Genomic DNA, 259,823 nt, shown 5'->3' on the forward strand with positions numbered 1-259,823 from the left:
TCATCTCTCCAGAAAAGCACAGTTTCCTGAATGTTGTCAACTTGGACAGCTCAATTTTTGGCTGAAGGTTAGATTTCATTTGGAAAGTATGGAACTGGCCCCACATTTTTTTCTTTGCAGGGAACTGGTATGTGCAAATCATTCGTGAAGTCAACGTTTCCCCCTCCGCTGAGACAATAGGAAAATCCTGCACCACCGTAACGCTTCCAGCCATCAGGCTTCTTAGTCCTGAGAGGCAGAGAGGGTTTATTTTCACAATGTGTTTCAATATTTATGCCTTGTGTTTATGCATTGGGGGTGTTAGTGTCTTTGATCAAAATAGGTACAAGAGCTCTGAAGACTCGGCTCTGAGAGCTGGTTGGGGGAGCAGCCCAGCTCAGCCCAGCCCAGCCCAGCCCAGCCCGCATTCAGCTTCCACTGGGATCAAATGAAGTAAGTTTGTATTTCAGAAATCTTTGGAGATGCTCGGTGGTGGAGTGATGTACAAGCTGATAAATAGAGGGATGTGGCAGAATCAATATCCTGGTATAACAGGCAGCCGCTGAAATGCTCTGGGCAACACTCCGTGGAGTTTTAGCAGGGAGGAAAATGTATGTTTTACATAATGAGCTCCTTCACATATAGTGCCACAAAAGTTACTAGGGAGACAGTCGGTCTTAAGCGCAAGGAAAAACAAAGAGAAGTTCACGTGGCAAGATTGCTCCTTGCTGGCTCCATCTCGCAGCCGATGCGGAGGGTGGGGAGGCACTTCCAAGGGTGAGAGTTTGAAAAGCAGAGCTGAGCCAGGGAACCCGGGTTGGGGGGAGTGAGAGGCTTTGGGAAGGGGTCAGGCAGAGGGCAGGGTGGATCGAGTTCAGGGGCGGCTGTGGAAGAAAGGACGCCCGGCCCCGACAGATGCTAGTCGCGTTGTTCGGCGCGCTGTCGGCGGGCACGTGAGTGCCATGGTGATGGGTGTGCTCTGACATCCCGAATAAAAGACCCTCAAGATGGGGAGGGCTCCAGTGAGGGGGAAAGGGGCCATATCCCAGCCGACGTGAGTACTTCAAATGGGACTGCACCTAGCACTTGTGAAATTAAAAATAACTGCAAGCAATTGCACAGAAGTAAGCAACCTGGGACTCCCTGAATTTATCCCAGGGTAGGAGGGCAAACAGTTTTCATCTTGGGATTTTTCTTTTCTCTCATCCATTAGGCAGACACAGGTCTGCCTTCTCAACAGCTCCACAGGGCACGGCTGAGAACAGGATCTGCCCCCCAACTCCGTGTTTTGAATGCTTTTGTCCCCAAGCGGCTACCTGGGCTTGTCCAGCTTTTGTGTCTCCCTGGGTGAAAGCATCATTTTTCCTGTTTCCTGTTTTGCCCGGGAAGAGCTCACAACTCCCCTGCATTTCAGTTTTATTTATTATTCAAAGCTTTACAGCTATATTTCGAAGATTTAGGAAATTCAACTCATGCAAATACTCTCTGTTAGTAAAGACTGTATTATCTGGTTTAGATAAAGACAGTTATTCGATTCAGATTAGGACTTTTAACACATCTCCAAAACCCTCACAGACCTCTGCTACCCTGAACACCATGAATGTACTTAAAAGTAGCAACTCCTTTTGCCAGATTCCAGTAGGAGTATCAGATCTAAAACACGTTATTAGACCAAACCCCTGCTTTTTTCAGTTCAACCCAATGTAGGAGTCAGGATCCTCTGGTTACAATTTGAAGCCATCAGCAGTATGTAGGGGCCAGATTCATACAGGAATCACCAGAGAGAGCTCATGCCACAGATTTACTTTGGCTTTGCAGCTCCCAAACGTGATACAGCTCTCTGCCAATCTCTAGAAGCAGCCAGTAACATAAGCTAAATATTCATAAATTGTTGGGGTTTAAAAGCCTAACAAAAGAAAGAAAGAAAGAAAGGGGGAAAAAAGTCTCCTGGTAGAACAGTTCTCAAATTGAAAAAAAAACCCTCCTTACTTATTCAATAATGGCTTTTGCTTTAGGACCTCATGCCGTCATCACAAGGAGAGTTTTGCCAGTGGGCAATATTTTGCTGCTGCCTTCAGACCAGCAATTAGAACAACCAACAGATAGCCCAGGCAACAGCCAGCTTATCTGCTGGAAGAGATTTTGCATTTCTCTGTATACACCTCATGTTAAAGATCTACAGTATCATGCCATAATTATCACTCTATAAACACATTATAATACTGAGGTCTTCCAAGCAGTGACCTTGTATTTTCCTAGTGCACTTGCACAAAACCTTTTAGGCTGTTTAAAGTGTTTTGAACCTCTTGTTCATCGCTTTTGACTACTCCTGTGATATAATTGTCAAATGGCTATGTGTAACAGCCAATGTATAATTAATATATACTACTAGTAAAATATATTTCCCATAAATTAAATCATGTATTATTGTATATTATGTTTTACACGTTATATATATATTTAATTGTAGGTTACATGTTGCCTGCCTTATAATGTTTAAAAAATAAATGTAAAGATTATTTATGTATTTATAATGTATTTTATATATATTTTATATAGTTATATATAGATTTTATTCATTTGTTTATTATATAGTATATCTAATATATCTATTATATAATATATATTATATAATAGATATTATATATATAATATATATATAATATAATATAATATATAATATATATATACAATATATATATTATATATAATATAATATATGATAGTATATATACACACTACTTATATACTGCTATACTATTTATATATATATACTACTAACAAAAGATATTTCTTATAAATGAAATCATATATTATTGTATATTATGTTTTACACATTAAATATATCTTTAATTGTAGGTTACATGTTGTAGGTTACATATATATATATATCTATATATCTATATATATATAGATATAGATATATAGCCAGCCATTTCAGAGGTCTCCACACATTATCAGACCTGTAGATATAAGCATCTCTGCGTGTGGTACCCACACATATGTCAGCACCACGCTGTTAATGCATCATAATATTTGGGACTGATGGATTTTTAAGCATATGGTTTAAAGGAATTTCCTTAAGACATATTACAGTAATTACATAAAAATATATTATTAACATTTCCCTGGGCATCAGGTGCTTTCTGTTAAGAAAAGTATGATGGGGGGGGAAGTATTAGTAGCTGAACCCAATTATTGGTGATGAAAAGTAATTTCATTTCAAACATCCTATTAACTAAAATCCATACATAGAAATTATTGGCTGCTTGCACCAATCCCTATTATAAAAACCAGTGAAATCCCTCTGCAAAAAAAAAAATAAGGAGAGAAGAGTACAGCTTAAACCTTAAGTACTTCGATAAAAATATAAGATCAGTTTCATCCCAAAGTACAAATCCCAATCTCCATCTAAAACTGCCTGACCCTAAAATATATTCAGAGCTTGTTCTAATCACAGGAGATGTATTCTGTATAGGACAGCCCTCTATCATCTGCTAAGTCTCTTTAAGTCATCGTTTTCACTGTATCTGAAAAATTAATTCCTTTTCAGAAATATTCTCATCTTCTACTAAAAGAAAAAAAAAAAACCCACACCACTAAAAAAAGCTTTTTTGATGTAGAGTGACAGGATTATGAAGTGACCCTTCAGGTCAGAAGGAGACTTTTCCTTTTCTCATCAAGGAAATCAATTTCTAAGTCCAAGTCTCTTAAAATAATATATTCTTGTGGCACGCATACAGCTTTTTTTGATCTGCTATGAAAAGAATAAGAGGTAAAGAGGATCAGGGGTGGCGATGGAATATTATAATCTGCCACACTCACACATCAGCCTTTCACTAAGTAATTCCAGATAAATTGAGGATTTACATATTTAAGATTAAATGGGGAAAGAGTAGCGATGCATAAATAGAAGAATACAAAGATACAATTTAGGGAAGTTAACTCTTAAAAAAACTTGATGTTGCTCGACGTTTGACGCCCTCTCCCTGTCCCACCCCGTCTTTTTTAAAGCACATAGTGTTTATTAGGAAATAACCGGCATAATCTCTTTTAGATCAACTGAGCACAAACACAGATGCCTTAGGGTTTCTCTCCTCCACCCCTCCCACCTTCACTACTGAAAAAATACCAATTACCATGACAAGAAACAGTTAAATGCCTCCAAAGACACATACACACAGCAGATGGAAAACAGGAGGAAACCAGCTGGAAGTGTGTTTCCCTTAGAACTGTTTTTAACAGCCTGTGCACAAATAATGTCTCACTAATACGCAGATAAAAATAAAACATAAATATTTAAAAGGTGACTGGTCAAAGCAACAAGATGGCATTCGATAGCAGAACTTTTCCTTTTCGATTCCCTTCCATGCCCATACTCCAGGTAATGGTTCAGAGACATCCTGATGCAGGTCTCTAATTCAGGGAAGGTAAATTTAACATGAAAGCTCTGGTAATGGCTGTAACCTTTTGGTACTGCTATTTGCAAAGCACATGGGCTTGCCTTGTTTTTTATTACTCACCTGTTCAGCCTTTGCTTTTATGTTGAGCTTCCTGTGTGGAGGGCTTTCCAATGCTGCCTTTTGGCACTGCCCACCCCAACCGAGCTCCAGGAGCAGTTGTTCGCACCAGCACAAGACAAGGAGGCCAACCCTTTACAAAAAGCTTTTCTTCTGCTCTTGGGTGCTCAACCAGAAGCGTTTTAAAGGAACTGCATTTTCAGAAAATACTAAGCACTTCCTGGTAATCTGGATATTTTTAAGATGTCAAACATAGTAATCTGAGATCCCTGTAATCCATGTTTACTACCAAATACCTTGGTCCTACCTTCCCCCAGAGTCCAGACGTCGTCTGTGCTCCCCTGTATCCCTGTGGCTTTGCCATTAGGGAGACCAAAATTAGTGGAGATGAGGAGAGATGGAAATTCTTATGCCCCTCTCTAGCTGAGGCAATGCAAGAGAGAGCCGAAGAAAGAACAGGCAATGCTTGTAAGAAATGAGGGACTTCCAGCACCAGGGCAAAGGCAGCTGTAGGGGACAGTGGAGATGGGAAGTTTATGACTCTTCCCTAGGATTCTCCAAGCCAGAAGCATTTGTCCTGTCTTTGATCCTAACAACTGTATTACCAGCTAGAACAATTTTAAGCGGAGTAGATGGGTTGGCCATCACTTATTTAGATCCCTTCTTTTACAGTCCCTTCTCCACTGAGTCTCATTAGGCAGCCTTCTTGGACTCACCAGGAATTCAGCAAAGCAGATCCTTAGCTGGTGTTAATTAGTCTAAGTCCATTTACTTCAAAGAAGCTGTTCTAACTTACAGTGCCCAGAAATGTGACCCAGTTTCACTTCTCTGCATAATGTGATCTCTTGATGGAGGAACAGATGTATTCCTTCTGCTTTGGATCTGAAGCTTTAAGTGATTGCACACGTTTTTTCAGAATCCAAGAAACCTGGGAGTTTTGAGCAAATAAGTGCTTAACATCATGATTTACTCCAAGGAAAGAACTTGGGACCTCCAGAACATAATGCAGAAAAGTAACAGTATATAATGCTGGTTAACTCAAAGCCAGAAAGAACTAGGAAATCCTCTCAAGACACATCTAGATTGCAGGGGAAAGCAGGCGACCACATAAGCACCTGTATGAATCTTGGCCTGATGACATGAGGCCATCAAACATGCTGTCTAGACAGCTGGTTAAAAAAGTAACCAAGAGTGATGAGGCCCAAATAAGGCTTTATGATTTGCATCAGTAAAAGATGACTGCACATAGTCTGAGGATTCAAAGTAAAACAAAGTAAAACGCATGCCTTCAGAACCAAGAAATTTGAGTGAACCCTGGCCAACCCCACTCCCTGTTTAGGTTGCCCAGTTGCAGAGGGCAGTAGCAGTGAAGGGAGCAGAAGGTAATGAAGAAGGACAAGCAACTGCTGGTCTGTGAGGCAAATATGTGGAGAGAATGGTCTTACTCAGGTGGCATCATGAGGGTCAGCAGCTAAGGATGAGCACTTCTCAGATGCTTTTCCAGTTGAAAATCTGGCAGCACATCACTTGGCCTTAACAGTTCATTAAACTCATTTTTAAAGTTGTTGTTTTTCAGTGCTCAATTTCCTTGTTAAAAGTCTACAGCAGAAGGATCTGTTTCCTCTGATGTTTCTTTTCCCCTATGAATGAACTATATAATTGTCTGTTTTTATTTCTGTACTGCCATATTTATACCTAACACCTTCAAATGTATATTATTTTAGAGATCTGATACCATCTAGTGTTATTGCTGGCTTTTCACATCTTACACTTATCAAGTAACCACAGTCAGCAGCATGTCAGAGTTCATCGCTGCATCACGTCAGTAGTAAAATAAAACCTACTTCCCACCCAGTATCTATATTTACACACCCCACAGGTGGGTGGTGAAATTTACTCTCCTTTAATCTCTGGAAATTGGTTTATCTGTATGTATGCCTACTATTATCACCACTGATTTATTTCAGCCTCTGTGGCAAATAAGCTGGGATTCTTAATAACAAACACAGGTATTTCTAAACAGCTTCTATGCAAGCAGGGACACTTCAAAGTCAGTGGTACATTTACTTTGAATCAACCAATATTTCACTCTGTTTTTCAGTGAATTAGGGGGAGGTTTTCATTTGCAAATAGTAGTGACTGTGCAAAGTCTTCCTAAATAGTCATGAGAAGCTGGTGCTGTCCAGGAGGGAGATGCTTGTACGATTTCATACTAAAAGAAGACATGATCAACAAGGAGAGCGAATCTCCACTGGACAACATAGTGTGTTCCTCTGTTTGGCCACAATGAGCTTTAAAACACAGAGTGTTGCTGAACTGAAAATATGCAGAAATACACTATATTCATAAAGGTAAAAAAAAAAAAAGCAAGGAACAGTGTGGTTAGTATTATAAAAGATGGTGGATTAGTATCCATGGAGACTCCTTTCTTTTCTTTATTCACTCAATACATACAGGATGATTGGTAATTTCACTACAACATCCCAACACTGCCTTAATCTGGACAGACAGCAAACACCACTGTAGCTAAAAGGGTAATTTGGACTCCGTGTCCCTTAGCTTAAGGCCTCTCTGTGTGCAGTTGGGATGGATGTCAGTTAAGACAGTAATTTCTGCAGCATGGCCTCTTTCCTACTTTGGAAGTAGACTGGTGGCCATCAATACTTGTAAGTCCCTCAGCAGCGTGGAGGTTCATATTTATTGCTGCCCCTTGCAAACAATTTACCACCTCCAAAGGATATTATTAAGGACTTTGTAAGAATAAGGGGGAGGGAGGCTTATTATTTTGTATCTTTGTGGAAGATAAAATATTTTTCAACCCCATGTTTCACTTGCTTACATATGATTGCTGGCAGTGGGTACTAAATGCTTTAACATGCTAAAGGTGTAGTTTCATGTGATGTTTACACATGCTATATGCCTGGGGCTATAAAACAGATACTCGTCTTCTAGGAACAGTCTTCCAGGCAGCCCTTTTTATTATATAGGCCATGTGAATGAGATTAGCTTAGAGGCAAATGCCCTTTTGTTCCTCCAGTAAGAAGGCAAAGAACAAGAAAAATAGGGAGAAAGCCTATCTAGACAGGACTGCTTCCAAAAAAATGAGGTGTTGGCATATGAATGTTAATAAATTTTGATATTGGAGAAACAATTCAGCAAGTACAAAGAGTTGCCTCATGCCTGGCTAATTTATAAAACAACCACTAAAAGTTAGCACATTTCATATGTGACTGTCAACACACAGAACAACACTGAGTGAGCTGAAGCATGTCAGCTACACTACGTCTCCCCAAAGCAGACCTAGCCATATCCTCCAGATACGCATAGCCAACAGCTTAACCAAAACACTAAAGTTGTTTGGGCATACTGCAACCTACTTAGATGTGGTCACACCAGTTGTGAGAGCAGGCATGATGGAGAACTTCAAGTAAAATAGCATGCTACTAGCTTTAGGGAGTTCAGCTCCCAGGAGCTCCAAAGAGGTTGCATCCAGCACACAGGCTATCCCAAGGTAGGGGAAAGATGGGTTTGGATACAGCTATATCACAAAGCCTGAAGTCCACCTTGGACAGCCCATCCAGAGGCAAATAAATATGCAGTGTGCTACTTACTTCAGGGATCTTTAAGGTTTACTCAAGCCAATTACACTACAGTAACACAGAGGTTACAAAGACAAGAAAATGTCAATAACAGAGAGGGACAGTCACAGCCTTAGGGCCATCTGCTAATGAGAATTAGCAATGCATGTCCCTATGTCTATTATCTAGGAACCAAATGACACTGGTATGTATGATACGACCCCTAATGCATTTAGGCTACTCCTCAGCTTCATTTACCCTTTAGTTTCCCCTCTGTTATTCCTGTTACACCTTTATAGTCTTTAAATTGCACGTATCTCTACAGTGTTCTCATCTTCTTTCTGCCAGTGCATGTGCAACAGCTCTGTTGGAAAGTTTTCAAGAGGTAGGCTGTGAAAATACCCTTTTTTTCCCTCTCTCTCTCTAGTAACATTTTTAAAGGGCTAATAACTGGCTTGGATACCATCTTTTTTTCATTTCTCATAACTTCTATTTTGAAACACTGTCTTATCAAAAAGAACAGCAGCTGCTTCACAGTCTTTGAAGCAAAACTGATTAAAATGTCTCCTATTTTATTTCTACTTAAATGTTCTATTTTCATTTATATGACAAGAGGACTTGGAGCAACCTCTCTCCTTTGACCTGACATTAGATTTTTTTTTTTCCATTTACATCTGTTCTGGCTGAAGTCTTGAGGAATTCCAAACCACAAAGTTCTCTCGTGTGAACCCAGGGCTTTGATGTCACCAACACAACTACCTGAAGGAAAGTTGTAGCCAGGTGGGGGTTGGCCTCTTCTCCCAGGCAACCAGCACCACAACAAGAGGACACAGTCTCCAGCTGTGCCAGGGGAGGTTTAGGATGGATGTTAGGAAGAAATTCTTCACAGAGAGAGTGATTGCCCATTGGAATGGGCTGCCCGGTGAGGTGGTGGAGTTGCCATCATTGGAGGTGTTTAGGAAGAGACTTGATAGGGTGCTTGGTGCCATGATTTAGTTGATTAGATGGTGTTGGGTGATAGGTTGGACTCAATGATCTCAAAGGTCTTTTCCAACCTGGTTTAGTCTATTCTATTCTATTCTATTCTATTCTATTCTATTCTATTCTATTCTATTCTATTCTATTCTATTCTATTCTATTCTATTCTGTATTAACATAGAGAGACCAATGATGTGAACTACATAGAATCATCTTTTCACTTACTGAAAAGACATGTTTGTTAGATTTCAGATCTTGAAGGTCTCTTCGAACCTCGTCTATTCTATTCTATTCTATTCTATTTTATTCTATTCTATTCTATTCTATTCTATTCTATTCTAACCAAGAAAATACATAAAAGAAAATTCTATCTCTTGCTAAGGAGAGGCATAAGGAGAAACTGCTAAATGCACATTACTCACCAATAGGTGCTGCAACAAAAAGCATCCTGTTTGTAAGTGCCTCAAAGATCACAAAATATAACAGTTACGTACAGCAACAGACGTGTATAATAGTTTTTTGCCAACACCAGTTCAGTCTGCCTCAGCTGATATCCCAGGGTCAACAACATACATTCATTTTTTTCCACTTTGGTAGCACATGTGGGCTCTTCAGCCACAATTACCTGCTATGTTTTAATTAAACATACTGCATAGCTATATACCAAACTGCTTTCCTCGTGAAACTTTTCTTGCTGGACTGCCACAATTATTTGCTTTTACATGGGTTTAGAACATGTGTAAAAGCGTCTTTCAATGTGACCCTGGTGAAACTTGGGTGCCTATTACAAGAGAACAAGAGGACAGTCTCAAGCTGAAGCAGGGGAAGTTTAGGCTCAAGGTGAGGAGAAAATTCTTCCCAGAGAGAGTCGTTAGCCATTGGAATGTGCTGCCCAGGGAGGTGGTGGAGTCCCCATCCCTGGAGGTGTTCAAGAAGGGACTGGATGTGGCACTCGGTGCCATGGTTTAGTCATGAGGTCTGCGGTGACAGGTTGGACTTGATGATCTTTGAGGTCTCTTCCAACCTTTGTGATTCGATTCTGTGATTATTATTAAAAAAGAAAGCTCTTAAAGCATCCTTATTTTTCCTGCATTCAAAATGTGATTGTCTCTTTGAGAGCCATCATGTCACCTACAGTTATCTGAAATGTTGTTCTCAGTTCATTTTACACCGAAATAAAGATACAAATCGAGTCCTCCAGTCTCATTCTATATGACAGCTCTCAGTCATGTGGGAGATCTGTACCACCAAACTGTATTTATTGTAAATCTATGTTAAAAGCCTGTCCTATATGAGTATGTGGATTAGAAAATGTGTTTCCTGAACACGCCTAGAAACACACAGTCCAATCCACATCCTTTGCTCTAACTCGCTTCTAATAAACATGTTCACAAAATTCTTAATGGCTTGCTGCCTTTCAATTTGGCCTGCATCAGGAACAGTGTGGCCATCAGGAGCAGGGAAGTCATTGTGCCCCTGTACTCAGCACTGGTTAGGCCACACCTTGAGTACTGTGTCCAGTTCTGGGCCCCTCAATTTAAGAAGGACATTGAGACTCTTGAATAAGCCCTATGAGGAGAGGCTGAGGGAGCTGGGGTTGCTTAGCCTGCAGAAGAGGAGGCTGAGGGGAGACCTTATTGCTCTCTACAACTACCTGAAGGGAGGCTGTAGCCAGGTGGGGGTTGGTCTCTTCTCCCAGGCAAGCACCAACAGAACAAGAGGACATAGTCTTAAGCTGTGCCAGGAATAGTTTAGGCTGGAGGTGAGGAGAAAGTTCTTCCCAGAAAGAGTAATTGGCCATTGGAATGTGCTGCCCAGGGAGGTGGCGGAGTCCCCATCCCTGGAGGTGTTCAAGAGGGGATTGGATGTGGCACTTGGTGCCATGGTTTAGTAGTCATGAGGTCTGTGGTGACAGGTTGGACTTGATGATCTCTGAGGTCCTTTCCAACATTATTGATTCTATGATTCTATGATTTCTCCCCCTCAGGTTCTTCCTTCCCAGGGGATTGGTTGTTTTAAAAACAAATCTAACTATGAGACTTGTTTTTCCCTAGAAAATCTCCTGATAAGCACAAGTTGAAATTGCCTTTTTTAATTTTCTTTTTTTTTAATCAGAGCTGTTTCTTTGTATCTTTGACATTGTTTCTGTTCTCTTAAACTAAAGGGGGAATCTGTAAATCGATGAAACTGCCAAGGCCTGATTGCAGGAAAAGCCACGATTTAAGGCCAAGCTTATAGCTCTGCAGCTGAACACATGGGCTCCCAGTTCACACCACATGTAAAGGGCTTTCCAACCCCACTGCATTTAGCAGCTCATTTCTCTGGGCATAGGTGTGGCCACTCTAAATCTGGAACAGTCCAGTAACATTAAGTGACATGGTCAAGGGAGGGATGGGGAAAATGTGTCATTTTCCATCACTCTCCACCACTTCCAAATTTAGAAATGAGCCAAGGTCTGTTCAATACAAAAAAAAAGGCATTACCTCCCACAGCGCACCTTGACTCTCTTCTATCATTAGATCATCACAGCTACAGGAATATGACTGTTACAGCTGTAGAAGTAAAAAGGGTTTAATTACCCAGCTATTCAGCGAGCGAATCTTCTGGGCTATTGCAGTGCGTTCAGAAGGACTTGCTTTAGATTAATTTGAGCGATACGCAGCATTCCCTGGGAAAGGCACACTGCTTTGTTGAATTAATGCAGACCCCCTCTCTCTAAGGTAAGAAGCACATCTGCACATGCTGACAGAACCCACGTGAAAGCCCAGAGTTGCTCAGGGCTTTCTTAACGTGTTTGCATAATTGTGGTTTTTCAGACCAAAAGCAGAAGGTAAACTTCATTCATGCCTGACCTGCTGGCCTTCACAGCTGGAACATGTTGGGAATCACTTCTGGCACCGAAAAGGTTAATTGTCTCCTGCTGTGAGGTAGTAGTCTAGAAAAGGATACCACATTTGGTGGGAATTATAGTAAATGAGGTTTTCTTTATAGCACTGCTCATTCTCAACATGTTGAAAGGGCATTAGTTCACAGTCACTTTCTCTGGAATTATCAAATCTGCTCAGGAAGCCTTCATTAGGATATTAAACAAGACTTAATAAGTGAAAGTGATTTGCATCGCTGATAATCGTGCGCATTAATCAAGCAAGCTTCTGTCTCTCCCTCTGCAATATGTTTCATGTTCCATTGTAAAGCCTCTTTAATTCTGCAGGGCTTCTTAAAAGGGAAATGTTACATTTAGAAAGCCATTTTTAAAATTATTTACTTAGCAAAGATCACTATAAATAATGTTCAACTCACTCCTCAGCTTTAACCATCAATATAATTAATACTGAGGGGTTTGTATCAGGGATATGGACCAGATGTGTTCCCATTTATCAGATATAGATTGCACTTACTCTAATAAATGTGTTTTCATTTTGAGTAACTTCCGAAACCAAATAACTGCATGTGGCACTTTAATCTGAAGTCACAATTTTAGGCTGAGGCATTTATTTCTCATGCCATGGGGGACCATGCAGGCTTTCACTACATCATCCCACATGCCAGAGTCACACCACAGTTCTTAATGAAATTGTGTGGCAAATATTTCTTGCTCTTCGGTAATTCCAAAGTAACTTTGCGTGGTCTGCTTTTAAGGGGTGACACTGCTTAAGTCCTGTGTCCAGTTCTGGGCCCCTCAGTTTAAGAAGGACATTGAGACTCTTGAACGTGTCCAGAGAAGGGCAAGGAGTCTGGGGAGAGGCCTCGAGCACAAACCCTACGAGGAGAGGCTGAGGGAGCTGGGGTTGCTTAGCCTGGAGGAGTTTCAGGGGAGACCTTATTGCTGTCTACAACTACCTGAAGGGAGGTTATAGCCAGGAGGCAGTTGGTCTCTTCTCCCGGGCACCCAGCATCAGAACAAGAGGACACAGTCTCAAGCTGTGCCAGGGGAGGTTTAGGCTGGAGGTTAGGAAGACGTTCTTCATAGAGAGAGAGATTGCCCATTGGAATGTGCTGCCCAGGGACGTGGTGGAGTCCCTATCCCTGGAGGTGTTCAAGGGGGGATTGGACGTGGCACTTGGTGCCATGGTTTAGTAGGCATGAGTTCTTGGGTGATAGGTTGGATTTGATGATCTTTGAGGTCTCTTCCAAACTTATCGATTCTATGATTCTAGACAGAGAAACAATAGACCTGGCAGGGTAGGCACAAAGGGTTACTACTGTTGAGCAAGTACACAAAGCACTTGGGAAGTTTGGGAAAAAAAGGAAGTTATCTGTGAGTGTGTCAGTGTCTGTCAAACAGCATAGGATACTATGTTTCCAAACCCAACAATTTATCAGGACAGCAGAGTGCTTTTGGATAATAGCAGTTGTTAGGAAAAACTTGGGTTTGAAATTCTAAACAAATAAAAATAGCGTCTGCTAGCAGAAGCTGAGGGTCAAGCTTTGAAGAAGGCAGAGTTTTCATGCTTCTCTAGAGCACAGCCAACCAGCATAGTGTCCTTAATCTTACACTTCTCAGCATCCTCCCTCCCAGGATCCCACAATATGCAAAACATGTTTAATTTTCAGAACACCCCACAAGACAAGTATTTTGCACACAGGCAAATGGACACTGAAGATAAGTGTTTTTCCCTACACTGCTTAATCCTCTATTGCTCTTGCTCATAGCCTGCCAGTGTTGTCTGGCCCCCTCCAATATGACCCTACAAATACCAGGCTAGCTCTGAATGCTCACAAGAGCCACCTGGAGACTCAACAGCCATGGGAATAACTTTATCAAGAAAAATGATATCGCTATTACTGTTCCTCACCAAACATCTCACCAAGGATAGCCTTAAGGGACATCTTGTCACAAAAATTAACAGCTGTTTTGAAAATTGTGGCAAAATGAAAGCCTAATTTTTGTTTGTCCTGCATCAGAAAGGACTGTGGCTATGCTCTGTAAATGTACAAAACTGACCAACACTGTAGTCACCATCACTGGAGGTGTTTCAGAAGAGACTGGATGAGGCACTTGGTGCCATGGTTTAGTTGATTAGATGGTGCTGGGTGATAGGTTGGACTCTATGATCTTGAAGGTCTTTTCTTTATTCTATTCTATTCTAGTCTAGTCTAGTCTAGTCTATTCTATTCTATGTACAAAATAATATTGGTGCCAGGATGAAGAAAAGAAGTATGGCATCTGGACAAGCTCACCCATGGGAATGACCTCATATCCACCAAAATGAGCTAGAACAAGTTGGTGCTTAAATCTTATTTAGGTGTCCAGATCAAAGCCTGGGCAACTACAACTGTGCCAGGACACTTGTGATACTTCTATGTCTCTGTGTCTGAAGTAGAGAGGTAGAAATTACCGGTGGGAGTGCAAGGTCCACTTTTTCTGCAGTTCTGATGATTTAGTCCACTCCCTGGGAAGAGCAGCCATTGTTTCTCCTTACCTGCTGCACAGACTTTTTGCAGTTGTCCTTTTTGCAGCATTTCATGCTGTTTAGAATAGAATACACTAGACTAGACTAGACTAGACTAGAATAGAATAGAATTAACCAGGTTGTAAGGGACCTTTGAGATCATTGAGTCTGACCTATCACCCAACACCATCTAATCAACTAAACCATGGCACCAAGTGCCCCATCCAGTCTCTTCCTAAACACCTCCAGGGATGGTGACTCCACCACCTCCCTGGGCAGCACATTCCAATGGCCAACAACTCTTTCTGTGAAGAACTTTCTCCTCACCTCAAGCCTAAACTTCCCCTGGTGCAGCTTGAGACTGTGTCCTCTTGTTCTGGTCCTGGTTGCCTGGGAGAAGAGACCAACTCCCACCTGGCTACAACCTCCCTTCAGGTAGTTGTAGAGAACAAGAAGGTCTCCCCTGAGCCTCCTCTTCTCCAGGCTAAACAACCCCAGCTCCCTCAGCCTCTCCTCACAGGGCTTGTGTTCCATCCCCTCCCCAGCTTTGTTGCCCTTCTCTGGACATGTTCCAGCAACTCAACATCTTTCCTAAACTGAGGGGCCCAGAACTGGACACAGTACGCAAGGTTTATATTCTCCTGCGTCCTGAATGCATCATTTAAGAAGCCATCACTAAAATTAAGCCTGTGAGAATATTTATGGCTTTTAAGTAAATGCTGTTTGCTGGAGATCTTGTTTGCATTCGCTCAGGCTGAGCACATAGCTTCAATGGAGCTAAAAAGAGGATGTTTCTATAAAGTTGTAGGGACTCAATTCATTCTAGTGGCTCGAAACATGAATTATGTGCCCTGCTTCACTAACTTCATGGTTCAGTAAGCTGCTATAGCTCAAATGTAACTATTTATCTGAAGAGAGAAAGGTGTTATTCCCTACTTCCTGCTTATTTCCTTTGATTTGCCTCTGCTTGTGTCTGTGTGTGGTGTTTTCCCAGATAGCAGGTGCTAAGCTTCAGTGGTCTATCTGCAGAGTTTTCTTCATTTTCTAGAGTGTGTTTAAGAAGATCAACACCCAGTAACTCTTTTCTGTTTCCAATAACAAGTTTTATGGTTGGACCATTCACGTGAGTAAGAAGCCAGGCCTCTTAAGCTTTGAAATCCGTTATGTGGATTCACTCTGACGACAACCAAATGGGAAAAATATTTCAGTGTCCACTAACAAGAGCACAAATGCAACCATATTTTTTCCTAACTGCTGTACAAAAGTTTTACATTTTCAAAACAGGAGCATAAAGTTTAAGCTCTTAGATCAGTGCTTTGATGTTTAAAGGGATGTGGCCATTTATTTTTCAAGTATGTTGGGAGTTGTACTGGAGGGCAGTGCAGCAGGCTTGCCTGAACGTGGTCTGCAGCAGCAGCAAGCATGGAACAAAGGCACCCCTTCATTATTACACACAAGGAAAACTCTGGCAGAGGCCAAGAGAAGGTAATGAGTCTATCTACACTGAGCAAATATAGTACTGTATGAAGATACCCTAACTAGCTCTAATTGACAAAATGTAGTCTCTCTACATGGCATTGCACTGTGCCATGTAAACATAGCCTAAACTGCTGCTTACAGCAGCACATTTCTGGGAGTTCTGGGTAAAGTTAGCTTTAGGGCCAAGACTCACTCTGTCTACCTCAGACAACTGGAAGATTTGAGATAATGCTAATGATATCACTCTATTCTGAGTTATTGTTGCCAACTGTAACAGTCATAAAAGCCCCTGCTCCTGGGATCGTACGATTTGCTGAGAATGTCTACTCTCATTTAATAATAAAAAGGTAATTTCCATCAATGATGCAGAGGAAAGCTTGGAAGCATGACCAGAATATGTCCTAAAACCTCTCCTCTCCTGCCAAAAAGTCCCTCAGAGGTAATAAAAGGAGCCTAAAAGGTATTATTTTTAATCTTCCAATATTTAAGCCAATGACATAATTCTCTGCGCTGCAGCGTCTTATGATTTTTGAGCACTCAGAAGTATTAATAATGCAGCCTAAAACAGGTATCTGTGAAAAGGCATCACTAAATAGCATGGAGGACAGCCACATGAGGCCTTCAAAATAGCATAGTTGGGCTGAGAAGGGAGGGAAAGGCAATGAACACACACACACACACACACACACACACAGAGTATCAGTATGGCAAAATAAAACAGGCCATAGATGTTTCTCTGGTCAGGGGCCAAGAGGAAAGAAATGGCTGATGCTCATACACACCAATTTTCCACAAAATAGGGTGGCTGTGTTCAAACAGTCTACTGGGACTAGTCCCTGGCTAATGCTGGGGAACTATTGCACTGTTTGGGAGAGTGCTAGTGGCTGTCAGCTAAAATCATGCCAAGAAGTTTGCTGAGAGTTGAACAATATAGATCCATACAAGTGCTCAACCCTGTGCTCAGACCCGGTTCATTTACTATCTTAAGTTCCTAGTGTAGTCAGAAGGGAGCATCACAGAGCTGCAGATTTGCAGCACTGGGGAATGGGGCACATGCAGAAGCGTTGACTCAGTGGCAGACATGAGGGGTCTGCAAGGCAGTGGAGGGGGTAAGAGAAGCACAAGAGTGAGGGAGTGTCTGGCAGGTGAGAAAAAGAAACCATGAGGAGCCAGAAGGCACGACAAACTATGTGACTGTCAATGCTACACAGGAATGAATTCCTGAACAGAAAAGCAAACTTGCCTTTTCAGAATCAGAGAATCACAGAATCACCAAGGTTGGAAGAGGCCTCAAAAATCACCAAGTCCAACCTGTGACCACGGACCTCATGACTAAACCATGGCACCAAATGCCACGTCCATCCTCTCTTGAACACCTCCAGGGATGGTGACTCCACCACCTCCCTGGGCAGCATATTCCAATGCCTAACAACTCTCTCAGTGAAGAACTTTCTCCTCATCTCAGGCCTAAACTTCCCCTGCTTCAGCTTGAGACTGTGTCCTCTTGTTCTGGTGCTGGTAGCCTGGGAGAAGAGACCAACCCCCTTCTGGATACAGCCACCCTTCAGGTAGTTGTAAAGAGCAATAAGGTCTCCCCTGAGCTTCCTCTTCTCCAGGCTAAACAATCCCAGCTCCCTCAGCTTCAGTTTCCCAGGGCCACCTCTTGATCTTAGCACTTGTAGAATTTTCCTGATAAACATAAGCCTTACTAAGTCAGACTGACATGTGAGCCTGCCAAGTTTTAATTTAATCTTTATATGCCATGTTGAAAAATCAGGAAGAAGGTATCAGCAAACTGGATTGAGGTGGGGAAAAAAAAACAACCCACAAACACACAAGAAATTATGTAGAATAAGATTGCTGATTTAGGCTTAAATGGAGCAAATGCTGATATAAAAGGCATGTGTATAAATAATTTCTCAGGCTGTTAAAATTTATGAGTAATATTGGTGCCAAATACAGTTCTGATTTTTAAATGGAGGAATATGGAATGGAATGGAATGGAATGGAATGGAATGGAATGGAATGGAATGGAATGGAATGGAATAGAATAGAATAGAATAGAATAGAATAGAATAGAATAGAATAGAATAGAATAGATGAGGTTGGAAAAGATAATAGAATAATAGAATTGTTAGGGTTGGAAGAGACCTCAAGGATCATCTAGTTCCAACCCCCCCTGCCATGGGCAGGGACACCTCACACTACAGCAGGTTGCTCACAGCCACATCCAGCCTGGCCTTAAAAACCTCCAGGGATGAGGCTTCCACCACCTCCCTGGGCAACCTGTGCCAGTGTCTCACCACCCTCACAGTGAAGAATTTCTTCCTACCATCCAATCTGAATCTACCCATTCCTATTTTTCTTCCATTCTCCCTAGTCCTATCACTACCTGACACCCTAAAAGGTTCCTCCCCAGCTTTCTTGTAGGCCCCCTTCAGCTACTGGAAGGCCACAATTAGGTATCCTCAGAGCCTTCCCTTCTCCAGTCTGAATAGCCCCAACTGTCTCATCCTGTCCTTACAGGAGAGGAGCTCCAGCCCTCTGCTCATCCTCGTGGCCCTGATCTTTGGGATCATCGAGTCTAATCCCACACCATCTAATCAACTAAACCATAACACCAATCACCCCACCCAGTCTCTTCCTAAACACCTCCAGTGATGGTGACTCCACCACCTCCCTGGGCAGCACATTCCAAACATAGGGCCAGACTCTATATGCATTGCCTCCAGTTTAGGTTTTCACTCCCTGAGACAGAGCTAGCACAGTAGAGACCAATACTTCTCCCAGTTTGGTGGAAAATTTGGATGCAAAGTTTTTGAGAAGGCTCATCTCACGACCTGAGGCCAAGCATGGGAAAACTTGTTTATAACCATAAAACCATATAACCATACTTGTAGGAGAACAAGTAAAGCAGAAAGTTTGGGCCTTTGAGGCACAGGAGAAAGTAAGGAAGCTGATTGAGCTAACATAATAAAACACCCAGACTCTGCAAAAAGCCTTGGACATCACCTGGTTTTAATTGCTAGGGCCAAAAGGTCAGATGTAAACTGCAATAAAGTGCAATAATTGCTTTCAGAAACTGTAACAAGCAGTCAGCAGTACTTCTCACAGAACATGAGCCTGATTCTGGTGATCATGATGCAGAAATAATAAGAGGAAATACTTTCAAGGTTTTGTGCAAGCATTGCCATGGATTCTCCCAGCCACCAGCTTTCTCACTGCAACACTTGATTGCTAATCCCTGTTTGGTGGCCCAGTTGCAATGATATCTGCTCCCACATACTGGCTTCCCTCAGAAACCCCACTCCTCTTCCCAGAGGCACCTTCCAGAACCTACAGTAGACAATAGCTCACTGGTAATTTCTATAATGATGTACCAGTGGTACTAAGATACTTGCCTTCTTGCTGGAAGCACTTGAAAAACCTGTCAGTGTCTGTTATGTTACCATGTCATATCATATTTATGTGACACTGCCTACAGGGCAGCATATATGGAGTCTCATGAGCACCTTCCCAGTGGTCATTGGGGGTGTTTGGAACAACAGTAAATTTTACAACTTCTGGAGTAACACAGAACGTTTTTTGATTGAAAATAATAAAACTGACCTCAAACGGAGGCTTTGCTGTTGGACTGATGTATGGTGCATCATGAAAAGGACAAGAAATGTGCCTGCTGTCCTTCATGGTAAACTATCACCAGGATCCAGCAGCCACATAAAATTGGATTCTGGCAGAGTGATCAGTTCATTTGTGCTCATATTTCCTGTCATTTGCCTTGTGATCTGCTTATCAAGGTCTTCTTGGTGAACCAGACATCCTAAACCTACATGTCTTTGTGGTTTTTTTTCAGCAGTATTACTACTGTCACGTGCTGCTAACTCAGTGTTGGTGGTGAAAAGTACTCAAGTAAGAGAAAAACACGGATTAACCAATCAATATAATTTGGCACACAACCAAAGTAACTTAATTAATAGGGATGAGACTTTGTCATAGAGAGAGTAAATTGAAGGAGAATCATTGCAATCAGTTCTTCAAAGTAGGCTTAACAGTGCCCTAGGACAATAGCAACTGCATCCTTCTTCCTGCTGGAGACAGACTATATACAGAGCGGAAGAGACAGGATGAGAGAGGAAGGAAGCAAGAAAGAAAAACTAATGTTGTTTGTTTTCTATTTTGATATATCTGCATGGTACATCTTGTTCAAGGAAAACTGAAACACCTGTAAAGGCTACACAGGAATTACCAAGATTGTGGGCGGCTAGAGTTTAAACTGATTTCACATCTAACAAAACCAACCAACCAACCAACCAAAAAACCCCTTAAAACCTTTTATAGATTAGTACTCTTTTATCCACCTTTATGGGAAAGCTAATCACTGTTATATCCTGACTGCAAAATGCCTGTGAGGGTGACAGAGCCAAGGATGGAACCAAGGGGCTATGAAGTCCTTACTCTGACATACTTCACACTTCCTCTCAACGTGAAGTATTATTTTTCTGGGCCCTATCGGCCTACATAACCTCTCATAGGCCAAGAAATTGTTCAAGCTCCAAGTGAATTAACAGGTTCCAAGATGGCAGACTGCAGTGAAAAGTGGAAATTCCATATTCATTTGTCTGTGAGAGTCTCCACCTTTGAAGAAAAACAGTCATTTCAAATATGATTTTATTACAAAAGCAACAAAAAAAGACTCTTTTCTTAAATGAAGTTATAAAATGATTTTTACCACATCCTTCCGCATCTCCTTTTTCTACTGATCAGAACGACAGGAACCAGATGCTAAGCCAGAAAGGACATTGTTCCACCTGCAACATCTGGCTCTTTGGCAAGCCATACAGGAAGCTTCAAAGTTGCATCTCTGCCTCTCACATGGTAAAGGCTGCTGGTCGATTGCTTTATCTTCCTGGATGTAATTTTCCTTTGATTCACCTATAATTCTGAGGAACTGATGCATTTGTATCCATTTTGAATAAGGTTCTGTACAAATGCCACATTTGATCCCTAGGCAGATCCTTTTATTTCCTTTTATATGTTCTTTACTTTAATTCATGCACTAGCTTTACTGCTGCTCGGCTACATCGTGGCAGATACTTGCACACATGACACAGCCTTTTTTCCCTGCATGAAGTTAAATATCCAGGCTCTCAGCCATGCAAAACCAAGTTGAAATTAAAATACTTTTCTTAGCATTTCTCCTTGCTGCAGTGAGATGTTTTTAGAGGAGAAGCAGCCTCCTGTTACTTGCTAATGTTCCTGAATCATTCCTTTCCTCAATTCCTCAGTCCTGCCAGATTCGTTCCTCTGTTACTTGTGAGCATTAAAGCAAATAAGTTAAACATTAAAGCAACTTTCAGATGCACCCGAAAAAGCAAGACAACTGTAAGTTAAGACCAGGCATGACTCTCCTCAGAACCAGCTGGTCAAGTGTGGGAACAACTAATTTCAGCTGTTTCCAAGGACTTTGATGTGTAAGTATCAAAAAGCCTTTATCCCTACAAAAATAGCGACACAATCGAGATAGCAGAGAACTATGTACACCACGTATAGCACACCAGTATTCTGGCTGGGCTCTCTAGGGGGTGCTGTGAAACACTCTGTTAATTAATAGGAAAGGAGTAATAATTCATTAGCATTCATTCATTTAGGATTTAAATCCTGATTAGGAATGTATCCTGCCCTACAGCTATCAGTATGTTTTTTCCCTTTGTGCTGAAATCTGTGAAAGGGAAGACTGTTCCTACCTTCACTATTTCCTTCTTCCACCTGCATCAAAAAACAGACTGAAATCTATTTTCTTTGTTATCTTATCCCTGCTCTGGGCTAGGTAACATGCAGCCCATCTTAATATGAGATAAGATCAAGCCTAAAGAAATAACTTTTTCCTAAAGAGCTTTTTCTTTTCTTTTTTTTGTTCAGGTTCTCTACCTGGGCCACCCAAAACCCAGCAGGTACTTCAAAACAGTACAACCTGTGACATATGATGATCTGGATGAGGGGATTGAGACAGTCATCAGCAAAGTTGCAGATGACACCAAGTTAGGAGCAGATGTTGGTCAGTTAGAGGGTAGAAAGGCTCTGTAGAGGGACCTCAACCAACTGGACAGATGGGCAGAGTCCAATGGGATGGCATTCAACAAGTCCAAGTGCTGGGTGCTGCACTTTGGCCACAGCAACCCCATGCAGAGCTACAGGCTGGGGTCAGAGTGGCTGGAGAGCTGCCAAACAGAGAGGGACCTTTTGGGTGCTGATCGACAGCTGCCTAAACATGAGCCAGCAGTGTGCCCAGGTGGCCAAGAAGGCCAATGGCATCCTGGCCTGCATTAGGAATAGTGTGGCCAGCAGGAGCAGGGAAGTCATTGTGCCCCTGTACTCTGCATTGGTTAGGCCACACCTTGAGTCCTGTGTCCAGTTCTGGGCCCCTCAGTTTAGGAAGGACATTGAGACACTTGAATGTGTCCAGAGGAGGGCAACAAGGCTGGGGAGAGGCCTTGAGCACAGCCCTGTGAGGAGAGGCTGAGGGAGCTGGGGTTGCTTAGCCTGGAGAAGAGGAGGCTCAGGGGTGACCTCATTGCCCTCTACACTTCCCTGAAAGGTGGTTGTAACCAGGAAGGGGTTGGTCTCTTCTCTCAGGCAACCGGCACCAGAACAAGAGGACACAGTCTCAAGCTGTGCCAGGGGAAGTTTAGGCTTGAGGCGAGGAGAAAGTTCTTCACCAAGTGAGTTGTTCGTCATTGCAATGTGCTGCTCAGGGAGGTGGTGGAGTCCCCATCCCTGGAGGTGTTCAAGAGGGGATTGGACATGGCACTTGGTGCCATGGTCTAGTCATGAGGTCTGTGGAGACAGGTTGGGCTTGATGATCCTTGAGGTCTCTTCCAACCTTTGTGATACTGTGATACTGTGATAAGGGCAAGTCATTAGTCCACAGAAAGCAATGAGTACTTCCCAGGATGTGGCCCAAGAGTGCGTCATCTATTTGCTTTAAACACACTGGGTCAGGCTCTGTTTCATGGTGGCTGGACTTCTTAGCAAGTAAATCCCCAGGGAAAAGTAATTGCAGCTCTGCCTGTGTCTAAGTATTGAGTTAAGAAATAAATGCAAAGTAATAAAAAGTAAAAATAGTGGAAGTGAAACAAATGAGGATTGAACCAGTGTAATTGGTAGAAAGATGACCTATTGTGTTCCAACTTCACCAAAGTCTGCAGGAGTAAAGGAAGCCTAGTCTCAAGCTGCTCCAGGGGAGGTTTAGGCTGGATGTTAGGAAGAAATTCTTCATAGAGAGAGAGAGATTGGCCATTGGAATGTGCTGCCCGGGGAGGTGGTGGAGTCACCATCACTGGAGGTGTTTAGGAGGAGACTTGATGGGGTGCTTGGTTGCATGGTTTAGTTGATTAGGTGGTGTTGGATGATAGGTTGGACACAATGATCTCAAAGGTCTCTTCCAACCTGGTTAATTCTGTTCTATTCTAAATTATGAAGTCATTCTTCTGAATATATTTGAAAATACATTCTGAGTCAGAAAAGTTGTATTTTCTCCAACCTTTGGATATTTGTTGACATGAAAGTTTCTCAGCATGGCTCCACTTGCAAGTGGTGTTAAGACCCAGTTCTCCTAGGGTCTGTACAAACTCAGGGTAAGAGATGGTCTCTCATGCAACGTACTTGCAATAAAATAAAAGAGATATGCAAGGAGTGGCAATGGAAAGAGAAGCATAGATGTGAACTGACTTAATAAGGTTACATAGCAGAGCTGAGAGTAGAATACAACTACTGATGCCTTCATAAGCACCCACTAGAAGAGGCTACAGACATCCTTCCATGTTTCCAGACAGACCCTGCAGTATGTTACCTTCAATTGGATGTCTTCACTTCATCTTTGGACTGCACCTTTAAAATGCTCCCCTGTACTTCTGAGAAGCAGAGGGGAAGCACTCATAGCTTCAGTGGATGTCAGCAATCAGAGTCACTGGGGAAGTGTTGACCAGTGTAAGGTAATGCACAGTCCTGTCTGGTACACTTGCAGCAACTGCCTGTCTCCCAGCCTTCCCACTTTTCTTTCTCTTCAAGGAAACCAAACAACTCTGTACTCTCTCCAGAGGTAGAGGTCACTCTTTTCCTCTCAACTCAGTGAGACTGATCCCAGCCTTTACTTAGCTTACTGACATTTCTGCTTCAGGCCAGAAGGAAGTTTTTGTCCCAAAATCCACACATGATTTTTTGTCTGATCTAGAAGCAGACACTCTTTCAAACCTTGCCTCTCTCTCACTGGGCTCTACACCATTTCTGGCTCTTGCAGAAACTTTGCCTTGCAGAGAGGTATCACCAGGGAAATGAAGTGGCCACAGAGAAGGATATCCCCTTTGCTTCTACAAACATTATCTGAGAGATTCATCGAGGAAAAGTCACAAAGAACAAAGAGCTGGGAACCTAACAGAAGTCACAGTCAAAAGACATGAGAGAGATGTGAAAATCAAACATGCAAAAGAGGTGAGTGAAGACCTCCTCTAAAGTCAAAAGTCTGAAGTGCCACTGAAGCTTCTGAATTCTTCCCTACTAGTGTTGGACTACATAGAAAGATGGATTTTTGCTTAGACCTACACTGCCTTGCCAGCTTTACAGGTGCATCTTTCCTCTTCTGTATTTCTAAGATGTGCTGCTACCAAGATAATTCTACAATGTTGAGCTTTATCTTCTAAATCAAAAATCCCATCTAGCATCCAGAAAGACTGTTTCTCTCCATAGTATGACTTTATGATTTGTCCTTCTTCATTTAAAGTAACATCATAGTTTCTTGATGGTCAGAAACCTAGGGCCTGATTTCCAAGTGTCAAGGACCATCAGAAAAATAGTTCTCTGCAAAGTGAACAAGATCTTTGCGTGTACACTCAGCACCTTTGAAAATCAAACTCTCTGGTGCTTAGCTATCAACATGATTGGCAGTGGTCATATCGCTAGACAGTGTGATCTGTATAAAAGTATTCCTCCTTCAAAGTCTTGTCTCTAATTCCAAATCACATTCCTTCAAAATCCTGTCAAAAGTATATTAGATTTCCACATAAACCAGTAGAGCTTCTCTGCAGAAGAACAGAGTGATTCACCTTGTTCAACCTGGTTAGGCTATTCATAGCCTCCATTCAACTGGGCCAGCTCTATTTTCCATCACATCAGCACTTAGAACAAACAAAATTTCCCAGATATGGTCTCAGGACATTCATATTTTAATGTCTCCACTCAAACTCTGCTGTTTTTTCCCTTCTGTTCCCCACTCCTCTTCCTACATTTAGTATCATTTTCAAAGGATTTCTTTCTATGGTGCCCTGTGAGAATTCCCTCCACCCTCTCGTGGAGACCCTCAAAAGTGCATGGCCATTTGCCTTCTCTTTGGTTGTGATCCTCTTTGCAAAATCAACAGCATTCTCCTTATGAAGGCAGTGACACTGTTCTTTCATAAACCACTATTAATTATTTCTTTTGTGCCTGTGGTGTTTCCCAGGGAAAATTAGATGACAGTGGGTGTCTCAAGGATGGTTAGGGAAATCTCCCTGGTTTTGAGTGCTTACATCAGGCAGGCTTGCATGTGCACACCCTCACACAAGCACGTGTATTCTTACAGCAAATTCAGTCCATCTAGTAGATGGAAATGAAAAGGGCTATACAGCCCTGTGACACATCTACCAAATGCCCAGGAGAAAAACTTGGCATTAACCTCCAATAAATGAAAGGATTATATTGCAAATAATAAGATGGCTAAATATAGGCACGGTCTATGAATTAAACATTGCCTAACTTTGCATGATGCTAATTTATTTCGGCATATCTTGATGATTGTGCTGTGGCTGTGTCCTTCTGAATGCTTTTTTATTGTCCAGTGGTTGTCCTTTATAATCCAGCAACTGCCTACAGTAAAATATACAGTAATCCATGTAAACACTGGATACACAACAACCATGCACACATTGTGTACTGGACACGGATGATGCTTTATGTGGCACAGGTAGACAGGCACACATGTACACAAGGCTTCCTTCATTTCAACAAAGTAAGATTCAGTTTATTGAACTGACTAGAAATATCAGCAGTAGAGAAACTGTGTATAATATGACAGTAGACCAAAGTTTTCTGTGTGTTTTCAAACAACAAAACATCAGTACTCTGTACAGAGAAATGTTTTCTTATTCTTAGGAGAGAATCTCTGTATTTGGCCTTCTGTAAAAACTAGAGGCCTCCACCAAGGTAAAAGCAACCTTTACTAGCTGCTTCACAAGCACAAAGGAAGAGTGAGCCACTGTGTAACAAAAAGAGAAATTACAATAGGTAGAAAGCAAACACACAGAGAGGGGACTTGCCCAAAGTCCAAGGTGCATGGTGGGTATTCATTCCCTGTAAGCTTCTGCTTGAAGACAGGAAGAGACTAGCACCAGACAGGAGATGAGACACCAACTGTTGGTGGGAAGGCAGCTGCAGGAATAATAACTGATGGGAAAGGCTGACTGAAGAGAGAGAATTTGAAGAGGAACAATAAAGCTAAAATATCCTATTGCAGGTTGCAGAAGGCCCCATGCTGATATAGGAGGACGTGCTGAACCTGTCCCTGGCTGAAGTAGCATGAAACAGCACTCACACCATGGCAGAGACATGCCTATGTTTGTGCATCAGGCAGGTACCCACCTAAACGATGCTTAGCACTATGAGCAACTTGGTATGTAGATGGCAGTTATTTATAGCACAGACAGCACTATATGGCTTATGACTTTATCCTCACGTGTTCATTTCAAATACGTGTGCTCTGTAAGCACCATGCTCCTTTTAGCCAGAAAGGCTGTCTGATCCATAAACAGGCTTTTTACTCCTTTTATCCCCTTAGAAGCCTACCTGTGCCTCAGAACTAATTCTTGAGTGGAACTTTCAAATGTTCCAAGGGTGCTTGCTCCCCTTTCCACTTCCAGAGCTTTACCATACCTGTTCTCTTCCAAGTCAGAAAATGCACCTAAGGAAAACGTGCCAATACTTTCACAAAGGACATCTTGCATATTACTGATGTGAGGCTGACTGTTCAAAGACACATGCATTAAGCCTCTACCACCCTCCTTGTGTTCTCAATGCATGAACACCTAGAAGGAAGTTGCAAAAATCAAACAAAAAAAAAATTAACATTGGTCACTCTTAGAGGACACAGAGCATCTAAGCCATTATAACCTGTAAAACCTTCTGGACCAAACCAGGCACAACATACCCCTGTTTATTACTGTCTACAAATACCTGAAGGGAGGTTGTAGCCAGGTGGGAGTTGGTCTCTTCTCCCAGGCAGCCAGCACCAGAACAAGAAGACACAGTCTCAAGCTGCACCAGGGAAGATTTAGGCTGGATGTTAGGAAGAAGTTCTTCATAGAAAGACTGATTGGTCTTTGGAATGTGCTGCCCAGGGAGGTGGTGGAGTCATCATCACTGGAGGTGTTTAGGAAGAGACTGGATGGGGCACTTGGTGCCATGGTTTAGTTGATTAGATGGTGTTGGATGATAGGTTGGACTTGATGATCTCAAAGGTATTTTCCAACCTGGTTGATTCTATTCTATTCTATTCTATTCTATTCTATTCTATTCTATTCTATTCTATTCTATTCTATTCTATTCTACTCTACTCTACTCTATTCTACTCTATTCTAATATTCTATTGTCCTTCCTTAATTAATTTCTGCAAATCCTGATTAAGTTTCTGGATAACAATATAAGTGACTTGATTAATGTAAATGATGGCTGGAGAGGCCTTTGGTCATTTAAAACTTGTCTTTTGGCACTATCATTTTTACCACGTTTCTCCTGTCATTTCTATTTTCAACTCAAAATATGGAATATTTTTCCACTTCTAAAGTGTAAGTAGGAAGGTTAGCCAGCTCTGGAACACGGATATGTGCTTCTAAGCAAGTGGCAAGCACCACCTCAAACACACAGCCCTGAAAGATGTGCTCAGTAAACTAGTATGGGTTTTTTTTAGCTTTTTTTTTTTTTTTAATAAAGAGATGAGCTTCCCATTGCTTTCTCTCATGTAAAGCTCATTATGGAAGCTAGTTTCACCAGTTCACCCTTATGTTTACCAAAACTGTACACTGAGAGCTCAGAGAAAGAAAAGAAAATGCAGCACTATCTAAAATAATAAATATTGGAAATAACATGTTTAATTCATACAGCAAATTACCAGAGATTACTTGTACAAGTAGCCTGCAATGTCCTTAAAAATATTCTTTAACTGAGGAAAAGTTTTCTGACCTTTGGAGGAAATGCTTGCTTCTAGCTATGACTAAAAAGAGATTTCCTTCTTTCTCTGTTGTGTTAAGAATCTTTTCTTCTTATAAAGAAGGCACCACAGTGGTTTATAACTGTCATAAAAGCCTGCAATCCTTTTGAGGTTAAGCTACTCAGCTATTCAACTTTTACTACAGAAACTTTGAAATTCAAAAAGAAAAAATAATGTAAGTTTTTGAAGGACATGTGTTGCTGTAGGTGATCCTGTTAATTAAAAGTGATTGCCTGCTAGGAAATCACACTTTAAAAAGTTTCATGAATTTATTAGAACCCTGAAGGTATCTTTGTATGCACAGGGCTTTACATGCCATTTATGCAATTTTGTTTCAGATCTGTTTAAAGCTTCACTGACGCTCCCTGAGCAGGGAACAGCACTGCCAGCATTTGTATGTATTTTGGCTAATTGAATTATGTGAAAATACATACTAATGAAGCTTTACCGGTGACGTTTGCCGAGGACACTTGAAGTCTCATTTTCTTCCACATTAGCAGCATCTTTCTGTTGCAGATTTATCTTTTTTGAAAAGCACAGATTCCTATAGGTTTTTGTGCAGAAACTGAGTCCTTTTTTTTTTTTTTTTTTCCCTTCTTCTTCTTTTTTTTTTGCAGTGTGATTCAGAAAGTAGCTATGTGAATGTATATGGCAGTGGACACAGTTTTTAACAGCGGTGAAAAGCAGACAAACTGTGATTTGAGGTGAAAATGCACAACTGTATCAGCAGGAGTGAACAATTTAAAATGCAAAGCTAACAAAAACTTCTACTGCAACAATTTATTTTGCCCTGTTTCTAGACTAGCAGATTGTATTTTATCTGGTCATCACTGAATTAGCCCTATCTGCACAAATCCATCTGGCAATATTCTTACATAAGACTTTCCCTCAGCAATGCTTTACTACCTCTTGACAATGGTGTTTGAGGAATAAACAGTTGAGACAGAAGAGTTGTTTATTGTGTGGGGTTTTTTTAACCTATACCATGGGAAATATCAAAGCTAAGGCATATGAATCTATTGCACTTGAAATGGGTGGGGATCCAAGTCCCCATGCTCACCAAGTGACTGCAGGTATCACAAGTTTGTCACTACTTCACAAAAGCAATCAGCTAATTGCCTGATAAAAACTGCAATCGGGTATTTGCTGCTCACATTTTCCTTTTCAGGTCACAGGCATTAGAAAAGCCTTTTCTTCTTTTCTGTCATGTCATTTTTGTACTTTATAATGTCTTGCATAAACTAACCCAATAGGTAGGCAGCACCCTGCCTTGGTGTAATATCAAATACTGAAATGTTAAAAGGGGGTGGAAAAAAAAAAATCCTCTGTGACTCTTACCAAGGAAGAAAAAAAAAAAGAGATGAGGAAAAGTAACAGGAGATTTATGAAAGTTCACCCTACACTTTGATGAATGGTGGTTTTGCATGTTACAGAGAAATTCATGTATCCTAGGACTGACCTGGAATGACCAGCATCAGGGAGCTGTTGAGACTTGACTGGGCACTCAATAACGTTAGCGTTCATCTGGAGCTGTGGCACTCCTTTTGCTGAGCTTTTCCAGATTGACACCACTTAAAACAGTGTTCCAGTGGAGCTATAGACAATGTGTGTAATTTCAGCAAGAAAAGCATATTAATAGCAAGCAGAGGAAAGTGTCATTTGGTATCATTCAATCTTCTTTAACTCCAGAGTTCTTTTAAGTTATTGTTCTTTGTTTCATAAAGACTGGAATTTATTCTTTTTTAAGCTGGTCTTCCCAGGCTATTTATTACCTTTACTAACTTAACATTTAGGGTTTGCATGGGGATGTGCATATGCATGCACTTCAGAGTCAAGCTACAGGCTTGAGAGTTCTGACTTTTTCAAGTCAGAATCTGCATTTATCTGTCTGCCAGCTGCAGCACGGACAGTTTGTTATGTAATGCATGAATAAGAGATGGATGCATTTGTGAATAACAAAGCCAAGAGTTAATGCTTTAGAGGAGAATATAAAGTACAGTAAGAAAAGCAAATATGCAATTTTTATCAGTCTCCCACTAATATTGGTACTGTCGATCCAGACTATAATGTCTTTGAGAATTAAATAAATGTGTCAGTTCACCTGAATGACTGAGTGAATAATGTATTAATGTGCATTTGATGTGCACATCTACGAATATGTATCTGCCAAACCCAGTAAAAAAAAAATCTCTTCTACAGAGACTCTCTTTCTTTTCAGAAATGATACCTCTTGAGGCATTAGAAACAAACAGGGCTTTTCCCTCAAGCTGTTATAGTCCCTCTTTGCCCTCCAAAGTAATCAGATAAGCATTATTGACATGTCAGTGAATTCATCATTAAATAATCTCTAACTTCCATCACTATAATGGCAAGGTGTTTCAGAAAACTTGAAATGGAAGAAGCCTGCAGGTTAAGGGAGAGACATTGTTCAGTCATGCAAGATATGCACCTAACATGGAAGAAAGAATCTGAAAAGCTCCCCAGCCTCTTGGAAAAATCTGTTAACTTCTGACCAACAGAAAAGCAGCATGTTTTGCATTTTGTCTGATTTATCTGTCAAGCTTTTCTGCTAAGTGCTGGTTTCTTGTAACTGCTTCTGCAGCAGGAGTCGCAGCCAGTTCTACAAGTTCTCTGCCACCAGTACACACTCAAATAATCACCAGCTGTTTTGCTCTGAAAAGAAGAGAGAGAGAGAAAAAAAAAGACAACCTGGTGTTGTTACCAAATGCCAAGACCCTAGTTGAGATGCAGACAATGTCTCCAGGCTCCCATTATGTTGCTTCAGCCCTGAGCTCTGAAGAGTATCGATAAGGGGCACAAAATAAAACAGGGAAATCAAGAGACGCTGAGTAATAGACCTTTGAATCTTTGTTATTGTTAGATTTACAAATAGCACAAACTGGTTTGGGTAGGGAAGGGAAATCAGTTTGCAGTTCAGCATTGGCCATGATACAATATAATTTCTCATATGTGGAATAAAACAAAAAAAAGCATATTTGAACACCGAGAGTCATCCTGGTACAATGAAAGTGAATAAATCATGGCTGCTGTATTAACGGGTCAGCCTCCCCATACCCGTGTAGCAGTGCTCGTGCTAACATGAATGCACCCAAATGCATAGTGCATTGAAAGAGAATAGTTTTGTGTCCTGTGCATTTGCTATCTTGCAAGATCCTCTTTCCTTTGTATTTTGAACCCCAAAGAAGATTTACATAGAAATTCTGGATTTTGAGCGAAAAGTAACTCCAAAGCTGAAAGCCTAGTTTATGTGGATCACGGCTTGTAGGCATTTGCATGCTATTGTTCAGCCTTCTAGAAAGAAAGTACAGTTACTTGTTCTGAAAAATGTCTCAAAACCCCCCAAAAGACTTTAAGCAAAGCATAATGCGCTTTATGAAAAGCCAAAAAGATCTCACCCTAAATACTCATAAGTAAAACTCTTTCTGGAAGAGATGTCGGGCACTCATCCAGCTGCAGGGCTTGACAATCCTTGTCCCTGGGTATTGTCTGTTCCTGAGGGATGTCTGGGACTGCTGCACCTTTTCCTAAGTTCTTGCTACCTCACTGCCCTTTGTCCATTCCAATAAAACAAAATATGTGATGGCATGGTAATCCCACTTCCCTGTCCCATTGGTGATAGCTGCAGTCCACAGAGCAACAGGCTTCGAAATGAAAAATAACTGGAATAATCACAATTGGTTGAGATCATTTGCTTAGTTCAAATGGAATTTTCAGCATCTCTGTACAAAAATGAAAGGTAAAAGTGATGTTCTTAAGGAAAACCTGTGCTTTTAGCATCTTTGCACGTCTCTGTAAATGTGGGCTTATTGTGCCACTACTAAACCTGGAACTCAGTCTTCCAAACACATCCTTGGCTTCAGGTAGGGTTGTTATCTGTCTGCTTTCCAATCACACTGCCCAGTTTGGCCCACACATAGACTGATCCGTGCCTGCACAGCAGCCCTTTGTGTGAAGTGACTTGGGTTTTGTATTTCCAAGGCAGCAACCCTAGATGGAGTAATACATACTCTTTTCTGGCAGTGTTTTTCTCCTTAAGATGGGAGCCTGTATCCCATTATTTTTAAGGTAGTCCACTGAAGCAGTTTGTTGCTTTGAGGCAAAACCACAAGGAAGTTAGCTTTATATGTGGTTCTTGGGTAAAACATGCCATCATTTCCCACCAGACTGGTATTATGGTGGAGATATAATCCTCTCCCCAAAGATCCATCTTTCTTGAGCCTCAGTTCCAACCAATGAAGTAAAGGATGGGTCATCCAGAATTCAAAAAAACCCCAAAACAACAGAAAACAGCCATGGCTCTATGCAGCTTGCAGTCCTGATATAACAGCCTCCCCAGCCTCTGGGGGATCAGGTAACAATGGGGTTTGATAATACTGCCGAAGTTTATTTGAGGGATGTTGACAAGCCTAATTGCTTGGCAGCTTGGAGCAGCTGTAGGGCCCCTGGCTGGTCTGAGGAGGCGGCGGGGGTGGGGGGGTGGGGGGGCATTAACTCTTGCCTTGCCTGTGGGGTTCCTCATCACAGCTGAAACACTGTCTGAGAGAGGGTTACTGTGACACCAAATTGTGAGAAACACTCCTGGAAAGCATTCAAGTCCAAATATGGGAAGTGACTAAGAAAGATACTGAGAGGATGTAACGGTACTAGGAGAATGAATAATGGATTGTAAATAGAGAGCAGGTCTAGAAGTGGGCTTTCTGTATGAATTCTCTCCACATTTAAAGTAATGTGCAGCAGTGTCAGTTCTTGCCATGGAAGCTTTTCCCTGTGTTATTGAGATAGCTAGTTGCCTGAAATGAAAGACCATCCAAAGCAAAAACCCCCACTATGACAAATCATTTCTCTAACAGAGACAATGAGTCAACCTCCCTCAGCAGTCTCCCCATCATTTGTTTTCACTTTTCACTGAACTTAGATTTTAAAGTAAATGGGGGAAATGTATTTAATATTCTACTGAGAAGCAGAAGTGAATGAGGAAACACAACCCAACACCAGCATTGCTGACTGTGATATAAACCATTGCAGATGTTAGAAATCTGCATCATTTCCACTTTGTGTTCCACCCTAGTGGAAATGGGTCATTTGAATGTCTAGCAGCAGGTATATAGCTGTAACATGGCAGGGGAAAGTTGCTGTGGGAGTTTCAACTGTGCATTGCCAGATTATTTTAGTGAAAGTGAAGTCTCCATTCTGCATTACAGTGGCAGTTTTGCAAACAATGTAGTTATCTGATGTGGAAAATAAAACACACAATTGTACAATTGTTTTGGAACACAATAAAACTGCAATTCTCATTATGCAGTGACCATTTAATACAGAAATCCCCAAATTATGTCTTAAAATTTGGGATTAGTGCTTGGCATTTCATCATTTCATGGTTTGTGCTAGCAGAAGTATGAATGGCCAGAATTTCAGCAGAAACCAGGAAACCTGCAACTTTTCACGGTCACTGCCAAAAGGTCTGCATGGTGCTAGCCACAGACTTGCTTTTCTCAATTCTGTGTCAGTTAGGAAACAATCCTTAAAATTTGGCATGCAAGGGCAGCTCTAAGTCAGCCCACTTGGCACAACTATCCCAGGCCCAAAGGATTTCCAGGATTACTATCTTTCAGAGAGACCCCAGCTGTGGCATACAGTTATGACTTCTCCCTGCCATATACATATGCTGTCTGCTCTTCTACCTGGCCCAAAGCACATGTGTCACATCCCAGTAAGTGTCAAAAGGAAACATGGTCCTTCCCTTAATTATGAATTTCTTCCTCTCACAGATTCACAGATTGCATTGAGTTGGAAAGGACCTTCAAAGGTCATCTTGTCCAAACCCCCTCCAGTGAGCAGTGACACCTCCAACAAGATCAGGCTGCCCAGGGCCATATTGAGTCTGATCTCCCTCATTTTATCTTTATTTAAACGTTTTGAACTCATTCCAGCAACATTCCTTCATGAAATCAGGAGATTTGAGTCTGCATCATCTGCATATTCTGTACATAAGAAACATTTTAATTGGTTTTACTGATAGCAGGCTTTCAGTGCAAGGGCTTCTAACATATGAGCTGTAAATCCAAGGGGATCTGTGAACTGTTTCTAAGGAATGCCTAAGAATAGCAACTGTTTTGCAAACAATTCTGTTTTCTTTGTAAGCATCTGAAAACTCACTAGAAATTCTCTAGATTGAGGGCTATTTAGGGTATTCTTTCTCAGAACATAATTCAGGCATAATTGCCAAAGATGACCCCTTGAGATCTGAGAACAAAATTCTCCTTCACACAGCTCGTGATGTTTTTTTGTGTTTGTCATTTGGCTTGGATCAGTGAATCCCACACAGTACATCATTCCTGATAGGAATGGCTGGACACAATTATCTATCCATCCACAGTGACTGCTATTCAGGCTGTATTTTGACCATACCTCTTTGGTGCAGACCTTTGGATTTTTCCTTTTGTGATTTGCAATACTGATTTCTGTTTTCTTAGCAACTGATAAACCCTGAATATGACAGAGCTGTTTCTTAGCTATACATCAACACATTAAAAGCAATTAATTTCTAATACCAATATACAAGCTAATGTATAGGAGGAGACAAGATTTTAGATAACTAGTGCACTCAAGTTCCTTTTACAGGCTCCCATGGCTGGCAAGCTAACTGCTTGCTTCGCACTGACTACAGCAAAAAAAATATCTATCTGTTTTAAATAGCCTCTCCTTTCATCACTTCTATCAGAGAAGAACACTTTGTTTACTAGGCATCTTGTCCTCTTAAAGTGCTGAGAGGATTGATAAAAGCTAATCAGTTCCAGCATTTAAGATACAGTAAATGACACAGTTACCATCTGGGTGTCAATGTACATCAAGGTGATTTTCTTTTCTTCTAGCTCAGTGAAAAAGACATAGTAAGGTAAAATGGACAATGGATTCTGAATGAGTATTTTCTCCTGTATCAGTATTTTACTTTCACCTGGGACAGCTTTACTTTCTGATCGCCCCCCCCCGGCTCTTAATTTCAGGCAACCCCACAATAAGCCATCCAAAATAGCATTTATGCCAAGACAGTGAAAGTCCAAAAACTTAAGTCTGCCAGAGATGCCCATGTGATTTCTAGTGCACAGTAAAAGCATACAGGGCTATGTAGTGCTCTGTGGATTCGGACACACAGAGCACATTAAAAGTCATGTCTGCTTGCCTCTGTTCCCTTGACCATCAAGGGTTTTGTCCCTAAGTGGCACATTAAGGATAAACAACTACTTGAAACATTTCCAGGTGAATACTTCGAGGCAGCACTAATTTGCAACTCTAGAGATCTGCTCAAAAATAACCTGAACACCTGTGTAGAAATCCTACACCTGGCCCTTTCTCCTTATGTGGGCCAGAGTCAGTTATTTGCAGTTCTTCGTGTCAGTTGACCCATCCAGAAGACAGGGACAGCAACTGCTACAACAGCCAGGGATTACTTTAGCCATCATTTCCTGGTGCTTAGGAAATGCCTTAAAAGCATGTGGCTGAAGAAGAACTGGAATTTTGTTCTGTCATTAACTCACCCTTTGGCCTTGAGCGTGTTGTTCCTTGTACCTCCAGTGAAATTGCGGGAATCTAGGAGTTTCTGAGGGCTGTACTGGCCACAGTCACCACATGAAAGTACAGACTGTTTCCAAGGCAGGGCAGTGCACTACAGCTTCCTTCTGCAAAGATGGGAAAGGGGAATGGGAAGGCATAAATGGACACAACGGGGCCAGGTGAGCCCCATGACCTCCCTATAACCCTCCACTTCCCGGCTGCTCATATGCTTTGGAAGGAAGAGCTTGCTCCAGACGATACACCACGATCCCTTGCCTGGCCAACATTCCCTCCACACCCCCGTGAGCACAGACGCCTGCTCTAACTAAATGCACTGGGACCTCCAGCGAACAAAAAACACCAAACCAAACCCCAAACCAAAACGGGGGATACCACATACGAAGGGCGCTGAGCTCCGCTGACACACACGGCCACGGCGACCCTGAGAAGCTGGCGGCATTACGGGCACTACCGGACAGGATGCCTCAGGGAGGCTCCCAAGGCACCTACCGGAGCACAACCTCCACAAACCGACCCAACCCCTCGTCCCCACCCAGCGGCCCTCCGCAATTATTCGTGGCGTAGCCAGCAGATGTCAGCAAGCGATAATGAAACGCTGGCCGAGCTTCGCAGGAGCGCCGGAATTTGGGGTTGCCCGCGCCTGGCATGGGCAGAGGCCTCGGGGTGTACCCAAGCACAATTTTGCGCCAAGCCAAGTGCCCCGCACCCCAAAATCCTCCCGGCGTCGCTCAGAGAGCACAGGGGGTTGGGTGGGACACAGATGCTCTGAGAGGAGCAAGCTGCTGGTTATGCTCCCACCGGTAGCATCACAATCCAAAGAAGGAGCTGTATCCACCTGCAGTCACCTTCCAGCTTCTTTGTGTTTGCTTGATTCCCTCTTAAAAACTGCTTCTGTCCCTGACATGAGGGGAGCTGGGGGCTGCCTGGAGAAGGGAGGGTGTGATACTGCTCAACAGGACAGGTATTAAGTGAGCTTGGCCTGGTGGGGATAACATGGCTGCTACACAGAATCATTTGGGTTGGAAAAGACCTTTAAGACCATAAAGTCCAACCATTAGCTAACTCTACCACGTCTGGTGCTAAATCATGCCCCTTAGCACCACATTTCTGCATCCTTTAAATGCCTCCCTGGGGAGCTTCTTCCACTGCTTGGTAGCTATTTCTGTGTAGAAGCTTTTTGTAATAACCAACGTAAGCCTCCCTTGGCACAACTTGAAGCCATTTCCTCTTGCCCAGTGTCTTGTTACTTGGGAGAAGAGACTGACACCCACCTCATTACAACCTCCTTTTAGGTCATTGTAGAGAGTGATAGGGACTCTCCTTGGCCTTTTCGCCAGCCTACACAACCTCAGTTGTCAGCCACTCCTCATAAGACTTGTTCTCCAGATCCCTCACCATCTTCATTGTCGTTCTCTGGACCCACTCTAGGGCCTCAATGTCTTTCATGTAGAGGGTGTCCCAAAACTGAAAGCTGTACTCAAGGTGTGGCCTCACCATTGCTAGTAAATGAAACGTGCTCAAAGCACCAGTTCTTGGGAGCATTCACTGGCACCATTCATTTTGCAGTATATGAGTAGCCAATCTGTATCTGGACCTGCTGACAGACTACTGTTAAAGAACAAACAAGACCACCTCAAACCTTAGGGTTCTATCTCAAAACTCTTACTCTCTGAATCACCTCAAGTAGCAAACTAGCAGCACAGTAATCTCCATATAGCAGTGCTTATATCAGTGTAGTGCACTTTTTTTTTTGTGGGTTTAGGTTTCAACACAGCCAGAAGTAGAAATGGGAATGCATTCCACTGAATACATCCTGATCCTTTGTAAAACATCAAACATATCTGCTGACATTTTCAGAAACACACCATAACATAAACAGTAAGTTTCATATCGTGTCTTTAGATCAGCTGCTGGGAATAAGATTAGTTTAGTTCTTGTTGTGGTTATAGTGCTTCAGGTAGTAAATGTGAGGAGAATCCCACACCAGTATCCTGCAAGCTGTTTGTTGACTGCTAACTCTTGCTCTGGCCTCACTAGGAGAAAGAAGGGTCAGGTAGCAAATTTCAATTCTTTTTGCACTTCTGGATGAACAACTCATCCCCTCATCAAGGAAACTGAAGCTGTGTGAGTGTTGACAAGCCATGTGGAAAATTGCTGTACATTTGCAAGGATTTTGCAGTGAAGCCTCCCAACTGAGCTTGGAGTAATCTGTGTTTCCACTGAGCTCTGCAGATTCTCAGGAAAAGAGAATAAAATCCAATGTCCTGAGGCCTGCAGCTGAAGTTTTGAGGGAACTACTGAACCCTAGAGGCAGACACATCAGTACACACCAAAAGACAGTGGTGGGTTTAAGTCTTCTACTTTTCTCACTTTCTAATGTTGTTACTTAGATAGATTTTCAAGGACTGGAAAGCATCTAATTGAAACAATCACATTACAGAAGGGTTTGAAAAGCAACAAAGGACATTTGAAAACATAAATAAAAGGCATTAAAGTGCCAATGAGGGTCTGGACTTGCTTGTTTTCTTCACATTGGGCTTTCTTTTCAAGTCTTAACTATCCATAAAGAAATCTTTCTCACACTGCTCAGTTCTCTGTGAGCCTGTGTTTGTGAGCTGGATAATTTATATTTTTTTGGCCCCAGTTTCAAACTCCTCATTTCAGGCAGTTTTGAATTTTTTTTTTGAGCCTGAAAATTGATTGGAACTTATGCAGAATAATGGCATTTTTCATACAAGTATGGCACAGGCTTTGCCAGTTCCGCCCTAGCTGTCCGAATTGTCACCAAGCACAGAAATTACCAGCCCCAGAGGAATTGCTCCCTGACATTTATGGGCTGCTAAAGTGAAGTAAGACCAAACCCTTCTGCCCTGATCCTCTCAGGAAGCTGTCTAGGAAGGGAGCATTTCATCTGTGCTTAAACCAATGAAGAAAGTGAAACTGGATGAGGATGAGAATAAGAATGCTGAAACTCTTCAGTGCAAATTCTAGATGATGTCAGGAAGTTATAGGAAATTCCCTACCCTAAACCTATGTATGTAAGGAATACAAGGAAAATGGGTAATGTGGTAATGAAGAGGCTGGATCAGCTAGCAATGCCTGTTGCACTAGATGTAATTTCATTCTGATGGATAAGAAAGTGTAAAACACAGGCTGGGTTAAATAAGCTCCAGAAAGGCCTATAATTTCAGGGGTACAAGACACAAAACCCCCACTGCTGAATAAAATTTATATAATCAAAGTGGGATATCAGTAAAATTAGGTTGAAAGACCAACTGATGACATTTTACATCTTGTTATTAATTGGAGTAGCTAATTCTTCAGGCTCATGGTACACTAACACTTCACTATCACTAACATTAATATTTACCTCAATAAAACAAGGCAGAACAGGTTCCCAGGGAGGCTGTATTTTCTTTTACATTAAATTGCTATTGCTACAGTAACCCCAAGAAAACACAAAGCCAAGGATGTTTGCACAGGTGCAGATGTGTTTGTTATTGCAGGGTTTCTCCCCAGGGCTGCAGTACACAGGAGTGGATACAGGTGTTAGGGGCCAGCAGGGTCCAACAGCCACAGCACAGCTCCCTGTTATCCAGCCTACTCACCCCCTGCTCCTTACCTTCCTCTGAAAATACCTCTCATGTTGGACTGTTTATCATGAAACTTAGCAAGGCAGGGGGGGGGCTCTAATTTGAGGAGCTTGTTGGTGCCAGTGTGAGTTTTCCCATGGGGTTTCCATAGGGTTCTAAGGTCCTTTCTCACCTGTCCAGGTTATTGGCTGTAAGCTTAAATGTGTACTTACATGATTAAAGTTTTGATTGAGTGGCTGGACAGAGAAGCATTTAAATGGGTGCTTAAATGATTTGTGGAAAGGGGCCTGGAAAACCCCCTAATTCTCCTCAATGTGAAGGAAGAATCAATAAATGACAGGAGAAGTTCGTCACGGAGTTCAGAGAATTACCTTTGTCTCCATGGAAAGAAATTCAGAGAAAAGGAAAGTAAAAAAGAGAAGAAACATAAAAACAAATTCCTCTGTCTCTGGTTTCCAGAGGAGATGAATCTCTTTTCCAGTATCCACCAGAATAACAGCCTTTCTCAAAACACCAGCACAGATAGAACGTCAGATGCCATGTTCTGACAAAGCAGAACACAACTTTCATAGGCCAGTAGGAAGAAAGTCAGTTCATCTTGCCCCTCTATCTGCTCAGAAATCCCAATGCTGCTATAGGACTCTGCTCAGATGTGAACATTTTCTTTGTCCCATGGCTGCTCTTCTCTCAGCATGGACCTACCTCAGCCAGCAAAACCCTGAGACAAATGAATGCCTAGACATGATACTGAAGAATGTCCATTATATTCTTTCTATGCATTTCAATATTAGCAGTCTCCCTGTCTTTTGCCTTAATTGTCATGTTTCTGCATTATTTAATTGCATATATAACTTCAAGCCACGAATTATTTCTCTAATCAAGAATATATCAGATATTTTAATTTTTCCTAGTGGTATGTTTGACACCAGGAGGAAGAGCAGCACAGTTCTTCAGAGGCACTGTTCAACATTTTACAGTTCTACCTTTTACATTTCTACCAGTTTAAGGGAAACAAGGCTGGTGAGAGGCCTTGAGCACAAGCCCTGTGAGGAGAGGCTGAGGGAGCTGGGATTGTTTAGCCTGGAGAAGAGGAGGCTCAGGGGTGACCTCATTGCTCTCTACGACTAACTGAAAGGTCGTTGTAGCCAGGAAGGGGTTGGTCTCTTCTCCCAGGCAACCAGCACCAGAACAAGGGGACGCAGTCTCAAGCTGCGCCAGGGGAAGTTTAGGCTTGAGGTGAGGAGAAAGTTCTTCACTGAGCAAGTTGTTCGTCATTGGAATGTGCTGTCCAGGGAGGTGGTGGAGTCACCATCCCTGGAGGTGTTTAAGAGGGGATTGGACGTGGCACTTGGTGCCATGGTCTAGTCATGAGGTCTGTGGTGACAGGTTGGACTCGATGATCTTTGAGGTCTTTTCCAACCTTAGTGATACTGTGATACCTTACTGCTCTCTATGCACACTATTTAGGTCTCTCACTGTTCCCTTCTTTGTGTTGTCAGGTTTCACTTTTGATGACTACATTAACTCTAATGGAAAGTTCTTTCAGCTGTTTTCATCATTCCTGCTTTACTTTTTTTTTGTTTTCCAGACAAACAAAGGTACATCTCAGCTGCTGATGCACAGTTCCCAACAGCATGTTATGTACAGGAAAGCAAGCATTTTGACAGTGACCCTTCACCCACGGAAAGAGAATAGACTAGACTAGACTAGACTAGACTAGACTAGAATAGAAATTGAATTGAATTGAATTGAATTGAATTGGAATTGAATTAACCAGGTTGGAAAAGACCTTTGAGATCATCAAGTCCAACCTATGACCCAACACCACCTAATCAACTAAAGCATGGCACCAAGTGTCTCATCCAGTCTCTTCTTAAACACCTCCAGTGATGGTGATTCCACCACCTCCCTGGGCAGCACATTCCAATGGCCAGTCTATCTTTCTGAGTTTCATCAAATTTTTCTAAGGATTCCCACTAGCACTTTTATCCTTTCCTTATGACCACACTGCAGCAATCCAAACCCCGGTTCAGTAACAGTGAGTACAGGTCCTTCAAGAACCCCAATGCATAATTTGACCACTGATGGCAAATAATGTACCATAAGGCATGAAATATTTTGGGACTAAAAGCAAATTTCAGTGGGAATCCTCCAGAAATGTGAATAGCAGGGTGAACATGAACCTTGCATGCATTCCTATCTTCCATCAGTCAGTATATACTGCTACCAATTGCAGGGAGCTGTTGGAATTGCTATTTCAATCTTGATAATGTGCACTCCTTTTAGATTTTGCTTGTGCTGTGCAGCAATCTCAGCAAGATTCAGTACCAGAACAAGAGGACACAGTCTCAGGCTGCGCCAGGGGAGGTTTAGGCTGGAGGTTAGGAGGAAGTTTTACACAGAGAGAGTGATTGCCCATGGGAATGGGCTGCCTGAGGAGGTGGTGGAGTCGCCGTCGCTGGGGGTGTTCAAGAGACTTGATAGGGTGTTTGGTTGCATGGTTTAGTTGATTAGGTGGTGTTGGATGATAGGTTGGACACGATGATCTTGAAGGCCTCTTCCAACCTGATCTGGTCTATTCTATTCTATTCTTATTCTATTCTATTCTATTCTATTCTATTCTATTCTATTCTATTCTATTCTATTCTATTCTATTCTATTCTATTCTATTCTATTCTATTCTCTTTTTTTCCATATGTTAGGAGGTAGTACAAGTTCAACATACACTTTTGTGTCTCAAACAGTAAGAAAAGTTATTATTTGCACTACCTGGGATCCCACTGCAAGGGAATGCTTGAGGAATCCTGATATTTAACAGGAGGGTGAGATTGCTAAAGATCTATCAGTGAGGTTAGAATGAAGTAGGATCAATGAGGAAAGACATCAGTGCTCTTTGAGACATTGAGGTTTATATCACAAGCCTGAGATAAACTGAAATTTACCTAAAGGTCTGAATAAAAACCAAGTAACTCCTTGGAGCAAAGCTGTCTGTACTCTCTGTTCATCTCTTGTCAAGCCTAGTGAGTTTTGGGATTCCTGATTGGCTATTTTACCTGAATTTTTATATATATACATATAAATAAATTCAGGAAAAAATATATAAACTCATATGTATTTATAAATAAATAAATAAGTAAATATAAACACACACATATATATATAAATTTAAAATATATATATGAAATATATATATAAAGATATATATAGAGATATATAAATTCAGGTTATATATATATGTGTGTGTGTGTATATATATTTTGATTGATTCCTTATAATGTCTATATAACAAATTAACATTTATATTTTTAAAATAAATACAGCTTTTCTCTGATTGCATTTTTTTATACAATCTCAGACAACTTTAAAATGATCAAAGCTGTAGTGGAACATAAGTAGCTACATCAGTCCATTAGCATGCAGCTGTCCAAAGGCTGCAAATGGAAGCAGAACATATCCATAAAACCAGTAAAAATAGGCACTAGGGATGCCTTCTTGTAGAGGACACTCTCAGCTTCTACAAATTTCATTAAGGGCTAGATTGTGATACTCTTACCTGTGTCAAGTGGTGTCTTAATATGTCATTGCAATGGGATAACTCAAAGAACTGGGTATTTTTCAACTTGAGAAAGGTATCACAACCTAACCTTAAAAGCTGAGTGCTCTTATGCACAATAGCAGCACCACACTCACTTTGGAGAAAATTAATGTTAGGCTTCTGAGGTCAATAATAGTAGTTGTTTGCCATAAATGTTGTTTTTTTACCAAAAATAATTTGAGAAACTGCTTAACTTATATGCTAAATCCTCGGGGGGGCAGGGGAAGGGGGGAGGAATAGCTTCAGTTTCACTGCCTAAGTGTCTGTTCCATTTAAAGGATATTAGCTAGCCAAATGAAAAATGCATGAATCAATCAGCAACAAGGACCTTGATCTCTGAATGAGACAATGCTGAGCTTTGAGATTTATAGTCTTGCTTCCAGAATTCCATTATTTGGAGGAACAACAACAATAACAATGGGAGATGACATCAGAATAGTGAGAGAGTGTTCTTCTTTTCCTTTCTTTTCCTGTTGATCACAAGATGCTGACTTCTGTGTCATTCACCCCTGCAAAATGAGTAAATGTTCAGCACTTTAGAACATTACCACATGCATGCTCAGTTCAAAATAAAATGTCTTGAATGTAAGGGCATTATTGCCACTTGCATTTTGCACTGCTAATTAGTTTATCCACAGAGTAATTACCTATTGCTTACTTTTCTGCTGTATTTCTTTTGCAAGCAGTACTCCATATGATTTTTACCCATAGAAAACATCTTGCTGGGAATCATCATGCAATGATGTAAAGATGACAAGTATTTCATTCTAATCACTCATAATTCTTGTTTTCCATTTCCCTGGACAACTGTAGAAAACATAACAGTGTTGCTCCTTTGCTTTATGATGTTAACTTCATGATACCTACAGTGGGTGAAGTTCCTTCATACACTGTCTGCCTGATAATGGAATGGAATGGAATGGAATGGAATGGAATGGAATGGAATAGAATAGAATAGAATAGAATAGAATAGAATAGAATAGAATAGAATAGAAGAATAGAATAGAATAGAATAGAAATTAACCAGGCTGGAAAAGACCTTTGAGATCATCACATCCACCCCATCACCCAACACCACTGAATCAACTAAATCATGGCACCAAGTGTCTCATCCATTCTGTTCTTAAACACTTCCAGTGATGGTAAGACCTGCCTAACAGGCTTACACTCCTCTGCTATAGTGAAAGAAGTGAGAAGGTAAGGAGGGGAGAGATTTACTGGAGGAGGCAAGACAGGGACACTTTCAAATATTGTGATATGCTTGTGACCACACAGTTTTGGGTGTCCTTCCCCACAAGATAAAGGCTGGATGGAAATACTAAGAGAATGATATGGTCAACGTATAGATTAGTAGTAGCAGTTCATAACATTAGATCTGATACTTCTTTTACCATGTAGTTATATAGACACAGTTCTGGTAGGAGAAATGGGCAAAAGTAGTTTATTGTGAAAATACGCATACATCTGAAAATGGCAGCAAAGATCACGTGTAAATCCAACCCTAAACTCTCTCCAGACTAAGGGATATTTGGATTTAGGCTTTATTCAGTGCCTTATCTTGTATGAATGGCTCCTCTCTGGGGCTGTATCCCTTCTGCAAACATCCCAGCACAGTTCAGCCAGTGAGGCAGGAAGGAAGGTAAAGGATATATCAGAGACAGGGATGCCCTTTGCTCCCTTACTTCAGAAAGCAGAGGTCATCCATACTCTTGATATAATCTGAAGACACGTTAAGATAACCAGCTAACCCTCTTTCTCTGATGATATGGTCCTCAATTGGGATGACAGTGAGTTTAATACACAATATATCAAGTTAGGGAGGTAATGCAAGGATTACATTACTTGAAACTTCCTATATTTCAGGAGTGACTCAGTAACTGGTTATCTGCAATGAGAATGGCATCCAGAATCAAGCCATGTGTTCATATACAAATGTGTGTATATAAAACATAAATTCCATCAAATCAGCAACGTTGCAAATCAGCAACATTGTTGGTGAAGAATTTCTTCTCAGCAACTTTGTACCACCTCTTCACAAATAATTCTGCACATAGAATCATAGAATCACCAAGGTTGGAAAAGACCTCAAAGATCATCAAGTCCAACCTGTCACCCAACACCTCATGACTACTAAACCATGGCACCAAGTGCCACATCCAATCCCCTTTTGAACACCTCCAGGGATGGTGACTCCACCACCTCTCTGGGCAGCACATTCTAATGGCTAACAACTCTCTCTGGGAAGAAATTTCTCCTCACCTCAAGCCTAAACTATGCAGTTTGAGCATAACTTAGTTATTCTAATAGCATAGAGAAAACATCTAATGAAAATTTATATATGTGCTTGCTAACAAATAGCAACACATTTCACAGTATCACAGTATCACAGTATAACTAAGGTTGGAAGAGACCTCGAGGATCATTGAGTCCAACCTGTCTCCACAGACCTCATGACTAGACCATGGCACCAAGTGCCACGTCCAATCTCCTCTTGAACACCTCCAGGGATGGTGACTCCACCACCTCCCTGGGCAGCCCATTCCAATGACGAACGACTCGCTCAGTGAAGAACTTTCTCCTCACCTCAAGCCTAAACCTCCCCTGGTGCAGATTGAGACTGTGTCCCCTTGTTCTTGTGCTGGTTGCCTGGGAGAAGAGACCAACCCCTTCCTGGCCACAACCACCTTTCAGGTAGTTGTAGAGGGCAATGAGGTCACCCCTGAGCCTCCTCTTTTCCAAGCTAAACAATGCCAGCTCCCTCAGCCTCTCCTCGTAGGGCTGTGCTCAAGGCCTCTCCCCAGCCTTGTTGCCCTTCTCTGGACACGTTCAAGTGTCTCAATGTCCTTCTTAAACTGAGGGGCCCAGAACTGGACACAGGACTCAAGGTGTGGCCTAACCAATGCAGAGTACAGGGGCACAATGACTTCCCTGCTGCTGCTGGCCACACTATTCCTAATGCAGGCCAACTTGGGTGCCATATCCAGTAACAGGAGGGAAAAAGTAGACATAGATGTTAGACCTGAGTTAAATGTAGTCATAGACTTGCTGATAAATCCATTAGTTCTAAGCTACTAGATGACAGTGAAATTCAAAGCCCTGACTACTAAACTGTGTGTTTTTAGCCATGAATGTATCGTGCTATCTGCTCAGTGTTCAGAGAGCGAGCCAGCATGCTGCAGAAAAAAATGTCCTTTAATCCTCAGTATGAAATCCACATCTCCTAGAAGGAATATAATTTAAAGCAAGACTCATCTCTCCCACAGATTACCTAAACATATAATTTAACCCCCTTTCAGCCTGAATATTTATAACATATTACATTTGCAGTTGCTTTCCTGCAAAAACTTTTGCTCACTGTGTCAGGGTACATTTTACAGAATTTATGATGAAGATTATGGGGAGAAAGCAATGGTCTTCAAGACTCCTGCCTGGATGCAACACACAGAAATTCCTCATGGGTTTTGGTTGATCTTGGGATTAAAACACAGATATTGTGTTTTAAATGATCTAAAGAAAAATTGGCATAGAATGGACAGATGGGCAGAGTCCAAGGGCATGAGATTTGACACATGTAAGTGCTGGGTTCTACACACTGGCCACAACAACCCCATGCAGTGCTACAGGTTGGGGTCAGAGTGGCTGGAGAGCAGCCAGGCAGAAAGGGACCTGGGGGTACTGGTTGAGAGTAGGCTGAACACGAGCCAGTAGTGTGCCCAGGTGGCCAAGAAGGCAAATGGCATCCTGGCCTGGATCAGGAATAGTGTGGCCAGCAGGAACAGGGAAATCATTGTGCTCTGTGCTCAGCACTGGTTAGGCCACACCTTGAGTCCTGTGTCCAGTTCTGGGCCCCTCAGCTTAAGAAGGACATTGAGACACTTGACCCTGTCCAGAGAATGGCAACGAGGCTGGGGAGGGGTTTGGAGCACAGCCCTATGAGGAGAGGCTGAGGGAGCTGGGGTTGCTTAGCCTGGAGAAGAGGAGGCTCAGGGGAGACCTTCTTGCTCTCTACAACTACCTGAAGGGAGGCTGTAGCCAGGTGGGGGTTGGCCTCTTCTCCCAGGCAACCAGCACCAGAACAAGAGGACACAGTCTCAAGCTGTGCCAGGGGAGGTTTAGGCTGGAGGTGAGGAAGAAGTTCTTCCCAGAAAGAGAGATTGGCCATTGGAATGTGCTGGCCAGGGAGGTGGTGGAGTCACCATCACTGGAGGGGTGCTTGGTGCTGTGGTCTAGTTGATTAGATGGTGCTGGGCAATAGGTTGGACTCAATGATCTCAAAGGTCTTTTCCAATATGGTTAATTCTATTCTATTCTATTCTAGAAAAATGCCAAAAATCTGACAGCTAAGAAACTGCCTTGCTTGGAAAAAATATTAGATTCAATAAGAATAATAAGAAAACATCAGATGTCCACTGTGTACACTTTGAGTAAGTTATTATTGTTATTTATTAGCATTGCTGGGGATGCTGGCTTAACAATAAATTCTTATGTTTTCAGAGTTCACTTCCTCCTGCTGTTTATAGGAGCAGTTTGCTGAGGCCAGCAGTCCTCCAGCTTTTCAGGTCATTTATTTCAGACAAACCAACCTTTCCCTGTCTGGCTAGCTCTGCTGTCCTAAGTGATATGGCCATATAGAAGGCACTTCAATGTAGGACATCATGGCATTGGCAGTGGCTAGTTGGTGGCATTTCTAGGAAAAGCAAGTTACAAAGTCAGCTGTGTATCTCATGCATACCCAGGTGAATCATGTTTTGGAGAGAGAATTAGAGATAAGAGAATGGACTGCACATGAACTCAGCAAGAATCTGAAACCTTAAAGGAAAAGATCCTCACACTTTATGGTCTTGAGGAATTAGAACATTTGCACAGGATCAGGAAAGAAAACACAACTCAGTGTGAGGGGAAATAGTAAAGGTAAGCAGGAACCACAGTTTCCATTTTGTGAGGGATGTTACCATTTTGAAACTGGTTTTCCAGTTCTGAAACACCACAAATTCTTTTTCTTAAGTTTTTTTCCAGAAGTAAAATGCTAACTGAAAAATGCATTTAGGATTTGTTCAAATGCTTTGTTTTGATTTTGAAAATGTGCGAATGTTTGAATTAGAAGACATTTTGAGATTAAAATCACAGTTATCACAGTGTCACCAAGGTTGGAAGAGACCTCAAAGATCATCAAGTCCAACCTGTCACCACAGACCTCATGACTAAACCATGGCACCAAGTGCCACATCCAATCCCCTCTTGAACACCTCCAGGGATGGGGACTCCACCACCTCCCTGGGCAGCACATTCCAATGACAAACAACTCGCTCAGTGAAGAACTTTCTCCTCACCTCCAGCCTAAACTTCCCCTGGCACAGCTTGAGACTGTGTCCTCTTGTTCTGGTTGCTGGTTGCCTTGGAGAAGAGACCAACTCCCATCTTGCTACAACCTCCCTTCAGGTAGTTGTAGATAGCAAGAAGGTCTCCCCTGAGCCTCCCCTTCTCCAGGCTAAGCAACCCCAGCTCCCTCAGCCTCTCCTCATAGGGCTTGTGCTCAAGACTTCTCCCCAGCTTCGTTACCCTTCTCTGGATGCATTCAAGTGTCTCAATATCCTTCTTAAATAGAGGGGCCCAGAACTGGACACAGGACTCAAGGTGTGGCCTAACCAGTGCTGAGTACAGGGGCACAATGACTTCCCTGCTCTTGCATATTGTACTAACTTACATGATAGCTTTTCTTTTAGTTGAGAGCATCACCCAGTTTCCAGCATGGATACTGCTGCAGGAAAAGACTGGCAGCTAACATAGTAATGATTCAGTATCTATTGAGATTCACTCATTACTATTAATTTCCTCATTGCTTCCAACTGATTCAGGAACTACTTATGGAAATTCTTTTTCTGTCTTACTGAAATCCAGCACTGTTGCTGTCAAACCTGCCAACAGGCACAGCAATGCTACTGTGATAAAATAAGTCCAATTCTATCCCAATCTTGCTTTCCTAGGGAAGAGCAGAACTCATTAAATAATTATCAACTGTGACAAGAAAGTAGCTGGCCAAACACTTGCTGCTAATCTAGGCATGACAGCAGGACTATACCTTTCAAAGCAGTAATTAGCTAGATGAACAACAACATAAGTACCAGACAATGACATGGAAAGGACTGTCCCTAAAGGACAGATGCATTATACGTAGGGTTTAGTGTTTGTGTGACTTATGAATGTTATTTTCCTGTATACAATTACACTTCTCTTCTGCTGCCTTTCTCTTTGTTTTCTGCACAGTTTATGGAAGGGGACAGAGAGAAAATCTGGAGCTGAAGCCACAAGAGACCAGGTGATGAAAGCTCTGCAAGACCTTCCTTACATTCATGAAACAAGGGTGGCTAAATATCATGGTAGAACAAAACCATCAGCCTGCATCCCTATCTGGTGGGAATAAGAAATCCCATACTTGCATCCTGCCTTCATTTTATGCTTGGACTGATGTTCACCTAGTCTTTGTAGATTACATCTTCTAATGCCTATGACTTCTTTCTCAGCAGAGCAGATTCTCAGTTGCTATAAATTGGTGTAACACTATTGAAGCCAGTGGAGTAGTATGGATTTATCCACAGTGTACACCAAACAAGCAGTCAGCACCAGTGTGTTGTCCTAGGAGCTAGAAAAAATCACAAATGCAAACTGCTTCCATTGTATGGAAGAGGCAGGACTAGATCATACCTAAAGCTGGTGCAAGAATTACGTGCAGCCAGACTTGTTTTCAACTGGACTGTTCAAGTGCTTAAAGTTAAACACACACATAAGTGTTTGCAGGATTAAAGCCTCCATTTGGGATGACAGAGTAAATCCAAATGGAGATGGATTAGCTGGCAGAGGGCAGGTGAGGTGGTCAAAGGGACATGCAGTTTATCATATGGCTCTGTAATTTACTACATGATTATCACAACTACATATTTGGTGTGGGGATATAGATATACATGCACACGTGTATACTCAGAGCCAAACTTTCTTGGCATGGGGGCCACACAGTCATTTCAAATTGAGACTCTGAGCTGCAGTTGTTCCAGGACTGCTTGTCTGTTGCCAACACACTGAAGCGCCTCAGGCTGCAGTCTGATTCTTTGTTTGCTTGCCCATTAAAGTTCTTATCCCACACTCCCTTTTGGCAGAAAATTTTGTTATTTCTGCTTTATGCTGGCCTAGGCCCTTCTCTTGCCTCTGTTCCTATTAACCTATAGCAGTGACAGCCAGGAGCAAACTGAAGCAGCTGGTTGGAGATGCTACTATCAGACTGCGAAACAGCTGTTGTGCAGAGGGGCCACCCTGAAAAACTTCTATTACAGCACTGCTGGGCTGTATTTTGGCCACTGCAGACAGGGAATTGGGAAAAGAAAGCACTTCCATTTGCAGATATTTAATTGCTGAAAAATGTAGGGGTGTGTGTGGCATCTATATTGGATGTCACACAGAAGCAATGCTTTCCAGGTATTTTTTTGGCACTTCTTGTCATTATCCTCTTACTGCCAGCCTGCAGCGGCCCCATGTTGAAACTCAGTGTGAAACTGATTTCCAAATTTTTTCTGTTTAAATTAATATTTACCAGTTGGTTATTTTTGGCAGACTTGTACTGATTGTATTGATTCAAGATGAATAGCCAAAGTCAGTTCATGGTTACAGCAGTATGACATCTGGCATTAACTCTACCCTTACCCATGTCACCGAGAGCAGGCATGGTTCTTTTTCTGTCCTATTATAGCAGCACATTTGTTCTGTCCTTAGCTATGGTAAGAGTTGGGCTGCAGTTTTAACTTTGGAAAAGTTGGGATACAGCATTGAATAGAATAGAATAGAATAGAATAGAATAGAATAGAATAGAATAGAATAGAATAGAATAGAATAGAATAGAATAGAATAGAATAGAACCAGACCAGGTTGGAAGAGACCTTCAAGATCATCGCATCCAACACCACCTAATCAACTAAACCATGCAACCAAGCACCCCATCAAGTCTCCTCCTGAACACCTCCAGTGATGGTGACTCCACCACCTCCTTGGGCAGCCCATTCCAATGGGCAATCACTCTCTCTGTGTAGAACTTCCTCCTAACCTCCAGCCTAAACCTCCCCTGGCACAGCTTGAGACTGTCCTCTTGTTCTGGTGCTGCTTGCCTGGGAGAAGAGACCAACCTCTGCCTGTCTACAACCTCCCTTAAGGTAGTTGTAGAGAGCAATAAGGTCACCCCTGGGTATCCCCTACTCCAGGCTAAGCAAACCCAGCTCCCTCAGTCTCTCCTCATAGGGCATCGAGTATAGCTCTGGAATTTATTGTTTGGGCACTTAAGATACCTAATATATGGTTGTAGCCAGGAGGGGGTTGGTCTCTTCTCCCAGGCAACCAGCAACCAGAACAAGAGGACACAGTCTCAAGCTGCACCAGGGGAAGTTTAGGCTCAAGGTGAGGATAAAGTTCTTCACAGAGAGAGTTGTCAGCCTTTGGAATGTGCTGCCCAGGGAGGTGGTAGAGTCACCATCCCTGGAGGTGTTCAGGAGGGGATTGGACGTGGCACTTGGTGCCATGGTTTAGTCATGAGGTCTGTGGTGACAGGTTGGACTTGATGACCTCAAAGATCATCTTTCAACCTTGGTGATTCTGTGATTCTGTGATAGGACCTGCATCTGAACCTTCAAGTACCATTATGTCTGTGCAGAAATAGCTCTTACAAAAGCAGTATAAAGTAGACTTTTCTATGAGAAAACAAACAACCAAACAATAATGAAAAACCCCACAAAACCAAACCAAACCAAAAGAACACAAACCAAAAAAGACTATTTTTGTATCCAGCATCAGTCAGGTGGGTTAATCATTTCAGAGTTATTTGAGCAATTTCTAAACTAAAGAGGTAGCAGAATCATTGACCAGGGCACAGGACCCCCACTGGATATTCATACAAGTCAACACCTCTGCTATTTGGATCATAAAGCTATATAAAATTGCATAACAATGCCAGTGTAATTCACATGTGAGCCCAAGCACTGTTGTGTTCAACTTGCATTAAGGGCTGTACTTTGAACTACATTCCTGTTTGTCATCTTCAGGGTGGGAAAGCACTGAGAGAACAAAGTCAGCCGCCAAGGCTGCCAACCTAAGTTTGCTGTGACATTGATAAATATTCAAGCCAATGTCTTTCAAATGTTATTGTGAATCACCTTTCCCTCCTTCCTTCCCCTGCTTCAGTCATCTTGCTGGCTCAGAATATTCACCTTTGTCTCGGACCTCAGCTGCCTTCACTTTATAGCATATGATTGCTATTGTCTTTGTCTCTTTTATCCGCTTCGCTGTGTCTCATTTTCCTAAAGTACCTGGCACCCACTTTTCCATAACACTGTTCCTTTGTTTCAGGAAAACATAATTTCAGGAGGCAGCAGAAATACAGTTCCAAAGGCCACAGGGTGACATCCTCTCTCACCTGATCTTTATTCATATCAGGATTTAATGGCTTTTTTTTTTTTTTTCCCATTTCTCAAGCACCCTGCAACTCCCTTCCTCCCTGACAGGAAGGCACATTTTATTTCTCATTAAAACGCTTTCCTATCAATCTTCTGTTCTTCAGAAGTTTCAGAGGCCCTTCTGCTAAAGGTTGGTTTTCTCCTGTGGATGGACCTGTTGACCTGGTTGTGGTTTATTACTGTTTTGACGTTTTTTTCTCCTTCCTACATTTGGAGGAACTTAGACCCTTTTGTCATTCCTCATCTCTGTTGTATTGGCTTCAGCAGCAATCTTCCCAAACTCTGGTTTTCATTTTATGGTAGGAACAGCTGAGGAGTTTCAACATCTGGACAGGCTGGCTTTCTAAAAGTAGTACTTTTACCACACAGCTAAATTTTGTGTTTGTGGTTCATACATAATCTACCTGCCTCAACAAAAAAAAATTGTAGTTTCATTTCTACCAAGTCAGGAAAGGATACATGTTATGCAGTCCTTTATGTACACTTTCTTACCTCCCTGATGCACTAAAAAAGGGCCCTCAGTCCATTGAAATAATACAAAACCTCAGTTGCTGATGGAAGTGGTATGTGATTTTCTGTGTACATTTTACACCAGAAGGTACAGTGCCTATTGTACATCCCTATTTAGAACTCAAACACAATGGCTCATGCAGCTGGATGGTGACCTGCAGATGAAGTTTAAGACAGCATAGACTTCCACATGAATCTGCAGATTAATGAGACAGAGAACTATCTTCTTTTTTTACCCACAAAAGGCTACTCATGGATTCAGAATGTGCTGCAGACTAAAACCAAAGTTCAGCTCGCCGCAGGAGCAGGGAAGAAACACACAGAGGATACACCTCAGAAACAGCCCAGCCCTTATGGAAAACTCCTGTGGAATTTAACACAGAATTATAAGCTTTCTGCAGCCTTAAAAAAAAAAATAATAAAATAAAACCCCTATAGTTCAGATACCTCTGCTATTAAATTCTATACAATGGCTCAAAAAAGTTCATATAAAAGACGTAATGCTCCACAGGTTTTAGAGTAATTTCTGCAGCGTTCTGTTACATTTCTATAGGACCCCCTTGTTTCTATTCCAATTATGTTATCTAGAACTTTGCACAAAAGACCTGCCTTATAACAGGCCCTGTCCCTCTCTTTCTGTTTTCCTTGTAAGTACTACAAAATGTGTAGAGAGACATATAGCACAGTCTACTTTTTCACAACTCCATGATTTCGCGTGGCAAAAGCGTTATTTGTCTTTTGGCTAGTTAGCTGAGTAAACTGTCAAAACTAGGCAAATATAATTAGCCACTGCCTTCTCATCTTGATTAGGACAACACGAGTGTGGAAGAGGAGCCAACATGAAGTTTCCATTTTTTATTATCATTTTGAAGTAAAGCCCAAATGATAAACCCTGACAGAAACCTTTATTTGTGAATGTCCTCTCGGGACATTGTGTCGCAAGATTAAGTATCTTGTGCGAGAGTGAATTCAGCTCCCCAGATAACTAAAAAAAGTCTTTAGGAAGAGTTTGGCACATGATATTCCTACAGTTCTGATGTAATTATTATGGATCACTCCTAGTGGAATACAGTGGCATTTTCCTTTGGTACTGATTCAAACATTTTTGTGGAAATGGACTGCTGAATGTTTGTCATGGACACAATGACAGCAAGTATCACAGTATCACAGGAAGAGACCTCGAGGATCATCGAGTCCAACCTGTCACCACAGACCTCCTGACTAGACCATGGCACCAAGTGCCACGTCCAATCCCCTCTTGAACACCTCCAGGGATGGTGACTCCACCACCTCCCCGGGCAACCTATTCCAATGATTAATGACTCTCTCGGTGAAGAACTTTCTCCTCACCTCAAGCCTAAACTTCCCTTGGCACAGCTTGAGACTGTGTTCCCTTGTTCTGGTGCTGGTTGCCTGGGAGAAGAGACCAACCCCTTCGTGGCTACAACCACCTTTCAGGTAGTTGTAGAGGGCAATGAGGTCACCCCTGAGCCTCCTCTTTTCCAGGCTAAACAACCCCAGCTCCCTCAGCCTCTCCTCACAGGGCTGTGCTCAAGGCCTCTCCCCAGCCTTGCTGCCCTTCTCTGGACACGTTCAAGTGTCTTGATGTCCTTCTTAAACTGAGGGGCCCAGTACTTCCAGGCTGAAGCTTTTAAGAGAATAGAATAGAATAGAATAGAATAGAATAGAATAGAATAGAATAGAATAGAATAGGATAGAATAGGATAGAATAGGATAGGAATAGAATAGAATAGACCAGGTTGGAAGAGACCTTCAAGACCATTGCATCCAGCCTATCATCCAGCACCACCTAATCAACTAAACCAGGCAACCAAGCACCCCATCAAGTCTCCTCCTGAACACCTCCAATGATGGTGACTCCACTACCTCCCTGGGCAGCCCATTCCAATGGGCAATTACTCTCTCTGCATAGAACTTCTTCCTAACCTCCAGGCAAAACCTCCCCTGGTGCAGCTTGAGAATGTATCCTCTTGTCCTGGTGCTGGTTGCCTGGGAGAAGAGACCAACCTCTGCCTGTCTACAACCTCTTTTCAGGTAGTTGTAGAGAGATATCTCTGTTGTCTTAATTTCCTCTCTTATCAGTCAAAATTTTCACAATTTATACTTAGCCATCTTTTAGCCTCTAAGGACTGCACCCAGTGAGCTCTATTAGAGTCACTGTTTCTGCATTCCTACCCTGTTATCTTTCAAGCAGACTCTGGATCCACCTAGAGAGGGGCAGATCGTGGTATGAATTTGGACATGAGACATAGACAAGCTGCTTAAAGTCTGCCAAGACCCAGTGGCAGTGCTTCTGGGCTGGTAATGCTGTCAAGCAGGTGGCTGTGACAGCCAGATCACAAGTGACCCAAACTCAGAGCAAGTTAGGCTAAAAAAGAATGTCTAATTTATCTCAACAGAGGCTCAGAGGGCGGAACTCTGCACAATACTTCATCTGCCTCCTCCTCATCCTATGGCTTCACTGGGAGAGCTGAAACAGAAGATTAATATGATCTGATACTTTTGTAACCAGAAGGTGGTAATCTACCACAGACACATAGTTCAGATCTAGAGGCCAAGTTTATTTAAAATGGACTGGATGTTAGGGAGAAGCTCTTCATAAAAAGAGAGATTGGCCATTGGAATGTGCTGCCCAGGGAGGTGGTGGAGTCACCACAACTTCCATTACTCAGTTTTTTGCATTTACAGAGATAGTGATGAAAATAAATAATGCAGTATCTAAGGAAGCAAATGTTAGGTCTAAAAACAAATGTATAGAAGACTAAAAGAAATTGAGCCAGAAAAGATCCCATGGTCTATTATTTTTTTTTTGGTCTCCTATAATTTTATAGAGTGACCATGCTTTCATCTTAAAGAGGCAGGAGGTAGAAACATAAAGCAAAGTGGCAGACTTTATCAATTTGAGAATAGAGAATAAGGAATAGAATAGAGAATAGAGAATTAACCAGGTTGGAAAAGACCTTTGAGATCAAGTCCAACCTATCACCCAACACCATCTAATCAACTAAACCATGGCACCAAGTGTCTCATTCAGGCTCTTCCTAAACACCTCCAGGGATGATGACTCCACCACCTCCCTGGGCAGCACATTTGAAGCAAATACTTTTAGTTGCTAATTCTTGACTCAAGGATTGCCCATGCCAGGTTTTGTGGTTTGAAGAGAAGGGGCCTGAGAAAGGTTTGTGGAAGTCAAAATGCCTTTTAAAATGATTCACAGAATAAAGAAACACAAGTTACAGCAATCCTCCTTAAGATGCCTAACTTGATTTGGTAACCACATCTTTTGTCTCGGTTTTGACTCATCAGTAGCTTATTTAGCTCATGAGAATGCCTTTGAGGATGTAAAAAGATTTGTGAATACAGGAAATCATAATTCAATACCATCCAGAGCATCATCAGATGTCATAAAAAGGGATAAATTCAAATTCCCAAAGTGTTTACATGGATAATGTTATCCACTTAGTTTTACCATCAAATCATTACTTCATTCCTGAGACTACAATGTCTTGCCTTACTGCTTTCATGATTGATTCATCTAGTTTCTGTGTATCTTTGAGTATCTGCTTTTCATTTTTTATGTAACTCCCCTGAGAAGCAGCTTTACACTGACTCATTTTCTTTCTCTCTTTTCTTTAAGAAAATTTTGTCTCTGTGGATTTTCCTTGAAGGTGTTTGGAACAGATGAGCTGTGATATCAAAACTCTTTTCTCACACTGACTTGAGCGGCAGAGTCTCATGTCACTGGTGTGTTGATACTGTGGGTCCAGCTGAACAGTTTTCAATTGTTAATGCTGTAATCCTCATCCATCTTCTCTCCTCTGTCTGTCCTTTGACAAGTTCAAATATTTCTTGAAGTACAGACAAGCACTGCTCAACCACTGCAGGAGAAGTACCATATTCATCTTTGGGGATGCTGATTTCTGTTCATAGCTTTCTAGCATTTGGAGAAGTCTTGACATTCTGTTAATACAGAGACTCTGCCTAGGACAGAGGTTATGGGCAATGTATTTGGCCATGCACTCCTGGTTTAAATGTTGTTATTTCTAATGTGAATTTCATTTCACATTTGCAGCAAATCCTTGGGTGCATATACATAACCTCATCTATCCAAATGTGTGCACAACAGCCACATTTTCATTTCCTATATACTGGGATTTTTCATATTGTTGTCTCAAAGAACATCAATCACATCTTCAGTAATGGTCCCTCTACATGTCTGGGACATACACTCCATTTACTCTTTGCAGCTCAGGCACATGTATGGAGTCTGACAGGTCACAATCCCATGTAGCTTTTCTTTCTCCCTACATTCACAGATTTGCCAGTCACATAAACCTGCAGGACAGTCACACTTGAAGGTAAAAGTTCCCTTTCACAATGTAAATCTTCACAGTGCTAAATATCTGAAATCCCTGATCAGTTCACACTGACTGCTTATTCTCTGGCACTATTCTGGAGTGCCTCGAGTACACCCCCAAAACAGTACCCTGGCAGTTCAGCAAGATGGTTCCCTCCAGAAAGCATTCCCAAAGGCAGTATGGACAAAATCATTTTATCTCCCTCCCCTATCCCCATGACATTCAAACCCTTCAAGTATTCCCTCTGTGTCATATCCCTGGGCTCTCAGCATTCTGTTCCATGGAACTAGCACCAAAGGGGCTGATGCCCAGGGGCCACATTATCTCATACACACTGGAAACTACCATGTCCTCTCCTTGGGCCACAGGCTCAACACTCCAGGCCCAAAGGTGAACCTGTGTGAAGACATGGCCCAGGGGACACAGGCAGCTTGCTGCAAAGAGCATCAGGTGTGGGCTGTGTGAACAGGACCTGGACCGAGCCCCTTAGCTCCAGGGCCAGAGCTGTGCCCCAGGTCCTCTACTAGTAGCAGCATAGACTCAGCTAGCAGCTAACAATATAGCTCCCAAGCACATTTTAGCTCCCAAGCACATGGTTGAAGTGCAACTTCTTTTTAAGTAACTATTTTTGCCAAGTGTAAATGTAACATAGTAGTACTTGGCCTGATAGCTATCTTCCTATAAATCTAAAAAGAAGCACAAGTTTCTTTTCATGCCAAGTACAATTCTTGCAAGGAGTGAGAATTCCCCAGGTTATTGATGGTAATAAAAGCACACTACATTTGGTTTCATTTTCAAAAGCTCTCTGTACCTACAGCTCTTGCTGGTGTCAAAGGCAAAGCTGGGAGAGCACTGCATCTCTCTATAAGCACATCTGGAGGCCTTTTAGCTGCTGCTGGTGTGATGCCTCCCAAGTGTGGAGCTGCTTACAAATAGTGCTCTGCTGGACCAGATTTCATTTTTCAAGAAGTGAAAGTGCCTTGTCATCTGATGACAGATGGTGGCTCTTCTCTCAGTAAAAGTCTGTGTATTCTCAGCTTCTGTCCATGCTGAAGAGCAGTCAGACAAGGAAAAGCAGAAGAGGTGGTTTGACAGAGAAAGCACCAACTACATACATGTGAATTAACCTGATCAAGGAGGCTCTTCAGTCAGTATGGAACTTCAGAAAAAAAGAGTAAGAGGAAGCTGGTTACACTCCTGCTCCTTCCACCTGGAGCACACTTAAAGGCGGCTCTTTGGTTTCCAGAATCCATCCACTCAATGACTTTAATAGCACTGGGTGCAGACAAATCATTCATGAAGTTTAACAGGGACAATAAGGTAAGAAGATAAGAATGATATTAGCTATCATTAAACAGCAGAAGAACATAGCAGAATAACAAACTCTTTCCTCCCCACTCTCTCTCCTTTGAGCTACTACTACATTTTGTAGGTGGCAGAGAGTAGGTGAAAGGATGGTGGCCCGAAGCAAAAGGGGAAAAAAAGGGGAGTTATGAGACACATAAAATGGAACCTTAGGACATCTGCATACCCAGAGAGGAGAAAAAAAGAAGGGGGTGGGTGGGGGGAGGAAGGAGAAGAAAGAAAAGGGAAAAAAGGACAAAATATGGATATTTTAAAGAAAGTATTTGCCATACATAACACATAGAAGAAATCCCAGAAATGCAGAAATTGAATTAGCCTGTTACTAGATGAAGGTGGTAAAATCATTAATAATGAAGAAAGCTGTATTCAATAAACATGTCTCTCCTCAATTTGGAGAAAGTAGGGTGACAGCAGTATCATATCAGACAGCCAAAAGCCTTTTTCAGTCCATTAGTAACCAAAGAGGATGTTAAACATCTGCTTGTGATGAAACCCTGTACTTCAGCAGACCCAGATAATTTGCACCTGAGGAGTCTCAAATAGTTGGGGGAGGGCATTCTTCCTTCCACATGTTAATTTTTAATGGGTCTTGAAATAATACAGAAATTCCAGAAGACGGGAAGAAGACATGTTTTGCCAGTATTCAGCAAGAATGAACAAGATGACCTTGGTAAATATCAGCCAGCTAACCTACCATCAAACTGGAGAGGAGGTGAGGGGGGAGCAAAATAATACAGTATGGGATTCAACTGATAAAGAATGAAAGGACAGGAAGCAATTAATGCCAGTCAGCATGGCTTTATGGAAAATAGGTCTTGTCAGACAAACCTGATTCGATTACAAACTTGGCTGAAAAGGTAACTGCTTCAGTGTGATATACTGAGACATTTGTAAGGCATTTGATTTGATTTTGCTAAACACTCTGAGTGAAAATAACATTGTGCAGTCTCAGTGAAATACCTACTTGCAGTGGTCTCACTAAGCAGCAAATCTCAAAAATGAGGTAGCACTGGGAAGTTATCACTGAAGAAAGACATGTTTAGCATGGCTGGAAAGGGTGGTCAGTCTTAGCCTTGGCACTAAAACGTTTTTGTTGCTGAGTTCAATATAAATTACCATTGATTGTATTGCTAATACAATCTTCACACATACAAACAGAAAAATAACTAATATGCACATAGATATAACATAATAATATGCACATAGATATGACGTTACATTTTTATACAGCATTTTTGTGGCTACAGAAACACCACACACTTTCAGTGACCATATGTCTAATGAAACTAAAAAAAAAACCAAATCAAAACTTTAGCAAATAGCTGCAAAAATCATTGCTAGAACTGAAGAAAATATCATGAGAACTTCAGAGAATGTGGAGAGCTTGCTTGATTGCAGCAGAAAAAGCAGCTCACCCACTTTCCTTTTCTAGCATTCCCAGTGAGCTGGGACAAAGAAATACACAGTCTTAGGGCCCATGTCACCCCTGAAGGGTTTCAGTTTCCACATCAGTGGCAGGATAGGTTAAGCACAGCCTGGTGGCAATGGGGTGTCCCTCATGTCAGGAGGGGTGCCTGACCTACTACACACAGCAGCACTCATGTAGGTCATCTGCATCTGTGAAGGCTCCAAGACTTTTTCTCTTGCCTGTAATCCCTCTCCAAGTAAAAGGGCAAATAAAATGACCCTGGATAACTCAGGAAATGTCCTGGCCAATTATCTTAGAGAGCCTCAAGGAGTTATCAGAGGATCAAAGATCCTTCTCTAGTCTTCAGGAAGAAAAGTTGCAGCTAGACAACAAAAGGAGAGGCAGAGTAAGAACGTGACAACTTAATGATGCTATAGTAGAACCGGGTAAGATCCTCAGCTTGAGCAAGCAGGTGCTGTTCCTTCAAAGTCTGTGGAGAGATGCTGATTTACACCAGTGGAGAATCTGACATATTGTATTTTTTTATTTGCTTGAGTCCTGCCGTGGCTCCATAAGCAAAGGTTAACGCAGGTCTGCCAGGGGCAGGCTGGAGTTAACACAGAATGGCAGTTGTGAGGTTGCTGATTCTGATAAAAGCAAATTGTGAACTGCAAGCATCTGAGTGTTGAGTGTCACTTTCACACCTAACAGCTGCCCTTGCCTGTTCCCCACAGTCATCCAGTTCTGTCATCATGATATGTTCCTGAAATCACATCTGTGCTGCTGTCACTTTTTGTCTTTGGAAATTTGTGTACAGGCTTTCTGTAATGACATACTAGAATGCTTGTATACCTTGAGGAGGTGGATTAAAATATCTTTAACCCAGGCAAATCACTTCCACATATTATGCAGAAATTTGTTTCTTCTTTGAGGTCTCCCCTGTAAAGACCTGCAGTAGAGATGTTAATGTTCATGAAGTTGTAGGAGGTATCTAATGGCCGAGGGCTGTGAAGAGTTTGTTAACTTTCATTAGGAATATAAAGAACTTCTTTCTAGATCCCTGGGTCTTTCAGAAATCATAGAATCATAGAATCAATAAGGTTGGAAGAGACCTCAAAGATCATCAAGTCCAACCTGTCACCACAGACCTCATGACTGCTAAACCATGGCACCAAGTGCCACATCCAATCCCCTCTTGAACACCTCCAGGGATGGGGACTCCACCACCTCCCTGGGCAGCACATTCCAGTGGCTAACAACTCTCTCTGGGAAGAACTTTCTCCTCACCTCCAGCCTAAACTTCCCCTGGCACGGCTTGAGACTGTGTCCTCTTGTTCTGGTGCTGGTTGCCTGGGAGAAGAGACCAACCCCTACCTGGCTACAACTACCCTTCAGGTAGTTGTAGAGAGCAAGAGCCTCCTCTTCTCCAGGCTAAACAACCCCACCTCCCTCAATGTCTCTAAAGAGAAGAGACAGGCATCTCTATAGGGTTGCTTAGCTTCTGCATTTCCACCATTTCTCTTTGGTTGGGAACAGCCTGACTATCAACAGAGCCAGGGCACGTCTAGAACATTTTTGTCTGTGTATCAGTACCGGGCAACATCAATATTGTCAACATGTCAACAATTCATGGCATAGATGTGGAAGATAACACAAGGACAGACTTTGAATGTCAAACCCAGGCCCCTCAAGCACTGGGAGCTGGGAGCACCCCAGCCTGAGAGATGCACCAGTCACTCACTGTGCTTGCAGCCCCTGCTGAATTCTCAACTCACTGTCATCCCTGAACTCCCACCTTGCAGGTTATTTCCTAAAAGTGATTCACTGCACTTTTCCTCTTTGAAAGGCAGCATTTCCTAGTTCCTGCTGAGTTTTTACCTTCACATTTAATCTCCGGTTTGAAAATAATATAGGCTTGCACTCACCTGCTGAAAAGGTGCAAATCTCTGAACCCAGATTACCCATAAATTGCCAAGATACCAGAAGCAGCTGCTACAGCAGGACAGAATTAGGGGTGAGCAGTGAAATCTGCCCACCAAGTCTGTTAAATCAGCTTATGCTGAGATTTTGTTAGTTGTACCGGAGCGCAGGACATGCTTCCAGTGCCCTAGCTGTCCCGTTGTCAGTACCTGCACTGGCCAGCTGAAAGCAGCTGATGGTACCAATAATTTTGAGGAAAAGTAAGGAAAAAAAAAGTAAAATTAAAAAAAAAAAAAAGAAGAAAAAAAATTACAAGGTTAACAAACCAGATCTCTCTGGGAATAATTGCATTAAATATAGAAAAGGTTATATACAGTTTCCTTTGTCCCTTCTCTCCCCAGAGGCTGTTGGCCTATGATCATTCCTTGTACCTACCCTGTAGCTGATTTCATTGTTTATTCCTAGCTCACCCTCCAGTATGCTTGGGGCCCTGTGTCTTAGCGAGTGACTCCCTGCTCCCTTTCCAAGTTCAGAACCTTTCTGGCTAACATCTGTGGTGACACATAACACAAAAAGACAGCTTTGGGCACGGGGCGTGCAGCCGTTCCTGGAGAGTACAGTCTGCGGTTCGGCAGTACCATTTCTGGAAGATTAAGTGATTAAGCCTAACTAAAAGTGACTAACAGGGATGGATCTTTTTCTGTCAGACGTGTGCAGCTTTCCATCAAGCAGCTCCAAGGTTGTGAGTGAAGGTGAACAGCTCTGCTTCTAAAGACTCCTTAATTTTAAGAAATTCAAAGAGCAGGCATGACACTTTGTTCTGTGACTTTCTTAAACCCATACCCTACTTCACATCCTTTCATGAGCCACCATCTTTCATATTTAAAACAGACGTAATGGAAGTTGAAAGAAGACAGAGGAGATGAGAAGTACAAGTCTTTGCAGATGTAAGGTATAATTTAGCAAAGTATCATTTTATCACCCAATCCTGCCAGGTCCTCAACACATCCTGCAGGGTACAGACTCCTCTGTTGTGAGCAGCAGGGAGTGAGAGCACTCCAGTCTTCCTCTGGTTGCTTGAAACTCCCTAGTGTTGGCTATTTATTCAGCAGATGCATGCATATTTATATGGCTAAAGCCTTGAGAATCTTCACAAAGTGATTAACAAGCCTCTGTTTTGCAATAAACAGTATCAATCTAGGCATTCAAACTGATTCATAAAAAACCACATTCAGATTATGTGATGAACGTGGATAAAATAGGGAGATCCAAAAGAGTGTGCTTTATTTACAGGTCTTTATATAGAGATACAGGAAAAAAAGGGGGAGGACAGGATAAATATACTAACAAAGTAGTCACAAAACTGTTTTCATTAATAGCTTATTAAACCAGTTTTGTTTTCTGAAAACATCCAAAGTAAGGTAAAAGCTATGCAGGCAGCTGGCTGAATTTCTCCTGGAGGGTTTCAATGGAGATTCAGGCTGGTGCTCAATATCACTCTTGTGAATAAATTCATGTCTTATCTCTTGGAAAGCAATATTTTCCAGGGTGGAATAAAGCCTGGTTAGTAAATTATTATTTTGGGGTTTTAAACTAAATGACTGTTTATTAAAAAAGAGAGATACTGAAATTCAAATTTTTCCTCATTACCTGAGGCATGATCAAATCGTCAGCAAGGATAATGTGGAACAGGAGTGTGAGAACTTTTGCTGTCATCCCAGCTGGTTCCCCCCAAAAGAAATCTTATGAGCTTCTTAGATGTGGCCTATGACCCAGTACATGGTTAGAAGTGATCTGATAAGATGTATGAGTTGTTAGATCTCTTTTATTTCAACAAAGCATTATATCCTGAGCATGGAAGGTCAGGAATTTGTCACTGACTTCTGTGTGACCAGGATTTCACTACTGTAGTATACAATCATAGAATCAGTCAGGGTTGGAAGGGACCACAATGATCATCTAGTCCCAACCCCCCTGCCATGGGCAGGGACACCCCACACTACATCAGGCTGGCCAGAGCCTCATCCAGCCTGGGCTTAAACACCTCCAGGGATGGGGCCTCAACCACCTCCCTGGACAACCCACTCCAGGGCTTCACCACTCTCATGGGGAAGAACTTCCTCCTCACCTCCAGCCTCAATCTCCCCACCTCCAGCTTCATTCCATTCCCCCTAGTCCTATCACTACCTGAGATCCTGAGAAGTCCCTCCCCAGCCTTCTTGTAGGCCCCCTTCAGATACTGGAAGGCCACAATTAGGTCACCTTGGAGCCTTCTCTTCTTCAGACTGAACAGCCCCAACTCCTTCAGTCTGTCCTCACAGGAGAGGTGCTCCAGCCCTCTGATCATCCTCGTGGCCCTTCTCTGGACACTTTCCAGCACCTCCAGATCCCTCTTGTCAGAGGGGCTCCAGACCTGGAGGCAGTACTCCAGGTGGGGTCTCAGCAGAGCTGAGGAGAGGGGGAGAATCACCTCCCTTGCCCTGCTGGCCACACTTCTCTTGCTGCAGCCCAGGATCTGATTGGCTTTCTGGGCTGCAAGTGCACATTGACAGCTCATGTTGAGCTTCTCATCCACCAGCACCCCCAAGTCTCTCTCCTAAGGGCTGCTTTCCAGCCAGTCCCTGCCCAGCCTGGATTTGTGCCTGGGATTGCCTTGAGCCAGCTGCAGGACCCTGCCCTTGGTCTTGTTGAACCTCATGAGGTTGGCTTGTGCCCACCTCTCCAGGTCCCTCTGGATGGCATCCCTTCCCTCCAGCTGCACCACAGAGCTTGGTGTCATCAGCAAACTTGCTGAGGGTGCACTCAATGCCACTGTCCATGGCAACCACAAAGATGTTGAACAAGACTGGTCCCAGGACTGATTCCTGAAGGACTCTGCTTGTCCCTAGCCTCCACTGGGACATGGACCCATTGACAGCCACTCTTTGGGTGCGGCCATCAAGCCAGTTCTTTATCCATCTCTTGGTCCACCCATCAAACCCATGTGTCACCAGCCTGGAGACCAGGATGTTTTCAGATTTCAGAAGCAAATGCTGAATCATTTAATTCTACCAATGTCAAGTACAAACATAGAAAGAAAAAAGCTGAGAACTTTGCAAAGTAGTTTATAAAATACTATAACAAGGATTTGTAGCTGAAAAGACAACTGGGCCTCTTAAGGATAGAAATAAAGCATATATCTTTAGTAGGTTTTTTGGTAAAACTACTTATTAGGGATGTTTTAGAATCAAGACTGGCTGCTTCCTACAAGTTTTGCTTTACTTTGAGCAGGAATTATTTCAAGGAATTCAATAGGTTGTGCAGTAGAAGAAGTCAGAGTAGATGGTTTTAGGAGCTGCAGTTCTGTCTATCTATATTTCATCCATCAATTAATCAAACTGGACCAAACATAAGGGAAGTTTCCTAGATAATGCTAATTCATTCATAAAGTAGATACACTATTGATTACTATTTTAAAATACACTCAGTTGTAGAAATGCCTTAATCAAGGAGCCCAGACCTTTGAGCTAGACATCCACTATCTACACTGAGCTGGGATAGGGAGTAAATGGCAGCCTGCACATGTATGATGCAGCACTCAGGTAGTTGATTAAATACTGCTTTTAATAAAGCTAACTGGATGTTCTAATTCCATCCCTGCTGTCCACAGATCTACACTGGGTCATGATTAACACTTAGCTCAGTGGTAGAGGGTGATAGCCTATATTTCAACAACTGAACCTATTTTAATTGCTCAATCTCTCCTTGTAAAAAAAGTGATGTGTCAACTAACTCAAATAATGTTGGTTCAGAAAGATATATTATTTTCGCAGTGGCTCCAATAGTTTCATCATAAGAATGTTAAAGATATGCAACTGAGTACAAAATAAGTTAGTTATATGGATTAGCTTATTTTTGGGGCCCTGAGAGCATGAATAGGTCTTCATTCCTCTGGCCAACCTCCCTGGCGACTCTAACTCACAACCTCTGCCCCTTGCCTCCTGCTCATCCAGGCACGGTCCTTGGACCTGATTCAACTCCTGGCTGCACCTGGGGTTGGTTGTCAGTGGACCTGTTTCTAGCACATATCTTTCTTTGTCCAGTTTAGCCCTTGTGGGTCTGTGATGCAGTGGGTGAGTGATCCAGCTTAAGAACAGGGTGAGATAGGTTTCTTGGCGGGGTTACATGATTTTACACACTAGAGTACTTCCAAATTCTGATTTTTGTGCTGCTTCACAACCGAAAATGTGATAGCATTAAAGCAGATGGGGACACATCTTTGCTGTAGCTCAGGTGGTGTGCTGAGCAGCTGTGACATAGCTCATTCAGGTGCCAAGAGCAGAGGAGTAACCCAAGTACCCAGCTGGAGGGAGGTGATGCTGGGAAAATGCCTCACACCTCAGCATTGCTTTTCACCCACCTTGTGGCTGCCAGCCAGTGTCTGTGATGAGGCAGCAAGTGATGCGTTGTATTTTTTGCAAGTTAAATGTTGACATATTTATTTTCTGTACTGTTATTTCATAGAATCGTAGAATCATATAGAATCAACAAGGTTGGAAAAGACCTCCAGGATCATCAAGTGCAACCTGTCACCCAAGACCTCATGCCTACTAGACCATGGCACCAAGTGCTACATCTAATCCTCTTTTGAACACCTCCAGGGACGGCAACCCCACCACCTCCCTGGGCAGCACATTCCAATGGCTAACAACTCTCTGTAAAGAACTTTCTCCTCACCTCCAGCCTAAACTTCCCCTGGCACAGCTTGAGACTGTGTCCCCTTGTTCTGGTGCTGGTTGCCTGGGAGAAGCGACCATCCCCCTCTGGGCCACAACCACCCTTCAGGTAGTTATAGAGAGCAAGAAGGTCTCCCCTGAGCCTCCTCTTCACCAGACTAAACAATCCCAGCTCCCTCAGCCTCTCCTCACAGGGCTGTGCTCAAGGCCTCTCCCCAGCCTTGTTGCCCTTCTCTGGACACATCAAGTATCTCAATGTCCTTCTCAAATTGGACATTTTAGTGTTTCTACTTCTACTTAACTGAAGTGATCCAGAGAAACAGCCTGAGCTGGAATATTAAAATTGAATAGCTACAGGCTACTGCCATTGTTTTAATTTAGAACCAGCTTCTCAGATCGGTGACACAGGAATAGCTTTAGCAATATGAATAGCTCTGTCACATGCTGCACTCTTAACAACATTAAAACCTAGTAATTTCATCACAATCCCCCTGGATGAATTTTTGGTTCATTTTACTTAGTGACAGACTCAAAGCATTTTCCCAAGCAAATTTCTTGTTTCAAGTTTCCTTCTTGAACAGACTTTTTTTTTTCCACTTTAACTGATTTACTTTTGATCTTTAAGTTCAAACTGATGTGTTCAGACAAAACACAGCTTACAAATTATTCACTGTACAAATATTTTAAGACAAAACTAAAGACACAGGAACTAATAGTAGAGATTACAAACTTTAGATGTTTACACCACTCTACACCGCTCAAGAACTACAAGTGACACCAAAAATTATTATCCTAAAATATGAGGAGAGGGTGGTCAGCTTTCTAGCCTCTGAGTTGTAATTTAATTCTGGAATTTCAGGAACAGTGTGGCCAGCAGGAGCAGGGAAGTCATTGTGCCCCTGTACTCAGCACTGGTTAGGCCACACGTTGCGTACCGTCTCCAGTTCTGGGCCCCTCAGTTTAAGAAGGACATTGAGACACTTGAACGTGTCCAGAGAAGGGCAACGAGGCTGGGGAGAGGCCTCAAGCACAGCCCTATGAGGAGAGGCTGAGGGAGCTGGGGTTGTTTAGCCTGGAGGAGGCTGAGACCTTATTGCTCTCTACAACTACCTGAAGGGTAGTTGACGATCTTTGAGGTCTTTTCCAACGTTATTGATTCTATGATTCTGCCATTTATAAGCCATGTACAGCAGTGCTGAAGGCCCTCTGCTAACTCTCAAGCTGTCCCAGCTGCTGAACTGGCCACTTCTGAAGGACCCTTCCCCTCATGGTCTGTGACCTCCCACCTGCCTTACCATTTTCAGCGACCTCATTTTCTCACACAACTAGAGAAATGGGTCATACATGGATCCCTTTGCCATCACAGCCCTACAGCAGATGGTGTAAACCAGGATGGGTGGTGGGGAAACCTGAATGGCATTGGGCCTGCATGAGCTGAGCCCTGCCTCACTTACCAAGCAGGCCAGGACACCCCTGATGTGATTCGAACTGCTCATGATTGAAGCACGTTGTCTTGGGAGGACTTCCTGATGCTCTAAATAGGGTGAGGCGGTGTGGCAAGCCCCCTTCCCTGCGATCTGGGCCTCAGGTAGGCTGCTGCCAGGTCTGTAAATGGGAGACACAGGTGGGCAAGCCCTCTCCAACGGCAAGTGGTCGGCGGGGGCCGTGGGCTGGCCGGCTCTCCCAGCACGCCTACTAGGTAGCATTTCAAGGCCCTGCGAGCCCTAAAGCTACCCTAGCCCCTTCGATCCAGGCCCTACGCTCGCAGCGCGAAGACGACTTCCCGGGCGCGCAGCCGCTGGCTGCCCTCCCCGGTCACGGCCGGCTAATCCTCCGCCGCCCGGAGGAGGCGCTCCCCGCGCCGCGCGGCGAGCAGGGGCAGGCAGCCGGGGCAGGCGGCGGCGGCTCTCCAGCGCCCCACAGCGCGCCAGAACTCGGCTGGCCGCGGCCTCCCCGGGCATACGCGGGCCGCGAGAGGAGGCTTGCCCCGTCGCCCGTTTCCTTTCACCGCGGCAGGATGCGCTCTGAGGCAGCGCCGCAGCCGGGCGACCTGGAGAGATTCGTCAGTGCCGGCAAGGGTCGGGGGCTGCGGGCGCGACGGCGCTACGCCGTGGGGGAGCTGCTCTTTAGCTGCCCGGCCTACACCGCCGTGCTGACCGTCAGCGAGCGCGGCAGCCACTGCGACAGCTGCTTCGCCAGGTAGGGCCTGGGGCGGGCCCGGGGTGCGGCGGCGGCTCGGCGGGCGGCTGCGCTGCGGCCAGCCCCGGCGCGGCTTCTCGCGGTTCGGCCGGCGGCGGCCCGCCCCAGGGCGGCGGGTCGGCCCACCCGCGTCGTGGCCGTGGCCGTGGCATGCAGGCCGCGGCTCCACGAGGGGGCCCTCGCCTCGGCCCCGCCAGTACTGATCACGGCAGCAGTGCCCCTCAGAGGGCTTGCCAGGGGGGCTTCGGCGGCCTTTCTGTGCTAAACTCTCCCCTTCCTCTCTCTGCTCGTGGTTCTCTGGCGGCAGCGCCGTGACGAAGCTGGTATCTTTGAGGTGTTTTTTTCTTGCTTGACAGTTCGGGAATAAAGAAAAAAAGTTTAGCGCTTCATGTGGTGTGGATGTTACACGTGTGTAACCTCGCTCTATGGGAAGCTTCATTGATCCATCTAGTTTTGCTGTAATGTCACATAACATTCACTGATCTTAATGAAGTTTTGGCAAAGGCTTCACAACTGCCTGATCCGTGCTTTGCATTTCCGTGGTGTGAACGGAATATATATATATATATATATATATTTGTAATGAAATACACCGAAATACCTGCCTATTTCTGTTTCTCTGTTGAAACCTTAAGGGCAAGGCACAGGCAGAGGTGCATTGCCCCGTGGCAGTGAGCATTTAAACTCGAGCGCTGGTTTTGATGACAGCAGACCTGCTGTGGCACGGTTCATGGCTCCCAGCTCTGGCAGGATGCGAGGTGCTCGAGTTCTCGGAGTGCTCACCAGCTGCCCAGCTCCCCTGCGTGGAGAAGCGGTCTGAGCTGCTGTGTGTATTCCAGTGGTTGCCACAAACCTCTCCACGTCAGCTGCTGGCTTCTGGCAATTTATTGAAGAATCACAGTGGTCACCTGGTTATAAATTGCAGCAAATGTTAGTGTTTGCCTCAGTAAAGGAAGTTGTGCTTTTGCTACTTTTGTCAATATGTAAGTATTGCTTGCATATGTAGACTGAGGGTAGACTGAGGAATATAATTGCTGCACTCTAGTAGATCTTTTCATCTCCTGAGCAGTCATCTTAACTCATGTCTTCCTTTGTACCTTGTGCTGTGTCTTTCCTCGTTGCATTATCTTAAGTGACTTATTCACCCCTCTTGTTGCATATAAGATTTAGTTTGGATATTAGTAAAAAACCCTTTACTGAAAGAGTGGTCAGGCATTGGAATAGGTTGCTGAGGAGAATGATGGACTCACTGTCCTTGGGGGTGTTAAAGAAACGTGGATGTGACACTTCAGTACATGCTTTAATGGCCATGGTGGTTGATGGTTGGATTTGATAATCTCGATGGTCTTTTTCAACTGAAACAATTCTATTGCTCTATGATTCTATAATATAGTTCCTAGTGAAGTCAGTGAAGTGAGTCCCATTAATTTGATGAACTGTAGAACAGAGGTGTCACACTGGTGGCTTTTTCCTAGGCCCTAAGTTTTATGTTGTTTGGTTTTGTTTTGTTTTATTTCCTGTGCCTAATTACAAATTCTCATGTGCCAAAGAAACTGGCTAATTTTGCTTATCCCATCCAGAAGATTTCTGTCTGTAAAAAAGGACAGGAACACTTTCCATGCTCCACTGATATGAGGTAATGTTGTAAAGATAATAGTTACCTCATGGAACAGTGTTTAAAGGTCATCTCCAGGAGCAGGGTGTTTAAATGCTGCATGTTCTCCATGCAAGCTTCTTCCATGGAGCTCTGGAGTGAACAAGAAATACACTAAATGCAGTACCATAGCAGTTGCAGTGAGGTAGTCTGAAACCTGTTTCACACCAGGGTGATGAGGTTCCACTAGGAGGAAAAATATCTCTTTGGTGTAATGTGATCTGCCAAGTGCTCAGAAATGTATTTTGTGTCAGTGCCCTCTCGCATTAGCGCTGAACTAGCACATACTGGATTCCAAACTGAGCTTGTTGAACTTGCGGAGAGCGTTAGGAGGAAGGTTGTGGGCTCAGCACTAGTCTCTGGAAGAGAACTTTGCTAAGTGGCCATAGAACTGTTGTAGTAAAATGAGAACGTGACTAGAATGTAGTGTTTGCATCTGATAGTATGTGTTATTTCAAATACCCAGCTGTGCCTGAGATGCGTGCCGACAGCAAGCAGACTCATAACGTGAGCCTAATCTGCTCACATTGTACCTTCCTCTTTGCAACAGCAATCAGAGGATGTGAAGGCTCCAAACGCCAGTGACCTTGAGGTCTTGTGTGCTGTCATATTGTACAAGGACAGTCACCCTTGTTTTACTTGAATACCTTACCTCAGTTGAAGGCTATTTTTTTGCTGCTTATACTGGAGGGGGTGTGTAGACACGTTGAAATATTTGATACTGCTGAGATCCCTGTTGCTGTCACACCAAAATGTCACTTGTTGGGTAACACCTACCCTGTTTTTGATGGGATCTGCCACAACACATGTACCTTGAAGTAGGAAAGGACCTTCCTTTTGGCAGCTGCCCGTGTTGGGATATATACAAAAAAGGGAGAGTGCAAGCCTTAGGCCACCTTAGAATAGACAGATCTCAGAGCAGTTGTTAGCAGGACATTAACAGGCTTCGTGGTGACAGGAGTTCCATCAGCGTATTTCATAACATAACATGGACTTTTTGGTGTTGGGATGTGGTTACTTGTGAAACAGTGATCATGCTTTCTGGAGTTGCAGGGAAGTCATTGTGCCTCTGTACTCGGCACTGGTTAGGCCACACCTTGAGTCCTGTGTCCAGTTCTGGGCTCCTCAATTTAAGAAAGATATTGAGACACTTGAAGATGTCCAGAGAAGGGCAACGAGGCTGGGGAGAGGCCTCGAGCATAAGCCCTACAAGGGACAGGCTGAGGGAGCTGGGGTTGTTTAGCCTGGAGAAGAGGAGGCTCAGGGGAGACCTCATTACTCTACAACTACCTGAAGGGAGGTTGTAGCCAGGAGGGGGTTGGTCTCTTCTCCCAGGCAAGCAGCACCAGAACAAGAGGACACAGTCTCAAGCTGCACCAGGGGAAGTTTAGGCTGGAGATGAGGACAAAGTTCTTTCCTGAGAGAGTTGTTAGCCATTGGAATGTGCTGCCCAGAGAGGTGGTGGAGTCACTGTCCCTGGAGGTCTTCAAGAGGGGATTGGACATGGCACTTGGTGCCATGGTTTAGTAGGCCTGAGGTGTTGGGTGACAGGTTGGACTTGATCTTTGAGGTCTTTTCCAAACTTATTGATTCTATGATTCTAGACAGAGAAACAATAGACCTGGCAGGGTAGGCACAAAGGGTTACTACTGTTGAGCAAGTACACAAAGCACTTGGGAAGTTTGGGAAAAAAAGGAAGTTATCTGTGAGTGTGTCAGTGTCTGTCAAACAGCATAGGATACTATGTTTTCAAACCCAACAATTTATCAGGACAGCAGAGTGCTTTTGGATAATAGCAGTTGTTAGGAAAAACTTGGGTTTGAAACTCTGAACAAATAAAAATAGTGTCTGCTAGCAGAAGCTGGGGGTCAAGCTCTGAATAAAGGAGAGTTTTCATTGTGAAATGTAAAGTATTGTGCAAAAAGTTATGCAGGATACATTTGTGTTTCACTGAGATTGATACAACAGAGTAACTTCTGTTTTCTTTTTTAAGGAAAGAAGACTTGTCCAAGTGTGGAAGATGTAAGCAGGCCTTTTACTGCAATGTGGAATGTCAGGTATGGTAATGCAGGTTTGTAAGGATGGTGGTGGAGAGGGGAGGATGAGGATTGCTGGACTCCATTTTTTGTTTGTGTGGCATCGGTAGCCTCTCATTTTGGCTGTGGGTAATAGTCGTCCAGCATCCCACAGTGCTGACCGTGGAGTTGTGCATTAGACAATTACAGGATTTGGACATGGTCTGCATGAGTCTTTCAAGATCAGTTGCCCTAGGGCTTGGTACCACAGAGAATTTGATTAGTGCTGCCTGTCAGCCCTCTGATTGTGTCTGTATTACTTTAAGCACAAACCAGGTGATGTAGCTGGCTAAACTGGTAACAGAGTCTGTGTCTAACGGAAGAATCCAACTACTAAATATAACTTAGGAGGGGTTTGCTGTTTGGTTTGGTTTATCTTTTTTTGAAGCTTTGCAAATATTTTGGGTGGTCACAGCAAACAACAGTTAGCATCTGAGACCTACCATGCTTTTTCCCTAATTCACTCACTTGGGCAGCCTTTTTCTTTGTTTTTTAAAAGCCTCAGAAAACAGAGTATCAGTGTACACTGAAGTAGGGCAATATGAAGACATTCAAAGCATTTGCATGCAGTTTTAATGCCATTTTTACTTCAAACTAGAAAAAGCACCTTTCAGGGGGAAAAAAAAAAAAGAGGCATCTTGCCAAAACTAGTTATTTAGCCTCTGTGGGTTGTCAACTTGATATGGAAGAATTATCCAGTTTACATGTGAAAAACTCCACTGGGTTGCTAGCTAAATAATGTAAGCTATGTAAAATCTGTGATGCTGGGCTCAGGTTATGGAATGATGCTTGTGAAGGATTTGAGTCATCAAAAGGTCTGGCATGCAACTATGTGTGAGCTATAAATAATCCAAACCTTCTCCTGCACGTTAGTGTGCTCTTGAGTGCGCATGCAGAGTATGCTCCATTGTTGTTATCTGGACAGAGATGTTGCTGTTGTTGCTGCTCAGTTCTCAAGTTTAGGAAAGACGTTGAGTTGCTGGAATGTGCCCAGAGAAGGGCAACAAAGATGTGGAGGGGTTTGGAGCACAGCCCTGTGAGGAGAGGCTGAGGGAGCTGGGGTTGTTTAGCCTGGAGAAGAGGAGGCTCAGGGGAGACCTTCTTGCTGTCTACAACTCCCTGAAGGGAGGTTGTAGCCAGGTGGGGGTTGGTCTCTCCTCCCAGGCAACCAGCACCAGAACAAGAGGACGCAGTCTCAAGCTGTGCCAGGGGAGGTTTAGGCTGGATGTTAGGAAGAAGTTCTTCACAGAAAGAGTGATTGGCCATTGGAATGTGCTGCCCAGGGAAATGGTGGAGTCACCATCACTGGAGGTGTTTAGGAAGAGCCTGGATGAGGCACTTGGTTTGATCAGATGGTGTTGGGTGATAGGTTGGACTTGATCTCGAAGGTCTTTTCCAACCTGGTTAATTCCATTCTATTCCATTCTGTTCACTTGGGAGATGACTACTGATTTTAATTCAAGGCTCCATCTTGCTCTCCCAATGCACAAGTTGAAAAGCAAGCCTGGGCCTCCTCTTAGTTTTCCCTCATAATGCCTCCCTAGATTCTTGCTTGCCCACAGTGTGTTAGAGAATTGTGGGAGAACCAAATGGCCTTTTTGGTTTTGAATCACCAGGAGAACTCAGAATGCATGAGAGGAGTCATTTATTTACAAAATTTGTAATAGGTCACAGAATACTGAAAGACTAACAGCCAGCAGTTGCTGAGGAGAAAGAGAACACATACTGTATGAACATCCTTAAGGCTTTTCAGAGAACTCTGGATGAGGTTTAAAGAGAGTGTAGGGAAAAGCCATGATTCATTAATGAGACATGCATATTTGTAAGAAATATTTATGTATGACATTAGTTCTTAGGAAGCTTTTAACTAGCTGAGGGAAGGAAATACTTGAAGAAACGAGTTTATTGACTGATTTGTGCTTTTTTATCTGAGATTAAGTTTCTTCTCCTGCCATATAAAATTTGCAGTGGTTTATGCAGCAGTTAAACAAGATTTACTGAAGCAAGAAAGCCTAGTAATCTTTGCCAGGAAAAACAGCTATTGTGTATCATGGTGGAAGTAGTAGAACTTCTTTCTGATGATCCACAGTCCTTTGCTTTCACTTCTAACCCCCTACTTCAGTCCCTTCCTCAGTGTCCTGACTTCCAGCCTTTACTTTTATCTTAAAGAACAAAGAGAGGTTTTTTTCTGTCATTTCCTCTGGGTAAAGTCTTGTACATATTTTGATTTCTTAATTAGATTTTAAATTTCAAATATATATATATGTGCATTTTTATATACATATATAAAATAAGTATTTATGTGCAAATTGCTTATTGCAATATACAAGTAATATAAAATTACATGAAATGTAAATTAGTATATTTTTATATATATATATATATATTTAAGGTGGGTTTTGTTTTTTCTCTAGTGGGACATATGCTAAGAATAACCAGTCACAGGGCAGTGACTGGCTGGAAAGCAGCCCTGAGGAGAGAGACTTGGGGGTGCTGGGGGACGAGAGGCTCAACATGAGCTGTCAATGTGCACTTGCAGCCCAGAAAGCCAATCAGATCCTGGGCTGCAGCAAGAGAAGTGTGGCCAGCAGGTCAAGGGAGGGGATTCTCCCCCTCTCCTCAGCTCTGGTGAGACCCCACCTGCAGTACTGCCTCCAGGTCTGGAGCCCCTATTACAAGAGGGATCTGGAGGTGCTGGAAGGTGTCCAGAGAAGGGCCACGAGGATGAGCAGAGGGCTGGAGCAGCTCTCCTATGAGGACAGACTGAAGGAGTTGGGGCTGTTCAGTCTGGAGAAGAGAAGGCTCTGAGGTGACCTAATTGTGGCCTTCCAGTATCTGAAGGGGGCTACAAGAAGGCTGGGGAGGGACTTCTCAGGATCTCAGGTAGTGATAGGAGTAGGGGGAATGGAATGAAGCTGGAGGTGGGGAGATTGAGGCTGGATGTGAGGAGGAAGTTCTTCCCCATGAGAGTGGTGAAGCCCTGGAGTGGGTTGTCCAGGGAGGTGGTTGAGGCCCCATCCCTGGAGGTGTTTAAGCCCAGGCTGGATGAGGCTCTGGCAGAGCCTGATGTAGTGTGGGGTGTCCCTGCCTGTGGCAGGGGGGTTGGAACTAGATGATCCTTGTGGTCCCTTCCAACCCTGACTGATACTATGAATAAAAAAACTTAGGTGCTCAGACTGAGTAGGAGATGATGCTTAGCAAAAGCCTGTCTGATAACTTAATTAACACCTTTTCTACCCCTTGGTGTATAGTATGATGCTTTAGATGTAAAGCCATTTTTATTCACATGTTGCCATGTCTAGACAATTGTGTGACAAGTACAGGTGCTACCACTTCACTCTTACTGGCATTTGACTCTTTTGTTGCTGTAGCATTACCTTCCACATTTTGAGCCCTCTTGAGTCAGTCTGAAGAAATGTATGAATGTTGCAAAGATTGAATTCTTTGACATTCAGAGTTACCTTCAAGCATAATACTTTCTAGAAACTGGTCTCCACTGACTGTGCGTGCTGCACAGCCAGTCTGCACTACATCTTCAGCCCTGTCTTGTTCAAAGGCACTTTTCAGCAGTTCAGCAATTCTTTGTCAAAGCCAGAAAGGACATTTGTGCCTTGATATTGAACTTGTAACTCTAGGATGTACAGTAAATGTGTCCCTTTTGCCTCCATGGATGTGAGGCATCTTCTTGCAACACTGATGAAAGGGCAAAGCTGTACTTGGGAATTGTGATGCCATTATGAATTTGATTTTTAAAGTTAATTTTCTCTGTAAAGCCATGTTTTCTTTGCTCAGTTTGGCTAAAAATTGCATGTACCCAACAAGGACATGGTATGATTTTGTGTGTTGGATAGTACCTCGTTAGTCAGCATATTTCAGTGTGACAGCCATTTATCAAGTGAAGCATACTGTATGAGTACTTGAGTCCTGTGTCCAGTTCTGGGCCCCTCAGTTTAAGAAGGACATTGAGACACTTGAACGTGTCCAGAGAAGGGCAACGAGGCTGGGGAGAGGCCTTGAGCACAGCCCTGTGAGGAGAGGCTGAGGGAGCTGGGATTGTTTAGCCTGGAGAAGAGGAGGCTCAGGGGAGACCTCATTGCTCTCTACAACTACCTGAAAGGTGGTTGTAGCCAGGAAGGGGTTGGTCTCTTCTCTCAGGCAACCAGCACCAGAACAAGAGGACACAGTCTCAAGCTGTGCCAGGGGAAGTTTAGGCTGGAGATGAGGAGAAAGTTCTTCACTGAGAGAGTCGGTCACCATTGGAATGTGCTGCCCAGGGAGGTGGTAGAGTCCCCATCCCTGGAGGTGTTCAAGGGTGGATTGGACGTGGCACTTGGTGCCATGGTTTAGTCATGAGGTCTGTGGTGACAGGTTGGACTCGATGATCGTTGAGGTCTCTTCCAACCTTGGTGATTCTGTGAGACAGAAAATGTAAATTTTTTGAGCTTACTCTTTGCTTGCTGGAAGATATGCCATGCTGCAATTCATAGGAATTGTTTCTAGTGGTGGGGAGAGGTGGATCAGGAGCCAAAGTGTGCAGGCAGTGTTCTTTGTTACCTTTTTCAGAATTACATATTTTATAAGTGCAGACATCTTCCTCTCTCTAGTGTGTTTCTGTTGAATGAGGTTTTGTTGTTTTGTTTCTTTCTTTCAGAATAATGTGGTTATTGAAACTGCTGTTAGTGGCATTGCATGTGTTTCCCACTCTGAGCCATATAGCATCCTTGTTTTGAGAGTCTTAAAATAATTTCCAAGCATTTAATGAATGCTCACAGCAGCCTTTGTGTCTTTTTCTTGTTTTGCAAACTGGGTAGAAGTGTACAAAGGCACTCTGGCTTGCTCAAGATACTCTTAAGTGGTAAAAGAGCCTGCCATAAGGCCAGCTGTCTGATGCATTGACCAAGCCCTGCTTTGCAGTGTAATTCCTTTGTCCTGATTACTGAGAATGGTGATGTAACACTGCAGTGTGAGGGACTGAACCTGGAGCAGGGCAACATCTTGCAGTGATAGAGTGATAGAGCTGATTTGCTTAGGACCCTGTTCACACACATATATGCATGCAGAGCAGCCCTAGCACAGTTCCCTTGGTGCTAATGTGTCTTTTGCCTGGAATAATATGGAATGGAATACAATGGAATGGAATAGACTGGAATAGAATTAACCAGGTTGGAAAAGACCTTAGAGATCATTGAGTCCAACCTATCACCCAACACTACCTAATCAACTAAACCATGGCACCAAGCACCCCATCCAGTCTCTTAAACACCTCCAGGGATGGGGACTCCACCACCTCCCTGGGCAGCACATTCCAATGGCCAATCTCTCTTTCTATGAAGAACTTCTTCCTCACATCCTGCCTAAACCTCCCCTGGTACAGCTTGAGACTGTGTCCTCTATGGTCTATCATTTTGCTTCTAAGATAGGTAACCTTAAGTTTGGCCTCTATTAAGATGGATATTTGCATAGGTGTAGATTCTGGGCTTGGATGCAGGGCACATGAGAGTGGAAGTTGTCTTTACTGTCTGTCCTTACTACCTTGAATGCTTTGTGGGTAGATAGGATCTAGCTTGGGTTTTGTGTGTCTTTCTTTTCCCAGCCTCTAACCCAGTTCTTTTAAAAAGATTTGTGAATTCCAGATAACAGAATCATGGAAGGGTCTGGTTTGGAAGGGACCTCAGAAGGTCATCCAGTCCAACCACCTCTGCAGCAAGCAGGGGCATCCTCAACTAGATCAGGCTGCCCAGAGTCCTGTCAAGCCTCACTTGGAATATCTCCAGGGGTGGGGCCCCAACCACCTTCCTGGGCAACCTGTTCCAGTGTTCCACTACCTGCATGGTAAAGACCTTGTTCCTAACATCCACTCTAAATCTGCCCTTCTGTAGTTTGACGCCATTGTCCCTTGTCCTGCCGCTACCGGCCTTTGCAAACAGTCTCTCTCCATCCTTCTTGCAAGCCCCCTTCAGGTGCTGGGAGGCTGTTATTAGGTCTCCCTGGAGCCTCCTCTTTTCCAGGCTGAACAACCCCAGCTCCCTCAGCCTGTCTTTGTAGCGGAGGTGTTCCAACCCCAGATAGTTTTTGTGGCTCTGATTCATACTGTTCTGTTCTCTGTTGTTGCCTCCTCAAAGCACAGGCCTGTTGTTACAGTAGTAGTAGCTTTCAGCTCCCATCTCTAACTGTTCAGGCCTTGCCTTCTTGAATTACAGTAATTTTAGACAAACAGTAGGAGACCTGTGCTCATTTTTTCTCCTCAGAAATTAGCTGCTGAAACACTCTGAAGAGAGATGAGGCTTAGTTATGTGGTTGCAATTGTGGAACTGGTGAACTTGAGCCAGCTGCTAGAGCTCCTCTATCTGTTATTTTACACATAGCTATTATTTATCCCAGACAGAGTGGAGGTCAGCTAGCCAAAGTGCAGAAAGAGACGTTTTTGTCATGACTGGAGGGAGGAGGTACAAGGACATTTGTTTGGACTTAGTCTTTTTTTTTTTTCTCCTTAGTATTCTGTTTTGCTTGTTGTTTGTTTGGGTTTTTTTTGTTGTTTGTTGTTCTTTTTAATGCTGAACTATACAGCCCTGCTCTGGGAATTAATCCAGTAGCCCTGGATGGTGGAATTATTTTGAACAACTTGTTGGAGAAGATTGTTTTCATGCTTTGATGTAAAAGGGATGAGCTTTAAAGAATGGAATGGAATGGAATGGAATAGAATAGAATAGAATACAATACAATAGACCAGGTTGGAAGAGACCTTAGAGATCATCACTTCCAACCTATCATCCAACACCATCTAATCAACTAAACCATGGCTCCAAGCACCCCATCAAGTCTCTTCCTAAACACCTCCAGGGATGGCGACTCCACCACCTCCCTGGGCAGCACATTCCAATGGGCAATCTCTCTTTCTGTGAAGAACTTCTTCCTATCATCCAGTCTAAACTTCCCCTGGCACAGCTTGAGACTGTGTCCTCTTGTTCTGGTGCTAGTTGTCTGGGAGAAGAGACCAGCCCCCTCCTGGCTGCAGCCTCCCTTCAGGTAGTTGTAGCAATAAGGTCTCCCCTGAGCCTCCTCTTCTCCAGGCTAAGCAACCTAAGGTAGAACTTCCCTCCCCAAAATGTCAGTTGTCAGTCCTAAATGAATGGAAAAACACTAAGGATGTAATGAAATTAGGAAGAAAACATCATTAATGTAGCATTATGGATTCAACTAGAACAATGCTACCTGTTATAATTCAAACCACTTAGAGGGGGGGAAAAATGTGGAGAAGAATGCAAAATACAGTCCTGCTGTGATGGCAGGGAATCTGCTGCCACAGTGTTTCCATTCCAGGTATTACTCAGTCATCAGTACTCTCTCTTCTTGTGATGTTTCAGGCTTTCATCTCATTTTTGCACAATTCAGCCATATCTTGTCCCTGTAACCTCCTCTGCTCGTTCACATAACTCAGTATGATTCTGCCCGGGGAAAGGTTTTAATTAACAATGTGTAAAGAACAGAGGGAACGCTCGGGTTGTTAAAAACACTGCTTTGAGACAGGCACGTGGGTTTGCATTTTGATTTTTGGTTTCACTGAGTAATCTTTCCTGTCTGCTTAACTGCTGTGTGTGGACGTGGATCTTACAAAACTTGAGGTTCTGGAACACCCTTCCTCTTCAGGTTGTCGAGCACTCAGCAGTCATGCTGAAGCTGGTGGGTGTCATGGGTGTGCATGAAGGGGTGAGAGATGAAATCTTCCTCTGTCTCTCAACCTTTGGCCTGTGAATTAGTCACCATCACTGGAGGTGTTCAGGATGAGACTGGATGGGGTGCTTGGTGACGTGGTTTAGTTGATTAGATGGTGTTGGGTGATAGGTTGGACTTGATGATCTCAAAGGTCTTTTCCAACCTGGTCTATGCTATGCTATGCTATCCTATGCTATGCTATCCTATCCTATCCTATCCTATGCTATGCTATGCTATCCTATGCTATGCTATCCTGTCCTGTCCTGTCCTATCCTATCCTATCCTATCCTATCCTATCCTATCCTATTCACCCGAGGAGGTGGTAGAGTCCCCATCACTGGAGGTGTTCAGGAGGAGACTTGATAGGGTGGTTGGTTGCATGGTTTAGTTGATTAGGTGGTGTTGGATGATAGGTTGGCACACAATGATCTTGAAGGTCTCTTCCAACCTGGTATCCTATCCTATCCTATCCTATCCTATCCTATGCTATCCTATCCTATCCTATCCTATCCTATCCTATCCTATCCTATCCTATCCTATCCCTGTGAAAAGGCTATTGGGAATTTTCCAGTAAAAGGACTTGGGGTATCTGTAGGAAACAGGCCTCTTGGGGGATGCATTTTGTAGTATGACAGCTGTAGGAGAGTCAAGAGTGTAATTTCACATGACGCGATTACAGTGTAATATACTATTTTGGTTCTCCCGACCTGCATTGCCATGTCCTCTTAGCACGTTTACACTGGAGCTTATTTCAAGCAGCCTGTACATAGGGGTTTTTTTTGGAAGTACCATACAGAAATATCAAGGACAATGAAGTTGACATTGTGAGGGTTGAACACCCTTGCAGTGTTGCCCTGCTTTAAATCATACGTGACGCTGGGGTGTGTGTTCACCTTTCTTTTCCTAATAAAACAAACATAAAGCTGTCTGTGCCCGTGGCCATTTTCAATGGAAGAACCTTTGGGGTACTAACTCTGAAATTAGTGATCTCAGCTTTTGTTTTGTTCTGTAAATAAGTGAACCAGCCAAGACAGGAGATACTGGGGGTCCCAATACAGGTTTGAGGTGCCCTGGGTTGTTCTGCATTACCTCCAGCTGTAGCTCTCAAAAGGAATGGATCTCCCAGTAGAATAGTATCAGATCTGCTGCTCCTGGGTGGATGCTTGAAATAGCTTGGGGTGTCTGAAATGGCTCTTGCCACCAGTGGCTAGGCAGCTGAGGAATAGAATAGAATAGAACAGAATAGAATAGAATACAACAGAACCAGGTTGGAAAAGACTTTTGAGATCATCGAGTCCAACCTCTCACCCAACACCATCTAATCAACTAAACCATGGCACCAAGTGCCTCATCCAGGCTCTTCCTAAACACCTCCAGGGATGGTGACTCCACCACCTCCCTGGGCAGCACATTCCAATGAATGATGTGTTTCTTTTGTTCCTGCCACTCAATCATTCTGATGAGCTATATTGATTAAACAAAATGATAACAATTTTTGAGTGGGATAAGATAAAGTCTGTGCTACTGGGTGGATCATAGTAAGAGGAATTAAGAACTTTGTGGAGGCTACAGAAAGGTTTTCAAGTTTCACTTTCAATCAATTATAATTTTGTGGGCTTTGTTGTGATTGCAGAGGGACCTCGACCGACTGGACAGATGGGCAGAGTCCAATGGGATGGCATTTAACAAGTCTAAGTGCTAGGTGCTGCACTTTGGCCACAGCAACCCCATGCAGAGCTACAGGCTGGGGTCAGAGTGGCTGGAGAGATGCCAAACAGAGAAGAACCTGGGGGTGCTGATTGACAGCTGCCTAAACATGAGCCAGCAGTGTGCCCAGGGGGCCAAGAAGGCCAATGGCATCCTGGCCTGCATTAGGAATAGTGTGGCCAGCAGGAGCAGGGAAGTCATTGTGCCCCTGTACTCTGCATTGGTTAGGCCACACCTTGAGTCCTGTGTCCAGTTCTGGGCCCCTCAGTTTAAGGGGGACATTGAGACACTTGAACGTGTCCAGAGAAAGGCAATGAGGCTGGGGAGAGGCCTTGAGCACAGCCCTGTGAGGAGAGGCTGAGGGAGCTGGGATTGTTTAGCCTGGAGAAGAGGAGGCTCAGGGGAGACCTCATTGCCCTCTACAACTACCTGAAAGGTGGTTGTAGCCAGGTGGGGGTTGGTCTCTTCTCCCAGGCAACCAGCACCAGAACAAGGGGACACAGTCTCAAACTGTGCCAGGGGAGGTTTAGACTCGAGGTGAGGAGAAAGTTCTTCACCGAGAGAGTCGTTCGTCATTGGAATGTGCTGCCCAGGGAGGTGGTGGAGTCACCGTCCCTGGAGGTGTTCAAGAGGGGATTGGATGTGGCACTTGGTGCCATGGTCTAGTCATGAGGTCTGTAGTGACAGGTTGGACTCGATGATCCTCGAGGTCTCTTCTAACCGTAGTTATACTGTGATATTGAGATACTTTCCTCTGCTCTTGTTGTCTACCAGTGTAAATCTAGCCTGAAAACAAACCTTGATGCTCACCATAGGGGCAGAACCCTGTAGGTCTGTTGTAGCACAGCACTATAAATGCGTGTGTGGGATAAGGTGCAGAAGTACATAACTCTGCATTGCTCAAATATAGACATGAAAATATTTCCATGTTTGAATAAAGGAAATCTCAGAGAAGGAATTTGCTGCAGTCTGAGGGCCGCCCCTGGCAGTCTGTTTGCCTGCTCAGTGTTGATCTGTGATGCTGTGCTCATGGTGGAAAAATTCTGTGGCTTTGGAGGAAATCTGTAGAGTGCCGGAAGCCGGTGGCATGTGCCATGACTCCAAGTGTTAGTGTGTGTTGAGCTGGGAGTGTGCTCTACATTCTTAACTAAAATGTGTTTATTTTTATTACTGTGTTTTCACTGCCTAGCTGTGTTCTTATTCTACAACATTTAGGGGGGTGAAAAAAATATCTGATAATTCTATTCAGTAGGTCTGGTTTTGACCTTACATATACCGATTCTTACAGCGATTGTGAATCCATTGACTTCAGACACATTACTCCTGATTATACCAGGGTCATCTCATAATGAGGGGCCAAGGTATTAAATGGAAATGAACCCAATAAAGCCATCAAGCTTAGACCTACTCTGTCCTCATGTGCTTGATCTGAACAATAAGAACTGGTGATTTATAAATCATGTTGTCTGTTTGCTTCTTTGTAATTTAATTCTTTTTTTTCCCATTGACTAAATGAAGATGTTCTGACCCCAGCTCATCTCTTGTGAATTTGTTGAAAACAGCAGGATAGCTGTACCCCTTAAATGTGACTCAAGCTTTTGTTCAACTTTAGTGAGCCTCATCTTATTTTTTCAAAGGAAACACATTTCACTTGACCTCTAGGATCTGGCAGGACTTGCTGCATCTTCTTTTTCACCACTTTATATTCATGGTTTGTGTGTTTCTAAAACATCTTTCTCCATTTTCAGAAGGAAGACTGGCCAATGCACAAGCTAGAGTGCTCTGCCATGTGCACTTTTGGGCAGAACTGGAATCCCTCGGAAACTGTGAGGTTAACAGCAAGGATCCTTGCTAAACAGGTGAGCAGGAGGCTAGACTTGGGACTTAGGTTCCTGCTCTGGGTGCCAGGGAAGTCAGGAGGATGAACATTGACTGACAGTAACTGTCCTTGCAAAGCGCATCCATAGAGGCTTCCTTGTGTACAGATGAGTGTTACACAGAGCATGATCAGCTGAAGGAACTGGCTGTCAGGCCACTGCAGCAGCATCAGGGCTGCTCTGGGGAAAGATGGCACAAGGTGAGTGAGCTTTTAAGCAGTGTAACTTAGGGTCAAGGTACAACTGAACAGTCTAGAAAAGACTACCAATAGTTTCACAATGTGCATGGTGGATTGCAGCTCATGGTTATGTGTGTGGCTAACACCAAGGCCACACTGGTGAAGAGAAAGATCAGTGAGACTGAGTATATGTGATGAAATTCCGAGGAAGGCTTCTACAACAGTAGGAGTGACAGGCAGTGACATCTTCATGAAGTACTCTTTTCCTGCTGTACCTGCATAGTGTTGCTCAGTGTGTAACTCCTAGTACCTTTGTGAGTCAAGAACGCCTCTGAGGTATTCAGGTGTAAGTGTTCACAATTACTGGAGTTAACTGCTGAAAAATGGGTTGAGAGAGAAATCTCAGGCTCTTTGTCTTATTAGTAAAGAAAGAGGATTGCAATGTCAGCCTCTGTTTCAGCGTGCTCTAACTGTATGGGTACTGAGGACAGCACAAGAGCTTGCAGGGAGGGGACAGGATTTGTGAGTTTCAAGGTTATTATGCTGTGTATCTTTGTAGAGCTATAAACCCTCTCTGCAAAAACAAATTCTCTTTGAAGCATATTTGTGTGATTGAGGTCTGCTTATATGGCAAGGGCAACCTGGATACTGTATATAGTGAGATTTTGGTGGCCTGCTGGGAAGGTAGCTGCATACTTGCTGTGTGTGTAGATGTGTGTGTGAATGTATGTGTGTGTGACTTAATTAAGGCCTGGTTTAGTGGTGATCCACAAACAAAATTGAATGCTTAATGACAAAAAGTCATTGGAATAAATTTGTGCTTTTATTGCTTACAGGGAGGGGGGAGAACTCTACATGTCATATAAAAGCTAAATATGCAAACCATAGTCCCTGAACCTCAGCTGCTGGGCCACCTGCAAAGCCATATTTAATGGCCAAGATTACAAAGAAGTGGCCTTAGGCCAACAATGGAGCATTGCTTTTGAACTCTGTCAACAGTCAGTTTATTCACTTTCCTCAAAGTGAAGCCTGTCTCCTGCCTGCTTGCTATTGTTAGAAGCTTTCTGGGTGTCTAGAACAAAGCAAATGACATATTTAAAATACTGTTTGGTGTATGTATATAAATTTGATAGGAGTTAATATTTGGCTGCCTAGTTTGGTGCAGAGATAATATTCCTATGGCATTACTAAGGGCAGTCAATTAAACTCGTTGCTGTTCATCAACTTCTATATATTCAATAGAAGTGTGGGTTTGGATTTGTAGGAGCTCCCAGCTTATGGATGAGCAGACAAAACTGCCAAATTAAAACATTACAAATTTTTTTTTCTTTCTTTTTCTTTCTTTCCCTTATTGCTAGAAAACTAACCCTGAAAGAACACAATCAGAGAAGCTGCTTGCTGTAAAAGAGTTTGAATCACGTAAGTAAAAAAGGCTTGCAGGTAAACAGAGGCAGTTATCTACATTCATGATTTGCTTCCCCCTGGCCCCCCTCCATCAAACCTTCCAGAGCATCCCACTCCTGATGGAGGAAAGGAGTAAACAAAGAGAATTGTTACTCAGTTTGAAAGTGCAGTGCCCTTTGGTTTGGTGGTTTGGGGTGGGTTTTTTTCAGTTGTTTGTGGGGGCTGTGAAATAAGGGTGAAAACCTAGACAGAATTAATTATGTAGCATACATCCATCTCATGGCTTTTCTGGTACTCTAGTGTCTTTTGAGAATTGTAATGTTGTAAAATTAAAATAGCTGGTATTTGTTACCAGGAGGCATAAAATCAGAGACAGCACAGTTGCTTGATGGTGACAGTGACTAAGGGGCTAATTGCAGAACCCTCTGGACTGTGCTTCAGTATCTGTCACTGCCAGTCAAATCTGACATGTTATGTATGATTGTGTTGAAATTCCACGTTCTAAATGCTCCAAAATAATCCAAGGAAGGAAATGAGGCAATGGCTTGCTTTTAACTGGAAGGCTACTGTTTATATCTGGTGTGGCAGAGTTAGAAGTCGAGCAAGTAGTAACTATCCTGGCATAGAGAGTGGTGTTCACTGGACTGTTGTTTCTCTGTTTCGGTATAGTGTGAAAGGAGACAATGGTTTTGCATATTCACATTTCACACTCTCATGGCTTCCAAAACCCTCTACAAAATGCTGAATAAATGCAGTCCTTGCTAAGACTTGAGGTAGCAGAGTCACCAGGCACAGCAAGATTACAGTCTTCCTTGTTTCTTGAACAAAAGCTTCTGTCACAGCTGTTGGGACAACTGGGGAAATAAGGGGGGAAATGCCAACATTCGACTTTGCCTAAGGCAAGGATAATTTGTACAGGTAGGTTGTTAGGATTAAGATTGAAGAGGATAGATAAGTGCTGAAGTAATTTCTGTATGTTCTTCTGCATTGCAGCTTGTCTTCAGTAATTTTATTAATTTGAGAGCTAGAAGGTTGAAATTTTTTTTCCTGTTTCAATGGCCTCCTTGTACTCCAGGAGCCTTTGTTTCTGGTTTAGTAAGAATCCCTGTTCCTTCTGCTTTGTTGACTTTCCTTATCTCTTAGCACACCTTTGCCATGTTCAACAGTTGCCTTATGTGTTGCAACACTCTGGACAGGAGAAGAAAAGGCACCTGGCTGTCAGCTCAGAATTTCTTATTTCTGATTTATCCTCATCAAATTCTCATCTTTCTGAAATTGCCCCATTTAATTTTCCTCGTTATTTTTTTGTGACTGCTGTCATTTACATCTGCTCTTAGATACCATTTCCCACTTTCTTCCACTGTTGTGCAGCCTTTCCTCTTCCTGCATGTTTTTATCTCTTCTGTTGTTTTGAGTTGAAGAGGGGGAAACTGGTGAGCTGCTGTCTCTCACAGAGCAGGAGTGAGCTGGGGACACTGCCACTGTGAGAGAGAGGATTAGGAAAAAACTTCCCAACACTCTGCTCTAGAGGGGAGAGAAGGGGTCAGTGTATGGTCTGTCATCTATCTTGCTCTGCAAGGACCAGTCAGGAAAAGGTTCAGTGGCCACAGCTTTGGCTAGACCCTGTCATTGGCCTGAGGGTCTCTAAACAAACTCATAAAGGAACACACTTGGCAGCTGTGCCAGGACATTTCCACTGACGCTCCTGCTGTCTCCTGTTACCCTCTGATAATCTGGAGCTTGATGGTCACCTCCCAGCCCGTGGAGACATGCACATTCTCAGGCACTGTTTCTTACCTCATGAAGCAGGTGCCTGCAATAGGTCAAGTCAATTGCACTCCTGGGAACCTTCATGTTACTCTCTTCTTGCTGCAGAGGGAACCCCTGGTGCCTCACCCCAGCAATGTTGTCAGTCTTTGTTGGGTCCGGGTCACACATGGCCACAAAAAGTTAGGGCCTCAGTGCTGTGAAAAACAAGTCTTTTAAAAGCAGAGACCATAATCCTCCCTTAGCAGAAGGCCAGGCTGGTTTATACTGCTAAGGATTAGGTCCATATGAGGAAGTTTCACTATGCAAAGTATGCTTCTTTAAGAAGCATCATGCTGAGTGTAACTTCATGCCACAGTATGCCAGGTAGCTCACGATATCATGTTAGGCAGCTGAGGATAGCTACCCACACTGGATAGGCTTCCAGTGGGTCAGGGCTGGCTGATCTGTTTGCTAGGGTTAACAAATGTACTCTCAATACTGCAACCCATTTCCCATTAAAAGAAAATCTCTGTCTGGTTACCTGATAATGTAAAGATGTTAAAATATGCTTTTTAGTCTTGCTTGTTCTTGTGGTGCACGTGTGGCTTTGGCAGAAGTAGCATTATGTTTGTGAAAGAACAGACACTTGCAGTACTTCCAAGTAGGTGTTTTGTTGAAGGGTTTCTGTTGTAAAGTCCAGGCCTGTTCTAACCTAAGCCTGTTGCAGTTCACAGGGGAGTGTTCCTTTTACTGAAATGGAATGTATTCTTTGTCCACAGACCTTGACAAACTAGACAATGAAAAGAGAGAGCTGATTCAGAACGACATTGCTGCTCTTCATCATTTTTACTCAAAGCACTTGGAGTACCCTGACAATGCTGCCCTTGTAGTTCTCTTTGCACAAGTAAGTTGGCTAGAACACAGCCTGCTTAGGTGGATGGTGCTGTAGGAGTTTAGCCTTTGTGAAAGGGGAAACATTTTAACAGTAATGGAAATGGTAGCTCTTTGCTAATCTTAAGGAGAGCTGAGTGTGCTTAATGGAGAGGGTCCTCTTCCTTGAGCAGAAGTGGCTGGACATGGCCCATTTCAGTAGGGAAGAGAGAGGCTCTACTCTTGTCTGCACTCTTTTTATGAGGTGCTTTGAAGGGTAAAGAGCCTGTATTAGACCCTGTCAAAATTAAGCTTCTTGTGGGCCAAGCATAGTGCAGCTGTTGTTGCACTTACATGGAAGGCTGTTGGTCGGTCTGAGACCCTGCAGAGGCAAAATCCTTCATTCAGGCTTCAAACCTGTGGAAATCCTTGCTGGTCAGGTCATCAGTGTGTTTGACCTTCACAGGGAGTAAGCTTCAGAGAGGCAGAAAGAGCAGCCTGAAACTTTTATCTAGCATGTGGCTTTTAAATATAGTCAGGTAGTTTGGTCATGTGGAGAGATGAAGGAAAGGCAGGATGTCTTGTTAGATAACTTCTGAAATATCTCATGTCTTTTTTTTTTTCCTCCCCTCACCTGCTTTTCATACACAGCTAAATTGAATGGATTGTAGTGGCTAGAATAACACATCAGTGGAACACTGAAAGATCCATTTTCTTCTTTCTCCTCCTTGTGCCTCAAAATAATCTAATTTTAAACATCTGAGTAAGAAGTTTTAATGCTTTTGATATGGGGGCAAATGTTAATTGCAGTGATGGAAGATGAAAGAGCAATACACAGGTAGAACTGGGCATCTGCCAACAAGGAGGACACTTACTGTTTCCTTAACACAGAGCTACTTTTACTCTGTAGGGAAATGATTCTTCAGCATGTTTAGCATCTACTTGTCATCCATTGTGTTGTTTCCAATTAGAAATTTCCCTTCAATGAAAAGCTTTCTCTGTTTTGAAGGCTTTACAATTCATATGTGTCAGAGGAATACTTTAAAGTCATTACATCTGGTTTCTTGTGGTGTTTCTGAATAGTTTTGTTAGAATGTATCCAGAATTTCCAGAGATTGCATTATTTTGGCTGTAATGACTTCATGTCCTGTCCTGGACCAGCTCCCGCAGGTCATAGTGCTTTAACTGACTTCCATGAAGTGCTGAGTCCCAGATCTGGTGTTCTATCCAGTCTTCTTTGTAGCTTCACATTAAGCTGATCATCATCAGGCAACTATCTGCCACTTGTGGGTGTTGCATTATTTTGAACTAAAATCTGGATATTCCCTCAGCAGTGTTTGGCAGGACACAACCTTCTGAGGTTTTAGCCCCAGCATAACTCCTTCCAGAAGTGTGGTGGCTTGAGTCTTAACTGGGATTTAAGAGCTCAGATGCGGGGCAAGACTGAGAATTCCTCCCCTGCTCCACTCCCCTCCCCTCCTCCTTCCTGATTAAGAGAAAAAAGGAAACGGGAAAGAACAGGGAGAGAAAGGGGGACAAGGGAAAAAAGAGGAGGTAAAGCTACTGAGAAATAATTTGGAGTCAGTTTGGAAGTAGAGAGGTAAAAACTTCTTTAAACATTATATATATATATATATATAAAGAGAGAGAGAGAGAGAGAGAGATAACAATAACAGGAAGGGTTCACAAGGGCAAGGAACAAGGATGGATAGGGAGAATATACAAAACCAAGAGTCCTTTGAAGATGCAGCAGGGAGAACGACCAGGCCCCGACCACATGTCAGAGAACCAGGGAGCCAGCAGCGACTCTCTAGTCCTTTCGTCCTGGTGAGGCAGAAGTAAAAGAGAGCAAATGGCTGCAGTGTCTTCCTTTTTATAGGCTTGCTGGACAGTGAAGGGGAGTGGAACAAACTAACTCAGTTTCCCAGGGGGAAAAACCTGCTCCAGGGAGAGCAGGGCTCTCACAACCCCTCCTCCCTGCTTTCAGGATGGGCGTAAGCCATCACAAGAAGGAGAGGCATGGCTGTATAACTGTTTCCCAACAAGTAATTAATCTGACCTAAACCAAATAGTATGGATATGCTGTTGCTCCTTTGTCTTACTTCAACACTTTCTCTAGCCTCATTTTGTCTACTTTGCTCCTTCATTCAACATTCTTCCTCCTTGTGGCTCAGGGCAGTCGTTTGGGACTTGAATATATCTGACAGTTTCTCACTGCTTTTGTGTGCTTTGTCTGGTATTGTTTCTTGCTCAACACAGCCAAGGTGTAATTGGTCCTTTTGAGTGCAGCAAAGATTTTTTGTCCAGACTATCCCTGCCTTTCACTGCTCTCTTTCCCATATGTTGGTACCATTCTACTCTCTTTTGTCCCTGTGTGTCTTGTTCTCAAGACTGGCACTCTTCCTCCTCAGTCACACCTTGTCATAGTCTTCAGGCAGTTTCTTTCTTGTCTCAGATTTCAGTGTCTCAGCCTTTCCTTGCATAATTTTGTGCCTCGCTTTGGTATTCTCTTTTCCATCATTTGGAATGACCTTGAGTTCTAGGGTTTTTTTTCACTGTAGTCTCTTTACTCCCTCCACCTTGTGTTTTTCAGTTATGCATTCATCTGGTGACACCAGTGGTATCTCATCCCTTCTAATTCTTCCTCTTATGTCATTTCTGGTATGGTGCATGCAAGAAGTAGGTTGTCTCTGGCTTAGTGGAGGGGAGTTGATGATAACTCACTGCATATTTTGAAATACTTCCCTGTGATTCAGAACCCTCAAGCTGTGCCTTTATGATCTTACTTGCTGTTGACATAATTTCTCACTTACTCTTGTTTTTGCATGCTTGTACATTGGCTAGTGCAGTAGTGTGCTCTTCTTAAGAGATAAGGCAGCCTTTGGATGCTACCTGGCTAAAAATAGCAGGATAAAGGTCAAGGAAATTTACTGGTGAATGAATCAGAGAAAGAGGCAACTTTCTTTTAGTTGTGAAGTCATCCTGAACTGTTCATACCTGAGGAGTGGCTTTGGGAATTGCTTGTGTGCTTTAAAAATCCAGTCCTAGATGTGTTCCAGCTTGTGGGGCATATCGTTCTTGGTAGTTTTGTTGACAACTCTTAACCTTCCAGAATAAATACCCTGTACTTAATTGTAGCTTCAGCTGGGCTTGGCCACATTGATAATAGTTGTTCTGGTGCTTTACTGGCACTGATGATTGCAAGGAGATGGTTGGTGATTGTGGAGAGGGTTCTCTTTGTGTTCCAATGTGTGTGACTCACAGTGAAAGTGGAATGAAGTGTTTGACGGATTTTAAGTGATCAAAATGCACCTTGCATAAACCACATGAAACAAAGCTGAAACTCCTCTAAGATTCTCTTAACTTTAGTGAAACTAAAAGGAGATTTTAAAACCTGCTTGAAACTATTTTATAAGAAAGAACAAGCTCTTTTGATTGTGTGCCTGGTTAAATTAGTAATACTCTTCCCCTTATACTCTGTTCTTTTTCTGTCCCCCCCCTGTTCTGCCTTTTATGAAGTTCAAGTCTTTATCACTGCCTTTGTTGTTCTTTATGTGTGCTTTAGCAGTAGCTGGTATGTGCAGCCCTTGATGACAGATATCACTGTGTGGCAGGTCTCCATAATACGTGCTCTACACTGCCCCAGCCCAAATGAGTTTGCTGCCCTTCATCCCTATGTTGCTCTTGTCCATTGGCCCTTTACTTATCATGGCCAAATGAAGTCTCTAAGCCCTGTCAGTGGCTTTGTTTCATGTTTGCAGTGGTCTTGCTTTGTCTGACATTTTCTAGTGCTCTTTTCCAGCCCCACTTCTCTTGGTTTGCCTTCCAAGGAGCAATCCACTGGATGCTGTGTCCTGAGCAAGTGCAGGTGTTGGACTGTCAGTTCTTTAGTGTCCTGCACCTCACTTTGGGATAGAGGCTTTTTCCTTACTTCACTTCTTGACATGTAGCTCCCTGTTCGTATGGGAGGAGTAGAAAGAAAATTCTAAGCAAATTACTGCAACTGACTGAGAATGTGATGTGTGGGTGTGGAGTACTAAACTAGCCAGAATCTAATTTCATCTCATTCTTTTTCTGTTGTTTTTTCCTTAGGTTAACTGTAATGGCTTCACAATTGAAGATGAAGAGCTCTCTCACTTGGGATCAGCCATATTTCCTGAGTAGGTTGATTTTAGTAGTGAATTTGAGTTGAGTTGAGTTGAGTTGAGTTGAGTTGAATTGAATTGAATTGAACTGAATTGAATTGAATTGAATTGACCGGGTTGGAAAAGACCTTCAAGATCATTGAGTCCAACCTATCTCCCAACACTATCTGATCAACAAATGTGGACCTACTTAAAAACAAAGGTTCTCACACATGTAGGGAAGTAGGTTTCTACTGAAAGAAATTTAATTGAACAATTTGTCTGGTTTTAAACACCTTCAATCAGCTAATAATATATGGCAAATGATTTGCATCAGTTTTTTTCTTTAAAATCAGGTAATTTTGGTAAAATTGCACTTGAAGCTTAGATTGTGAGCTGTATGCAGATTGGTAGGAAACACCTGGCTGGCAGGTTCTGAACAATGACATCATGTAATGATCAAAGTGAAATGAAAAGGATTGCAGGCGACTTGCTCTACTCATCATTTTCTGTCTTGACTGAGTATAATCCTTCACCTGTTGTTCTCTGTTGTTCCTTTCTATCTTTGTTCCTAGGCAAACAGTAAATCCCTTTCATAACTTTTTTTCAGTCTCCTCAGATGTTTTAAAAACTGCAGTGCTTTATGTTCCTCTGACAGTAGGAAAAATACGTACAAGCTCCTTAGCTTGAACAAACTTCAAGGTGTAACATGTTAACTGCAGTTCCTGGGGCGAGGAGCACAGCTCTCTTTTAAAGCTTAGGAACATTTCTCCCAGTTAAGTTTGGCCTTCCTGCTTAATGTGGTAGCAAAGGAGGGTATTTTCTGCCCCTGTTCTTTGCAGATCCCCTTCTGAACGTATTAGCACTGTCTGCTTAGGTTCATTTCCTTGTGAGACATAAATCACTGGCAGCTTATGTGTGTCAGAGTAATCTGAAACTTAACAGATGCCCTGATTTGCCAAGTGCTGCATGCAGGCAGTAGTAGATAGCCCTCGCTTCACAGTTCTCCTTCAGGTTTCTTTTCCTTTCTTAAGGAGAGTAGTCTGCCTGTCATAGGGACCTAAATAGGCTGTTGATAGTTCAGCTACGTGAACAGCCCTGTCAGCTGTCCCATAGCGCTGTAAGGACAGGAAAATAACAACTTGCCCAGTCCTGCAGTAATATAGTTTAAAAATCACAATGATTAATTAGCACAGCCATTCTCCATAGCATTAGGAAAAAAAATAACAGTGCAACAGATTTTCCCAGTGTTACCTCCATGTTAAGCCTCAGCATAAAAACTGCTTGCAGAGGAAGGCTGCCTTGGTTTTTCAGACTTGTTTTGTGAAGTGGTGCTTAACTTTTTGCCTGCTGTTTTTGGTAGTGGTGGGGGAAAAAGATTTATTCTTTTACTTTTATAGTGTTGCATTGATGAACCATAGCTGTTGCCCAAATGTGATTGTAACTTACAAGGGGACATTGGCTGAGGTCAGAGCTGTTAAAGAGATTGAGCCTGGAGAAGAGGTAAATGTGCTGTGTCTGAATGTACTCTGTCCGCATGCATAATGAAAGTAGGCTCCATTCTGCTTTTCAGGATTCATTTCAAATGGATGACAATTGAATAATGTGCAGGAAGGATCCCTTTGTTTCTCAGAGGAGTGTAAGATGTTGTTTTGCAAATGTTTGGGTGGCTCTGGAGGACTGAAGTGATTCTCAGAGTCGGTATCCTAATTTTTGCACCTGCAGCAGTTGCTGTGTGTCTGCCACCCCCTGTCTCAGTTTATCCATCTGTAGAATGAGGCTGAGTTACTGATGTTTGGCTGGTACTTTAAAATTCCAACAGCAAAGGAAATTATTACTGCTATAATAGTTCCCAGTATAAGAGTAATGTATTGAAATTGAAGCCAGAATAAACAAGGTAAATGGGTACAGTCCTCTGATTTCTGTTTGGACAGAGCATCCACAAAACATGGGGCTCAGCCATAGCACCTCAGCAGCATTTGCTGGGAAGAGAGAGAGTGTTTTTAAGGGGAATGAAGCTGAACAATGATAGATAAAATTCTGTGAGATTGAGTAAGGCTCTGTGTTTGAAACTTTCAGTCGAGTAATGAAGTTGGCAGGCAGTCTTCAGCAGCAGAGCTTCTCTTTGCTCTTAAAAAAGAAAAAAGTGGTTAAGCAGAGCTGAAGAGAATGTTCAAGTATCTGCAGGGGATGAAGATACAGAGCATTCTCTCCGAGGATGGAGCTTGCCTCGAGCTTCAAAGGCTTATTACTGTTAATTTAGTGGGCAAAGTTAATGCTGATCCAAAGAAGTTAAGATTGATTTTTGGTAACTTTGCTTTCTGAAGTATGCCATGCCAGTTTTGAAGAAGGGGAGAGAGGTTATTTTTGTGGATTATAGCTGTTCACCATTGTGAACAAAGCAAGTTTAGTTGCTGAAGCCAAGGGTGGATGACTCAGGTGAGTGACTTCTTTTTTACGCCACTTACTAACGCCAATTTGTCTGTGATGTTGGCAGTCACTGCAAATGCATTGTGGTAATGGACAAGGACTGACCCTGGTTTCGGAATTTTACTGTGGAATCCTGGACATTTGCAGCATGTTGGGGGAGGGCTTACTGTGAGAGGTAGAGATATGGATTGTTTACCTTGCTTGGCATCTTCTTTTGATTGAGTTGTGTCTTCAAAGCCGCATCCGTTCTCCAGGATCTCATGGCTTTAGTGCGTTTGCTTTCCTAACACTTCAGAACTTTATAAACGTGAGCTGGTGGTTTTGCTTGGGCTCTGTGTGGTCTTATGGGCTGTGTCTCCATCTTCAGGTTCGGTGTAGCCATTGCATCACAACATCTGTAAAGTTTCTGCTGTGAATGTGGTTCCTGCATTTTGCATGCTCTTAAAATAGGGGAGGAGTGTGAATGGAAGTGTGAGATCACACAGTGAGAAGAAGAACACGTGCTGCATGGAGTTACATGCACACTGTACTTTAAAGAAGAAAGAAACTTTTGAACACAGATTGAGCAATGTGTTTCCAGTACCTGTAAGCGAGGAGACAGAACTAAAGCTTTTCTTTGGTCTGCAAAGTGATCAACTGCACCGTGCTTATGACATTGTTTCTTGGGGGAGATTTCATTTTAAAGCCAGAGCATGAAACCTAGTTGCAGGGGTTCTTTTCTGAAGACCACTGAAGTCAAGGAAAACTTAAAAAGTGTCTATGTGCAAGGCCTTTAAAAAGCTTGAAAAGCAGGTTTGCTTTGCTTTAAAACATTGCTGCTAAAGTAAATCTGAAATTCATTCTCCTACTACTGGAGCGCTGGGCCTGTCTTCAAACATCCAGAAGCCTTGTCCTAAGCTTCTAAAGCTACAGGTGACTCCTGTTGCTCCAATTTTGGTAGGTTTTCAGAAAGACAAATTGGAGATTCCAACTTCCCAAAACAACCCAGGCCATGGTAATTTATCCTAGGCTGGATATGTGAAATCATTGTTCTACTTCTGAAAAGCAGGCAACGCTTTGTAGTCTGACATTTATGCTGTGCCTAGTTTCCTTATCCACACCTGAATCTTGCTGTCCTGGGTTCAGGCCAGGGTAACATTTGAGGGAGATTCCATAATGAATAGAGTAGAATAGAATAGAATAGAGTAGAATAGAATAGAATAGAGTACAACTATTCTATAGAATAGAATAGTTGTACTCTATTCTATTCTAACATTTGAGGGAGATTGCATAATGAATAGGAGAGGATACACTTCTCAATCAGATTGCCTTCAGAAATGTCAACTGCTGATGCTGCTGAGAGACTTGCAACGTGAGGGGGCAGGTTATGGGGCTGCAGGGATCCACAAGTTGCATGAAAATGTAGTCATCATACTACCTGTATCAGAACTAGTAGTAATACATGCATGTAGTTACACTGCTTTGCACTGACTGCTCTGGTTTTATGCCATACAGGTTTTTACCAGCTATATTGACCTGTTGTATCCCACTGAAGACAGAAATGAACGGTTAAGAGACTCTTATTTCTTTAATTGTGATTGCAGAGAGTGCATTACGAAAGATAAGGTAATAAAACTGGTGTGAAAGATGCTTCTGACTGTCAAGGCATCTACAGAGGTTCTTAGCTGTCATATGCTACCTGCTTTAATTACTTTTTGGAAAGTAGGATAATAGGAGGGGGGAGTTGGGTTTGGTTTTCTGTCTAGTATCTGTCTGATTCTCATTCTTTCCACTGTAATCATGACTTCTCAGGAAATTTCCTGGTAGAGGCCTATGTCAACTTGAGCTACAAAGCAAAGATGAAAACTTTGTTAAAAGTAGGTAATTATACTGTGTCTACACTACCTGGCCAAAAGAATTTAGCTCAGAACTTGCTGGGTTTTGTAACTGCATGTTTTCTCCCAGTTCCCAGTGAGTCTTGCTTGGGGCATTTCTGGGGTCCAGTTCTGGGATAGAGTCATGCTGCAGTTCACAGTTTGGGCATCTCAGTCAATTCTTGGTGATGTTGTATAATGTTGCTGGATGATTTGGACACCCAGCAGAATCTGTGAAACTGGGTTTCTTTCCTTCAGTGTTGCTAGATCAGTCTTCTTCCAGACAGGGTGGTCCTAGGTCACAGCCACTTGCGATGCACAGGCCAGGTTTCTGTTCATTAGCCATCACCTGGTGGTGGTGGTCAAAGGACAAAAGCAGACATCCAGACGGTAGATGTTATTTTGAAGAGAAGGGCTTGGAGGTTGGAGGAGAAACTTACCCAAACATGCTGAAGCAGCTGTGTCTCTGTAACTGTTTGGACCTCCTTCACTGGAGAACCCAGCGGAAGTAAGCTGTATTGTGACTTGTGTCATTTCAGCCAAGATCAGTGCCAGGTCATTTCCCCTTCCCCCATCTATTTTCACAAAGTTGTCATTTTAACAGTTGCTTCCCAAACTGACTGGACAACCATCTCTACCTCTGAATGGGGTCATCTTTCCAAATCATACCAAATATTCTGAGTTGAGGCCCTTCTTCTGATACTGCAGTTGTATTTTTCCCCCACGGTTGCCTTGATAATTTTGCCATCGAGTTTAACAAAGTCAGGATTTCATCTGTGATTTTTTCAGCATCACACTGCCTGTCACTCAGCCTCCTTCAGCTCTGGAAAAGAGTGCCCTGTAGCCCTCCAAGTTGACTGATGAAATAATAAATGAAAAAGAAATCTGGCAACGATGTGAGACTTAAACAGGAGAAGATTGCCTCTAGATTGCAGCGGACTCTTCGTCAAGCAGCGAGATAGAAAGAGTAAATGGAGCAGTCCAGCAGAAATAACAAAATACATGGTTTCTCTGTAGACACAAAGGATTCTTTTCTGTATTTAATATCTTCTCATTTTCTACTGAGCTATCATTTGGTGGTAGGTCTAAGGTATTTGAGCTTTTTCTGGCCTTAAAACTAAATTTGTTTTAATCTCTGATCTCTCGGAAGCAGTGAAATTTCACAATCGGAAAGCTCTTGGGCCTTTCAAAAGAAAGGGACTTCATGGAAGTAGAGGATGGCAGATGATCTGGAAGGCACAGAGGATTCTAGGATTCTCAGCCAAGGCTTTAGAGAAAAATTGCAGGTGCACACTGTACCTTTGTTTTTAGCTTTTTTGAAGAGCTTAAGTTCCCCTCTGTGTCCTTTCATTGGAGTTAATTCTGTGTGGCAGGTGCACTTTTATTTGCAGGGCTTGGAACCTGCATTTCTAACATCCATTGTGTTTCTTTCAGGATAAAGAGAAACTGGAAATCCGCAAGCTGAATGTCCCCCCATCAGCAGAGACAGTGTGGGACATGATCAAATATGCCAGAAACGTCATTGAGGAATTCAGGCGAGCCAAGCACTACAAATATATCCTTTGTCTCACCCTGACTCCACTGGCTTGGTGTGTGACCTAAAAATCCTACCTGCTGGATTGCTTCAGAAATAGCTGCAGGAGAAATACTATGACCATTTGAAGTTAAATGTACTTCAGTACTCTTTGTGTCTGAAGAGCTGTCCCTGGAAACAAGAGAGTTGAACCTTGCAGGTGCTGTGGGACTGTGAGACCCTGTGTGGCTCTCGGAGTGCGGCAAGCACGGGGCTGTCTCCACACAGCAGGCCAGAGACTGGCCCGTAGGTAGGAGTGTGCTTATGTTAGTCTGCTGCAGTATTGCTCCGGTTTGAGAGGCTGCACATGAGGCTGAAGCTGTGGCAGATGGTCATCAGCTTACCTGTCCTTAACAGGGGTGTGATGCAGACAAAAATGCAGGATTCATTGGGTCAGGGGCAGAGCAGGCTACCTTGTGCCCGATTCAGTACCCACCGCGTGGGGAACTGCGCTTCCCCGTGCTGGTCCAGGAGTGATTCAGAAAAGCCACATTGTTTTCATTGCTTTTCAAGTCTGAAAGCTGGTTTTGTAGAGTATGAGTAGGAGGGGGAATAAAGTCATAAGCAAAATACCTCCCAGATGGAATAGTTCTCAGAGGAGCTCTGGGGTTGTAGCACAGATGCTTTGATGTCTTTTGAGAGAAAGGACCTCGCAGAGTCGGATTTTCCTTTGGCATTACCAGGTAGATTTTTGCTCAGAGACCTTCTATTTATTTATTCCTTGACTATTTCGTACCTCCAAGTGAATTATTGGAGATCTGTGAACTCAGCCTGGAGAAGATGGGTGCATTGTTTGAAGACAGTAATGTTTATATGTTGCATATGATGTACCAGGCCATGGGTGTCTGTCTCTATGTGCAGGACTGGGAAGGTGCACTACGTTATGGGCAAAAAATTATCAGGCCATACAGGTAAATATAAGACTCTCTTGGTTTTAGTGCTCTAAGTCAGTAATCTGAATAATTAAGACAAGTTAGGGCAGAAAGCACTTCTCTCAGTGCATGTTGTATAAACATGCTACCCATGACATCACTCCTTGAAAAGGAATGTTTAAATGCTGGGCCAGATTTCGTTCCTGTCAAAATGTAGTCTGCAATGCATAGCAGGGGGTGACAGCCATGCTTTGAGTTCTCAGGCTTGTACCATCTTAGGGACTGTGCTAGTTCTGCTTAGGGTTTTTAATATCCTGATGACTTGACTATACCAGAGCTTGGAATGTCATCTGCAGTCAGTATTTTTACAAGGCAATGGAGGCAGAGCCTGCTGTTGCTGTCCCCTCCCCGTTCTTTCTCTCTGCAACTAGCGCAGTGGTCACGGTTGCCGGAAAGCAGAGACTTGTCCTAGGGCTGGGGAAGAGGGAAGAGGGAACAGGGGCTGAGGTCAGCTCCTGCACTCAGAGACTGTGGGTGCCCTGGTGTCTGTGATTTCCACTGCCCTACAGCTGGAGGCCTGGGCAGATGGTGCAGGCTGAACTCCCACTTGAGGCGGGGCAGCACAACAGCCTCTGCATGGAAAAAAGTATTCTCTCTGATAAGTTTTTCTGTGTTTTTGCAGTAATGATCCTGTTCATTAGAGCCAGCCAGTTAAGTGCTGTATCTGATCCTGCCATGAATCTCCCAAGCAGATTCTCATCTTGAGACACGACAGCCTTGCCAGCTGGGGGGAGCACAAGTAAAGCTCTCCCTGTGGAACAGATGCCAGCATAAAGTCACAGATCACTTGGCAGAGAGCAGCGATACAAAGAAGGAGCCAACATTCCCCCTCCCGGGGGCTTAGTACTATTTATCTTTCCTGGGACTTGCCCAGCTCCTCTGGCTCTGAGCCTGGCATTCCAGGTCAGCTCTGCTGAACCAGGCTTTGCTAGCTCAGCGTGTGTGCGTCCAGACTGGCCTGTGTGCTGTACGTGCTGCTGAGGGCCCTTGGCTTCCCAGTAAAGAGCAGCTACTGTGGATCAGGCAGAGTTGCTTCTGCAAGAGTAGGGTGGCTCCACAAACTCGGAACAATGCAGTCTCTTTCTGTAGCTAGCTAGATTAAAACTAGTGGCAGAAAGTCTTTGCCATCTGACAGCTGTTGAGAGGCATATGGTAGTTTCAGTTCAATTCCCAATTGACAGCGTCCCCATCCCAGACACAGTTGGCACTGGCTCTTGGCAGTCACAGCAGAGGGGACAAGTGGTGAATGGGTAGGGGGGCAACGAGAGGCAGCTTCTTGCCCCCTGAGGGAAGGCTGGGAGCTGTGAAACTGCCAGGTTTGATAAAGCTGCATTTCTTTCTCTCTTGCAGTAAACATTATCCCTCCTACTCGCTGAACGTTGCCTCCATGTGGCTGAAGTTAGGGAGACTGTATATGACGCTGGAGAACAGAACTGCTGGAGTTAAAGCCCTGAAGAGGGTATTTATTTCCTGCTTTCTTCATTAAAAATACCAGCTCAGGCATGGGACCATTGAAACACTATGTGCTGCTCTGTCAGTGAGCCTGGCTTGGTAGGAGATGCACCATGTGTTAGTGCATTTGGTTACTGGATTTTTGGCTCAGCTTTGACTTCTGCAAAGATGCAGCACAGGTCTGTTCTCATGTAGGGAGGGCTCTTACCTTTCCACAGAGAACTTTTGCTGCAGCAGCTGGACAAGCATGAGACTTAAACATCTGTGATATGTTCTTTACTGGGCTGGGGCTGTATTAGTGTAAAAGAAGCAAAACTCTAGCTTCTCCTCACTTGCTCGGTAAGGACAGAAAACACTGCTTGGCCCTTAGAAAAGGCACAGAGTGTCTGATCGAAGTTGGGGATTTTGATATCCAAGTTAAACCAGGCATGCTTTGGGTGGTTATTTGTTCTGGAACCAATTGATTTTTAAATAGCTGAAGGGAATTCAGTGCATCTGGTAATGCTGGAATTGGCAAGCAGAGCACTTGGTTTCCCATTCTTCTTCACGGTTTTCACCGGCACATTTCTTATCTTTCTTTCTTGTCCTATTTTTAAATGAGTCTGTACCAGGCTGCTGGACTTTTCTTCCCCTCTTGTTGCACAGAATTTTTAGCTTCTCATGCATCAGTGACTGCTGTAGCATGTAATAACCTGGTGTAGATGAGCATGAGTATTTTTTTTCTTCCTTTTTAGATGCTGTTTTCAGCCAGCAATAACAGAGCTACCCAGCCATGGTGAAAGAGGCTACAAGAATATATGCTCTACACTTTTAACTGTTTAAAATTAGCATAGGTTTTCCTTCACTGTGGTGTTAAAGCTTTGACTAAAACTGGGATTTGTGCCAGTAGGAACATGGGATGGGGGGGGGGGGGGAGGTTTGGGAACTGTAGGTAGGTGTGTTGGCATAGTTAGCTTCCTAACACAAACATTTTCTAATGACTCACTTCCAAAAGCTGCCTACAGGAACTGCCCAAAGTTATCCCAGCCCCTGATGTTTGGGATTTAGTGGAAAAACAAAGCCATTGTTCTCTGTCAGTTTGCAAGCAGCTTGCCCAGAAGTCCATCCTTTCTTCTTGTGGGCAGGAGGGGGAATGGATTCATTTCTCACTGCTGCTGAGGTAGAACCAAATGCTCCTGCTGTACTCACTTAAAATCATCATTCCATAAAAGCTTCCCAAGGTAAAAATTGATAAACAGGCTGAGGGCTAGGCTGCTGCACTTGCTCACCTTATCACTCTGGTCTTCAGATATTCTCAAGCTTACTCCACACTTGTTTCTTTCACTCCTATCTACTGCATCCTTTTATTGTGTCTGTTTGCTCTCCTTTTCTCACAGTGTGGATAGTGCAGGAAAGCACAAGTCTCTTAGAGCAAGCCACTGGTGAAACCACAGGGAGCTGGGCACAGCAGCACGTTTGAATCTGACAGGGTCTCCCTTTTGCCTCAGTGGTTGCCTGAGCAGTTGCTCACTTTGTAAAGCCCTTGGAGCCAGAGGAAGGTCTGAAAGGTCTCTGAGGTGACCTAATTGTGGCCTTCCAGTATCTGAAGGGGGCTACAAGTAGGCTGGGGAGGGACTTCTCAGGATCTCAGGTGGTGATAGGACTAGGGGGAATGGAGTGAAGCTGGAGGTGGGGAGATTCAGGCTGGATGTGAGGAGGAAGTTCTTCCCCATGAGAGTGGTGAAGCCCTGGACTGGGTTGTCCAGGGAGGTGGTTGAGGCTCTGTCCCTGGAGGTGTTTAAGCCCAGGCTGGATGAGGCTCTGGCCAGCCTGATGTAGTGTGAGGTGTCCCTGCCCATGGAAGGGGGGTTGGAACTAGATGATCCTTGTGGTCCCTTCCAACCCTGATACTGTGAAATGCCTTAGCACCATTTCTGCAATAGGTCTGCTTTCCGCTCCGATGGCCACAGGACAAATTGGTAGGAACAGAGCTCTGTCTGATGCTGGCTAAGTCCTCTGCCAGAACGTTACCCACCCCACTTTCAGTTTTCTGTCCTGGAGCTGGTTGCATTCAAAGTAGTTTTGTCAGGAATATCATTTTGAAAGGTGCTTTGGGATCCTTTAAGATGAAAGATTCATTCTCTGAATGTAAACCCTTTATTACTTAGTTTTGAATTTCATTTCATTTCCTACTGGGTTTATGACTACAAGGGGACAAAAAGTAGCTCGAGGTGTCAGACTGTTTCAAACCTCTAAAGAGAGTATTTATAGCCTGGTGTTATATAGGAATCAATTGTCTGAATATTTTTTTCCCTTTCATAGGCAATTGCCATCATGGAAGTAGCACACGGGAAGGATCATCCATACATTTCAGAGATCAAAAAGGAATTAGAGGACCACTGAGCCTTTGAATCTATGCAATCCTTCAAACCTTTATTTAAAAAGCCTTGTTATGGAAACCTTCAGGAGTGCTTTGAAAAGCGGTAGAGTATGAACACAGTCCTGTCCTATAATTGGAATGACAAACACACTTAGGCCTTGCAAAGTGTCCCTACCTTCCACACATCTACAACTGCCTTTTTTCTCCCCCCACCTCCTTTCCCCCCTCCCTCCCCCCCCCCTTTTTAAGGAAGCATCCATGGTTTCTTAAAGGTTATACCTTTTGACAGCAGAAATGGCCACCTTTTTCCTTATGGATTTTAAGGTGTATCCCTATTTGTGTAAAGTAAAAATAAAGTGGTACACTCACACTGGGTGCAGTAGTCATTTTGGTTTGCTGTCCCTTAAGAGAAAGGGGAAATGAAGGTGATGAATTCTGCACACTGTGCACCACCACCACCCTCAGGTTAGGCAAGATGTTGAGTTGCTGGAAGGTGTTCAGAGAAGGGCAACAAAGCTGGGGAGGGGTCTGGAGCACAGCCCTGTGAGGAGAGGCTGAGGGAGCTGGGGTTGCTTAGCCTGGTCACTGTTAGAGGACACAGAGCATCTAAGCCATTACAACCTGTAAAACCTTCTGGACCAAACCAGGCACAATGTACCCCTGTTTATTGCTGCCTACAACTACCTGAAGGGAGGTTGTAGCCAGGTGGGGGTTGGTTTCTTCTCCCAGGCAAGCAGCACCAGAACAAGAGGACACAGTCTCAAGCTGTGCCAGGGGAGGTTTAGGCTGGATGTTAGGAAGTTCTTCATAGATAGAGAGATTGGCCATTGGAATGTGCTGCCCAGGGAGGTGGTGGAGTCACCATCGCTGGAGGTGTTTAGGAAGAGACTGGATGGGGTGCTTGGTGCCATGGTTCAGTTGATCAGATGGTGTTGGATGATAGGTTGGACTTGGTGATCTCAAAGGTCTTTTCCAACCTGGTTTATTCCATTCTATTCTAGTCACTGTTCCTCCAGTCAGTTTGGCTGCTGGCCCATCACTGCTCCTGGCAGGTGGGAATTCATCACTCTAAGGACTGGGAGCTCAGCACATTCTGTTCAGAGAACACTGACACCTACTTCAGGCTCAAAGGCTTGCATAAGGCATGAATTGTGCAGCTTGTGGCTCTTTAACCCCCTTCACAAATTAGAGTGTATTTGTTGCAGAGGAGAGCTACCTTTGCCTCCAGTGGATTAAGACTGTTGTATTAATACAGTAATAGAGGAACAAGAGCATTTTCTGAGGAAGGAATATAGGACTTTGCCTTCTCTGCCCAGAGGTAAGACTGGAGAATGTGTTTTGGTTTTTTCTCCCTTTAGATCAATGGCAGGAAACTGTTTTTATGGCTAGGGGAGGAAGAGGAGAGTGAGTGTGGCTGTGCACCTCCAGCACCAAAGCTGAAATATGTTGCCACTCCTAAAACTATGTGGCCACTCCTAACAGCTTGCACAGCCTACGTAGTACAGTGGGACAGGGAACATACCACCATTAAAAACTTCACATTTTCATTCTGGTAAATGCTGCTCTGCAAATAAAACTGCCAGAGACCAGGAGTTTGTCAGCTCATTTTGCTGAAAGTTTTCATTGCTCTCTAGGCAGCTGGAGTACATAGAACTGCACCAGATCCTGTGCTGCCAGAAAACTCTGTCCAGTTCTGGAGTTCTGGGCCCCTCAGTTTAAGAAGGACATTGAGACACTTGAAGGTGTCCAGAGAAGGGCAACGAGGCTGGGGAGAGGCCTTGAGCACAGCCCTGTGAGGAGAGGCTGAGGGAGCTGGGGTTGCTTAGCCTGGAGAAGAGGAGGCTCAGGGGAGACCTTATTGCTCTCTACACCTCCCTGAAGGGAGGTTGTAGCCAGGTGGGGGTTGGTCTCTTCTCCCAGGCAAGCAGCAGCAGAACAAGAGGACACAGTCTCAAGCTGCACCAGAGGAGGTTTAGGCTGGATGTTAGGAAGAAATTATTCATAGAGAGAGTGAGTGCCCATTGGAATGTGCTGCCCGGGGAGGTGGTGGAGCCACTGCCATTGGGGGTGTTTAGGAGGAGACTGGATGGGGTGCTTGGTGCCATGGTTCAGGTGATTAGGTTGGACTTGATGATCTTGCAGGTCTCTTCCAACCTGGTTTATTCTAACACTAAAGAATCAGGTTAGCCTCCCATGAGCACCAGTAAGAGTCCTGCCCCTGTGAAACTTGGCTTTATTTACAGAAGGTTCTTCAAAGCTCGCTGGGGGCCTGGCTGAGCCTATCAGTTTAACGTGGGAAAGCAAACCAGGGTAGATGCAAATACAGACCCTCAAGCTGGTACAGGAGAGAACACAAGCAGAGGTTTCCTTGAAGAAAACAAACAACAAAAAGGATTTTATTGTTTACTGTGAATATGAAGGACAGCTTTACCAAAAAAAAAAAAAACAAACCTTAGTGACTGAAGACATTCTTATATGCTTTTGGGAAGGATGAGAAACTATTTACACACAGGCAGTGAAATGGGTTAAAAAAAACCAACCCCTGGTTTCAGTCCATTAATGCTGAATAGAACTTTATAAAAACAGAGAGGAAGAACAGTGCAAAAAATACTGTCAAAGGGAATCAGTTCTATACATGAGATAAAACTGAAAAGCATAAGCTTATGTACTGATATGAATAATACATTAGAATATAAAATAGCATGCATAGATTTCATTCTTTAAAGGCTTTCAATAGCATACAACTGTTCTGCCATTCAGCCCGAAGAGGAAGGAGCCAGGGGCAGGAACCGCTGTCTTGTTTCTCTTGAAAACGTGTTCCATGCACCCAGGTGGAGAGACTCAGAGCGCTGTTTTGTGCTGAACTGTCATGTACAGAGTTACAGAACAAATACCAACAGGAAGCATCAGAATACTGAATTAAAACAGGCCAGTAAAATCCAGTGACATAAAAACCAACTTAAAACATGTGATTTCAATTAACACGTCCCACACAATGCTGTGTGGGCACATTTACAGTCACCTGCGTATGTAAACTTCTTTCCTTTGTAAAATAGCCACCAAGAGGTACTTTACCAATGGGGAAAACATGCTTTCCATGTGGAGCAATCTCAACAGGACCACCATCTGAGGAACAATGTTTCTGGCACTAGAGATTTAGATTCTTTTTAAAGACTGAGTAGCAGCAAGAAAATACTTTTCTTTAACATACCCGAGAAAGGAAGGTCTTAAGAGACACAATGTACAATGAAGGTGTGGAGCTTCACCAACAGAGGATGGTGTGGAGCTTCACCAACAGAGGATGGTGTGGAGCTTCACCAACAGAGGATGGTGTGGAGCTTCACCAACAGAGGATGGTGTGGAGCTTCACCAACAGAGGATGGTGTGGAACTTCACCAACAGAGGATGGTGTGGAGGCCAGAGGAATACATACATGGTTCCTAAAGAAAAGGTGATGAGGCTCCTGGAAGGTGGATCCAGCAGCAGTTACCAAACACGGCAAGCAGGATGTAACTTTGGCCTGGAGAAGCCCCTACCAGACTGGCTGCCAGCTGTACTGGAGGCTGAGCACCCTCTTCCAAGTGCATTCATATTAAGTGTCAACTACCACCCACTGTCTGGGGCAGGCTGTGACCTCCAATCTGCCATGGAACTCGTCTCAGAGAAGCCTTCCTGGCTGCCTAATCAGGGAGTACTGCCCCTGAAATGTCAGGAGCTGAATGTCCAAAACATTTCAGTCTGTACCAAACTGATTTTCAACACTAAAACAACTGGGCACCATGTTCATTTGAGGGATCAGCTGAAGTATCAGCCTTTCCTCTGCTGGGATGCTTCAGTGAAAGCTGATAGTTTATTGCTGACTTCCAGATCGGCCCCCAAAAGCAAAGCACTTGCTGTTGCAGCGTGTGGGAAGCTCTCAGTGAGGGTGCACAGAAAGGACAAGAAACAAAACTTCAAAGAAATGCCAGCCAAACAATGGCTGAGAGGAACCAACAGAGCTGTAATCTAAGCTACTCTAAAAACACTGACAAAATTTATTTACTTTTAAATCTATAAACACTGGTGGGTTTGACCTGTGCACTGAATGTTTTGTTTCACACTCCAACAATAGTTTTATCTATGGTTAAGGATTAATCTTCTGTTGTTTGTCCAATAGCCCCAGCAGCTGGCTGTTCCCTTCCTCAGATCACAGTCCCTGCAAGCCAAGGCTGTGTGTGTAATGTCCACTCCTCTAAAGACTTGGATGGCATCTGTAGCTCCCATAAGCACCAGAAAACTCTCTAGAAGGCTAAGAACAAATGGGGGACAACTGCCTTTGGCATTTTGATTTTGCAACCTTTCTCTTGTTGGCACCAAATCTCGACTCCAAACTCTGTATAACTTGGACTATGCATCAGCAGCTTTACATGCATTTCTCTAGCAGGGTGGCCAAATGATATTTTCTTGCAGTGCTTCCCTTTCAGGGTCAATTCTGGTATTTGCTCTTTCAATATGATACATCCAGTATGATGATGCATCCTTTATTCCATGCAGTGAATGCCTCCCCCCCAGCTCTCTGGCTGCACAGCATTCTTTTCCACAAAGGAAAGCAGCAAAATTGACTTCTCAGTGATGCATGAGAGCTGCTACAGCAGACACCAGCTGCAGAGATGCTTCCACTTTCTGAACATACAGTTCACAAACCTTTAGCAAGACTGACAACAGCTAATTCAGTCATCATCTCCTCCCAGGAGACCGGTGGGAAGCCAGCTGTTGAGACTGCAGCCTGGTCAGTAGCTGCTGAATTTCCCCCGTAGGTTTGTGTGTCACAGGGAAGCAGGAGATTGCCCCTCAGCAGTTACTTTAGAGTGGCTTGTGGGTTACACAGACAGAGCAGCTATTGGATCAAAAATTAAACTATTAGTTTAAAATGAATGCTGTTAAAGCATGAGACTCATTCTTTGCCAGCCTCTGTTTTGCCATTTGCATTCCTGTCTCTGTAGAAAAAAAGTGACTTTAAAAAGCTCTTGAATTCATGCAAATATTTAGTAGTATTTGTAGCTGAGGCTGCAAAAGTTAAGTGGAACAGAACTGCCCTTCAGTATGCCCTTTATAAAGGACTGCATCAGTAATAGGCTGACTGAGTTCTCACAGCTCTGTCTCCTGCCAGCTGGAACTAGTTTTGAGGAAAGGTATTTCCAATAAAGCTAAGCATTTAGGTTCCCTATATAGCTGTGTACGACAGCTTCTGGGGACAAGCTGCTTCTTCCCTCAGGTACTTGAGGACAAGAGGTGCCGAGGCAGCTCTGTGGGGGATACCCACAGCACTGAGCAACATCAGAACTCAGCTGTCATCTCTCCCATCCCTGACCAGAGAGACAACAACAGGCGTGAAATGTTCAGACAGTAACCAAAACTTTGATGCCAGCAACTTTAAGGCTACCACTGCTAAGAGTTTAAAGGGGGAAAAAATATAGGAAAGAAAGGGGCAAAAAAAGGCTGCAAAATACAGATGAAGAAGGGACCAAAAGGAAGACCTACCCAGGAGATTCCCAAGCCAGACTTTCTCACTCACTCCAGGTTTTCTCTTAGAGAGTGATGGAGCATGGGCAAAATGTGCCAGTCTGCAACATGGATGCTCTGTGAGAAGACTGCCTCTATCAGGTGTATTAAAGATGCAGCTCTAGTCATTGACTCTTGATGCATCTTTGCAAGGATTTCACTTCAGACTTTACTCTAAATGGATGCAATTGGTCTCTTGGAACCTACCCCCTCTGTCATGCTTTGATGCTGAAAAGCCCAAGCAGCTCAACAGCGTCTCCAAACTCCTCCTTTTCCGCTTAAGGACTCTGCTGTTAAAGTCTGTGTGACAGAAACTAAACAGTACTGTTGCTTCAGTCTCATGCATTTGTTCCTGCTCTGACTAATAAAATTGGATGCAAAATGCATTTTCCTGTCACTCCCTAAAGGTTAGGAAATAGTGCCCAAGGAGTTTTGGTCCGATAGAACTACAGCAGGTTCAAAGTCAGACGGTTCCAGTTTTTCCCTTACAAGCCTGTATCACATTTCAATCCTAAAACACCGGTTTGGTTGCAGCCTGGGCTGGAAGGGAACCTCTGAAGACACACAGCAGCCCAATTCACTTCTGGCATGAGCAGATCTGGTCAAGATAAAAATCTAGCAGGGGAAAAAAAACCACCACATTGAAGGCAGATGAAAGGAAAAGTTTAAAATTACCATTCTTTGAAAATGAAAGGGAAGCAGTGAGTCACGCTGGCCTCTATCTACCACACCAGCTACATCAGGAGTTAATTGCAAATGACTGTTTACTACATGGCCACTTACTTGGCTCATTAGTAGGCACTGACTTAATTTGGAAAGGATTTTCAGTGCTGTGTTGCAATTGCTATTTTTGCAAGACACTTAGGATGGTTGATTTTTTTTCCCCCCCTTTCAAATGCAGCCCTTCACCTTCTCTTAAACTTTCCTGCGCTCACGGTAGGAACAGGAGTAAAATTGCAGCTAAGGAAAGCACAACAGTGAGGCACAGGAACAAGATTCTTTTCCCTCCTTGCTTCCTCCTTCTTCTGTCCAAACGCAGCAATGGGACTTGACAGCTCCGAGTTCGAACTTAATTCGTCGTCAGGAAATTATTCAAAAAGTTCTAATGAGATAACTAATTTAATACCCTTTGCTTCAAGGTTTATTCCTTGGCTTGCTTCCCAGATACAAAGCATCCCTCTGCAATTATCATGCAGATGCTGCTGAAAAGACTTTAAATGGTTGCTGTGCTAATTTAACAAGAGCTATGTTGGCATTGGCAGAAGAAATGAAGAGGAAAACAGGCTCGCTGAAAATTCAGCTGATCCCTGAATGGAACATGGTCAACATACTAACAGCTAAATAACTTTCTGTGATGTGTTGGTAGCTGGAAGTCTCCACCAGAACTCAGGTCACCTCGTTAGGCCTGTACTGCAGGGAAGCAAATCAGCACAGCACAAATAACACTGAAGAAACATTCTGGTGCAGAGCTGTAGCCTGGGCTCCCGCTGGTTTGAGGAAAAGGTAGGTGTGCACGTCTCTTCAGGGCTGAAGGTCAGGGCTTATTGGCTTAAGGATTTGTATACTGAGCAGGGGTTTGGAGGTGGGGATGCAATGGAGAAGCAATGGTGGAACTAAAAGATGATAAAAATTACCTGGGAAAGGGATACCAAGAAAGCTGATTTCACCTTGACAGAGTAACTGCATTCCCCTGCGTGCCCCAAGAAGATGCACAATCTCCTCCTCCACCCATGGAGATTTCTGAAACGGGATGTGACCCTGGGCAAGCCTATCCAACTTTCAAGTTAGCTGTGGGGTCAGCAGGGCTGGGACCAGAGATCCCCATGGCTACTCTCTAGCCTGATCCATTCTCTAGCAACCCGACGGGACTGCAGTCCAAGCAGGGCTGGACTGTTTACAGGAGAGTGGCAGTGTGCAGGGATGGGAGAGGACTCAGTGTGAGGAGGGTGCTGGGCCATCTCATTTAAACGACACTATCACCTGGAAAGGTTGGACCAGCTGATCTTTGGGGTCTCTTCCAACCTGGAGTTCTGTGATTCTGAACTTCAGGGCAGGAACTTTCCACCTTTTACCCCAGAAACAAAAGTGCAGGGAGTCCCACCACAACTTGCTTAACCCACAGAACCACCACAGTTACCTGAAAGATTCATTCACTGACTTCACCCTGCACTGCTTCAACTCACACAAGTCTCCTCAAGGATTGCACACAGTAGGAAAGGCCTCATTTAAAAGATCAATGTATTTTTTTTCCCCCAAGGGCTAATCTAAAACCATAATTCTTGTGGAATTTGAGCAGCTTAGCACCCAAAACTCTCTGCTCTCACAACATCCCGTGTTTGAGCCCTATGGTACGTGACCTGCTGCATGTACTCCGGTCTCCTTCCTCCATGACCGTGTTCCCCTGAGCTTCCACTTGTACAGAGTGGTAACTGATACCTAGCAGCTCTCGTTTCTACCGTGGAAGCCATGCATCTGGGTCCAAAATGTTCTTTGCAAGAGAAAAAGCCCACTGCCAAGTAACTGTTCATTTCAGAAGCTGTGTGGCAAAATAAAAGGCAGTAAACCTAGCTCTACAAAGGATTGCTTTCCTCGTGGACATGTTACAATGCAGACCAGTCACGTCAAATGTGGTTCAACTCGAAGGTCACTGTAAGTTTTACAAGTTATTAAAGTAATTCACAAGTTATTCAAAGAAAAAAATAAATTATGTCTTGTATAAAATAATCCACTGGAGGCTCTAGTATAAAGAACAATCATTCCTTACTCTCAGGACAACGTTAAAAAGTGCAATATCTGCACACAGTGTTGTCAAGGCAGTTCCCCCTTGTGCATCAGTAAGGTTCAGTCAGATCCACAGAGCTGGGTGTGGGATGTTTGGAAAAGATTAAATAAGTCTGGAGTTTTGCAGGAACTGGATGAGCACTTGATAGACAAACTTGTACTGGGCTATGGTCTGTATCATAAACATCCTCTGCTCCCGCAGGTGTCTCAGCATCACAGGAACATCCACTTTCTGTAAAGCAGAGAGAAACACACCCAAGGTTGCAGGCTCATTAAATTCATCAGTCATTGTCTCAAATACCAGTTGTCTGGCACAGAGAACTACTGAATGTAATGAATTATAACCAACCAGAGAAAAAAACCCAGCATTTTTCCCCCCACCAGCTTTCATTTCAAGGAATGTAACAGCAGTCAGGTTATGCCCATCCAGGGCTTTCCTCACTAAGGCTAATGGGAAATGTCTGGACTGATGTCAATGGGCAGATGACCAAGGGCCTGTCTTCCAGCTGTGTGCCACTGATTACCTCTCAGCAGACCACCAACAGGACACATAATGCAGTGTGGCTTCTTTTGGAGTAGTTTTCTACTACAACATAGCCATTTTCAACTTTGTAAGATGAATCTATCATATTCTCTCACACTAAAGGCTTAGATACATCAGGAAAGTCTAGTACAACATTCCAACAGCCAAGGTTATATAGCTTGCTTCAGACTCTGAGTGCACAAACAGGAGCCATGTCCACCTGCATATTGCCCTCATATCTATGCTCAAACTTATTCATTGAAGGAGGATCTGAGGGAGTTTTAAAGCAGCAAGTAGGCACCAGGATCATAGGCACAAAGATCCCTTGGACAAAATCAGCAGTGCAGGCAAATATACTGATCCTTCCACTAAAGGACAAGGGAACACATTGTCACCAAGAGGTCCATACACTCTTGACACCTGACCTCCCACAGCCAAGACTCTGCTAATAAATAATAGGAAATAAATCTGTAAAAGTGAAACAAGGAGCCAGTATCTGCAATGAGTATTTTGCAGACTTCAGGCCAGCATAGGTCCATTGTCATCTGTTGAATGTCCAACTAGCAGTTGGGACACATGAGTTATTCTCCCAGGCTGCACCTTCCAGCTTAGTTTCATCTATGAGAAATTCATGCACATGCCCTGGAAATGCTCTGTCATAGGAAATTAGAGCACACTAAGTGGGGACAGATCAGGAGGTCCAAGGTGAAAGCACATCCTGTACCTCATCAAACACACTGGGGCACAGGCACCCTATAATGGCCCAAATTAAAACCATCTGTGACATAGAGGCCCATGAGATGAGGTCAAGTGTTAGAAGACACTGCAAATGTCATTAGGTGTTACCACCACATCTCTGGCCTTTAGGGAGGGAAAAGCCCTATGATGTGACTGCATTTTGTCTGTCACAGCAGCTACGTGAGGAGCTACTCAGAAGTCGCCAAGCCATGAAGCTCAGCTCGCCAGGCTCCAAATCTAAAGGGCATGTAACATGACCCAAGATGAGAGGGACACATTTTCTGTGGCAGCAGTAAATGCAAGCACTAAGACACATGCTCTTTTTGAGGAAGCTCTTAAGCAGTTCAAAGCTGAAGGACAGTTACTCCATCAGGCAACACAAACTGTGCGTCAGAATGCCAGTCGGTCATTCCAGAAACAACAGAAAGACACTTAGCAAGTCTGGGGGCTGAGATGAGAAATGTTACAAGCACGATGTCTGCACGGAGAAACAAAATTAAGACTGCTGCTAACCCTTGGAAGTGCAAGTGGGCAGAGAGGCTGCTTCCATGCACACTGAAGTCTTCTGGAAGGCTTAAAATAAAACTCACACTGCGTATCCATTTCTGTCCACGCGGACATTCATCGTCTGCGTTCTGTGTAAACAAGCCCCAGCTCACAGGCTATCGCTTTCTGAAAACAAGCCCAAATATTCTGCCACATACCCAACAAGCTGTTATGAAAAGGACATCTCTAAAGCCAACAAGTGCAAAGATCTGTGATGAGTAATGCCATCTAGCTTTCAAACAGGTGCAAAGGAAAACCCAAGCTTGTTCCAGTGAACTTGGCTAACTCGGAGAAAGCTGCCCCGTGGGCTCGGATGCTTACGAAAGCCACGCAGGCCTTCGCTGAGCAGAGTCCTGTGCAACCTGATCTCACCTGAGCAACTGCAACAAGAATGCAGGCCAGCTTCAACCTGCACCCTGGCCGGCTTCAACCTGTTCAGCCTGGAGAAGAGGAGGCTCAGGGGAGACCTTACTGCTGTCTACAACTACCTGAAGGGAGGTTGTAGCCAGGAGGGGGTTGGTCTCTTCTCCCAGGCAAGCAGCACCAGAACAAGAGGACACAGTCTCAAGCTGCACCAGGGGAAGTTTAGGCTGGAGGTGAGGAGAAAGTTCTTCCCAGAAAGAGTTGTTAGCCATTGGAATGTGCTGCCCAGGGAGGTGGTGGAGTCCCCATCCCTGGAGGTGTTCAAGAGGGGATCGGATGTGGCACTTGGTGCCATGGTTTAGTAGTCATGAGGTCTGTGGTGCCAAGTTGGACCTTTGAGGTCTTTTCCAACCTTGTTGATTCTATGATGCTATGCACCTATGTGCCTCTCTCAGAAGTTTGGTGCTTGACAGCTTGTTGGCTTTTTCACTGGGCACATAGTGATCTGTGCACCTCAGCATGGACCAGGCTCTGACTTACCTCGGAAATGAAAGGAAAATCTGTCCTACCTATTTGACCTTGCTACTTGTAGTCAGCTCAGCATTTTACTCCAGGTAAGCAGCATCTTCAAACTCACCTCAATTACAACATACATGTCATGCTTTGCTAAGGTGGCATTTGCAAAAAGAACAAATAAAAATGCCACTCATTTCTGTCTCCCAGACTAGAAGATCCCTCTTATGAAAACACACTACAGCTGCAATCATGAGTTCATGTCCCAGTGCCAAGTCTGAAGCAGAAGTTGGTAGAGCAGGATATCAATTACTTTCTTGTTCTACTTGTCTACAGCAGTAAGGATGTAATGATGTGACATATCACTATACAGCAAGTCACTGAAATTCTATCTCTGCCATGAGATAAACAGCTTCAGACTCAAGCAGCTACTGCCTAGAAGCCAGACTGACAGAAGATGTGGGGTATTTGATTGAACACGACTTTCTACCTAAATCTGAAACCTCACTCAAGAGCTCTGGTCTCAGTTCCAGCACTGCAGGCAGACTTTCCAAGAATCACAGAATCACCAAGGTTGGAAGAGACCTCAAAGATCAACCTGTCACCACAGACCCCACGACTAAACCATGGCACCAAGTGCCACGTCCAATCCCCTCTTGAACACCTCCAGGGATGGGGACTCCACCACCTCCCTGGGCAGCACATTCCAATGGCCAGCGACTCTCTCAGTGAAGAACTTTCTCCTCACCTCAAGCCTAACAGAATCAGAATTTCCAGCCTCCTTCCTCTTTCTCTTCATTGCTCACATGTTAACTTTAGTAACTCTGCTTACTAGGACACTTCTGAGGAAATCAACCAATTTGTAAGGATTTAAAGTCATTTTATTTCAGAAAAACACCCCAATTAATCTTGCTTCAAACTGACCCTGTAAAGCTGCTGCAAGAGAAGCAACCCTCTCTGTGCAGAATGCCCTCTCACAAACTGAAAACAGACCATGAGGATTTTTAGATAGAATTTTTTAATGAGGCTTTAATAAACCAAAAAGATCTTGACTTAGTACAATCCACAGCAACAAAGCCCTTAAGGAAAGCTGTCTTTAATAGTAACGATGATTTGCATCATTATTCCAGACAAAAGAATGCTTTAATTAAGGCACATCAGAGAAATCCCTGATTAATGAGCACTACCATCAGCTCTGAGTGAATGTGAGGAGAATTCTTCCCAATGTCAAGGCTCACCCCTATGCTCAGATGTTGAGCTACTGCCTTTAGCTTCACTTGCTGCTTAGCTACTCTGCCAAACAGGTGACTTCTGTGAACCACAAACTAAGGTGTCCAGAACTCCTGCACAGCTATTGCTGCCTGTCCTTGGCACAGCATTAGCAGACAGAGGTTACAGTGAAGCAGACACAACTACACTGATGCTCACAAATCATTCAGGTATGGCTCTTGTAACTATCCAGATTTCCTTTGGCATGCAGAAACGTAATGACTGCTGTGGGAACAGCAGCAGTCACTTCCAGATGCCAGCATGTAAGGAAAGTCAAGGAGGCTAGAGAGTCAGAGCTGTTGTCCCACATGAGTAGGTATTAAACAGCAGTCAGCATAGGAAGTCTGCAGGATTCTCAAAGTATGTAGCTGTGGGTCCTTTCTCTCTGAGCCAGCTCCTTCTTCCCCTTCCTCCCCCACCCCCAAACAAAAAGGAAAGGAAAACAGCATAAATTGTGACATGGAGCTATGTGATGGCTTCACCTCTAGTGAGGCCCAGAGTTGGAGGAGGGCCATCTCAGCTGAGCTGAGCCCAGGATCTCTGGGTGATCTTGTAACTACAGAATGATAAGCTGCTGGGGCGGGGGGGGCTAACAGAACAAAAAACTTACTTTTTGCATCAACTTTAAAAAAAACCAAAACAGTGATGAAGTGGAAAGCAGGCTGGTACCTGCCTGCTTTAGGATTCCCATTTTTGCATGAGCCAAAGCTGCAATTTGCACAGTGCTTTGCACAGAAAGGCTCCCCTTTGCACCTCCCCTTTGCACCTCCTTTATGGTAACACAGAAGTAGGTGAGCATTTCAGCACCTGCACCTAGGCTCCCCTGAATTTCCTGCAACTCATCTAGTGGATGGTAGATGGAGGGGCAGATGACACACATCTGCCACCCCTGCTGCATTCTTATCTCTACAAGAGGTTTTGATCTTTGAACAGTTTCTTTGGCAACTGAAATCCTCAGTCTCGCTAGCTGTCACTTGGAAACTGTGTGGCATATTGTGATTCAAGATGCAAGGTTCTTCCTGGGCAGTTCCCCAGTGTGGTGGCACACAGATGAAAAGCAAGTTGCTACACATGTCACTCTGCAAGTTACTCTGCTGGTGCTCTTAGCTCTCAGCTCCAGACCATATTACTATTCCCCCACATACAGACACAATTTTTTCTTAAGACAGTTAAGTTTTGTTTCCAGATGGGGTTAGAGACAGTACAAGAGAGAGGGAAGCAGCCCAAGGAGTGAAGGTAGAGGGCAAAGAACTAGTTCAAAGGGCAAGGAAGGCAACATCATTCTCTAGCTTCTTTCAGGCAATCCTGGTAAAGATGCTGTTTCTAGACTGTTAGTTAAATACATATATGAATCTGCCAAGTTCTTAAAAGAGCTAAAAAAGCCCTAATTTTGAATACTGATGAAAAATGTGCATTACCAACTTGGCACAAAACTACAAGTAACCTGCCAGGGGAAATCTCTGCCTGTTGCATTTAAGGCTCTTGTCTCTCAAAGGTACTAGAAAGAATAGAATAGAATAGAATAGAATAGAATAGAATAGAATAGAATAGAATAGAATAGAATAGAATAGAATAGAATAGAATAGAATAAACCAGGTTGGAAGAGACCTTCGAGATCACCGTGTCCAACCTATCATCCAACACCACCCAATCAACTAAACCATGGCACCAAGCATCCTGTCAAGCCTCGCCCTGAACACCCTCAGCGACGGCGACCCCACCACCTCCTCAGGCAGCCCATTCCAGTGGGCAATCACTCTCTCTGTGTAAAACTTCCTCCTAACCTCCAGCCTAAACCTCCCCTGACGCAGCCTGAGACTGTGCCCTCTTGTTCTGGTACTGGTTGCCTGGGAGAAGAGACCAACCTCCGCCTCACTACAACCCCCCTTCAGGTAGTTGTAGAGAGCAATAAGGTCACCCCTGAGTCTCCTCCTCTCCAGGCTAAGCAACCCCAGCTCCCTCAATCTCTCCTCATAGGGCTGTGCTCCAAGCCCCTCAGCAACCTTGTTGCCCTTTTCTGGACACGCTCCAGCAAGTCAACCTCCTTCCTAAACTGAGGGGCCCAGAACTGGACACAGGACTCAAGGTGTGACACAGTACTCAAGGTGCTCAAGCACTTCAATATCTTTTAGCTCACTCAGACACCTTAGTCAAGAAAGGCACTCGTGGTTTGTCTTGAGAAAGAAGCTGACTTACCTCATTATGCTCCAAGCACCCAATCATCAGTTCTGTCAGGATAACCACGCCAGTCCTTCCCACCCCTGCACTGCAGTGAACCACGATAGGAGGGTTGCAGTTGTTGCTGCTGTCCAACACACTGTTGGTGTGGCGACGCACAGACTGAATCTCCTCCAAGTAAGCTGCAAGAGAAGATGCAGGTGAGATTGCAAACATCTGTGCACCTAAACATAGAATGGGGGGGGAGGGGGGAAGCATATGGAAGAGTAATACTTGGTCAAAGTGACAATAATTTACCTTTTTTTACAACATAGTAATTATGTGGGACAGGGTGTGCTGAACAGCACTGAACCCAGCAGGTACCAGCTGGGGGTCTGTTATTACTTCAGTGTCTGCTCCTTTAAACTAAACAGTTCTTTAAAAGAATTAAACTCTGTTTTCCCTTCTGCAAATCTCCAGGTCCCCTAAGTAGATGATCCTAGACACTGCTTACATCAGTTCCTGCTATTAACAGGCTGGGATCAAAGTGACAGCCAAGTCCCACTACTGCCTGTCAAAGCCAGTACCAGACAGGAAGCGAGCCTCCATCTGCCTCTTTGCCCCTCCCTGCCTTCTCCCTTCTAAAGTGAGCTAGAATCTCACCTACTCCTCTGCTCAAGGTTTGTTTCTCAACAGCTATGAGCCCTTCTGGGAGCTCATCTTTGTGTTCCCTGAAGCCATTTCTAGAAAGCACATGATTCAGAACAGTTGTCTTGTGTGGCTGTCCTAGTGCTCAGTGCATTCTACTGCCAAACTGCAGAGATAACCTTACATACTGGAAGCTCACTTGGTCAGATAAACACACCATAAACTACAGCTCTGACTCTGACCTCTAAACATCATTCCAGCATAGTCTACATGCATGATAAAGCTGATGGACCTTGCTCAGAAGCATACACCCAGGTGTGTTAACTCTGAAGAGACTTAGATTCCCACCAGCCAGAGTGGGAAGTGAGATCAGAGCAAAGCTCTCCTGTCCCAGCTCATGGTATTATGGCACTGCAGCCTAAGAAGTCCTTTCCACACAGGTGGGCTGTGGCTGGAGGCCTACCAGCAAAACAGGACTATATGTGGTGGCAAACAATGGGACAGAGGAAATGGGGGATGATCACCTTCCAATTATTCCTATGCCCAAACACAGCTACAGGGGTTAGTAGGAGAAACAAAGGATGAAACAAACTAGGAAGTGGACAACAGCTTTGCCTTAAAGGCAGACCCCATGGCATTCCTTTGTCAAAGCTGAAGTGTCATTTTTATCTCCCAACCCTGTGACAGAACTGGGGAAAGGAGGATGCTACTTCCATTAAGCTTGTATCAGGCAAAGGAGAGTGGATCACTGAAGGATGGCAGCTGTGTCAAGACTGAAGTGGAACTAACTGGACCTTGCAGACAGTTACAACAGAGCTACACTGCTGCAGCTGAAAAGCTAAGAGGGCAGGCACCTCCAGCATCAGTACAGCATGGACAGACTCCTTCAGTGGTAACTTCAAGATCTCTGCATCGCTCTACTGTAGCACCAAGGATATAGCTTTAGTTAAATAGTGTTTGAACTCCTGTTGCCTATTATGGTAGTGTTTATTACTTGTTAAAAAGTAGGAAGCAATATTAACTGATAGAATCAATAAGGTTGGAAAAGACCTCAAAGATCATCAAGTCCAACCTGTCACCACAGACCTCATGACTAACTAAGCCATGGCACCAAGTGCCACATCCAATCCCCTCTTGAACATCTCCAGTGATGGTGACTCCACCACCTCCCTGAGCAGCACATTCCAATGGCTAACAACTCTCTCAGCAAAGAACTTTCTCCTCACCTCCAGCCTAAACTTCCCCTGGTGCTGCAGCTTGAGACTGTGTCTTCTTGTTCTGGTGCTGGTTCCCTGGGAGAAGAGACCAACCCCCACCTGGCTACAACCTCCCTTCAGGTAGTTGTAGAGAGTAATGAGGTCTCCCCTGAGCCTCCTCTTCTCCAGGCTAAGCAACCCCAGCTCCCTCAGCCTCTCCTCACAGGGCTGTGCTCAAGGCCTCTCCCCAGCCTCGTTGCCCTTCTCTGGACATGTTCAAGAGTCTCAATGTCCTTCTTAAATTGAGGAGCCCAGAACTGGACACAGGACTCAAGGTGTGGCCTATCCAGTGCTGAGTACAGGGGCACAATGACCTCCCTGCTCCTGCTGGCCACACTATTTCTGATGCAGGCCAGGATGCCGTTGGCCTTCTTGGCCACCTGGGCACACTGCTGTTCAGCTGCTGTCAACCAGTACCCCCAGGTCCCTTTCTGCCTGGCTGCTCTCCAGCCATTCTGACCCCAGCCTGTAGCACTGCATGGGGTTGTCATGGCCAAAGTGCAGCACTCAGCACTTGGACTTGTTGAATGCCATCCTGTTGGACTCTGCCCATCTGTCCAGCCTGTGAAGTCCCCTCTGCAGAGCCCTTACAGGTTAATATAGTGGCTTTGTTTTCAGAAATGCATGAACCAGGCTGATACTCCATTAGGAGGCCTTTAGCATTCTGCATGTGGGTAGGAGAAGGGCAGTGGGCTCAGACCTGCTGCATACGTGATGGAACCCTCTGCTCTTTTACCAACAGGTCCACTGCCTCTGGAATACTAAGTGCTGGCTGCCAGTGATAAGGGCCTCCTATGAAACTGGAGTTGTGCCATATTTCATTAACATCTGAACCTCTCTCACCACATTTGTGTGCAGCCTAGTATCTCCTACACTCATTAGGTAGCTGGGAAGTAGCAATAACTTGCACTGAGAGATCAGCCAGCAAAGGTATCCTATTATTTAACATTTCCTGAGTCTTTAGTACTGCTGCCGTCTCTGATTTTGACTCCTGGTATGTTGGGTCTTTCAGGACCAAAATCCTCAATCACTTCAGCTCCTACCTCTCGAATCCCACTTCTCTCTCCAAATCACAGCAAAGCACAACCTAGTCGAGGCCTTTGTGTACCACAGCAAGAACCATTCCATATCAATCCCAGCTGTGACTAGGGGCAGCGAGTTGAATGCAGCCTGAGCAACCTTTTCCTTGATGTATTTTATCAGGGAAGCTGAAGAAATCTTACATAAAAAGCCTTGAACCTCTTCTGGACACCCATGGTCTGGCCAGTCGGTATACTGCAGATGCCACACTGTGCGCTCTTGTCCAGACAGAAGATGCTTGACCTTCAGACCGGTAGTCGCATAGCAGCCAGAGTCGGTGCGGAACTTATTGGTCACCTTGAACTTCCCGTAGGTGGCTGAGCTGTGCTTGGAGCCCAGTTTAGGCCAGTAACGGTGACTCTTACTTCTTCCTCCCTCCTTAGGAACAGCAACAAATTAAAAACAATAGCCATTAGTTCCTGCAGATATAATTCTCTGCAAACAGAGAGCATAAAACTCTGTAGAATAGAACAGGAACAGAACAGAACAGGTTGGAAAACGCCTTCGAGATCATCGAGTCCAACCGATCACCCACCACCATCTAATCAACTAAACCATGGCACCAAGTGCCTCAGCCAGGCTCTTCCTAAACACTTCCAGTGATGGTGACTCCACCACCTCCCTGGGCAGCACATTCCAATGGGCAATCTCTTTCTGGGAAGAATTTCTTCCTAACATGCAGCCTAAATCTCTCCTGGCACAACTTGAGACTGTGTCCTCTTGTTTTGACACAGATTACCTGGGAGAAGAGACCAACCCCCTCCTGGCTACAACCTCCCTTCAGGCAATAAGGTCTCCCCTGAGCCTCCTCTTCTCCAGGCTAAGCAACCCCAGCTCCCTCAGCCTCTCTTCATAGGGCTGTGCTCCAGACCCCTCCCCAGCTTTGTTGCTCTTCTCTGGACACCTTCCAGCAACTCAACATCTTGCCTAAACTGAGGGGCCCAGAACTGGACCAGGACTCAAGGTGTGGCCTAACCAGTGCTGAGTACAAGGCACAATGACTTCCCTGCTCCTGCTGGCCACACTATTCCTGATGCAGGCCAGGATGCCATTGGCCTTCTTGGCCACCTGGGCACACTTCTGGCTCATGTTCAGCCTACTCGCAACCAGTACCCCCAGATCCCTTTCTGCCTGGCTGCTCTCAGCCACTCTGACCCCAGCCTGTAGCACTGCATGGGGTTGATGTGGCCAATGTGTGGAACCTGGCACTTGGATGTGTTCAATCTCCTGCCCTTGGCCTCTGCCCATCTGTCCAGCCTATCAAGGTCCCTCTGCAGAGCTCTCCTACCCTCTAACAGATCAACTCCTGCCCCCTAGTTTGGTGTCATCTGCAAACTTACTGATGATGGGCTCAATCCCCTCATCTGGATCATCAATAAAGATAAGCCAAGGACTTTCATTTCAAATGAAGCAAAGAAAGCAAAATGAAGCAAAATGAAGCAAGAAGCAAAGAAAATATCCTTTAAAACTTAAAACTCTCAGCCATATAAGAGCTCTAAGTGCTGATGAACTAACCCTTATGGCAAAAGCCAGCTACTGCTTACAATATCTCAGTAAATAGTCTCCTCCTCCTGAAGCCTCTCCTTTAAATGGAAGGAGATTCTCTTCACCAACCCCTAAGTATCTTTTGTTGCCTGGCCTTGGGAACTGGACAGTGACTTGATGTGCTATGGCACTCCCTGTGTTTGCCAGAAGCTAGCAGGCACAGAACTGAATGCAGTGTTAGTTAGCAACATGTGCCAGTTTTTATAGCATAGCACATAGTTCTTGGATTACCACAGGAAAAAAATGTTTTGCTTGGCATAAGAAGAAAAAGATTTCTCTTCCTCTCTTTCCATCTCTCTCTTTCTGGTTTTTTTTTTCCATGGACACTTCTATGGAAACAACAGCTTCTGGTCTCTTTTCAGCTGATAAGAGCGACAATATGCAGAAGTGGCCTTGGACGAGGTGGAAGCCTGTTGTCATTTTAACCAGAAGCAGCTTGGTGCTTTCCATTCCAATGGAAACATCTTTGTTTGGTTTGGCCAAACTGAAGTGGAGCAGGAGGACGTGGGGGTTCTGCCTGCTTCACTTCGGTACTTGCCAAGCTGAGTTTCAGAACGTTACAAAGCACAGTATTAGAGCAGTGCAGGCGTGTGTGCGGAGTAAGAGGAAAAAGGGTTGTTGATAGAAAAAACAGGTTAAGTGGAGTGGGAAGTGATGATAACAGGAGATCTGCTCACAGCAAAAAGGGCTGTAGTCTGTGATTTTTACATACCTCTTCAGCTGTGACCATGGCTATGACATTCACCCCTTGTTCCCAGACCATCTGCCAGAAGTCATGGCACGTGTGTGGCAGAGGCCCTTGGGTAGCAATGTAGTGCCACTCTTCTCCACCTACTGAAACCTGGGAGTAACAGAAAGACACAAAAACCAAAAATACCACCACAGTCAGTGCCCAAATTCTCAGCAGTGTTTGTGCCAGAACTACATTTTCAACAACAGAAACCACAGTGAAACCTTTCATCCTTTGTTCTTCCGCTTTTGGTCAACATTTTGCACAAAAATCATCCTTTTGGTAAGGACAAATCTGGCAAAACACAAACTCTGGTGCTTCCAAGTCCTTTCCTGATGCCCACAAACATAAAGCATTGACCAAAATGTCAGTTGTTTGTCTTGGAGCATAAAGATAGGGCTTAAGTACAAGGAAGCAGCTGACTGACTTCCCTGGGCTGGGTGACAGATCCATGCTGAAAGAAAAACCAGAGGAAGTGCCTATATATATTAAAAAGGCATTGCATTGTTGCAAATTAACACATTGCAGTGTAGAAAGCCTCAGTGCAAAATAACATTTTGCAGGCCAAATGTGAAAAGCCTCTGCTCTTTAGGATCTCCCTGTCTCACTTTCCACTTAGGAAAAAAGACAGTTTCTTAAACAGACTCTTACTACACTGATCACTGCTGAAGACATGGCCAAACTGTCCCCAAGGGATGCCATTATGCCCACACATTGTCCATTACATACAGCTCAGATAGGCCTCTAGCCAGCTAGTCATAAGATCAAGACAGGTTTAATTTAGAATTAGAAGAGAAGAGAAGAGAAGAGAAGAGAAGAGAAGAGAAGAGAAGAGAAGAGAAGAGAAGAGAAGAGAAGAGAAGAGAAGAGAAGAGAAGAGAAGAGAAGAGAAGAGAAGAGAAGAGAAGAGAAGAGAAGAGAAGAGAAGAGAAGAGAAGAGAAGAGAAGAGAAGAGAAGAGAAGAGAAGAGAAGAGAAGAGAAGAGAAGAGAGAAGAGAAGAGAAGAGAAGAGAAGAGAAGAGTAGAAGAGGAGTAGAGTTGAAGAGGAGTAGAGTAGAGTAGAGTAGAGTAGAGTAGAGTAGACCAGACCAGACCAGACCAGACCAGACCAGGTTGGAAGAGACCTTTGAGATCATCAAGTCCAACCTATCACCCAACACCATCTAATCAACTAAACCATGGCACCAAGCACCCCATCCAGTCTCCTTCTAAACACCTCCAGGGATGGTGACTCCACCACCTCCCTGGGCAGCACATTCCAATGGCCAATCTCTCTTTCTGGGAAGAACTTCTTCCTAACCTCCAGCCTAAACCTCCCCTGATGCAGCTTGAGACTGTGTCCTCTTGTTCTGGTGCTGGTTGCCTGGGAGAAGAGACCAACCCCCACCTGGCTACAACCTCCCTTCAGGTACTTGTAGACAGCAAAAAACTTGAAAGAGTGCTTACCAGCAAAAAGGAAAGCCAGATGAATTGATTATTTTGGAAAGTTAAAATGTTCTTCCCACTCAGGCAAGACCTATTAGCCTAGAGCCACTTCTCACAACAAAGTTATAAATCCCGGAGAAGAAGATTTACAACTGACACACCTGTACACATCAAGGTGCTGGCAGACAACCCTACAAGGAACAATCAATAACTGACAGATTTAACCATGCACTGTGTTTGAGGTACAGGCCTTTGAATACACTTCCAGAAACAGCACCAAGTTCTTTCTTATTCAAACAGCTGCTCATTAAGCTGGGATGCTTGTGCTTTGACACCTGTACCTATCAGAGTGTGTGCAACACATTTTTCACTGCCTTGAAACCTCTTTTCAAACCTGTGCATCAGCTCAGGTGTTTTTATTTCATACTATGCAGCACTGTCCTGTTTGAATGATGGTTAAAATCTGCAAGACCAATGCAGGTAGTCTCCTCAGGTTCCTATACTAGATGGGAACAAATACAAACTGCACAGCACTAACCGGCATCGTGTGCTAGGGCTGGGACTGGTCTGGCACTTGCATGCTTGTCTGCACTCCTGGGTGTTGGTATAGAATCACTGAGCTTTGAAAGTTAATCCTGAACTGACACAGTCAGATGATGTGGTCTTAAGAACCTTTTGGCTGGACAGATGAATTTAATCACTTTTTCTTTTCTCTGATGCAGACAGCTATTTCTGTATCTTAACAGCAAAAGTCAATGACAAATAAGCAGAGAAATACTGTGAAGCTGTGGGGCTTGCAGACTGAGCAGTGGGAGCTGGAATCCTCCAGGCATGGATCTTATCAGAATGATATAGGAGTTTTCTTTGTCTGCTGACTTCTGGTCCAAATATCCAGCCTCCTGGCATGTGATTATGAAAGGACCATAAATAGTCTGGAGGGAATGGGATGCCTGGAATGTTTACTGCATTTTAATGCCCTAACTGCAGGATATTAAGAATTGAATACTGGGCTGCAAACACACAGAGACACACACACTGTGCTGCTGAGGTGAATTTCACAGATGCAATTTCCACCTTCTAAGCAAAAGCACATCTGCTTGGCTTCCATAATGCCACTCCAAGTGCACAAGGAAAATGCTGCCATGCACTGAAATATTTGTGCCTGTGTTCCGGGTGCTGTGCGAATGTGAGATGCAAGGGTGTCCAACACTGCCACAGAAGGTAAAACACAGAGGCAAAACTAGCCAGGGAAAATTATTTTCTGGCTAGTAGCGTTTTATGGGTGTAATTTATGTTAGGTATCTCTTGGTTTTGGCCTCCTACAAGGTAGATGAAAAATTCTGGGCTCAGAAATCCATCATCATAGCAACGGCTGATTATGCAAAAATTCAGTATCTGCTACCTACCAGGCTATGCAGAACAGTGATGAAGTGCCAGGATCCTGGTTCAGAAATTGCTTTGAATCAACAGGATTTAACACTGTGAATCACAACCAAGGAGGCCAGCAAGTCCCTTCAAACTTTTGAAAGGCTCTTACTCCAGGAAAATACTCATGTGACAGGATGGTTCATTTATCATGTTTAAGAATTGATTTTCAATGTGGATTTTGACAGTGAGAAAATGCAGACAGCCCTCTCTGACAACAAGAGAATCTGTCTTCTGAGGGAATAGAATAGGAATGGAATAGAATAGGAATAGAATAGGAATAGGATAGGATAAGGAATAGGATAGGATAAGGAATAGGATAGGATAAGGAATAGGATAGGATAAGGAATAGGATAAGGAATAGGAATAGGATAAGGAATAGGATAGGATAAGGAATAGGATAGGATAAGGAATAGGATAGGATAAGGAATAGGATAGGATAAGGAATAGACCAGACCAGTTTGGAAAAGACCTTTGATATCATCAGGTCCAACCTACCACCCAGCACCATCTAATCAACTAAACCATGGCACCAAGTGCCTCATCCAGTCTCTTCCTAAACACCTCCAGTGATGGTGACTCCACCACCTCCCTGGGCAGCACATTCAAGTGCTGTTACTTCTCTCAAGGTAGAGTGAAAGCCAGCAAAAGACTCTGCAAAGAGTACTGGAAGCCTGAAGAATGAAAAGCATCTGCAGCTGTTGCAAGATAGCTCACTGTTAGAACTGGCCACATTTGTAAGCAACAATCAGATCACAATTTGACAGAAAAAATTTAAAGTAGTGAGAAGCCTGAAGTTTCTTGATTAAAAACTTTGAAACATAGGAGCTCAATGCAGAGATCTCATTGGTGAGATGTCCTCTTTGTCAATGCACACTTGAAAAACAGTTTCTTTAAAAACTCCTCAGCTCTCATCACAAGAGGAAGAAACATCATTCACACATGTAAGTGCAGTGCCTATGTGAACGTGCATTGCTCACAACAAAACACTTTTTCTGTAGTCATGGAACTGCATCCATGGGGCTCTATCCCCAGCTTTAGAAGACACATCCTATGTGCTAGTAAATGGAGAAGTATTTCAGTCAAACCTAGTGCAATACTCCTTTCAGGCTGCACCAATCAATTGCAAGGACTCATTCTGCACGGGTTGTTCTAGTTCCCCAGCCCCCCGTTGGCAATGATAAATCAGAGCATGTGTTGACTGCTCGTTGTTTCAGGTACAGAGTCCTGGCAGCCATGTAACATTGCCACTATTGGGGCTGATCCAACTCATATTCACGAGGTTTAAGAAACATGGCACAGTATCATTCTATCAGTCAGGGTTGGAAGGGACCACAAGGATCATCTAGTTCCAACCCCCCTGCCACCCTGATCTAGGCAGGGACACCTAGATCAGGGTGGCCAGAGCCTCATCCAGCCTGGTCTTAAACACCTCTAGGGACGGGGCCTCGACCACCTCCCTGGACAACCCATTCCAGGGCTTCACCACTCTCATGGGGAAGAACTTTTTCCTCACGTCCAGCCTGAATCTTCTACATTAACCAACAGAGATATTCCAAAATCAGCTGGTAGAAGCAGGCATAAAATACCCCTCAAAACAATGACACCTCTCCAAAATGATATTGCACTCTCTAGCAATTAAATCAACTCACGCACTGTAGTTGACAGAGGACTTCAGAGATGCTCATGCTGACACACAGGGGCAGCGATTTATCCCAGCTTACCTTCTCAGAAGCTCCAGACTTACAGAACATGCTGGTCTGCATCCAGAAATGCAAACAAAGCTTTAACATACCTTAACTTGCACAGCAAAGTTCAAGAAAGCTTTTACCTTTATGTGTGAAGCATTGATGTAGCCTGTATTGTTTTCTTTGGTCGGCACCAGCTCTACCCGGTTCTCCTCATAAGGAACAACCTCCCTGATGCGATTGCGCTCAGTGTTTTCAGGCAAGGCAGCAGTGGTGAAGATCCCATCCGCCTTTTTCTTTGGAATTTGCTCATATTCTGTAAACACCATCCCCTCTTCCAGCTTCCTCTTCAAGATTTTGCACTAAGATTTAACAGAAAGGAACACCAAGGCATTAATCCCTCCTGGAAGAACGTTTACCGCTAGATCAGTCCATCAGCTGTTTGAATTTCAGCGTGTAGCCACAGCACTCTCTCACTCACAGCACTCTTTTCTCAGCTGCAGTTATCTGAGGAAACATGACACACTCTTATTTCCCCTGACCAAAAGCCACAGGCACCTTTTGCATTTCTACATTCCCAGCTCCACGTCTTTTTAAAGGTTGACACCAGAAGAAACAAACCCATGCTCAGCACCATCCTGATGCAGGGCGAACTTCTGTGTGATTGCACCACAGCAGACACTTGCAAAAACATTGGAAGTTATTCTTTTTTTAGGAAGGAGATCAGGCTGTAAGAAGTGTGGTGTGGTCCACGCTTTCAGAACACCCCCTGACTTGCAAGTGTGCAATTCCTGTGGTTGAACACAACACCCTGTGTGCACAGGCAGAGGCTGAGCGCTGTCCTCTGTGCGCCAAACACTGCAAGGCTGCAAATTTCCATGCAGAAAGCCACAAAAATTCTTCGCAGGTATGCCTCTCAAATCTTCATGGTGGCAATTGGTTTTGATTTCCAAAATTCATGCCCACACTTGCAAGTACAAACAGCAGGAGGCAAACAACTTGTTTTAATTAATTTAAACCCCCCCCTTAGAGATATTAACTGAATTCCTCAGCTGCACTGGAACCTGTAATATGGGATCTATGGATGATCACCGTAGAAAGATTGCCTAATCAAGAGAAAAAAGATGTGCAAAATGTTAAGATTTATGGATTGATCTTGTGTGACACTGTATGGTCAACTGCCATGATGAACAGCCTCAATTTTCAGCAGCTTCAGTAAATGTCAAGATGTTTAACACACTGCCAGCATCTAAAGGCACACCACTGTTAACCACAGATCTTTTCCATTAATGGCTCTGAAAACTTCTAAGAGAGTACTTTACTTTTCTTTTTTTTTTTTTTCACATCCCAAGTAAAATTTTAATACTACAGAAACTTCATGCTGCTGGGAACAAAGGGAGCAAGCAACATTTCATGAGGATCCATCTTACCCTCTCATCCATTGGCACCTTGGCGACTTCATCCTGGCTGTCCTCCGGCACTGGAACCCTAGCAACCGAGAGTCCGTTCAGCGCTGCCAACATCAAGGGCCTCTTCTGGGCCTCCAGGCCTGCCATCTTCTGCTTTTCTAGATTCTTTTGGCAAGAAAAGGCACGTTTTCATCTCTGTGTGATTATTTATAATGCCAGTAAAATGCTGGAATGTTTTTTTAATCTCCAAAATCTGCAACTCTCTGGCCAAGGAATGCAGATGATCACCATTAGCATGGCAAATTCAAATACAACCTCTATTCTTCCTGTTATTCCTCAAAGGCCTGCTCCTACATGAGCCCAGAATTTTAATTTCAAAGAAGCAATCCCAGCATATAATGCAGTTTACATGCCATCAAAAGACACAAGCTGAAGCATTTTTCTGCACACACCATTCTGAATGTAGGACACACAAAGCATCACCCTGTGACGTTCGAGCAGCACTACCGTAGCCAAGCTACCTGGGGCACCTTCTCAAAAGCAATCATTTCAATCCATCACAATGCAGGTTAAAACACAGGCCACTGTTTCTCTTCTGTGATGGTAATACTTAAAATGAGGAGTCTTCTGATGCACTCAGCTATAATAGTGATTCAAATAGCACCCATGATATATTTTGTGCTGAAAACTGAGCTCGCATAGCTCAGAAACTGAACCTAACAGCAGCCCCAAGGAGGGTTATAGTTTGCTATATTCATGCATCATAGAATCAATAAGGTTGGAAAAGACCTCAAAGATCATCAAGTCCAACCTGTCACCCAAGACCTCATATTATGCTATGATGTGGAGAACCACAGTATGTATTTTAAATTCATACAATCATAGAGTCAGTCAGGGTTGGAAGGGACCACAAGGATCATCTAGTTCCAACCCCCCTGCCATGGGCAGGGACACCTCACACTAGATCAGGCTGGCCAGAGCCTCATCCTGCCTGGGCTTAAACACCTCCAGGGATGGGGCCTCAACCACCTCCCTGGACAACCCAGTCCAGGGCTTCACCACTCTCATGGGGAAGAACTTCCTCCTCACCTCCAGCCTGAATCTCCCCACCTCCAGCTTCATTCCATTCCCCCTAGTCCTATCACTACCTAAGACCCTGACAAGTCCCTCCCCAGCCTTCTTGTAGGCCCCCTTCAGATACTGGAAGGCCACAATGAGGTCACCTCGGAGCCTTCTCTTCTCCAGACTGAACAGCCCCAACTCCTTCAGTCTGTCCTCACAGGAGAGGTGCTCCAGCCCTCTGATCATCCTCGTGGCCCTTCTCTGGACACCTTCCAGCACCTCCAGATCCCTCCTGTAATAGGGGCTCCAGACCTGGAGGCAGTACTGCAGGTGGGGTCTCAGCAGAGCTGAGGAGAGGGGGAGAATCACCTCCCTTGACCTGCTGGCCACACTTCTCTTGCTGCAGCCCAGGATCTGATTGGCTTTCTGGGCTGCAAGTGCACACTGAGAGCTCCTGTTGAGCTTCTCCTCCCCCAGCACCCCCAAGTCTCTCTCCTCAGGGCTGCTTTCCAGCCAGTCCCTGCCCAGCCTGGATTTGTGCCTGGGGTTGCCTCAACCCTCATCATCCTGCTGCTCTCCTTAAAGCACTGGGACCTAAACACCAAAAAAGAGAGATCATCTCCAGAAATACCCAAACTAGGAGTATTTTATTCTATTTCCTCAACAGTTCTTTCTGCTGGATTTGGAAGGAGATGAGCACAAGGGAAGTGGTTCCCAGCATGCCTATGGAAGCTGTGATCACCACGCAGGCCAAGCTCAGCTCCTAAAGCACATTACAGAACCTGAACACCCTCTGACACATGTAAATGGTTTGATTTTTCAAAAGCCTGTGAACTTTTTCCTCACCACTGGGTTCCTCCACAGCACTAAGTGAGAAAAACCCCAAGCAACAAACCAGACCAAAACCAAACATCAAAAAAGCAAAGCAAAATTCCAAACCAATCATCCCTTCACAAAGCAGCTTCTTTCTTTGGTACTTGCAAGGCAAAAATACACAAATCTGAGTTTGAAAGATCAAGGTCATCAGATTTCCATTAATATAACGTGTGATTCCTGTCACAAAAGGACAGTCTGCATGTATTAAGACTGCTGATGCAGGCTGAAACCACCTTGAAAGCTTACTGCTTTTGACCAAAGACTGATCTGAATGATTACTCAGAGGAAGAGTCCTCAAACACCGCCTCAAAGCTCTCTTCTTACCTTCATTTCCATCCTAAAATCCTTTGAGTTTCTGCATCTCAGTATGTTCTCTTTCCTCAGATCAAAGGAGGATATATATGTGTGTTGTTACACCCCTGTCTACAGTATTCATTCATGAAAAACTATGATTTATAGCCAAGTATCTTTCTATATTTAAGCTTTAAGATTCTGCAAGGAGGAAATTCAGTCTCCATGATACAACTGAATGGCCCAGGTTTGATAACTAAGCATTACATCAGTGGAAGGATCACCAATGAACAAGAATACCTATGTATATATAATGTCTCTGAAAGGATAGGATAGGATAGGATAGGTTGGAAAAGACCTTTGAGATCATCACGTCCAACCCATCATCCAACACCATCTGATCAACTAAACCAAGCACCCTATCAAGTCTCCTCCTAAACACCTCCAATGATGGGGACTCCACCACCTCCCCAGGCAGCACATTCCAATGGACAATCACTCTCTCTATGAAGAATTTCTTCCTAACATCCAGCCTAAACCTCCCCTGGCACAGCTTGAGACTGTGTCCTCTTGTTCTGCTGCTGGTTGCCTGGGAGAAGAGACCAACCTCCACCTGGCTACAACCTCCCTTCAGGGAGTTGTAGAGAGCAATAAGGTCTCCCCTGAGCCTCCTCTTCTCCAGGCTAAGCAACCCCAGCTCCCTCAGCCTCTCCTGATAGGGCTTGTGTAATAGTACTTGAGTAGTAGTACTTAAATCTAACTGCATGAGTATGTTACAAACTCTTTTCTGTTCTAGACCATTTAGATGCTTCATTAATTTGTTTCTGGAACTGTTCTTATTTCAGGTCTCAATACTGAAAAAGAAGCACCCCAGCCCCAAACTATGGCACATGCTTTGTTCTCCATGACTGCAGTTACACTCCCAAGGGCATTACATCAAGCACCTAAGTCAGTCACTATCTGGCAAGCATCCCCCATATTTCTGTCACTGCTTGCAGGGGCACTGCAGCTTTTAAGTGGCCTGCATCAGGCACAGTGTGGCCAGCAGGAGCAGGGAAGTCATTCTGCCCTGTACTCAGCACTGGTTAGGCCACACCTTGAGTCCTGTGTCCAGTTCTGGGCCCCTCAGGTTAGGCAAGATGTTGAGTTGCTGGAAGGTGTCCAGAGAAGGGCAACAAAGCTGGGGAGGGGTCTGGAGCACAGCCCTGTGAGGAGAGGCTGAGGGAGCTGGGGTTGCTTAGCCTGGAGAAGAGGAGGCTCAAGGGAGACCTTATTGCTGTCTACAACTCCCTGAAGGGAGGTTGTAGCCAGGTGGGGATTGGTCTGTTCTCCCAGGCAACCAGCAGCAGAACAAGAGGACACAGTCTCAAACTGCACCAGGGGAGGTTTAGGCTCGAGGTGAGGAGAAAGTTCTTCCCAGAAAGAGTTGTTAGCCATTGGAATGTGCTGCCCATGGAGGTGGTGGAATCACCATCACTGGAGGTGTTTAGGAGGAGACTTGATGCGGTACTTTGTGCCATGGTTTAGTTGATTAGATAGTATTGGATGATAGGTTGGACTCAATCTCAAAGGTCTTTTCCAACCTGGTTAATTCTATTCTACTCTAAATTCATTGTTTACCAGGACTCCATTTCTCATACTTGAGTACATTTTAAGAAACAACAACAAAGAGAAACCCCAAAACAAAACACACACACAGAAAAACCAACAACCAAAACAATCCAGATGCTCAACGTGTCCTGCTTCTGTAACTAGGTGTCAGGTCGTTCAGTGAGTTAGTGGCAATATAGGCAATTCCTATTCAGCAGCTCCCAGAGGTTTACTCTGAAAACTGTTACATATAAACCAGCAGGAAAGTCAATCAAAGGGACCATTTGAAAAACTCAAGCTTCCATTATGTTAGGTACTATGTGAGACTTACGTTGGCATCCCTGCAGAGAAGGAAGGCAATGCCAGCCCTGAAACACAGTTTCTCACCCAACACAGTGAACACGTCAGACCCACCCTGCCAACAGATCTGCAGGGGCCAGGAAGCTCTGCAGGCAGGAGGGGAGCAGGCCTTGAGGCAGGGCTTTGTGGTCAGTCTCCTCACCACCTGGTTGTGTGCTCTGCCACCTCCCCCAGGCTGGTACTGCTGCCAGGGTGGTGGCATCAACAGCTGGATTAGATTTGGATGTGGCCAGCAGCTGAACAACCAGAACAGAGGGAGCAGACAGGCCCAATAGCAGCGCACAGGATCAGGCCCTTTGGTGGCCATAGAGATCTTACAAAACCAAACTGAATGTGGCATTTAACATCCCATTTCCCAACTTCAAGCACACCAGCATCTTCCCACCTGTGTGTTCCCCACAGTGTACTGATCCAACAATTTTATGGTATGGAGAGTGATCTGTATGATTACTGATTTCCCAAAACTGCAAGAGGAAGGCACTTACCCTCATCATCATTTCTCTTTCTATAATGCTGTCCTCAATAGAAAACATTTCAGACACAGGCCTTTCCTTGACAGGCTCTTTCTTGACCCGCTCCTTCACACTGGTGAGGTCAGGCTCTGAGATAGACGGCCCGAGCGAAGACCCATTTATTGCCATTTGATCAGTTCGAGAGACACTAATGGCTTTGGAAGGCCCTGGCCTCATGGCCTTGGCCCTGGCTACAGCCACAGAAATGCTAACAGGGTCCTGCCTCAGGGCACCGTTGCTGACACTTTTACGAGGCCCTGGATACTCTGGGGGAGGTTTATTCGGTATTCTGGCCAGCGCGGCCTGCAGCTGAGCGCTGTACTCCATGTCCTCATGGAGGGCTGCTATCCGTGACACAGACCCTGGGGCTTCTTCCTCCTCCTCGCTTTCACTGCTGTGTATCAGCATTGTGGCATCGGAGAATGTCTTTTTGTGATGATAATGAGGAACCTGCTGAACTTCATGTCCCATCTGAACCGACTCTTCTGGCTGCACCTGCTCCCGCAAAGTGTTCCTGCGGGGCAGAGGGGCGTTTAAAGTTTTTAATGCCATGGCTTCTATGTCCCGTACCATATTGCTGATGACCTCCAAGCTGTGGCGCTTGTTCACAGCTGCATGATGCTTCACGGCCATGAGGGGCTCGCTGACCTCCTGCAGCGACTGACAGACAACCGGTGAGCTGTCCTCTTGGAAGGTCTTTACTGAGAGCTGGACTTTGCGAGTGACCAAGTCGGGACTGCTCCCACTGACGTACTTGTGTCGGTGACTCGCCAGGTCTGGCGTGCTGGTGGCAGGACGTGGGCGTGGGTAGGGAGGTGGAGGTCTGAAGAGATAGTTCTTTAGCATGTGAGTGGTGTTGTAACTCTGGTTGTTCTGCAGCTGCATGTTAGCCAGCTCTGGTGTGCTGACCGTGTGGGATATGGCACTGGCTGCTGTCTTACTTTGCCCAGCATTGCTAGGGTTCACTTGGTCAGATGGAGTGACGGGCTTGTTATAGCCACTACCCTGAGGCCCATATGTAATCGTGTAAGGATGTCTCTCTCGAATCTCAGGCTGACTGTAAACGAGGTCTTCTGGCTGGTTATAAGCATGTGTGTTTCCAATATTGAGATTCCTTAAAGACTGACTCTGGCTATCCATCTGGATCACCCCTCTCTTCATCTGTCTCATGACAGTTTCATAGTCTGGAGTTGGCCGGTAAGATGGTACGATGATTGCACTGTGTCTGTGGCTGGGAATATAGTCTGCTCTCATGATGTCACTTCCAGGGATGCTCAGATTTGAGGACATTGGAGATGCCTGGATGAAGTTCTGAGAGCGATTGAGGGAGTTCATGCTGTGGGCACTGCATACGCTCCCATTGGGTCCATTACCATTCAAGTAGCTGAAGTCCATTGGACACCTATCCAAACTAGTCTGAGACCTACAGTAGAAAGTTTCTTCATTTCCATGGAAAATGCTATCTGTGTAGAACAGAGATAAAGACATGGACAGTTGTAACATACAAGGAGTCACTCAACTTTAAAACTTCAAATGCAGTCTGCACCAACAAATACAGCTTGATGTAGAAGAACTGCAGGGAACATTGGGTCTTAGGAACATCCTCGAGTCACTGACTGAACTAAAACAAAATGACTCACTTAAACACTCCTGAGTGAGCAAAAACTGAAGTTCAGATTCCTGTGGGAGACAGTAAAGGGGAAAGAGAGGAAGTGTTTTTGTCTGGCATGGCATCTCCTCCCTCAGTATCTGGAAGGATTCACTGCTGCTGCCACCTTAAAAATCCAATGCTATTAGCCTATGGTAATCCTAAAACTTCTCTTGTTGTTTCTGCTAATGCACTGCTGTCTGTGATTTGAGGGAGCTGAGGACTGTGAAATTAGAAATCCTACTTCAGATCAGTCAACATTTTTGAGGATCTGAGGTATAATACAGCAGGGAGATCAAGACACAGGGGAAAAAACAAAGCTAAGCAAAACCACTCCACAGATGCACTAAAAAATACTACATACTTCAACAAAAGATATTTGAGAGGGAATCAAGATGGTGAAGATGATGTCCTGTATCACAACTTCACCAAGAGACACTCCACGTTGAAAATTTGTAGGAAAATAACAGCAGCTCCCAAAACTCTGAAAGCAGCTGGTTCTTCAACCATAGAGATCAGCCCGTGGTAAAACTAAGGGAACTCTGCAATTCTTCTAACTTTGAGGATGTAACTCTTCACAGAGCCTCAGCTTCACAATAAAATAGTGATAGCCACCGAGTCAAATCCCCCCCCTCAGTGACAGCCACTGAGCATGCAAGGAACTGTACCTTCAAAATATCAAATTCTATCTTAAACTTTGTCAGACCACCACAACTGTGAAATATTACCAAGGTATGACAAAGAGCTCCTCTGCTGGTAACAGCACTTCAACTGTACCTTCATGAGCTGCACAGAACAGTGACAGGCCTGGCCATGTGTATTGCAAAAGGTGGTGTGGTCAAGGGTGTGAAGCCAAGATGTTTAGGGGCTGGGCTCCATTCCTGACTTTTATTGAAGGAACCTGGTACAACCTCCTAGAGAATTGGTTTGTGAAACATGAGGGTAAAAATAGTTTCCAACAATGCAGGCAGATGCTAGTTAAAAAAAATCCACAGATTATCTAAGTATAAAGGACACTATGATTTCTCCTACAGTGAAAGATAATTCCTGTCTCCCCCTCACTCCATTTCTCTCCCTGGCCCCAGCCGGCACTGCCTTTAAGGACAGCCATCGCATGTCCTTTAGAAAGGAACCATCTTTTCAGCTCACTGAACTGGAATGCCAGCTTTAAGGCTCAGAGTCATGCACAGCCAATTCCAGAGAAATTTCAAGATTTAAATGGGACTTTAAACAGAAAACTTACTGCAACATTAACTATAAAACTGCAGAAGCAGAAGCTCCCACCTGACCACAACAGCGTTACAAAAGCAGACCTAAAGGTTAGGAGCTTCTTTGCATACACATAAAATTGAAGTCCATTAAAGGAAAAAAATATATATCTTTTTCTAAATACCTTGTGAATTATGTGTTTCAGTGTAGTGCTCTCCACACTGGACATGCATAGGAGGCAGTATAAATGGATGTTGCCTGGGCTGAAATAAAAGCACAAGTTAAAACCAAAAGCATTAGGAACATTGTTTTTTTTTGCCACAGTTTTTCCAGCTGAAACAGGAAAAACGGTTCTGTGCCCTTTCTACTGAATACTGCTCTTTTTTACCCAGCCAAAGACACGTGGCTTGGCATTTCTTGAGAGAACAGAGAATAACATATTGTAAATTGTGTGCTAAATTCTGTCACAGAGCCCACAGCTGACCAGTTGACTGCTTTAAACTCAACCACTTCAGAAAGCAACATCCAGACTTCCAGTTCACTTAGAACTTTTCAAAGCTTTATTAAAAGCCTTTGCCCTTGAAAAATTAAACCCAAACAAACCAGACACCTAACCAGAACAAAAGCAGGAGATGGAACAAATTCAAGGACCTGGAACACTGTTACACAAGCACTAGGAGCATATATGTGGGCTTAAAATAACCTGGCAAATTATACTGACTCGATAATGAATCGGAGCCTTCCTCCAACGACCTGCACTGCAACAGAGTTTTTAGCCCAACAAATATCACAGGATGCAGCTCAGCATAAAAACAGCAGGATCATTTGCAGGGCCCCTCAGTTTAAGAAGGACACTGAGATGCTTGAATGTGTCCAGAGAAGGGCAATGAGGCTGGGGAGAGGCCTTGAGCACAAGCCTTATGAGGAGAGGCTGAGGGAGCTGCGACTGTTTAGCCTGGAGAAGAGGAGGCTCAGGGGAGACCCCATTGCTGTCTACAATTCCCTGAAGGGTGGTTGTAGCCAGGAGGGGATTAGTCTCTTCTCCCAGGCAACCAGCACCAGAACAAGAGGACACAGTCTCAAGCTGCACCAGGGAAAGTTTAGGCTGGAGGTGAGGAGAAAGTTCTTCCCAGAGAGAGTTGTTAGCCATTGGAATGTGCTGCCCAGGGAGGTGGTGGAGTTCACCATCCCTGGAGGTGTTCAAGAGGGGATTGGATGTGGCACTTGGTGCTATGGTTTAGTCATGAGGTCTGTGGTGACAGGTTGGACTTGATGATCTTTGAGGTCTCTTCCAACCTTGGTGACTCTGTGAAATCATAGCTGCCACAGTATCCACTACTTCTGTCCATTGGTAAACTGCTGCATTCTGCAACTGCACTGTACTGTCCTCACTGATGGCACAGGGCAAAGGTTATGAAAATATACTTAGACATATGAAGAAAGTAGATAAGAGAAGGAAGACATTCTGTTTTAATGAATACAGAACTTTTAATCTCATGAATATGTCTTCCTCAACAGCAGAAAAAGGTCTTCACATCTGGACTGATTCAAGTAGTTCAAACTCTTCAGAGAAGAAACACCAAACAATTTACCTTTGCATGCACATGCACGAAATGAGCGCCATGCAAATTAGCTACTGAAGAAGAGGGGCCAGGGAAGGGGTTACATTTACATTTTGTATGTTCATGGCCAGAAGAAGTGAGAATCAAAGAAGCTGAGCACACACATGAATTCTTGCATACAAAATTGCTGTGTTAAGCCCAAACTGGAAGATGACAAGAAATATTTCTGCTACAACAATTACTTTCCAGGGTATAAAACCCTGTTCTCACTGCAGGCTGGGCAAAGGAGCCTGCTGCTGATCACCTGAGTAGCAGATCTTAGTCGGGAACAGAGATGTTGAAAAGCCTAACAAAGGGAGAGCAGAGGCAAAGTACATGGAAGAAGTGACTTCTGCTGGGGATGCAGAGAGCTGAAGATGACAGTTTTCTTGGGGATAGATGTTATGGAAGGCATCTGCAAGAAATTTGGGGGGGTTACATCTGCAGAAGGTCAATATCCAAATTCAGGACTGCTTGGATTTTCAACTGGCTAACTGAACATATCGTATTATGTTCTCCTACATGGAGGTGGTTTTGCTGGAAAACCAACATGATGATCTTCAGAGAAATGGCAAAGCCTTACCCCAAACATTCTACTGCACTTCCCATTTTTGCCTACTGATTTATTACCATGCAAAGCAAATGAATAGGTAGGTGTGTAAAGGTATGTACACTGAAGACAGCGCTCAGAAAGGCTTTTTTTTCCCCTCCCAAAGAGAGCTGTTCCAACAAGTTAGCAAAGCAATGATGAAAAAAGCAGTTGAAAGTTCAGTGTGAACAGCTAGCAATCCAGTTCCCTTTCCAATTGATGAGCATGCATCCCCCCTCTTGATCTTCCTAAGGCTTTCTAAAACTCCTTGCATCCATGTGTTCAAAACACAAAGAGGCATCAAGATTTGTTTGTCCTTTGGAAAGGGAGACTTCCATTTCTCGTATTTAATACAGCAGGCAGCTCTCTCCTTCCCCTTGTTACATAGCTGAGGCCATACCATAAAAATTCAAAACACATTTCACCACTTCACCTTCAGATTTTCATAGGCATCTCCAGAGACCAAACAAGGAGATACCAAAAATACTGCAAATATGCCTCAGAGAGTACATTGTGATGCCTTAGAAATGTGATAAGAATGAAAGGATACAAAAAATCCAGAACCAACTACAACAGTTTTCCTGCCTAATGGCTGGGAAACCTAGAAGGCAAATTTCAGATTGAATGGATCACAAAACAAACACAGGAAAACAGCCTGGGTTGTTGGGTTGAGGTCAGTGGTGACAGGACTTGATCTTTGAGGTCTCTTCCAACCTTGGTGATTGTGTGTGTGTCTGTGTGTGAAATCTGCAAAGCTAAAGCTATTATAACATCAGTACCAGCTTAATCTTAATTTTGGAACATTTTGATGAGCTGTAACCATACCATGGGGATATGTCAAGAAAATATTCCAGTCCCTATCAGTTTTCTGCTATGAAGTGACAGGCTAATGGAGTTACTGCTCCAGGATGGTCGGGGCCTGTACCACACATGAAAACTGACAACCTGCATATAGATAATAGTGCCCTCTGTCTAAGGAAGCAGTGCTGCTGCTGCTCTTATTTAACAGATTCTGAATTACTTCAAGAAATACATGCTAGATGTTAGAATTGGATCCAGAAAAATGGCCTTAAAACTGACTTGTTCTGTGAAGATTTCAGGAAAAAGTCACCAGGCTTTGTCAGATCTGTTGCCTTTCACAGAATCACCAAGGTTGGAAGAGACCTCAAAGATCATCAAGTCCAACCTGGCACCACAGACCTCCTGACTAAACCATGGCACCAAGTGCCACGTCCAATCCCCTCTTGAACACCTCCAGGGATGGGGACTCCACCACCTCCCTGGGCAGCACATTCCAATGGCTAACAACTCTGTGAAGAACTTTCTCCTCACCTCCAGCCTAAACTTCCCCTGGCACAGCTTGAGACTGTGTCCTCTAGACACAGTTTGTAGAGATTAGTTAAATGGAAACAAATACGGTTTAAGGAAGTACTCTGAATCATAGTGCTGCAGTGATTTTAACCAGTTGAGTTAAAAATCACACAGAAAATAGCCTCTTAACCCACAGATTTGGTAAATTCTAAGTAGGCTGTAATACAACAACATGAGGAATGGAAGAAATGCAAAATGAGAGGCTGTAAAATTAGGTATTGGCTGGGTTTTGGTGTATACAGTGTGAGACACTTCCAATTCTTTCTAGAGGATTATTTTCCTCCACATACTGAAATAACTCAATCCAGTAGAAAAGATGCTCAGTTTCTGCAGGGCAAATAAAAACACAGTGCCCTGAAGACAGTCATTTCTAATCCTCAGTGGTGATATTACCCAGTCAAATTAATCAACCTGGGCAGCCACACCCTTGAAAACTCATTCCACTCATACTGCCTACAAGAAATGGGTTGATGTGCTTACTTGAAATTGAGAAAGTATTCCATCTTACACAATGTCCTAGCCTATTAGAAATGGTGTAGACACTCTTAAAGACCACATACCAAGGATGACCTGCTCCAAGTGGGCCGTCGGCGGATAGGGGGAGGAGAGCTTGACTGTCTGTGGAAGGAAGAGGAAAGAGAAACACTGGGAGTTAGAATTATTTCAGTACTGACATGAGACTGAAGGGGGGAAAACAAGAGATGAAGAATCTCTAAGTACTTCTTATTAATGAGATTTTTTTATAAAAACTACAAGTAAATGAAAGTAATTCAGGTTGTTCTCTAAACACAGGAAGTATTCCAGTTCCCTACTAGACATGCCTTCTGTTCATTATCCTCTTTGGCTCACATTGAAGCAGAAGAAAAACCTCTGGTTTCAAAACGGATCAAACAAACGAGCCTCTTATGCAATAAAAACTGAACATGGTGTGCAGGCACAGTCTCAGGTGGCTTAATGGGAAGTTTAAAACAAGGACAATTTCATGAAATTCATAGCAATCACTCCAAGGCAATGCACACAGATCATGAGGGAACAAGAGCAACGGGTTAGATAACACCGGCAGAGCCACGCACAATGTTAAGACTAGCCAGATGCAGTGGAAGGGACAAGGAGTGTAGGAGGTAAAAAAAAACCCACCACAACCAACCAACCAAAACCCAAACAAACAAAACACACAAATGAAGAAGGGAAAGAAACAAGTTGAAGGAGGCAGAAATATAGTGCTTACGTGAAGAGAGGAAAGGTGGGATTTGTCCTCTTACTGTTTCTGATCTGGTGAATGATGTTATGTGCAATTAGAGGAAATGCACACAGGAAAACAAACTGTCATTTTAACACAGAGGGCAGGAAAATTATTTGGCTAGAAAACACATTGGCATATGCTGTCACCAATATCTGTGGCTCTAAGACAGAAGCTGATATCACAGAAGACTGTGGTAAGTAGTTCCAGTAGCAAAAAGTACATTTAAACTCCAGTTATTTCAGCACAGTGACCTCACACGTTGCTCCCTATCTTTATTAGTCCACACACTGGTAACTTGTATATGGAACTGGTACATGCATACAGTTCATGGTGTCCACTTGTGGCTCAGCATTTAGAAATCAACACAATCTAGAACTATGGCTTCTGCAGGCTGGATTGTGAACGGAAACAAAGCAGCCCTTTCTGTTGACCCCAATATATGGCTTTGAAGGGGACATACTCCATGATGACAGACTATGTTACTTCATTTTCCTTCTTGATTGTTACAGTGGAGGCAACCAGCAGCTTCCCTCGAGCTCAACTCCTCCGAAATCATTAGCATTTAGTACTGGACTACTGAAATGCATTATGAGCTGCTAAGATATGTCTTCTCTGGCCTTCCACTCACCTCCCATGAACTGTAAGCACCATCTGAAATCTAGCAAGCATCTCTTTTCAGTAAGTGAAAAGATGACTCTATGTAGTTCACATTATTGGTCTCTCCAATACTCTAACTCACTGTATGTTAATACAGAATAGAATAAACCAGGTTGGAAAAGACCTTCGAGATTATCGAGTCCAACCTATCACCCAACACCATCTAATCAACTAAACCATGGCACCAAATGCCTCATCCAGGCTCTTCCTAAACACCTCCAGGAATGGTGATTCCACCACCTCTTGTTCTGGTGCTGCTTGCCTGGGAGAAGAAACCAACTCCCACCTGGCTACAACCTCCCTTCAGGGAGCTGGAGACAGGAAGGTCTCCCCTGAGCCTCCTCTTCTCCAGGCTAAGCAACCCCAGCTCCCTCAGCCTCTCCTCACAGGGCTGTGCTCCAAACCCCTCCCCAGCTTTGTTGCCCTTCTCTGGACACCTTCCAGCAACTCAACATATTTCCTAAACTGAGGAGCCCAGAACTGGACACAGTACTTAAGGTATGGCCTAACCAGTGCTGAGTACAGGGGCAGAATGTGTGCACATGCAGTATTAGGAAGCTAGATCTTCCAGTCTTCCCCTTCATCATTTTGGCTTTATTTTCCAACAGATGGCATTACCCAGCTGAACAGATGGGATGTCCAGCTCTAACTAGAACTGCTGTTACCTCTAACTAGAGCTGTTTATGGCTCTTAACTGGAGCTGTTGATAGAGACTTCTTCATACCTTTTCCAGCTAACTACACTGATGAGTTTTGCAAGTAATTTATGTTCTCACTACTATACAAATCCAGAATATCATGAAATTTCTCAGAACATTGACTGCAGTGTGCCCAGGCAGCCAGGAGGGCCAATGGCATCCTGGCCTGCATCAGGAACAGTGTGGCCAGCAGGAGCAGGGAGGTCATTCTGCCCCTGTACACTGCACTGGTTAGGCCATACCTTGAGTACTTTGTCCAGTTCTTGGCCCCTCAGTTTAGGAAGGAGGTTGACTTGCTGGAGCGTGTCCAGAGAAGGGCAACGAAGTTGGTGAGGGGTTTGGAACACAAGCCCTACGAGGAGAGGCTGAGGGAGCTGGGGTTGCTTAGCCTGGAGAAGAGGAGGCTCAGGGGTGACCTTATTGCTCTCTACAACTACCTGAAGGGAGGTTGTAGCCAGGTGGGGATTGGTCTCTTCTCCCAGGCAGCCAGCACAGTCTCAGGCTGCACCAGGGGAGGTTTAGGCTGGATGTTAGGAAGAAGTTCTACACAGAAGAGTGATTGCCCATTGGAATGGGCTGCCCGGGGAGGTGGTGGAGTCATCATCACTGGAGGTGTTCAGGAGGAGACTTGATGGGCTGCTTGGTGCCGTGGTTTAGTTGATTAGGTGGGATGGATTGGTTGATAGGTTGGACACGATGATCTTGAAGGTCTCTTCCAACCTGGTCTATTCTATTCTACTCTACTCTATTCTATTTTTGAAAGAAATTTACTTGAGACTGAAATTGCTAACAGCCATTTTGACTTACAACTAAGGCATCATGAATTCCTCCATCACTTAGGATGGCTCCACCTGTGTGAGAGGACTAGCTCAAGGCTAGTTTCTTAATAGGTACTCAGAGTAAACCCTGAAGGCAACCTTCAGTTTCAGATTTACAGCCTTTGCTGCACTGTGCTACTATGGCTACAGAGATTAATGCTCCCAGATGTCCTCCCATGTTTGGCACACATAAGAAGCAGATAAATTATACTGTTGCTTAAAAAAATGCTACTGCGATTCACATTCTGGCATGTTAATATAGGTCACCTTTCAGTTTATACAAACACTCTGGGTTATGAATGGCAGAGACCAAGGGCTTCAGTTCAAGACTGTCAGATTTGGCTGATTGGGGAGCATCAGGTCTCACAAGGCTCAGAACAAAAATTTCATTCTCAATTGTCTGTTCTCTTGCTGGTGGTTAAAGCAAAAGAAGGGAAAAAAAAAGGGAAAGGGGAGGGAAAGAATAACTGACATAAGTGACTAGAAAAAAAAACAACAAACAAAACCAGACATGCCAAAACTCAGATCAGTTCCAAAGCAGGGTGTCAGAAAACAACTCTGAAGGAAGAGTACTCACTCTGTGCAGATTTTGTTCTGTTTGTAGAACTTGTGTCTCGCTGAGAACAGCCGTGAAATATACTTGGCATTTTCAAGATCATCCTTCAAAAACAAGGGGGGGGGGGGGGGAAATGGTGGGGGAATCATTAATTTTGTTAATCTTATCAAGAAGTATCAAAGAGGAGCTCTAAAAATCCAGTTGCAGTAATGCTTGGTAACTGGTAAGGTTTGTCATGTACAGAATCTGATTGCCAAGAACATGTCTAGTGCCCTCAAGAGCATTCAAGGCATTGAATTGCCGAAATACAGTGGCATGCCTTTACATGCTGCCACTTCACTGCTAAGTCACAGTAGGAGGGGAGGAGGGACAACAACAAAATATGGCTCAAGTTTGCTGGTTCATTTTAGATACTGGCCTTGGCTCAGGGAGATGTGGAGTGATTTTAAATAGTGCAGAAGAGCACTGCAGCCCTCTAGGTTCCAGCATGCACACACACATGCCCAGTTTCTGCAACTGCTTATGCTGCTGTATTTATGCCAGCATGAAAGACGGTGTGGCACTATGGATGTTTAATTCAACAAGCACTTCAGTTGCTTTCACACTTCCCAATATAGTATACTTTGGGATGCTTGGAGAAGAATACAAACATTGGTAGCCAAATGAAGATAATTTCACACTCTGCATAAAGTCAAATGTGAACCTGCTGGGAGGACGTAGTGACTCTCAACATGGTTCCCTTTGGGAAAGGGGGAATTTAAAGGTTTCTTTAAGCAGCTTTCTTGCTGACATTGATGAGGTGTTTTTGTTTCCTTACTGTGTGAAAGAGTACATTCTCTTCTTTGTTGATCAACTCCAGAACAATTGAAGACTTGTTATGTGCTATATTCCCAATGTCATTCCACCTGCAGAGTGAAGAAAATGTGGCAGAGTTTGCCAACACATACATTCACACATTTGACAAACACATTGAGAATCCTTTAGTCAATATGAGTCTCATTTTATGTGAAAGCTTTTCAGTAGCTGTTTGGTGAAGAGACATGGTCAGGAAAATCAGGAAGTCATGTTCTGGTTAAAGGAGAAACAGATACTCAGCTCTTCACCCGAAGCAGGAGAATTAAAAGTTGTCTTTAAAAACACCAATGTGAAAACTCATAATAAAAGAAACACTGAAAATACATTCATGATAAACATCTGACTGAGCAGTGGCATTTTTTAACTGATTGGTGTTTTTTAGCCACATGCAAAAGAAATCTTAAAACATGCTTTTTAATCGTGCCATTCGTCTCCAAACGCCGTCTCCAGCTTTCCTTTCCTAAAGCAGGTTGACAGCGTGGTTATGTAGGCTCTGCACACCATGCTCATACTCTGGTTTTAAAGTTTGCAATCTCTTTTTTTTTTTTTTTCCCTCAAGTAATTGTCAGGTTACTCAAGATCAGAGTTATAATCTTCTTACGAATAGCTGACAGACATTTGCGTACATCGCATGCAATCCACGGGGATGGAATGGACTTGTTTGTTCAGTTTGCAGCATGCATTCCTCTTCATGTCATGGCAGGATGCTCAAAGTACATATTTCCAAAGAGTGAGGATCTCTCAGAACAAACTGTCACCTCTACATGCAGAGAAACCTCTTGCTTTTGTCACTTGGCATAGCTAAAGGATTATCTAGTTTCTTCTCAAAATTCAACATGCAGAACACGAGCTATGTGAAAAAGGGAGACCTAATGCTTTTGAAGATGACACTCTCACAGGCAAAATCCCCCAACATTCCAGCTCAAGACTTGGCTACAGTCTAAAACTCACTGCACCTCATAAACCACAATCTTTTGGCTGTGCAAACATTCACATTCTAATAACAGGGAATAGTAAAAATCCACTTCAAGTTAACACCAATAGCAACAGAAGTACCCACCAGAACAGTAGCAAAGAACAGCGAGTGAAATCTTAGCCCCCTTGGAACAATGAAGATTTCTAGCAACATTTTCATACAGAAAAAACTTTTGTAAGTAAGAAAACTCATGAAAGAAAGTTAATGGAAAAGCTGAAGTGATTTTTAGTAACCATGTTAAACAGCAGAATCAGAGTCAATAAGGTTGGAAAAGACCTCAAAGACCATCAAGTCCAACCCGTCACCCAACACCTCATGACTACTAAACCTTGGCACCAAGTGCCATGTCCAATCCCCTCTTCAACACCTCCAGGGACAGTGACTCCACCACCTCCCTGGGCAGCACATTTCAATGGCCAACAACTCTCTGTGAAGAACTTTCTCCTCACCTCCAGCCTAAACTTCCCCTGCTGCAGCCTGAAACTGTGTCCTCTTGTTCTGGTGCTGACTGCCTGGGAGAAGAGACCAACCTCCTCCTGGCTACAACCTCCCTTCAGGGAGCTGGAGACAGCAAGAAGGTCTCCCCTGAGCCTCCTCTTCTCCAGGCTAAGCAACCCCAGCTCCCTCAGCCTCTCCTTGTAGGGCTGTGCTCCAGACCTTTCCCCAGCCTTGTTGCCCTTCTCTGGACACGTTCAAGAGTCTCAATGTCCTTCTTAAATTGAGGAGCTCAGAACTGGAGACAGTACTGAAGGTGTGGCCTAACCAATGCAGAGTACAAGGGCACAATGACTTCCCTGCTCCTGCTGGCCACACTATTCCTGTTGCAGGCCAGGATGCCATTGGCCTTCTTTGCCACCTGGGCACACAAGGGACACAACCTGGATTTTCAAACTTATGAAGTGAGAAAGTTCATCTTTCTTTTAGTGGGGCACTTAAATATGGCAACCAGATTTTCAGAAAGGTTAAGCACCTAGGCTACAAACCATGAGGTTTCACAGATTTGCATTCCAAAGCATCAAAGAACCAGACATAAAGGCAAGAAGAGGGATCAAAGCCTTGTAAAGTAGAACAAGATACATGACAGACAAGTACATCTTTCTTACCGTCATACCCATTCACAGATATCAGAGGTTATTCTTTATCACATGTCTTACAGTCAAGAAGCCAGTCCTGAAGTATTGGCACTACTGAAGTCACACATGGAAGTAAGAAAATGACACCCCCTGCCCCCACCCCGAGCCCTAAGAAGAAACTTGCTTTAAATCCAAAAGATGCTAGCTTGTACCTATAAATCACAGTTGTCCTTCCAATTCTGTTTTTAATGAAGATTCCCATGAAGAAAATACCAAGGTGTATGTCATTTCCATGATTATCCTGCAAAGAAAGGACAGTGTGTTTAGTTCAATAAAGAAAGTGGCCAATACATGCACATAAATGCATGCTGAGTTAACAAACAGAAACCCTTCTTCAAGACTCTTAACTAACCTATACTTTGCTGTTTGGTTAGCATTTAACTGGATTCCTTCTGTTGATTAGTGAGAACAGACAAAGGCTAAACAAGCTCAAGGTTCTCCTCTGTGGAACATACACACACCACAAACTGGCATTCATTGTATAATGCCCTACATTCCCTATCAGTGTGATTAGAGCTATCTAGAGCCTGTGTGACTACCAAAAACAATAGTCCTCTTTTGCATTCACAGTGTTTTTCCAGCCATCTGTTAAAACATGTAGAGATTTCAGAAGCCACGCCTGGAGATGGAATCCCTCTCAAAAGCTCTATCCTTCATGCTTCCTCTTTAAAGTACTCCATATAGAAGCTCACAGCACATCACTCTAGAAAGTACTCTACAAAGATATATCCTCCATTGTTTTTCAGCTATTGGGTTAAATGTTCACCTGTGTGCACTACACAATATCCACTGTTCTTGCATTGCTTTCTAGAAGTGCTATTGGTGCAGGCTCCTGCTCCATTTTCCCCCCCTTTTTTTGGTGTGTGTGCAAAAGCTTAATGCTGTTGACAAAGAGGTTCCTCTACATACATCAACAAAAACAGCTCCCCCCCAGCTGCATATATAGTAACTGGTTTACACTTTGAAGTGGTAAATAAAAGTTATGCTAACACCAAGAACATGGTCAAAAAGAACTGCTAGAATAAAGCATATGAGAGAAGTTAATATACTGTGCATGAGCAAGTTCTAGAAACCATCATGTGTCCCTGCATTTTAGTAGATCAGAGTTGTTCACCTGGCTATGCTCTACTCAATCCCCAGAAGGCAAGAGTGGAGTATCTACACCTGTCTGCAACTACTAAGTGTTAGGCCTTCTGCAAGCAAATGATGGATGTCAAATTTCAAGGCCCAGCCTATGCACCAGTTCTCAGTGTTGCATATGCCAGCATCCTTCCACATGTAGTACTTGTCAGCATAGGTCCCACAGCTGACAGTTTTCAGCTTATTCTAATGAGAGGACTATGCATGCCTCTGCCTTATCCCAGAGGCAGTGTTAGAAGGCAAAGAGATTGGGAAAATGTTGGGGGGAAATGTATATAAATGTGTGCACGTGATTGGAAATGCATAATAAACCTTGACTTACCCCCCTCAGTTTTAAATGTGTGGAAGAGCTGTGTGCTTATATAAGAATCTCAGGAAAGGTGAAGTGAATGCTTAGTAGATGTCAACTGAGAAAGACATGAAAAAGCCTCACTCCTCTTCCTATCCTGTTAAAAATGACCAGAGCTGAGGTTCATCTGTCCCAGCCACTGAGACAGCACTAAGAGAAAAATCAAAGACCATCTCTGCTTCTGAGGTGAGCAGGCCCTAGCACATAGGGCCAATGGCATCCTGGCCTGCATCAGGAACAGTATGGCCAGCAGAAGCAGGGAGGTCATTCTAACCCTGTACACTGCATTGGTTAGGCCACACCTGGAGTCCTGTGTCCAGTTCTCAGCCCCTCAGTTTAGGAAGGAGGTTGACTTGCTGGAGCATGTCCAGAGAAGGACAACAAAGTTGGTGAGGGGCATGGAACACAAGCTCTATGAGGAGAGAGGGAGCTGGGGTTGCTTAGCCTGGAAAAGAGGAGACTCAGGGGTGACCTTATTGCTCTCTACAACTACCTGAAGGGAGGTTGCAGACAGGCAGAGGTTGGCCTCTTCTCCCAGGCAAGCAGCACCAAGAGGACACAGTCTCAGACTGCACCAGGGGAGGTTTAGGCTGGAGGTTAGGAAGAAGTTCTACACAGAGAGAGTGATTGCCCATTGGAATGGGCTGCCCAAGGAGGTGGTGGAGTCACCATCACTGGAGGTGTTCAGGAGGAGACTTGATAGGGTGCTTGGTTTAGTTGATTAGGTGGTGTTGGATGATAGGTTGGACATGATGATCTTGAAGGTCTCTTCCAACCTGGTTAATTCTATTCTTCTATTCTATTCTTCTTCTATATCAACTTCTTCAGTGTAAACAATTTTGGCAGAGAAGTAACACCACAGGCCTAAGATACTTTCATGTTCTAACCACCACCAGTCACTTCACCCTCTGAAACAGTGAAACAGGTCCTGTCTCTTTTGGACAAACAGAACTTGCACATGTTCCAAAGGTCACTGCAGTCTTCTGCTTCGTGTGCTTCACAGGTTCCATTACAATACACACAAACATACCTTCACAGGGAAAATCTCCTGTCCAAACCCATCGAGGCGTTCCACTTCATTGATGTACATTAGCTCGGCCTCTGCTGCTGAAATGCCACTGCAATCAAGAGTAAAGAAAGGCACAAAACAGTTTCAATATTATGTGCACACAAAATAACACTAGAAAAAGATAGTAATAATCACAAATTGCTTTAGAAGACACTGCGGAGATGCTGCTAGAAACCACAGAATCACCAAGGTTGGAAGAGACCTCAAAGATCAGCAAGTCCAACCTGTCACCACAGACCTCATGACTAAACCATGGCACCAAGTGCCACATCCAACCCCCTCTTGAACACCTCCAGGGATGGTGACTCCACCACCTCCCTGGGCAGCACATTCCAATGGCCAACAACTCTCTCTGGGAAGAACTTTCTCCTCACCTCCAGCCTAAACTTCCCCTGGTGCAGCTTGAGACTGTATCCTCTAGTTCTGGTGCTGGCTGCCTGGGAGAAGAGACCAACCCCCACCCCCCGGCTACAACCACCCTTCAGGTGCACAATACAAAGTGAACTTTCAAAAACGGGATCAGCAGCAGCAAAGGGAGGAATTTTACTGACTGCTGCTAAGGTCAGGTACAAAGCACAGCCCAAATCACAAGAGGAACAAACTGAACTTGTCGTACTACATCAGTGTTCCAGGCTTCGTTAAAACATCAGGCTATCACGCCAGGTTGTGCTGAGTTTTGGATGGCCGATTTGAGCTGTCCTGATCTGCAAAAGTAATATTCAAATCCACTGGAGTTTCTTAAAACTACTTCAAAGGGAAGACCTACATTTTCAACTTGGCTGTTGAAAAAAAAAAACACAGGCGCTAAATCCAAATGGTGAGCAGATTCTCTTTCATAATAGAGAACAAACGAGCTGCAAACTTTTACACACGTGTCTACACATGCTCCTGTCACAGCTCAGGAATTCTGACAGATTTCTGCTCTCAAAAGCAGGTCAGAATAGATTGCAGGTTGCTGCAAAAGAAGGCCACTATTAATGCTTCTCTTCTTTGCTCCTCCTTACCGTAGCTTACAAACAGAAATATAGGAAGCAGGTAAATACTTTGGAGAAAGAGGAAAATAAAGGAGGTGGAATGTGATCTACCAGCTGAAATGAAGGTAAGTTTTTGTTCTCTGTGTTGCAGAAATAGCACTAAAGAGCACAGCAGGGGAGGGAAATCTTTCCTTTCAAGTCTGTGAGTTAACAGGGATCACGCAAGCAGCCCATGGCAGAGAGCAAAGAACAGAACCAGGCCTGTTCATAGCCAGCTTGGAAGCTAGCCTTTTGGTTGCATCAAAGGACCAAGCTTGCATTGAAACTCAGACTGAGAGTGGCCTCAGTCTCAGAGACTGGTATTTACCGCTTTAAAAGCATCTTCCATCATATAATAGGGAGTGCTGCACCCACCACATAATATTCCTATTGCATTTCATGCAGTAAAACTTTAAATGCAAATTCGTAATATAACATAAAAGATTGTTTCCAAGGACATACAGGTACTGTCATTTTCCCAAGAAGAGCGCCTAGACAACACCAAAAGAAGCCTGCTTACAAAGGTGGTGTTTGTACCCAGGCACTAATACATACCCTCCTACCTCATTAAGTAGTAACACCATAGTGTATCTTTTCCACAACAACATTTGGAACCAAACTCCTACTGTTTTCATTTCTACCACATGGGCAGCATGCATTTCCTTCCCTCTCCTGAATGAGAGAGAACCCTCAGACAGACCCTCAGACCACTTCCAATCAAGTCACAGTCCTTCAACATCAGAATTTAAATGAAATTGAGAAAAGAGTCAACTACATAGCATGAGGAGTGTTACACATACCCATTAAACCTTACTGTCTAAATGCTTCTTTATTTGGGATTAAGCTCCTCAGCCATTCTGTGTTCGTAAGAGGCAGATAATCTTTTGCAACAGACTAATTAAAAATCCTGTGAGATGTAGTAGCATAATAGCAACATGAAGATAGGCCAGTTTGCCAGAAAAGCATGGAGAGGAAGGGAAATACTAGGAGGAGGATGACAACAACAAAAAAACCCAATCCAAAGCTTAACACATGAAGCTCACCTGTGAGATCGGTGTTCCTGAGCAACCTTTTGAGTCAGCTCCTCCAAGACAGCTTCATCTTGGGTCCAGTCCTGTAAGAATGTAAAGTAGCATCAAAAACGAGTCACCCAAAAAGAGCAACAACAACAGGAAAGACAGGAGTTAGGACAGCAGATGTTTCAAGATTGTCTGGTGTTCATGCTTTTACAGGTAGTTACCAAAAGAGAAGTCATTGAAAATACAGAGCACAGGATGCTGAAAATGTGCAAGGAGAACACAAGTGTCTGATTTCTAAACTGTTTTAGGGGAGGGTAAAAGGATACTGTTAAAAATAGGGTTAAGGTGCTTACTATTCCAAAACAGAAAACAGAGAATAGAGCACAGGTAAGGGACTTTTTCTTGCATAAGGACCAAGTCTTTAAAAAATACTTGGAAGTGCACAGACCATGAAAAATGAAGTCACAGAATCATAGAATCAATAAGGTTGGAAAAGACCTCAAAGATCAACAAGACTAACCTGGCACCCAACACCTCATGACTAAACCATGGCACCAAGTGCCACATCCAATCTCCTCTTGAATACCTCCAGGGATGGGGACTCCACCACCTCCCTGGGCAGCACATTCCAACAGCTAACAGCTCTCTCTGGAAAGAACTTTCTCATCACCTCCAGCCTAAACTTCCCCTGGCACAAATTGAGACTGTGTCCTCTAGACACAGTTTGTAGAGATTAGTTAAATGGAAACAAATACGGTTTAAGGAAGTACTCTGAATCATAGTGCTGCAGTGATTTTAACCAGTTGAGTTAAAAATCACACAGAAAATAGCCTCTTAACCCACAGATTTGGTAAATTCTAAGTAGGCTGTAATACAACAACATGAGGAATGGAAGAAATGCAAAATGAGAGGCTGTAAAATTAGGTATTGGCTGGGTTTTGGTGTATACAGTGTGAGACACTTCCAATTCTTTCTAGAGGATTATTTTCCTCCACATACTGAAATAACTCAATCCAGTAGAAAAGATGGGAAAAGATGGCTAATTTCTGTCCTACAACCCACAGGTATTCCCTTCCTCGTAGTAAAAGGGATTAGAACTTTGGCTACCTCTTCAAATATGTAACAAAATGTACTTTATGCCACAACCCATTCTGAGCAGAAATGTTTGTCTCACACAAATTTAGTAACACATGGTAAAAGCAATTCTGAAATAATTGGGAACAAGTTAATAAAGGAAGTCTGCTCATCAATTCAAGGCAGAAGGAAAAAAAAATAAAGGAAGCTAAAAAAGCTTCACTGCAAAACCTCAAAGTTCTTATTTTTATCTTTAAAAGCCTTAAGGCTGCATGCAATGTACTTAAATACACTGCCTGCTTCTTGCTCAATGGGGCCCTCCCTCCCATATTTGCTTCTGCCACCAAAAAAATGCAAAAGTGGTAGCATGCTAATGAAAAATGGCATTGTACATGCCTATGCACAGCTACACACCTGTGGGGTGTACTGTGTACATAACTTTGTTCTTTTCACTGCTGAAGAAATGCCATTTGACACACATTGTAGCCTCACAAGATCAAACAGTACAAATGCAGCTGCCCCTCCCTCATCCACCAGATCGCTTTGCTCATGAATTCATAGCAATGTTCTTGCTGGAAGTTCTTACTGTGCCCAAGGTTCACGCAGATCTTTCCATTTGCTTCAGGACTATTTTACACCTGCAGCTCCTAGCAACTGCCACTGAGCTTGCAGTTAAGTATTTACGATTACATTATCGCAACCAGCACCAGAACAAGGGGACGCAGCCTCAAGCTGCACCAGGGGAGGTTTAGACTCGAGGTGAGGAGAAAGTTCTTCACTGAGCGAGTCGTTCGTCATTGGAATGTGCTGCCCAGGGAGGTGGTGGAGTCACCATCCCTGGAGGTGTTCAAGAGGGGATTGGACGTGGCACTTGGTGCCATGGTCTAGTCAGGAGGTCTGTGGAGACAGGTTGGACTTGATGATCCTTGGGGTCTCTTCCAACCTTAGTTATACTGTGATACTGTGATCCCCTCCTCCCCAGAAGAGCACAGACATGTAGTTAAAGAAATGTGTAGAGAAACAGCTGATTTAAGAGTAGGCTTCTGAAGACTGTAGGAAGCAGACAACTTTTCTCATCTTGTTAAATTTAGGAACAACAGCGTGGATGAAAAGCAAGATACCACAAAATGAGCACATGCAAACGAGGAAGAGCTGACTACAACACCATGGAGGCAGCTGACTCAAAAACAGAGGTTCTAGAAGATGGACCCATGGAACAAACTACTGTATCACTTAGAAATTAACCACCTGATAGCTCATCTAGAGGCCTAAACCCTCCCCTAATTCTTGTTGAGGTTTTTTTGAGGGGAGGGGTGGGGTGGGTTGGTTGGTTTGGTTTCTTTCTGAATACAAAAATAATGTCAGTATATTGAAAAAAACCTTGCAGAAGTTCAGGAATTTACAAAGTGACAGCCTGATAACATTTTCTTGTCTACATGTGCAGCCATCTGCTTTCCCACTTGGACTATAATAAGCCATCAACTATATGCAATATCATCAATTACTTACCAATAGATAAAAGCAGCCTACCAAAGAAATCCTGTTCCACTACTTAGGCTAACAGAAGTTTCTTCATGAAAGGCCAATAGTGAAGCCAAATTCTAGCTATAGAGGGCATATTCAGATCTCTGTATCATAGTATCAGTCAGGGTTGGAAGGGACCACAAGGATCATCCAGTTCCAACCCCCCTGCCATGGGCAGGGACACCTCACACTAGATCAGGCTGGCCAGAGCCTCATCCAGCCTGGGCTTAAACACCTCCAGGGATGGCGCCCCAACCACCTCCCTGGACAACACATTCGAGGGCTTCACCACTCTCATGGTGATGAACTTCCTCCTCACCTCCAGCCTGAATCTCCTCACCTCCAGCTTCATTCCATTCCCCCTAGTCCTATCACTACCTGAGATCCTGAGAAGTCCCTCCCCAGCCTTCCTGTAGGCCCTCTTCAGACACTGGAAGGCCAGTATCATTCTTCTTCCTGCTCACTCTTTTTCAGGCGCTATTAAACTCGTGTCTACCATCTCAAAATTGCACTTTCACTTCAAGACACTGAGTAGCTGTCACCTTTTTGGACTATCTGCTGCAGTTTCTGCACAAAGAGTGCTGGTAAATGGGATGAACTGCTTCTGGAATTGCCCTTCTGAAGCCTTCAGATTACAGTGAAATGATTCATTCTCCCTCTACTGCTCCACTAATTGCAGAGGGAAACCAGATGCCTTAACTTCAAGGCAGCTATACTCAGGGCATGAGAACACCATTCCACTTCCACTTTTCTTTTTCCCTGGTTAGAAAGAATTCCATGACCTTTTACATTTTATGAATCTTACACTCAAGGCTAGTGTTGATGGACTTGTTTGCCTAGGATAAAGCCAAGCTCAGTCTCAGCAGGATTTCTCTAATCCATCCTCCTACAGAGGCTCAATGTCATGGATTGCAAGTGCTTGGTATTTGTCACCAGACTTTCCAGCATCATCAGTGATCCAAAACACTTCCCTCAGCATTTACATTATCTGCTAGTTGCCAATGTAAGTTTAAAACAAAGTTACAGCATAGGCCCTGGGGGACATATTGCAAAGACCCAGTTCATGCTTTTCTTCAGTCTGATACTAAGGTCACATTCTCCTGAGCCAGCTAGGATGGGAGTGCTAGTGGACCTGGTACTCACTAACAAGGAGGGTCTGGTTGAAGCAGTGAAGGTTGAGGACAGCCTTGGCTGTAGCAATCATGAGATAGTGGAGTTCAGGACCTTGCATGGTAGGAACAGAATACCAAGCAGGATCACAAACCTTGGACTTCAGCAGGGCCAACTTTGACCTTTTCAAGCAATTGCTAGGGGAAATCTCATGGGACAGGGTAGTAGAGGGCAATGGGGCCCATGATAGCTGGTTAATATTCAAAGACCACTTCTTCCAAGCTCAAGATCAGAGCATTCCAATAAGTAGGAAATTGAGAAAGGGAGCCAGGAGACCTACATGGTTCAGTAGGGAACTACTGAGCAAACTCAACTGGAAAAAGAGAGTCTACAGATCATGGAAGGAGGGGCTGGCCACTTGGGAGGAGTGTAAGAGTTGTCAGAGGATATAGGGAAGCAACTAGGAAAGCTGAGGTCTCCTTGGAATTCAACCTTGCAAGGGAAGTCAAGGACAACAGAAAGGACTTCTTCAAATACATTGCAGGAAAAACTATCACTAGAGGCAATGTAGGCCCACTGCTGAATGGGGTGGGTGCCTTGATGACAGAGGATACAAAGCAGGCAGAGTTCCTAAATGCCTTCTTTGTCTCCATCTATACTGCTGGAGACTGTCCTCAGGTGCCCCAGACCCCTGAGGCCCTAGAGGAAGACATGGCAAAGGAGGAGTTTTCCTTGGTTGATGAGGACTAGGTTAGGGAACAGTTATGCCATTTGGATATCCATAAATCCATGGGTCCTGATGGGATGCACCCAAGGGTGCTGAGGGAGCTGGCAGAGGTCACTGCCAGACCACTACCATCTTTGGTAAGTCATGACAGACAGGAGAGGTGCCTGGGGACTGGAGGAAGGCAAATGTCACTCTCATCTTCAAAAAGGGTATAAAGGAGGACCCTGGTCACTATAGACCAGTCAGCCTAACCTCCCTCCCCAGAAAGGTAATAGAACAACTTATCCTCAGTGCTGTCCTCAGGCATATCAAGGACATGAGGATCATTAGGAGCAGTCAACATGGTTTTACCAAAGGGAAGTCTTCTTTGACCAACCTGATAGCCTTTTATGAGGACATAACCAGGTGGATCGATGATAGTAGAGCAGTGGATGTGGTTTATCATGATTTCAGTAAAACATTTTACACTGTCTCCCACAGCATCTTTGCAGCTAAACTGAGTCAGTGTGGTCTGGATGATCAGGTAGTGAGATGCGAACTGGTTGAAGGAAAGAAGTCAGAGAGTTGCAGTCAATGGGACAGAGTCTTGTTGGAGGCCTGTATGTAGTGGAGTCCCTCGGGCCAGGACTGGGATTAGTACTATTCAATACATTCAGCAATGACCTGGATGAGGGAACAGAGAGCAATGTCAGCAAGTTTGCTGATGACACCAAACTGGGTGGAGTGGCTGACACACCTGAAGGCTGTGCTGCCATTCAGCAAGACTTGGGACAGGCTGAGAGCTGGGCAGAGAGAAACAATGAAATTCAACAAGGGCATGAGTGGAGTCTTGCTCCTAGGAAAGAGCAACCCCATGTATCTGTACAGGTTGGAGAACAGTGAAGGAGAAAAGGACCTGGGGTTCCTGGTGGATGGAGGGTTGACCATGAGCCAGCAGTGTGCTTATGGCCAAGGCCAATGACATCCTCAAGTGTATTAGAAGGGGTGTGATTAGTAGGCCCCTTCAGTTCAAGGAGGACAGGAAACTGCTTGAAAGAGCACGGCACAGAGCCACAAAAATGATTCGGGGAGTGGAACATCTTCCTTATGAGGAGAGACTGTGGGAGCTGGGGCTCTTTAGCTTGCAGAGGAGGAGAGTGAGGGGTGACCTCATTAAAGTTTAAAAATATGTAGAGTGAGTGCCAAGAGGATGGAGTCAGGCTCTTCTTGGTGATGCCCAATGACAGGAGAAGGGGCAATGGGTGGAAGTTGAGGCATAAATTGTTCATAGAGAGATTGCCCATTGGAATGGGCTGCCCAGGGAGGTGGTGGAGTCACCATCATTGGAGGCATTTAGGAGGAGACTTGATAGGGTGCTTGGTTGTATGGTTTAGTTGATTGGATGGTGCTGGATGATGGGTTGGATGCGATGATCTTGAAGGTCTCTTCCAACCTGGTCTATTCTATTCTATTCTATTCTATTCTATTCTATCTTGGTTGCATAGAAAGTTCCATGTAAACATGAGGAAATTTTTTTTCATTGTGATGGAGCACTGGAGCAGGCTGCCCATGGAGTCTCCCTCTCTGGAGATATTCAAAACCTGCCTGGATGTGCTCCTGTGTGATCTGCTCTAGGTGAGCAGGGTTGGACTAGATGATCTTTCCAGATCCCTTCCAGCCCCTAACATTCTGTGATGGGTTTCATGTGTCCTGTGACACAACATTTACTACATCAGCAGCCCTCATATTAACTTGTTATGCCATGTTACTAACACTGCAGTACAACTTTTTAAACAGCTGCACATTCTTTTTTGATTCAAAGCACTTCTTGTTGTTGGGGCTGACACCTATTCCTAATGGAGCCTTAACAGAAACTGAAAAAGGGTTAAATATTCACAGCTGTAGCAGTTTGGGCCAGGTGCCCCCTGCTGTGTCCACATGAAAAACACCTCCTGTGTCCTGAAGGAGTCCAGCCCAGTGGGTGGACACAGGAAGCCAGGTATTTCATCCCATAATGCTCTGCTCCCCTATAAGACATCAGCGGGGGTCCTGCACTTCCTCTTTTCTTCCCTCGCTGCCACCTGGTAAGTGAAGGGAGCTGTCTCCCAGCCTTGTGGGCCTGGCTAGGCTCAAGGCCAGGGGGAAGGGCAATCTCAGATCTGGACAGCTGAGATTAGCCTAGCAGTGGAGAAAGGGGGGTGGGGGGAAGGAAGAGCAATGGGGGGTTTGGGTGTACCCTCAGGTGGGGATGGGATATTTCTGGGTGTGCTTTGGGATCTCTTTTGTCACTGTGCTTCTGGTTCTCTGTAAACATTCACTGCTTTTCCATTTAAACTTTCCACCTCTTTTGCAATCTGTTTGTCTGAGTTTCATTTTTGCCCCTGGTGGTGAGGGGGTCGGCCTCAACCCATCACAACAGCATATATTCATTCAGGTAAAACCATGTTCATTGCAGGTTTGGGGGTGCAGAGTTTATTTCCACTATCAATAGTTCAGTGCTGGTGCTTCTACTCAGTCATCAACAAGACCATCACTTAGGAATAATTTCTCTGTGCCTCAAAGACCACAAAAGAAGGCGATGAGGAACTCACCATAGGAAACAAGACATACTCTCGGAGGAAGTCATGGGATTCAAACTGATTATAGTCTCCAAAACCAGCTGGAAAAAAAACAACACAATTACTTATTTTAGCACTTTCCACACGTCTTAAGACCCCACCCAACCTTTGCACAGATGCTTAATTTCAGGTGGGCGAGTTCTCTCTGAAGCCACAACCCGGCATGAAGATGTCTGCTTGCACTTCAGCTTTTGACATGGTGGTCTGAAAATGAAAATGTTATTACCAGAGATTAAATAACAGCCAATGAGGAATGTTTCTCTTTTGAACCCCCAGTATTATGACCATTTGCAATGCTTAACCAGCAGGAGTGCAAACGGTTCTTTTTCTGTAGCCTTCATGAACGAATAACATCGCCTAACACGGCTGGGATTGCTCAGCCTCTTGAAAAACTGTGCACACTTCTGCTTCTCCAACATTTCCAAACCTGAGCAGGAAACCAGAGTACATAAACGAATCAATCTACCTCTGCTACAATGCTACAAAAGATGCTTAACCATCTGGGAAGTCACAAATCCACTACAATTTTTAATTCTAATAAAAATTCCCAACAGCCGCCACAGCTGGGAGGTGTGGGTCCTACCCTCCTATAGCCAATACAGCAGTACAGGCACTGTGTCTCTTTAACTGACTGGCCCACACCTTTCAACTGGCTTTTCAACTACTTCTCTTTAAGGGGTACTCATCTCCATGTTCACATTCTCTCCCATGTTTGACTGAGGATTCATAGAATCAATAAGGTTGGAAAAAACCTCAAGGATCAGCAAGTCTAACCTGGCACCCAAGACCTCATGACTACTAAACCATGGCACCAAGTGCCATGTCCAATCCCCTCTTGAACACCTCCAGGGACGGTGACTCCACCACCTCCCTGGGCAGTACATTCCAATGGCTAACGACTCTCTCAGTGAAGAACTTTCTCCTCACCTCAAGCCTCAATTTCCCCTGGCACAGTTTGAGACTGTGTCCTCTTGTTCTGGTGCTGGTTGCTAGACAGAGGAGACCAACCCCCTCCTGGCTACAAACTCCCTTCAGATAGTTGTAGAGAGCAATGAGTTCTCCCCTGAGCCTCCTCTTCTCCAGGCTAAACAACCCCAGCTCCCTCAGCCTTTCCTTGCAGGGCTTGTGCTCAAGGCCTCTCCCCAGCCTTGTTGCCCTTCTCTGGACACATTCAAGTGTCTCAACGTCCTTCTTATTCTTGTCTAAATGTCCTTGAAACAGTGGACTTTTGAAACAAGCATCCTAAAGGCTAAACTATGTTTAAAAAAAACCCAAAAAACAACAAAACAAAGCCTATATTTATCTGTTAAACACATAACAGCTTATATCAAGAGAGTATCTTGCCAGGAGGTTTTTGTTTTATATTAACTGAACTGGATCAAACACCATCTACAAGCTTCTCATATTATAGGAGCTGGAAATCCCCACCATAAATCATATTATCCAAACATTCTTTCAAAGCTTCCAGACAATTTCACGTACTGCAGGATGCCAAAAATGCAGCTTCATTTTGTTTTCACCTCAGAGTTATGTTTTAACATAAACAGAAAGAAATCAAAATGGACATGAAACAGAGTCTGTGAGTTTAAAGAAGTAAGTATTTCAAATACCTTGGGTTGCATCACAGGGAAAGGACAAAGGGAGTAAGACAAGGGCAGGGATAAAGCAAACAAGATTAGGTGTATCATTCTGATGCAATGGGCTTTGAAATATATCATGGATTATATAGAAAATTCAAAGTGATTATGAAGTATCAAACTGATTACAAAGCTCCAAAACCACAGGACCAGTGAATTGAATTCAGTATCTACACAGCCCTAATTTACAGAGTGTAAGACCTCATTCTAAATCTTGCTGTTTAAATGAGTACATCAAGTAAATGGAGTTCTATTCATGCATTTTCCTTTATCAATGAAATATTTCAAGACCTGACAGGAAACTTTTTTTCTTCAATTTTTAACCAAGAAAGAAGATCCTAAACCAGGATTTCTAATGCCCTAGGAAAGGTATTACTAGCATTGCTCTCCATTGAACCTTTACTTTTCAAAGATCAGATCTTCATGCGTGCTATGTACATACTTCCTTCCCTCATATCAAAGGATGTGCCCAGAGCATGCTGAAAGAATGAGTAGGTAGAAGCCTTGGACTTGGATACCCTGTTTCAGGCTATTCATGACTGACTATGAGAACCTGAAAGACTTTCTCCAAATACAGGCCTTCTACCTTTGCCCATACACATTATTTGATCCCACTTGATGTCCTTAGGAGGCTCAGAATAAAATGTAAGGAGTAGTTTATTATCCATTTCAAACTCACATAACAATTACCATCATGTGTTCTTTCATACTTCAGATTGCGCTACACAGCAAAATGAGTTTTTAATTAAAGGCAAAATTAAAGCTGCTGCTCTGCTCTTTGATGTAATTGCATTTCAAACCAGAGAACATGAAGCAAATTCATTACTGCAAAGTACTCCGTGGTTGAGGTTGGAAAACCTGGAGTTTTGGTCAGATTCACTTAGGTGGATTTTACGAACAGGAAAGCTGAGCACTGTGATGTGGTCCATCATTCCGTCCCTGAGGGTGCAAGGGTTTCATCAATGGCAGTCCATCTATGCACTTTTAAATCAATAGAAAACCCAGCTGGTATGAGTAGGAGTCATATGAAGCTTTAGTTAATGCCCAACCAACACAGAGAACAAACAAAAATAGCCAGCGTTGTAAAAGGGCCATCATCATGTCATCTTACCTTGCACTGCCAAACCAGCGAGGCGAATTCCCTGCTCCAATGAAGAAAGCAATCGGCCATCGAGAACATCCTTTTTCACTTGCAGGTAATACTGATATCTACAAAGAAAGAATCATAGAATCAATAACGTTGGAAAAGACCTCAAGGATCATCAAGTCCAACCTGTCACCCAACACCTCATGACTACTAAACTATGGCTTCAAGTGCCACATCCAATCCCTTTTTCAACACCTTCAGGGACGGTGACTCCACCACCTCCCTGGGCAGCACATTCCAATGGCTAACAACTCTCTCTGGGAAGAACTTTCTCCTCACCTCCAGCCTAAACTTCTCCTGGCACAGCTTGAGACTGTGTCCTCTTGTTCTGGTGCTAGTTGCTTGTGAGAAGAGACCAACCCCCACCTGGCTACAACCTCCCTTCAGGGAGTTGCGGACAGCAATAAGGTCTCCCCTGAGCCTCCTCTTCTCCAGGCTAAGCAACCCCAGCTCCCTCAGCCTCTCCTCACAGGGCTGTGCTCAAGGCCTCTCCCCAGCCTCGTTGCCCTTCTCTGGACACCTTCAAGAGTCTCAATGTCCTTCTTAAATTGAGGAGCTCAGAACTGGACACAGGACTCAAGGTTTGGCCTAACCAGTGCTGAGCACAGGGCACAATGACTTCCCTGCTCCTGCTGGCCTCATTGTTCCTGATGCAGGCCAGGATGCCATTGGCTTTCTTGGCCACCTGGGCACACTGCTGGCTCATGTTCATATTACTATCAACCAGTACCCCCAGGTCCCTTTCTGCCTGGCCGCTCTCCAGACACTTCAACCCCAGCCTGTAGCACTGCCTGGGGTTGCTGTGGCCAATGTGTAGAACCTGGCACTTGGATGTGTTCAATCCCATGCCCTTGGACTCTGCCCATCTGTCCAGCCTGGCAAGGTCCCTCTGCAGAGCCCTTCTACCCTCTAACAGATCAACACCTGCTCCCAACTTGGTGTCATCTTCAAACTTACTGATGATGGACTCAATCCCCTCATCCAGATCACCAGTAAAGACATTGAACAGGATGGGGCCCAGAACTGATCCCTGGGGGACACCACTAGTGCCTGGCTGCCAGCTGGCTGTGGCACCATTCACCACCAGTGAATCTATCTGTTTGTACATTTTCCACAGAACAAATGATTGCCGAAAGGAAGAGAAAAATCACCACAGACAGGTCAGGTGTTGAAACAGTCTGTATCTGGCTTCAGATTATTTCACATTACTAAAAATCAATGTGATTCCTACATGTGCAGTGCTTCCAGGTGGATGAAAAGGAAAATAACAAGTTCTAATTTGTGTTCCCTAGGCTGCACAGAAAAAGGACATCTGCTAGGACTACCTCCTCCATAAATTTCATGGAGCTTACTGAAGACCATGCAATCACCAATACAAAAAGAAACTGTTCCTTTTTTCTCCAGTGTCACTATTTTAATAGAAGAAATAGAATCTTAGCCATATACTTTGACCTACTGACACAACTTTATGAGCCATATGAAAGCTTTTTTAATGGCCATCTCCCATCTGCAAGGATGACTTAGACACACAGACATGCAGTTGCTGATTTGCAGTAACTAATTACAAGACAAATTTTTCATTTTAAAGCGCAGCAACAGAATTCACATGTTTCACCTTACTTTTGCAGTACAGCAGATTAAAATAAGCAAGAAGCTTTCCACATAAAGCTTAACAAGGTACTGCCCTCATTCATGCATCCCTTCCATCTGCTCAGTGGGACCAGACCCACAGCAGAGCTGGCCAAAGCAGCAGAGATAGGCACTAGTCCCTCCAGCATATCAGGTTAAAATCCAGTGGAGACAGCTGCAATAGAATAGAATAGAATAGAATAGAACAGAATAGAATAGAATAGAATAGGACAGGACCAGAACAGGTTGGAAGAGACCTTCAAGATCATCACATCCAACCCATCATCCAACACCACCTAATCAACTAAACCATGCAACCAAGCACCTTATCAAGTCCTTTCCTAAACACCTCCAGTGATGGTGACTCCACCACCTCCCTGGCAAGCCCATTCCAATGGGCAATCACTCTCTCTGTGTAGAATTTCTTCCTAACATCCAGTCTGAACCTCCCCTGGCACAGCTTGAGACTGTGTCGTCTTGTTCTGGTGCTGGTTGCCTGGGAGAAGAGACCAGCCCCAGCCTGTCTACATGCTCCCTTCAGGTAGTTGTAGAGAGCAAGAAGGTTACAGTATAACCACATTCCACATGTGCCCTCAGCTTCATGCACCTCATCCCCAAACTTGCTAGTAGTAACTGATGCACCTGATGACCCAACTTAGGGAAAACCCAAAAACCAACAAAGGGGTTTCTCAGTCTGTGACCTGACATGCCAATCTGGTGGCAGTTGAACTAGGTTATAAGGTTACTGCTCCTTTCAGCTGCATGCCTGCTCACCCCTCCATGACACAAAGGGTAACCATTTAATTGGCATGGATTTAAAACATAATTGCTTAACTGTGTTAGAAAGAAATAGTACTCAAGCATACCAGCCTGTCTTGGAGACTGCAATCTCTGCAAGGTGGAGAGCAAAGAATGTCAGAAAGACTGCAGACAGTAAACTATCTGGGTTCATCTTCAACCAGCCTACCATATCTGGCCTTACCTTTGAACCTTTGGGAAGAGCAACGAAACTGTTCTGGCCTTGCTTTATACTTTAAGTCACCTTCCTGTTCCCAACAGAAAGCAGAACCACTTTTAACACCACCCATGCTACAGGGAGTGCACTGCCTAAACTACACTCACAAACATTGCCGTGTAATTCGTCGTGGAGCTGTTAGGAAATACCTCTGTGCTTCAAAACCAGCATAATCCAAGCCACGCTTTGAGGGCTATGAATCAAATGCAGCATTTCACATTCCTCTTCAGTTATCTCTTCTGTCAGTGATGTGAGATACAGTAACTTGCCACTAGACAGCACCAACGCTCTGACCAGACCAGTGCACTCAATGCAGCTGGGTGTTCAGAGGCTGCAAATACCATGGGGCAGAGAAATCCTCTCAGGGAAGGCCTCTGCACATATTCTTCAGGTCTGAGAAGTTCCCTTCAGAGTTCACCATTTTTATGTGTACTTAAAAAGTAATTGTTGGGTTACTGGGTTTTAGGTTTTCTCTTTCCCCTCTCTCTCCTTTACAGAAGGCAAATGAGTATTTTTCAAATAGTAAAAACATAGATTGGGCTTTCACACAGCATAGTGGTGATTTTGAAACTCAACAGAGAGGGAGTGTAAAAATCATGAGGCATCCCAGCTTGATCCATGCTCTTCAGCCCCAGGTTTCACACTTGACCAGCCCAAGAGACAAGTCTGCTCTTTCCACTTCTTTGCAATGACTAACTCTGAATTCTGACAATATACACACACTTTCATACAAGCTTAACATAAGCTTGCTTTATCAAGTATGCAGGTGAGCAAATGTTTGCTGAATCTGCTCTTCTGAGGCTGTTTTCATCAATGTTACCTATGTGTGCAGGGCCACGAGGATGAGCAGAGGGCTGGAGCACCTCTCCTATGAGGACAGACTGAAGGAGTTGGGGCTGTTCAGTCTGGAGAAGAGAAGGCTCCAAGGTGACCTAATTGTGGCCTTCCAGTATCTGAAGGGGGCCTACAAGAAGGCTGGGGAGGGACTTCTCAGGATCTCAGGTAGTGATAGGACTAGGGGGAATGGAATGAAGCTGGAGGTGGGGAGATTCAGGCTGGAGGTGAGGAGGAAGTTCTTCCCCATGAGAGTGGTGAAGCGCTGGAATGGGTTGTCCAGAGAGGTGGTTGAGGCCCCATCCCTGGAGGTGTTTAAGCCCAGGCTGGATGAGGCTCTGGCCAGGCTGATGTAGTGTGAGGTGTCCCTGCCCATGGCAGGGGGGCTGGAACTAGATGATCCTTGTGGTCCCTTCCAACCCTGACTGATACTATGATACTATGATTCTAATTACATATTCTAGTCCAACAGAAATGAAATCCACATCTGCCATAAAATGAGTGCTATTGTTAAAGCAAAGAAAAGAACTACATGAATGCCAATGTATGATCATATAGTGACATTCTAGCTCTACAGATGAATGCCACCAGCTTTAGTGGAACTGTGATTTCCACCATAGTACCCACAAAATTATCTTAATGGAACATTCCACAATATTATGGTACAGCACTGCATTTACTTACACCACTATCAGTATCACAGTATCACTAAGGTTGGAAGAGACCTCACAGATCATCGAGTCCAACCTGTCACCACAGACCTCATGACTAAACCATGGCACCAAGTGCCACGTCCAATCCCCTCTTGAACACCTCCAGGGATGGTGACTCCACCACCTCCCTGGGCAGCACATTCCAATGGCAAATGACTCTCTCCGTGAAGAACTTTCTCCTCACCTCGAGCCTAAACTTCCCCTGGTGCAGCTTGAGACTGTGTCCCCTTGTTCTGGTGCTGGTTGCTAGACAGAAGAGACCAACCCTTTCCTGGCTACAACCACCTTTCAGGTAGTTGTAGAGAGCAATGAGGTCACCCCTGAGCCTCCTCTTCTCCAGGCTAAACAACCCCAGCTCCCTCAGCGTCTCCTCATAGGGCTGTGCTCAAGGCCTCTCCCCAGCCTCACTGCCCTTCTCCGGACACCTTCCAGCCAGTCAACATCTTTCCTAAACTGAGGGGCCCAGAACTGGACACAGGACTCAAGGTGCAGAGTACAATGCAGAGTACAGGGGCACAGTGACTTCCCTGCTCCTGCTTGCCACACTATTCCTAATGCAGGCCAGGATGCCATTGGCCTTCTTGGCCACCTGGGCACACTGCTGGCTCATGTTTAGGCAGCTGTCAATCAGCACCCCCAGGTCCCTCTCTATTTGGGAGCTCTCCAGCCACTCTGACCCCAGCCTGTAGCTCTGCATGGGGTTGTTGTGGCCAAAGTGCAGCACCTGGCACTTGGACTTGTTGAATGCCAGCAGAATGAAGTTTAAGATTTGTCACATATTGCATAGATTGGCATGCAAAAATATCCTTAGTGCTCTGGCACTAACTAGTGTATCTGTCAGGAAAATCCTCACAAAGAAAATTGTCACCTTTCACAGGTAAATGCACTGAAAAGTAATCACCTGCTGTGGCTCTGACAGCTTTTCCAATGAAAGTGCTAAAATAAACTGAAGAACATTGAGGCAGAAACCTTGGGCCTACATCTTTGCCCCAGACTGATAGTGACAACGGTCACCCACCTAAGGTGTCCCCTGCCAACTCCTTTCATTGTGGCTATATAAGACACAAACTGGCACATCTTTTTCAAAAGGCACAAACTGGAGTGGAAGAAGAGGAGCATACCCTGGAGGAAGCTCTGCTAGAAGGCCCTAATAGCTCAACCAGCCACAGATTCATGGCTCTGACGTGCTGCAAAAATGTGGTCAGGCTCCCTGCCCAGCCAACGGAGAGGAGAAATTAGCCCATATTCTGTCAAGAATCTGAGGCTACTCCATCTGAAATTATGTTAAATGCTGTTATTATGTCACTACTGAGATTGCTTTTTGTTCCCCTGAATTGCAAAACTAGATCTATGAAAAAAAATATTCAGCTATAGACTCACTGAGGAAAGCTGTTTCAGAACAGCAAATAAAAGCGTGCATTTCATAAGCCCCCCCCATTAGGTGGTTTAGTTGGGAAACTGAACAAAAGAGAAGTTTGAAAGCTGCATCCCCAAATAATAAAAGGCAAGAAATTCAAAACTAAGACTTAGAGAGCTTTAATCACCAAGCTGTTTGGCACACTAGGGGAGTGCAGGGTAAAAGAGACACCACCATAGCCAAGTGCGATGAGCGCTGAAATCCCTCACCTTCGTCGCTCACTTTGGTTTAAAACATTTTTAGAGAAGCTGTTGTGTATTCAATTAAAAAAAAAAGACTAGTTTGCCAGCCTGTAGCTAATTCCAAGGGGAATGGGAGTGGACAACAAGTCTGAACAAAGCCATAATTATAAGGATATAATTTCCCCAAACTCTATTTAGCCAATGCAGAAAACATTAAAAATCTATTTGCATCTATTGCATCAAAGAGCATACTTTATACATAAAGTAAAGAAGCTGCAACTGGACAACTGAGAGACAACATGTGAACTCCAGAATCAACATCTGCATCTCAGCAAACTGTATTACATCAGAGGGAAAAAAAAAAATATCCAAATAAATAGCATCATCAAGCAACACCCATATCCTGACTCAGCTACAGCTGTGTAAATGGAGAGAAACTCCATTTGCCCATACCATTCTGCATAGACCTCCCAAGTTCAGGATTCATGTTTGCTTCCCTGTCACTTCAAAACACAGAATGTGGGTGTTTGTGTAATGCCACTGAAGTCACTGTACCTTTCCACCCCCACTGTTTATCTGATGCAGAACCTCTGATGCTGTTTTATACATGTAGAAAATAACTCAAGTTTTACTGATTTCTGTTCTCTCCAACAGCCAGTGTTTCAAGCCACACAGAATCTGGCCTGATGAATATTGTAAATGAGAACCTTGCAAGGAAATTAAAGGATGGTTTCACAAGAGTATAAGTTAGTTCTGCAGAGTAATTGGTCTGGTGCACTCCATCATCGCAATTTTCCTACCAGTAACTCCCACGGAGAGCCACAAGGCAAATACTCCATTAATAATTAATTAATATTATCAGACCCAGTAGCCTTAGTAACCAAGCAGCATCCAGCTCTGCTAGGAAATGTACAAGAACAGGAAAAAAACAGGCTTATTGCTCCAGGGACTTACAATCTAAATATGCATACACACACACACATGCATCTATATATTTATACAAAATGGTGAAAGGACTGAGGTAATAAATATTCATGCTGTACTGGGATCAGTCTGGGCTTTTATTTTCCCCTGCTTTTATACTCTCCTTCTCTGTACATCAGGGACAGGAAGAGTTTGGAATATACACATTATCTCTAGTGCAGCAGGAAACACTTTTTAGTTGTTTGGGTTTTTTTGCTTTGAGTACTGTGCCCTGTTCTGAGCCCCTCAGTTTAAGAAGGGCCTTGAGACACTTCAATGTGTCCAGAGAAGGGCAACAAGGCTGGGGAGAGGCCTCCAGCACAAGCCCTATGAGGAGAGGCTGAGGGAGCTGGGATTGTTTAGCCTGGAGAAGAGGAGGCTCAGGGGAGACCTTCTTGCTCTCTACAACTACCTGAAGGGGGGTTGTGGCCAGGAGGGGGTTGGTCACTTCTCCCAGGCAACTAGCAGCAGGACAAGAGGACACAGTCTCAAGCTGCACCAGGGGAAGTTTAGGCTGGAGGTGAGGAGAAAGTTCTTCACAGAGAGAGTTGTTAGCCATTGGAATGGGCTGCCCAAGGAGGTGGTGGAGTCCCCATTCCTGGAGGTGTTCAGGAGGGGACTGGACGTGGCACTCGGTGCCATGGTTTAGTCATGAGGTCTGTGGTGACAGGATTTGATGCTCTTTGAGGTCTCTTCCAACCTTGGTGATTCTGTGTTTTTTTAAATTATTTTTCTTTTAATCATTTTTTTTACCAGTGAATACTTGCCTTGAGTTTATCTGAAAATACACCAAGTACTACAAAACATGTTCCCCAAGAGGTACAATTGCTTTAAAATAATTCCTAACACTGCAATTATTGGCACGACTGACTTTTATAACTCATTAGGTACCTTTTTGTCATCAAGCCCTATCTATTGGATAACTGCTTAGCTGAGTAGTTTAATTTCTTCTCTGGAGGGAAAAAGAGCTGCTTTACATTTAGTATCTTCAAAATAACAGGCCTTTAAGACTCCAAAGAGAAACAGACTGGCCCACAAGTGGTTTAGCTCAACACCTTCAGGTCTTTACCAGTTTAAAAAAAAACCCAAACAAATCAAGTTCAATATGATCTTCTAAAATCAGGAACACAATAAAAGCCTCACTGAATCACAGCAACTCAACTCAGCTCATTTGGGTTTATCTCAGTATGGTAATACACTTCTGAGCAGAAGAGATGCTGCAATGTGCACTTGTGTAATAATCTGCCTACAGGGGAAGCAGTTTCTCCAACACAGAGAATCACTTACTGAAATTGAGCATTAGTTTTGATATTGATGTGTATGAACATTGTTCATCTCACACCTTAAATTCTGTTATGCTTTTGGCTTTGATGCTATTTAGCAACAAGATTCCACAGACACTAGAACAGAACAGAATAGAATAGAACAGAACAGAATAGAACAGAACAGAACAGGACAAGGTTGATATGTTACATTATAAAGAAGAATGAATGTTGTTTTATAAACAGGGTCTTCCCTATTTTCTTAGCCTTTGAGTTAGATGAGCCAAGGACTCAGCCACTCAATGAGCAACCAAATGAATTAATTGTTAGTGACCAAAAGATTATGTTTATTTATTTATTATATATTGGAGAATATCATTATAATACCTAGCTCTTCATGGCTGCTTTTCTGACTAAAACCTGCTTTAAATAGTATCAATTTGCCTAATTTTATGAATCACAGAATCACCAAGGTTGGAAGAGACCTCAAAGATCATCAAGTCCAACCTGTCACCCAACACCTCATGACTAAACCATGGCACCGAGTGCCACGTCCAATCCCCCCTTGAACACCTTCAGGGATGGGGACTCCACCACCTCCCTGGGAGCCCACTCCAATGGCTAACGATTCTCTCAGTGAAGAACTTTCTCCTGATCTCGAGCCTAAACTTCCCCTGGCGCAGCTTGAGACTGTGTCCTCTTGTTCTGGTGCTGGTTGCCTGGGAGAAGAGACCAACCCCCTCCTGGCTAAGCAGATTATCTGAGGCACACAGCTGGTGAAGTTACTTGCATAAACCTGGGCAAGAAACCAAGGGAAATTTGGGAGATCTAGCTCGTGTTCCAAAGTTTTAAACCAGAGTACTACTTACTGGATGCTGAGCATTTCATGTATGCCACTCAATATGCTGCAACAAAACTGCCTGCAAACTTGGCCTGGATTTCACAGGGCAAGACAGAAAGTCAGGCAGACAAGACTGGACTTTTCAGATACGATGTTCTGTATATTGGCAAAGATGGTGTTATGATTTCTGTCTTTTGAGCATGCTGAAACACATTTTAGGTGCAAGGAGTCAATCAGCACATCTTCATCTAAAGACACTTTGAAAAGAGAGGTACGTACACTGGTGATGTCATCGTCAGTAACACAGTGCTAAGGCCTTGTCTTTGCTGTTGTAAAAAACTCAGATGATGTTGATAAACAGAACATCTCCAGCTCGCTCCTCTGGAATTTCATCAGCCTCCCGCCCAGCGGAAGTCTGACGTTCTGCAGGAGTAGACAGCAGTCATCTATCCGGGATTTGTGGTAGAATATAAAAAGCAAAGGCTGTGCTCCCACTACTAGAGGGTAACGTTTTTGGAAGTATATCATTGAGAACGAGTCTACCACACCCTGTCAGACCTTCAGAAAGTTCATTAGACTTGCCAGGAAAAAAAAGGGAAGGAGAGGAAAGAGCCTCTGTCAGGCATGCAGGAGGAAATTCCTTCAGAAGCTGAAACTGTCAATGTCAGTAGTAAACACAGTCGTAACTGTTTCTAGGGTATGAACTCCCTGAACATAACAACCTTTTAAGGTAGGTCAAGGTTAGCTTCAGGTAACTGAGAAATGAGGTTGTTCAAAGGCAGCATCCAGCTGTCTACATCCTGGTTTCCTCCAGCAGCTGGATGGAAGACATGACTGGGAACTAAAAAAAGTCATATAGATGGAAAGATTTGTGTCATTCCTTTCCCCTTCCTAACAGAACAATGCTGGCTTAGCATCATTTTCACACACAGGACTGGAAAAGGAGGACAGATCAAAACACAGTTCACAAACCCTACTTCCCACATTGCTCAATTTCTCTCTTTAAAAGCAACAGTTTACAGCTGAAGGGAAGGAGATTTGCCTAAAATGGGCTTATTCCACAATGACCAGTCACATTGCAAGTTTTGATATGCTGCCTGTGAGCATGAGGACAAAAAATACCCAGCCTTGGTGTGTGTATGTACAGCAGAGATGGGAGTGTTTAAGAAGGCAGCACATATTTTATGTCTCCCATACAAGCTGCTTCTTCCAGTACAGCCTCGTATCAAAGTGTGGCACCTCTTTGGTGTCCAGGGTGAAACAGATGTGTAGTGAAACCCTTAGCAGTTACAGTATCACAGTATCACCAAGGTTGGAAGAGACATCGAGGATCATCGAGTCCAACCTGTCACCACAGACCTCATGACTAGACCATGGCACCAAGTGCCACGTCCAATCCCCTCTTGAACATCTCCAGGGATGGTGACTCCACCACCTCCCTGGGCAGCACATTCCAATGGCTAACAACTCTCTCTGGGAAGAACTTTCTCCTCACCTCCAGCCTAAACTTGCCCTGGTGCAGCTTGAGACTGTGTCCCCTTGTTCTGGTGCTGGTTGCCTGGGAGAAGAGACCAACCCCTTCCTGGCTACAACCACCTTTCAGGTAGTTGTAGAGAGTAATGAGGTCACCCCTGAGCCTCCAGGCTAAACAATCCCAGCTCCCTCAGCCTCTCCTCATAGGGCTGTGCTCAAGGCCCCTCACCAGCCTCACTGCCCTTCTCTGCACACATTCAAGTGTTTCGATGTCCTTCCTAAACTGAGGGGCCCAGAACTGCACACAGGACTTAAGGTGTGGCCTAACCAATGCAGAGTACAGGGCAGAATGACCTCCCTCCTGCTGGCCACACTATTGCTGATGCAGGCCAGGATGCCATTGGCCTTCTTGGCCACCTGGGCACTCTGCTGGCTCATGTTTAGGCAGCTGTCAATCAGCACCCCCAGGTCCCTCTCTGTTTGGCAGCTACACAGGAGATTAACAGCATGGCTCTCAGCATTCTCACTGGCAGCAAAAGCCTGAGCTTGGGTTGTTAAGAAGCGCTCTAAGTGTTTTTCTTTCCCTGCCATTTCTGACGGGCCACAAGCACAGACACGCACCCCGGCCCTGTTGGGGCCCGTAGGCATGACACAAGCCTTTCAAAACACACACTCCTTCCACGAGAGGCTTAGCCAGCAGATGCAGCTTTACAGTATCCACCAATACCTCTGTACTTAAGAAGGACTCGCCCCCAACCACAACAGGCCCATCTTCTGTACCTGTAGTTTTCATTTAAAATGCATTCTACTTCTTGGCTATTCCTAGGAGACCCACAACTATAAAGTCAAACTTGAAATAAAAAGGCCAGTAATAGCATGCTTTAGCAAGAAAGGAAGGCATGCCACAACCTGATCGTGATTTTCTGCCCTTGAACTCTTGAATTAATTATAACAAATTAAAGGGAGCCCCACTACAGTTTATAAGCACAATAAACTCCCTTACAACCACCTATAATTTTATCAGAGTTAATCCAAATACCTGAAGAGTTATACACCACAAAACTCCAGCATGCCTTTTGCAGTAAAAAACTAGAGGAAGTCACAATCTCTTGTCTTCCTAGCTCTCTCCTCTCAGCAAAGGTCAATGAATAGAATAGAGTAGAATAGACCAGGTTGGAAGAGACCTTTGAGATCATCAAGTCCAACCTATCACCCAACACCATCTGATCAACTAAACCACGGCACCAAGCACCCCATCAAGTCTCCTCCTAAACACCTCCATGACGGCAACTCCACCACCTCCCTGGGCATTCCAACGGCCAATCACTCTTTCTGTGAAGAATTTCTTCCTAGCACCCAGCCTAAACCTCCCCTGGTGCAGCTTGAGACTGTGTCTTCTTGTTCTGGTGCCGGTTGCCTGGGAGAAGACACCTACCCCAACCTGGCTACAAACTCCCTTCAGGGAGTTGGAGACAGCAAGAAGGTCTCCCCTGAGCCTCCTCTTCTCCAGGCTAAGCAACCCCAGCTCCCTCAGCCTCTCCTCACAGGGCTGTGCTCCAGACCCCTCCCCAGCTTTGTTGCCCTTCTCTGGACACCTTCCAGCAACTCAACATCTTGCCTAAACTGAGGGGCCCAGAACTGGACACAGGCTGGCGTCCAGCAAAGCCAGGCTCTGGTGACACCACCTTCTGTATAAATGCCAGGGTAAAATTGAAAGAAGTAAAGCAAAATGATCAAAATCATATAATGTAAAGAAATCTGTGTTTCAGCATTTTCAGTTGAAAAACAACACTCAGTAGTACACAGAAAAAACTAGATTAAACCATTTGTGGGTGAAGAGTCTGCTAGCCATGTCATTGAAAAAAAGGCACATGTCCATCTGGTTTGATTTCTAAGCAGATGCTAAAGTGTTCAGCATGGCAGTCCCATTGACTTCAGACTACTCACACCATCAAGCTTAAACACATGCTCAACTACACACTTGTCTCCAGAGCTGAGCTTGCATTAGGCTATAGAGGTTCAAGGGTCAAAATACAGGAGACTGTTTTTTCATCTTATTACTTCCACTTTCTTTAAATCACACATACACACAAAATAGTAGAATTGAGTCAGGTAGGTGAATTGCAGCAATGCCACATACTGCTTTTAATACATAGATCATGTTGTGGTGGTAGCTAACGTGGTTTCACAAAGCATAAATCGTGCCTGACAAACTTGCTATGATGGAGCTACAGCATCAGTGGATAAGGGAAAAGCAACTAATGACATCTACCTGCACCTGTGTAAAGAGTTTGACACTGTCCTGTATGACATCCTGGTCACCCAATTGGAAAAGTATGCACTTGAGGGGTGGACCACTCACTGGATAAGGAATTGGCTGGATGACCACACTCAGTTACAATCAATGTCCAAATGGAGACCAGGGACCAGTGGTGTCCCTCAGGGGTTTGGTACTGGGACCAGTGCTGTTTAACATTTCTGCCAGCGATACAGACAGTGGAATCAAGTGCACCCTCAGCAAGTCTGTGGATGACACCAAGCTGTGTGGCATGGCTGACACACTGGAGGGAAGGGATGCCACCCAGAGGGATTTGGACAGGCTTGAGAGGTGGGCCCAAGCCAACCTCAAGAAGTTCAACAAGTGCAAGATCCTACACCTGGGTCAGGGCAATCCCAAGCACAAATTGAAGAGCAGTCTTGAGGAAAAGGACTTGGAGGTGTCAAGCTGATGAAAAATTCAACACGAGCCTGCAATGTGTGCTTGCAGCCCAGAAGGCCAACATCCTGGGCTGCATCAAAAGAAGTGTGACCAGCAGGACAAGGGAGGTGATTCTCCTGCTCCACTCTGGTCTCATGAGACCCCCACCTGGACTACTGCCTCCAGACCTTATAGTGGCCTTCCAGTACCTGAATGGGGCCTACAAGAAAACTGGGAAGGGACTTTCTACAAAGACTTGTAGTGATAGGAAGAAAGGACTGAAGCTTGAGGAGGGCAGATTTAGACTAGGAAGATATTCTTTACACTGAGGGTGGTGAGATACTGGAACAGGATGCCCAGAAAGATTGTGGATACCACCTCCCTGGAGGTGGAAAAGGCCAGTTTGGATGAGGCCTTGAGCAACCAAGTTTGGTGGAAGGTGGGAAGGTTGGAACTAGGTGATCACAGAATCAATAAGGTTAGAAGAGACCTCAAAGATCATCAAGTCCAACCTGCCACCCAATACCTCATGACTACTAAACCACAGCACCAAGTGTCACATCCAATCCCTTCTTGAACACCTCCAGGGATGGTGACTAAGACCTCTTCTAGCCAAAACCATTCTACAAATCTTAAATTCTGCAGAGGAAGATGAACATTTTCCTTCTCCACTCTACTGTAAAAAAAAGATTTTAAACCCCATCACAATTAGAAAAAGAAGGGCCTGAGGAATGATGCAACTTCCCATAATGGGTGGTAACACTGGAACTAAATCCAGATTGTCTGATCACCAGTAGGGTCCACAGGTCAAAGCTTGTGAGAAAAATCCCTCTTGCTAAACTTTCTTCAGTGTTTTTGTGCAGTCTGCAAGACAAAATAAGTATCTGTACTCAATAGGGTTTTTCTCTGAGGACAAATTCACAGCAGTCTCATACAACTTGTGCCTTCAACTTCCCAATGTGGTCTCCCCGATTCCCATGCATAATCTCAGGACTCTTTCTCCTTACACTGGGCTGTATGTGCCAGAAACAGCTATTGCTTTGATGTGAGACTGTGAAATGTCAGAGTTTTTGCATGCAAAGCCACTATCAAGCTCAACAGCAAAATTGAACTGGATAACATGGCAGAGTACCACTCTGTATCACTTTGAAGAGCACCCCTCTTTTGCTGCATGACAGAAAATATGGTCAGCCACACATCTTCTCCCAGGCAACCAGTACCAGAACAAGAGGACACAGTCTCAGGCTGTGCCAGGGGAGGTTTAGGCTGGAGGTGAGGAAGAAGTTCTTCATAGAAAGAGAGATTGCCCATTGGAATGGGCTGCCCGAGGAGGTGGTGGAGTCACCATCACTGGAGGTGTTCAGAAGGAGACTTGATAGGGTGCTAGGTTGCATGGTTTAGTTGGTTGGGTGGTGTCGGATGATAGGTTGGACATGATGATCTTGAAGGTCTCTTCCAACCTGGTCTATTCCATTCCATTCCATCACTATCACTTTGCAGAGCAGTTCCACTGTCACCTCTTTTTTGCTGCACAACAGACAATATGGGCTTCAGCCACACATATGCTCCACCTATACAACAGGTGCTCAATAATATGACATGGCATGCAGTCTACATGTTGTTTCCCACTCAAAACATCAGATTCCAAGCACAAAGAAAATTCCTGCAGCCCAGATCCTTAGAAGGAATACAAGTAACAGCAGCTGTGAAGGTCCATCCTCACTAAGATGCAGAAATGATGAACCATAGCCATGTATGCTGAAGACTACTAAATCTCCTGGAGAAGAGGAGCACAAAAACCTCTGATTTAGAACCAGGAACGATTTCAGCAAAAATGAGATTAGAGCCCAAAAAGTTACTAACAGCTTAACTTTACTTCCTGTACTCATATGTGTTGACTCAGTTCAAAATATGCTGTTCCTTACACTGAAAAGAAAACACAGCTAACCTCCATGCTGTCTCCACTGTGGGAAAAGGTGGTTTAAGTTACATATGAAAGCAATATGAGTCAACAATTTGAAAAGTCTCCTGGTAGCCAGCCAGGTTAATGGCCAAGCAGGTTGGAAAATCATGCTAAAAAAATGTGGTGAGTTAACTAGAGCATATGTAAACTCCAGCTTATACTCTGCAATACTGAAAATAAATAGAGCATTCCTTTAAAAAACTGGACTAAGTACAGGCATAACTCTAAACTATTCTTTGGACACAAAACAAGCATGAAGAGTTCTGACTGCCCCAATGTTCCCTTCCACTGCTATGCCAGTTGAAGTAATAAAATATATTGTACACATCACATTAACCCGGTCTCATTTTTCAATATACATTTCAAATGCATGAGATTGAACACATCCAAGTGCCAGGTTCTGCACATTGGCTGCAGCAACCCCAGGCAGTGCTACAGGCTGGGGTCACGGTGGCTGGAAAGCAGCCAGGCAGAGAGGGACCTGGGGGTACTGGTTGATGGTAGGGTGAACATGAGCCTGCAGTGTGCCCAGGCAGCCAACAGGGCCAATGGCATCCTGGCCTGGATCAGGAACAGTGTGGCCAGCAGGAGCAGGGAGGTCATTCTGCCCCTGTTGACTTGCTGGAACAAGTCCAGAGAAAGGCAACAAAGTTGGTGAGGGGTTTGGAACACAATCCCTATGAGGAGAGACTGAGGGAGCTGGGCTTGCTTAGCCTGGAGGAGACTCAGGGGTGACTTTATTGCTCTCTACAACTACCTGAAGGGAGGTTGTAGACAGACGGATGTTGGTCTCTTCTCCTAGGCAGCCAGCACCAGAGCAAGAGGACACAGTCTCAGGCTGCACCAGGGGAGATTTAGGCTGGATGTTAGGAAAAAGTTCTATACAGAAAGAGTGATTGCCCATTGGAATGGGCTGCCTGGGGAGGTGGTGGAGTCACCATCACTGGAGGTTTTCAGGAGAAGACTTGATGGGGTGCTTGGTGCCGTGGGTTAGTTGTTTGGGTGGTGTTGGATTGGTTCATGGGTTGGACACTATGATCTTGAAGGTCTCTTCCAACCTGGTTTATTCTATGTATGTATTCTATGTATGTATGTTTCTTCCAACCTGGTTTATTCTATTCTATTCTAAATACTGTTCTCCAGTAGGGCTATGAGCTCTGGAATGATGTGAAGTCCACCAGTCCTTTCTGGTTAAATGTACCACCATGCACTGATGCAGAAGTTGAACAGTGGACACATAAACTAGTGAGCAACCAGTATGGATATGCAAGTATCCAGAAGCACATCACAAAGTAATTGATGGGTGGGTGCTGAGCAGCGTGCAAGTGTATTCAGGTGTTACTTTATTCAACAACCAAGTGAACGTGTTCAAACTCACAGAATGTGTGCTTAACCATGTCCAAACTTATAAATGTGTGCTTAAGCATGTCCAAACTGATAGAATGTGTGCTTAACCTGAGTAGTAAAAAAAAATTAATTAAAAAAAGCCAAAATCATGGCCCAGTAGCCTGCAGTGAATCCCTGTGATGAATTTATGGATCTTTGTGGGGGGGGGGAACTCCTATCAGTTAGGTAGTATCCCTGAATCACAGAATCACCAAGGTTGGAAGAGACCTCAAAGATCATCAAGTCCAACCTGCCACCACAGACCTCACGACTAAACCATGGCACCAAGTGCCACGTCCGATCCCCTCTTGAACACCTCCAGGGATGGGGACTCCACCACCTCCCTGGGCAGCACATTCTATGGCCAATCTCTCTTTCTGTGAAGAACTTCTTCCTAAAATCCATCCTAAACCTCCCCTGGTGCAGCTTGAGATTGTGTCTTCTTGTTTTGTTGGTGGTTGCCTGGGAGAAGAGACCAACCCCTCCTGGCTACAACCTCCCTTCAGGTAGTTGTAGACAGCAAGAAAGTCTCCCCTGAGCCAACTCTTCTCCAGGCTAAACAATCCCAGCTCCCTCAGCCTCTCCTCGTAAGGCTTGTGCTTGAGGCCTCTCACCAGCCTCGTTGCCCTTCTCTTCCCTGCCTCACCTAAACCACGTTTGAGAAAGCTCTATTGATTTAGTGGAATTTTACCTTGTAGGTAGCCAAAATCCATTCTGTTCACTATTTCCTTTCACAGGAATCTGCCCTGGTAATAAGAAAAGACTTTCTGAAATGTGACACAACAAAGTTGTCACCTATTTATAGGTGGTTAGCATAACGGCTCACATTCCTGAGAAAAGATTGTTGAAGTGCTCACTGCCTGCAGGAAACAGGAAAACGCAGGTTGTTTCCATCTTCCAAAGAGCTTGGTGACCCTAGTGTTTTCACAGAGGCCAGAGAAAACAGGCACCCCACACATCAGCAGATCAAGCAACAAATCCGTGGCGCAGGAAGTTCCTAACGTCCCAGTGAACACAACCCTTCAAAAGTGAACACAGCTCTGATAACAACGGGATGTTGCCAGAGAAATACGTGGATCAGTGCCCTGCTGGGTGGGTAAAGTAGATGCATTTCATTAAATGAATAATTACTCATTGTAAAACCTTCAAAACTAGCTGAAGATATCAAGTGCAAAAGCAGCTGCCAAAGATAAAACAGTGAACCAGCACACATCTCACTGCACAGGAATCTGCCATCTTCTGACTCGGAGATTTCTGCCAAATTCTTGTTGAGATTTTCAGCTGCATAACAGCCTCCACACAAATGCCTCTTTTAAGCACATTTGGATACTTCAGGATTGTACTTGACATCCAATTGCAGCTCCTTTAGCTTTATACCTTGCCAGCAGAGCCAAAAAATACCCCCAACATTCAAGGTATTCAGCTCCCTGAAAAAGGGTGTGCTTAGAACTAGTTTTTGTGGTTTGTGTCTCAAGAGAAGGGAAAAAGTTTTCTCCAGCCTGCACTGCCACCATCAAAAAAAACAACCCCAAAAATCAACTGAGGACTGGCAGTGCTACTGTAACCAAGATTTCCACCATCAAATTCTCAATATTTAAAAGCAGTTAGAAATCCCAATGAAAAAGCACAGGTCTGTTTGCTCACAGGTGTTTAGGAAGAGAATGGATGGGGTGCTTGGTGCCGTGGTTTAGTTGATTGTTGGGTGATAGGTTGGACTCGATGATCTCACAGGTCTTTTCCAACCTGGTTAATTCTATTCTATTGGCTTAACCCTCATGCAGATGCTGCAGCCAAATTGCAGATATCTGAAACAGAAGATCAGTGAGCTGCAGTTCCCTTTTCAAAACATCCAGTATAAAAAAAGCAAATGAATCACCTGCAGAATGTGATGCACAACAGAGGAATCCTGAATCATGCTGTGGAAATGTCCCCTTCTCACTGATTACACAAGAAGTCGAGAGCAACCTTCACTGAGGTCTTGAGTGACAGGTTGGACTTGATGATCCTTGAGGTCTTTTCCAACCTTTTTGATTCTATGATTCTTGAGGCTTCCTCAGGAAAAGCAACAAGGCTGAGGCAGGATCAGTCTGAGTCAGGAAGAATTTAAGTAGTATATCCCACAGCAGTCCGCACTTCCTCAAGGAGAAATTGCTAGTCACTGCTACTGCATCACATGGGCAGATAGGAGAATACTAGCTGCAGTCTGGGTAACACATTCATCTGTCAGAAACAAGTGCCTTAAACTACACTGGGAGACAAGTCAAAAGCAACACAGGATTCTCTGAGGCATACCATAATATCCACTGTGTACACAGTGCTCCTTGAGGAATGGGCAACTTCATCCTGCAATACACATTGCTCTTACACCTTAAGGTGGGAGGAGGGACCGGGGGGAGTCAGTCAAGCCCTTTGCAGTAGTCTAAATAACAAAGGCAGGAGGCACAGTTCGTAGATTAGAAGAGGAACAATCCATTTTCATTTGGGGAGATGTTGACAGGCACTTCTATGATTCTAAGTAGCTAGGGATGACATGTGTTTTCTATTTTCCCTTTTCTCTTATCCTTTCCCCTGTAAACCAAAAACATTTGAAGAGAACACCGTTTTTTTTTCTAGGGAAAGCAAAATCATTCAATGACAGCAGCTACCTCTATAGCTATTACACTGAAATTTCACAGAAGATGAAGAGGACATAATGTCAGTAATCTCCTGTCAGGCACAAGTGAAAAATTAGAAATAGCTATTTGCTGAAACAACTTGCTTCTTCCTTCTGCCTAAAAATTTGACAGATTCATAAACATGCACAATGCCTTCTCCATAAAAAGCTTTGCTTAATAAGACCCTAACATAAAAGGTCAAAACCAAGCTCTGTAGAGTCAAGCAGGGCCTTGGCAGGGCAACTGCAAGTGAAGTGGATGATAATCTATTCCTCTTTCATGAGTAACCAAGCATCACTTGACCTTTACTCTGAAACTGTTTCATTTTATCCAAATATTCTTTCTAATTTATGGGCAACAAAAGTTTTTCTTTTTCTTCTCTTCAATTAGGAAGGCAAAAGGCAACAGTTCTAGCACCAGCATGCAACTTGTTTGATACTAGAACTCCATCAGCTGATTTTCATAGAATTGATTAAAATGTGGGCTATTTTTAGGCTATCAAATGACTTCCTGCACCTCTTCCACAACGTTACAAACCAAATTCTCCACTCTGCAACATTCCAGTTCAGAAGAGTTGATGCATATACGTGTATATATATACACACACACAGGTGTAGTGTACCAATGCACCCACAACTGAACGGAATACACTATCACAGTTACCAAGGGTCTCCAGACCCTAAATGTCCTCATTTATGCTTAGTCCCCATGGGAGACATGACTAACACCACCCATCAGCTCAGAATGAAACCCTTTGACACAGTTTGATACCACTGGAAACAGAGAATAGAATAGAATAGAATAGAATAGAATAGAATAGAATAGAATAGAATAGAATAGAATAGAATAGAATAGAATAGACCAGGTTGGAAGAGACCTTCGAGATCATCGCGTCCAACCTATTATCCAACACCACCTAATCAACTAAACCATGCAACCAAGCACCCCATCAAGTCTCCTCCTAAACACCTCCAACGATGGTGACTCCACCACCTCCCCAGGCAGCCCACTGCAATGGGCAATCACTCTCTGCATAGAATTTCTTCCTAACATCCAGTCTGAAGCTCCTCTGGCACAGCTTGAGACTGTGTCCTCTTGTTCTGGTGCTGGTTGCCTGGGAGAAAAGACCAACCTCCGCCTGTCCACAACCTCCTTTCAGGTAGTTGTAGAGAGAATAAGGTTTCCCCCGAGCCTCCTCCTCTCCAGGCTAAGCAACCCCAGCTCCCTCAGTCTCTCCTCATAGGGCTTGTGTTCCAAACCCCTCACCAACTTTGTTGCCCTTCTCTGGACCACTTCCAGCAAGTCAACATCCTTCCTATATTGAGGGGCCCAGAACTGGACACAGGACTCAAGGTGTGGCCTAACCAGTGCAGCATACAGGGGCACAATGACCTCCTTGCTCCTGCTGGCCACACTGTTCCTGATGCAGGCCAGGATGCCATTGGCCCTCTTGGCTGCGTGGGCACACTGCAGGCTCATGTTCAGCCTACCATCGACCAGTACCCCCAGGACCCTCTCTGCCTGGCTGCTCTCCATCCACTGTGACCCCAGCCTGGAGCACTGCCTGGGGTTGCTGTGGCCAATGTGCAGAAGCTGGCACTTGGATGTGAAAAGACACTGTTTTCCAGCACACAGTAGCATTCCCATTTGAAAACAATATTGTCCTTACAGATATATTTTTTTAATGTTTTAAATGCAGCATAGCACTGTGTACACAGGGGATATTATGGTATACCTCAGCACAAAGCTGGGGAGGGGTTCGGAGCACATGCCCTATGAAGAGAGGCTGAGGGAGCTGGGGTTGCTTAGCCTGGAGAAGAGGAGGCTCAGGGGAGACCTTATTGCTGTCTACAATTACCTGAAGGGAGGTTATAGCCAGATGGGAGTTGGTCTCTTCTCCCAGGCAACCAGCACCAGAACAAGAGGACACAGTCTCAAGCTGTGCCAGGGGAAGTTTAGGCTCGAAGTGAGGAGAAAGTTCTTCACCGAGGGAGTTGCTGGCCATTGGAATGTGCTGCCCAGGGAGGTAGTGTAGTCCCCATCCCTGGCGGTGTTCAAGAGGGGATTGGACATGGCACTTGAAGCCATGGTTTAGCTAGTCATGAGATGTTGGGTGATAGGTTGGACTGGATGATCTCTGAGGTCTTTTCCAACCTTACTGATTCGGTGATTCAAGGTCATCTACATAAGACCAGAGAGGAAGCTCCAGCACACTGTAAAATGGTGCGTCTTTATCATAAAAGAAGTGTAGACACTCAAGATGTAACCTTTGCTGCCATTTAAAAGGACCCAGTAAATAAAATAAATAAATAAAAGCACTCCAAAAATATCTGTTCTACTATCAAACATACAAATAGTTCCCATCAGGACAGTGGTATGTAAGAACACATGACTAAGCCCCAGAATATAAAATAAGTATCATTTCCTCATGATCAGATGTAAATATGACACTGTCTGATGCCAAGACGTTCCTGTTACAACATTTCTTACCATCACAGCCACTGCCTTCAATACATACTAAAGCAAGAATGCAGGCTGAAGTAGCCAACACTGCATTTAAAGTGACACAACCCTATTTTTTAGAACGGCTACATATCACAATATCACCAAGGTTGGAAGAGACCTCAAAGATCATCGAGTCCAACCTGTCACCACAGACCTCATGACTAAACCATGGCACCAAGTGCTACATCCAATCCCTTCTTGAACACCTCCAGGGACGGTGACTCCACCACCTCTCTGGGCAACCAGTGGCTAACAACTCTCTCTGGGAAGAACTTTCTCCTCACCTCCAGCCTAAACTTCCCCTGCCGCAGCTTGAGACTATGCCCTCTTGTTCTGGTGCTGGTTGCTAGAGAGAAGAGACCAACCCCTTCCTGGCTACAACCACCTTTCAGGTCATATGTACTGCCCAACCACACACACAAAACCACATTCACTCACTGATCTAAAAGCACAGCACAATGTAACAGATTAGATCTAAGCATCAACAGTTTCTTAAAATATCTGGCACAAAGAGCTCAGCTTTCAACAACGAACACACAGAGAACAAGCTCCCCATTCAGTGGAAAAAAAGAGTCAGCTGGGAGAAAGCTTTGCCCTCCTCAGCAAATTATTTTATAAACAGAGAATTAATGTTGAATCTTAGGTCTGCCTTGAAGGAGTTCTTATTTTTAAGTCAAAGTTTAAGCATCCACTAAAATACACATCCAACCCCAAGCAACTCAAGAGTATTGCTGAAAAGCAAAACAACGCAGACACTGCAACAACAAGAACACAAGCAAAGCCAGGGAAATGCTGCACATCATTTGTTGTTGCTGCCCTCTAAAAACAACATTAAAGCTAATTAAGCATCAGCTTGTTTACAAGGCAGGCTACAAGTCTAATGTGTGCTTTTTATGCTGCAGTAGCCACTAATATTGAAAAAGTCTAATAATTGAAACAGAACAATAAAGCCATCAAAGGAGCACCAAAATGCAAATACCCCAGACTGTCTAAGCCCAAGAGGCCACCCAGGGCTCTTAACTCATCCAGCTTGCAATGGCATCCTGGCCTGCATCAGGAACAGTGTGGCCAGCAGGAGCAGGGAGGTCATTCTCCCCCTGTACGCTGCACTGGTTAGGCCACACCTTGAGTCCTGTGTCCAGTTCTAGGCCCCTCAGTTTAGGAAGGAGGTTGACTTGCTGGAGCACATCCAGAGAAGGGCAACAAAACTGGGGAGGGGTTTGGAACACAAGCCCTATGAGGAGAGGCTGAAGGAGCTGGGGTTGCTTAGCCTGGAGAAGAGGAGGCTCAGGGGTGACCTTCTTGCTCTCTCCAACTACCTGAAGGGAGGCTGTGGACAGGCGGAGGTTGGTCTCTTCTCCCAGGCAGCCAGCACCAGAAGAAGAGGACACAGTCTCAAGCTGTGCCAGGGGAGGTTTAGGCTGGATGTTAGGAAGAAGTTCTATACAGAGAAAGTGATTGCCCATTGGAATGGGCTGCCTGGGGAGGTGGTGGAGTCACCATCATTGGAGGTGTTCAGGAGGAGACTTGATGGGGTGCTTGGTGCCATGGTTTAGTTGATTAGGTGGTGTTGGATTGGTTGATAGGTTGGACGCAATGATCTTGAAGGTCTCTTCCAATCTGGTCTATTCAATTCTATTCTATTCTATTACATTTCCAAGCTGCTCCCCTGCCCAGTCTACATGAGATTCTAGACAGTAGATGGTGTATCTGAGGTTGCTGTTTAGTCCCAAATTCCTGCAGCTGGAAAGAAAGTCAGGAGTTCCAGTCAGGAGACAATTCACACTGGGACCATGGATCAGGATTGGGACCTGTAGGGTCAGGCAGGCTGGCAGTCTAAAACAAAATAGGATTTTGTTCCAGCAGAAATTTCTTTGCCTCCCATCAATTTATAAAATTTCAGCTCCAGAGTTTCTGCTGCTTATTCATGAGACATTGTTAAGGGGTCTCCCAGAGGATTCTCATGAATGAGACACTTACATTAGTACTTGTCCTAACTATTCTCTTACAGTGTTTCATGACACAGCACCTACCTACAGCAGTGCATATTAGTTCCTTAGTTAAAAAAGGATTAGTACCACCACATATGGGTCAGCTGGCACCCCATGACACTTCACAGCTGTTCATCACCATTTCCCTGTAAAAATTATTCAGTCCTTTGACTCTCCAAATCATTTGGCTCAGAAAGAGAGATTTGACAGGATTCAAGGGAAGAAATTACCCTCTATTTCTAAGGTCTGCCATTCTGAGAGAACATTCTGTCCTTTTCAGATCATCTAACTTCCACCTGTAGTAGTAAAATGAATGGTGAAAGAGAACCCACAGACACTTTTTGACTAGAAATACTTAAAAACACGGGACCATTCTGATCATTAATGCTGCATCTGTGTTGAAGAGAACAGCCTTGCTTCTTCGTGAAGAGGTCCATCATCTTTCCATTTGGGCAAGCTGCAAAGCTCTTCATAGTGCCAAGAAGTGGCTACATGTCATGGCCTTTCCTGGACAGAATCACGGAATCATTTAGGCTTGTAAAGATCTGTAAGATCATCCAGTCCAACCATTAATCTAACACTGCTAAGTCTGCTAATAAACCATGCCCTTAAGCACCACATCAACACATCTTTTAAATGATTATTTAACCACTTCCTTGGGCAACCCTGGAAGAATTTTTTCCTAATGTCCAATCTAAGGTTTCCTATCATCCTGTCATTTGCTGCTTGGGAAAAGAGAGTGACACTCACGTTGCTATAATCTCCTTTCAGGGAGTTGTAGAGAGTGAGAAGGTATCCCCAAAACCTTATTTTCTCCAGACTAACCCCCTCAGTTCCCTCAGGCACTCCTCATAGGACTTGTTCTCTAGACCCTTTACCAGCTTTGTTGCCCTTCTCTGGAGCACCTCAATGTCTTTCTCACAGTGAGGTCCCCAAAACTGAATACAGTACTCAAGATGAGGTCTCACCAGCACTTGAGTACAGAGGGCCAATCACTTCCCTGGACTGCTTGTCACACTGTTGAATGCTGTTGGCCTTCTTGGCCATCTGTGCACCCTGCTGGCTCATGTTCAGACAGTTGTTGACTAACGCTTCCAAGTTCTTTTCTACCAGACAGCTTTCCAACCATTCTGCCCTAAACCTGTAGTGCTACATGAGGTTGTTGTGACTCAGGTGAAGGACCAGCACAGTATGAGCAGAGCTGCTCTATAAGCATAGCCCTGCTGACTGGCACATACTTAGCAGTTAGGAAACTTTCCAGAAAAGAGGACACTGAGAAACTGGTTTCATCATTTGTCTGGAAGCTACACAGCGCTGCTCCTGGATACCATCTTTCCAGAGATGCAGACATGCTCTTAAAACATGCAGCAGGAAGTACACTGTAAGCATGAAATGACAAAGAAAGAGACAAATTTGGACAAGGCAGTTAAGACTTCCATGCCTGAAAACCCAACTTTTCTTTTCTGCTTAGTTGTACCAGTAATACTGAAATGTTTAAATCCTGACTAAAATCTTCAGGTGTGAGAGACCAAAGTCTGACCTTTTGCTTTTTAAATACTTCCCCTTCCCTCTTGCCAGGTGTCACTCAATTCTCACTCATTTGCCAGCCTGTCCAACTTAACCCCACACCTTTCTTCTCAGATCCTGCATATTTCTCTGTGCTTCCATAGGAAAAAAAAAATATTACTTAAACATTGAATTTTTAAGAACCACTGAGGTAAAAAAAATATCCTATGGGTCTACCAGAAGTGTATTAACAAGCACAACCACATGACCTGTCACAGTCCATCACTTCAGGTAAGCACAGCAAAGGCAGTCCTGAAGAAATCAGATGGTACACATTAGGCTGATGTTTTCTGACACACTTCGATATAGAAAATAATCATTGTGGACAGTGGAGTCACCACAGAGCTCAAATCAACTACCATGAACTCAAAAGATACACACAGAGACTTCTCAGACAGCCACAAGCTGCAGATGTTACCAAGCATGAACAGCAAAGCAGCCTCATGTACCTTACAACCTTTACAGCCGAGAGAGTTCCACAGCACCAAGCTTGCCACAAAACCAGACTGGCACCGCTTGGGCGGTATCCTGCCTTAACACAGCAACTACAAGCACCATGTAAAGACAGCTGTGACTGGTACAAACCTCCAGCTGATTTTACTTGCATCAAAATCTAGCAACACAGGACAATGCAAAACTTCAGCTTGTTCAGGAAACGTAAAGCAAAGCAGACTAAAAGCAAAGGCAAGCTCAAGTAGGCAAGACATTGAGGGACAATTTTGAGGGGAAGGGGGAAAAAAAATCCAGAGTTCATAAAATAAATAAATAAATATTTGGCAGAATATTTTAACTTTTAAATTTGAAGCGGTCAAGTACTGATTTTTCCCCTCTAATTTATCCAGAGATGATTCAAAAATTCATGCAGACCTAAGGGTCTGTAGCTGTGTATTGTTTTAGAAGAAGGTCAGTTTAAATATTCTTCATCTAACCCTTGGAAAAAATAAAGGGGGGAAAAAAATAAAGGGGGGAAAAATAAATTAGGGGGGGGGAATAAATAAAGGGGGGGAAATAAATAAAGGGGGGGAAATAAATAAAGGGGGGGAAATAAATAAAGGGGGGGGAAATAAATAAAGGGGGGGGGAATAAATAAAGGGGGGGAATAAATAAAGGGGGGGAATAAATAAAGGGGGGGAAATAAATAAAGGGGGGGAAATAAATAAAGGGGGGGAAATAAATAAAGGGGGGGAAATAAATAAAGGGGGGGAAATAAATAAAGGGGGGGAAATAAATAAAGGGGGGGAATAAATAAAGGGGGGAATAAATAAAGGGGGGGAAATAAATAAAGGGGGGGAAATAAATAAAGGGGGGGAAATAAATAAAGGGGAAGGTAAGGAACTGTAAAGAAGAAATGCTTCTTTAAAATACAAACAACAAAAAAAGCCACAGGAAGTAGTGAAGAAAAGGGTATGGCAGCAAAACATCAGAGGACATAAATGTTCACTTAGTTAATAGAGGATAAGTTTGAGAGTGATTTAGCACAGGCCCGCTGAAAAAAAAGAGGACTGGCAGCCACAGGCTCTAATTTTCCACTTGCCAGCACATTCATTCCCACACTTTGCAGGTGCAGCTATCCCCTTCCAAACACAATGTGTTTTCTTTCACAGGAAAGCTCGTTCTTCAGGGAAAACGTGAGCTGACAGCCAAACTTACGGCAGAAGCCCAGTGCAGCACAGAGTAGATACTGGAGTGTATCACCCTCTACACCTACCATGCACAGCACCACACAGACCCAACCCCACTGGTTGCAGCCAGACTAGGAATTTCTCTCATTTTCCAGGATTATGGCCTAATCTGCAACACTAAAAAAGCCATCAGATATTACTGGATACAGGGCACAGAGTAAGATACTGAAAAACTTCTTCCAAGAAAGAAAAACAGAAAGCCAAACCAAAGCACACCTTCATTCCTTTGCAGTTGGCACAGCAGTATCACGTGTGAAGATAAGATACTGCAAGGAGCAAAATGTAATGTCACTTCAGCTTTGCCTTAGAACTGCAAAGAGAAGGAGAAAAAAGGAAAAAAAAAAAACAAAAAACCAAGAAAAGAAACATAGAATCAGTAAGGTTGGAAAAGAGCTCAAGGATCATCAAGTCCAACCTGTCACCCAACACCTCATGACTAACTAAACCATGGCACCAAGTGCCACGTCCAATCCCCTCTTGAACACATCCAGGGATGGAGACTCCACCACCTCCCTGGGCAGCACATTCCAATGGCTAACAACTCTTTCTGGGAAGAACTTCCTCCTCACCTCCAGTCTAAACCTCCCCTGGCGCAGCTTGAGATTGTGTCCCCTTGTTCTGGTGCTGGTTGGCTGGGAGAAGAGACCAACCCCTTCCTGGCTACAAATTCCCTTCAGGTAGTTGTAGACAGCAATGAGGTCTCCCCTGAGCCTCCTCTTCTCCAGGCTAAGCAACCCCAGCTCCCTTAGCCTCTCCTTGTAGGGCTTGTGTTCAAGGCCTCTCCCCAGCCTCGTTGCCCTTCTCTGGACACGTTCAAGAGTCTCAATGTCCTTCCTAAATTGAGGGGCCCAGAACTGGAGACAGAAAAGGCCATGGATTGTCTGATACTTGCGCAGAAAGCAGCATCACACCCACGTTTTCAGAAGCCGAAAGAGTGTGTGGGGGCTCTGTTTTTGGCACAAGAGCACAGTGAATGAAAGCTTGTTCACTTTTAGACACTGTACAAAGACTTTTTTTTCCTTTCTTTTTTCTTAAATAAATGGTTGAAAGGATGCCTCCCCTCTGAGGAGTTAGCAGAAAATAAAAGGCAGATTTATATTTCTAATCTATGCAAATATCTGCTCTACAAGGCACCACAAAGACTGCTTTATATCAGACAGTTTGCAGATCCCAGGTGCTTTAAATGAGCCAAAAACATGCACAGCATCTCCACCTGCAATGACTGCTCACTCTGAGAACAGCTGGATGGGTAAAAAGAGGTTGTCTTAGCAGCCTTCCATGAAAAATGCCTCTTGCTAATGTGCCAACCCTCATGCTCCCACCCAAATGGCTTCTGCTGTAGCTGCCATCAGAAAAAAAAAGAAAACCATCAGAAAGGTTTTTTTGTTGGTTGGTTATCATCTTGGGTTTTGTTTGTTTCAGCAATTCTGTTTTGCCTTTTGTTGTTGTTTTCTCTGGGGGTTGTTTTTGGGCTTGTCTGCTTGTTTTGGTTGGTTGGTTGGGGTTTTTTTGGTTGGTGTTTAAAACTTGAGTTTATCACAAGTTCTTCCAGAAGTTTTCAAATTATATCAATTATAACATGGTGAAACTCCTACTGACACTTAAAGAAATTATCATGCTGCTTTAATGCATAATTCCCCCTGGAAGATGACTGTGGGACTGGGTAGAGGTAGAGGTGGCAGAGACGTGCACCTCGAGTACTGTGTCCAGTTCTGGGCCCCTCAGTTTAGGAAGGAGGTTGACTTGCTGGAACGAGTCCAGAGAAGAGCAACAAAGTTGGTGAGGGGTTTGGAACATAAGCCCTATGAGGAGAGGCTGAGGGAGCTGGGGTTGCTTAGCCTGGAGAAGAGGAGACTCAGGGGAGACCTTATTGCTCTCTACAACTCCCTGAAGGGAGGTTGTAGACAGACGGATGTTGGTCTCTCCTCCCAGGCAGCCAGTACCAGAACAAGAGGTCACAGTCTCAGGCTGCGCCAGGGGAGGTTTAGGTTGGATGTTAGGAAGAAGTTCTATACAGAGAGAGTGATTGCCCATTGGAATGGGCTGCCTGGGGAGGTGGTGGAGTCGCCGTCATTGGAGGTTTTCAGGAGGAGACTTGATGGGGTGCTTGGTGCCGTGGGTTAGTTGTTTAGGTGGTGTTGGATTGGTTGATGGGTTGGACGCGATGATCTTGAAGGTCTCTTCCAACCTGGTTTATTCTATGTATTCTACATATCTTGAAGGGCACAGGATTAATCAGGGGAGATGTACAGGTGGGAGGCTCAACCCAAGACGAAACAGAGCATTGTGAAGTCTGTGTCCATATGAGAGAGTCATAGGGAAATAAAAACTAGAGGGTAGGAAATAGCTCTCCTAGGAAAAGGCCCAATGCCAAGGGTACAATGGTATTGTGCTGAAATGAAGGCAGAGCAATAAAGTTTAATTGCCATTACCTGAGAGAAGTGACAGACACTCTAGAACTGGTGGCTGCTTGCTGTATGTTTCCCTAGTACATCTGCTGGAACCTTCTGTCATAGGTTCAGAAACACAACTGTCTGGAGAAGTCTCACCATTCACACTCAAAAGTGCTAACTGAACATGAGTGATGGTGTCCTGCAGGTGCTCCTTACCCTGTCCCAATATTTCACTCAATTTTTGAGAAGGAAAAAAAAAAAATCTCACACCATTAATGTTTGCATCTTTAAGCATGTGTCAGTCACATGAAAAAGTGAAGAACTGAAAGCCACAGAGTCAGATCCAACCTACTAAAATAATGAATGTGTCCCCCAGAGTATTCTCTGCCTCATCTTTCCTTGCAGTCCTCAGAGGTTGACATGAAAGAGCTGTTAGCTGAATAAACTGCAGTTTTTCCATTTTCTTTCCCCAGGATCCCACAGGCACTTCTTCCTCACATTATCAGAAATGCCTCTTACAAATTAACTACAGACATCCCCCTCATTGAGTCATGGCTGTGCTTGTGTTTATACGATAGGTGCCTGCAGCTCTACAGCACCACAGTAATCAGTTACAAGGCCAGCTGAGATAACCCATTCACCCACTCAGGCACTCAATGCCCATTCACACCTTTGAAATAAGGAGGTCATTTGGGAACAAAAAATGCCTTATAACTGGGGCCAGTCTTGTTCAACATCTTTGTGGGTGCCATGGACAGTGGCACTGAGTGCACCCTCAGCAAGTTTGCTGATGACACCAAGCTGTGTGGTACAGCAGACAGCTGGAGGGAAGGGATGCTGTCCAGAGGCACCTGGACAGGCTGGAGAGGTGGGCACAAGCCAACCTCATGAGGTTCAACAAGACCAAGTGCAGGGTCCTGCAGCTGGGTCGAGGCAATCCCAGGCACAACTCCAGGCTGGGCAGGGACTGGCTGGAAAGCAGCCCTGAGGAAAGAGACTTGGGGGTGCTGGGGGAGGAGAAGCTCAACAGGAGCTCTCAGTGTGCACTTGCAGCCCAGAAAGCCAACCAGATCCTGGGCTGCAGCAAGAGGAGTGTGGCCAGCAGGGCAAGGGAGGGGATTCTCCCCCTCTGCTCAGCTCTGCTGAGACCCCACCTGCAGTACTGCCTCCAGGTCTGGAGCCCTTGTTACAAGAGGGATATGGACGTGCCAGGACATGTCCAGAGAAGGGCCACGAGGATGATCAGAGGGCTGGAGCACCTCTCCTGTGAGGACAGACTGAAGGAGTTGGGGCTGTTCAGTCTGGAGAAGAGAAGGCTCCGAGGTGACCTTATTTTGGCCTTCCAGTATCTGAAGGGGGCTGCAAGAAGGCTGGGGAGGGACTTCTCAGGATCTCAGGTAGTGATAGGACTAGGGGGAATGGAATGAAGCTGGAGGTGGGGAGATTCAGGCTGGAGGTGAGGAGGAAGTTCTTCCCCATGAGAGTGGTGAAGCCCTGGAATGGGTTGTCCAGGGGGGTGGTTGAGGCCCCGTCCCTGGAGGTGTTTGAGCCCAGGCTGGATGAGGCTGTGGCCAGCCTGATGTAGTGTGGGGTGTCCCTGCCCATGGCAGGGGGGTTGGAACTAGATGATCCTTGTGGTCCCTTCCAACCCTGACTGATATTATGATACTTCTTGCTAGATTACTATTCCACTCTTCTCACAGCATGTCACATACAGACAGGTTTCCACAGAGTATGTTCACCATTGGGGAACAGTGCTTGGAGCAGTGATTCACTCTTATATCTGCATCTACACATGGCTTGTGCAATACAGGAAGTTATCAGCAAAACCATGAAGAACTCCTGACCACTACCAACACCTGCAAGCAGATAAAATCCAGGAGCCTGCAGGCATAATTAGCATTTTACACTTCCAATAGCAATGATTTCACAAATAAATTTTTATGGTTTCACCTAAAGAAAAATCATCTTATTTGTACAAGAATTCCTCCTGCTGGTCACAAATATCAAACAATAGCAGAACACAAAATGGTCTACACATTGCTTTGAAGAGTTTGATAGTCTTTCAAATAAAACTTAAGGACCACTGCCTCAGAGCCATTAACCAAACACACAAGTGTTTTCTTCTCACAACCAACAAAACCTAAAGCCTTGGAGCATTTTTCCTATTTGCAATGACAGCACATCAGGTGCAGGGAGATGCAGTCACCAGAAGCACAGAGGAATATTCAGCTTGGGACAGATCTCTCAAAACCAGCACAGATCAGAGTAAACCACCTCTGTGAACCAATTCCTTGCTCTTTGAATACTTGAGGATTATGTGTTTGCTCAAGTATTCTCAGCAGACTTCTCATCGTCTTCAAGGAATATTAATCAACCTTGGATATTCTGGAGTTTGCAATTAACTAAAAGACAGGACTGAGAGATGAATTTCACCTCAAGCTCCAAACATGGTCTGGCAAACTCAGGGATGGAGAAGTTTCCACTAAGAGAAAAGGCTACAAAGGTAACACATTCACTCCTAGCAGAGTCACAGCTTCAGCCTTTGGTGATGGCTTTGCTTTGGCATTGGGTTTGTTTGATTTTGGTGGTTCTGAAACTTCCCAGGAGGAGATGAAGTGTCTCATCACGAGTTTTGCATTTATGACAGCTTTGTCATTTGTATGTAAATGCAAGTCAAATGCACAGGCACGGAGTGGGTGTGCCTAGTGCCTACCTGGCTATCACAAGTCATCGTAACATGATCAAGCCAAACCTAAAAGAGGCCAGTCTCAATTTTAAAACAAATGCTCAATCAGACTACCAAAAGAGAAACCCAACCCCAAAAAACCAAACCTACAAAAATCTCACTTCCCATCACTCCATTTCATCATACTTCAGACTAAACCTTTCTCCACCATTCATTTCAGAAGGGGCCTTCATGACCCTACCACTCACTGCTTCAAACCTAAGATTCACTGCATCTGCCTAGAACTGCAGAGTTGAAGGTTTGCTGACATCACGCAATTCCACTTCAGGAAACAACAACCAAATAATTGTAACAGGCTATTTTGTATCTGAGATACATTAGTAAGCAGCTGGTTATGCTACAGGCATTTAAAGAACCCCTGAGAGGCACTTATAAGGCTCTGTGACTTACGCTATCAATCATTTCAGAAAGGAAAACAATTCAGCAGCCACTCCAGCTGAAAGCGTTGTGAAGTTCAATTGTCACTGAAATGTGTTGTTATTACCAACCTGGGCAGAATGAGCAAATGCACCTCTGCAGGTGAGCCATGAATGAGCAATCAGCACTGCAGGCTGCAGCTCGAAGAGATAATAACATCCAAATAGCTACAATGCTTCCTTGCACACGGTTAGGCCAGGACCGGGCTGACAAAAGTGAGCAATGAAACCTTTCAGGCATTCCAGCTGCGTGCTAAACAATTCTGAAGGGAAGGGTATGAGGCTTCCCTCTCCCAGCAGGAACAGACATACAGAGAAGCACTGATGTTCAGCCTATTCCCAGGGAAATGTTTTAACTTTTGTGATGCTTTTAGCCCGCTGTTTGGCAAGAACTCTGCACATACAGCAATCAAGGGATGGCTTCTGACAGCTTTCATTCTAACAATCAAATCTTTTGCATCGTACCAGAACCAATTTGCCACAATCTGTAACGTACAAATAGTTTTGCATCTTCCACGCCTCCAAGAACTGAAGTCACTCTTTCTCCATTATGTATACATCTTTTTTAGGCATGACTTCCATGTGGTCAGTTTCAGGTTTGCAGCAACAGAATGTCTTTTCAGCGGGGAGGCTTCTGCCACTGTAGCCTTCACCTGCTTACTTCAGGCTTTACTTCTACTTGTGCTGATGCAACTTTGCTGCTCTACACCAGATAAATAATTTTGGTTAAAAAGACAACAAGCCCACCCTTTCTTTGGATGAGTTGGGCTTTTTTCTCTTTGTGTTGTTGTTGTTGTTTGTTTGGGGCTTTTTTTCCTCTTTTATCTAAATATAGCACAGATGTGCAGAAACCACCCAGTGATGTGGTTTACAAGAATAGCCCCTCAAAACATTTGCATTGGTACAACTGTGGTACTGAGCTCCAGAAAAACACAGTAATTCCCACTGAAGCTGTATGCCAAGGTGCACCCTGATCCTAATTAAAGGACTAATACCCTTTAACAATGTTAATCCTTTTGTGAATCCTAAGGGGAAAAATCAGGAGTGGGATGGGCAAAACCCAGAAAAGATGCCAAAGTTCACTTTCAGTGAAGCAGAGGCAGATAGAAGAGAAACTGGAACTGTATCTAGAGGTCCTTTGCCTATGGCTTCCTTTTAATCAGTATAAAGTTACAGAAAAGAGTAATGGTCCCTTTCAAAATCTATGGCAGGTGTTTAGACATTTTATCTATTATTCCCTTTTGTTTCTGCTATTACATGTAATCATTCACCAATGCAGCTTCCCTTTTTTTCCTTCTTTCACCCCTCCCCCAAACAAGTGAAGAATTCTCTCATTTTGTCCTTTTTTGAACAATCACCAGGAAAGAAAAGAACCAGGTTATACCTGAGCAAATGCTGAATGCCAGAAACACAGCTACAGTCCATTCCCTCCCAGCTCTACCACAACAGTGTGAACCAAGGGAAGCCACGTACCTTGTTACCTCCTGCTGCAGTCGGGAAACACTGGGCACATAGAACATTACCCCAAAGAAAAGCAACGGCTCATTGGCAAATTTGTCCAGCTGCTTCTTCAGAGGCTTTTCCAGTTCAACCCAGCGGGATTGCTGGTTCTTGCTGAGAAACCAAAGGCCGAAGTAGTGGGTCTAGATAAAGACAGAAAATAGTAGCAGTTTAACTTTTTCAGCTAGATCACACATGCAGTCAATGACACAAATGCAAATAAGAACAGATGGCCTTGTGTAAACTTTTACATATGCCACATCAGAGTAACCTATTTTTTTTGCTGGCCTTTATTTTTAGGACAACCTTGAAGGCCACAAGAAATAGATATTGCACTATGATATACTTCATGGAGCACTATTTGCCCCTCATCTCTCCCAAATGTGTAATAAAGAGCTGTGACTGACACTATGGCACAGGTGGCATCAATGATTTACAGAAAGTGCCTGAGCCTTTGTCTTCTTGTACACCTGTGCCTTGTGAACATCAAACAGTAAGCCTGAATCAAAGCTCAAAGGCTTCAGGAGACTTTGGATCTGGCCCACTGCATGCAAAGTACAAGAACTCTTCCAGGAATAAAATATAATGTAAAACCACATGCATTATGTCCAAATATATCTACCAATACTAGAACCAGTTACCCAACACAGAACACCTTTTGTTTCTTGTTTTGTTGATTTTCTCTTCATGCACTCACAAGATTGTATGATGGACAAGTACTACACATAAAATGTACATCACACACACAAGCTGTTTGCTCTAGGCTCTTACAGAAATACTGGATTGAAAACCTCAGCTATTTCTTGTCTTGTGTAACTGTCAATGGCTGTAGTACATCCCATGTAAGACACATGGGACTGTTGTTGATGGAAGGTAACTAACAAGGGACACTGCTCAGAACTACAGCTTCAAATAACATAAACTGGTAAAAAGCAGTTGAAGGAAGACAAAAATCCATCATGAAGGATTCTATCAGAGAGCTCTTAAAACACTGTATTAAAACACACTGATCTACTACTGCAAACAAATGTATACTGTAATATACTGCAAGTACTACAGCTACAGAGCTGAAGACAAGGTGAAAGAGCCATGTTTATGTTGAGCAAAGGAACCAATACATCAGTTGCTGGAAATCAGACTGTAGCCCTAACTGTGAAGTTTGTATCAACATATTTTTCTGAAGTATTTCAGCAGAGAGCATGTGGAGACTTCCAGCAATACCTTAAATAGAAGAATACCATCCTGCACTAACACTGGAATGAATGAAATGAAGACTGAGAGGGACTTTTGCAGACACCAAGCAGATTTAATCTCTCAAAGTGGGATGAATTCTATTTCTGCATGTTTCATTTTATTTGAATAAGCTTTTTGGTGCTGGATCCAGCTGACACACTACTCAGTGAAAACTTTTCAGTAATTTCTGTTCAATTAGATTAACCCTAAACAAACAACAACAAACCCCAAAACTTTTCTGTTATAGCTTAACTTGCCTGGACAGCAATCCTTCCACAGGCAAACAAAATCCTTTATAGATAGCACCACATTTTAAATAAAAATATCTGAAACAAATAATAGGGGGGGGGGGGGGGAACCCCCACACAAAACCAACTATTTGCTGTTTAATAAAGCTTTGAAATTACTTTTAAGACATTCCAAAAAAATCTGGCCTACAAATCAACCATCAAGATTTCACTCACTGTATTTCCCATAGTTAGTTCACGCTTTTAAATAAAAGGTCTGCAAAAGCAGCAGACAAATTCCAACCATCACACCTTGTACCATGAACAACCTGCTTCACCTTGGTAAGGATAATTTTCTAAAGCACATGGCATGCATCTTGACTTAGCATATACACAAGGCCAACTGATGCAACATTGAGGAATTAAAATGCTTAGAAATCACAGAAAGCCAGCAGGGGCAACCCTGTTGTAACTATTTCATAGCTGAGGGCATGCAAGAAAAGAATCATATGCAAAACTTCTGAATTGGAGTGTAGGTGTATTTACTTAAGGGCCTCATTACACACCTATTTCCAACTGTAGAGAAAGGCCAGACTAGCATGTAAATAAGGTGATTACTAATTCAACTTGATTTGTCAACTAAGCCTTACAAACCTGCAGTATAGCCTGAACACCTCTCAGGCCTTTCTCTAAGCTCAATTTGGTACAGTGAAGCAAGCCAGTTTGTTATTTAGGTGTTTTTTTTTAAGACAATTACTGTAGTATTTCCTTCTAGAATTTAAAGGTATCTTCAATAAGTCTATCAATCCAGGGCACACAAAGAAAGAAGTCACTATCTCCCATAGGATAAACTTAAGACTAACCAAATAACTGATATGTATCTACTACCTGACAAGCTCACTGTGATAGTTGTTGGATTAAAATGAAGGTGGGAGGAACAGTAGAGACAGCAAACAAAAGGATTTTATGTGAAGGCAGAAAAAAACATAGTTTTTTTACCACCTCATAAGGGAAAACACTGGAAAACCATCCTCATCTAGAAACACTGCAGAGCTGTGAAAATGGATCTTCCATATTACTTTATAAAGTAAGCACACCACCTAGGACCCAAATTTGCAGTCTCAAGTAAGAGAGACTGCAACTAAGATGATTTGGAGCCTGAAGTCTGAAAGAGTTCTCAGAGGGATGAAGTGTATTGTAATTAAATAGCTCAAATGACCACAGTCTCTCCCCTTTGAGTGAAGGCAAGGGGATGAGAAAGATTTAGAAAGGCTCTTCAAGTACCACATCTAGACTCCTGAATCACTCCCAAGGAATGAGAAGTGAAGAGAATGCAATGCTTTAAGTTTCTAAACTACAATAGATCTAGTGGACTGATCATGGCAGCATGCAGTTCACACAACTGAAAGATGACTGTTTTCCTGGAAAGCAGCCTGGAGAGGATCCAGCAATTGCGGATGAAGAATAAGGATTGCAGAGCAGAGTTCAGGTTACAAATGCATGCACTTTGGAGAGATAACCAACTTGAGTATCTGCTCCCCGTCACCAGGAACTTTAATTCTTGAGAACATCAGCATTTTTTAACAACCCACGGTCATGTAGGACTTCTGTAGCCACTACTGTGAACACCTGAAGAGACTGTCTCACCTAGGAGTATCAGTAACTCCCTCACAGCAACAGGGATGTGGGACTGGAAATGGCTGGACCACCAAGCTCAGTGTGCTGTGACCAGGCATATCAGAATGCCTTACAGAATCAGAGGAATGCATTGCCACACACTCCAGCTCACAAAACATTTTTACAGTACAGACACCCCACAAACTAGTTGAGAAGATATAAAAAAAATGGGATCTTTTTCTTTGTAAACAAGCTGATTGAAAACTTGGCACACTCCAATAGCTGGTCTGTTTGTCCTGTACAAGGAACCACAGACTTCTCTCTAGTTTCCATGAAATAAGCCCCTATACCTACATCCAGCAGGCTCTAAAGCAACACAGGCTGCAGAAGATACATCAGCAGTCAAAGTGGCAAAGAAGGTAGAAGATGCTTTTAATTCTAAAAACACAACACAAAAAACCCAACACCCCCCAACAATTAAAAATAATCTTTCCTCCAGCCAAAGCTGACTAACACTAAACATACACTTACATATCCACTCTGCAAAGAGCTTTTGGTCTGCCTCATCTGCAAATACACTAAGAGCTCTGTTAAGAAAGAGTTTGCATTAATTTTGTTTCAAAGTTTCTCTTATGTGCCACATATGACTTCATACATGGTATAAGGAAGCTGGCTTACACTCTTTCAGGCACTGCAGTCCTCTGCTAAAGCAGTGGACAAGAACCAGAGCACCTGCATGCCCCAATGACACTACATGGAAAGGTGATCCATGGAATGGAATGGAACAGAATTAACCAGGTTGGAAAAGACCTTTGAGATCATCCAGTCCAACCTATTGGCCAACACCATCTAATCAACTAAACCATAGCACCAAGCACCCCATCCAGTCTCTTCCTAAACACCTCCAGGGATGGTGACTCCACCACCTCCCTGGACAGCCCATTTCAATGGCAAATCTCTCTTTCTGTGAAGAACTTCTTCCTAACATCCAGCCTAAACCTCCCCAACTCAGAAAACTGGATGCACAAAACCTGTTCTAGGAAGTCTTTAAAAAGATGATATCACAGATGCCAGTTTAGAAGACAAATACCAAATATGGACTTGGAGTTAACTATAGTCCCAAGTCCTCAACTAGCCCTGCTTTTGTGTTAGGCAAAAAGACTAGAATGGTCAACAAGAGATGACAGACACCTACTCAGTCAGCAAATCACATTTAAAAGGATCCAACAAGACAGGCTCAGTGTTTATTAAAGCATCTGGTTAAGCAGACAACTAAATATTTATCCTTGAGAAAAAGGCAGAGTTCCAGCTGCTCCAGGCAAAAAGCATTAAACCCTGCTATCCCAGGGCACTCGCACAGAGGGGAAGGCACCATCTACAGCAGCCAATTGTTCCTAGAAGGCCTTTTGTACAAGCGATGCCTGAACCCCAACCTAGCTGTGCTGGCAAGATGAGTCAAACCAAACCAAATTTCAAGGCAAGCCAGCTGCCAAACAAAGGTTTTCACTCATGCCCTACAAGGAGGGAACAATTCTATGGCACAAAGAGAGTATTATAACAGCAGCAAATGGTCACCCCTGCACAGTGGTCAGCATCCACAATGAGGCCTGCCATCCCCCTCCTGTGGTTTGGGTCTTGCAGTATCAAAGTGCTGGAGGTATCATTGTGAAATTCAGCTTGAATTTTGGTTGGAAAGGACCTTCTTGCTCACACTCCCTCTTAGCATACATCTAAACATTCCATCTTTAAAACTTGTATCGTTTTGTAAAGTGAACTAAAGAGAAGGAAGAGGAGAAGGAAACACAAAGTCTCACAGCAGATTTGCACGCATTATTTCCAGTAGGTTCACTCAGTCTCACTTGAAGGCAACAATGCCATTATAGTGGGGAAAAAAGAATAATCCTTGTGTATCCTGCACACACATGCAAGATTATAAAATGCCTTTTCTAACCTTGTCTTTCCTCTTTCCCTTCCTCCCCTCTTCTCACCTTCGCTTTTATACCTAATGCTGCTCATTTTATTGGAAACAGCAACTATTCAAAACCAGGAGACCTGATGCCTTGTCAAGAGCTTTGCTGAAAAGGATAAATCCAGATTTTACAGTAGTTACATGGCTACACTTTCTACTGACCTATTCCTGAACCCTGACTCAGTCAGGGAGGGAGCTGCATTCCCCAGAGATCAAATAGAAATATGCATAATCCATTAGGTACTCTTTTTCAGTCATGTGTGCTATAATGATTGAGAGTCTTTCACAACAATACATACAGTAATCTGAAAACAGTTTTGCTTTTCAGCAGTGGAGGGTTGGACAGTTTTTCCTATTTCTAAGAAATTGGCTTCAATGAAACATGGATGTGCTCCTAACACAAAGGTAAGAAACTTGGGGGCACACCTTTATTTAAACACGTGCCTAAACTGAAGGAGTAAACAAAAACCAGTCTCGTCTTTTAAGAGATCACACTTTCTTACCTGAGACTGCATGAATGAGGCACACAGGATTTGAGTGTTAATTTTCTAAGTTTGGGGTTTAATGAAGCTTAGGCTCTTCCCTACTTGTCCATCGTAGCTTACTGATTACAGTTTCTAAGAGAAGGCATATTTCAGCTGAAGTTTTTGCTGCATTGGAGGAACTTCAAAGTCTCTTTCCAATATGGGCACTTGCAAAGATTTTCTCCTCAGTGCACTTAACTAGGCTTTTCTACTCTACTCAGCTATCCAGGTGCACAAATCTAGTAGAAATTTGGACTTTGTCAAAATATTTTTGACCCTTCTGTACAATCTGATTGGACAGAAAGTCAAAAACTGATGTTAAGCCTGAGGAGGAAAGGGCCCAGTCAACAAATGACTGCATGTTTCCCTACAAATCAGGGCGGGAAGTCCAGAGCAGCAGCAGCAGAATTGAATTTAGCATTTGAGGGAAAGAACAGCACCCAGTACCACGGCACCCAGTACCAGGCACATCCAAGCTTGCTAGCTCAAATTGCAGAGGGACCTCAACCAACTGGACAGATGGGCGGAGTCCAACAGGATGGCATTCAACAAGTCCAAGTGCTGGGTGCTGCACTTTGGCCACAACAACCCCATGCAGAGCTACAGGCTGGGGTCAGAGTGGCTGGAGAGCTGTCCAGTTCTGGGCCCCTCAGTTTAAGGACATCGAGACACTTGAAGGTGTCCAGAGAAGGGCAACAAGGCTGGGGAGAGGCCTTGAGCACAGCCCTGTGAGGAGAGGCTGAGGGAGCTGGGATTGTTTAGCCTGGAGAAGAGAAGGCTCAGGGGTGACCTCATTGCCCTCTACAACTACCTGAAAGGTGGTTGTAGACAGGAAGGGGTTGGTCTCTTCTCCCATGCAACCAGCACCAGAACAAGGGGACACAGTCTCAAGCTGCGCCAGGGGAGGTTTAGACTGGAGGTGAGGAGAAAGTTCTTCACTGAGCGAGTCGTTCGTTATTGGAATGAGCTGCCCAGGGAGGTGGTGGAGTCACCGTCCCTGGAGGTGTTCAAGAGGAGATTGGACGTGGCACTTGGTGCCATGGTCTAGTCATGAGGTCTGTGGTGACAGGTTGGACTCGATGATCCTCGAGGTCTCTTCCAACCTTGGTGATACTGTGACACTGTGCAATTCTTCCTCAGGAAATAAGCAGAAGCGGATACAGGGAGACCCTCTCAGGGTTGAAAGGGGTTCGTAATTATCTTCTCTCCTAAGCATTTAAAGCAGCAATGGATGCTACAAGAATCAATTGGGGTGTGGGGGGGAGAAATAAAACATTTAAAAACCCCCAAACCACTTCTGTCAAAAAAAATGCTGCACTGTTGAAATCTGAACTTTGCAAAATTGGCTCGATGTTGCCAAAACTCTGTTTGTAAAAGAAGCAGGGAGGGCGATGAAAGAAGGGGAAAGTGTTCCAACAACATCAAAGCATTCTCCTCTGTGTTGCTAAAATATTTTTTTTATCTGGAAACACAAACTTTTTGTGCTGACATATTTCTTTTTTGCTTGACACAATTCTGAAAATGTAAAAAGAAAAACCCCAAAGCAATGGAAAAACCCCCATGAAATCGAACACTGACCAAAACAATGTCCTGTGCTACTCTACTCTCTTCAATCTCTCTTCTCTGGAAAATGTTGAGATTTCAGGCTTTGTTCCAAGTTGGAACAAAACATGTTCAGAAATCACAAAATGCTTTGTGGAAAAGAATGCTAACCTGCCAACAGAGCTATTGTTCCCAAATGCAGGTGGACCTGCAGAGAGAATCATTAGGCCCCAGACTTAGGCTGCACCAACCAGATAAGCCTACAAGGAATAAGAGGAGAATCACTTTGTTCATTGCACTCCTTTCTGTTCTGCAAGGAAAGGAAAGGACCTAGTCTCTCTGTAAGCACATCCTAAAGCATCATCAACAGAAAGAAATGGCAAAAAGTAATCACTAGAAAATATGCATCTCTAAAAGGGAAGGGGAAAGAGGATTCTGTTAAAATCCACATCAAAAACCCCAAACCCACAAACACCTAAGTGTGAAAAATCACTATGCGATGTTCTGACTCTCTGCCCTGTTTCTGCCTTCACATTCTCCTGTGTGCAGACACAGAAAGCAAGATGCTTTTCCCTCATTCCTTATCCTTACTGATGTGGAAAAAGCAGATTTTGTTTAGTTTTCATCTGCACTAATTATTTGTATGCTACCTTCCAGCTGCCATCACTACAAAGGGCCGTGGACCAACAAAAGTTAAGACACTGCAAGATTATTAGATCTCCAGCTGTGCTTACACAAAGTATATGCTAGGAGAGTCAGATGATAGTGCAGCAATTTCCAGGCAATGATTTTCAACATGTGATTTGCAAAAGCCTAGAGGTATGCAGGATACATGTAAGGAGTCCACAGAAGGTAAGAAAAGAGAGTTCATTTGTGTCATGCACGTTAGAGAGAGGTTTCTTAAAAGGCCTCAACAAAACACTGAACTCTACACCAAGAAATAGAAAAGTAAAGGATTTCAGTCCTTAATAAAGACTTAGTTACTTCAGTCTTTTCAGAAGCATTGGGAATGTAAAAGAAGCCTTTCAGAGATTCAGATGTGAAATATTTTAGTTAAAAGGAAGAAAAAAACCAACATCCTTGGCTTTTCACTAAGTAACCCCTGCTAGTAACACAACTGTTGCCTCTTCTAGTCTATTAGTAAAAATAATGGGTTTATATCACAGGATCACAGAAGGACAGAGGTTGGAATTTCTGAAGATCTCCTAGTCCAATAACCCTGCTAATGCAGGTTTGCCTAGATCAGGTTGCACAGGAATGCATCCAGGCAGGTTTTTGAGAGTCTCCTGAGAAGGAGGCTCCACAACCTTTCTGGGCAGTCTGCTCCAGTGTTCCAGCACCCTGAATATGAAGTTAGATACTTAAGTCAGTCACTGGCATAATTCAGCCAGCAGCACTGGTGAGACCAGGGTTACATTCAGATGAAAGTTTGGTCTTTCACATGTCCAGAATGTAACACCCATTGCTTTCCAAGAAAAGAAAAAAATTCATCTTCTTATTGCAAAGAGCTCTCAAAGCTGTGATGAATAAGCAACAACACAAACCCCTGAGTGCTGTTCTGCTTTCAGTTTTCATGCAACCAGAGTATGTTTGTCCAAGCTCCAGTTGCTGTTATCTGGCCCGCTCTGAGAATAACATGATTCAAACAGACTGCCCGAGGTAAAAAATGCATCAATTTATACAGTGGCAGATGGCCTTTCCCAGGTTACTCTTACCTCACGTAATTCCAGCCTCTGAGCAACAGCCTCTAAGCACTCCTGCCCTGTGCTCTCCACGGAGAGGGTGCACTCGATCACATTGTTGTCCAGCAGACGGATCCTTGTCACAAAGCAGTTCTTGCTCAAGACATTGTAGCGTCTGGTCCGTCGCAGTTTCAGCCCGAACGGCATGGCTGTTGGCCTGGAAGGTCACCCCCTCCCTGTACTCTTCCCGGAGTTATCAGCACACTTGTCGACTTGCCTTGAAGGCTTCTTTAACTGGCACCACTGGTCTCCAGAAATGGAGGTAGCTGTCCATTCCCAGGGCGAGCTTCAAGGGTTTCCTGCAAAAAATACATACAAATAAGTTAAGTGTGAATCAAGATGTTCCTGAAAGGTCAGTGGAAAAGAAAAATGCTTAAAGGAAAAGTCACCTTTAAAACCATAAAATAAGCACCTCCATACCCAGGACTGCCAGAACAAATTATCAAAGAATTCTTGTAAAATGCTTGGTTTTTTTGGTGCAGAATTTAAAGGCACAGATTTAATTGTAAAGCTGCTCTTTGAGAGGCTCAGTACTAACAGCAATTCCACAGGGCACACAGCCAGAGGTGCTAACTCTCCCACCATTACCCCCACCACAGGGGTCTATAACATAATCTTCAAGTTAAATTCTGGTGCCTTCAGGCCAGCTTTGAAAGCTAGCTTAAAAAGCTAAGGACTAGAGGCATTCGAAAGAGGTGTGATTTTGAAAGAAGAAAGGCTGGCCGAAGTCAGCAGGAAATGCAGATGCTCAGCACCTCTGAAAAAAAAAACAACCAAAAACAAACCAAAAACAACCTAAATCAAACCTAAAGTATGCATGTGAAAGGCAGGAAGCATCCCAGCCATTTCAGAGAAGGCTCCTTCTGAGGCAATCCCTGACATGTTGCTCATTTCCAGCTCCAAAGCAAAGCAGAGCTTCACTCTTTCAGGTGGAACGAGTAACTGCAGGAACACAGCTGTCAGCGACCAGGGTAACAGAGTGGGAGGAAGAGAACACAGAGAGCTTCTAATCACTACTCCTAACATTAATCGGGGATGCATGCAACTCTTAAGCCAAAATACAAAGCAGACAGGGGAACTAGAGATACAGAAATAATAACATTTAAGAAGCTGTGATCCCTCATTTGCAAGATTCACTTATTTAAAGCAATAAAACACAACACCAGCAAAAAAAACACACGCCAAAAAAAACCCCAAACCAACAAACAAAAAATGCCCCCAAAACCAAACCCAGCAAATTTATGTAGGAGCAGGGTCAAGCTAAACCAGAACAAGGCATTCCTACTAGCATAAGCTGCTTTAAAATGCCATTTTCCACATGCAGAGAATCACAGAATCATTAAGGTTGGAAATGACCTTTAGGATCATCAAGTCCAACTGTCACCTGACTACCAGGACCACTAAACTATACTCTGAAGCAGCACATCTACATACTTCTTGAACACCTCCAGGACTGGTGACTCCACCACCTCCCTGGGCAGCCCCACCACTCTTTCTGGAGAAATCTTTCTTAACACCCAATCTAAACTTCCCCAGGCACAACATAAGCTCATGAGGAATGACATAAACAGCAAGTGACTTGCTACCAGGTCTTCCTTGCTTTGTTTGAATATTCTGGAGAAAGAGATGGAGGGACACTAATGCTGGCATTTAAGATGCTTTTAAGAAATGCCTTTTAAGATTCCATTTCTCTTAACAAATAGCACTGCAAGCAAACAACTCTCTCTCACTTCCTTGCTTCTTCAGAAAAGCAAAGAAAGCACTGCCAGCAGAGGATGCCTCAATTAGCTGAGTATGACATTTCAAACAGATAGCACATCACTCACATCTACCATTTGGTATCCCAAATCAGTTATTTTCACTTCTTCCTGAATATAGTTGCTATGGAGAATATTAAAAGCAGCCCAATAGATTACAGTGATAATCATTACACTAGAAGCATAACTATCACATATTTAATTAAGTGCATGTTCCAAAGCAAGTCCATCTTGGCACTTATTAGGGGGCTAAAGCAACACAATAAAAAAAGCCAAAACCACAATAAAACACTTCCACACAAACAGAAAATCACAAACAGGCTCTCACTGGTTAGGAGCATCACTACCCCAGCAGCCTACTACTTTCACCAGAGAGAAGCCCAGACACCCTGAGAAGGGGTTCATGTTATGTGACTGAAGTGCAAACAAATACATCAACAGCAGTGTGCCCAGGTGGCCAAGAAGGTCTGCAACAGGAATTGTGTGGCCAGCAGGAGCAGGGAAGTCATTGTGCCCCTGTACTCTGCATTGGTTAGGCCACACCTTGAGTACTGTGTCCAGTTCAGGGCCCCTCACTTTAGGAAGGACATTGAGACACTTGAACGTGTCCAGAGAAGGGCAACAAGGCTGGGGAGAGGCCTTGAACACAGCCCTGTGAGGAGAGGCTGAGGGAGCTGGGATTGTTTAGCCTGGAGAAGAGGAGGCTCAGGGGTGACCTCATTGCTCTCTACAGCTGCCTGAGGGGTACTTGTAGCTCGGAGGGGTTTGGTCACTTCTCTCTAGCAACCAGCACCAGAACAAGAGGACAGAGTCTCAAGCTGTGCCAGGGGAAATTTAGGCTCGAGGTGAGGAGAAAGTTCTTCTCAGAGAGTCATTCATCATAGGAATGTGCTGCCCAGGGAGGTGGTGGAGTCGCCGTCCCTGGAGGTGTTCAAGAGGGGATTGAATGTGGCACATGGTACCATGGTCCAGTCATGAGGTCTGTGGTGACAGGTTGGACTTGATGATCTCTGAGGTCTCTTCCAACCTTGGCGATACTGTGATACTGTGGCTGCTCTAGCTTAATTTCCCCTTTCTAACTTTCACAGGTACAGATCTCATGCATTATTTTCACAAGATTGCACAAGAGAGCTGTTATACCTTGCATCTAAAGCCATCAAAGACAGGTGAATACATCCTCATAGCCTGACGAGGCAAGGGCACGTTACCCGTGACTCACAGAAGAGGAATTGAAACAAACATTAGCCAGCTTGTCCAACACCTCTCAGGAGAATGGCAGCAGACCTGTGTACACACAGGCCAGGTTACTGCTTGAACCCCTAGCTAACTATTTGGCAATTACCTTGCTGACCAATCTATCTGAAATTACAGCATGTAGTTGAAAAATGGGAAGAATGAAAGGAAATTACAGAGAAGGAAGGGTGTGGAGGACTATGTGTTTTATCTTTGTTCAGTCTCTGGCTTTGCAGATTATTCTAAGTCAGGCACAGGGAGAGTTTTAGGCAGCCAATTCAATGTTTTAAATAAAGCCACTCTTATCTTTCATTACTGTTAGCTGCACACATTTCCTTGCAGAACATGAGCCATCCTCTGTACAGTAACCATATAATTAGTAATAGCCTAAAGATAAAATCCACATTAGTGAAAAAGAAAAGTGATTTGTCTTGCTGCCCAGACACACTGAAGATCACAGCTGTTGCAGGATAAGCCATCCCAGAAGACATCTGTGCAAATATACTATTTTGAAATAAATTCATCAATTCCTCTGTAACAGAATCACCAAGGTTGGAAGAGACCTCAAAGATCATCAAGTCCAACCTGGCACCACAGACCTCATGACTAAACCATGGCACCAAGTGCCACATCCAATCCCCTCTTGAACACCTCCAGGGATGGGGACTCTACCACCTCCCTGGGCAGCACATTCCAATGGCTAACAGCTCTCTCTGGGAAGAACTTTCTCCTCACCTCCAGCCTAAACTTCCCCTGGCACAGCTTGAGACTGTGTCCTCTTGTTCTGGTGCTGCTTGCCTGGGAGAAGAGACCAATCCCCACCTGGCTACAACCTCCTTTCAGGTAGCTGTAGAGAGCAGTAAGGTCTCCCAAGCCTCCTCTTCTCCAGGCTAAGCAAGCCCAGCTCCCTCAGCCTCTCTTCATAGGGCTTGTGCTCCAAACCCCTCACCAACTTTGTTGTCAACAGCTGCAGAATGGGGAATACTAAAAGTGGCAAGAGAATAAAGAATCAAAACCTATTTCACAAAGAATAAAATTGAACCTTTAACTCTCTCATTCCATCAGTTCTATTAACAGCTTTCACTAGAAAGAAGCTTAAAGATGGAGCCTGATATAAACCGTCTATATATCAGTTCAAGGCATGCTTATCTATCTCACTCTCTACCTTATGTGAAAGCCTTGTATAACCACAAATATCTTCCAAACACAAGACCAGGCATTACACTCAAACACCTTCAAGTAGCAGATGGCACAGCTGTAATGGTTTAGGTAGGAAAAGGCTCATCCTTATCCAGAGTAGTAGCACTATCCCTTCTTCACTGTCCAGTCCTGCATGAAAAACTAGGTCAGAATCACAGAATCACCAAGGTTGGAAGGGACCTCCAAGATCATCAAGTGCAACCAATCACCCAATCCTAACTAAGCAACTAGACCATGACACTAAGTGCCTCATCCAGTCTTTTCTTAAACATCTCCAGGGACATTGAACCCACCACATTCCAGGGCAGCACATTGCAATGGGCAATCACTCTTTCTGTGAAAAACTTCTAACATCCAGCCTAAACCTCCCCTGGCACAGCTTGAGACTGTGTCCTCTTGTTCTGGTGCTGGGTGCCTGGGAGAAGAGACCAGCCCCCATCTGGTTACAGCCTCCTTTCAGGTAGCTGTAAAGAGCAAGAAGGTCTCTCCTGAGCCTCCTCTTCTCCAGGCTAAGCAACCCCAGCCTCTCCTCACAGGGCTGTGCTCCAAACCCCTCACCAGCTTTGTTACCCTTCTCTGGACATGTTCAAGTAACTCAATGTCTTTCTTCAATTGAGGGGCCCAGACCTGGACACAGGACTCAAGGTGTGGCCTAACCAGTGCTGAGTACAGGGCAGAATGACTTCCCTGCTCCTGCTGGCCACACTGTTCCTGATATGTAACACAGAATCACTTCTCATTTTTAAGAAAACTTGCTTAGTTTCTGTATAAAACATAACATCTCCTTATGGGTTTAAGTTACCTGATGCAGATAAAAATTTGGGCCTTTCCAAAACAGTATTGTGTTTTGTTTTGAGTACACAGAAAGCAAATAAATTAACATTTTACACCTTTTCCAAACATAGAAGACAGAAATATTTAAAAAAAAAAAAAAAATCTTCCTTTGCTATCCCAAAGTAAGTTTAAGCTGGTCTTTTTGTTAGCAGTTTTAAAAGACAGACTGAAGGAAGTGATGGAAGCTGCTTGGTGAGAGGCCTCGAGCACAAGCCCTACAAGGAGAGGCTGAGGGAGCTGGGGTTGTTTAGCCTGGAGAAGAGGAAGCTCAGGGGAGACCTTCTTGCTCTCTACAACTACCTGAAGGGAAGTTGTAGCCAGGTGGGGGTTGGTCTCTTCTCCTAGGCAAGCAGCACCAGAACAAGAGGACACAGTCTCAAGCTGTGCCAGGGAAACTTTAGGCTGGAGGTGAGGAGAAAGTTCTTCCCAGAGAGAGTTGTTAGCCATTGGAATGGGCTGCCCAGCAAGGTGGTGGAGTCACCATCCCTGGAGATGTTCAAGAGGGGGCTGGATGTGGCACTTGGTGCCACGGTTTAGTCATGAGGTCTGTGGTGACAGGTTGGACTTGATGATCTTTGAGGTATCTTCCAACCTCGGTGATTCTGTGATTCAGGAGGAAGAACACACAGCAGAATCTGCTTTGTGCTGTGAAGGGCAATGCTCCAGACACAGGGCATTCTCTACCTTAAGTTTATTCAAGGGCCAGGAGGGAAGAAAGGCTTATAAATAATGAAGGCCAAGATAACTCTCAGGACATTTCTAGACACATGACTTGCTCCTCTATTACAGACTTAGTATATTTAACTGTACCACAATCAAAGGAGCATAAAAAGAGTACACAGCATCTGCTATGAAATGCACTTAAAGGAGAATGCTTTCTCTCACTTAATTTGCTTTTGTACCAAGCTTCTGAAACTCCAGGAAGAAAGCAATTACTGTCAAACTGCAGCCTGTATTTACCAACAGTGCGTGGCACCCCTCCAAGCATTCCTAGCACTGCAGGGGCAGCAGCACACCTAACAGAAGTATGTAACCCTGGGCTGGGCTGAGACCACAGCATTTGATGTAAACTGCAAGTGGAGTTGCTAACCTACAGTTTTGGAGAAGAATAAAAATAAGTGCACAGGAGACTGAATGTCTGGCACAATCCATCTCCATCTAGTTGAGGTCCGTCTAGAGGAGAAAATCTCTCACTGTGAAATACCTCTCTCCCTTGATTGTCCTCATGTGAGAGTTTCAGGCAGGTAAAGCATGGCGAGGAGTATTTCTATCCCTAATAATGTGACAGTATTCCACCCAGTTAAAGCCTAAAACTCTCAGGAGACAAATTCATCTCTGGACAGATGACAGGAGGTTTTAACCCATACATGACACAAGCTTTCTGCTGCCAGGCTGCTGTCTTCAGCTGCTTGTTTATGCAGCTCCTGGCAAGACACGGACCTTCACCCTCAGGCATTTAAATCTTCGAAAATGCTTAGGGGGATTTAAGTATTACCTTAATCCAAACAGCAATACAAACGATAACATTCTCACCTCTACATGCTGGGAAAAGAATCAAATTGTACTTTAACTTTTGTAACTGTTACAGTATCCTATGCTCAACTTCGAAGGTCTCTAAGGATCACAGACCCCATACCTATGTGCAGGAACAGATGCAAAGGACTCTCCAGGACCCTCAAAGCAGACGAAAAACTGCTACAGTTACTACTGTTGTCTACCATCAGGCACCAATATGCAGTGGTTAAAGGTCAAAAGTCATCTGTTAGCATTTCTAGTTTCCCAATTCCCTCACAGCTTTCCCTTCCACATTAGATTCATCTTTGCTGTAAACAGATTCTTTTTTAAAAAGATCTAAGTGCTTGGGTCAGGTTTCCTGCTTTCAGGAGTCCAAACAAAATCACACAGAACCACAGAATCACCAAGGTTGGAAGAGACCTCAATGATCATCAAGTCCAACCTGTCACCACAAACCCCATGACTAAACCATGGCAGCAAGTGCCACGTCCAATCCCCTCTTGAACACCTCCAGGGATGGGGACTCCACCACCTCCCTGGGCAGCACATTCCAATGGCTAACAACTCTCTCTGGGAAGAACTTTCTCCTCACCTCCAGCCTAAACTTTCCCTGGCACAGCTTGAGACTGTGTCCTCTTGTTCTGGTGCTGGGTGCCTGGAAGAAGAGACCAACCCCCACCTGGCTACAACCTCCCTTCAGGTAGTTGTAGAGAGCAATAAGGTCTCCCCTGAGCCTCCTCTTCTCCAGGCTAAGCAACCCCAGTTCCCTCAGCCTCTCCTCGTAGGGCTTGTGCTGGAGGCCTCTCCCCAGCCTCATTGCCCTTCTCTGGACATGTTCAACTGTCCCAATGTCCTTCTTAAAAATACCTAGAGTAGTTTAAGTAAAGTTAGAAGAATCACTCCAATTCAGTCCAGTTAAAAGTCTATCCTTTCTTTCTTCCCTTTTGTTTCAATACTTGTGAGAATATGTACTTGCTGACTCTGAAGCACATAAATTTAATAGGTGCACCCTTTGTTATTCCCTCCTCCCCTGCTGAAGTATCACTCTTTTTGTGTAAAAGGACCTTGCTTGTGCATCCAGAAAATTATGGAGTTTGTGGATACAAATCTATGAGTCAGACCCCTAATTACTCTTCTGCATCGAGGTGCACAAGTACCAAGTTGTTTTGTGGATCTCACCAAGTCAGTGTCTGTAACAAAAGAGATGTGAACCTCCCAAGCTGCAAATTAGCACCACAGCCATTGCTTCATCACACCAGAATACTCTCAGCAATCCAACAGGTCTTGCTAATGCAACTCCTGCTGAAGGACTCCGAGTTAGTACAGTTAGGAATAACATCTGCATTCAGTAACATCTCTAAATGATGTTTAGGTTGCCATTGTGATCAGTTTTAAAGCAAAAGGATTTCAGTAATGAAGCTGGAGATTTCACCACTCGCCTGTACACCTTGTAGAACTCTCTGTTCTACAGTTGGGGGGGTAGGGGGGAAAAAGCCAGATCATAGCAATCTTTGTTCCTGAGTAGGAAAAGGTGATGTCTGCTCAGGCTCCAACTCTCTGCCATGGCAGGGTTTAGGTCCACTGGGAATATTAGTTAACCATTTAGAACCTTCTTGCACCTTGGCTACATCATTACAAAACCTCAAATTAGAACTAGCCAAGAGTGATCAGTGCCTGGATCACACTTGTCCAAGGATGCAGTTTTGTACCTGAGGCAGTCTCAAAGAGCTCACTACTGCCAGGAATGGGAGAAAGGTCCTGCTCTTTTCCTATCTTCCTGAGTTCCAGAGCACATCACCACAGCCTGTCTTATGCCAGCTCCAAAAATCTGCTGAGACACACAGCCTCCACCCCTGCCACCAACTGAGCCTCTTCACCTCCCTAACTTAGTAACAGAATAGGATTCCTTTAGCTTGGTTAGTAAGTTTAAACAGATCATGGTGGAGCCCAGTGTGAGTAGCTTACCAGGCACAGAGAAGAAAGCAGAACCACACAGCTCAGAGAAGGAAGAGTAAGAGCCATTTTGCCTTAATTGACAGCAGTCAATCAGGTCAGCCAAGCAGTTTGTGAAATCGTAGCCCAAGGAGACTCCTGGTCTCAGCAGGCAAAGGAACTCCTAGAACTTATTCCATTTCTTCCTGTATACCAAAGCTACACTAGAATAAAAGTTACTTTCTTTCACATAGCTGAATCAAATGATAGCCTGGAGAAGAGGAGGGTCAGAGGAGACCTTATTACTCTCTACAACTACCTGAAGGGTAGTTGTAGCCAGGAGGGGGTTGGTCTCTTCTCCCAGGCAATCAGCATCAGAACAAGAGGACACAAATCTCAAGCTGTGCCAGGGGAAGTTTAGGCTCAAGGTGAGGAGAAAGTTCTTCCCAGAGAGAGTTTTTAGCCATTGGAAAGGGCTGCCCAGCAAGGTGGTGGAATCACCATCCCTGGAGATGTTCAAGAGGGGATTGGACATGGCACTTGGTGTCATGGTTTAGTCATGAGGTCTGTGGTGACAGGTTGGACCTGATGATCTTTGAGGTCTCTTCCAACCTTGGTGATTCTGTGATTCATTTACTATTCTTATTTTCAAAATAAAGCAATTTATTCTTTTAACTGAATGGCTATAACAGGAGTTAATACTGAGAATCTAGATGAGTTATGCTCTCTACATGAGCAAAACACTGAGAAGAAGAAAAGCTAGACTGACATTATGGTATTTCTGCACAACCTTCTTCCAGACTTGGTACTAGGTAGTGTTGGATGAGAGGTTGGACTCGATGATCTCAAAGGTCTCTTCCAGCCTGGTTAATTCTATTCTATTCTAAGTGCTGCCCTTCAGAAAATCCACCAAAGGCACAAGGTCCTGCATCCTACATTTTCACTGAATACTTGCTAGCAATCAAAGATCAGGAAAATCTGTTAATGAAAGGATCAACTATTTAAAATCAGTTATGTTCAAGTGACTTAAAACCTCTCAGAAGACTAGACAGGCTTCTGCACTTTTGATCCTACTTTACCCTACAGGCTACAATCAGTAGCAGCACAGTAACAGTGTCATTTACTTCTGTGAAAGGTTTTAATTCCTTCAGCGTTTCTGGAGCTACAGCAATTCTAAGAGGTTAGGTTACATTCCCTGCTGAATGTGATTGATAGGTATGGAAAACCATTATAAAAAAAACCACCAGTGAAGGATAGGCTCAATACAAACCACAGGAAAACTCCTTACTGTATTTTTTTCCATTACACTCTCATGTTACATGAGAGTGGACATGAGCAAAACTAAGTTCTAAACACAGGATAACATGAAGAGCAGAAGCAATAGCTCTAATAGAGACAAGCATCAGATATACAGAAAAATTATACACCCCAGTACATTCTCACTCACTTAACATTCACTAGCACTAGCCGATTCAAATGATGCTGTAAAAACTTTGTTTAAAATAAAGGGGGGGCAAAAAAAAGTTCAACCACCACCTATCCTGCTTTAATGAGAAAACACCTCAAGAGCTGGCTCCAGTTTCACTTCTGTACTGGGGTTTTGCAACAGGACAGTGACAAGAGAGCACTTGGAGATGAAGAAGCAAATTGCCCCAGCTTTGTGAGACCGCAAGATGTGTCTGCAGCTCACTGTATGTGTGAACCACACTCTGGTGTCAGATGAAGACTACAAGATCTGCATTCACATAGCACTTCTCTCGGCTGAGACTGCCAGGAAGGTGTATTACTCCAGGAAAGCATGGTCCTATGCACTTAATAAAGGTGGGCTAGCTCTGCTTCTGCCCTTCTTCTGATTTTAATGAGGCTTGTTTCTGCAATCTCCACTCAAACAGCCGTCATGATTGTGTACCTCCCATTCTCCTTTCCTTCTTTTAATGTATATATTGGGAAGATCACAAAGCCTTTCAAATGATAAGAAGCCAAGAAATTCCACAATGCACCATACTACCTGTAACTCTAAAGTCAAACCGTGTATGTTTCATGTAAGGAAGTTCCAACATTTGGGATTCCTTGGCCCACCAGGAAATTAAATGTTTTCTTTAAACATGCTCTGTGAAACCTGAAGAATCACACATACAGCTGGGGGAGAGGGAAAAGGAGCACCGAACTTGCCATAAATCAAATGTGAACAGTGTGGTGGCCCCTCCAAACTGCAAATCTGCCCTCTTCCATATGGAAACGAGATCCAGTGCTGCCCCCGTTGATGTCTGTAACCAGCTTGGGCACTAAGTGAAGCAAGACATTCCAGCTTACAGTAAAAATACAGTTTAAGTTCCGAGTAATGGCCTGCTTCTCAGGAGAGGTTCTATAAATCCCATTCAGGTATTAGGTAAGCATAGAATCAGTAAGGTTGGAAAAGACCTCAAAGATCATCAAGTCCAACCTGTCACCCAAGACCTCATGACTACTAAATAATGAACCATGATAATGCAACAGAGGAAGTATGGCTGTAGATAAGCCATGAGAGCCCAGTGTGGGGTGGAGGAGAAAGGGAAGAGTGGAAGAGACAAAGAGGTAAAACCCAAATGAGCCTGCAGTGTGCCCAGGCAGCCAGGAGGGCCAATGGCATCCTGGCCTGGATCAGGAACAGTGTGGCCAGCAGGAGCAGGGAGGTCATTCTGTCCCTGTACACTGCACTGGTTAGGCCACACCTCGAGTCCTGTGTCCAGTTCTGGGCCCCTCAGTTTATGAAGGATGTTGACTTGCTGGAGCGTGTCCAAAGAAGGGCAACAAAGCTGGGGAGGGGTTTGGAACACAAGCCCTATGAGGAGAGGCTGAGGGAGCTGGGGCTGCTTAGACTGGAGAAGAGGAGGCTCAGGGGTGACCTTCTTGCTCTCTACAACCACTTTAAGGGGGGTTGTAGACAGGTGGAGGTTGGTCTCTTCTCCCAGGCAACCAGTACCAGAACAAGAGGACACAGTTTCAGACTGCACCAGGGGAGGTTTAGGCTGGAGGTTAGGAGGAAGTTTTACACAGGGAGAGTGATTGCCCATTGGAATGTGCAGCCCGAGGAGGTGGTGGAGTCACCATCACTGGAGGCGTTCAGGAGGAGACTTGATAGGGTGCTTAGTTGCATGGTTTAGTTGGTTGGGTGGTGTTGGATGATAGGTTGGACATGATGATCTTGAAGGTCTTTTCCAACCTGGATTATTCTATTCTATTCTATTCATTAAAAAAGCATGCAGACTGTACATCCTAACCCACCACCAGGCACATCCAGTTACAGAAGTAGATACTTCAGATGAGATTGTAACATGAACTTCTGAACTTGCGTGGGAAAAGGCCTCTCCACTACTTAATGCACAAAACCATCAACACTACAAAATGCTGAAAAAAATTCCTTCAAGGTCCATCAAAGGAGGATTATACTGTGGGCACATGTATGGCGAGAGTAAATCTGTTATTTTTACTGAACATAGGCCTCGATGTATAACTATGAATAACTGCATTTGTTTCAGCCACAAAACACCTCATCTGAAATACAGAAATGAGCTTTTCTTTCTGTATTAAAAGATTGTTTTCTAGTGCCCACTGTGTGGGCTTAAACACTAGCCTGAAACAGTCAAAATGCTTAGAGGTTAAGATTTATGGCTAAAGGGAGGAATAAGGGGGGTGCCTTCTTGAAAGCCTTCATAGGGTGACCTAGTTGTGGCCTTCCAGTATCTGAAGGGGGCCTACAAGAACGCTGGGGAGGGACTTCTCAGGATCTCAGGTAGTGATAGGACTAGGGGGAATGGAATGAAACTGGAGGTGGGGAGATTCAGACTGGAGGTGAGGAGGAAGTTCTTCCCCATGAGAGTGGTGAAGCCCTGGAATGGGTTGTCCAGGGAGGTGGTTGAGGCCCCATCCCTGGAGGTGTTTAAGCCCAAGCTGGATGAGGCTCTGGCCAGCCTGATCTATTGTGGGGTGTCCCTGCCCAAGGCAGGGGGGGTTGGAACTAGGTGATCCTTGTGGTTCCTTCCAACCCTCACTGATGCTATGACACAACTGACTTCTTCGACCAGCGTCTCAGAATTGCAAAGCCACAGAAGGATCCCTCTCTGTGAGCAGCCCTCTGTGTCGTTCCTTCATCTCTGCTGCAGATCCTATTGATAAACAAGATTTGAAAACCTTGGTGTCACGCAGTTGGACAGCTCACAGGAACTGAGACATTATTAACAACAGATGTCATGGCTTGAGTTCTTTTCTAGCAGTTTCCTGCTAAAAACTCTTATGCATCAAATACCACTCACACCATCGACAGGAACCCTTCAGCCCTAAAGGTTTGCAAAAGGAGCTTGAGAGAAAAATGCTGAATGTACTTGCACAGCATTCCAATAACTGCTACCAAAGGAAGGAATTGTACAAACTGCAATTCCATAGTATTTCATTGTATAAAAGCATCATAGTACTGTTATAACTAAAAAAAAATACAAATACTAGGTAAGTTTACATTGGCTGCTTGTTTTCTCTAACATATGTCATTAATTCCACTCAAGAGAACAGCTTTGCACTGAGGGCTAGTAAAGCCATAACAGTTTTGGAAGGCAGAACACAAGTTGCAGCTCTATACACAAAATCACTGTAATAAATTCTAACTGCTATGGCATGTCAATATTTGCTCAACTCGAATGATAATGCTTCAATAAATGCTTTACTACCTGTCCCCATATGTCTGGGCAAAATACCCTTTGGATATGATGATTGCCCTATTTGGAATCATAATATTATATCATCTTTTAATGAGATTACTGCCAAATTCTGGTTAACTGACCCTATTAGAGAAGGTAGCTGCTTTGCAACTCTTGAGAGGGGAAAAAATGCTTGGCAGCAAAATTTTCCCCAGTCAAGAGCTGGAAGGAAATTCTTTAAAGCAAAACACCTTTATTGCTTGCTCAGTTCTGGGGCCCTCAGTTTAAGAAGGACATTGAGACACTTGAACGTGTCCAGAGAAGGGTAACAAGGCTGGGGAGAGGCCTTGAGCACAGCCCTATGAGGAGAGGCTGAGGGAGCTGGGGTTGTTTAGCCTGGAGAAGAGGAGGCTCAGGGGAGACCTTATCACTGTCTACAACTACCTGAAGGGTGGTTGTAGCCAAAAGGGAGTTGGTCTCTTCTACCAGGCACCCAGCACCAGAACAAGAGGACACAGTCTCAAGCTGTGCCAGGGGAAGTTTAGGCTTGAGATGAGGAGAAAGTTCTTCCCAGAGAGAGTTGTTAGCCATTGGAATGTGCTGCCCAAGGAGGTGGTGGAGTCCCCATTCCTGGAGGTGTTCAAGAGGGGATTGGACGTGGCACTTGGTGCTATGGTTTAGTCATGGGGTCTGTAGTGACAGGTTGGACTTGATGATTTTTGAGGTCTCTTCCAACCTTGGTGATTCTGTAATCCCTACAGCTGCAGCAACAAAGGCCAAAAAAACCTAGCAAGCTTGTGACTCTCCCCTAGTTCCCAAAATAGACTTTGTATATAAAAACAGAGAGAGACAAATATTAACATAGTACATTAACAGTTTCTTGTTTTGTTGTTCTTTACAAGAAATTCAGATTTGCAACAGAAAAAAAATCCATCTTTCAGTTCTCACATGAAAAAATGTAAGGTTACTCCAAATTTAGATCACACAAGGTACTAGAAATCTAGATCTAAACAGGTCTTATACAAACAGGCTGGGGTCAGAGTGGCTGGAGCACGGCCAGGCAGAAAGGGACATGGGGGTACTAGTGCTGAACATGAGCCAGCAGTGTGCCCAGGTGGCCAAGAAGGCCAATGGCAGTCTGGCCTGCATCAGAAATAGTGTGGCCATCAGGACCAGGGAAGTCATTGTGCCCTGTACTCAGCACTGGTTAGGCCACACCTTGAGTCCTGTGACCAGTTCTGGGCCCCTCAGGTTAGGAAAGATGCTGACTTGCTGGAAGGTGTCCAGAGAAGGGCAACAAACTGGGGAGTGGTTTGGAGCACAGCCCTGTGAGGAGAGGCTGAGGGAGCTGGGGTTGCTTAGCCTGGAGAAGAGGAAGCTCAGGGAAAACCTTCTTGTTGTCTACAACTCCCTGAAGGGAGGTTGTAGCCAGGAGGGGGTTGGTCTCTTCCCTCAGGCAACCAGCACCAGAACAAGAGGACACAGTCTCAAGCTGTGCCAGGGGAGGTTTAGACTGGATGTTAGGAAGAAATTCTCCACACAGAGAGTGATTGCCCATTGCAGTGGGCTGCCAGGGGAGGTGGTGGAGTCCCCATCACTGGAGGTGTTTAGGAGGAGACTTAATAGGGTGCTTGGAGTCATGGTTTAGTTGATTAGATGGTGTTGGGTGATAGGTTGCACTCGATGATCTCAAAGGTCTTTTCCAACCTGGTTAATTCTATTCTATTCTAAACCTGACCACAGGTTGGTTTATTTACTGTATGTGAATATCAAAGTGACAAAACCAGGCCTTTCATTCACTGCAGTGACCATTGCCATTTTAATGCAAGTAAAGTATTTTTTCAATATATATGTCTATAAGTTCATTTTCTTATAAGTACAAAACCTAATCACTAGAAAGAAGAAAGTACAGTAAACAAAAAAAAATGGTTCAACAATCTCTCCATGTGTATCATGTTTTCTTGTCTGGTATCACAAAACTGGACTTGCAGAAGTCTAAGGAGACAAGGTATCCCTAATGTTTACCTTCAGTGTTACCTGCAATGCAGGGAAAAGCAAGAGAAGAAACCAAAGAAAAAACGAGTCGAGAAAGCTCCTATGCTACAGCCCTTCCTAGAATTACAGTATCACAGTGTAACTAAGGTTGGAAGAGACCCCAAGGATCATCAAGTCCAACCTGTCCCAACAGACCTCACGACTAGACCATGGCACCAAGTGCCACGTCCAATCTCCCCTTGAACACCTCCAGGGACGGTGACTCCACCACCTCCCTGGGCAGCACATTCCAATGACGAACGACTCGCTCAGTGAAGAACTTTCTCCTCACTTCGAGTCTAAACCTCCCCTGGCACAGCTTGAGACTGTGTCCCCTTGTTCTGGTGCTGCTTGACTGGGAGAAGAGACCAACCCCTTCCTGGCTACAACCACCTTTCAGGTAGTTGTAGAGGGCAATGAGGTCACCCCTGAGCCTTCTCTTCTCCAGGCTAAACAATCCCAGCTCCCTCAGCCTCTCCTCATAGGGCTGTGCTCAAGACCCCTGTCTCTGGTTGGCAAGTTGAAAGTATTTCATTTAATTTGAAGCCTGATCTTCACATTCCTCTGTAACTTAACATGGACATGGAGAACAGATCATACTCATGCCTTAAAGGAGCCAAATGATCTAGCACATCAAGCCCTCCAAAAGCAGGCAATGCCATATGGATTTACTGGTTGAATCAAACAAAGCAAAGTCAAATTTGTCCTTGGCACTTGTGGCAACACTCATGCCTACTGAAGTGCTGTTAAGTGTGGCCATCACTGCTGTGAAATCAATTAACCTGTGCCTACCACAGCGTGGCAGTGAGATGTCTCTGACTATAGCCTTTCTAGAAACAGTGAAGGAGGGCAACAGGCTGACCAGAAACATAGCTGCAAATCAAGGTGCGATAGAGGTGTGTATCTTATTCAACTATTTACCACAAAGACAGGTTGGTGATAATACCAATTCCTGTCATCACAGAAAAGCAAGTTGTTGCTGCATGTGATGAAAAACAGAAGCAGTCAAAGCCATGCATGATGCTGTCTCACAGCAACATCTACTGCATAGAAGGCAAGTATCAGTGGTAGGGAAAGAAGCGCTCCCCACCAAGCGGCCACTGCACTGCAATTCCACCCATGCTGTTTATTTACACTGAAGTTCATCACTTCCATTTGCAGAGACAAGGCTCTGGGACAAACATGCCAAGAATTAACCAGTCTGCCTTTTCTATAAAATGATTAGCTGTGCTTTTGAAAGAGTTACTAAGGACTACAGGGTCATGGGGTAATTATTTACACTAGTGATGCCAGGAATGAAGGGACAGATAAAGCCATCGCAAAGACAGGCACAGTGAGGAATGAGAAACTCCTGCAGTTTGCTGACAATCACTCTGAAGCACAATTCAGCTCTGCTCTTCCCTTTTGATACTGATGCACTACAAAAATGCAAAATCTGACTTCAGTCTCTTTCAGTTCTCCATTTCTAAGTTCACATTGCATCCACTTAAGAAAAAAAAACAATCAAACAAAAGAAAAAGGGGGGAAAAAAAAAAGATGAAATCAAGTTCACCACACAGCAGACATTATGAAGAAGAGATGTTGCCTTGCTTTGGAAAGGTATCCAGCTCAGCTGTGACAGGGTGTAAGTATTCCTCTTCAGCTAAATAAAAAGTTACACTTGTAGTACAAACCACTGTCCTGTACCTCAACATAAGGAGGGTTTATAACCTGCTGTTGTGGGAGGGTGGCTGGAGGCAGCAGAGTTCAGCCTTAATTCTCTAAGAGAGATGAGGATCACTGGAAAAGAAGCAAGTATCCTTGTGAAAGAAAGCACAGCTCCTACCTTCCCCAGCCACTCCCCCTCACTGCAAAATACAGGACACTCAGTCCAAAAGTATTTCCAGTGCCTAAATATAACACAGGCATTTAAATAACGTAAAAAGGAGAATCCATCTGAAGGGCTATCTTCAAAACAACCTCTATTCCTAAGCAAAACCAAAGTTCAAAGTCATATACTGGCATGACAAATTCAGGATAGCATTGTCAGACTAATTAATTTGTTATGGTACACAGCTACACAGAGCGGCCAGGCAGAGAGGGACCTGGGGATACTGGTCGATGGTAGGCTGAACATGAGCCTGCAGTGTGCCCAGGTGGCCAAGACAGCCAATGGCATCCTGGCCTGCATCAGGAACAGTGTGGCCAGCAGGAGCAGGGAGGTCATTCTGCCCCTGTGCACTGCACTGGTTAAGCCACACCTTGAGTCCTGTGTCCAGTTCTGGGCCTCTCAGCTTAGGAAGGATGTTGAGTCACCATCGCTGGCAGTGTTCAGGAGGAGACTTGATAGGGTGCTTGGTTGCATGGTTTAGTTGATTAGACCTTCAAGATCATCGTGTCCAACCTATCATCCAACACCACCTAATCAGCTAAACCATGCAACCAAGCACCCTATCAAGTCTCCTCCTGAACACCGCCAGCGATAGTGACTCCACCACCTCCCTGGGCAGCACATTCCAATGGGCAATCACTCTCTCTGTGTAGAATTTCCTCCTAACATCCAGTCTAAACCTCCCCGGCACAGCTTGAGACTATGTCCTCTTGTTCTGGTGCTGGTTGCCTGGGAGAAGAGACCAACTCCCACCTGGCTACAACCTCCCTTCAGGGAGTTGCAGACAGCAAGAAGGTCTCCCCTGAGCTTCCTCTTCTCCAGGCTAAGCAACCCCAGCTCCCTCAGCCTCTCCTCACGGGGCTGTGCTCCAGACCCCTCCCCAGCTTTGTTGCCCTTCTCTGGATACCTTCCAGCAACTCAACATCTTTCCTAAACTGAGGGGCCCAGAACTGGACACAGGACTCAAGATGTGGCCTAACCAGTGCTGAGCACAGGGCACAATGACTTCCCTGCTCCTGCTGGCCACACTGTTCCTGATGCAGGCCAGGATGCCATTGGCTCTTCTGGCTGCCTGGGCACAATGCAGGCTCATGTTCAGCCTACCATTGACCAGCACCCCCAGGTCCCTCTCTGCCTGGCCACTCTCCAGCCACTTTACCCCAGCCTGTAGCACTGCCTGGGGTTGACTTTTGAAGAAAATCTAGTAGGTCCAAAACCAAACAACAACCCAAAACAAACAACAAACCCAATGGAGAACTGATAGGGAATCCCAAAAGGTCCCAGAAACAAAATCAAGAAGACAGTCCAAGAACCTATTTCTTGTTGTGATCCTCCTACTCCATCAGGTGTTCTAGCAGAGGAAATCAATCATCACTAATTTCCAAAGTGTCACTGGGGACCATTAAACACTATCAGAGAATCATAGAATCAGTCAGGGTTGGAAGGGACCACAAGGATCACCTAGTTCCAACCTCGCTGCCACAGGCAGGGACACCCCACACTACATCAGGCTGGCCACAGCCTCATCCAGCCTGGGCTTAAACACCTTCAGGGATGGGGCCTCAACCACCTCCCTGGACAACCCACTCCAGGGCTTCACCACTCTCACGGTGAAGAACTTCCTCCTCACCTCCAGCCTGAATCTCCCCACCTCCAGCTTCATTCCATTCCCCCTAGTACTGTCACTACCTGAGATCCTGACAAGTCCCTCCCCAGCCTTCTTGTAGGCCCCCTTCAGATACTGGAAGGACAATATAAGGTCACCTCAGAGCCTTCTTTTCTCAAGACTGAACAGGCCCAACACTATGCTATGAAAAGATTTGTTCCTCTTTCTAACCATGTTAGCCCATCTGAACAATCAGCTCCTGCAGGACACAGTGTTACCTGTTTACAGCTATTGAAAGCAGTAACTCAGCTGCACCATAAGTTACCTGCAGTGAATTGAAAACTCTTATAAAGTGACAGGTATCTTCAGTTCTTACTGGATCAAGTGTGTACTGGCTTGGGAGATGTAGCATCCTGATAGCAGCTATTCATGACAGACACATTTCAAAATCCTTTGTTACAACTCTAAACAACCAAGGAAATCAGTTACTTGAACTGGCAGTAGGGTGTATGCACTAGCAGATATGTATCTTTTGAGAGTGACAAGAGCAGCACAAAATCTTCTACTGTGTTTTCACAGTGGAAGTGAAAATAAATCAGTTAGTAGGACCACAAGAGCAAGTCCATATTGCAGGATCCTTCTTTAGGATAAACAATGTTTTGCTTGCTCTCCCTACCACGATGTAGAGTCACCAACACTGGAGGTGTTTAGGAAGAGACTGGATGGGGTGCTTGGTGCCATGGTTTAGTTGATTAGATGGTGCTGGATGATAGGTTGGACTCGATGAACTCAAAGGTGTCTTCCCATCTGGTTAATTCTATTCTATTCTATTCAGACTTAGAGGAGGGGAAAAAAATAATAGTTAAGTTAGAACAAGTATTTAGTTTGCAGAGCAAAAAAAAGATAATCCATCACTTTGTCTGGCATAAAGTAGTGGATGTAAAGATGAAGAAATAAAGCTTGGCAAAGATAAGCAAAGAGCATAGGGAAAACATTTCTTCAGGACAGACAGGAAAAGGCAAAAACCTTTCCAGCTGTTGGGCAGTTTACACAAGGTTCAGAAGTGTTATAAAAAAGTAAAACAGTGAGTACATAAATCCCATGTCACATACAATTTTTAGAAGACAAAATTCTTCTCCAATATTCCTTTGGCTATTCAGGTTGGGCATTTTTTTTAATTTATTTTTTTGTAAAGCTGTGAGGAGAGGCTGAGGGAGCTGGGGTTGCTTAGCCTGGAGAAGAGGAGGCTCAGGGCAGACCTTCTTGCTCTCTACAACTACCTGAAGGGAGGTTGTAGCCAGGTGGGGGTTGGGCTCTTCTCCCAGGCAACCACCAGCAGAACAAGAGAACACAGTCTCAAGCTGTGCCAGAGGAGGTTTAAGCTGGATGTTAGGAAGAAGTTCTCCCCAGAGAGAGAGACTGGCCATTGGGATGTGCTGCCCAGGAGGTGGTGGAGTCACCATCACTGGAGATGTTTAAGATGAGACTGGATGAGGCACTTGGTGTCATGGTTTAGTTGATCAGATGGTGTTGGGTGATAGGTTGGACTCTATGATCTCTAAGGTCTCTTCCAACCTGGTTAATTCGATTCCAAAATGTAACTAACTCATCTAACTTGTCTTTTAAATAAAAAAAAAAAAACCAAACCACAAAACAAACCAACCAACCCACAGCCAACACACATACACAACCCCCAAACACTGGGACTTCTACTAGAAACCACTTAGCTCCTTCAGTACAGAAGTCCAACACAACTACTCTCTTCCAAGGTCTCTTCCAACCTTAGTGATACTGTGATACTCTGTACCCATTTCCAAGTCAGGTTAATCCATTTATGTGGGCTACTACTCAGAAAGCAGAAAAGAGCAATGATACAACTCCATGAAAACAAGTCCACTTTAGCATACTGCTATCATCTAGTACCTCATACAAGAGAGAAAGTACAGCTCTGAAAAATATTATAGGAGCTTCAAAAAGTTAACAAGGTGAAGTAGACCATTCTGGAATCAAGACTGCCTGCCACCCTAGACATCAAATAACCTCCCAAATCCTTTACCTTGCTTTTCCCTGGAATTGTCTTCATAGGCCTTAAAGTTTGAGAAAACAAAATTCACTGCTTTTATAGCCAAGAAAAGTAATCATGTACTACACAATTTCCTATCACTACTACAGCTACCTGTGTGAGTCCTCAGAAATTACGAACAAGACAAGATTGTCTGAGATGTTGAGAATTGAAGGGAGATGTTCAGGCAAGAAGACTACATTAAAAAATGGTCCATACAGTTGAGGAGGTCTGAACACCCTCTATCATCTGGAGAATTGGGATGGCATTTATCATTGGGATGGCATTTAACAAGTCCAAGTGCCAGGTGCTGCACTTTGGCCACGGCAACCCCATGCAGAGCTACAGGCTGGGGTCAGAGTGGCTGGAGAGCTGCCAACCAGAGGGGGACCTAGGGGTGCTGCTTGATAGCTGCCTAAACATGAGCCAGCAGTGTGCCCAGGTGGCCAAGAGGGCCAATGGCATCCTGGCCTGTATTAGGAATAGTGTGGCCAGCAGGAGCAGGGAAGTCATTGTGCTCCTGTACTCTGCATTGGTTAGGCTGCACCTTGAGTACTGTGTCCAGTTCTGGGCCCCTTAGTTTAAGAAGGACATCGAGACTCTTGAACGTGTCCAGAGAAGGGCAATGAGGCTGGGGAGAGGCCTTGAGCACAGCCCTGTGAGGAGAGGCTGAGGGAGCTGGGATTGTTTAGCCTGGAGAAGAGGAGGCTCAGGGGTGACCTCATTGCCCTCTACAACTACCTGAAAGGTGGTTGTAGCCAGGAAGGGATTGGTCTCTTCTCCCAGGCAACCAGCACCAGAACAGGGGACATAGCCTCAAGCTGCGCCAGGGGAGGTTTAGGCTGGAGGTGAGGAGAAAGTTCTTCCCAGAGAGAGTTGTTGGCCATTGGAATGTGCTGCCCAGGGAGGTGGTGGAGTCACCATCCCTGGAGGTGTTTATGAGGAGATTGGATGTGGCACTTGGTGCCATGGTCTAGTCATGACATCTGTGGAGACAGGTTGGACTCGATGATCTTTGAGGTCTCTTCCAACCTTAGTGATACTGTGAAACAGTACAGGAATGACATAAAAACTCTCAAACACTATTAAAATCATGTATCTTATCTGTATCCCATATACAGTTAAGCTTCCCTTCACAGGGAGGTACCCTAAATACTGCACAACGACAGCAGAGGAAGAGCCTGGTTATGGACATTAGTACAAACCTGCCTTTGTAAGTATTGTTTGCCTCCTGCAGAACAAAGAGTGAAATATTCCATGTAACATTTTATTCTGCTGTAAAAGGAGACGACAGCACGTGGCCTTCCTGTAGCGGAGCACACTTTTCCATACGCAATTTCAACTGCCAAGTTGAAACAGAGAAAAATATTGTATGTATCCATGGATATCTAATTTTAGCAACACAAACAGTTCTCCTGCTCCAGCAGTGGGGAAAAAATGGTAAGAAACAAGTAGTTATTACAAATCGTATGGAAAGGAACTATGATGTTACATGAGCTGTATGAAGGGTGGATGTGGGCACGAGGGAAACAAGACTTCTATAGGGTTTGCATTGGAAATGGACTCCAGTCAAAACCATCACACAGAATCACCAAGGCTGGAAGAGACCTCAAAGATCAATTCCAACCTGTCACCACAGACCTCATGACTAAACCATGGCACCAAGTGCCACATCCAATCCCCTCTTGAACACCTCCAGGGATGGGGACTCCACCACCTCCCTGGGCAGCACATTCCAATGGCCAACAACTCTCTCTGGGAAGAACTTTCTCCTCACCTCCAGCCTAAACTTCCCCTGGCGCAGCCTGAGACTGTGTCCTCTTGTTCTGGTGCTGGTTGCCTGGGAGAAGAGACCAACCACATCTCATTGCCAGCCTGATAAGTTATGTTTCTTATCCTTTGAAAATGGCAATACCTCCAGAGCCTTGGCAACCATTTTCAAGTCCTATACCACATCAGTAAGCACTGAGACTGGCATTATTATGACTCCATGAAAGGAACTGAAACTTCTGTGTGTAATTTATACTCATTTTTTCCCAAAGTCATTGTGGGTTTGGCTTCCAGAGTTTGAACAAAAGTCTTCAGAGATTTAACTGGGAGATATTCATATCTAGAAGCTGAAGGAGAAAACTAGATAGTTTGATTGCATGCAAGCACACCATCAAGCCTTATGAGGAGAGGCTGAGGGAGCTGGGGTTGCTTAGCCTGGAGAAGAGGAGGCTCAGGGGTGACCTTCTTGCTCTCTACAACTACCTGAAGGGAGGTTGTAGCCAGGTGGGGGTTGGTCTCTTCCTCTAGGCAACCAGAACAAGAGGACACAGTCTCAAGCTGCACCAGGGGAGGTTTAGGCTGGATGTTAGGAAGAAGTTCTTCCCAGAGAGATTGGCCATTGGGATGTGTTGCCCAGGGAGGTGGTGGAGTCACCATCACTGGAGGTGTTTAAGAAGAGCCTGGATAGGGTGCTTTGTTCCATGGTTTAGTTGATTAGATGGTGTTGGGTGATAGGTTGGACTTGATGATCTTGAGGGTCTTTTCCAACCTGCTTAAGTCTACTCTATTCTATTCTATCTATAGTTCTTGCAACCAAAAAGAAATAAAATCCAGCATGTGAAACATACTATGAACATTCCAGAGGGAACATAGACTGGAAAAGAGCAAAGAAAGAAAGAAACAAAATAATCTGATAGATGGTTGAAATTTTGTGGGTTTGTGTCTGGTTTTTTTCCCCTAACAAAAAGTCAGTGTTCTCAAACCAAATACTTGGATATAAACCTAGATGGTCTGGAACACCATGGGCAGCCAAGAGATCTGTTTGAGCAAGAAATGTGGGCAGGAAACACAGGACACTATTAGTAAAGTCTTCTGAAATAAAAATTTAACCAAAAAAACCCAAACCCAACAACTTTTTCTTTTATTTTCAGTTAAGAACTGGCAACACAAAAGCTTCTGTGAGGAGAATGGATATTTTGTTGCCATAAAGCTACAAAGAAGTTTTGGAGATGCATTGTTTCAAAATATTTTGAATATTCTTTCTCCCTCTAAGTGCAAACAAATTATGCAAGCTTGAAATTCGAAGTTTATTTGCCACTTCAGTTTTAGGCAACATCAAAAACATATTGAAATCTTTGGAAGAAATTATTTGCACTCACTAGAGCACACATTGCTTCTGTACAAGAGGTCCACTAAACAACAAACATCTGAGTAAACAGATAAAGGCCCCGTATCTTATGGGTTCTGGAGAAAAAGGTCAGACTATCCTTAGGAGTGGAGTATCAGTGCCAGAAAATTGATGTCAAAACCAAGACATGAAAGGCTCATCTATTCACTCAGCACTGGTTATGCCACACCTTGAGTAATGTGCCCAGTTCTGGGCCCCTCAGTTTAGGAAAGACGTTGAGTTGCTGGAAGGTGTTCAGAGAAGGGCAACAAAGCTGGGGAGGGGTCTGGAGGACAGCCCTGTTGGGAGCTAGGGTTGCTTAGCCTGGACAGGAGAAGGCTTAGGGGAGTCCTTATTGCCCTCTACAACTACCTGAAGGGAAGCATAGGCAAGAGGGGGTTGGTCGCTTCTCCCAGGCAACCAGCACCAGAACAAGAGGATACAATCTCAAGCTGCACCAGGGAAGGTTTAGGCTGGGTGTTAGGAAGAAATTCTTCACAGAAATAGAGATTGGCCATTGGAATGGGCTTCCACTATCACTGGAAGTGTTTAAATGGAGCCTGGCTGAGGCACTTGGTGCCATGGTTTAGTTGATTAGATGGTGTTGGGTGATAGGTTGGACTTGATGATCTCGAAGGTCTTTTCCAAGCTGGTTAATTCTATTCTATTCTACTTTAGACAGCTGAGTTAGCAAGCTAGTTTCAATTATGAACAAGGTTTATAATTCAGATATACCTTCAGGTTCTGTTAGCAATTTATAAAACACTTCCATTTTTGAAATGTACTATTAACTAGGTCCATGAAAACAGCAATTGCTATCTCACCTTCAGAATTGAAACCTGCCGTGCATTTCTGAGCTCTTATCCAGAATCTGGTGAACTTACATTTGCTGTTCTCAAGACATACTGAATCCTATTTAAAGCAGTACTGTACTAATCACAAATATCATAAGAAAGCAAATTAGCCATCTTGCGATGATCTTACATGCTTGATTTGCTGACAATATAATTAACAGAAAGCAAAATAATTTTATCCAGGACAGTAAAAGGAAAAACAAATGGATTAGCATGATGACCAAAGTATGACAAGGCTCCTGACTTCCTAAGGATGGACACAATAAACTCTTTGTCCAAACTGAGAAGTTCCTAATGCTAGATTCCACAAGATGCAATCATAGAATGGTTTGGGTCAGAAGGGACCTTAAAGACCATCTAGCTCAAATCCCCCCACCATGGCAAGGGCACCTTTACTAGACCTGATGGGTTGCTCAAGTCCACATAGAACTTAGCCTTGAATGTTTCCAGAGAGGGCATCCACAACTTCTCTGGGCAACCTGTTCCATTATCTCATCACTCTCAGAGTAAAGAATTTCTTCCCAGTATCTAATCTAAATCAACCCTCTTTCATTTTGAACACATTACCTCCTGTGTCCTATCACCACACTCCTGGGTAAAGAGTCCCTCCCCAGCTTTCCTGTAGGCCCCCTTCAGGTACAGAAGGTTGCTATAAAGGCTTCCTGGAGTCTTCTCCAGGCTGAACAATCTCAGCTGTACCAGCCTGTCTTCACAGGAGAGGTGTGCCAGCTCCCTGATCACCTTTATGGCACTCCTCTGGATCTGCTCAAGAGGGTGAGCAGGTTCATGTTTTCCTTACACTGGGAGCCCCAGAGCTGGATGCAGTAGTCCAAGTGGGGGTTTCACAAGGGCAGAATAAAGGAGCAGAATCACCTCCATCGACAGCTGGCCACACTTCCTTTGATGCAGCTCAGAATATGGTTGGCCTTCTGGGCTGTGAGCACACATTGTCAGCTCATGTCCAGCTTTTCATCCACCAGTACCCCAAGTCCTTCTCCACAGGGATGCTCTCAATCTCTTCATCCCCTAGCCCGTATTTGTGCTTGGATATGTATCTCTCTGGCCTTATGTTTGATAAAATACTGGCCAGAAATGCACCTTCTGTTCAACGTCATCTGCAGTTTAATTACCTTGGTTCACTAAACTATACACAACTAAATGTGGCATCACTGTTCATTAATATGACTGCAATTTAAATAGTCTGAAGACAAAGTAACCACCCAAGACCAGCAAAAAAACCAAAAGGTCTGTATGAAGGCCAACTGAAAAACAAAACAGCAAGGCATTTTTTTAATAGGCAGTTTCAAAATTTACTATAAAGTCTATAAATAAACACTGAACAATTGCAATTGTGAATTTAGCTTGCCAAGTTACAACTACATTGTGTAATTTCACCAAGTTATGCTGGATCTCATGCAGAGCACCAACATTCCCATCTCCAAGTCCTACCAAGACCTTATAAATTAAGGACTAGCTGATTCCCCTCCTCTAATCCTCCCTGTGGTTCTTTATTGATGCCTGGCTCAATTTTCTCTTTCTGTATTTTTAGCACACATGAGAACATTGCGTTGATTTGATGTTTTTGAATGTAAGTAACCAAAAGAATACAAATAAAATTAATCAAGAGGAAATAATGACATGACACATATTTCCCTCTGCTAAAAATCTTGCTTTTTAACCAACATTTTATCAGCTAGAAGTTTACCAGCCAGATTTCCTCCCCCTGCTCCAGCCACTCAGGCACAGCAAAGTGGCTGAATCTCTCCCAGCAGCCAGTCAAGAATTCCCTAGCTTCCGACCCATGCAGTGACCCAAGCTGGAATGCTGGCCCAGAGGTGCCCTGACAATCAGGTAGTCCTGTTTGTTTTCCACTATCTGTGCTAAGCAAACCTCGACATGTGTTGTTCTTTTCAAACACTACAGCTTCTAAACAAACTAAACAAAAGCTCCTAAAAAATCCTTGTAACAGAGAGCTCAAACTTACCCATGAACACACTATAAAACCCCAATAAAACAAACCAAAACCCCCAAACAAACAACAACAAAACCACCCAACAAACATTAAGCCAGATTATAGCATTGCTTAGGAAGCCTGAACCCCAATCAAGAGCATGTGTTCAAGGCCTGACAGCCAGAGTGGCTTGAAACATGATACAGTCTCTTTGATACAGATCACTGGTTTAGAAGTGGGGGGGAACATATCCTATTAAAAATAACAGGAAATGGACCACAGCAATAAATCTAAAGCCTTGGGAGCCCTATATCCCTGAGATCTTCTCCTTGTCATGCCAGGATATCCTGTTATATTTTGCTGGTTTACTTCTGCCTTCAGGCAAAACCATGTCACTGAAAAAGTAAGTTGGTGCATTAAGACTGACAAGTCCCAATCTCATCAGAGGCTTTGGCATTTCTGACAGCACTTGCATTCTCTTTTCATGTGCTTTCTGCACCCAGGTGATTGCTCTATCTCATCTGATAGCATGTTTCCCTTTATCTACTGAAACAAATTATGATGGCAGCTTCCTCTAATGGTTTACCAATGCTTAAATGTCATCTCCATGAATCCCACTAGTGGAGACATGGTTTCTGCCAGGCTGAAGAAAAAAGGAACGTGGCGGGGAAGGAGTAGCCAAGGCTCTTCCTTGAATGGCATAAAATACCTACACCAAAGGATTTCATTCAACTGGCAGCAATACACTGAGCTTTTTGCCAGCATTACTGCTTGTTGTGGGTAGGACTTGTTTTCCCACTCCTAAAATCAGAGCTTTGCCAACGAAACTTTAAAGACCAAGACCAATGGTGTAGGTGTGAGGTTTGGTTTGCTTTCAGCACACACAAGTGAAGTTAATAATGGTCCAGTTTCCTGCCAATCTAATCGACACATCATGTAACACCACTGTTTTCTTTGTTTCTTGCTGTGATTAGATCCTACAAGCTTTTTTTAAAAATAAACAAATAAAAATCCCAGTGTAAGATCCCAAAGGCTGGGGAGGGGGAAGAGAAAGAAAAAAAAATCAGGCAAGTGGCTCAATACAAAGAGCCAATATCTGCTTTAAGAACTAAAAGCACTTCTAAAACATGTGTATTTTGCCTGCATTTAGACAATCAGCTCCTTGCTTGAGATATGTAGAATGGAAAGATCAAATCACCACACCTACTGGAAAAAAAAACCCCACACAACCAACAACAAAAAAACACCCTCCCAGCTCTAGAGACTTAAAAAAACAGAAGCTGTAGCTCCTTGCAGTAGGATTAATTACAGCAGAGTAGTTACAACATGTTTGGAGATCACCTCATCTACGTGTATATGCCAAAAATAGGACTCCTTTCTCTCCCTGAAGAAAAGTGAGAGGGGAAGTAAGTTCCATTTTAGATCCTGTAGAACCCCAAGACTGATCTCCCTTTGGAAATACACATACGAAACCGAGCTGAAAGATCTTCCTCTCTCTGCATAAACTATTTTTGTAGAGCTGTTTCTATGACTGCAAAAGCTATGCTAGAGCTGGAACTACTATGTGCAACTCCCCATTTCAGTCATTCAGTTCTGCATCTCAACCAGTTCCCTGTTCCCAAGTGTAAGGAAGACTCCACACATTTTTTCAGAAGGTCTGCCACCAAAGGCAAAAGCTTGTTAGCCAGAAAGATTCATTTCTTGATATTACACCTGGAGAGTCTCTTCCCTAACAATGAAAGGCCTAAAACAGAAGCCCACCAAGTGCACTGACAGGAAAACTGTGTTACATCAGCAAAGGTATGTCCATCAGGCCACCAAAACCACTTTACACTAGCATACTGGAAGGAAGAGTTGCAGTTCTGGAATTTCTTCATGCTTGAGAGCAATACCAACTCCTAGGTCTCACATTGTTTCATGTCTGCTTTGATTCCGTTTTGCTGCAAAAATGGGGAACACGCATCAGAAATGACACAGGCCACCAGATTGGTTTCATATGCTACCTAAATTCACATGAAGATTAAGAGATTAGAGGGCAAGAGTTTTTATTCTTCAGTGTGCAAGGCTCGCTCTTTCAAATTAAAAAGCAGAGCTCAAGGTATGTTGTTAATTCCCGAGGGGAAATGATACCTAACCCACACGCACAAAGAAATTGGCTTGCACACAGTTGTTTTTACAGCATGGAATCTGGTTCAATCTATGTTTATTTAACAATATGCAAGTCTAACAATAGTAATTTACTAAAAGCTTGTTCACCAAGTATGTACAATACCAGAAACAATGGTTGTAACTCCTTCCAAAGATACAAAAGCATCTACAAAACATAAGCACTGCTCTGGATTAGCACACAAAATCCCACATTCCAAACAGCTTCATCATTTCACTAATCCATCTACAAACACTTTAACTTTGGATTACTGTTTCCCATTCCAGCAATGAGTTACTGCTAGTCAATCCAGCACGATATTTTACTATTTGTATTTTCATTGATTTTGTTTTTTAATCCATAGTATCACTACTGCTTGCTCAGACATCTTTTGTAACAGTAAATCTTAAGTATGGCACTAGAAACACTGATAACTTAAATAGCTATTTAACTAAGCTCCTCAATCTATATTTAAGCACTTGAATAACCAGCTGCTTGTACAACTAATGGTCAGTGACAACACAGCTGCAGGAGGAGAGGTGGCATTCTGCCTTCCCAACAGGCCTGTCTGCAAATTCTCAGGCCCAACCTGCATCCTGCAGGATTACGACCATGATCACATTTGGAAATGATTCATTGCCTACAACAGTTGTCTGAAACATACTAGGTGATACTCTGTCCTCTCTCAAAACCTGAGATAGCTAAATGCCTTCAGCTATTGCATCAGGTAGGTCAAAATTCCTTCAAGCCCTATACCCTTCATGTTCCCAACAGATACTTTACCGAATGTCTCTCACCATGATATATACTAGCATCTTACCTGCTTCATGCCTATACCAGAAGACTGGACATTTCCTTGGCTTGCTGAACATGTGGACCATAAAACAACGTTGGCACAACATTTGAGTTCTGCCCTTACAATCAGAGCCCAGATACAGTTTTGAGCCAAGATAGCATGGAAACTTCTGAACGGGCAAATCACTCCTTAAAAAAGAATCAATCAGAAAACACCAAGGTGTAGCAATTCTCATCGTGGCTCATGATCATTAGAAATCAATTAGCCACAATGATGTTTTAAAAGTGTGTTTAAAAGGTGGCCAAGAAGGCCAATGGCATCCTGGCCTGCATTAGGAATTGTGTGGCCAGCAGGAGCAGGGAGGTCATTGTGCCCCTGTACTCTGCATTGGTTAGGCCGCACCTTGAGTACTGTGTCCAGTTCTGGGCCCCTCAGTTTAAGAAGGACATTGAGACACTTGAACGTGTCCAGAGGAGGGCAACAAGACTGGGGAGAGGCCTTGAGCACAGCCCTATGAGGAGAGGCTGAGGGAGCTGGGGTTGTTTAGCCTGGAGAAGAGAAGGCACAGGGGTGACCTCATTGCCCTCTACAACTACCTGAAAGGTGGTTGTAGACAGGAAGGGGTTGTCTCTTCTCCCAGGCAACCAGCACCAGAACAAGAGGACACAGTCTCAAGCTGCACCAGGGGAAGTTTAGGCTGGAGGTGAAGAGAAAGTTCTTCACTGAGAGAGTTGTTTGTCATTGGAATGTGCTGCCCAGGGAGGTGGTGGAGTCCCCATCCCTGGAGGTGTTCAAGAGGGGATTGGATGTGGCACTTGGTGCCATGGTCTAGTCATGAGGTCTGTGGTGACAGGTTGGACTTGATGATCTTTGAGGTCTCTTGCAACCTTAGTGATACTACTGTGAAAATGTTAGAAATACTTGCTTTGCAGCAACAAACCATACACAAACTCATTCCTGAGGGCAAGTGGAGGGGGAGGCAAAGTTTGCAGACAGATTGTAGTAAGGCCTGTAGGTGTTTACAGTGCACTTTTTACTGCCTTCAAAAATAAAGTGTTTCACATTTCAGATACATTTCATCTTAATCAACTGTGGCAATCAGTTAACCATCATTCAATCCCACATACTTGGAGGGTGAGTCATCAGATGTCAGGTGTTCAACTTGCATGTTCCTCAAGTAACTCTCTAGCTGCTGACAATTTTTCCACCTCTGCCTCCAAAGCACTGTGCACAAATGTTCACAGTAGCAGAAAATCTGCATCAGAGGATTAATATCATTAGTTATCATGGTTAGGATTAATATCATTAGGAGAGATCTGAAATACCATAACCACTCTGAATCTTGTAACAACTAAGCTAAGCTGCCAGTCGTCGCTGTAAAGAAAACAATTAAGGGAATGGAATTTCCAAGGTTATTTGGAAATCCCTTTTTTTCTGGCAATGTTTCTCTGCTCTTCAGCCACTACAATGCAGGCATCATCACAGATCTGTTTTTTAAAAAAATATATTCATTCAACATCTCTATTTGAAGTAGAGCTGTCACAGAATCATCACCAAGGTTGGAAGAGACCTCAAAGATCATCAAGTCCAACCTGTCACCACAGACCTCATGACTAAACCATGGCACCAAGTACCAAGTTCAATCCCCTCTTGAACACCTCCAGGAATGGTGACTCCACCACCTCCCTGGGCAGCACATTCCAATGCCTAAAAACTCTCTCAGTGAAGAACTTTCTCCTCACCTCCAGCCTAACTTCCCCTGGCACAGCTTGAGACTGTGTCCTCTTGTTCTGGTGCTGCTTGCCTGGCAGAAGAGACCAACCCCCACCTGGCTACAACCTCCCTTCAGGGAGCTGGAGAGAGCAAGAAGGTCTTCCCTGAGCCTCCTCTTCTCCAGACTAAGCAACCCCAGTTCCCTCAGCCTCTCCTCACAGGGCTGTGCTCAAGGCCTCTCACCATTTTAATTCAGCACATTTCATGGATTTCCCCATTCCTGGCATGCGTCAATATATATACAGTACTCATAGAGCATCTGGTTAGGAAGATGCAGTAGCCTTCAAGCTTTGGAATTCATTTCAGCATTTCTCTAAAAGAGATTATTTATTTTTTTTGATCCCCATGTTGGCCCAGATGGCATCTCAGTGTTGTCCCTCTTGTCATTCAAGATAGCTGCCACAGGGGCAAGCAAACAGGTTTTTCAAAGTAAGCCATCACTAATGGAGATGATCTGTCTAATGAAGTTCACAACATCTAAATTCTCTAATAAGCACTGACAGGCATTTTTGTAAGTTAAAACTCTTTCTCCAGTGTGTCAGACTATAGCTTAGAAGTCTCATGCAGCTGCTGGGCTGGTAACACGAGGCAATGGATTACCTCAGAATTCTTGAATGCTGAGCCTAAAACTGCAACAGACAGCCTGTGTGGTTGGCTTGAACTGGAAAGTCCGATCCCACAGCTGGTAGAATGTTAGTGCTTGCATGGAAAAAATCACCACACTGAAAACACTTAACAGCAAGAAGAGGAATTCCTCAATAGTAAATACTGAAGATGATTCCCATCACTTAGCACCTCATGTGCCCAGCACCTCCTCTTCCTGTCCCACCAATTCAAACCAGCCTCAAAAGACACACACAACAAACCCCACCAAACTCCAGAATACGTCACTATAGCAACATTCAAATACAGAAGGCACTGACACACTGACAATCCATGCACAAAGGTGAGAACTAGGGGAAAATCAAGTGAGTAGCTTTCATTTCAGTAGTGCTGGTTCGCTCAGAGATTCGACCATTACAATAAAGAGCAGGCTCAGGGGAGACCTTATTGCTCTCTTCAACTACCTGAAGTGAGGTTGTAGCCAGGTGGGGGTTGGTCTCTTCTGCCAGGCAACCAGCACCAGAACAAGAGGACACAGTCTCAAGCTGCACCAGGGGAAGTTTAGGCTGGATGTTAGGAAGAAGTTCTTCCCAGAACAAGAGATTGGCCACTGGAATGTGCTGCCCAGGGAGGTGGTGGAGTCACCATCACTGGAGGTGTTTAGGAAGAGATTGGACGAGGCACTTGGTGCCATGGTTTAGTTGATCAGATGGTGTTGGGTGACAGGTTGGACTTGACGATCTCTGAGGTCTCTTCCAACCTGGTTAATTCTATTCTATTCTACATATCTAAGTTTATAAATACTCTATTTCATTTGGAGAAATATTTTGCAGTAAAAAAATCCAGACAAAATACCGAAACAATTTTCAGTTTTGTGAACAGCAGATATGATTTGCATTAAAGATATGTTGAAAACATAGCCATGTGCAAGACAGTTTGATTTTTGTAATGGAACAATTCTCTTCACCAGTAGCTTTTCATCTTCTTTGAAAGCTGTGTTTTCCCTTCACCCAACCACTGAAAATATGTAGTTTCCAACTATAGCTGGTAAGATCCATATTGCCAAAAGTGGATTTTTTTTTTTGCCTGTGCTCTAAACCAACAGAACATATTTATTCAATATAGAATTTTTAAACTAAATACCCAGTTAACAGTAAAATAGAATCACAGTATCATAGTATCAGGCAGGGTTGGAAGGGACCACAAGGATCACTTAGTTCCAGCCTCCCTGCCATGGGCAGGGACACCCCACACTACATCAGGCTGGCCAGAGCCTCATCCAGCCTGGGCTTAAACACCTCCAGGGACAGGGCCTCAACCACCTCCCTGGACAACCCGTTCCAGGGCTTCACCACTCTCATGGGGAAGAACTTTCTCCCCACCTCCCCACCTTTATTCCATTCCCCCTATTCCTATCACTGCCTGAGATCCTGACAAGTCCCTCCTCAGCCTTCTTGTAGGCCCCCTTCAGATACTGGATGGCCACAATTAGGTCACCTCAGAGCCTTCTCTTCTCCGTACTGAACAGCCCCAACTCCTTCAATCTGTCCTCATAGCAGAGGTGCTCCAGCCCTCTGCTCATCCTCGTGGCCCTTCTCTGGATATGCTCCAGCACCTCCAGATCCCTCTTGTAATAGGGGCTCCAGAACTGGAGGCAGTACTCCATGTGGGGTCTCACCAGAGCTGAGGAGAGGGGGAGAATCACCTCCCTTGACCTGCTGGCCACACTTCTCTTGCTGCAGCCCAGGATCTGATTGGCTTCCCGGGCTGCAAGTGTACACCGAGAGCTCATGTTGAGCCTCTCATCCCCCAGCACCCCCAAGTCTCTCTCCTCAGACAGAAAGAAGTTCATTTCCCTGTGAGTGTCACCAATATGGGTTTATGCTATACCTCAGAACTGAAACATTCTGCTTGGAATTACTGCAGTTAACACTTTGCTAAGCAGAGAAATCAAAGTGAAAATGTTTTAAAATATCTTCTCTTCAGCCTGCTAGAATGGATTATGTGCAAAGTTTATTCAACAAATACTTGCTAGGTTTTTCATCAGCCTTAGCAGTTTGAAGAACACAGGAGGGATGCTAATTCTCTTTCAAGGGCTGAAACCAATGATCGACTTTCTGATACCCTCAACATGAGGATACATCAACGTGGTCAGAGAAAAGCATCTTTTCCACACACACTAAGGTCTTCTCTATCTTGCCACAACCTGATGGGAACCTCCATGTGCTGCTTCCTCTTCCTACTTGGCAGTGATGTGATTGAGGTCAACTCTCTTTGCATCTACTAATAACTAACTGTTCTGCTTCCTTATAACCACTGCGAAGTCACTCTTCCGCTAAATGTAATCCAGGAATTTATGAAGGTGGTGGCACAGGAAACCAAAACCACTGTACTGGAGAATCCCTTTCTTTTCTTTCCTGTTCACTGGGGGCTCTCTGAAATCACTTCCCTTTGATGTCTTCCCACCCTTAGCACAGACTATTTGCACCCCAGGTCACTGAGCTAGGGCCACTGCTTGATCTCCCTTCTCCTCTCCCATAACTCTGCATCACCTCTTTGACATGGCTGGGCTGGAAGGCTCCAAGCTGGAACAGACATACAGCAACAACAGAAAACATTTCTGAAGCAGAAAAATAAATCTGGGCCCCAGACAGACTTAGATTAGAACATGAAAATCAGTTTAGAAGCCTTAATTAGATCTTGATTTGATGGTATTTTGTTAGTGTCCAACAACTAAATTCATTTTCTGGGTGGTTTTTTTTCATGTAATTTTCACACTGCAAACCGAAAAAAGAGGTATTTGAGAAAAGCAGCTTTAGACAGAAACCTGATCTCTGGCAAAAATGCAGCATAATCTATCAAAGGAACAAAAAGATTGCTCCTAAAGAAGGTTTTAAACTGCTGTTCTGCTCAGCCCTAGAAAATTCACATCCAAATATGGATTGCTAAACACTGAAATTAGTGAATTTCCTAACAGCCATTTTGGAAGACACTGCTGAAATCCTTCAGCAAGATAATTCACAGCAGAATCCTCTGCTTCCAGCAGACTCCTCTTTCATTGGCATTATCCAAACATGTTTCCTGACTCAGTATGAATTACTGGACCTCTAATGCGCATTGCCGTTCAAAGGGTACCGAAACAAAATACTGATCAAGGCTAATAATTTGCAACAACAGCATCACACCACTGTAGCTAACACAAACATTGAACACTGATGCACCTCAAAGGCCAAATGCTGGCCAATGAATGCACTCACACAACAAAATATACAGGCAACCTATATTTTTGCGTACACATGTGCAGCACAGACAGGGTCTTAAAACACATAGCGGTGTCTGCTTTCATAACATATGCCCTTCCTTATCAAATGTCATTTGTATTGCCATCCCTGCATCTGTCTCCACAGATGTCATCCCATGTAATGAAGCATATGGGCTTAAGCTGACATTGTTTGCAAATAGGAAGAGCTTTTGGCAAGAGGAATCAAACATAAAGTGTTCTGTGGGCTGCCTCTCTTAACCTATCTTTGGTTGGCTCCTCTGCTCAGCTGAAACTGGTCGGCTACTTTCTAAGAAGGCAGAATGCCAACCTAACAGATGGGCAGAAGTAAAGTCATGCCAAAGAACCAGAATGTGCATCTAATTTGATAATTAGGGGCTGAATTTCCCCTTAGAAAGATTACAACAGCAGCACAGACCAAGTTCTCAAACTTAAGGAAAACTGAATATACTTCAGTCCATCCACTTGAGGGTTAATTCTGAAATTGACAAAACAACAAAAGTGAACCATGGAGGAGGGAGGAGACCAACCATTGGCTCCTAGCACTCAGGATTAGTGTTCTTCAAGGAGAGATGAAACAGAGAGAAGGGGAGGAAAGAAGCAGTAAGAGTAAGCCTTTATCCTGAAATAGCTCTCCACAAGGGACACCTGCAAATCTTGGCTAAAATTATTCTTTGGCCTTGCGCTGAAAATAATTTATGCTGAATAGAGATAAAAGTAAGGAATTGAAGGCCACTTTACAAAGCATTAAACACAGCTTTCCTGTCCAGAAAGAATAGCCAAGCCAATAGCTAGTAAAAGGCAAAGGACAAAGAGTATTTATGGCTTGGTGGAAATCAAATGCAATAATTGGAACTGCTGACAATTATCATCTCAGTTCTGAAACACGGTGTTGCAGAACTATGGCATTCAAATGAACAATTTAATGATAAGAGAGAAAGCTGGGAGCCCAAGTGACATTCTCTTTTCGCACATTTTACAAGTTTTCATGCAGTAAGGCAGTAGTCCTGTAACTATTCTAAAGAGTCCTGTTGCAGAAGGCTCTTCTGGGCCCTTCCCCTTCTTTCTTAAACCACTTCACTCGGCAGGACAAGTGCCAAGAGTCACACAAGGCAGAGTCTGGAACAAAAGCATTGTTCCAATTCATTCTTCTCTTTCCACCCCTAAAGCACCCCTTCAGACTTACAGCTTTTAAAAGAAAAATACTAAGATTAGTAACTATGATGGCTCCAATTAAGTGGGATTTACAGACTTGGATTTTTTAATTCATTTTTTACTTTTTGAATCCTGACTTTTCTCATATAGCCCTGCGTTCAACTATTCCAAGAAGCTAAGAGGTTGCTTACTCTCATCTTGGCTACTTTGGGAAGATGCTTCAAGGGAGCTTCCACACCGTTGGTAGACAGAAATTAGCTTTCCAGCAGAGTTTTGAGTCACATCTTCAGAGCAGAGCAGAAGGCTCAGCCACGGACTTAAAATAATTTAAAAGTGATAGCTGCTAAGTGCCTGAAATCACACACACTGCTTTAAAGACCTCCACTGAGGCATTTTCTCTTAAGAAATTTGTCAGTGAAACATCCTTTGTTCTACCGTCAAATTCTGGCAAGCTACTTCCCTGTATAGAGGGAGACTTAATTGGGCTTTTGTTTAATTACCATCAGGACTATGCTCAAATGAAGAAGAGCACTACATAGGCAAGTGAGTGAAAGCAATCAATTAGGATGACCTTAAATCTATCTTCTAAGGGAAAGAAAGGGCTACTTGTTGCTGCAGTCACAGGCTAAAGATGCAAAATACAAAGCTGCCACTTAACTAAAATAACACATAGGTATCATTAAAGGCACAGCCTAAACCTACCACGGTATTAGAAGCAAATTAAATGACAGAAAGTAACTACAGAGAAGCATTATTATGATGATGAAGCAAGATCAAGATTTTATACCATAACACCTGCCACATCGTAGGAAAACACAGAATTCATTTAGTGGAACAATGTGAATGCTGGTGACAAATCAGTGCAAACTCCCTCCTTCAACTCTTTCACAAGTGCAGGCTTAGAAAGGGCCTAGATGATACATTAATCACTGAACACAGCAATAAAGTACTGGTGAAAATGTTAGTAAAAAATTAGCATGTAATGAATTGAGAAACCATTTAGCATCCCAGCAATTAAAATACAAAAAACCCAAATCTAATTTTTATCCTGACAACTCCCAAATTCAGTACTTGATAACAGAAGAGAAAAGGAGCTAATGCTCCCTCTACAGCAACAACACAAGAGCTGATATGAAATCCACAAAACAACCCCATCAACTGGCAAGGCAGTAACTGCATTTGCAGAATCAAAAAGGTTTAATCAGAAGGGTAAAGCCTAAAGACAAGCCTAAAGACTTTCACACACCAGTGTTACTTCAAGCCTCACTTTCACTAAAAGCTGCAACCTCACCAACATCATAGGCAAACACACCCCCTGATGAGCAAATGAGATCTATTAATGGAACATGAGATGTAACTGTAAAGGAGACACAGAAGGTCAGGCAGGATATACAGCATGGCAGAAACGTTTGCCTGTGGTCTAAGGCCAGACTGTCTTGGAGGAGTTCTACCTCAGCATTCTGAAAATTCAGCTCCACTTTTTGCTTTAAAACCTCACATACATATATTTACCTTTGGCTTCAATAAGTAAAACAGTACACATGAAATTCAGCACATCACTTATTTTCAGTGTCCAAGAGAATACGCTAAAACTTACCTATTTCAAGAGTTATAGATTCAGTCTCTCCACCCTAGATGAGCTAAACATGACACTGTGCCTCTCAGTTCCTCATTTTCTCAGCCAGAGCTCACATTTGAAATGTCATCTCTTAAACAACAGCACTTTCCTCACAAGAGGCCAAGAAAAGTAGCATAATGGTTGGTTAGAGCAGTTAAACAACACAGTCCATGTCGTTTTTTGTTGTCCAACCTGAGATACCCCCTCTTTCTGACACACAGACATCTAACAAACAAAGCAAGCAAGCAAAATATCCAAACCATGGTGCCGTATGCTAAGGGATGTTTTTTGACTCAGGCAAACTGGAGTCATTCACCTGTGAGATAGTGAGGGACGGTGCCCCTACAGTACACACACAACACTTGAAAGTGCATTTAAAAGCTTAGGGTACTTCACAGAGCAAGAATAAGAAGTGATACAACCAAACAGCTTGTTCATCTTCTTGTACAAATTATTGGAGCACCAAGTGCAGACAAAAGCAGTAGTATGTTTTCTTAGCCTGCATGCTATTACAATAGCATCTACCATGAAAAAAAATCATCACCTAAGAAAGTATCAGAGTTAGAATGCTATTTTAAAGTAGGGAGAAAAAAACAAACAAAACCCAACCCACCACAACACCCATCCCATAATTTAAGTGAAACCTTTATTACAGAAATATCATGTTGGTGCCTCCTGAAAGAGATTGTAAAAATAATGGAAAAAACCCTGGTGAGACAGGAAGCTTAAACACAGCTAATCTAATCACAACTTTCATAACACAGGAAGCAAGCATGCTACCAAAGAGATGACAACACCAAAGATTATTTTAGGTGCCTCCTTACTCCCAGACCTAAGTAAAAAGTGTACTCCAGGAACTCAGGGTAAGCATATCAGCCTTACCACCACAGCTTTTTGGTGTAAAATAATACCACAGCGATTGACTTGACAAGTCATAACTCTCCAAAAGAACTTACTCTGCATCAAGCTGTCAAGAGCTACTGACCCCTTTCACACACTCACCTTTGGAAATGCAATTTCCTGTTACAAACTGATTCCCTGATTCTGCAAACTCACATGAACACTCCGGTTACGCTGGCGGCAGCGGGGCTGGTAAGCATATGCCGGAGGCTTTGGGATGCAGTGCTCACCAACTGAACTTCCTGCATGGAGCTTACAGTGCCAAGGTAAATAATCACAACACCACATTGACAAATGTGTCAGAAGTATGAGGTATTAACTAGATTTACTACAGTCTTGAATAGCTGAATTGTAATTTTCCGCTCGCCTAGCACACAACGTAACGATGCAAAGTGTGTTACAATGCCAGTACGTACCCAACTGCAACACTTAACCTTTTGTATCTTAGAATCCCTGCAGATTGTATAGGCTTTTCTTGCATAATGAGACCCTTTTGTCTAATTATGCTGCTCCATAACTGCCTCCAGCAAGGGATCTGAACATAACCTAACAAAGTCTCGATTACTGATGACTTACAGTCACACCAAATACTGCTGTCATCGTCATGATCCTACCAGGACAAGGATCGAGTAATCAGTGCTCAGTCTTACTAGACATGGGAATTGGGTTTGCCTTTGTTTTTCATTTCCTCTGACCTTGCAGCTTGTTCTTGTAAAGTTCTCACTGTTCCTGAGCTAACACATCTGTGTTTAAACTCAGTACATGAACTGCTTCCAAATACTTGATAACATTGCCTCCTTACACACTTCCACCAGATCATCAGAACCATCACTGCCGCAATTCTTAAGTCAAGAAGCGATAAAAGTATACAAATCACTGAAAATATTATATGAAAGATTTTGACACAGTCTTTAAAGGCATAAACAAATACTGAAACAAAATATTCTAATTGATTCCAGTATTTCAACATCTCCTAAATACAAAGAGCACTTCTTCTGGTCTGAAACATTTCTAACTCCTGAGAGATATAAACTGCAGAGGTAAAGCTTACAGCTATACTTAGGCATCACTTTTCCAGTGCAAAATGGTTGCAGTGATAGGCAACATAAGGTGCAATCAGATGTAGCCTGTAATAAAGCACATGACATTTGAGAGACTGCAGACTAATGGCTTTCATCAGATGGCAGAACTACTCTCAGGCCATATACACCTTTGGTATTTTTATAACTTCATTTGCCTTTCTTATACTTCTCTACCATTATGGGAATGAGACACATTATGTTTAAACAAACAAACAAAAACAACAACAAAAATATTTCAAGCTTTCCTCATTTTCTTTTCCTAACAGGCAGAGGCCTCACTGCATAAAGGCTTAATATAACACCCAACAGCAACAACATCATCCAGGACAAATTCTGCCACTTCTGGTGTCCAGTGCTTTCCACTGCAGCTAGCACTTGATACCCAGCACTATCAGTTTGCTACACTGATCAAATTCTTTTAAGGTTGACCCCCATAGACAAAGAACATGTCACACGTGCCAGTAAAATAACTTGAGAGAGACATCAGTGGAGGAAATCTACATAAGCAATTCCTATCCACACTGGTTCTCCGTGAGATGAATTTGACACATTGCTGTGAAGAGCAGGTCTAATGATGCCTGACAAAAGCTGGTGTGCAAAACCTTGCACACAACATGCCCAGTGTAGCTAGTGTGAACCTACCTTAGACATCACACAGCCGTATCTGGGCAGGAAAACACATATGGCCTGTCAAACGCTGCGGGATAAAGCAAAAGAAGCACAGAGCAAAGTACAGGTACAAAGCTATGAAATATTGCAAAAGAGATCACTTTGCTCATGAAGACCCCAAAACACTCTACCATCAAAACTATTTACCTAAAGATCTCTGGATTGGTTTTCTGCTCCTCTTTTACCGGATTCTCTGCTAAAAAGGCTTGCATTATATGTCCGGCCTGAAATAAAACGCAAAACCAAACCTGCCTTTCTCCCAAGTTCAGTGACACAGCTCACCTTCTCCCTCAATACAGCTGTAGAAAAATAACAATCAGTGGAGCTAGTATCACATGTTTTTAATTTGAAACAAATATTCTACTTCAGACCACTATCAAAAAGCCAGACCTATGTAATTATGAAGCCAGAAGCTTGTCCATTTCTCTAATGGACTCCTCACTGAACGCTCAAGTGGACTGTCCAGTGTTGTTTTAACATGGTCCCCATAACAAAACTGCTATTCCCGAGAGATTAATACAATAAATCATAGAGCTTATTATCAGGAAGTTTCTTCTGATAAGCAAAGTAGATTCTGCCTTAATCTCATTAAATTATTTTATTCACTGTATTATCACAGGCTCCTTTTCAACATGCGAGTTTCAAATGGTATTTTAATTCCGGTATTTCAGCTCATGAAAACAAACACATTCAGCTTTCCAAATTGCTCCCAGAGCTCTCTAAAGCCATGGCAAAAAGCCTTTTTCACATAGACAGACACGAGACCCTTTTTTTTCACCCTAAGACAATATTGGAATAATCGAGGATATCCTTCCCTGTCATTGCCATATCCTCTGTCACTCTGATTGCAACGTACACCATGCAAAGACTGAGAATTGCATTTGCTTTGATCTGTCCCAAGCAAACAATACATTAAATTGCATTTTAAATCCACATTACAATGGAGAACAGACAAAGCAAAATTAAGTGGTATTGAACAGAGGACAGTGGTGTATGAAGTTAGGCAGATACCCCATTCATTTAACAGATTCACTTGCACTGAAATTGCTGTATTATTGCAAGCTCACAGTCCTGCCACTCATGACTATTTCAGTATACTGCTGTGGGAAGGGAAAAGGAAGTGCAAAATTTCACAGCTGTATGCAGGGTTAGTGGTACTTGTCAAGGACACTCAACACCTAAGCGCAAGACTGAAGTTAAGCTACGTATCAACAAACTTCTATTGTAACACAGGCTGAAAATACAAAAGTAGGAAAGAAACCTTACATAACATGAACAGAAGTTGACAGTACTGACTAATAGAAGAAAATTACTGATTGTCTCCCAAGTGTACCCACACCTTGTCAGGTGTTTTGACATATTAATTAGTGCATGGGTGACAATCTGCATACTTTAGTCAGATTCTAGGAAGACTGTAAGAACGTACCAGTCTCTCTGGATAAACACATTTGTACCACAGAAGGGACAACTGGGCCATCATTAGGTGAGGTTTAATGTGTTTTTGAAAGCACATCCTACCCACATGAATCATTCACTTTTTCAGCAGGGAAGATTTACCTGCAAATGTATACTATAAAAGCTCAGAGCTGTTCTGTGAGGGACTGGTCTAGGTTACTACATGAGCAACATATAACAGGACTTGAGCAAAACTAACATATAAGGTAGAGAATGTCTCAATCTAACCTGCTGTATTCTCCTTGGATATGTCTCCTTCCACCCCAACTCCAAAGAAACGTTCATCACTTCTCAAGGTCTAAGCCTTAGGTGGTATCAGTGATTCCCTTGCAAAACAGCTGCCTCTGAGCTACTGAGCTGTAAATTTGCAGCAAATGTGCCTTCTTGGATTTGCACATTTAAATACAACCATCTTTGACAATTCATCAATGAAACAGACAAACCAGAAAAACTCCTGAGAAATGAACCACCTATAGAGGCGGGCAGGCTATGACCAGAAACCCAAAAATCCTCAGATATCTGTCAGCTCCCTCCAACACACCATTTGCCTGTTGTACCAAATAATTTCTTTTCCTCTTTCTTGAGACTGTAATACAAGTCTAGTCTTTTGCTATTTGAAGCACCCAACACATTCCACAATGCAGGAAGGAATTCAAAAACATTATTAAGTCTGTGACATGCAGCATTGTATTTAAACACTTTCCTCTACATAACAGTAAGTAGTGCAAAACATTAACTGCACACCAAAAGCCCCTAAAATATGTAACATGGAAAAAAAACCCCAAAATTTTAATACTTAAATGGCAGCTTCTATTTCCAGCTTGCCAGAAAGAAAGTTAAACCTAACTTCCAAATTTTAAAACTTATTAGCAATAAACATACTTCATGCAATTATTTCAGTTCTATTTTATGAACAAGATTTCCAGCTATGCACAAAGGCATTTGGGGACACCAAGCTACCAACAGAAACATGGATACATGGAAGGAAAACTGCAAGAAAACCCTTCACCTTTCTTGGTTCTCAGAAAGGACCACAACCAAGTGGGAAGCAGCAGCACTTAAGCATTAGCATTGTGATTTAGCTTCCTCTGCTATCACAGATTCCCACAAGGGAGCTTTGGCAAAGGTGCCAGCAATCACAGGGACTTTACTCAAATATGTCTACACAATTTATTTTCTTCACAAGCAAAAACTTGCCCTGTTCACCCTCCATTCTGAACCTACCAGAGCTCTGAATCTCTGTTAATATTTCTGTCTACCAGCAAAAGACTACATCAGCCATCTCCTTAAGCTATCAGCCAACTTCTTTATCTGGTAAGTTGACTAAAGCATTTTCCTGAGCAGTCTGAGTCTTTGCAAGACTATGCAGAATGTAAATAGACACCAATCTTGCAAGGCACTCACAAGTATGACAACAAGGGAAGAAAATTATTTATATTAAAAAAAAAAAAAGGTATAACATCTCAGATGCCTGTTTCCTAGGATCTTTGAAATGCATCATAAATTACCATTATCCCCAAAGCTCATCAGGGTTCTTCCTCCTGAGACAAGTATGTTCACACTGAGCATTTCAGAAACCTATTAAGAGGGAAGATAGATTTTTTTTCCCTTCTATATTTTGGTCAAGACTTTCAAGGCCTGCTGCAAATGAAGGCATCAGAGGTTTTACTCTTGCTTGGCACAAAATAAACTTATCCACTGGGTATATTGCTCTTCCCTCTCCTCTCCTTCTGTCCTGGTAAACAACAAGAACAAAGTTTTGTGTAGAAATTCCTTTACATGTTATCTCATTTTTAAAGCACCTAAGATAAGCACTGCATATCACATACTCAGAAAATGCAGGGTTTCCACTACCAACAGGATACAGTTTTGCATTGAAAAAACAAATCAAAGTACTGAGGGAAGGGTGAAAATTCAGGGATGTGAAAATGGCATGTAGTGGTAGATATCAAAAATGGGACCTGGCTCCTATTAGTGAATCTCCAATTGGCAAAGTCCCCTGATTTTGCCCAGGCTTGTCCAAAAAACGACCTTAATTATCATCATCAATATAAAGCTAAAGGCATTTTATCTACAGGGTAGGGAATGCCTCCTCTCCAAAGAGGGAGTTCCATGATAAGAGCTAATCTAAAAAACCCGAGGAATGCAAACTATTTTCTTAGTTGTAAAAACAAGAAAGAGTTGCACAAACACAAGTTAAAACAACTACTAGTAACCCCCCCAATTCTCCTGCACAGCCAACTGCTCCTGGGATAAGGCACTACACGGTGTCCTTCAGGTAGCAACACTTTAAACCAAGTCCCATGACCAAAGGATGGACTCCTGAAAGAGGGCATTAGTTTCACACACTATCACAAATTGGGCCTTCCTATTAACCTTATTTTCTTGGCTCATAAAAGCAGAGCAAGGCAGAAAAATCAGTGCACATTCTGGTTTGTAGACAGCTGCCAGGCAGCCTGTGAGATAGCTCATTCTGGTTGCTAAGACCACATACAAGTTACAAAAGATTTACCTTCTATACTTTGGCTTGTAGTACTGTTACTTGAAAGTTCTGCAGTGTTAAGTGACCTACACCCTATCTATACTAACCTGTTAACATCAAGTCTTGATTATTAGATCAGTCATGGTGCTCACTACTAAATCTTTTTTTTTTCTCCACTTTCTGTTCTGTAACAGATTAACATTCATGGTCTAAATATGTCCAAGAGTCCCATGCTGCTGGTACACTATTGCTTTGACAAGGTTTTCTTTGAAAGATCCTCCTAAGTTACAGAAGAGCTACCTCCCTCCAGAAACTGATCCACCTATTTGTCACAGTCAGAGCACAACTATCATTCATTTACAGAAATCAAAAATATCTTTATTAACTGTACAAATGACAAAATACTCCTTGTCCATTAAAGCATATACTAGAAATAACTGATAATTGCCAAATCCATGACCTTCAAATGAAGTCTAACCATCATTCCTGCCCTCTACATAAGCCCAGGCTGTAGCATGGCATGTCTCAATGAATTAAAATATCCAGCTTTGTGTTAAGAGTTAAATCCAACATACAACTTTTATGAAGCCTGAACATACATATAAAAAAATTGGTATTTAAATCCCACCTGCATTAATACTTAATTAAAGCTACCACAATTCACACTACAATACAGAAACTGAAGTGCTATATAGAGGGTTAAATCACCATCCTGACACCCTCTTTCTACAAGCAGCTTACCCTATGTCCTCCAGAAGAAAACATATGAAATATCACAGCAGACAATAAAAACCATCATCTATGCTAAGGTACATTTCTCAATCCCTGTCAGATACTGCTGGTTTATGTCCCCTTCAGATGTACCTGCAACTGTTCCTCCTGTCCCCGGGAACAGTTCAATTTTTCACCCTACCAAGCTCCTGGTATGATTACACACTTTTCTTTGGCATTAAGTATTACAATTACTTGCAATTTTTTTGTAGTTGGTTTTGAGGTGATTTAGTGGTATTACATACATTGTCTTTCAAAGGACTAATCACTGCCTCAAAAGGCTGTGACATTATTACTTATTAATTGCAAAATATTATTTTGCACATATATCCTACCTCCTCCAACCCCCTTGAAACAAAGCTACACTAATACTGTCCATTCAACTTCATAAGAATACCTTCCAATTTCTCTTTGATAGATCACCAATTGAGTACTCCAGGTGAATTTCAGCAAGTTTAATGATGTCCTTAATAATAATGTTATTAAGACAGCATTACACCATGACTGTGGCATTTCTTTTCTGCCCAATGCTAAGGAGGTACACAAAGTTCAAATAAAACACAGTTGAAGCCTTTTCTCCCCACCTCAATAAATATAGTCAATTTGCAATCCAGTAACATGAATGAGTAATTTGATTATTCCCTCTAACATGCATATTCTTGAATTTATCAGCATCATCTGCTATGCTTCCCTTTTACCCAGCTTTCTTGGATTCCCTTTACAATTCCTCAGTCGTCTTCAGTCTTGCCTAATCCAAATACTTTTGCATCATTAGCAAGTTTTGGCACACCATCATTCATCTACTTTATTAGATCACCAACATATATGTTCACCACCCTCTTTTCAGAGCTGTTTCTACATCACATGGTAATTTAAGATTGACTTTATTACTGAGGAAAAAAAACCAACAAAACCAAACAACAAACCAACAAAAATTCTTAGTCATAAGAAGGAGTACACTGAGAACTAGAAAGCAAAGTTAGTTTCAAAGACACTGGGTTTTAAGGAAAGCTTGGCATCTAAACTCTTCACTTGAGAAGAATACAAGACTCTCACTGTGTCTACAAGACATAAGAGCAGGAGGCTGTAGACTGGTGCTTTCTTCTTTCCAGGACATCACCCATCCAACATGTCACATACCTGACTCCCTCCAGAAAAATCCTCTGATTAGAAATCCTTCTTAATGTTACCTAAATTTATGCTTAATTAGTGCTAAGTTTATAGTCCCTTAGGTATTTTCAGAAGTTGCTCATGCCTAGTTGGCCATAAGTACAACTGCTTATTAGGTCAGCAATGATGGGAGGGGAAATGTGTTTTAAAACTACCATGTGCATTCCTCATACATGCTTTGGGCTGCATCATTGTCTTGCGTCCTTAATTCCAGATGGCACTTTTAGCACTGATTTGCTGACCTTGAGAAACACTGAAGAGCAATCTTAAAGCCTTCTTTATTTTCCTCTGGATCTCAAGCCCAAAATACCAACCAGCATGGTTCAGACACCAAGGTATTGTATTTGCATAGTTACACTACTTTTATTTGACCACAATCTTACCTTACCTCTTCACTAAAATCGGGCTAAATTTCATTATGTTATGCAGGGACACCGAATGTCGAAGACAATGAAATTAAAAGGCTTCTAATCCTTCAAACCTTCACATGAAGTCATCCTTTCATTCTGTAAGTCTGCTTTTAAAATGCACTCCATTATATGTTAACAAGTGAAAAACAACTGATTTAGACAGTGAAAATCATTAATTCAAAGAAAAAAACTAGTTCAACTCTACTATCAGTAAAGCAAATATTTTCTTGCCTACCAAAGCATTAAACAGATTAAAATTGCCTACAGATTTGTTGAAACAGAAGAGGGGCAAGCAGAAGAAAATGTACATCCTTGTTTAACAAGGAAAGCCAAATCTGATTTTCATCTGAAAAATAGTAACATTGGTAACAATTCTGAATCCTCTTACATTTAATATAAGCTGTCCCTTGTGATATCTTTAGCTTAAAATTGATCAGCAAGCTCCATTTTTGTGATCTGGTTGCTTACCATTACAAAGCTATGCAGATATTTTAATCATAAACTCCAATTAGCCGACTAAATAGCTTCACAGTAAAAAAAAAACCAACAAAATAAACATGATCCCCAAAGACTGAAGAGACAGGAAAATAGAAAGTAACTAGCCCAGTAATGCACACAACACAAAAATACTTCACAAAAGAGATGAAGACCAAGTCAACACCACCTCCATAACCTGGTAACACACCTAAATAGCAGCCTTTGGACACCTGGACATCCAAGCCATTGATTCTTTTACACTCCCGAGTTCTCATCACTCCTTTCTATAGCCAGAGGAAAGGGAACAGTCATGGACTGCAGTTCCTGCTCCCAGGACTATTTCCATATTTGAGAGGAACCTCATTCCTCCAGAGCATGTGAGATGCCTCCTCATAGATCACCTCTTCAGCTCCAAGTGCAGAGCAAACCAGAAGACCTTAAGCAGAAAATAAGCATGTGCAGGATATGCTACACTCCTTCTGGACATGGACTGAATCCAGAACAACCAGAGGGAAGTCCAAGTGCCCGCTGAATTGAGGTCTCCTGCACTAGGTTAGATAGTGGAACCAAAACACACTTTTATCATAACCTTGAATTTCAGCTCAGGTCTGCCTCAGTTACCTCAGGATTTAATCTTTTAAAATTTATATATTTAAAAAAATAAATAAATGAAATGGAGTCAGCAGATTTCACAAGGTCTAGAGAACCTGTAGATGTAAAAAATGCAACCAGACCTTTCAGCACAAAACAGAATCTTGTGCACAGGCATGCTCCTCACAGGAGGCACATCTAGAAGGTGAAGGGCTGTTTGCACAGATCAGGAGCTGATCCAGTGGAACTCCACAAAGTGCAGTAAGCCAAAGCACACTGCAGTTGGCAATGGACTTAGACATAAAACAACTTTTATGGCATCTGCTCAGCATAGAAATTAAGCCTTTATTGAAATCTTCTTGTAATTGTGCTGGAGACACATGCACAAATACACTGCATACCAAGTATTACAGCTTGGCTCCTGCAAAGACTTGTATACATATTTATTATTATATATATATAAAATAAATTCCATGGTTTCAAAAGCACCATGCATGAACATGAGTTGAAGCACAAGCACATGGGTGGGTCTTTGAAGGACTTCAGGATCCATACACTACTGAGCAGCACTGACAGATGAAAACCTTTTACCTTCATATACTACCAGCAGTTTCTGAAACCCCCTCAACTGACTAACCCTTGCCACAGTGAAGGACTTCCTTCCAGCTCAGGAGCTGGAATCGAAGCACACTTTTAACACGGCACATATCTAGGCTAAACTTAAATCCTGATTAAAATGAGCTACTTAAGTACCATTTATTCAAACAGCCTCACTGGATATGAAGAGAAACAGAATGAAGAGCAGGCAGTATAGCTGTGGTGGTAAGAAAACCAACACAGAAAAAGGAAACCAGAGTTACCAGAAGTATGTAGACAACTCCTTCTTCAAGACTGGAGGAGCCACTGGCAGCCAAGACAATTTGCTAAGTGTACAAACCAGAGATTTCAGAGAATGCCATTCTATTCCTAAGTTAACTGGCTCTCATGGGCTTCTGCTGGACAAGAATGACCAGGAGAAAAGCCAGGCATTAGTATTAACATTGGTTGCTAATTAACAACACTGCACCACAGCTACTTCTGCTGCTACTACAGAAACATTTAAAAGACACGTAAAACTGTAGGTATAATGTCCATACAAAAGCTCGACTTGCCCAGTACTGGGATCAGTCCTGCAGACCTCGCTCTGGCCTTGATCTGATCACTAGATTCTCTGAGCTTGCATCGAGCTACTTGTGATCTCAAGCTTCTTGCACGCAAACGAAGTGCCAACATCGATGGCCGTGAGCTCTGCCACAGATTTTAGGGGCTATCTTTTAGCTGACGGGCTGTGCTCAAAACTCTTAAGTTTGCAAAACTCCCAACTCTTGTATCATGACCCATTAGAGACACACAAGTGCCCTCTGCCTGTAAGCAACTCTGGCACAGCTTCTTAAAGAACCCAAATGAAGTTCAAGCAAGTACTGCCAATAACAGAACAGGGCCTAAAGCTTATTTCCATTACTATGGTATCAACACATGCTTTATTTTACACCATGTAACAAGTACTAGATGTCAGCTACAGACCCCCCAGAGGGCAGAAGCAAAAGCTGTATAGTCTGTATTTTGTCACTCATATTTGATAGGACACTCTCAGCTGGGTAAACAGAAAGCAGCCCCTGCTGGGACTGCCTCCCCTCACATCTCTCCCCAAAGAGACCTGGCTACCTTCTTGCTTAATATGGAGGTTGGCAGGTGGTGACTTGTGATTTGGGGGTAGCCATTTTATAAGTATATTTTCCCAAACTCTGACAAACTTCACCGTGTAACAGTGCTTTCAGCATAACCAGACCCAGCGCTGATTATCTACACAGACTTTAAAGAAAAAGGAACTGTCTCTTGGTGGAAGTATTTATTTCAGCTATGGCTTCAGGCTCTGAGCCAAAAATCCCACAAAACTTTTTTTTAGACAACAACCTTTACCGGCCACTGTTCCCACTTTGGTAAAGCCCGAGAGTTCCTTATAATGGAAAACAAATGATTATTTTATGCACATCAGAGATAAAACGTTCTCGATAGGAAAGCTCCGGCACACATTATATCCACATACCACACATACATTATGTAACGCTTGTCCCAAATGCACTCCGATAAAGAAAGCTAGTTCGACATCTTAAAAATTCATTGCCTTTGCCACATCAGAAATGAGAGCAGATGTCACTCTCTTCCCCTCGCTGCGATCTTTTCTGCGTAACTCAGCGCTACAACCTACTTGCTTGAAGATCAGCGGCCAGTTTAAGCTTGACTGTAACTAACAAAGAACACGGTAAACCCCGGGGCGGGGGGAGACAAACAGGGGCACGCCGCGGTGTAAATACCAGCAGCTCAGCAGAGAGCCCTGCCCGTCCCTAGCTATTTGCAATTACCTCTCGATTACACAAATGCCATGTTATCTGGCTGTCCAGCAGATTAAATTCACAGGCTAGGCAGGCTGTCCGAAGCTTGTTTATCGCAAGTCACCGACTGGCACTGGTAACCCAAGCCCAGCTATTTTCGTCATTTACGAAGAAGAGGGCACACGCCGCGGAGCTGTATCCGCACCTCGCGGAGCGCTGCAAGCCTCACGCAAAACACTGCCTGTCGCAGTGCCTGGAGTCAAAGGCATCACTCTGATCGTTTCAAAGTCAGCGCGGGTGGCTGATAGGTGCGGAGACGCGCCCCATCCCAAACTCCAGCAAACTCGGCGGCTCCTTACCTGCTGGGGGGCCGCCAGGGCAGCGCGGCGGCTCCGGCTTTGTGCGCTCCCGCGGGAGGCGGCTGTCCTGGCCCGGAAGGCGGCGGCGTCTGCCGGCGGGTCCCGAAACGAGTGGGGAGCGCGGCGAACCGCTCCCCAGGGCGGTGAAGGACGGAGACCCGCTCCCGCCGCCCCGGCCCGACCACCGCAGGGAACTTCGACGGGGCGGCTAGGAGCTGCGGCCGCCAGTGGCGGCGGCGGCACAGGGGGCCGGGGCGCCTTGATCTCCTGCTGGCGCCCGCGGGGTGCGGGAAGGAGGGAGGTAGGGCGGGAGTGAGGCCGGGCGGGAGGGAGGGGACTGGTATCCCGCGGGGGCGAGCAGGGCCGGCGGGCGAGCAAGCCGGAGGCGGCGGGGCCGGGGCCGGGCTGGGGCGGCGCGGGGAGTCACGGCCCTGGAATGCCAGGAATGTGGGGCGGCCGCTGCGGCCGCGGGGCCCGGAGACGTCGGGGACGCGACTTGGGATTTCTTTTCTCTTTCGGGTTTTTTCTTTCTTTCTTTCTTTCCTCTTTTTTTTTTTTTTTCTCCCCAAAACTCTTCCCCCTTCCCGCCTCCCCAAGGAAAGAGAAGGGCTGAAACCCACCCCGCGGAGGAGGGAAGCGGAGGGAGGAAGAGGAGGGCACAGGCTCCTGCCAATCCGGGCGAGTGCCGGCTGCAGCCCTCCCGAGGAGGGCAGAGCTGCCACGCGCGAGGTTCCTTCTTTTCCACTGCCGTCCCGCCCGGTCCCGTCCCGTCCCGTCCCGCCTCCCCGCCGGAGGGAACCAGCCCCTTCCCCGCCTCTCCCGTCGCGCGTGTGGCCGCGAGCCGCCGTTGGGGTCTGCGCACGTGTCGGCGCGGGCCGCGGCGGGAGGGGCCGGGCGGGGGTGAGCCCAGAGCCCTGTGGGCAGCGCGGCCGGGCGGGAGGCGCTGCGGCAGCCCGGGGCCGGAGGAGTATCCCCGGGAGGATTCGGGGTGGGGAGGAGCGAAGCTGAGGAAGTGTTGGCACTCGTGGCCCTCGAAGCTTCTGCGTACCCCTTCCAGCCCTCCTGGAGGTAGCCGGGGTGCCGCCGTGTGCCCCTCTTCTGCCCTTCCACAGCCCCCTGTGTCGCGTTACAGGGTCATTTCTTCTGTTGTCCATATGGTCGCTCCTCCTGCTTTTCCCTTTTTCAGCTCTTTGGTCTCCTGCTCACTGTGTGACCTTCCCTCCTAGGTGGGTGATTCTCCCCGCTTCTCCAGCAGTGCCGAGGTGATGGAACACGACCCATGGTGCCTGCATCGTGCACGAGTCTTGCTGGAAAACAAGCAGGAGAAAACCTGAAGTTGTTTTGGAATGTGATGATTGGCAGTACATTAAATGCACAGGATACCCAGTTCATGGCAGATGTGGGGAAGCCTTCCTGATGTCTACCGTGAGAGAGAAGGGGCAGAAAGGGCAGCGTGCTGTAGGAACCAATGAATGTCATCAGAAAGGTTGGGGCTACCAAGAGATACTGAATAGATCACGCCAGACCAAGCAGGCTTAAGAACAGTGTGAGTATTAGAAATTATGTAGATGCTCCTGCATGTCATAGCTGATGGACAGATTGCAAAATGAAATTTGCCTTAGACTATGTTTACTTAAAATTATCCACATTCCTAAAAGTGTGTGTAAATACTGCTGGTACCAGTGGGCACCTGCAGAAATGTCAAAGGGAGGTATCCATCACTGAACTAGGACGTGAGCAAGGTTTGTTTGGAGTCAGGATTACTCACATTGTTAATGGTAAGAGAATCAGGAGCTGAGAGAGAGAGCACAAATTCCTGATTTTGATAGGTAATTGTACTTAAATAGTGTATGTGGAATCACAGGCCTATGCCTTACCTCTGGGATAATGTGATTACATTTTGCAAGGAAAGTCCTTTTCATCTGAAAATCTCAAACGTTTTACAAACACCACACCTTAATGAAGTAAGTGTCTGTTGCCATTTTGCACGTGGCTACACTGAGGTACTAAGAAGTGACACCATTTAAGGTTTTAACACGAATTATGCTTGACCACGTGGAGATACAGAGCTTTGAGTAACAACCTGGAAGAAACCTCATGTGTCAGAAGTAGATGATAAGAAGGATCATAGAGGTGCTGTGCTCTGAATTGATAAAGTTTATGCCAGAATGTGGCTTTCCCTTGCTAAGTGGAAAGTTGCATGAGAGGGGAGCATGCATCAAAAGTAGGGTTTAACTTGTTTTGTTCACTCTCAGATTCTCCCAGTGTCTGGGCAGGTGTAAGGATTTTGGTTTGAAGACAGAGTACTAGCTTTTGCATCTGTGCCTCAAGGTGGTGTGCTGCTACCTTAAGTCTTCTGGTTGAATACCTGGCTTACATCTGGTCACTTTCATAGGTCTCTGCATTTGAAGTAAACTTGTTAATGACCTTAACTGCAAATGAAATAATGTTGCCAGAAGCATAAACATGCTGACAGATGAGAAGATTTGGAGAGGTGATTTTATGCATTGTTTAGTTGCAGAAGAAGAAATTAAATCAGACTCCTCACCAGCAAGAGCTTTTACTAAAAGGTCAGCTCGACAAACTCTGCAAAATTAAATGTATTTTAAACTTACTCAACCAAGGGAAGCTCCTGAAACTGGGAATGGTGAAGATGATTCCTTTTTTGTGAGATTACTTAATGCTGTGATTAACATCTGTATTAGACTTGCCAAGATTGTAGCAGGAGGTGCTTTGGAAAAAACAGGTTTCTCAGAGATTACAGCCAGTTACTGCAAAGAGTCTCCATAAGAAAATCTGTTGTGTTGGTGCCAGTACTGTGTTCTAGGACCATTGAAACCTGGAATCTTTATACACATTTTGTTTCCCAAGGGCCGTCGGGAGTGTATAACCTGGGGATTAAAAGCAACAGTCCCTACCTACTATCTGGGGAGTAGACTAGATATTCCTCACACTGTTTCAAGTTTGGGATATTAAAATGATACAAATAATTGATTTGTTTCCAAAGGCCTATGCTGGTTCTAATTTACTCAGAAAACTTTGATGGTTAATCTTCTATCAGTCATATGCCTAAGGTATCATCTTTCTGTGCTGCTAGAGAATCACAGGGGTTTTCTAATTATTTATTTTTTTTTCCTGAGAAGGTGACAATTTAAATTACATTTAGAGATTTTATTGACTTTCTGTAATGATTTACAGACTTCACCTCTGTTATAAATTTTTTTACTGGTTCCTTCTACAATTTCCTTACATGAAGATGCTCTACAAAACCAGTAGCGAAGATGGGAAATTACTTATTAAGTGTAGCTCAGTTACCTTAACTACCAGTCCTCAGTCTGATCTTGGGCATGTAGCAGCGTATCCCTGTGACTTAATTTTCTTCTCTGAAAACTGAGATAGTGATAATGATCTTTAGAAGGTGCTTTTTGATTTGCAGATGAAAGCACTGTGTAGCAGAGAGAGGCTTTGAGTTTTGGTTTGGGTTTTTGCTGTTGTTTTGTTTGGGTTTGTTTGTTTGCTTGCTTGCTTGCTTTGGGTTTTTTTTCTTTTTTTACCCAGATTGTGGGTTTGACAGGCCCGAATGTTGTCTCAAAACACTTGTGAAAATAAATTCATCTTGACCAACTGCAGAGGAGAACTGATTTTATCTCAGTCAAAATACAGGAGATGTGTTATATCAGTGTTATCATCAAGAATAGTGTGGCCAGCAGGAGCAGGGAAGTCATTCTGCCCCTGTACTCAGCACTGGTTAGGCCACACCTTGAGTCCTGTGTCCAGTTCTGCCCCCCCTCAGTTTAAGAAGGACACTGAGACACTTGAACGTGTCCAGAGAAGGGCAACAAGCCTGGTGAGAGGCCTTGAGCACAAAGCCACTACAAGGAGAGGCTGAGGGAGCTGGGATTGTTTAGCCTGGAGAAGAGGAGGCTCAGGGGAGACCTGCTTGCTCTCTACAACTACCTGAAGGGAGGTTGTAGCCAGGTTGGGGTTGGTCTTTTCTCCCAGGCAGCCAGCACCAGAACAAGAGGACACAGTCTCAAGCTGTGCCGGGGGAGGTTTAGGCTTGAGGTGAGGAGAAAGTTCTTCCCAGAGAAAGTTGTTAGCCATTGGAATGTGCTGCCCAGGGAGGTGGTGAAGTCACCATCCCTGGAGGTGTTCAAGAGGGGACTGGATGTGGCACTTGGTGCCATGGTTTAGTAGTCATGAGGTCTTGGGTGGCAGGTTGGACTTGATGATCCTTGAAGTCTCTTCCAACCTTATTGATTCTATGATTCTATATGCAATGAATATTGAAGTGACTTAGCACTGCTAGCAATACCTGTATTAAACATTTTTCAAATGTGTTTAAACCAAAGCTGAAGTAATTCTAGTCTTGTTATAACATGGAAAAATCTTAGTCCTTGTTGGTTGGTTGGTGAAACCATGTCATAACCTGTTTCACATAAAACTGCCTTTAAACTGTGCTTAAGCAACAGCTGGTGGTTTCTTCTGTGAACAGCAGAGGATGTTTAATTAGCCTTACAGTCATCTACATTACAATCAAATAATGCAGTTGCAACATTCCTGATTTGTATTGTAAATGTGACCCTAACTGTGTTCCTAAAATCTCTGTCATGTGCTACAGCTGGGCACACTGACCTGATTGTAACATAAGCAGAAACTTAGCACGCTACTAGCAGAAATTCCCATTCCTAAAGTCATGTTCTTTATAATATTTGAAGCTTACAAAAAGAGAAAAAAAACCTTTACTTCTCTAGCATTCCACGCTCTCATTAATTACTCCATTTAATAGTGCTTCTCAAAATCATCTCTTAGAAGAGGAATTTGGATTACACAATCTTGGAAAACAAACTTGTTGCCACCAAGCATGAGCTAACATGTTGTAGCACTCTGCAGCTTATCACAAGCCAGCACCCAGTTTTGTACACCAGAAAAAGCCTTGGTTGGTTATCTGTGCAAATAAGCTACTGTGTTGAATATTGTAGCTTGCTTAGGGTTGTATTCTGCCTGAGGACTTAATACCTGTGCCTCTTTTCAGCTCTTCAATAAGAGTTGTAACATTGGAAAAACTTTTTGGCATTTTTGAGTAAAGTAATGAACTTACAGGTCCATAGTTTTTAGTACTCCAGGTGGGATTTAGCATGAGGAATATACCTTTCTCTGCAACTGTTACTGCTGTCCAAGCTAGAAGAGTCTGACAGAAATCATAGAATCAATAAGGTTGGAAAAGACCTCAAAGATCATCAAGTCCAACCTGTCACCCAAGACCTCATGACTACTATACCATGGCTTCAAGTGCCACATCCAATCCCTTTTTGAACACTTCCAGGGACG

The 259,823-nt window shown here is 43.9% G+C and overlaps 2 protein-coding genes across 2 annotated transcripts; one reads left to right on the forward strand and one right to left on the reverse strand.

Moving 5' to 3' along the window:
- The first annotated feature begins 68,672 nt into the window (after positions 1 to 68,672).
- On the forward strand, positions 68,673 to 103,134 carry SMYD2 (SET and MYND domain containing 2). The gene is made up of 12 exons (XM_054169419.1): positions 68,673 to 68,984; positions 72,632 to 72,695; positions 83,882 to 83,992; positions 85,548 to 85,608; positions 88,122 to 88,246; positions 92,305 to 92,372; positions 93,737 to 93,839; positions 96,261 to 96,371; positions 98,054 to 98,174; positions 98,929 to 99,103; positions 100,475 to 100,583; positions 102,878 to 103,134. Exons 1-12 carry the CDS (start codon positions 68,803 to 68,805, stop codon positions 102,956 to 102,958), a joined length of 1,311 nt encoding a protein of 436 aa, XP_054025394.1. The 5' UTR covers positions 68,673 to 68,802; the 3' UTR covers positions 102,959 to 103,134.
- A 7,915-nt stretch (positions 103,135 to 111,049) lies between these two features.
- PTPN14 (protein tyrosine phosphatase non-receptor type 14) lies at positions 111,050 to 204,005 on the reverse strand. Its single transcript, XM_009897505.2, has 18 exons — positions 203,682 to 204,005; positions 194,828 to 194,997; positions 160,987 to 161,084; positions 158,212 to 158,279; positions 151,231 to 151,301; positions 149,136 to 149,223; positions 146,769 to 146,857; positions 144,470 to 144,557; positions 143,674 to 143,756; positions 140,242 to 140,299; positions 136,305 to 136,383; positions 133,237 to 134,726; positions 128,594 to 128,737; positions 127,307 to 127,525; positions 122,608 to 122,736; positions 120,494 to 120,728; positions 117,406 to 117,569; positions 111,050 to 111,489 (listed from the first exon to the last, which is right to left on the reverse strand). The coding sequence occupies exons 1-18, from the start codon at positions 203,853 to 203,855 to the stop codon at positions 111,361 to 111,363; spliced, it is 3,576 nt and encodes a 1,191-aa protein (XP_009895807.2). The 5' UTR covers positions 203,856 to 204,005; the 3' UTR covers positions 111,050 to 111,360.
- Positions 204,006 to 259,823: the final 55,818 nt, after the last annotated feature.

Source organism: Dryobates pubescens, chromosome 2 (assembly GCF_014839835.1).
Source record: "Dryobates pubescens isolate bDryPub1 chromosome 2, bDryPub1.pri, whole genome shotgun sequence".
In the NCBI taxonomy this organism is placed as follows: Eukaryota; Metazoa; Chordata; class Aves; order Piciformes; family Picidae; genus Dryobates; species Dryobates pubescens.

What these genes read in the sequence shown, in the direction of transcription:
- SMYD2 (XM_054169419.1), top strand. Translation starts at nt 68,803, where the DNA reads ATGCGCTCTGAGGCAGCGCCGCAGCCGGGCGACCTGGAGAGATTCGTC. An exon ending in ACTGCAATGTGGAATGTCAG is followed by an intron (nt 72,696 to 83,881) that starts GTATGGTAATGC and finishes CTCCATTTTCAG; the next exon opens with AAGGAAGACTGGCCAATGCA. An exon ending in TTGTAGTTCTCTTTGCACAA is followed by an intron (nt 88,247 to 92,304) that starts GTAAGTTGGCTA and finishes TTTTTTCCTTAG; the next exon opens with GTTAACTGTAATGGCTTCAC.
- PTPN14 (XM_009897505.2), bottom strand. Translation starts at nt 203,855, where the DNA reads ATGCCGTTCGGGCTGAAACTGCGACGGACCAGACGCTACAATGTCTTG. An exon ending in AGGAGATTTTCCCTGTGAAG is followed by an intron (nt 146,858 to 149,135) that starts GTATGTTTGTGT and finishes CTTTCTTTGCAG; the next exon opens with GATAATCATGGAAATGACAT. An exon ending in TGAAACACATAATTCACAAG is followed by an intron (nt 134,727 to 136,304) that starts GTATTTAGAAAA and finishes TGTTCTACACAG; the next exon opens with ATAGCATTTTCCATGGAAAT.